Source organism: Crocodylus siamensis, chromosome 2, assembly GCF_052110815.1.
Source record: "Crocodylus siamensis isolate JL-2025a chromosome 2, ASM5211081v1, whole genome shotgun sequence".
In the NCBI taxonomy this organism is placed as follows: domain Eukaryota; kingdom Metazoa; phylum Chordata; order Crocodylia; family Crocodylidae; genus Crocodylus; species Crocodylus siamensis.
In genome coordinates this window covers 73,555,107-73,843,464 of record NC_143396.1, presented here as the reverse complement: position 1 = coordinate 73,843,464, position 288,358 = coordinate 73,555,107, and the positions used below count along the sequence as shown (strand labels likewise).

General features: G+C 41.8%; 1 protein-coding gene and 3 long non-coding RNA genes across 6 annotated transcripts; 2 read left to right on the top strand and 2 right to left on the bottom strand.

Annotated features, from left to right (window-relative positions):
• Positions 1-75,535: 75,535 nt before the first annotated feature.
• VEGFC (vascular endothelial growth factor C) lies at positions 75,536-197,713 on the bottom strand. The gene is made up of 7 exons (XM_090036150.1): positions 197,187-197,713; positions 115,101-115,314; positions 112,580-112,770; positions 94,651-94,802; positions 80,889-80,998; positions 80,248-80,578; positions 75,536-76,044 (listed from the first exon to the last, which is right to left on the bottom strand). The coding sequence occupies exons 1-7, from the start codon at positions 197,313-197,315 to the stop codon at positions 75,927-75,929; spliced, it is 1,245 nt and encodes a 414-aa protein (XP_089892276.1). The 5' UTR covers positions 197,316-197,713; the 3' UTR covers positions 75,536-75,926.
• On the top strand, positions 177,767-196,263 carry LOC149870399 (uncharacterized). The gene is made up of 3 exons (XR_016440444.1): positions 177,767-177,867; positions 194,218-194,316; positions 195,614-196,263. It is a non-coding gene; the product is annotated as an uncharacterized LOC149870399 (long non-coding RNA).
• A 1,058-nt stretch (positions 197,714-198,771) lies between the features above and the next one.
• On the bottom strand, positions 198,772-216,618 carry LOC149870397 (uncharacterized). Of its 3 annotated transcripts, none has more exons than XR_016440441.1 (5): positions 216,515-216,618; positions 210,491-210,675; positions 210,071-210,165; positions 202,012-202,138; positions 198,772-199,732 (listed from the first exon to the last, which is right to left on the bottom strand). It is a non-coding gene; the product is annotated as an uncharacterized LOC149870397 (long non-coding RNA). The 3 variants fall into 3 exon arrangements; XR_016440442.1 differs by having other exon boundaries at positions 216,424-216,608; XR_016440443.1 differs by lacking the exon at positions 216,515-216,618 and adding an exon at positions 216,378-216,436.
• Positions 216,619-228,785: 12,167 nt separating this feature from the next.
• Positions 228,786-254,761, top strand: LOC149870396 (uncharacterized). Its single transcript, XR_016440602.1, has 3 exons — positions 228,786-228,900; positions 238,076-238,141; positions 254,653-254,761. It is a non-coding gene; the product is annotated as an uncharacterized LOC149870396 (long non-coding RNA).
• The last annotated feature ends 33,597 nt before the right edge of the window (positions 254,762-288,358 follow it).

Genomic DNA, 288,358 nt, shown 5'->3' with positions numbered 1-288,358 from the left:
ACTGTTTGAACTGCCTTGGTGTCAGTTGAGTGAGGATGCACCTTAACATACACACAGTGTCACTCACCCGTGTCATGAGTTTTGCCTGTCAGCAGCTAGAGGTGCAGAGCCCCAGAACCCAGACTCCCCCTGGACCTATCTCCTTGAAAGATGGCAGGCTTCATGGCCTCAGCAGGGGCTAACAAGCCTGCAGTTTTGACACTGCTGTGGCTTAACACATACATGTGACATGAGTTTCTTGCTTTCAAGACTTTGAGGTGCAGTTTCCCTGAAACCCCTGCACCCATCTCCTTGAAACTTGGCAGGCTTCATGCCCCCAGAAGGGACTACCATTCCTGCAAGTATCTTTCAGCTCAGGCCAGAAACAACAAATTCATATGCTGTTTCGAGCTTGCCCATTATAGCTTATGGGTGAAACGGCAAAACAGCAAAACTGTTTCAACAAAATGAAATGGAACAGCAGTTTTGAATTGAAACAAAATTCAAAATGAAATGCTGTTCCATTGAAACAGAATGGTGCCGTTTCGCACAGCCCTTGTATTTTGGCGTCTGATTTTGTTTTATCATCATAGAAAATCAGAGCTCCCCCTGTTCCCTTCACTCACCAGGATGCGGGTCCAGCTATGGCCATTCCCACAGCTGCTTTCTGTTGCTAAGCAGCACTGATATGCCTGTGCCCTGACCCTGCTCATGCCAGTGCCCATCACTCCCAACCCAGAGTCCCCCAGCCCTGCTCACAGTCCCTGCCCCCCTCTTGCTCCCTCCCAGCAGCATCTCCCCCCGCCCCCCTGCACGAGGCTATAGATCCAGCTGCAGCTGTCCTGCCTGCTGCTTTGTGGCTCTGAGCAGTGCAGGCCTCTGATGTTCTGCTCCCTGCACCTGTGCCCAGGCCCCCATTGTTCCCATGCCCTTCCTGGGAAACCCTTGACTGAGGCTCAGGGACTAGGCTGGGCCTGCCTCTGGCTGAGCAAGATCCTTCCCTTCCAGGCCAGCCTTCCCCTGCATAGGCTACTTTAGTGGGTGAAGGGGGCTCCTGGCCCAGCTCCGGAGGCTGATTCTGGCTGGATGACCCCTCTACCATCTCTTTCTCTCTTGCATACACCACCCATTCCTGCTGCCACCCCCGCCTCATCATCCCCCCCCCCCCCCACACACACAACAAACAACCTGCTGCCACCTCTATATCTCCCCATGGCCCATTTCAAAACCTCCAAGTGGTTTCTGAGACTAGAAGCTCCTCTATGACCAGCAAGGCTGTCAAGGCCCTTCGCCAGGCAGGACACAATGCAGGCTAACCATGCTGCTCCTCTCCCCTCCCCATGCCCTGCCACACAGTGTGCCCCCAGCCAACACCTCCAGTGCTAGCTCCAGCAGAGCTGCCAGCAGCTGCCTCAGGCTGGAGGGATGTAGTGTGGCAGTGTGGTGATCAGGAGGGCAGCAGCCACTGGTGTAGCAATGGGCAATGCTCACCCCCCAGTGCCTTGGCCCTAGCCCAGGGTACCATCCCAGCTGGACAGTGCCTCCAGCCCCCAGCTCTGCCTCAAGGGCACCTGGCACCCACACACCCCTGCCCTGCCCCCTGCCTGCCCTGCCAGTTCTTTCCACAGGCTTGAGCTCCACTGGCAACATGACCCTCACCTGACCCACAGGGCCCCGCCCTCCAGTCCTTCTGGAGAGGGGTCCCAGCTGTCTTCTACCCCCAAGGCTCAGCCCCCCAAAGCCCTACTTACCCCAAAGGCTGCAGTAAGGAAAGTGAGTCTGAGCCAGCCCCAGCTAACTCAGATTCCCAGGCCCAGCCCCCGCCCCCACCCCCGCCCCCTCAGGACTGGGCTTAGGGTTTCTGGCCCTTCTGGCCCTCTGCCAGCCTGCAAAGGGCTGTTTGCAAAAGGAGAAACCTGCGTTTTCCCACTTCAAAGAGAAAATCTGAGGTTTTCTCTTTTAAAGGGGGAAATCCATGTTTTTCCACAGGAAACAGAAAACCCAGATCCAGGATTTTTCACACACCTGTAGAATTAGGAGAAGTTGTTCAGGAATTATGCAAGAGGTAAAGATTTTTGTGGGTGATATCTTTTATTGTAGCAATTGCATGTTTGGGATAGAAACCTGAGGAAAGGTACTGCAACACCCAAAAGTTCATTTAAATTTATCCCAATCATGCACTTGATGCAATAAAAATCTAACAAACAGATCCTTTTCTTGAGCAGCTAATACACATGCTTTGTGAGATTTTTCCATTTTTACCGCAGTATAACTACAAACATATAGAAATATAATTGAGCCCTCTCGTCCCCAGTATAATCTTTCATCCAAATGGATCCTGTAAGTAAATAAAACTGTAATTTATAAGGACTAAGTCATTTATAAAACCAAACTGTCCCTACGTTATAAGCCTTTACTTTTAGTTCTGGGTCTTGATCCTTTTCACGGCCATGCATTTTATTTTCAGACCATAGTGTTTGAGAGTGCACATAGAAATAGAAATGGTTTAATCCAAAAATTAAAATCAGAGGAGTAATGACAACATGTCTCTTGGTAAAGGGGAAAAGGTGAAACCTCATCAAAGCTAAATAAAGAAGTTTAATGAATAAAAGCCTTTATTGAGAAAATACCAGTTTTAATCCTATTTATACCCCAGAGGTCAAGTAAAAATCCTCTGATCAATCTAGTTTCTAATCAAAACAAAATTTCCTGTAGGTGGAAGGGTGGGGGAGAGAACAGATGAGTGAAAAAATATTGCTTCACTTAGACATAAGGACATTTGAAAGGGGCAGAACTTGGTTTGTAGCAGGTTCCTCAGTGAAGCAGAGCTGTGTTCTGCCTGAGGGTATAAATAGATGTCACCAGATAAAGTAGATCAGCTGTCCTGAGAGGTGTCAGAGAACTGCTGATCTGCTTCTTTGGGTGGAATACGTGTCACCCATTGTCCCACCTGTTGATTCGGTGGGACAAGAGATGATATGTTTCCTGCTCACTGAGATGCGCCCTGGGAATTTCCAGGCATGTTTCTGTAAGCGGAGAAAGCTAGCTCTGGTGTGGTCCCAGCTCATTGGTGTTACCAGCCGTAGGACCACCTCAGAGTGTCAGTGCATACCCAGGGAATCCCAAATGGGGGGACAAGAATGGGCCTCTGGGAATTTCAGGGGTGCATAAGATTGGGTCCCTGGAGCCCCAGGGATGCCTGCCCAGGGCAGCTAGAGAGAGCACATAGCTTGACCTGCCCATGCTTTCCCACCTTAAAGCCAAAAAATGTCATTTCACATTGGCCAAAAAATGGCATCATACTGCCTGCCAGTTCTGGCCACAAATTTTGAGGATTTGCAGTGCAACAAAAGGTATGGGTGTCTGTTTGCTTGGACTTTGTGCCTCTATAAACATTTTTATGGCAGCACGAAGGTGGCATCTGTTTCCACCCTTATTCTTTGCCACCAATCTCATAAATGATGGCACCAAATTAGGAGACAAGCCTGTGGTCAACTTTTGCAACGTGTTTTCTGGTTTATGCAATCCAACTGCTTTGACAGATAATTGCAAGTCTCTGGGAGCTAAAAATGTAACCCTGCTAAATATCAAAGAAAGCCTTTTTAAAGGAAGATTCTGCCTTTGTTTTGTGCGTGTTTTTGCTCTGTTTACAACAAACCGACTTGACATTTCTGTCTGTTTACAAAGCAGTGCAGAGTGTTTATGCAGCAGTGATCTGGTTCCAGCTATCTTGTGTGTGCTGTTTCAAATGCATTTGCTGGTCTTCCCTAAAATTGGAAGAGTTTGATTTTACTTGTAGAGGATTGATTTCAGACTTGTCCTACTTTAGTAGAAAGTGTGTTTGCACCAACCTTCACTGTGCTGCTGTTAGACTTTCGGAGGTCATCCAAAGTGGAAGATTCTCTGGACCTTTTGGATACAATTTTCCAGCATTTGATCACTACTGTAACACGATGGAGAGTCAATACAATGAACAAAAGGTAAAGAGCAGCTCAGCTGCTTTCTCCACCTGTGTATGTGTTCAGAAGAAGGATTGTAAGTGCTTGCGCACAAAGAGAAGACAGCCTTGCTAACAGACTCAGAAACCTCCACTGAACACTAAATGAGGGCAGTTTACTGTTTTGCCTTCTTTTTTCCTTGGGTATAAACTTTGTTCTTTAAAAAAAAGTCTTATTTGAACTTGACTGTTCTTGTTTTTGTTTCTGCTGAATCAGTCCATCACATTGCTATTCTATTGCTCTTTATCAAAGACAAATGTGTTGATTTCCCCATCACCTTTTCTGACCCTTCCTTACAGTGAAATCATCATTACCAATGACAAATTTATGATAGTACTGTCCTTCCCATATAAACAGACTGTGAATACATAAACAGAAGGATTAGAACTTGTACCGCAGAGTCCAGTAGGGGAAATTGGTCTGTATGAAGGAGAGACCTTTTATTCCAAAACAAATATTTGAATGGTTGCACGTAGAATGGAGAAAATTACTAGTTGCATGAATTGTCTGTAGTATGAATGTTCTTTTCCTCAACTTTTGCACTGGTGTGAAAATTGTTCTTTAAAGAAAAAGAAAATCATTCTTATACAAACCCAGTTAAGGGAAAATTAGTGTGTGCTTATTTTGTCTGTATACTCTTCCTTCTCCTTTATTTAATTTCCTGTCCAGGAAAGCAAACTGCGTAAAACTGGAAGAACAAGCTTCTGTGTTACTCTTCCACAGACCAAAATCACTTTCCTCTTATGAATAAGAGTTGATGGGCTACATAATCAAAAAACCCCAACCCCCTCAAAAAACCTCCTTCCCCCCCGCTCCCCAAAAAAAAACTTGTAGAAGGTGTCTCTGAGTTCAAAATGAGGTGAAAGGATGGCTTCCTTTGAACACACAGGAAAGACCCTTTGTAGATACTACTATGTGATAAATGACTTTAATAGCGTACATGTTATTTGATCTGAAAATTACAATTCAAATGTTGTTTGTTTCATGCAGGAGACCTTTTAATGATATTGAAGTCGTAGTACTGCTGAGCCTTGGCATTGTAACAATGGTTTTCTGTAAAATCCTATATTTTTTAAATCCTTTAATTTTTGCTATACAGCCCAATGTGCAGGGGTCTGAGAATATGCAATCTATTGCATATTTTAAAAGCTATTTACCACTGACTATATTTTGACCAGATAGATCCAGCTAATTCTGTCATTTTTTTAAAGATATAAAAATGAATCTGAGCAGAAGTTGAAAATTGGACAAATAATTTTAATCTATATAATTAGAATAAACACTCGGATCTCTTGCATGTTAAAAATTACCTGAATATTCTGCAAGTAGTAGCAAAAAAAATCTACATTTTATATGATAGTGGTACTATAGTAATTTGTGCTATTGTAGAACACTTTGTTTCTACAAAGTGTTGTGATAAGATTTTTATTACATTTTCTTTTTTTGTAAAAATCTTATTAAGAGATTAAAATTATTTTGATTCACATTTGGGGGTTTTCCTCCCAGTTATGAGAAATTGTATTTTCTGCAATAAAATATAAGAAAATATTTCATTTGAAAATATTTTAGCAGTTCAGTAATCAAGATTGTTTGTAGATTTTTTTTTTTAAGCCAAAGGGTCTAGGGTCACCTAGGCCAATTACTTCACAACCTGTCATAGAATTTTAACTTGCTATGTCTCCATCAAACCCATAACTGCTGGGCGAGCTAAAGCATATCTTTCTGAAAGATGTCCAATTTTGATCAAGTAATGGCAAATGTTCTATATTCCTAAGTCAATTGTTCCAGTGGTTACTACTCTTACTGCTTAAAATATGTACCCTGATTTCTGATCTCTCCATTATATCTTGATTTGCCTTTGTCTACCAAATTAAAGAGCTCTCTATCAAAAATGTCTTCCCACACACAGTGGTGCTGCTATCAAGTTACCACTTAAACTTCTCTTCTGAGCTGTGGCTAAACCTATAAAGGTTTCTGAGCTGCTTTCAGTCATGACATTACCAACTTGAACCACATTATTTTAAAGAACTACAGGCTATGTTAGGTCAGAATCATGGGTAACATAAACAGGCACAAGTCCATTGACTTTAGTGTTAAAACTGGTTCTCTGAAATTCATAAAATGAAAAGTCAAGAATTTAAAATATGTCTAATGGTTTTTGGATGCCTCAGTTTTGGATGGGAAGCTGAAATACCTTTCAAGGGCGTATGGTATGTCAGAAAGTACTGAACACCTACCCACTAGAAAGCTGACACTTGCAACTTCTCAGATTGGGCCTCAAGGTCCCAAAATCTCTTTCTAAAATTGTGGTCTCTGACCATATGCCTAAGACGTAGAGGCAAGACTGGATTGTTGCACAACACAGAATATTGCTGATAGCATTTATTCATTCTGCTACTGTTGTCTTTGCTGCTTCAAAATCTGTTGTTTCTGCAATTTCGCAAATTGCTGAGCCCAAATATCAAGCATTCTTACATAGTAAGTAATGGAAATATGTCTCTCAACATGCATGGAAGGAGTAAGTCCGCGGTGAGTGGCAGCACAATGTTATACCAAACTACATAGTTGCAATATTTGTCTTCAAATCCAGGATGTGGATACTTTTGGATTTACTGCTTGTTAATTACATTGGGACATAGGTATTCCTCCTCCCTGTCAAATATGCAGAGAGAAGAATGTTATATCAGAAGCAAGCTCAGCAGGTCACTGGTAAGATGAACTGTCTCCCCCTCAACTTTGAGGCTATCAGGATTGTGGAGTGGACAGAAGTGGGAACTATAAATAAATAAATGAAAAGTTGCTGGTGATTCACAGGAAATCTTGCCCCAAACCTTATATAGAGTTGCACTGGGGAGAGAAAAAACTTTGTCTCGGGCTTTCTACAAATCGGCAGTAAGGTCTGGTCATTACAGGACTACCAGTTATAGTCTGAGTTTATTTACTTGAGTGATGTAGATCTGTCCCTGTGGCTCTACTGGGTTATTTAAGGGGTGGTTGATTTAATGGTGCTCTTCACAGCAGTAAGTAATTCCCATTGGTTTTTATAGCGGATTTTAATCCATGGAAGACTCTGTCCCTGACTTCCTGTTTTACCTTGGCTAGTAATTTAGAGTGAGATACTAACAGGGAATTAGACAGGGAGACACTGAGCTTTCCCACACCTAAAAGTTAGGCATCTGACTCCAGAGTAGAATTCACAAACCTAAATTTGACACCTAGGTTTCCTATAATTTAGATGATGGGGAAAGCTAAGTATGCTAAAAGCAGAATTCACAACACAGCAACCTGAGCAGGGGGGCTGCCTAAAGTGGCCAAGAAGAAATGCTGGAGAGAGGCAAATGCCTGATATCCTACCTCTCCTCAGACGTAAGTGCCTACCTACACCCATGATTCACAGACAAAACCCCTTTCTGCACTTTTGGCACCTAAGTCTTCTCTCTGCATACAGGTGTCTGGATCCTTTCTTTCTTTTAAAATACAGCTGGAGGATGTCACTTTTCACATATTAGCCTAATGGTTAGAGTGCTTGACTAGGAAATACAAGACTGGGTTCAATGTTTTTCTCAGCTCTACAGGGTTCAAACCCATAACTCCCACTTTCCAGTAGGCAGAGCTAGAGCCCCTCACTATGCTTCCTCTTGAAGCCTGGCCATTGTATAGGGGGTGGTACCTATTGCAAAGCTTGCTGATTAGGGCACTCTGCAGAGAAGTGAGACCTTTGGGTTTTCCTTAGGCTGAGAAGGACCTCAGGCCTCCCACTTCCTGACAGGTGTCCTAACTGATGCAGTATTTTATAAAAGGTGGTTGCTGCTGCCTCCTCCAACCGTGTTTTTTGAATAAAAGAATCTGGGAATGCTGAAGTCAGTGCTGTCAGTGGGTGTCCTGAGAGCAGACATACTAAATAGGACTGCTCCAGGGACTTAAGCACAGAGATATGAATCCCGTACAGCACTACCCCAAAGGTCAGCACCAAGGTTGGATCCAAACGTGCAGGCACCTGCGGTTTGTGCTGCTGCAAACCTCTTTGCGATGCTACAAACCACATGTGTTGTACATTAAACCATGTGCCCCACTGCTAATTTACAGCACTGGAGCAAAATTGACCACCAGGATTTCCCAGTAGCAAAAAAACCCCCTGAAACAAGAGGTGACGCAAAGTACACCAAAGTGCTGTGTGTCAGGACACACCTGGAGATGGGGGAGAAGGCAGCCCTGGGCTACCTACTCCCCCATCTCTGCATGCTGTGGAGCTTTCACACTCTGTGCCCCAGCCAGCCCCCCTCAGCACATGGAGCTGTGAGACAATGTGTCCCACTGCAAACCGCAGGAGCAGGGGCATGCATTGCAGCACGAAGTAGCAGCACAATTTTTGCCACTACTACATATGCAGCTGCAAACAAATGCTCTTGCTCATGTGTATGTGGCCCAAGAGACTGTCTCTAGGCATGTGCTGCAGCTAAACTTCAGATACAGAAGTGGTTAGGTGAGATTTCTGTAAAACATTCCCTTGGATTTAGGGCAGAGGTGCTCAAGCCTCAACCTGTGAGCCAGATCTGGCCCCTGGTGCTGTGTCATCTGGGCATTCTACAGGTATGTAGGGAGTCCTGCAGGCCATGGCCCTGGGTGCTAGATAGGGCATGCAAAGCACTGCAGGGACCAATTCTGCTCTGTGGGGCCAGGTGGGGCCCAATCTCAGTGCACAAAGCCAAGTGGGGGAGGCCTGAGGCCTGATCTGGTCTGCAGACCAACCCATCATCATCTATCTCACCCACAGGGCCAAAAGTGTAAGCATTAGGGCACTGACAAAGTAACAAATTATATCAAGTTAAGAGACTGGGGGGGGAAGGATGAGGAGGGGTGACCTTACTACATGGCAACTCTTCTATGGTAACAGTTCTGTGAATCCTAGGTATGAAATGTGAATAAGCTGCCTATGATAACATTCACTAACTGCAGGATAGTAGAAAACATGCAAAATAGTTACTATAAAACCCTCCCATCTAACTGGATAGATTTTCTTTCTTTCTCCATACCGTTGGTCATTTAAGTTCCTTTGTGAATCTCCTCTTTACCTTGTGTGCCTGCGTATTAAATGGATACTACTTACTTCCCTTTGTAAAGTGTTTTGAGATCCTTGGATGAAAGATGGTAGTACTGTTAGCATTTATGTGAGCCAAATAGAAAACTTTCCATAGTTACTATGTAAATAGAGAAGTGAGAAAATATCTGTGACCTTTGATCAGTACTGCTAATATTGAACTGCTTATTTTCAGTGCATTGTCACAGCCTGACAAAGGGCACGCTCTAGATTCTTACATGCCCAGCTGACAGAAATCCATTTGGATCTTCCAAAGATTGGACTTTTATGGATGGAAAATTTCCGTTCTCTATGCTTTATGAAATGGGAGTGATAAGATCTAAAAATCTTTCAAACTGTCTCAGATGTGTAAAGGATGCAACTCTGATGTAGCTGGAGAACTGCCATTTTTTTCCATGTTCACAAGCACAGACATTGTATGTGTTGTCTAACTAAAACACAGGCAAAATAAAAGACCTGTTCTCTTACTCAGTATGGTTCAAGGACATATTGTCCTTTTTAAATATAATCCTCTGGCATAGTTGTCAGTGTCACTGAGAGTTTGTATTACTGATGTGTGAATCAAAAGGGTGAAGAATCTCAGCCAACATGTGCAGCTGATTTTTCTAAACATTTGTCTCATTTTTCATTTACGAAACTTTTAACTTTTCCTTTTCTGTCTTCCCCACTTTCCAAGTCTAACCAATAGTCACAGACCATCTTCATGCATATACAGTTCTGCACATACAATTTTTTAGTTGCTGGAAGTGGCTAGAAAGGGCTAGAAAGGGCTAGAAGTGGAAAAAAGGTTGTTCATTGCAACTTGCCAGCACAAAATCAGGTACAAACAGAAAAGATGATTTTACAGTTCATGGAATTTGAAAAGAAAATCACTGGATACTGAAGCCAAGGCTCTGCCTGCCTAGAAATATCATGATGCCAGAATTTACAGAGTTTACAAGAAAACAGCTTGTAAAGAATATGTTAAAGAGAAAAGTGATGTAATGGAGAACGACAGACTAAACTAACCATAAAATCAGTGCCTGGAGGTGGTAGCAGAGCTTAATTTACTGCAGGCTTTTCAAGGAATCCACATTGCTTTTACATAGACCTGAGAAAAGTAGCTGTGCCTGAAGGAAACTGCATGCTCAGTGTGATTAAAAACCTATGGGCAGCCATGTATAGTGGTGCTTGTGTGAAAAAAGATATGCTGTGAAAGAAGCATAATTCCATCAACTTCTGATGGGCATAGAAATCGGTATAAAAACACCCTGGCTTTCAAATATGTGTGTCAAGATAAGAGCTACAGGTTCCTATTGCTTTAAGGGAGAAGCTGCAACAGGGTTGTCCACAGGTGGGGGAAGACTGTGGATTCCAAGGTAGCTGCAGGGGAGCAGGGACTCGGGGACCCAAAGGCTGCAAGTACCTATTTTGGGGCTAGCTGTCTAGCAATAGGAGAATATTGAAGAGTCCTGGTTAGGCAGCTAGAACACTACTATAACTTGGCCAGAGAAAGAGCTGTAAGCTGCCCTGAAGACTGAGAGGACACATCTGCAGCCAGGCAGGAGAACATCTGACCAGAATGTGAGGGACCCAGGGGAAATAATCTTGGGTCCCTGAGGCAGAGGGGCAGTGCCATCCTGAACTCTGCATGGAGAAGAGTTAGTGAGCCAGGGACCCAGAGACCTCGAGGGGTTAGTTGAGCACATGGGGACCTGTGGGCCACCACCCAATCAATAACAAAAGAAGATCAAGGCAAGTAAAACAAATAAGGGAGGGTATATAGAGGACTGGGAGTGCAGGCAGGATTAGGGTGACCCTAGGGGCACCACAGCTGCTTCAGAACCTAAACTGCAACACATACCCTTGGCTTAAAACATCATACCCCAGTTCTAGAGGAAATTGCATACAGAATAACATTCAGGCAGTATAGCTGTTGTAGAAGGAGTCTGGTGACTTGCAGGCACAAAGCAGTAGTTTTTGACATGCTAAATTCAGCAGCAGCATAGAACTGTATATTTGTTATAAAACTAGGAACTGGATGAGACAAGATACAAGTGAGCTTAGACTTGATCGTCTTGGCTTCTCCATTCAGCTGGGGGATCCATGGGAATGCAGGATTGTGCATGTGGAAACTGATTTCTAGATAGAGGTCTTTGATTGTAAAAAAGAAAGGAGAAAGCTTCTTAAAACTTGTGGAATCACAGAATCACAGAAAATGAGGGTTGGAAGGGACCTCAGGAGGTCCAACCCTCTGTTCAAAGCAGGACCATCGCTAACTAGATCATTCCAGCCAAAGCTTTGTCTAGCCAGGTCTTAACAACTTCCAAGGATGGAGATTTCACCACCTCTCTGAGTAACCTGTTCCAGTGCTTTACTCTCCTACTAGTGAGAATTTTTTTCTTCCTATCTAAACTACCCTTGCTGCAACTTGTGACGATTGCTTCTTGTTCTGCCAAGAAAACAATACAGTTGTGTTACGCCTTTCTTTGTTTAGGAAAGTGGTTCTCAACCTTTTTAGACTCAAGGCACCCCTCAGAAAATGGCAGCTTTTAGCTTTCCCCCTCTCTTTTTGACTATGGAAATTCTTCTGTTGCAAAAAACTTAAAAATACCACAACAGGTCAGAAAGTTTTTGACCCTGTGGATTCCTGTATGTCTGGATTTATCTTGTGTGTACCCTGGATCCAGCCTTCATGTGCAAGTATCTCCACACCTAACAGTGCTAATGGTGTGTGGCACCTTTAAAAGGAAATTATGGGCCCCTGATTGACAATCACTATTTTAGGCTAAAGGCGGATAATACATGGTTGATATTACAGGGTATGTGTCAGTTATAGAGCCTGATACCTGCACAGCAACTGCTGATGTTATTAATATCCATAATAATAAAAATATTATTAATCATAATATGCATTAACATGCAGTTAGAATGATGATAATGATTAAAAGAATGTTAATATCATCCTATCTGGGAATATCATTATTATTCAGTTTATCTCTCTTGTAAGTGACTGAAGATGCAGCATTTGTGTGGATGTTGTCTTTTGTAAACCACAAATATGCATGCAACACCAGAAAACACAAAACATAAATGAAATATAAGTTCACCACAATTTTGTGTGCCGGGTGTGTGGGTGTAATGCACAGGTAATGCACAAAAAATAAATGCATGCATATAAAAAATAAAATGTACAAAATACTTGCAGAAAAAACAAATAGTCATTGGTTGGACTAAGGAGGCATTTGTCTTGTGATTATCTATTGTAGGCATGTTTGTAGGCCAATTAGATTACATAGTTGTGTACATAAAAGCCAAACCCCAAAATGTACTTCAGCAGCAAGGGTGAAAAGGCAGTCAAAAGCTTTCTGGGCCAGACTGTGGCTCTGTCTAGCGTGGCAGCTCAAGAGACTGTTAAGTAAGAACAAATGCCCACATGCTTGTGCATGATCTGCGGTGAATAGTAAGCTGCACCTGGTGTAAAGCTACAATAAAGTTGCTTACCCAGGGAACGAAAGAGGAGCAGGGAAAAAAAATGTAAGTTCTCCTAGGGACCCTGTTGATGGTTGGAGCTTTTCACTGTTCCTTATAGACTTTGTGACATGTTCAGGTGTGTGATGTAGAAGCTGACATTCCATTTTTGAAAGTGATTTGGCATGTTAGAGTATAAATCCATTATCTCACTGAAGGTCTCATTCAGACTTCTAAAAATGGGATTTTACATCACTTAGTAAAATTTTCAAATGTGCCTATAAGTCTAGCCTTTATTAGAGTAGGGAGCAGTTGTCATAGTATTCACAAAAGGACAATAACAAGGAATGTCTTTATGGGAGCTGTTAAAGACAAGCCTTTTAAAACATTGTATAACCCCACTGATTAGGATTTTATTTGTGCTCCAAGATGACAGCATTTTAGTACCCAATCTGCCATGGTGCTGCTATTCAGTAATGATATGCTGTAATTTTTAGATGAAGAGCACACCACAAAAATAGCAGAATTTTGGAGGAAGGTATGCAGAATTGCCTGTTCTTAGAGAGAGAGAGAGAGAAAATAAAGAGGAGCCTTTAATGCTTATTTGGAGTTCCCACCTGAAGATCATGCACTTCTCTTCAATTTGAGGCAAAAATGTAGGTATGTAAATTTAGGTATGCCATTTTTGGGGTCAGGAAAGAATTATACCTGATGATCAAATTTGTATAGACTGAGGGGGAGAGGGTTGCCTTCCTACATAGTGGGTTGGGGGAAGGGTATGGGAACTCTTCCTTGGATCTCTAAAGTATTTTTTAACAATAATTGCAGCAGCAAGACATTGGCCACCATGGTTCCCCTGCTTTACCTATGGCAAATTAGGATGTTATGCCTTGTGGCTGTGCCAGGTTGACTGTAGTTTTGCTAATAGGTTAGACAATTGATTTGTATAGGCTTGGATAGGGATGATCCTGTCTCAGGCAGGTAATTGGACTAGATATCTCCTGGAGGTTTCTTGCAGCCCTACTTCTCTATGATTCTACATTTTAAAAAATGTTGGTGAACAGCAAAAAGTATAAAACACTCCAGCTTTGATCAAAATTGGACAGCGACTCACCATCAGCCTATGTGAGGACAGTAAGTCAAGATTACGATCTCATTTTCTTCATTTTGTTCACGTTTATTTTGTTGAATATCTCTGGATGTGAATTGAAATAAAACAACAATGACAAAACCCAAGTCTTGTTGAAATACACCTCTCCTCTCTAGGTAGTCTTTGCAATAATATAACCTTGGCCTGCTTCTAGGGTATTTCAGTTTACTGGTACAGGGTATGCTTGATATAATGCATGTTATACTCAGCTTTTGGGAAAGCAAGAACAGCGAAATGAAACATAAAATGACAGTGTCACTTTACTATCCTCAGTGAACAGCTGGCTCAGTGGGGCACCAGGGCTTATAGCAACAATTGGAAACAAACAAGCCTGTGGTTTTTCCCTTGTATGAGTTCTCTGCTTTGATTCTGACACCCTGGGGTTCTCTTGCTGCCATGTAGAAAACCAGCTGCCACAAAAATGTGGTAAGAAAATATTTCCTATTATTATTTGGGAAAATAGTATAAAGTTTCGCCTTATTTTTAAGTAAATTTGACACGGGCTGTGTCTAATCTGCAGTTTCTTTTATATTGTTTGATGTTACCTTCCTGCTCGAGCTGGCCAAGCCACAGCATGTAGAAAATCTTGAGATTTTTGGAGACAGTCCTTATGGTCTAAACCATTTCAATAAGATCCTGAATATCACTCAGATGAGATTAGTCAGGTGTGGACATGATCCTGGTGTGGGTGGATGAACACTAAACAAAATTTTCAGTGAAGTAAAAATGTAGCCAAAAAGCACAAGTGGGTGTGGGGGGGAAGGGGGGAGAAGGAACAGAGCATAGACATGACTGTGTATGCATACAAATAGGACAAAGGAGACAACATGGAAAGAGAGCAGTGCTGCTCCAGAGCAGCTCAGTTATGATGAGAATGGACTTCATATTTAATGGCAACTGTGGTAATAGTAGAGAACAGTGCAAAAAAGGAAAAACCTCTGCTGAGGTACAGCATAATGAAGATCACCTTTCCTCTCTAATTCCTCCTACACACAAGGCTTTTGGGTAAAAAGATGCCCAGTGCATTGTGTTCAGTCCTGGTTATAATGATGGTCTCGCCTCACTGATGGGTGAAGAAGACCCTGTTATGTTTGATTCCCTGAACGTTTACAGTTCATTGAGTTGAGTTTGACCACAAATAGGATGGTCCATTCTGTTGGAACTTCTTGGGCCAGCAACCAAGATTGTTGTATGAGTTCACATGCAAATTTCAGTGTTTTTAAATAGCTCAGTGAAAAAAACACAAGAAGCAAAGGCAGCAGCAAAAACCCCATTGAGAGCATCCAAACTCTCTAGTGGCCAGCTTGCCATCCTAATTGCTGGATTGTTATTCGTCCAGAGTTTCTTACTAGAGATTGGTGAATTCAGTGTTTGGCAGGTCAGCGTTTGGTTTGATACTGATTTGGCTGCATAACTTGAACTATTCACATTTTTGAGTGCCTGTTTGTATACTTTGCTTGCAAGGAGATTCCCTCATCCTTTTTTTCTCAGCTCTTCCTCTACAACATGTAAAAGTGGTCTTCTTCAATATTATTCTGCTTTTCCCTACCCTTAGCTCATTAAGTTTGCATCTACATGAGCGTGGACATTTGGTTCCCCATGGACAAGTAGTGGTAACTAACCTTGCACCGACACTACTTGTCTCGGGAATGCCCATCCCGTACATGCTTTAGCCAATGGCAAATTACCTAGGATGGGGTGGGGGAGGCTGGGGCCAGCCCTGTGCTGACCCCAGCATCCTTACCTGGGGTCCTGGGGGCCTCCTGGGGCTTTTTTTCTCCATGGGTTATTTTGACCTCTGAATATCCCCAGGAAAAGAAAAAGTGGAGCAGTGCACACACAGGCAGCACTCCATTGCAGCATGGAGAACATCGGAATGTGCAGTATGTGGCGCCACAGATGTGCTTGCAGCACCCCATACTGGAAGGGTGCACTCATCTGGATGTGGCCTAAGAGCCCTTTCTCAATGGGTGTTTTGCCTTATTCATGTGCTACACCATTTACAGTCAAATCTGCTATTAGGCTTCTAAATTTAATCTCCGGGGATTTCCCAGCGTTGATTATTCAGCATGCACAGGGCAACTAGTAAGATCCAGTTTGGAATAAGTTTGTGGCCATCTAGGAAGGATGGGTTCTTGGGCGATACAACAATGTAAGGCAGAGTTCCTGCTAAAAAAGGTGGTCTGACCATTAGAGATTGCCATAACTTTCTTGAAGCTTGTAAGGATCTTGGAGTTACAGTGGACAATAAGATGAATATGAGTCAACAGTGTATCCTTGTTGCGAAGCAGGCTAACAGCATCCTGGGCTGCATTAGTAGCAGTGTTACCAGCAGATTGAGGAAAGTGATTCTTCTCCTCTATTCTGCATTGGTGAGGTTACATTTTGAGTGTGTCCAGTTTTTGCCCCTTCCCACCCATTATAGAAAGGATGTGGACAAGCTGGAGAGAGTTCAGCAGAGAGCAACAAAAATGGTTAGGGGTCTGCGGCACATGATTTATGAGGACAGGCTGAGGGAACTGGGCTTATGTAGTCTGCAGAAAAGAAGACTGAGGGGGATTTGATAGCAGCCTTTAACTACCTGAAGGGTGGTTCCAAAGAGGATGGAGCTAGACTGTTCTCAGTAATGGCGGCAGATGACAGAACAAGGAGCAACCGTCTCAAGTTGCAGGAAGGGAAGTTTAAGTTGGATATTAAGAAAATCTTTCTCGCTGAGAGGGTAGTGAAGCACTGGAATGGGTTACTTAGAGTGGTGGACTCCCCATCCATCCAGTTTTTTAAGGCCTGGATAAACAAAAACTTGGCTAGGAAGATCAAGCTGGAGATGGTTCTGCTTTGAGCAGGGGGTTGGACTAGATGACCTCTTGAGGTCCCTTCCTACCCTAATTTTTTGTGATTCTAAGATGCTTATTTAGAGGAATGGGTGACATTTAGTAGAGGTATTTGCTTTTCATTAAAACTTATTAGCTCATCCATTTAGCTTCTGGCCATTCCAACACTTACAATATTCAACACTTAAATACATCTTCTAGACGCTATTTAAATAGGAAAAAAAAATGATAACAAAATAAGCTCAGTGCATGGAACTGGGACATTTAACTGTTTTATTTTGCTTTGTCTGAGAGAAACAAACAAAAAATAAAGCCCTGACAGTTATAGTGGTTAGACTTTGAAATGTTGGAACAAAGCCTAAATAATGGAGAGTTCATCTCCTTGTGCTGATTCTTTGTTCTAAGGTAGTTAAACTGTAGGAAAATGAATTTAGCAGCTGTCAAAATTAGTGTAACCCTGGAGACCTATAAAAAGATAAAGCAGAACACTGACACTTGAAAATAACATCCTTGGTATACAGGGAAACACCTAGTGTGTGTTTTGCCTGATGCATTAGATACGTGTACGGCAGCACTTGAGTATGGTAATTAAGTTAAAGTGGTACAGTCTCCAAAATTCACATTTTTAAAAGGATTGTTAACCTTTTACTAGCTAGAGAGAAGAGCCAGTGGAGAGAGGAAGATCGTGTCTCATTCAGTATCCCTTTGAAATAAGTTTGAACACACAAAAAAGCACCTTTTACAAACTGCATGCACCTTCATTATGCTTATACTTACAATGTAATTGTGTGTATTTATGTCTGGTGGTGGTGGAGGTTACTCATAGCAGGTTCATACTTTTTAATAAGTATTTACTGAATATTTGGTTAACAAAAACATTAATATATGTATTCACTGTATTCTGTAAATGGCAGTAATATATCTCATTGAATATGCATACAAAATATTCAAGAATATTTCAACAAGTAAAAAGACGCTGAAAATAAAAAATAGGAGTAACAGAACTATATATAGATCTGACTTTAAATACTGTTTGTAAGTACAAATTTAAATACTTTGGACTGAAAAGCTCAGGTAGACTTGGTAACTCTTTGAGTTACCAAAACTCAAAACTTGGTAACTCTTTGAGTTACAAAAACAATCCGGAATTTAGATCCCAAACACGAGGAAAAATTTACTTGGGAAAGATTTCCGCCCCAATTGCATGAATAACTGGCTCAAAAAGGTTATTGCAAGTAAGCAGGAGATCTATATAGAATGAAAAAAAAGGATTAATCAGCAAAGAAAGCTACATTTTGGAGGTCAGAGAGGGATAAACTGAACTGTCAGAAATCAAGCTGAGTTAGCCCTTGCAAAGGATATTAAAACAAATAGAAAAAAGATTCTCGCCACATAAACAGAGAACAAGAACAAGATGGCATTGAGTATGCTCCAAAAGGTAAATGAATACTTTGCTACAGTTTTGGAGTGAAGTTATGGAAATGGAAATTACCACCTCTGTAAAGGAGGCAAAACACAAAGAATGTAATATGCTCGAACTGGGTTTGTGGGTGTGAGGAAATGGATAATCTTCCTTGGTTCAGAAAGTACTTGCACATGAATTTGCAAGTCTGGCAGCAAGTGTTTTTTAGTAAATCCATCAATCAGCAACTTACTAAAACCAGGGACTGTATGACTGGGTAAGGGTAATTGTATCACCTGTTTTTAAGAAGAGGGAAAAATTATTGGGGCAACTACAAACATATTAGTCTGACCTCAGTTTTACAGCACATTTTGAAGGCATGGAAATGGGATATAATGCAACATGGTTCTATCAACTGATTTTTTTCTACTAATTTAAACTAGATCAGGTGCAAAGAAAGGCTGCTAGGATAATCAAAACCAGAGATCCTGTTTTACGTGAGGAGATGACAAAGGCTTGACTTCTTTAGTCTAACAAAATGAAGGCTGAGAAGGGGATATGTTTGCTTTATGTAAATCTCTCAGAGGATAATTACCAGACAGGGAGCAAGACTACTGAAGCCAAAGGAAAATGTTAGTCCTAGAAGAAATGGGTGTAACATGTAAAATTTGGACAAGAATCTAGAAGAAACTAATCATGAAGGTGTGGAACAACCTTCCAACACAAATGATAGGAACAAAAAAACTTGACTGGGTTCAATTCTGAGCTTGATTAGCTTAATGAAAGGGGTTATTATACTTGTGTATAATAACAGACATTGAACTTCATGATACAGGAAGTTCTTTCTGGTTATAATTACGTGAATAATGAGGGAGGGAGGGAGTGAGAATTCTCCTCTCTCAGTTACTTTCCATTGATATCCCTGTACTGACTGTATTGAGTTCACCAGTTATTTACAATGATGTATTATTGTGAGCAGGCAAAAGATCAAGTTCAAGTTCACTTGTCTCTGTCTCACTTTTTCTCTTTTAGAAGATATTATCTAACAACTCTTTTGGTTGTGCTGTATGACGAAGGATCTGGAAGACAACTAGTTCTGGTGGGCTGAAAACTCTTCCAGTTAGTCAGTGTATACCCAGCATATCTGGCTTTTTTCATGAGATTCTTAATTTGGGTTTAGCCAGAGGATGTGATGGTTTCAGGGGGCATGTACTAAGGCACTAGCCAGCACAGACATACTGTGCCGAGGAATGAGGAAGCCATAACCAGAGCCTGAGAGGATGGTTTTCTGCTGCATACAACAGTCATTCTAGGTGGAAGAGAATCTAGGCTAGACTATTTAGGTATGGCAAGCAATGAAAAGAAAGTAACACTAGTTTGACTTCATATCCAGTTGGGTGCGGAAAATGCAACCAATCAAAGGAATGTAGAAAAGCAACTTACAGAAACATCAGCTGCTTTATTTCTAAAAAGCTAAACTAATTTCAAGGGAAAAAAAGCAGTCTTTTCTTGAGATCCAAGGCCTGCCTTTAAAACTGTATAAGGCTGTAATACTTCACTATTTTCTAACCGACTCTTTTAGCAACCTCAAAGTAGGTATAATCTCTGATGGCAAATTCAAAGCAAAATATGATGATAATGCATGTTTCTTTAAAACTCACATCGGAAGGACTGAAAATAAACCACATGCTGTTTATTACAGAGTTTCAAATTGTTGCGTGTAGAGTCCATAACCAGCTTAGGCATTGATTCTCTTTCCTAATGTTTCTCAGTGTTTTAAGCCCCTTGGTAAAATAAGCTATCTAAGCTCTCATTTTTTGTTTCTGAATCACGTGTCTGTATGACAACACTGCTGTGCTGGTACTGTTCTTTAACGTTTTAAATTTGTGGTGGACATACCAATGCAGCCTGGCTTCAATGGGCTCAGAAAATCTTCTTTTCAATTGGTGGAGTCCATCCACAAATCGGGTAAGGGCTGGGTGGAGCCAGCCTCGCCCGTCACACAGAGTGGGGCAATGAGCCTCCCAGACCTGATTGAAGCCTGAGTTCTGCAGGTCTAGCAAGCCTTCGGAGGCAGAGCCTCCAGAGTGAATAAAAGGAGCTGTGTGTCCACCATGCAGCAGACGTGGTGAGGGACTCAAAAGTGGAGCCAAGATAAACTGGAGAAAGCTGCCCCAGTGGGTGATAGCCCCAGGCTCCTGAAAAAGCCACTGGAGGAGCCACTGCAACAGTCCAGCCCTGGGAGCAGGGAGAGCCTGCTGGGGCCCCCACACGGTGCACATCCCGGTGCACAGGGCTGACCCTGGGAGCTGCAGGAGGCAGCTCAGGTCCCGGGATACTTGGTGCACATAACAGTGCATGGGGCCACCAGACCCTGGGAGCCACACATGGTGGCTCAGGTCTGCTATCCTTCGCATGTGACCAAGAACTCAGTGCACACAGCAGTGCACGGTGTCCCAAACCCTGGGAATAGCACCAGGCTGCTCAGGTTTGCACCCCCCACAAGTGTGAGGCCAGGTACCCAGAAGACATCAGCAGGGTTTGACAGAGGGTCAGCAGTCCAGGTTTCAGGCCTGTACAAGGCTGCCCAGCCCCAACAGAAGGCTAAGTTTGGGTGTTGGGACCCACACGAGGTGGCCCAAGCCCCAGTGGAGGATAGAAGGCAGGGCCCTAGGTGGCCCCAACAAGGCACCCATGGCTCTGGGAGCCTTCCCAGCCCACTCCCTGGATCAGTGAGTACCCAGAAAAAAGGTCCCTACAGGGGAGGCACCCCTGAAAGGGGGTCCCAAGGGGTTAGGGACCAGGTGGGGCCCATCTGTGGCCAAGGGGGTATTGAAACCCTCCTCCCCCTAGGAGGGTGCCAAGATTTGGCACCCCAGGGGAATGCCCAATAGTCTCAGCCACGTGAATACCTGGAGAGGGGGAAAGACTTGTGCCTCCCATTTTGTAAATACCCTGCAGCTGGACAAGAGCAGGCTGGGGTCGGCCCAAGTCCTCAGCAGCCGCCGGCCCCAACCTGCTCTTGTCCAGCTGCAGGCAGCTGCCCACCCCTGCTGCAGCCCTAGGAGTGGTAGATGCTGCCTGCTTGCAGCTGCTGGGTTGCGCCATACCCCAAACCCTCTGGTGCTCCGCTTCCCCCAGGACACCATGCCCCAAGCCCCCTGGCATGGCAGAGCACAGCAGCTGCAATCAGGTGGTGTCTGCTGCTCCCAGGGTTGCAGCAGGGGCAGGTAGCAGCCTGCAGCTGGTTGAGAGCAGTCTGGGGCCAGTGGCTGCTGCAGGCTCAGGGGCTACAGGCTCTTCCAGGTGCTCTGCCTGTCTCTACCCCAGCCCCGGCTGTGCCAGCCCTGGGAGCTGCCGGCACCAGCTGCCAGCACCAGGCCATGGTGCAGCCCAGAAACTACAGGGAGCTGGCATTGGCTGTTCCCAGGACAGCTGCAGCAGGAGCTAGGGTGAGTAGGAACAGGCAGAGCCCCAGGGGACTCGGGGCATGGTGCAGCCCAGTGGCTGCTGGCAGCTGGTGCCAGCAGCTCCTGGGGCTGCTGCAGCCAGGGCTGGAGTGAGTTCTGTGCCCCACACTGCCCAGGGTTCCACTTGTCTGCAGTCACCCCAGGTGGCCCTGGGAGCAGTCAACAGGGGAATCTATCTATTTCTTACATTATAGAGTAGGTTCACTTTATGTGAATTTGATTCATGTGGCATTTTCGAGGCCTATGCTGATTGCATATATGCTAATTTACCTTGCATATAACAAATTTTGGGTACAAAAGGGTCATCATATAAGAACGAATTCACATAAATCGAACCCACTTAAATCGAGGGACACCTAGATATACATATACTATATCTATGTAACTATTTACAAAACGGGAGGCGCAAGTCTTTCCCCTCCTCCAGGTACCCACGTGGCTGAGACAATTGGGTGTTCTCCTAGGTTGCCAAACCCTGGCACCCTCCTAGGGGGAGGAGGGTCCCAGTATCCCCACAGCCCCAGATGGCAGCAGATGGCTATAGATATAGATATTAGGGCTGTGCGAAATTTCGCCACCGGTTTTGTTTCGACACTGTTTTGACCTGTTTTGAGATCAAAACATCAAAATTGAAATGAAATAGACATGGTTAAAACAGCCTTGAAACAAAATGAGGCAAGTTGGAATGTTTTGCCTTTTTGATGCTGTTTTGACGTTTCGCCCATAGGATATAACAGCCTATAACTTTATTCTTTCTGGGCACATTTGGATGAAACTTACAGAAATTGCATCCCCTTCTGAGGGCATGATGCATGCCAAGTTTCAAGGTGATAGGTACAGGGAGTTTGGAGGAACTGCACTCCAAAATCTTAAGAGAAAAGCTCATGTCACGTGTATGTGTTAAGCCACAGTGGGGTAAAACTACAGAAATACTAGCCCCTGGTGAGGCAACAAAACCTGCCAAGTTTCAAGGAGATAGGTTCAGAGGATTGGGAGAAACTGCACCCCAAACTCCTGAAAGCAAAACTCATGTCACGTGTGTGTGTTAAGCCACAGTGGGGTCAAAACTGCAGTCATGCTAGCTCCTGTGGAGGCCACAAAGCCTGCTAAGTTTCAAGGAGATAGGTGTACGGGGTTTGGGGGAAACTGCACCTCAAGCTTTGGACAAGCAAAACTCATGACATGGGTGGCACTGTGTGTGTTAAGGCGCAGCAGGGTGAAAGCTGCAGGCCTGCTAGCCCCTGCTGAGGCCAAGAACCCTGCCAGCTGTCAAGGAGATAGGTGCAGGGGTTCTGGGTTCTGGGGCCCTGCACCTCTTGCTGCTGACAGGCAAAACTTGTGTCATGGGTGCTAGTGCAACTGTGTCTGTCAATTGATGCATCTCCAGCAAAACCATTGCAAAGAAGTGATTCTACTGCTCTACTCAGCTCTTCTCAGCATTGATGAGACCACAGCTGGAGTACTGTGTCCAGTTCCAGGCTCCACACCTTAACAAGGACATGGTAAAGCTTGAGAGAGCCCAGAGAAGGGCTAAACATATGATCAGAGATTTGCACGGCAAGCCATACAAGGAAAGGCTGAGGGACTTGGGACTCTTCAGCCCTACAAAGAGAAGGCTGAGAGGGGACTTGGTAGTAGCTTACTGCTACATCAGAAGCATACATCTAGGGCTCAGTGAACACCTGTTCACCAGGGCACCCTTGGGGAAAACTAGGAATAATGGTCACAGTCTGAACATCCTAGTTGTGAAGTAGTTTTTCCTAATGTTGAGCCTGAAACAAGCCTGAAATGGTCTTCCAGGATTTTGTGACAGACGCAGTTGCACAAGCACAAGCACCCATGACGCAAGTTTTGCGTGTCTGTGGCCAGAGGTGCAGGGCCCAAGGACCCAGAACTCCTGCACCTATCTCCTTGACAGCTGGCAGGCTTCGTGGCCTCAGCAGGGGCTACCATCCCTACAGTTTTCACCCTGCTGCACCTTAACACATGCAGTGTCACCCATGTCATGAGTTTTGCTTGTCTGCGGCTTGAGGTGCGGTTTCCCCAAACCTCTGCACCTATCTCCTTGAAATTTGGCAGGCTTTGTGGCCTAACTGCAAGCCTGCAGTTCTGAACCTGGTGTGACTTAACACATACACATGACATGAGCTTTTCTCTCAAGATTTTGGGGTGCAGTTTCTCCAAACTCCCTGCACCTATCATTATGAAAGTTGGCACACATTGTGCCCTCAGAAAGGGATACCATTTGTGCAAGTTTCATCCAAATCTGGCCAGAAATGACAAAGTTATAGCCTGTTTTGTCCTTCCCCATTATATCCTATGGGCAAAACATCAAAGCAGGGTCAAAACGGGAAAACATTTTAATGGAATGAAATGGAACAGCCATTTTGACTTGAAACAAAAGTTGAAACAAAACACTGTTCTGTCAAAATGTTGAAACTCTGGTCGAAACAGAACGCTTCCTTTTTGCACAGCCCTAATAGATATAGATGTATTCTTTTATTGTTATCCTTCAGTGTGGCCTGGGTTATGTCAGCAAGTTGAGGTTTATTTGTATCTAATTGTTGTTATTGTTCTTGCCAGAACTCATCTGTTGATACCTGTGTTTATCTGTCTAGCTATATTTACCTGTTGTTGTTGCACATTTTTACCAATATTTTTGATTTATCTGTAAATATCTGTATCAGTTGTATTTTAATAGCTATTTTTTAAGATTCCCTGTAAACATTAATATATTTGTATATAGTTAAGCTATTCCTGGTCCTGGCCTAAATCTATAGCGAATAGAGGGAACTGGCCAGTATTTTACAAATCCCTCTCATAGCACTTCTGCCTAGCTACCCATTTGGAGGGGGAGGCACATATTTGGGTAAGCCCGGGGTTACAAATTGTATCCCACCACATTATCCTCTTTTCCTTTCAACTTGTAAATTTTTAGTAGAGGGCACATCTCTTGTATTTTTTTAGAGCACCTGGTACAGGGAGACCCTTAGTTGTTTGTGGCCTTTAGATGATATTTCACTGACATATGTGTGTACATACATACACACACACACACACACACACACACACACACACACACACGTAGAGTGAATTTGGGTGACATGTAATTATATCAGTGCCTCATTGTTCCATATTTAAAATAGGGAAGGAAAACACCTCATCAGAGGATTGTGAAGCATCACTCATCCTTATGAACCATTATCAAAATGATGGACAAAAGATGTTACAGTGTTATATATGTTGTATTATATATATGTTAACATTATATACATAAAAATGTCTGTCTGTCTATATCTTAACATATTTGTTAATGCTCTTTGGGCTGCCCAGGGACTGGAATGAATGCTCCAAATAGGAAACAAACAGAATTCCAAATCTTTTTTGTGCATTGTATTCAATGTCAAGAAGTGAGGGAGCTCTAACTAATCTGTAATTTTCTTATTTCCTCTATTTCATTTCATTATTCAGGGCTCTATCCTGAGCAAGTCCCTGTCTAGTATGACCGGAACAGTCTGAGTCGCTGAGAGCTCTACTACTAGGGGTTTTACAACATGGCTTGTTAGGTCTTTGATTTAGTCCATTTTTTTCCTTCTTGGATGATAAACGCACATGTTGGAAGATTTCTGCTTTGCTTCTCATTGCAAGTTTTATGGGGCTTGCTGTGGTTAGGTAGGGAAATTCTGTAAGTGGGCTCGTGTGCCAGAGTATGCATTTCTTGTGGAACAGTTCACCACAGCTCCGGCCATTTCTTTTAAAATGTTTATATTTATTTTTAGCAGCATAACTTAAGAGCAGGCAGTTCTCCAGAGCTAATGAGAGGTAGGATGGTGCTGTGGTAAAGGATCTGAACTGAGACTGAAAAGATCTGTTCTCAATTCCTGGCTCTACCACATAGTCTCTATGACCTTAAGCAAGTCTCTCTGGGACCACATATTACTGAGCAGTAACTTGGAAAACAGGTCCTAATGAAGTCAATAGGCCTCTGAGGTGCAGTATTATTCCTGTTTTACCGATAGGGGCAGAACTACGGAGAAAATGAAGGCTGCATTATTCATTCCTTACACTGTTTATTCATACAAGTTGTTGCATTGACTACAATGACAGTGCTATACTTTATGCTTAAGGAAATTTGGAGAAGGATTCTACTGTCCTGAGGCAGAATTTCTCTTGAATCTCCAGGAATACTATGGATGGACACAAACCAATGCCAATCAAGCCCTTCATATGGAAATACTTAGTTTTTGCTAGCAAGCAGCACAAATCACATCCGATATTCCCCCCATGAGACATTAGCTACTCTAGAATGAATGCATATGGAGCAGGGAGAGGGGGTAGATTTCCACCGTGAGAACCCTGATTTCCACCTTGAGAACCCTGTTAAATAGCAGTTTCTAAAATCTCTTATTAACTTAGATGCCTACAGGCATCTCCCTGTCATTCTTCTCAATGTCAGATCAGAAAACAAGAGCCTGCAATATTCACTGACTTCTGATCTTTCTTTCTTTCAATTTCCTCAGGGCAATTGGCATTATAAACATTTTAAAAAATCCCCACCACACAGGTCTGCTCTGAAAGGCTCTCTTTCAACTTATAAAAGTAGATTCCTCTAGGTCAGTTGGTAGCAAAGCAATGCTATTTTTTTAAGTATTTTTTTCAATGCCTGCAATGACTGTAGGTTATTAAAATTATTTAATATACAGTTGGAGAAAATCTAGTTTTTGCAGCACCAAACAAATTATAAAAACAATTTATGGTAAGCTATTTAAAATGTCTTACCATGAGTTTCAAGTGGCCAGAGCACACATTTGCATAAATGCAGAATTGTTTATAACTCTCATCATTTTTTAAATGCATCTAAGTATTGATGAAAAATGCTAACTTGAAATCCTAATATACAATAATATGTACAATCCAGCAGTTTAATTGTACTTGAATGCGTCGACCACAGGATTGCTAACTATCCATAAATGTACAGACAGCCCATAAAAACCCCAAAAGTCTAAAAATGCCTTTCCATGAAGTGCCTAAAAATTGAGTTGTCCGTGTAAAACTAAGCAACAGTGAACTGTATTGAAGCTCTGTCATCAGAGAGAGGCTGGCTGCAAAGCACTGATGGAGAGACAGTACAGAGCAGGATCACTGCTCACCTGGCAGGTAGGCAGGGTTGTGAAGCCCTGGGTAGGACAGAGAGGAGGTGGCATGGCCAGGGCAGACCGTGTCAGACCAGGGGGAGCCAGCAGGTAAAATTGGAGTTTGGGCTGGGAAGGTAGCATGGTGTGGGGTGTGATCAGGTAATCAAAGGGTAGGCAATTATTTCAGCTGGATGGCCATTTAATGAGTTTTGGTGAGTTTTCCTCAATATCTTGGGGACTGGAAGTCCCCCCACAACCCCTGACCTTTGCCACCAGAATTCCCTCCACTTGCCTTCAGAAGTATTCCTTTTGGGAGGGGAGGGTTGACATCTTGGAAGCAGGAAAAAAAGAAATCATATACTAAATGTCAAACATCTATTATAACATTTTATTACAAAAAATACTTTTCTCATGATTTGTGTTTACATAGTGTATATAAGAGGTGATTGCATAATCATTCAAAAATAAAGTCTTACTCATATATTGTGTATGGGAAGTGTATTGGGTGTGGTTGGGGGTGTGCAAGGTTGTGAGGGGTTGTGGTTGTGTGTGGGGTGGGACGTAGGGTATGTCATTTACTCCTATTGAGAACAGTTTAGTTCCTTCCTTTTTGGACGCACCCTTGAGGTAGCTGAAGGTTGCTCTTAAATTCCCTCTGTCTTCTCTTCTGCAAACTAAATATGCCCAGTTCCCTCAGCCTCTCCTCAGAAATCATGTGTCCCAGCCCTCTAACCATGTTTGTTGCCCTCTGCTGGACTCTCCAATTTGTCTACATCCTTTCTGTAAAGGAGGGGTAGGGACGGGGGGAAAACTGGACACAGTACTCCAGGTGTGGCCTCACCAGTGCAGAATAGAGGGGAATAATCACTTCTCTTGATCTGCTGGCAAATCAGAGATCTCTGATCTCCCGCAAATGCAGCCCAGCATGCTGCTAGCCTTCTTCACAACAAGGGCGCATTGTTGGCTCATGCACCAGCCTGTACCAGTGCATGGGATTGTTCCATCCTAAGTGCAGGACTTTGTATTTGTTCTTACTGAACCTCATGAGATTTCTTTTGCTTTAATCCTCCGATTTGTTGAGGTTCCCCTGAAGTCTAGCCCTACCCTTCAGCACATCTACTATTCCCCTTCTACTATTTCACTTCTTTCTCTTCCAAGTGCTTAGAAATGGATTCCTGGAGGATCTGCTCTGTGATTTATCCAGGGACTGAGGTGAGGCTACCCATTCTGCAGCTCCTCCAATCCTCCTCCTTCCCTTTTTTAAAGATAGGTACTATATTTGCCCTTTTCTAATCATCCAAGACCTTTCCTGATCACCATGGACTAGTACCTCCATCCAGCTCCATGGATTTTTCTAAATAGTCTCTACCCTGTTCTTTTGCCACTGTTAGCTATTCATCTTCTGCCCAAACTGTGCTGCCAGATGCAGTAGTCTGAGATCTGACCTTGTCTATGAAGACTGAGGTGAAAAAGGCATGGAGTTCTTCAGTCTTTTCTGCATCTTTGGTCACTGCACCCACATTTCCCCTGATCCATCTCTTGTTGCTGACATACTTGTAGAAACCCTTCTTGTTACCTTTGCTGGGTTTTTGGTTGTAGCCATGTTGGTCTAAGGACATAGGCAGCAAGGTACTTTGAGTAGGTGTGATTTATTAGACCAACTGAGTAGTTGGAAAAAAGTTCTTAGCAAGTTTTCGTGTGCAATCACCCTTCTTCAGCCATACGAAGTGTCTGCTGTTTTGAGACTCCAAGGAATGAGGGAAGCTAAAAGAGTGTGGCAAGATGTCAGTGAGAATATAAAAAGGTAGAAATTAGAAAAACAAAAGGTAAAGCAGGGAAGTGGGGGGGAAGCAGTGGGGGAAAAATGCCAAAGGTGAGTAAGGGAGACACCACAGCAGTAGTGATTCAAAATAGAAAAGAGGCTGTCTGTGAAAAAGGGCAGAAAAATAGGGGAGGGGAGTAGCAAAGAAGTGGGGGAAAAGCAAATTGTAAGAGGTCAGGTCTGCCAGGTACCTGGTGAATCAGATGTCAGGCAGGTTGTAATACGTCATAAATCCAATGTCTATACTGAGTCCATGATTTTTTGTATCCAATAGATTTATGAAGTGAAGTTTATAGGCTTGTCTACAAAAGGTGGTTTTTAAGTTTGAGGATTAGAACTGAGAGACTGGAGAGGGAGTGATTGCCTTGTGAGAAGTGTGGCCCCGCAGGTAGTTGGGTGTTCTTGTCTTTGATAGATTTTCTGTGTGCGTTCATTCTGCTGTGCAGTTGTTTGGTTTCTCCTACTGTTGAGGCCAAAATTAGGGTCTGGGTCTACATATAAGGACAAAGACACAATGGTACCACAACACAAATGGAAAGTGTGTCACCAAGTGAACTGTGAGTGGCCTTGCCTCGTGAAAGATGATGTAACACCCCTGAAAGAGGTGTCGTGTGAAGATTTTGGGGCTGAGTGCAGAGCCACCTAGGTAATGTCTGCACATGGCCTATAAAGTGTGGGGGGGGTGGAGCTCGGGGTGTGTCGGAGCTGTGTGTGGTCTTGTGTGGGACTGAGGACGCGTGTCTGTCTGTGGGTGGATGTGTGTCTGAGGGCACGTGTGTGTAGTGTGGTCAAGGGAGTGAGATTGGTTGAGGGCTGTACTGGAGGTTGACTGGGGTGTGAGAGCATAGGGAGAAACTGACTGAAGGAGAAGAGAGGTGCCCCATGGAGGCTGTGCTATGTATACTCCAGAGGCTTGAAGGTCTCTTTGCAGTTGCTCTCCTCCGGATCTGCTTCTACACCAAAGTAAATAGAGTCGGCTCCCCAGACTTTTCCTGCCTAGGTGTATGTGTCTTTGACACAGAGCAGCTCTTTTACTTTATTAATAAGTATCACCTCAAGCCCTCCCTCCTGTCTTCTGTCCTTTTATTAGTTAAGCACCCTCGTAAGAAAGGCAGTGAGGTGGGAGGTAAGCCACTGGTTACCTCTACTGGGAGACGGACGGCTGGTGACCGATAAGACGGCGGCAGAGATGCATAAAATTACTCTTGTCCCTCTGCAATATATTCCACTCCTTCCTTCCTGTTATAGTTACTTGATTAATGTTTGTTGATTAGTTGTGGTTAATATTACTTGTTAAATGTTGTTAGTTGCTCTTCTTATTAATAAACCATGTTATTCCTTTCACTGCTAATTGAGTGTGTGTGTCACTTAACTCAACTTCATCTAATTGCCTGGTAAATTGGGTAGTGATAGATATACCCTGGTTTACCAGGTAATTGTCTCAGGGCCAAGAAACACCTGCATTTATGTGAGTGGACAGTATACGGTACAGCCCATTGAGTGATCTCATTTAATGAGGCACTTAATTAAGTCCCCATGTAACACTACATATTTTCCATCAGGGCATTTGTTGTACTGGATGAGATATATAATGTGTCTTGAGGTGCAGGTGTAAGATCCAGGAATGGTGATGATTTTGTTATTACCCTTCATATCACTTCTCTAGTCACTTTATGAATTCAGTCAGTCTTCCATAAATGCAGAATTTTGATTCAATGAATTATTTGAAGATATAGAAGAGTAATAGATATCAGATATGGTAGTAGTAAAATAGAGTTCCCTTTGTTCCACCAGCTTGGAGAAGAGAGAATAAGCAACAACTAACAATGTGAAGAATTTCCCTTTCTAAGTGGTGGGGAAATAATCTAGGAAAAAATGTAGACAGAAAGAAGGTGAACGTAGGGCCAACAGTTTGTTAGAGAAGTGAAATTGATCTCCAGCAGTAGTGAAGATGATTCTATTGTGGCTTATTCTGGAAGAAAGGCGTGCGATTTGGCATAAGATGTTTAATTTTCATGGAGTATTATGGAGGTGAATTTAGAGCAACTTTAATCGGAATAAAAGTTTGTGGTGGTTCTGCAGTCCAATAACTTTGTTTATGGAAAGTTCTGGGGTTACTGGAATGCAGGCTGTTTGGTCTAGCTCCTGAAACAGAAGGAACAGTGGATGATTGTGTGCTGAAATTAAAAATATAAACATAGCTACAATTGTTGGGTCATAATATATATACAAGAACCATTTTTTCCTCTCCAACTACATTTTGTGTTATTGTTTATATTTATTTCCATTGAATAATTTTAATTTGTTTACTTCCTCTTGAAATTCTCTCAAGTCAGATACAGCATCAAATTGGGAAAGGAGTTAGAGGAAAAGCACAACAAATGTTTGATAGTATTGCTGCTTTTTAAGACTGTTATCGTGACTTCTTGGAGTAACGGGCTTTAATATTGTATACTTGAGAGGGTTTCAAGTATCTGGATGTGATGTACCCTTGATAACTTGAGCATTTTAATTTATTGTATGCAGACTTACTGTAGTTGTTTGCATACCACCCACAATTTTTTCCCAAAAATTAGCCCTCCAAAATTGGAGTGTATGTCTTAAGTGGGAAAGCTGATTTCTGCACTGGAATAGAAGCATGGACATGTAGTAATGGCTGCCAAAGGCAATGCTTCATTCCCTGCCCTTCAGCCACTATTTAGCAGGGGTGGAGTCCAGTTTTAACCCTTTCACATCTGCTGCCAAATTAGCAGTCATTTTTGGCTGAGCAGAAAGCTCACTTTCTTTTTCTCTCTCTCTCTCTTGTATCCAGCCAGGTTTACAGAAAGGTAACAGTTGCTTAAGTAACATTCTCTAATTGGTTGGGCATGAACCCTAATGTTCATGAATACCTTGGGTACTATATATGATATGTTTAGTAGATACTTACCAGTCCTTCCCACTTCTGGTATTTTGCACATCTTCTGTTCTTGTCTGCCTGAGGGAGCCTTACATTCTCCACCAGACTTTCCATTGCAGTCTTTACAATGAAGTTACCCCAGGGAAAAGTTTTGGATCTCTCAAATCTTTGGGAGCCCTCATAATTAAGTCAACCTTCTTCCAAATTCCTAAATAGTTTTCATCCAGGTATATAATAATCATTTCGGGGCCTGCCTTTTTGCTACAAAGAGTTGTAAGATGTACTCCCATGCCTACCAATTCAGATATGCCTCACGATCCATGTGACCCTCTAGGGGAACTGGCTGCTCACCTAAGGGCTCAATGCTTACATATTCAAACATTGGCTTCTATGACCCAGTCCTTTTCTACTCACAGAATACCTTGTTCATTGTATAGAAATGAATTATCCATTATTTATGAGAAGTTGGGCTTGGATGGGAGCTAGCTGGCTGCAATTTCATCCAGAATAAACAGAGAGAATATTGATGGAAAAGGAGAAGCAGGTGGAAGAGCTGGAGGTAACATATGTTGGCATCCCTCACTGAGGAACTGCAAGTAGTAAAACAGGTCTACAACTTACAGTGCTGTTGAATATCAGACTACTCCTGGATTTATGGAATACCTGTAATCAAAGTGTCTTTTTCCAATTGTTTTTGATGAGAAATGTGTGATCTTTACCTTCTAAATTGCATCATTCCACAATTTCCCCTTCTTTGTTTCTTCACATTTAGACAGCTATAACATACTCTTCTTAGGTGTATAGCCTGGGGCTATTCCAGAGCTGAAGCTAATGGAGAATGCTGTAGCTTGTTTAGGAAGTGTGTCTGCATACTATGCACATATTTAACTTTCACTTTCATATGCCCAGAGAAGTAACCCACCAAACTTGAAAACAGTAAATAATATAGTACACAATCACCATATCTACTGTGCTGCTGTCAGTTATTATTTGTATATGCATATTACATATGGTACAGATTTTAATAGTGAGGGTAATTAGTCATTGGAACAACTCATTTAGCAATGGGGTGGATTTTCTATCACTTGATCAAGACTCAGTAGCCTCTAAGATAGCCTATAAATCAAATTGAGGCTATGGGCTCAGTGCAAAAATTACTGGTTGAGATTCTTTGTCCTATGATATTTTTAAGGTCACACAGTATAATCATAAAGGTTCCTTCTCACCTGACATCATATTGTTTTGTGATCTATTGTTATTTGTTTGCATCAACAGTGAAACTCCACAACTATGCTTTAAGAAGTTTTTAAAGTAGAAGTTTGATTTGGGTGACTTTTCCAGAATGGGGTAATTTTTAAGTATATTAACTTTTTTTCATTTGACTCTTTATTCTACCACAGAAGAAAAGTTATCTAAAGCCTTGCAAAACAAGGTTATTAAGATGTTAAACAATGACAGTTTTGTCAAACTTTTTTAAATAGTGCTTTCAGGTCTGAGGAAATGAAATTTCATTCATGTTTAGTATCATATGCATATCCCATATAGTTCAAAGTCTTGCTTGAATGCTTCAACACTGGGAATCGGGATTTCCCAACACAATGTGGTCACGAAAAATGAATTAGCACTGACGCAGAGCTTCTGACCTCTTTGGCGCCAAGGGGCTACTTTTAGCCAGTTTCCTGCAAGTAGCTAGGTCAAGGAAAGTTTCTCACTGATGCCTAATTTAATTTATATTACCACATTGCTTTTTTTCCCTTTACTTTATGGGAGTGACTAAAAAAAATAGTTTTAACACTTACTTGAATACCATTCACTGGACCAAAGTAAGATTAGTCCCACTGCCTTTGTGTTTGGTCTGTTTGCTATAAAGTCAAAAGTTTTGTTATTTCAGCAGCCTTCAAACATGTAATAAATAAATTTCCACTGGGTTGGCACTTCCTTCTTGCTTCCTGTTGCAAGGGTTGATTGTTCTTTGCAACTCTCTCGGGATTTTATGAGCTTTCTCAGAATGACTGAATTGACCACAGATTCAACATCATAATTTTCAGACTCTATTCACACAGAAAATCCAATAGAGGCAATTTTTAGAACAATAGTAACTGCTGCATATTGTCTGAGATCAAATGCATTCTCAGGTATAACAGGCAAAGTGAACAATGATGGAACTCACTTGAAATATTGTCAGGCATGGGATTTTTTTTTTTGAGTCAGTTGTAGGAAAAGCCATTCATCTTAAAGGTTATTTAAGAAAATATGGACAAAATAAGAACAGTCCCTCCTATATTTTAATCCTGTAGGTTTTTAAATATGGTTACTCAAGGAAGGACTTAAATGAAAGGCAATGTGGAAACACTGAACATGCTGTTGAGATTTTCCTAAGCACACCTGATACTACATATTGATCTATTTGATCTATTGAGCAGGAATATCATAAAATATTTGGAAATATCAACTAGTGAAATCATAATGAAACTAGTGAAATCATAATCATAATTTAATGCATAAAGGATGAAATGTTAACAATTAATCAATTAAAGCCAAAATCAAGGAATGTAAAAATTCAGGGTATATGAACAATACTATTAACTGGGTCACATTACACATTTTGCACTGTATAGTGAACATAGCTAAATACTATTTTTCATTAAACCAAAAAAGTGGAATAAAAATTATATCTACAGGGCAGCTACCCTAGTGCACCATGGGATGGACTTGTGCAGCTTCACAATTGGCATGATCCTCATCTGGCTGGATGCTGCAGAACCAGGTCCCCTGTTTCACTGTTAAACGTTGTAAATTTCTTAAACACAAATGCATGTTTTATTGGCTCTGCATCTATATATACTCACAACAGGGTTTTAAGGAACGTTTCTACAGTTCATGCTCAGGATACAGTTTAATGGTCATACTGCTACCTTTGTAAAATGACTGCCGATTTGTTTTCAAAGCAGGTAGAAGTCCTTGGTGAGGGCTTTGCTTGTGCCAAATTTCAAGTCTCATTTCAGCTCTTTTTGTATAAGCGTTGGTTTAGGAATTTTTCCCCCATAACAGGAATACAGGATTTTTTCTTAGATTTTTTTCCTGAAAAAACAAACAAAATACATTCACAGATACAAAATATAGACATGTTCAGAACCACTTTGAACCTTTGCATCTCTACTCAATCTCAGTCAATTTTTTAAAACATCAAGATGTTTGATGTAGAACTTGACATCCATCCTAATCTCACTCAGAGAACAGAATTAAAGATGGAGGTCCTGGCATAGCTGCTGTGTCCCACGGCCATCTGGTAGATATTTCCCATTGTGTGCTCTTGTTTTAGTTCAGTGCCTTTCACAGCTTTTCTTCTAGGAACATGTTAGTATTTATCATGCAACAGTGAATAAAATATGAATTATTTTTTATAGTCAGTCCAAGCAGGAGGACTACCACATGCACTGGGCTCAAGGTGGGGAGGAATCCTACTCTAAAAATGATAAAAGAAAAAATTCCAATCATGGCTCCTCAACAACTACTTCCAAGAAAGGTAGGAAGAAACAAGTTTGAATTCAGTGCCTACCTCCATGAGGAGACAGTGGACAACGCAGAGCTGCCACCAAACTTCTTTAAACAGGAAGATACAGGAAGAGATGGTTTTAGACAGCGAGAAAAGGACACCCTGTAGACAAGGAGCAGTCTCCTACTTGGCTTCATTGGAGGAATTTTGGGTCTGTGGCTGCTTAAGACTGAAAATAAAGTCAGATTTCTGAGGCAGCGTTTCCTGCAAAGTCTGGACTTCCAACGTAACGTGCTTTTAAACAAGACAAAACCTCCCCAGGAGTTCTCCCACCTGGTCAGAAGGAAAGAACTACATGTTGCACGCACAATTTGTTACTTAATGTATTAATAAAAAGGGCACTCAATACTGAAATGAATGAAATGTAATAACCTGTGTGACATCCGGGCCCAACTGGTCCACAACCAATCTATGTGCCCTGTAGTTGCTAGTTTATGGCTCTTAGTTCTAAGGGGTTGCTTCTCTGGGGGTCACGCTTTTATTCTGCCTGGTTAGCTGTTGCAAAGATAGCACTTTTTCCTCATGACTAGCACATACAGGTGGTTTCTTTAGAATAAAAAGCAACCTAACAAAAAAAAATCAAGGCCATTATCATTCTATTTGTGAGGGAAAGCTGCAGAAAGATCAGTGCATAGCTTTGGGTACATAATGTCTAGTAAAATAAATTGCAAGAACTCTAGGTTGAAATATATGGCTGAATTAAGCCAACACAAGTAGAAGACATGCCAGAAAACTTTCTTGGTTAAAATGAAGAACTTTGGGGTGGGGGAAGGGTGAGAGTACTGTCTGCTTGACCGTAATGGATTTTAGAAACATACCAAGTGCTGAAAGAGTCACAGAAAATATCTGTACTGTTAAACTGTTGACTGTTTTTCTGTCTTTGATGGAGGACAAAAAGTTTTTTCCCCAAAAAATACAATTGCCCTAAATATTTGATTGTTTTATCTACAAGCAGCTCTCTTTTTTGTAACCTCTTGCCACTTAGAGACTTCCAATAACATTGAAATGTATGTTTGGTTTTATACTATAGATTCCTTCATAAAATGTTAAAACTTAGCTGCCTAAAATTAGGTAAGTGAATGCATGTTTATCCCATACTTATAAATAGGGATTAATGTACCTAATTTAGATTCTTAGATTTAAAATGTTGGCTTTTCTGTGTTGTTAGTTTGGCTTGAAAGGAGGAAAGACATTTACTGTGGCTATCCAGACATTTCCATGAGGTAAGGTCTGGATAAAATAGTCAATAAAATACAAACACAAACTTTACAAGACTTTGAACTGTAACATAAAATTGTACAGAGAAAAGTGAATGTTATGCTCGGTAGCATCATCCAGACAAAATCCTGAGCCCACTGCAGATGGTAGACAATTTGCTGTTGACTTCAATGAACTAGTGTCTGGCCATTAGTAATTGAGGACCCTGGCAAGTACTTCTGAAATGCATTGCATTGGGAATACCTGAATAAACTCTTCTTCGACAGATATATATAGCCATCAGCTCCATTTTCTGCCTGGCCCCTCTGTGCTGGGAGTGAGGGAACAGGGGTTGGAAAACTACTGACTTGGTATCTGGGTCACCCCACACCACTGGAGCATGGTCAGCTTTGTACCCTTCCCTATTCACTGCTTTATGGCATGGAGGTCATTTTTAAGAAGACTTAGCCTAGAGCATCATTCGCTCTGACAAAAGGTCCACAAAATACTGCATACAGCCAGCACACATCGCAGCAGCTATGAATCTGTCCTAACTTATGCTGCTGACTGGTGAGATGAAGGCAGCACAAAATGTGGAGTCCTAGCCAAGATAAAGATGGCAATTAAAAGCAAATGAAGCTGATAAAAAGGTGCATTATGCACTGAACTGAGACTGTGGCAAACATTTTACTTTTTCTGTAATTGGATTGTCTTGCCAATAGTATATCCTGCTAATAACTAAATGTTGCCAAAAATCTCTCACAGATGAAGGAGATTTAGGCTGCAACAATGAAGCCTGGCATGCTCCAGTGTAAATTAATGCTTTAGGGAATGTTTCAGGCCTGGCCCTTGCCTATGTCCAGCATCTACCACCACCCCCCTTTTCAGGTCTGCATGAAACTTCAGCTCTTGAGGACTCCCCAACTTGTGATGTTCCTTGTCCTGGAGTTGCTTCTAACTGAGCTCAGCGACGTTTGTATAGTCCTTGCTATTCAGGCACCTTCCCTCAAGGCAGATCTTTCACGTTGTGAACCAGACTACTGAGGCAAATGTAGAGTTTGATTTTTACATTTGGTATAGCATGGAGCTAAAATACCCCCTGCTAGCTTCAAATTCAATATTGCTTGATACAAGGGCCAGTACCTAAAGCAAGAAAGCAGGCAGGAAAGTTGTGGCACCTGTAGCCAGCAGGTGCACAGAAAGTATGTCTGGGCAAAACTATGAAAATTTTGCTGATAGGTAGATGGTTTTGAGGGGCAAAGTTTCCCCAATCCTTTCTACTCTTTGCCTTTGCATGAGGTATTTGAATCCTGCATCATTGGCTTATTGGACAATGGAGGCTTAAGAAGTGAGGGTGACAAACTTCTCCAGGAAACAGTCTCATTTTACTTCCAGCTTCTGGGTTTGATGTTTGCTTCCATGTTTTCAAGGATGGCTAGCTAAGAAGTGCTGAGTGCTTCTGGTCAGCTGGGACTCTTTGGCTAGGAGGCAAAATGTAGTTTTCTCTGCTAGTCAAGAGAAAACAACTCAGTTGCATCTTGTTGTTCTGTTAGAGACAAGCCCAATAAGATCCAGGCCCTTTTCCAAGAAGCGTGGTATCTGTGCACACTTGCCATACCTCCCTGGCAGTTGTCATCTTTTCTGTTCCAGGCTTCACTGCTTGTTTGGTTAGGCATGGTTCAACTGAATGGGGTTTTCTTTTTTTGTTTCCACACTCTGGATGTGTGTTGATCCCTGTTTGTATTGAAATATTAGAAGCTGCTTCTCTAAAGCCTCCCAGAACGGCAAGGGGTCTGTAATAATATTTGAATCCTCTTTCCCTCTCTGATTTTAAGGCTGTTTTTTAATTATTAGAAATGTGTCCAAATATCAAACCTCTATTAGGAAGCTGGATTTGAATTAAAACTTTATCAGAGTTCTGAAGAGGATGACCATTTCAGCTCAGGACCATGTCTAAGTTTCATTAATTCTTCATTAATTCCTAGGATTATCTGTTTACTCTTGTAATGTGTAGAAAAAATACTTGTACTTAAGTACAGGTACATGAGTTTTGGAGGTGAGAAAACTGTCTTTAAGGTGGATTAGAACAATGAGCTCACCTCATTGTTACCTCTCAGCTCTGTGTTCTTGAGGAACCGTGGCACAGGATGCCACTTGTCTGACTCCCAAAGGGCTCACCCCCTCCCCACCTCTGCCTGAACAAGAACTGCCTAGAGGAAGAACTTAAAAAAGACAATGAAGATGCAGCCCTCCAGACAAGGGTGATAAGAGTGAAGCAACTCCTGGTCTCATTTGCATCAGAGATGGAACTGAATGACAACTTATTTAAATGGAAGATGGGGCAGGAATGTACCCTCATTAGCACTGAGGTTGGAGAACAGAGATTTCAAAGCAAGGACTGCATGGAATTCTGGGACCAGAGAAGCAGTGGGGTACTGCATGATGGGGGATTCATAGACACTAGGGCTGGAAGGGACCTCAGAAGATCATCAAGTCCAGCCCCTTGCCCCAGGGGCAGGAAGTCAGCAGAGATCATAGGATCCCAGGAAGATAAACAACCAAATGTCTTTTGAAGGTGTTCAAAGTAGGTGCTTGAACCACCCCCAGTGGCAGACTATTCCAAACCTTGGGGGCTCGGACAGTAAAGAAGTTTTTCCTTATGTCCAGCCTGAAATGGTCATGGAGGAGTTTGTGACCATTCAACTTTGTCATCCCTTGGGGTGCTCTGGTGAACAGACATTCCCCCAGATCCTGGTGAGCACTCCTGATAAACTTATAGGTGGCCACCAGATCACCCCTGAGCCTGCGCTTTTCCAGGGTGAAGAGTCCCATGGCTCTCAGCGTCTCATCATAAGATCTGTTTTCCTGACCTCTGATCATGCATGTGGCTCTCCTCTGCACTCTCTCAAGCTTCTCCACATCCTTTTTGAATTGTGGAGCCCAAAACTGGATGCAGTACTCCAGCTGCGGCCTCACCAAGGCCTAGTACAACAGGGGAATGATGTCCTGGGATTTGCTTGAGAAGCATCTATGGATGCAAGCCAGCATTTTGCTCACTTTACTAGCTGCAGCATCATATTGAAGGCTCATGTTCATCTTGTGGTCAATCATGACCCCCAAGTCCCTTTCACCCATAGTGCTAGCCAGCATCACACTGCCAAGTCTATAAGCATGCTACAGTTTTTCCTCCTAAGCTGGAGAACCTTGCACTTCTCGGTGTCCACTTCTGACACCAATGCCCACATCATTAATGAAGATGTTAAAAAGTATAGGCCCAAGGACAGAGCCTTGAGGGACCCCACTGGTCACAGCACACCACAAAGATTGACTTCCATCAACCACCACCCTCTGGGTCCTACCACGGAGCCAATTCCCCAGCCAGCAGATTGTGGTGAGGCTGAGGCTCAGTTAGCCAGTTTTGCTAAGAGGTGACCATGGGTTATTCAAAGGAAGCACTCTCAGGGCTGGAGCAGGGATGGGCTCCCTTAAGTGCCTTGGTCTGCTGACTTTGCAAGGGTTGCTCAGTGGGCCAGCAGTGGTGGCAGTCCCCACATCCCGGCAGGCTTAGTTTAAAGCCCGGTGGAGCAGGTCAGCCAGTCTAGCTGAGAAGAACCTCCTCCCCAGTGGAGAGAGGTGGAGGCTGTCCCTTCCCAGCAGCTCACTGCCTCCCTTGCTAAAGAGTGGACTGTGGTCATGGAAGCCAAAGCCTTCTTGATGACACCAGCATCGCAGTAAAATTTGGATCCCTGCTCCAAATGCTAATCAACCCATGTCTAAACACACCCAGCTTAGCAGTTATCAGACCAATTCTAGTAATGACTCCTTTATTGCTCTCATGGTGCTCCGGACAGGTCCCTGGGGACTGGAAAAAGGCCAATGCGGTGCCCATTTTTAAGAAGGGGAGAAAGGAGGAGCCAAGTAACTTTAGGCCAGTCAGTCTGACCTCCATCCCTGGTAAAATACTAGAAAAAATCATCAAAGAGTGTATTTGTGAAAGCCCAGCAGGGGAAATGATGCTGAATGGAAACCAGCATGAGTTTGTCGCAGGTAGATCCTGCTGATGAACCTTACAGCCTTTTGTTACAAGGTCACACACTGCCTTGACACAGGAGCAGAGGCCAATGTCATCTACCTGGATTTTAGGAAGGCCTTTGACAGTTACGCATCCTATTCTCATAGGGAAGCTAACAGGCTGTGGAGTGGACACCTACACAGTCAGGTGTGTGGCTAACTGGCTTAAGGACCTCACCCAAAGAGTGGTAGTTGATGGGTCATTTTCAACCTGGAAGGAGGTGGGCAGTGGGGTACCACAGGGTTTGGTCCTTGGGCCGGTATTATTTAATATCTTCATCAGTGATTTGGACAAGGATGTGTTAAGCACCCTCTCCAAGTTCGAGATGATACCAAATTATGGGGCAGGGAGCAGTTACAGGCTGACCTGGACAGGTTAGATCAATGGGCAGAATGTAATAGGATGCAATTCAACAAAGATAAATGTAAGGTACTCCACCTAGGGAGGAGGAATCCCCAGTAAACCTACAGGTTGGGGGATGTCCTCCTCAGCAGCTCAGAGACTGAGAGATCTTGGAGTCATAGTTGACTCCAAGATGAACATGAGCCGGTAGTGCAACAAGGCCATCAACAAATCCAATTTCACCTTGTTGTGTATTAGCAGATGCATGACCAACAGATTGAGGGAGGTGATGCTCCCCCTCTATGCAGCACTAGTCAGGCTGCAGTTGAAGTACTGCATCCAGTTCCTCTTCCCCTTGACCTCCCCATTTGCTCTGCAGCAATGCTTCTTTTACCTAAGCCAACGATACCTGTAATGCCCAATACTACAGTGGGGTCTGCTCATCAAGAGGGTTACTACTAGGACCATTGTGACAAGAGATTGGGACATGCTGGGTTTTAAGGTGCATGAGGGTATCAGCTGAAAGTGCTGGTCAGACCCAGCCTGCTCAGACATACTTAGTTAGCGTGTGTGTATGTGTGTCTAACTGCATTTATTATTGTCCTGCTGAAATAAGGGATGAATTGAGTTCACATAAGGGTGTCAGCCTGTCAATGCTGAATAACCCAGCCTGACTCAGCTGGGCTCTGTTAATCCATGTGCTTGAGACTGACTGCATTTTACTGTTGTCCTGATGAACTGAGTTCACGTTATATGAGGGTGTCAGCCTGTCAATGCTGAATGATCCGGCCTGGCTCAGGCATGTCCTGTTAATCTGTGTGTGTTTGTGCATATGTGTGTTTGACTGATTTGGTGGTTGGAGGAACCCAACCGCATTGAAGATGAGTCCTGCAAGATAGCTCCACTGGGGGTGAGGACTTGTAGAAGGGAGAGATACAGCTCCATATAGAAAAACAAGTAACAGATGCAGCACATTGATAGAATTACAGAGACCCCAGAAATGTACCCCTGATAAATGAGCACACCCTGAAGTAATGGGCAAATCTGGTAACATCATGACATCTTACATTGGTGTCTTGAAACAAAGATAGTTGAGGGTAGGAAGAAACATCTAAATATGTATAAATCTGGAAGGAATGTCTGAACTTGCTAGACCATACTTCATGCTTTATGTTTTTTTAAACAATAAATATGTCAAAGCCAGTTCCATTGAAAAGAAATCTAAATATTTCTTTTATGGCTGCAGCTTTAAAAATGTACAAATGTATCACCAAAAAGGCGCATATATTTTTTTCTGTGACATAAGGAAGATTTTATTTTAAACTAGGACATATTTTTTAAATCTTGACTTCTTTCCAAGAATCCTTAGGCTTCCTTTTACTTTTGTAAGTGACAGAAACCAGCTTTACCTTTCCAGATTTCTGTCTTGTAGTGATTGTTGAAATAGTCTCTAAGGCTGTTCTTAAAGTCCTAATAATTAGAAGCCTGGGAACATTTTGTGCAGTAGTTTGACACTCGGTCTTTGTGGATAGGGAAACATTAGAGTTGTAACGTCATATCTAAACCCTGCACAGATTTCTCCATGGGGTTAGCTTTAAGCATTTAAGTAGTCCACTGAGTTCTAAGCAACTAGTTACATGATTAGATTTAAATATACTTGTATTTGCAGGCCACTTTGAGGTTTCTGGCTCCCACAGTAAAAGCCATAGCCCTGAAATTGCTATCTAAGCTTGATGCATTTGATGCACACTTCAGTACCCCTGAGTTGGATTCTCATCAGCCAGCACCTGATGTAGAGGAATTCTCAGGATAGCCGGTAGGAAGGGTGAAGAGAAGAGTATGTCTAAAATCATGTTGTTGTCAGGAACTGGTGTTAAATTGGAGTTTGCAGCCTGGGATCATCTGATGCCGTCAGGTTCTTATATTGACTCAGTTGGAGTAAGAGAAGCAACCCAGCTTTTATATAATCACCTAGCAGTTTGAACACTAAGTCAGGAAGTGAGAGACCTGGGTTCCAGGACCTCCACAGCTTGAGGGAGTTCAAATCTACATCTCCCACTTCCCAAGACAGTACCCTAACCATGTGGTTATAGGCTATTCTGTGTGGGACCACTATCTACCCCTCCTGCTGGAGCCATGCCAGTGAGCGGCATGCAATGCAAGATTCTTGGGGCCAGAGAGAGGGGGCCTGACTGTAGTTCAGTGCTGAATGCAGTCATATGAGACAGTAATCCTAGGTTTCTGTTCCTGCTTCCGTACATGGGATTTTGTAATAAATAATCATTAGATGAGATCTGATGGGATGTGAGTTGGAATTGCATCAAGCTGAAGGGGGACATAGAACCCAGGCTTCTCCTGTGTTGGCTGAGTGCTCTACCACTATGGAAAATAGGTCATAATAAGACATTATCTTTTAACCATATTCTTGAATGAGAGTGGTCAGGGCCAGTACGTTCTATGATGAACTCCACGTCATCAGTTCATGTTAAAGAACTTCAGCAGAGGAACATCTTGAACCAGCAGAAGTGTGAGATAGATGCTGAGCTGTTCAACCCTGCCAAGATGAAATATGTCTGCACATGTGTAGAAGCAGAACACTAAGTACTTACAGAATTTTATTTCTGAAAACTTGAGGACCCAGCAACTTAGGGGAGGCTTCTGAGGATTGCACTCTTGGTTCTTGGCACTTAATTTCCACCTAAGATTTTTATGGATTTGGGCTTTAATTGCCATCTATCTCTACAAGCTAAATACTTTTTTTCAAACTGAAAACTTGTAAAGCAGGCAGTCTTTTTAAAGTAATGTATCTTAGATTGCAGAAAGAAAGGGAACATCTGGTTTCCTTCAACTTTCTGTAACTGCATTTTTTTTTCTTCTTACACCAAGAATTGTCTTTGAAGCTAAAGAATTGGTTTGGACACTGCAGCAGAGCAGCAAAGATTAATAAATTAGGACATATCATATAATTAGATCTACTGGATATCTAATTTTAATGTCCTACTCATTTTGACCTGTTTTAGCGAATCAGAAATCCTTGTCTTCGGCTGTCTTGGAATATATTTGGTTTAGTTAGCATCACCCAATCAGATCATTGTGATGGATTTTAAGACATCAAAACTTGCCAGAGATTACCACAAAGCAGTGTCTGAGATTCCACAAATATTTCCTCTTCCAAGTATAGGACAATATTGTAGTACCTTATATAAGACATCATGCTAATTATTAACAAATGTCCTTGTGGTGATGAACAGTGAATGTTTTGAGTCGGGACAAAAGGAGACAACCATAAGCATCTATACCTAGTGCTCAAAAAGCTAATGTTAAGAAATCCTTTTGGGTACTTCTTTAAACTATTCAATAAGTATGGCATAACTGTTCAAATATGTATTTGATTTATAGACAGGAAGTTATTAAATAACTAAACAGATAAATAATTAGTGCATAAATAGTGAAGGTTAATAACTAGAAGTATATTTCCATCACACAGCTTCTAAGCCATATTAAATATGCATTTCGGTCATTCAATTGGTATTTATCACATCATGCAAAATACATTTTCTATGTAGGGTAATATGATTCCTCTTAATGGGTATAACACAGAACGTCTTCAAGCTGTATGATTTCTACTTATGCCTGTTTTATTTTGTACTGGAATTACATCTTGGTTTGAAAATCTACTTTAAGATAGTAACTTGTTTTGTATAGATGTTCAATACAACATGATTCATCTGGCACAGTCTTCCACTCTGTTATGTTCAGGCAGGTGGACTACTGTGCAATTGTTAGACGAATGAACTGAATCTAACATGTAATTTTCCTCTATTCATACCAAAGGAAAAAAATTAGGGCTTTGATCCAAAGTAGTCATACTTCCTGTTTTGGACAAGTAGCTGTGTAGTTTTACAGTGTTATGTGGAAAGACGCAGCTGGAGTTGCAGAACTACATATACTGTATAAGCAAATACTGTACAAGCCTGTACTTGGGGAAGTAAATGAGCTGAGAAGAATTTTATGAACTGCCATTTGCTGAAAAGAATTGAAACTACTTATCAGTCTGGTAGCCTTTGTAATCAGGATTGTGTTATAAAAAATGGCTGAACTCTCCCCCAGGGCATAACTTCAGATTTTTTTAAACTTTGGCTATAATTAAAACATGACTGGTATTCTGCACCTCCAGTGAAATGAAACTGTTCAGCAGAAACTGCTTTTTCTAACCCTCCTCCATTATTTAGAAACATACTCCCAAATGTGTTTTTAGCCCTTGACATATTTAAACTAAGTAAAGAAGTAAACTGTGTATAGAAGCATATCACCTCCTGATAACTGCTTTAAAAATCATCTATCAATCTAGCTAGCTAAATATATAGATAGATATGTATATATCTGTAATATATATAGATTTATATCTGCATATATATGTATATACATGAGTGTGTATATATGTGTGTGTGTGTATATTATATAGAATGAATATTATATACTATGAATATTTGGTTGAAATTTCATGCTGAACTGACTTTCTGAGATGATGCAAAATTTCACTTAAAAGGTAACCTGTGTGGTATTGCAGTAAATCCTCCTTTGCTAGGTAGCTATGCCACTTACTACTATAGGGAAAAGGAAGGGAGACCATGAGCAAATGACAGGTTGTGATGTTAGAGTACTGATGTCGGAGTAGGCAGGCAATAACTGTATAGAATTACTGAGATACTCAGCTCTACTGCAACAAGAGAAGCCTGATATTGCTAAAGATTAATCCAAATAAGATTGATATTATGACCATAAGAAAAATGAAGCATTTGGATACAGTGGTAAGTTTGATACCTGTCCCTATTATACAGTATTGCCAATTTTAACAATTTTCACAAATCACAACTCAGTTGCCTATAGACCATGCAATTAAAATTGATTATTTTTCTTTCCTTGCTGGTTTTTATGTTTAGGAGCATTTGTTTATTTACAATAGTGTTTTAAAACCCCGAGAGCTGAGAACTTCCTTTTTAAAACTGAAAGGTGAGCATCTTAGTCACAAGATTCCAGCAGCTGAGGTTTTTAAGAGAGCCATCAAATATCATGCAGATTGCAAAGAAATAATAAGCTGACAGCAATGCTATTATTGTGAGGTTAAAGCCTTGCCATGAGGGTGGTTTTCAAAAAGAGGAGGCTCCTGGACCCCAGCTCTACCTGCACTCCCTGGCAACTCTGCTTTCTAAAACCTTCTCCAAGAAGCAGCAGCATTCTAGAAATGCTGTGAAACTGCATGCAGTCAGCTGTGTTTACCACCACCTCACATTGGGGTTACTGCTACATACTTGATCAGTGGCCGTATTTGCTTGCCACTCAGAAAGTTTGCTAGTATAGCTGCCTACTTCCTTTGCAGTCTCAGTGACAGAACACACCGCCTCTCCAGAAGCTTTGCTGTCTCTCTCTTTGTTTGGGGGCACCATTTATTAAAACAAAAAAAAGATCTATGTAGTTCTCTCTGTCTTGGTTTGCATTGCAAGGCACAGAGATATATGTATAAGGGAAGGAAGGGGGGCAGTTTGGGCAGTTGCCCCTATTTGGGCCACCTGAACACCCTCCACAGGGCATGTTCCCTCTGAGGCAGGGCTTTGCCTTCAAGGGAGGAGGATGCCCCACTGAGGAGGGGTTATTTTAAGATTTTTGTACCATCTCTGCAAAAACATACTTAAGACACAATACTTTTCTTGGGAAACTTTTAAACACAGAAACATGTCATTTCTAAGGCCCAAATCTACAAAAGACTTAGGCAGACTGCTGGATGCCTAGATCCAACATAGCAATATTCAAAACCCCAGCCAAACTTTGTTGGCAAAGTCTTGAAGAGGGGGCTGCTTTAACAGAGCTTAGTTCCAAAATTGATCCATTTCCAACCTGGCTTGCACTGCTGCAGTCACAGCTCCCTCTACCACTGAAGACCTCCAGGCCACAGGTTGCCAACCCCTGCACAGGCACCTAAAATCTACAGGTTCCCCAGTTTCCAACAGTGAAGTTTTCTAGATTCCTAAAGTTTGCCTTTGAACTGTCAAAATCTTTGTAGGACTGAGAAGGTCAATGCCTCTCCAATGCCAAAACCAGTTGAGCTTGTTCAAACTAGACTGTGCTCCACTTGTTCCTTTATGGGACCATTGTGGTAGTTTTGCTTCCTGCCTATGTAACACATACCTAGCAGAATGTCTCTGGCCATATTTTAGAGGAACACACAATTGTAGGGCTTTAGGGCTTAATGGTAGAGATCTCACCTAGGAAGTGGGAGACTTGGTTTGTTTGTTTGTCTTAGTACTGAGGATACTGTCTTGGGACATGGGTTTGGATCTGCTCAGGCTGAGGAGGGCATTAAAGCCAAGTCTCTTTCTTTCATGGGTGAGTATGCTAACCATAGGCAACGGGTAGGGAGGGGGTACAGGTCCCCCCTGAGATTGGCTGCCGCCAGCTTCTGTGGGCATTCACTACTCACCACCTACTCTCCCTTGCTGCTGCCACCGCCACCAGCGTCTGCAGGCAGTCCCCACTTGCTGCCATGGTCCCGCCCCTCCCGCCCCCCAGTCTCGGGAGGCACCAGTCATTCATGATGCTAACCATTGAACTAATAGGTAAAAGGGATTGAGGACTGCAAGGGTTGGTACTTCTTCTTTCACTTATCCTATAGCAGACAAGAATGATGTCTGAAAGGAATGATATAAGGCACTTAACTCCAAGAAAAAGGTTCTGAGTTGATGTTGGTATCACCCTGTAATCCAGAGAGGCAAGACTTAAAACATATTCCTTTCTTCAGCAATTCTTATTGGCTACCTTTTGAAGCTCTCTGTTAAGTGTCTTGGCTCTTGTGAAGCCCTTGCTGAGGCCCCTATCTCATGGCTATAGATTTCACTGTGGGAGCCAGGCATCTAGAAGTTTAGGCATTGCGACACTGAAGACTCTTAGTGAAATCTAGCTATAAATTCTTTTTCCCAGTGGTCATGTGTGTTTTCATATTCTATTTGGAGGAGGTCCAGAATGATGATGATAGAGAATAATCTGTTACCCTCTTGCTCTTATGAAAATATTACTTCTGTCCTCCATAGAAAGAGTAATGCATGGGAAAGGAAGAGAACTGGATTAACTGGGATTCTACAAGTACGAGAGAGCAAACTTTTATACTGACTTTCTGAAGGAAGCTTGATTGTGTAGTGTGAGGGTTTATGACCCAATCTTGTTTTTTGAACATTCTCAACTCCCCCAAAAGCCTGCAGTGAAAGTGAGCGCATGCAACATATCTCAAGAGGTTTTCAGTATTTTGCAGATACAAGCCCTTTAAGTGGTTCTCTTGCAGGCTCATCAGAGTCATTACTGCTAGTATAAAAAAGCTTATACAATAGCAAGGAGCCATGTCTTGCTATTGTTTTTGCTTTTCAGTATATCTGTCATTGAAAACCCTTTTATTTATATTTCTTTGTCAAACTTTATGACTAGTATTAGACTCACTTTAATTAAGCAATATGAAAACCCTGCAGCATTCTTTGAATACATTTTAGTTAAGAGTCTCCAGGGCATATGCTTAATCTTGTTTTTTGTGATTTACATTGACATGGGGGGAAGTTTAGATCTTTAACATAATTTTGCAATGCTTGACAGATTCCGAAAGTAAATTTCAAGTGATCAGACTTAAGAGAATAATATAAACAAAAACAGTCTGAAGGAAAATATAGCAATGTGTAGGTTTACTTGGCATGGTGCGGCAGGGAAGAGAAGATTCATAAAAGCGACTTTCCCTTCTTGTAAAATGGTTGCCTGATCAGCAGAGAGAATCTGGACAGATAGGTGTTTCTTCTCTTTACAGAAAATTGAACATTTTATGCCACTGGTATAATAAAAAGGAATGTACATAAAATGGGCACTGACCTCTTGCAGCAACAGATGAAATTTCAGGCCTTGACAAATAGAACAAATAAAGGCCATAACACAAAGTAGGTCTGGGAGGATTCCAGGAAGCTATATTTGCTCCTTAGAAAATTATGGCAAGTCCAGTGAAGTCCTTTTTCTGTTCAGCTTGGAATCAATTTTGAGTGGATAAATTACACATCAGTGTTGAAGTGAATTCTGGAGATTGCAAGGAACACCCATTGCAATGAGAGTTGCATGGAAGACTTTGAATCCAAAGGTGGCACCAGATGGACCTCCTCTTCCATCCTGATGGAGATACCTGTTAAATTATTTTAGGAATCTCTCTAATCTGACTGAGTTTAATCATTTGTATCATCTTACAGAACAACCTACTGGCCAAATGCTTTCTGAAGGCACATAAACATTTGACAACTCCTATGCCTATGTGTTTGAGTACTTTTACAAATTCTGGATTGTCTCTTGTTTTCAAAGTCCAACAAGAGAAGAAAAGGGAAAAAAAATAGAAGAGTCCCTCAAGATACAGGATATATACTGAGAATGTGCCCATGCCCTTGTTTAAGAAGTGACTGGTATATAGTGATGAATTTTATAAAATGTTGGAGAAAAATCAAACTGCAACCTTATAACAGAGGGAGGGGACTGCTGGCATTGAGAACCTGTAGCATAATACTCTGGTTTATTTTGAAGATGCGATGAGATTTCAATTATTTCTATCAGACCGTATATGGTGTGAAAAATCACAAGTGCTTAGTTTTGAGATTATAAGTTATTTATTTATGTGGCTTCCATTTATAAGATCATCTTTGTTCAGGCTAATCATAAAGTTTAGGAATGGGTACATGCAATTCAACAACAAAAGATCTCTTTTGGAGGCTATTGTGCTGGGATCCATTTTCTGTCTTCAGCATTTTGTCTTCAGCATTTTGTCATCGTAATCTAACTGGTGACCTGGAATTTGCAATAGCTACCTGTTCCTAGATTGCATTAGCTGGTGATTAGTAGGAAACTGGTGCCTTAAAATCCTACTACTGTCCAGAGTCCATGCTCCTCAGCTTGCCTCCTAGTTTGGGATGGTTTGGCTAGGGGTTTGATCAATGTGGGCTACAGTGTGGAAAGCAAGATAATATGTTCCATAATATAAATAGCAGATGCTATGTTTACCACAAAAGTAAGTGTTTGCCAAAAGTTACCACACAACAATATTTGAGATGCTGCAGTTTTCCTTAATAAAATAATATTGGAGATAATGCAGTATAAATGCACTAGTGATGACTTTTAAAAAGATTTATCTTGAATCGTGTGTGCCAATTTAATTATGAAAGCTGAAGCTCATCCAGTGGAACTAGTACTGCTATAGAAGAAAGACTTGACCTGGATGTAGTGTGCTGTTGACAGGTGGATAGCAGCTTGAGAGGAGCAACTAATGTGCCAACCTCAGACTGCGTGAATTTAAGGGAAGCATATGCTATTAATATTGGCATAGGAATGTTTTTTGTGCGTATGGACTTTAATAAAGCTGAAATATTTTTATTCAAATCCATTGTATCATCTATATGCTATGTTTTGAGGCTGTGTATATTCAAATTATTAAAAACACTACTGACTGACAAAGCATTCCAGTTTAGCACAATGTGTATTTTAGTATAAAGTACCAGTACTTTACCTGCATAAAAGGTTTGCTTTTTTAATTTAAAAAAAATGATATTGGGGAGTTTTTATTAACTTTTCTAATAGACCCATGATTTTTGTTTTCGATTTTCTATGGATGAGGTGAACGTTTTCCCACAGATCACCCTACCTCTTAGCAGCAAAATGTTTTCATTAGTGCACCCATCGTGTGTGTTTTCACATAAGTTAAAAGAATATAAGGCAGCAGTGGACCACTGTGATCATTTGGTTCAGGGGTTGGCAACATTTCTGGGTAGAATGCCAATAAAAAAACCCGCAACCTTGACTTGTAAGACGCTGGCATGCTAGGGGCGAACGGTGGGGGAGCTACAAGGGGCCTGATCCTTGTTTTGGCAGCCCAACTTCAGCCCCTTCCCCGCTGTCCGCCCCAAGGCATGCATGCCAAGCAAAAATGACTTTGCGTGCCATGCTCTGGCACCTGTGTTGGGGGATTGCCTACCCCTGATCTGCTCTAAGCCCCTTTATAACACAGGGCTTCCCTGAATTAATTTCTAATTGAAGCAGATCCTTTTCGAAAAATATGCAGTCTTCACTGACAAATTTCTCATGATGGGGGACTTTTCATAAACCTTTGTTAAGTCATTCCAATGTTTAATTGTTTTCATATAATAATTACATCACCATGTTTTCCTGTGTTTTTATGTTGACATGGCAAAAGCCAAAAAGTAAGTAAACTTTGGAGAGGAGTCCCAAGTAATGTGCTATAAAATTGACACTTTTAAAAAAATAAATGAGCTGCTAAAGTCTAAACGGCAAGCTCATATTACTGTTTGTGTTGTGTTAAGGAAATTATATTTCCAACTTAACTTTTAACATATAAACAATATTGGAGCAAAGCATGTGGCTTAATAAATACTGACTTCTGGGGAAAATCAGGCTTCTGATCGTATGCTCTAAAAAGAACTTTTACAGCTCTGGAGTAAGAAGCTGATGCTGACATGTTGCAGTTAAATACTTGTTTTGTGTGTGATACTTTTTTTTATTGGCAGTTAGTTGTTCACTAACTTTTTTGGCATTTATGTGATGCCTGTTAAGCAAACTGATACTAGCTCTTCTAGCATGTCTTCCAGCCTTTGAAAAGTTTTTCTACTATCTTACAAATCAGTGGAAGTGACTGGGCTTCTCTCCCTCCCTTTCCCTCACTTCACCCAATTCATCCTTGTCATGCATCATAATCTCTTTTGGCCTCTCCATTGCCTGAAGTTGAGCTGGACCTAGAACAAGCATAGTTTGTGTCTGATTTAGTTGGACTTTGCTATAGCAAATATTTTTCTACCAGGCCATCTAGAGCAGACGGGAAGGACTTAAATGAGCCCTATGCCTATGAAGCTAACACTGTGAAGTCTCCCTATCTGGATAATATTTTACATGATAGCTTGTTATGATTACTTTGCTATACAGCAAGTTATTTAACTGTTCCCAGAGGACAATCTTATGGCGGGGAAGAATGCTGAAATCAAATCGTGGTGCTGTTCAGGTCAACTGTAAAATTCTTATCGATTTAAATGGAATAAGAATGTATAGCTCAGCAAACCTATAAGCTGAAAGCTTAATTTTTAAAAAAAAACTTTTCATAAAAGTTATGCAAATAGTCTTTTTCATATCTATTTCCCAATACCAAGTCTAAAGTCAAAGCTGAACCTAAAACTCATGTGATGCTTTAGGACAGGGGTTGGCAAAGTTTTTTGGACACATGCCAAAAACATCCACAACCTGGACTTGGGAGATGTCGGTGTGGTTGGCAAGGGAGCCACGAAGGCCCTGATCATTGTTGGCAGTGCAGCCCCAGCACCTTCCCAGCCATCCTCCCCGAAGCACATGTGCAGCTGCTGCCAGCAACAAGTTGGGCTGGGGCTGGTTGCAGCATTGTGGCTGCCTGCTGTGAGCAGCATGGGCTCTGGGAAGGCCCCAGGCTGCCCGTATCAAAGACTATGCAAAAGTCAGACACTTAGTTGTTCACAGGAGCTCAATCCTGCCTTCTGCTTGATCTTCAGTTTGGAAATTGTGGCATGAGGCTTCCCCCAAGCCCTCCCCCAATATCATGGGTCTCCCTTGGTTATATTAGCATGCAATAACACTTGTGAGGCTGAAAGTGGCTGCACTGGGGTCCAAAGCCCTGGCTTGGCTTGTTGCCAGCAGCGGCTGCATGCACAGCTCAGGGACCACAGTAGGGAAGGGGCTGGAGTGTGCTTCCCCCAGCCCCTTCCCTGCTGTGTGTCCTGAAGCAAGTGTGCAGTTGTTGCTAGCCATGAAGCCAGGGTAGGCCTCCAGACACTAGTGCATTTGTTTGTAGCCTGCCCGCCAACTGCTGTGAGCAGCAGCAGCTGCATGCATACCTCAGGGCACACGTCTGGGAAGGATTGCACTGCCACAGCCCCCTTCCCCACTGTGTGCCCGGAGGCATGAGTGTAGCTGATGCTGGCCATGGAGCCAGGCCAGGGCTCCAGACCCTGGTGCACTGGTTGCGGCTCCTGGCTACCTGCCACACCTGGCCTGGGCTCTGGAAAACTGCAGCCTACCACAGAGCCTGGGCTGCTTGCAGCCTCTCTGCCGCCTACTACAAGGAGCTCGGGCTCCGTGGCTGGTGGCAGGTGCTGAGCAAAATGGCCTCATATGCCATATTGTGGCACATGTGCACCCCTGCTTTAGGACTTGTTTGAGGGTCAGTATATTTGCAGTCATGGGAGGGTTTGGGGAAAGCCTCATGTCAAGATTCCCAACCTGAAGATCAAGTAGAAGGCAGGCTTGAGCTCCTGTAGACAACTACTTCTCTGACTTTTGCATAGTCTTGGATTAGAAAGTTGACACACATTATTTGTATTATAATAATGGATCAAAATATAGACCATTTTCTATTTTTCCTCCATCAACTAAATAAATTCTCAACTTACTATGAACAAAGTGGTTTATTTGAAATTCCAAAAAAACCATAATCACTAGAAGTTTCTCTGCAATTGGACAATGATAATCTCAAGCTATGAATAGTTTTTTGGGTTTTTTTTAAATTCATTTTCTCTTTTAGGTATGTTCAGAACATCTTCCTGCTGAGAAGAACGTCTTTTAGGACAGCAGTGGGCAGAGTCCGACCTGTGGGCCAGATTGGGCCCAGGGTGGACTCCATTTCCCAGCAGCCCCTTCCTTCATCATTGGAGCTGGTTTCCATGGCAACCCCAGAAGTGGCAGGCCAGGGCCAGGGTTTCCATGGAAACGAGCCCTAGCTCGTTCAGAGCCCGAGCAGAGCTGCAAACCCCATGCCCCATCTAAGGGCGGCTGGTCACCATGGAAACCCTGACCCTGTGCTGTCATGGCTCACTGCTCCTGGGGTCTCCATGGAAAGTGGTCACAGTGACACAGGCAGGGGGCCAGGGGCTACTGGGAAATAGAGTCTAGCCACTGGCCAGATCTGCCAATTTGCCTATTCCTGTTTTAGAAGTAACAGTGCATTGACATACTATGGTGAGGGCCATGGTACAAGTGCATGGATAGAGAGAAAGCCTTAATGTTAAAGTCAAGAGGCCTGATTCTCCTTTTATGTTATTGTTATGCCAACATCACCGCACTGCTTTCATTGGGGTTACCAATTGGAGAGGTGAATTGGGGCCTGTAGACTTACTTCAGTTTACTTAACCATGTTTATTCTCCTTGATTTCACTGTTTTGCACAAGTCTAGGAATAGAAATTGGCAATTCTTTCAAAACTTTATTTCTCAATGTAAATATGTAAAAACAAAAAAAAAAATGTACTCCTTTGTATTAAAAAACTCACTGTTTCTGGACTGTTGGCACTGGTCATATGTGTGGGCAGCTTTGACTAGACATGGTACAATATTACTGCCAAATAGAAACTCTGTCAGACTTAGATCCCAAGCTCAGACTATAGAACCACTGTAGTTATTACCAGAAAGGCTCTTCACATCTATTTATAACTATAACACAGTGTTTTGCCACTTAGAATTCTGACTTTCTTGGAAAATTTGAAGAAAAAGTTAGGATTTTATTAAGAACATAGAGAGAAATCAATGCAGTATTACCTCTTCTTCAGGATATTACAACTCATTTAATTTTTTATGCTCAAAATGTTTTGCAATTATAAATTCTTTCCAAGTTGTTTTAGTTGCTACACCTGAACTAAGAATTGAAGTAAAAGCTTCCTCATGGGAATGCCACTAATATACAACAACTTTTAATGATGATTAGCTATGCCAGCAGTTACCATGATAAACCAACAGAGTGCAGCAAAAGAACAAGGTCAACATGATGTAAAACTGATTTTTCCACTTAATGAATATGGTCAAGTACTGTCTTATCTGTGTGTCCAAGGATGGGTGATGAGGCCTATCCAGGATCAACAGACCCTACTGCATCTTGGACATGTGTTTTTGTGCAGGGTGGATGGCACTGGTTTCTTGATCCAGTTTGTAACACACTGTTTATGCTGCTCCTGCTTTTCCATCTCCTGTTGTTAGTGTGTGTGTGTATGTATATGTACATGTATATGTAAGTATGTATCCCCCCCCCACACAAATATTCTAGTATAGCCAAAGCAAAAAGTACAGTGGGACTGATTATTCAGATGGACTAGGCGGATAGGTTTTATTCCTAGATTTGCTACCGTTCCAGAAAGGCTGAGCATTCAGAATTGCTGGTAATAGGATGTTATAATTGTTTAATTTTATTCTGCAAATGAACTGCCTACTTTTAGTACTAGTAAAACCATAATGAGATGTGAATAGGCTGTGTAACATCACTATTGCTAACTATAGCCAATGTAAATAGATTGCAAATTTTAATTTTAATTTGAAAAAATAGGTAAATAAGAAGCTGTTGAATAAAATTTCATCCAACATTTAGATCAGTGGTATTCAAACTTCCTGAAGTCACTGCACCATTTAAAAGAATGTCTTCTGCCACTGATTGCAAACCCTATCCTAAAGACTGACATAGAGCCAGGGACCTGCAAAGCCTCCTGTGCTATTTTGCCATTACCCAGAATCTTTTGCAGAACACTTGATGACCTATTGTGGAACTGCAGGGTTTTGTGGAACATAGTTTGAAAAAAACACTGATTTAAATTAAACAAAAAAGGTAGTAAACCTTAGACTAGTGTGTTCCCATGTACTTGTAAATTGACATGGAAACAGTTTTTAAGCAAATGAACAGCACCTGGCAAGGTCTGAACTGAAACTTCAAAAACCTGAAAGTAAATCTGACTTCAAACCAAAGTGAATTTCACTCCATTAACTTTTCACTGTCCAAATGGAAAGAAATACATAAACTAACACAGTACCCACAGAGCTCACTGGAAAAACTTCAGTTAACCTCAGTGGGCATTGGAGCAGGCATAACTAGTAAAAAAGTAAATTGGATTTTAAACTTTTCTTTCAGAAACACATTTCTTTATCTTAACACCTTTCACTTGTCTCTCTACTTCTGGTTTCACTCACAGTGATATGAGAAAAGTCTTGTCTTGTCATTTTTCTGACCTAGCTTAAACAGGGCATGGGATAATTGTATGTAGATGGCATGGGAGGGCCACTGGTGTCAAGTCCTGTTAGCTTGCAGCTAGGCTATTTTTGGCGGCTAATAAGGGATCTGATGACTCCATCACATAAGGAATGATCTTCTAATGGAAGAGAGCAAAGATCAACAGCAATAGTTGCTTAACAAGTGAGCAGGCTTTGTTACCCTGCAAAAGTATTACTGTAGTTGTGTAATGACAGGTTGTGCCAGAGGGCCTGTCTCAGTTGAGCTCCTCCTCATCAACGTATGTCTAGTGGCTAGTCAATTTTTTTAAAGAACGTATTTGTTACATTAGCTTATTTTAGCAGAGTGAATTCTACCTGTTGCATGACTGATAAAAATGTGACAATGACAGTACGCTGATATAACAGTTCTGGGAACGGGATCAACTTTCTGCCAGACTGTTTTGACAACTAATCTTCATCAGTACCACTACAGGAGCCAAGGCTGAAAATGTCATTCAAGCACTTCTTTGCTCCTAGTGTAGAAAATATAATAGACAATATGAAGGGCAACACTGAGTCCATCCAGACCAAGCTTTACATCAGAGATCAAAGGATCATAAGAAAGTAGGGCTGGTAGAGACCTCATAAGGTCATCTAGTCCAGCACCCTATTCAAGGCAGGATCACCTTTGATTAAACCATCCCAGCCAAGTGTCTGCCCAGCCTGCTTTTGAAAGTTTCCAAGCATACAGATTCTACAACTTCTCTAGGTAATTTGTTCCAATGCCTGACCACCTTCATAGCCAAAAAGTTCCTTCTAATCTCCAGCCTAAATTTCCCCTGCTGTAGTTTGAGTCCATTGCTTCTAGTCCTGTCTCCTACAGTCAGAGAGAAAAGTCCATTTTTTAAGCTAATTTACTTCCTTTTTCCAGTTCCATATAGGTTTGGTGATTTGTAATAATTGCTTAAAATGAATGTCATCAAGTCTTTGCGAAAAATGTATATGTATACCTTTATCATTAAATTAAGATAAACATCCATGCTTCTAGAGGTTACTCTTATCTTTCAAGTGTTCTGGAATTAATTCATGAATTGATTTATTATAAATAGCTTGCTTTAGCCTATCATTAGACCAGGGACTGGAAACTACCTTTTCTCAGGTGTGTGTGGATCCTAACCGCTCATTTGTAGCATGATGCTCTAAGCTCTCAGCTTTTTAGTAAATATAGGGATGCGGGCACCACCACTTTCTCTTCTGTGATTTTAGCAGGAACGGATCTAGTATAAGTGACTTAGTAATGCCTGCAGGACTGTGGCTCCCAATGGAGCATACAAGTAGATAGACACCGTTTGCCTCCAAGAAGCCGTAGGACCTGAAGAGATTTAGGCACCTGGTTTCTCTGCACTGTCAAGACTTAGGTGATCCTGGGTATGTCTGGCTGAAGACTTTTAGGTGCCTACAGGATTTTATTTGCTAAAACTTAGGCACCATGGAATGTAGGTACCTATAAAGTTAAGCTGCAACTGAGAAGGGGTTTTGAGGATCTCAAACCATGGACAGATAAGCATCCGAAGCACTCAAATTTGGAGCATTTCAAATTCAGAGTGCTTCAGTGCCACACAGATATGTGGCTTCCACTCACGCTTCACCCACCAGAGTGCTTCAAAATCATCAGGCTAGTACTCAGATATGTTGCTGTCCCACAAAGAGGCACAGTAGGAGGCTGCTCACGCCTTGATTTTAAAGCATTTTTTGTATTCTGCAAAAAAAAGCAATTGTTAAATTATTTTGTTTCATGATTAGTTAATTCAGGGTTTTTCAGTCTAAGTATCCCTGCCAGCTGGACACTGAATGGGTGGGAGGAGAGGGGGTGGCGCGCTGCCGGATATGGAGCAGGGAAGGTGGGGACGGAGTACCGCCACTCCCAGGAGCAGGGTGGGGTGGGGAAGCTGGATTGCTGGCAGTGGCGCACCTCTGTGGGGCGGGGAGCTCACCAGGCTGGTGTGTGGTGGTGGTGGCCACCACATGCAAGCTTCCCTGCCTTGCAAAGGGGCACAGCTGCCCTCGCCATGCCCCTGCTCATGGGAGGTGGTGGTACTTCATCTCCACCTGCCCGCCCATGCATACCCCTAGGACCGGTCCAGGTACCTCCAGGGGTATGCATATCCCTGGTTGACAACCCCGGAGTTAAAAGTTTAAGTGAGGAATTTTTACTGCTCACTCCTCTGACATCCCCCAGTGCTCCATATCATTGGGGGAGGGGAGGCAAAGGAAGAGGAGCTCATTTGGACAACCAGTCAGTGCTCTCCTGTGTACCTGGCTGTCTTCGGGAACTTCTAGAATCTGAAAGGCAAGGCATGCTTCTCGCCAGTCCCCTGGAGTGAAGAGACATTCTCTGCACTAGGGAACTCCCTTCTCATCAGTACAGAGGGAGAGAAGGATCTTGGAGCCATTATTGAGACCAATATGAATATGGGCAGACAGTGTGGGGATGCAGTCAGGAAGGCCAACCACACCTTGTCATGCATCTACACTTGCATCTCAAGCAGGTCCAAAGAGGTGATCCTCCCCCTCTATGTGACACTGGTCAGGCCACAATTGGAGTACTGCATCCAGTTCTGGACGCTGCACTTCAGGAGGGATGTGGACAACATGGAGAGGGACCAGAGGAGGGCCACCCACATGATCGGGGGCAGCAGGACAGGCCCTACGAGGAGAGGCTAAGGGACCTGAACCTGTTCAGCCTCCACAAGAGAAGGCTATGGGGGGATGTAGTGGCTGTTTACAAACTAGTCCGGGGGGGACCAGCAGGCATTGGGGGAGTCCCTGTTCCCCCGAGCACTGCCAGGAGTGACTAGAAATAACGGTCACTAGCTGACAGAGGGTAGATTCAGACTAGATATCAGGAGGTGCTACTTCATGGTCAGGGTGGCTAGAATCTGGAATCAATTTCCAAGAGAAGTGGTGCTGGCTCCTACCCTGGGGTCTTTAAGAGGAGGCTACATGAACACCTTGCCGGGATTGTTTGACCCCAGGACTCTTTCCTGCCATGGCAGGGGGTCGGACTGGATGATCTGCTCAGGTCCCTTCCGACCCTACTAACTATGAAACTATGAAAGTAGTTCCGCATTTTTTGAGAATCATTTTTGGAGCACTTCTTTAGCCAAACACATCTGTATACTTGCTGTTTGAAGCACTTCAAACAGAAGACTTGACCAGGGTCTAAATCTTGGCATTTACACTAGCAATTAGATGGCACATAAGTACTGAAATCCTTTGTGGATTTAGACCTTAATATTTCTTGTTTAGTTTCCTGACTCTTACATAAGAAATGCTGACTTTTTAAGCACAACATCATCAGGGACAGCTCTCTCAAAGCTGTTGCAAGGTTTAATTAGTTGTTTGTGTCTCAACTATGTCTTACACCTCTGTCTATGGAATTTCCACTGGAATGGTACCCCCAATAAGAAGCACAGGATTTGATCTCAAGAATTCAATTTTAAACGTTTTTTGCTTTCTGGAAAAAAAAAGCTGTTAAATTATTTTAATTTTGTTGCATGATTAGTTAATAGTTTGTGTGTGAAATGTTTACTTTTTATCTTGCCTTAGTTTTTAAAGTGTTTTCATTAGTTTATATACATTTTTCACAGGCCTCAGGTATAAAGAACAACTTGTTCATGGGGCAGGTTTTTGTAAACTCTCTTAACTCTTTTTTACCTCTAGCTGTTTCCCACAAAATATGCTTTGAAGTCTACCAACAGGGCCCTCTATTGTTCATCTTTCTAAAAAGCTACCTAGAATTGCAGAAGGCATCAATAAATTTCATTTTCTATAAAAGTTGTTTTAAATTAAATTCAGCGGCAATGAGGATGTATTCCATGCCAGCTCTTATTGAGAAATGGTATTTTTCTAGCAGCAGTAGCTTAGTATTTGTTAAGTGACAATCGGATTTTACACAAGAGATACAGGACATATGATTTATGTATAAACAACCTGCAGGGAGTGGAATTATTTTATGATTTTTGCCAGACTTTGCTGTCAAGATTGTAATGTTCACTCATGTTCTAGCAATGCTGTGAAATGATTGATACATTTTGGTTCAGTCATACACGAATCATGGTAGTGGAATGTACATGAAGCACCAAAGTAATTGCACATGCTCTAATGAAAGTATAGAAGTCTCATAGTGAGTGAAAATGCTTGTTAAGTAATGTATTTTATGTGCTAAGCTACCAGTCTGATAAATAAGCTTAAGAAAACAGAGGCAAGATAACATCTTGAAGGGGTCTTCCTATTGAGGAAAACTGAGACCATTTCATTTAACATATATGGTTTAGCAACATTTGTATCTGACTAACATGTTAGTTAGCAACATCAAAGTAGATAAGGAACAGATAAGGCAGGTCAATAAATTTAACTATTTGGGAAGCTGGATAACATCAGATGGTAAATGTGATCATGAAATAAAATGGAAAATAAGAATGGCAAAAGAGACATCTCTGAAAATGAAAGAGGTATTGACAAATGGTAAAATTTCTATGGGGACAAGGCTAAGGGATTTGGATTACTATTATACCAGTATTCATGTATGCATCATAATGCTGCACAATATTGCCAAGTATGGAAAAGAAAATTGAAGCAACTGAGATGTGGTTCTTAAGGTGCATCTTGACGGGTATGTTGGACAAGTTGCACCTCAAATGAAGATATTTTGTCAAGAGCAGGCTGCAGGAGGGAGCTGCTGATTAACATTAGAAAGAGATATTTGGAGTTTCTCAGATATGTTATGAGGAAAAAGGAAATTGAAAGTCTGATTGTAACCGGAAAGATTGAAGAAAGGGAAGATTGTGGAAGAGGTTGACTTACGTGAAGAGTCCATCTAAATGGATGAACGTATCGACACTGGAAATTCTGCATGCCTCAAAGAGAAGAGATCTGTGGAAGACCACGGTCGCCAACTTTCTGTTTGGATTTGGTACCTAGAGAGAGGGTTCAAATTCACATGTGCAATATATGTACAACTCTGCTGACTTGACACATATACCAAACAGTGGCTCTTCTGTACAGTCATTTTTTCGTGTACCTGATTGTGGAGGGAAATTTTCCTTTATTTGTATAACTTACAGATAGATGCAGGTCACATGAATATTATATTTTTAAAAAGGCTACATTAAAGTGGAAAAGCCAAGCATTGCCAAATCAGTCTTTTTCTGGGTAATACTTACCAGCAAACATTGTTTTTGGTTGGGTCTTATGCCATTCTCAACAAATCTGTCAATTTTCTTCTATGTGAAAATATTCTCTCCCATCTCAAGCTCCGCCTCTGTTTACTGTTTGTTTCATTAGCATGGAATTGCCTATGCATTTCATTTATTTACATGTCTTCTTGTGGTGAGTGCATGCATAAGACCCTGACCCCAGCTTCTTTTGGTCAATTGCAGTTTCTTGCTGATTTCTTTACCATCACCAAGGTCTTGCGTCTGCTTATCTCCTAATGATAGCTGGTGGGCTGAATCTTGTTCCTTTTACACAATGAGTCATAGGTCCTACACACTACCACATTATTAGGAAAATGCTTGCCTAAGCATCTTGCGATGTTACTTTTAATATATTATTCTGCATTGTGGTTACCAACTTTGCTAGGACACAGGTTATAGCCTTGTATTCAGCTGCAAATCCAATGCTCCCCAAGATCCAAATACAGTCACCCTAATGCAACTTAATTGTATCCTCCCTTCATTCACCCTGTACTATATAGCCACTAGGGCTGTGCGAAATTTCATCAACTGTTTCGATTTGACACTGTTTTAACTCATTTTGAGCTCAAAACAGCAAAATTGAAATGAAGGGCTTTGAAACAGCCTCAAAACAAAACGAGGTTAGTCAAAACATTTTGAAAGTTTCAAACCATTTCAAGTTTTGAAGCAACCAGCAGGTGGGAGATGGGAAAACCACGGCTGTGCTCCCAGTGACTCTGCAGCCCCACGTGGCTCAGCCAGGAGTGCAGGCCTGGCTCTCTCTGCCTCCTCCAGGTGTGTTGCAGGAAGCCTATCACAGCGCAGGGGAAGGGAACTTAGCCTGATTGCTCAGTTTCCCTCCCCAGCCCTGATGGTAGCGCTGGGGAGGGGAACTGAGCGATTGTGCTCAGTTCCCTTCTCCAGCTCCCCGGTCTGAGGTGGTAGCACCCAGTTTCCCTCTCTCATCAGGCAGACCTATCGGGGGCCTGCAGCCCTGGGACGACTGGCACAGCCCCCGCAGTCTTCCCAGGATTGCGGGGCCCCATCTGTTTGCTGGATGAGAGAGGCTGTTTCGAGCTTCCCCATTATAGCAAATGGGCAAAATGTTGAAACAGCGTCCCTGTTTTGGCAAAGCGAAATGAAACAGCGGTTTCAAATTGAAATGAAATTTGAAATGAAATGCTGTTCCACTGAAACCTTGAAACTCAAGTCGAAATGGAATAGTGCCATTTTGCATAGCCCTAGTAGCCACCCTTGTCTGTGTTTTCTGCATCTCCTTCAACCCCTTCAACTTTATTAGTAAATGTTAAAAGGAAGTTACAAACCAATTACTGTTTCAATGACGGAGCACCCCCAGTGAAAACCAGGATAGATTCTTTCACTTAGAGAGTGCAGCCTAGGGAACACAATGCGAGTGACATCTTTTCCAGGGATGTTCGAAAGAGAGATAGATACCTCCATAGTCATGACAGTTGCTTCTGTCCTCCTTGTTTTGGTATTATTTTGTACACACTACGCATCTTTGAAATCTTGTGGTACCATTTCTTCTTTCCAGCAGAGCAGTATAACTTCATGGAGCTTTCAAAGTACTTCATGGTTGGCACAACTGTTGGTTTCAGCAGGCAAATGGTCATTGTTGGATGCCTTGTTCCCAAGAATTGATTTAATGGCTTTCTGCAAATCTTCTAATGTAGGCTCATTGTCTAAATCCATCATAACTTTGAACTGTGGTAATCCTTTGAGCTCTTCGGCTAATATAGACATTTAAAAAGCCCGAGCCTGAATTGACTCAATCTGTGCAGGTTAGTCTAACTCGCATAGATTAGACCAAGAAGCAAGTGAATAGACATTTACTTTTGATTCCCAAAACGCAACCACATGCCAGGCCACTGAATATGATTGGGAAGGGGTTTAAACCCCCACCCTGTCCTGCAAGGTCCCCAGCTGCACATCCCTGCAGCGGGAGGGAGGAAGCAGTCCCTGCCAGGCTTTTCCCTGCTCACTGCTTAAGTGGTGGAGAGCATGGACAGACCCCAGTCCCTGACTAGCATGCAGAGGAAAAGGGGGGGGATTTAATCCTCCCTCCCTCCCCTCTCCCAATGGCATGGGACCCCAGCCGGGGGCTGCCTAGCAGGAGCGCAGAAGCCCCTGTCAGGCTTCCCTACCCCCGCCCTCCTCGCTGCTTGGATGGCAGGAAGTTTAAATGATCAGAAACTGGTTTACATCCAACTTCTGTCCCTAGCCTTCACATTTGATTTCAGTTCCATTGAAGTATAGTATTCCATAATGTTCAGGCCAAGAGATGTGTAGAGAAAAACGAATACCACTGTACATAGTCTTAATCTATCCTATGATTCTGGTCTGCTAAGCCCCAGGGTCAGCTTGGATTGCAACCGGTCTAACTTAAAGAAGCTCAAAGGAAATATACCTGCTTAGCCAAGGGCAGCACAGGCAGAGGCCTTTGATATGGTCAACAGCACCATTGTTCTGAAGAAACTGAGTTGTTCTCCCAAACTGCTGAACATCATTTGCTCACTACATCAACGTATGAAGGCAACTGTAGTGCATGAAAACAAAGAATCAAATGCCTTTGACATCAACAACAGGGTAAAACAGAGGTGTGTCTTAGCCCCTATGCTCTTTAACATTTACTTTTCAGTTCTGCTTCTTCATGCATTTAAGGACAGCAATGATGGCATTTATTTTCAAACTAGACTAAATGGAGGCTTGCTAAACATTGCAATGTTTAGAGTGACAACCAAGGTGTAAGAGTTACTCCTGAGAGATCTCCTATTTGTGGATGATTTGGGCCTGGTTGCCGCAGTGAATCTTCCTTGCAAAATCTCATAGGCAGATTTTCTGTGTCATGCAAGAGCTTTGGGTTGACAATAAGGATGTGAACAGTTAAACGTTTAAACATTTAACTGTTTTACATATTGGTAACTGGCAATACCTTACCAGTTATCATTTGCTCCCTGCCCCATGCTAATCCAGTGGGGAAGAGGGGGAAGGGAAGTGGCATGGTTCCCCTGAAGGTGGCAGAGCAGGCAAGAGGGAGGGAGGAAGGAAGGAGGAAGTACCTGGTACAATGGGGAAGTGGTAGGGGAACCACGAAGGACTTGATTCTTTTTGTGGCAGCGCAGCTCAGGTCTCCTCCCCACTGTCCGCCCCAAGGCACACATGCACCCACTGCTGGCAACAAGCTGGGCTGGCGCTCCCTCGACTCTGGTGCAGCCACTTGCAGCTCCAGCCCCCAGGCAGCTGTGCACTGGTGGCAGCTGTGGGTGAGGGCTTTCCCAGCCCATTTCAGCCACCAGTGCAGCTGCCCAGTGGTCGGGGCCAGCTGCAGGCAGCAGCACTGAGCCCCACCACAGCCCCATAAGGCTGTGGGTGGCAGCAGCAAGCGAGGAGCTTTTCCAGCCTGTGCTGCCTCCCAGAGAACAAATGAGTATGAGTGGAGGCCAGTCCCTAATAAGTATATGTTACTGGTTAACCGTTTAACTAATGTTATTGGTTAACCATTTAACCGGTTAACCCCTACTGTTAGGGGAGTTTAAACGGGTACTTAAAAGGTATTTACCTCCCTAGATGACAATTAGTCTCAAGAAGACTGTGATAATGTACCAACAGGCAGAAAAAGCAGTGTGTTGTTGACAGCTTTTGCTACTTGGGTTCTACGATTATCAGGAATCTTGACCTTCAGACTGAGGGGACTAACAGAACTGGAAAAGCAGCTAAGAAATTTGGGCTGTTATAGAAATGTGCATGGACTAGCAGCAAACTGTCAACTAAGATGTGAATCTACAAGACTTGTGTGGCTGCCATCACTGCTTTATGTTTCAGAAATGTGGACTACATATGCTAGGCACATCAGGAGACTGAACAGCTTCCACACGGGACACCTGTACAAGATCCTGAAAATAAAGTGGGAGGACAAAATGCCAAACACAGAGGTGCTGGAGTGTGCAGGACTGACACATTTAGAAACAACTATCAAGAAGAGGAGGTTGCAATGGCTCAGCCATGTCAAGAGAATGGGAGGAGACCAGATCCCCAAGAATATTTTGTACAGTGAGATTTGAGATGTCTCTAGAAAGTGGGGTTGCCCTTTATGGTGGTACCATGACGTGCAAAAATAATATGAAGCCATTCAATATCTATGTAGAAAACTGGGAGGAATATGCAGAATGTCATCCAACCTGGAAAGAACATCTGGCACAGGGTGCAGCAAACATGAAGTGACTTTGATCCAGAGGATGGAAGGCAAAGCGAGAAAGAAGGAAGCAGCATGCTGTAAACTTGGACTTGTATTCAGACAACAGATGGATCTGTGAAACTTGCAGCAAGTTGTCTCACTTTCAAATTGGGCTTGTCAGCCACAAGTGTATTCATCAGGCATCTGATTAGACCTCTTACATGTACACTGTGATCCAGAGGATGGACAGTTGCCTATTATTAATAAGCTAAATCTGAATATACAAGATTTCTGATTTAAATCTAGTTTTGACTCATTTGTCAAACATAGTTTGAAGAGCTCTTATTGGAGAGAAACAATCATCATTGAGAACAAAGGAATGGGGAAAGTGGGATTAGATTTGCTAATTTAACTGGATCTTCTTATATCAACAAAACTAGACGTTAATAGTACATAATAGAACATAAATACATAGTAGTATTGTTCTTAAAAAGTAGTTTTTCTCTGTGGTGAACTTCACTGCATATAATTCCCAGAGAACAAGAGAGAAATATCTAGAAATGGAAAAGAAAACAAGAAGGAAACTTTATTTGCAAAAAGAGTATCTGTGTGTCATTATGTATATATGATAGATAGTAGAGGTGAAAAAAGGAAGGTCATTCCTTAGCTAGTTGCTAGGGAATTAATCCTGCAGTTGTTAGAGAATGAATGACCATTAACCCTCCATTTTTCATGGTCATAAAGATATTCTAATACTGTATCCCCTGAAAGTATGTGCAATATTAATGAAATGCCTACAATGGAATGGAATGTCAAGGATAAATTACATGACCTATTTCTATTTATCTTCAATATGGCTTTGTCTGTAATTGCAATGCTATCTAGCATCTACTGAAAAGTGAATGAATACATGGAAACGCAATCACAAAATCTTATCACAATATTTTTTCCAACACAAAGAAACTACCTAATATCCAATGCATTTTCCTTATTTATAAGGAAGCATATTTGTAAGAAAATATGTTTAGGAAGTTTTAGTTATTAGTTTGGATGTGAAATCAATTCTGTAATACCTTGTTTGTGGCTCTTTTCTTTTCCTTTCTTTTCTTTGTTCATTCTAATAGGTACCTGAAATCCACTTAATGGTCATATTCATTTAGTATTTTCACTAGGAAATTGCACTGAAATTTGTGGTAGTGGGGGACTCCCCCCCCGCAACCAACCAACCAACCTACCTAAACTATGTTTTAACTTTATGAAAGTAAGTAGCTTGCAGTAAGTTTCATGTTGCAAAAATATTTCAGGATTTGCCCCTTGTGAGATTATCTAAATTGTACTCTTAATATTTAATTTAACAGGATTAAATGTCAGAAAATTTTGTGCACATATGAATTTTCAATTAGCAAAGCAATCTAGTATGATTTTCTGTGTATGTCCACACTTCTTTTGATTTTCTGACTATGGAATGCCTGGAACATCAACTGCTAATTTTTGGTGTTTTAGGAATGGCAACAATTTCTTTTTTGCCATGCCTTTACTGGATACTTTAGAATTATCATGAATTATATATGTCAGCAACCTTAATTCACTACGGTGTTGGACTGAGGTCAAAACGGCTTACACCGGACACAATTAAGCTCCCACCAAGTCTGCTTGATGAAAATGCATGGACGGTTGTTCTCAGGAATCATTCCTCAGCGCTGAAAACTTCCTCCCTTCTGAGACCCACCAAAGCCCAAGGTGTGATTTTGTGTAGTAATATTTGTGTATGCAGGTTTTTCTTAACACGACTTGAATAAAAACTGCATATGACTGAACAGATGGGATTCATGCACAAAGAATGTGAGATTTTTAGTCAGTAATTTTACAGATTATTTTGGGATGTTTGTCTGTTCATTATACACATTCTAAATTATTAATATCACTTGAGAACAGATTGCTCTTAATGTTGGGGTGGTATAGAGGCTACACATGTTCTAGTAAGAAAGATAAAGTGTGATTTCTGACAATGTTATACAGAAAAATAATGTCAAGGTGTAACAAGAGCTAGGATATGAGGAGAAATGGAGAGTGGGAAATCAAAGTCTAAGAATAACATAAGATATAGGAAGTATAGGAGAGTTAACTATGGCATGAGAAGGAGGGGGAAGAAATGATTTATCATGAGAGAGATTGATTTAATATAGTGGCACTAAATATCCAATAAGAGACGCAATTAAAATTGAGAAACTGGGCAGAAGGGGGAGAAATCAGTTAGGCATGACCATAGATAGCTGATATCAATGTGGAGGCTGGAACAGAGAGTTGCTGAAATAGAGAGGAAAGGTGAGTATACGTCAGAAATGGATACAAAGCCTTTACCCAGAATGAGTATATGTATGTGCAAGCTGTGGTTTTCATGAGAGTACTTTTCCTGAAATAAGGGACTAACACAGTAATGTATGATTTGCAAAAAATTTCACAGTGGGTTGCCAAACAAATGGCATTGCTTATGTAAGCAACAGCACCATGTTTTATGATGTAAAACTTTTTTTCTGGAATGCCCAATGCTGCAGTCATCCAGTACATTCACTGGTGCCATCTGAGTTCCCTTACTTCATGATTTCAAGTTGTGGATAAAATTTAACACGTCATTATTATGAGAAGTTACTGGAATATCATGATTGATGCCACAGTCAAACTGGTGACCTCTTTATGTTCAGAGTTATCCATATCCCATTTTATAACACTTGGAAGTAGAGTAAAAAATATAGACAAAACAAATCACCTGTTTTTGCTTTATGGAAAATCTATAAAGCTCTTTTAAATGAATGAGAATCTAAAATTAGAAAGCATAATAGAATCATAGAAAAATAAGGCTAGAAGGGACCTTAGGTACTGAGGAATCAAAGATCCAGCCCATAGTGGACCCATACACAGCATGTGATGTGTGGTAACCTGGCCCAATGCACTTAGCCTGGGGCATACACTGCACACAGCACCCATACCCCCAGTGCACCCCAGCACTGCACACCGTGTCCCCTGCCACTCTGGGATATGCGCCTCATGTGGCATCTGCCCCGGCCAGCTCAGGACACACGCAACGCGCGGTACCTGTTCTAACTGGTCTGGAACCCACAATGCACACAGTGCTCCCCAGGCACTCCAAGGCAGGCTGTATGTGCAGTATGGGTCCTAGACTAGCTGGAATCGGCACCACGCATGGTACACCTCCTAGACTGGCCCTGCACAGGGGCCATGTGTGGTACAGCTCCAGACCAGCCAGAGCAAGTGCTGTGTGCACTGGATCCAGCGTGAGGGGTGAGGGATGGTTCCATGGGCCTGACAGGGCCAACCATGTGTCATTAATCCAGCTTGTGGACTAGGTTTGCACCTCTCATCCAGCCTGCAGGGCCAACTGAGTTTGATACTCCTTTTCTAATTCAATCCACCGTCTAAATCATCCCACTGAAGTGTTTGGCTAACCTGCTCCTAACAACTTATGGTTTTACCACCTCTTCAGGCAATTTGTTCCAGTGCTTAACCACTTTCATAGTGAGAAAGTTCTTCCTGATATCCAGTCCAGATTTCTCTTGCTGCAGTTTGAGACCATTACTTCTTATCTTGTCCCCTCTGGACACAGAGTTCACCATCCTCTCTATAACAGCTCTTTTTATAATTATAATGTTATCAAAACCCGCCTGGAGCTTCTCTTCTCCTGACTAAATACTTTCAGTTCCATCAATCTTTCCTTATATATCATATTTTCAAGACATCTAATTATTTTGTTGGTCTCCACTGGACTCTCCACTTACTAAATCTTGTCTGAAGTGTGTTGCCCAAAACTGGGCACACAACTCACTATGGGCACGTCCACACATGGTGGCACATGCACTTGCAGCAGCTAAAGTAGGAGCAGTTCAGATTTGTGCTGGAGATTTTTGCCTCAGTACAAAGGCCTGAACGTGCATGTTGGTGTGGGGCAACTTGTGCCAGTTGGGGCAAACTGACCCCACTCAGCTCCTCCTGGATCTGCAGCCAGGGGGAGCTGAAGGCTGGGGCCAGCACTAATATAAAAAGCTGCCCTGGCAAGCAGCTCAGGGATACCTGTTCTCAGGAGCTTCTGAGGCCCGACCAGTTGTCAGATGGGGACAGCAGCCCCCTTGTGCCAGCTGAACTGCTGCAGCAGCTCTGACCTAGAGTGGGCCCTGCGCCTTCTACCCACTACAGCAGTCTGGCAGTGAGGGCTGCTGCCTGGTTGTGACCTGCTACTACCTGTGACACCATTCACCTCCTTGGACCTGTAGCCCCATGTCTGCATGTCTTCCAGACCTAGACAGGGACTGCACAGCCACCTGAGCTGTGGCATAAGCACTGCAGAACCTCTGGCACCACTGTCTGCACCTCTGAGCCAGCCGCTATTGGGCTGTGACTGCACAGGTGGCATTCATGCAGCACTGCTGCCATGTGTGCCCTCACCCTGTCATTGGGCAGCTATTGCTTGGAAGATGTGCTTATTGTGGTAGCCTGCTTTGAACTGTCAAAGAATGTCCTCCTGGACTTTCAGCCACTTTGTTTACCCTCCAGGCAGAGAAGCCTGCCCAGAGCTGGATCCTGCCACTTTCCTCAGGTGTTCCCTGTTTAAAAACTGCAAAGTTGCTAATAAAAAAAAAATCCAAAATTCACTCTTTAAAATATCTATCTATCTATCTATCTATAGATGGGTGGGGGGGAGGGATCAGTAGGGCAATGTTTTATTGTTATATTTACAGTTTTAAAGCAATTTGAAAGCCTACCACTACACCTCTATCACCATAATAAAATAAATTCCAAATATATGTATGCTTTTGGGGGGGGGTGGTTAATCAAAGAAAAATCAAAGCTCCCCCTAATCCCTTTGCTAACCAGAATATGGAGACAGTTCCCCCTGCAGCCACAGCTCCCGCTAGCAGGTCCCATCCTGTCTGGTAACTGGATGTGCAGGGTGAGATGTGGAGTGGATGTGGGGTTTGCAGGACAGGGGTGGGAAGAGGTGTGGCAGATAGGTGTTTGGTTCTTGGTTGTGTGTGGGAGGGTTATGTGGGGATGTAGTATAGGGGGAATATGGGGTTTGTGGGAACATGTATGAAGTGGGTGGGTGTGGGATGTGTGGGTGGGTGTGGGGAGTATAGGATTTGTGGGTGTGGAAAGGTGTGGGACGTGTACTTTGTTGGGAGGCTTGATGGGGGGCCTGCTACATGCCTGCTCCCCCAACCCTCTGTGGCACTGGCAGCAGCAGTCAGCCAGGCTGTTGGGTCCATGGCCTTGATGCAGGAATAGCTCTGTGGGGTGCAGAGCTGCTTCACCCAGAGGCTATGTACATGCTGAATAGACCTGGCCTAGCTTGCACACCCCCCCCCCCCCCCCCGTTAGCACACAACTTTGGACAGGAGCCACAGGAGATGGCAGAAGCCATTTCGGCTATAACCCCCAGATCCTTTCCTGCAGAACTGTAGCCTAGCCAGTCATTCTCCAGTCTACGTTTGTGCATGTGATTGTTCCTTCCTAAATGATTGCATTGTCTATATATTCCTTCCTAAATGTCTGTGTAGTTGTCTATATTGACTTTCATCAAATTTATTTTGGACCACTTTTTCCAATTTATCAAGATCACTTAAAATCTTATTCCTATTCTACGAAGTGTTGGCTATCTTATCCAGCTTGCTGTCATGTGCAAATTTACTGTGTGCACTGAATTTCATCTTCTGAATCATGCATGAATATATTAAACAGTACCTGACAGGTTAGACCTGTGAGGAGCCATACTTTGATGATACCCCTTTGCACTTAGAGAGCCATTCATCATAACTAGACTTTGATCATGATAACCAGTTAGGCACCCACTTTGCAGTTGTTTTATTTCGACTGTATTTCCTTAACTTCATTTTTTTTCTAATTTGTTTCTAATCCACTCGTTCCACTGAGAGTCTTCAGTTGTCAATCTGGAGCCTTTCATACATGCTAAATTGATCTATTTTAACCTTTTGTGCCCATACAAAATATGACAGAATAGATTTCTGTACCTGGTCAACTTGATCTTGGCAGATTCAGCAAGATAGCAAAAGAATGGTTTGAATTGTTCCTCACCACTTTAATCAAAGGCTAGGGAAAAAGCAAAAAAAGATAACTATTAAAGAAATTATTTTTACTATTTCACTGTTTTCAGTAGGGTTAAGGAAAAAATCTTTAATACTACAAACTCAGAGCTACTTCAGATATGACATATATTCTTAAAAGTAGCTACAGAGTACTGCATTGTTAAGCTACAATTTAATGTCATAAAAATGAACTAATTGATAACTTTACAAGTGAAGTTAGTTGTAAAGGCCTTGCAAAGAAAGATAGATAACCATCACTTGTTTATACTTCTATGACTAAAACACGACTTAAGAATGACTATGAAAATGAAAGGAAGGAATGGCAGTCAACAGTATTTGAATCTTACCAGTGGCGTGGTAAATCAGAAAGACCACTTGGGATAGGGACATAAATTACACATAAACCAAGTTAAGTAATAAGAAACTGGTTCAAATCTGTAATACAACAGAAATTCAGTGCACATAAACCACTTTCACAATGGCTGAAACCAGTTTAAGATAAACCTGGATGGTAATAGTATCAGACTTAACTGATTTAGGTTAAATTGGTTTATTGAACTTCTGTCCCAGATCCCCTCCAGATTCAAGTTAACTCAGTGCCCCAGAATCCCAGGATGCTTTGCATCTCCCCCGCAACCCTCTCCCCGCCCCCAGGATGGGAGGGCTAACCTTGGCCCAAGCCGTCTGCTCCAGCCAAGCAGGGAGGATTGCTCTGACATGGGCCACTCCACATACTTTTCTGTCCTGCAACGCGCCGGAGATTTGCTGCTTCAGGGCCAACTCCAGTGATCAAGTCTGCTCCACCTGTGAGCTGAGGCAAACTGCACTGAGCTGTATGTAATTGTATAAGTGGAGAAATGTGCGTCAGCATGCAAAAGATGGCGGTGGTGCACTTTTGAACTAAAGCGCCTCTGCTGTGTTTTAGTTCAAAAGCATGCTGCTGCCATTTTCTCAGTGCTGACATACATTTTGCTGCTTATACAACTGCATACATTGCAGCACCAGGCGTTTTTCAAAGCACCCAGCACTGCGGCGCTTGCATATGTAAAAATGCCCTGAATGTCTGCTTACTTGCTTATTGGCTCCATCTATGCAGTTTAGACTAACCTGTGAAGATTGAATAGAAAAAACCTCAGGCTTTTTGACTGTCTGTACTCAGGCTTGGAGCATCTAAATTCCTTGAAATAACTGTTGCAACCAGTGGCCATTCAAAGAGTGAGAATTTGAGTGAAGGACTGAAAGTTTTCATGCTGCTGCTTCAAATGAAGCCGGGGAATTGAAAAGATACTATCTTGCTCAATATGAATTAACAGGCATAATTATTAATCACAGAGGAACTATAATTAGTTTCCTAGCAATAATTAGTTAATTAGTTTCCTAGCTATAATTAGTTAATGGAGAAAAGTTTACTTACAACTTATGGTGTCTATAATATGATGATAGCTGTCCTAAAAATGCATTGCTAAAAAGCTTGAATGTTATTTATTATCTGTAGATTCCTGATATAATACAGACATGTCATTTTTTCCTAGATACTGTAGAGGAACACATTTTTCACTTTGTTTCAGCACTTTCAGTTAATTATTTGGAGACTACTAGGAGGATACCTTACATAGGATCTCTTAAGGCTGGAACTCAGCCTGAATGGTGCTGCTTGGCAAATATACCATCAGCCTAAAAACCCAAGTACCTTGAAGTGACACACTTAACTTTGCACATTTAATAACACCATAATAAGCATTAAAATTAAGATAATCTGTAGTATGACTGTGGTATCAAAAGTGGTATCAAAGCCAACTATAGTTAAGCATCCTCTACACAACAGGATGGAAATGTCAACATTTATGTAGTTTATGTAGCTCAGCTGAAGAGCAGATAAACAACTGTTACAAATGTAGCCCACCTCTTGAAAACACTGGGATAAACATGGTCATATTTTACAACATGGAACAGTGATCAGCAGGCTAATGTTAATGAAACTCTTTACTTTGAGCTTCTAATTTTAGCAAAGTATATGTAAGAAGATGTAAGGATTGAAAACCAGCAACATTTGTGGTAAAATTTCCAAATGATGAAATCAGATGCTTGCACATAGTATTGTTGAGATATTTTAAAAAATATAAAGGTATTTGAGAAAATGGTTCCTTACTTACTAACACATAGTTATGGTGACTTTGCATGTAGATATTAAAGGTTTTCAAATGCATTTAGGATTTTTTAAAGAATCATAGAGTTTTTCTTTAAAAATAAAAAAAACCACAAATTCATGTTTTAGTCAAGAAAGTGTTTCACATTATTTAAGAGCAACTGTCAAGTTAAGCTTTACAAAAATACTCCCCGGAAATGCATTCTTCTTGATTATTGTTATATTATAGTTTCTATTTCATAGTCTTTATTCTAATTCTCTAACATCCTCTCCATCTCTTCAAAACTGTACGCTACAAAATAATTCTTTCTAGGATCCTTGAATACAGTCTGTTTAATGGGACCTCAAAATATTTGTCTAATTCAGATGATCTCATTGAACCTGTTTTAGTAAATCTTTTAGACAGGACTAGACTTGTACACAGATCTTTACTTGTTCATATGTAAAGCAAGATAGTTTAGCTGTGACTTTAGGTGCCCTTACTCAGGCGCTTAGTAGTATAGAATGTGAATTTTATATTTACTAAAATTGTGTGTAGGAGTTTTTATAGATGGTATAGACTTATTTATTGGACTTTTTTCCAGTGCTATCTTTATCCATCACCTAAATTTTGATCACGATTACATTACCTTTGTTACATGTTGGCATGGTCTTGGCTCTATTTTAGGTGTAGGCATTTAGGGTAAGGAGGGAAGGAAGAGCATACTTGACCTAGAGAGAGACTGGAGAAGCTTATTTTATCAGCATCATTTTAATTTTTCCTTGATGGCTGATGCAAGTAAGATTATGTATCATAATTAGTTCTCAGTATTTTCAGCTTCTCGAGTAGCCATCTGACTACATAGTTACTTCATAAAGGAGCACTTCAATTTCTCCGAAAATATCTGAAACTGCTACAAGTATTTGGCATTTTCAGATGGGATTGAGATTGCTGAATACAGCTTTAGTGATTTGCATCACCATGAATCCAGTTGATGGGGAGCTGTGTATTGTCATGTTGGCTCAAGGTTGTACTTGGTGTTGATCTGTCATCAAGGGTTCCACACCCACATTTGAAAAATGTTATTCATTTTCATCTTTGTTTTACTTCATCTCCTTAGTATTTTTGTACTTGAGTCCTATCCAATTTGGATAATTACAGCTGGCCTCCTAGGGAGAACTTCGGGAACACTGGAATTCCTCACAAAATTCACTGCTTGTAATTTTCTCCAAGAAAAATCATTCCATCACTCCCCTTGCCTACATGGTATGCTAGCCTAAAATCACACTTTGGATTGAATGAGTACAATAAGCTTTTTTCAACCTTTATGAACTCTGATATTTCATCATATGACGTTCTAAAAAAAAAGTATACTATTTTAAAACATGCATGGATGACTTTCTGAGGAACTTAAATAATTTACATGACAAATGAAGTTTGTGAGAACTGTTGTAAACATTTAAAATTATTTTAAGTATTACTGAACATTTACCTACTACTACAAAAATATATATATTTTGTTATCTTAGGTATATTTGTGCAAGTCCTGCACTCAACATACTTTCTGTGACTTCTGACATGATTTCTATTGGATTGTCCTATACATGTCATTTAAATCACTTGAGTTAGACGCTTACCTTTTCTTCTAGGGCTTATGGATATATGATTTGACATTGACCATGTAAAAAAATGCCCCAAGAATTGTGTAAAGGTTATATAAAGCCAGACTGCATGTTGGAAGTCTTCTCATTGTTGCAAGTGGAATAAAAAACTACATTATTTTATCCCAAAAGTTTCTGGCACAGGATCTTCAAATCAAGTTAATCGGTTTTACGACACAAGAGTAAAGCATCAACAGATCATCCTGAACTATTTCATTCTGAATTTTGGAGCATAATCTTCAAATCTAAACGAAAAGCATAATTGGAATTTACATTTCCATATACCATTAAAAAATAAAATCATTCAACTAGATCATTATTTTACTTTACTCTTTCAGGAACAGTTGCCACATAAAAATGATTTGCATGCCTGTTGCCCTGTCTAAGTCACTTATTTGCTCTTGATGTCTTTGACACAGTGAGTTTAGTTCTTGTGCAGTGTACAGGACTCCTAATAGGTTTTTATTAACTAAGCTATTTCTACTTAATACCTAGCTGCCATCTAAACAGTAACATATTGGACAATAAAATAATGTAAAATAACTCTTTTAGAGTTCAGACTAGCTGTTAACTAGATACCATAGTTTACAGCTGTCTAATTCTTTCACAGAATAACTTTTTTTAATGGATTGGAAATTCAGCTCTAAATTCCTAGGAACTATTTTTAGAGCCACCATTCATGAACTCTAGTTGGTTTGTTCCAGCTGGGTAACTAGGTAATTGATTGAACATACAGCGATGTATAATACAACTTAAAATTTTATTTTAAACATACTTTGCATGATATAAAAATATTGATCACAGTGAGCCTTAACAATTGTTACTGCTATAAACAGGAATGCTGCACAATGCTTTTAGTGGAAATAAATTATATAGTCATTATCTCTTTAAAAAAAAAATCACAAGAAGAAAACCCTAGGCTGTTTGGTCATTGGCAGAAAACAAGTCCTCAGAGAGTTCTTTACGCAACATGAGCCCCAGTTATTTCCTACATTTGCTTTCCATATTTCTTGGGAAAAGCACAATGTGCCTGTCTCTGAAGGCCCACAGGGTGTCTGGTACACAGTTAGTTCCAAATGTGAGCACAGTTTTAATGGAAAAAAGTGCACCAAAGCAGCAAATAGTGCTTCCTTCACTTATTAGTAAGCGGTCTTTTCCAATATGTGGGTACGCAGCGGCAAACTTCTTCACTATAAGAAAATCCAGGGTCACAGCGTTTCGTTCGAACTGTACATGGTGGTCTGTAGCAACTGGGGAAAGGAAAAAGATGTCAGCTTGTAATCAGACAAAAATGTAGATTCTTGTCTACTTACACTGCTCCTATACTGCAACCACGTATACCCTGGAAAGATATATTTTATTAGAGATGGGGTTTAATGTGCCACATTCTCCCCAGTTTCTGGGAATGCACTTATAACCAAACTTCTGCCTGCACTCATATTTTTTAAAAAGTTAATAAACGGAGTGCTAAGCCCTGCTGAAGTGAATCTGTGTCGCATTCAAATATCTCTAAATAGCGTTTCTGAAATACTTAACCAGCTGTACTTACATACTAATCCAAAAAATATTTGGACTTTTTCCTGATAAATACTGTACTTTTTTTGTAGTAAGCAAAACAGGTTAGTATGCCGAGAAGATGCCTGCTCGCCAGCCTTCTCCAGCAAGATGACATTACTGTCTAGAGTACTTAATTTTTTTATTTATATTCATCAATAATAAAGATGCATGTTTTATACTGTAGTCCTGAACCTGCCCTAAGAACTGTATGAGCATACCTACACACACTCTGAGTTCAGAGGGAGTCCCTAGTACACATCGTATTGCACATGCTATTCTCAGAGCAAGCTGTAAGTGTACAGAGGATTTTTAAGCGGAAGAAAAGGCAAGAGTAATTGCAGTATTAATTTAAGGAATTTTAGTGCAAGCAAACTACTAAACTACAGGTTCCATCTCTACACAATATGCTCCTTCTCGTGGATTATTTGCTTGGAAAAAAGGGGGGGACGAAACAGAAAATGATAAAGATGTAAGTCATAAAACAATAAATATCTGTAGCTCTCCCTTTCCCCCTCTTTTTTGAACCAAACTGACCTAAAATAACCTTACAATAACAATGCCAAATAGCTTCTCGTGTGTAATGGAGACAAAGTACTAGTCTGTGGCTTTTTCAGACACTGGCAGCAAGTCAAGAGAGAAAAATACATGTTTCAAGTTTCAACACAATATATTTTAACTTTGTAATTAAATAATGTCTTTCTCTATTTTATGAGACATAGAGGTATAATGATCTTCTATTACTGTAATTCTTGCTTGCGTATTTCAGCTTAAGATACTAATGTATTGTACTGAGGCATATTCAATTCCTCTTCCCTAGAAAATGCTCTGTTCTTAGGACTGTGGTTACTGCAGCTGGATTAACAGGTTGCATGATTATTTTGGATATTGAGTTGGCACTGCAGCAATGTGTTCAAAAATGAGGATTTGGATTACAATCAATTAATTCAAGCCAATTAATTCAACCAGTGAAAACAGATATGAGGAAATCGGTAAAGAATGAGGAAGACAAGAGCTATGGTATCTGCTAACTAGCTGCATCTTGTTTAAAACGTTCAATGTAGTTTGTCACAGCCATTTAATTAGCCTGTTTTATGTAATCAAGAGTCATGTTACAACATCTCATTTAGAATTACTGTTAAATAGAGATTTCTGGGATAAATTAAATGACTTTTGAGATCTCTCAAAGCCCAGGACAATTCTTTTGTCCCCTTCGACATATTTTATAAATAAAGACATAGCTGCATGTGGAGTAAGGGATGGAGAGGATGTTAGGATGGTGGAAAGGCTAAAGATGATATTTACCCATAATAATACTGACAATTGATACAAATGAAAACATACTCTTGTATGCCTCAGCATCAGTGCTTGTCCCAGCAAAAGAGGTTAAGCAGAAGAACTGGATTAGGAAAACAACCTACAGATGTGATGATGGTGAAGGACAGGATTCGGAATCTGTTATTCCACTTGAGGCACTGACTTTGAACTCAAAGCCCACGTAAACCTCATCTTTCTGTACGCTCCAGTTTAGCAAAGTAGCCTAGATGCCGCTACCTGCATGCTTTCATCTGTTCCACAGAACTGCCTTCATCAAAATAGTTTGAGGCCAATTATACTGGAGCCTGGTGTTGGCACATTGAAGAGGAGGAGCTAAGGGAAAGCATATGCTTCATTACCAACGCAAGAGCACTTCCCCCTGCCCCCTGTGGCTCAGTATGTCTCCTACCCTTCAGCTGCAAGCCTTTACAATAGGGCAGCCAAGTTTAGGAGAGATGTCCCTGGAGGTCTCTGTAGCTGCCATTCTTCTTCCCTAGCACCAAAACTGTGCTATTAGGAACTTTGCTACCTATGCTAAGGTATATACTATTCTTTACCAAGGAAAACAGGTCCATATGCTTTACTTGTCTCTCCGTAGCAGCTCCTGCTTTCCAGGTTTCCCTCCTCCCTCTTTTTAATTCTGTTCCCCCCTCCCACTCTTTTGTTTCTTCCTCCTTTTTTCTTCCCTTAGGGATCCAGCACTGTTGCTTAGCATTGGAACAGACACCAAGGAGCCACCTTCTCCTGTGCTCTGCTCCCTGTTGGTATCCAGGTAATATGGAGAAGGAAGCCATCTAACTGGACTACGGATGTGATATAAGCTAGATCAGGAGATGTAGAAAGGGGTAGATTGGGTCAGTCTGATGTGACAGACTGGTTAGGCTTGGAAACTGCAGCTAGGAACCTCTGAGCAAGGTAGTGGTGGAGTGACAGATCTGAGGAAGTGTGAAATGCAGGGAAGAGATAGGCAGGAGAAAAGGTATTAGTTAGGGAAAGGGAATGGAACAAAGAGTCAGGGAGGAAGTGATGGGGGAATTAGAGATTGGATGATGAGGCTGGAAGACAGGCTGGGAGTCAGAGGTGAGGCAGGAAAAAAAACTGTTAAGGGCGAAACAGGTATCTGCTCACTAAAGCACATTTCCCTCATCCCCTCTATGTTTGGACTATAACCTAATATTCCTGGTGCCTCATCCTTTGTTTGCTGTCAGCACTGAAATCCAGTAGCAAGCTGCTTGTATCTTTAGTAAGCATCATCACGCTGTATTGAAAGTTAGACCATGTTCCAAGCAGTCACAGGGTAATGCTTACTATGATCTCAGCCTGCTCTGGACAGCATCGGAGTTGGCTGTTCCCAAACCCAGACACTGACCCCAGCATGGGGCACCACAGCTTGTACATTCCTGCACCCAGAGACTGTGCCCTCCTTGCCATGAGCCCAGAACTGCCCCAGCCTGGAAGCATTTGTCCCTGGCAGGCAGTGACCTGGGCCACTGCTGGTGGCAGATGGAGAGAGAGGCATGAGGACCTGGCCCCAGGAGAGGGTGCCAATCCTGCTGCTGCATCTGCACCTGCCACTGGATCTACAGGGTGAACTGCATCTCTGCCGCTGGCAGTCTTGAACTGCCTCCAGTGCTGTGCTGGGACCAACAATCAACTGAGTGTCAGTGCCAGGCCCAACACCAAAATCTTGAACTTGTCTTCAGTCCAACAACAGCTGAACATATGTTACTCAATGTGTTATGGGGATGCTCCTCCTCTGAAGTCATAACTTTGCTATGATACAATCACATTTAGTGTGCGTTTTGGTGCTTCAGCTGCCTACAATTGCCCTTGCTACTTATTTCTGTCTCCTCTGCAGCAAGGTAAGTGCAGATGTGACAGAGCAGCAGGATCCACAGTGGAAGGGAGCACTGTGGAGGGGATGGGCAGCATGGTGTAGGTCTGTGCCACCAATCCCCCATACCAGATGGACCTTCATAGGCTGGATTCAGCCCCTGGCCTGTAAATTGCCAACCCCTTCCCTGGGGGGTTTTTTGTTTATCGAGACATTAAGTCCTGATTTCACTCTGCTAATTGTGTTATTCCCTGGTTTCTCTGCTAGTCCACTTTACCTTCAAATGTCTTTCTGCTTTTTCCAATCCCATACTCCAGCATGAGAAAAACTTCCACCAAAATTCACAAATATGCCACCCATTCTTTGTTAAAAATATCTTTAAAAATTAAATGAAATCTTCTAGGTGACCAACTGGCCAGATTACTCAAGAAGGCACTACACTAATCCCAAAATGTAAAAACAAGAAACAAATGAGTATGTTTTAAGTTCAGTTATTGTGACCTGACTAATGTGAGACATGGCTCTCAGGGCTTTGAAAATAGTCATTGACCCTTTTGGTTCCACTTATAGACAAGAAGAGTGGAGCAAAGGGAAGTTTCTGATTTACAAAAGCTTACAAGGAATAAGACTACGAAGTGATCCAAAATTATTTGAGTTTGCTTGATTTATTGCAGAATTCATCCCTCATCTGGTGCAAGATAACGATCAGATGAGGCTAAAATTTACAGGTTTTAATCATCTGACTCACCTGCATGTTTGGTGATGAAATCTTTTTCCTTTCAAGAAGCATCTGTTTGGAGTTTCTATACATTCACAGACACATTTTGCAGGATTTAGTGGCTGATGTTTAGGGCAGGTTCTTTTACATACACACTGGCACTTGTCTTCATCAAATTCTTTGTAGGGCCCACATGAACTAGGCAGAAGTTTATTTTTACACATACATTGGCATGATGTTCTATCCAATACTTTGTGAGATCCACAGCTTGAAGGCCGAATACCCCCTTTACAGACACACTGACATGTTTCTTCATCTAGCTCCTTGTTTGGTCCACAGATATGGAAGCCTTCAGAAGTGTCTAGAAATGGAGCAAATAAAAAAAATAAAAAAACCCTTGAATCCACATACTGCAACACATGTGAACACACCTGTTTATATCTTCTTGTGTAAGCTAAGTAGCGAGGACTTATATTCACAGTTGTAAACTTGGATAAAATCCCAGTTATGTTAGAGGGATTTAGAGAACAAAAAGGTTATAAAAATAAAGAGCCAATTAAAACAATAAAATGATTTAAACTGGTAAGTATGCGTGGTTTCAGTGGGCTGTTTTTTTTAAGTAAAGGCAGGTGTTACATGTTGATTTAATCCTTTGAAAGACACTTGCTTACCAGCATCTCCAAGGTGGGAAGAGAAACCGAAGTCATGTTGCGCCAGACATCTGCAAACATGATTATTCCAGATATGATTTTTTGGACAAGTCTTGTTTGCCACATGACACCTATGAATGAAATACACTGTTGAATTTTTGCCACAAAAACACAAAACAAAGTAGTTTTATTTGTGGGTCTCAGACATTCTCCATTAGAAATGGAACTTTTGAAATTTTGATTTCATTCACATTCTCACCACTATATTTCACACTGAGCAGGGTTTTTTCCTTTTTCAAATGCACACTGGGTTTTAAGATCCAATTTAATTTAAGTGTTCATACAATACTTCACAGTGACACTTCATAATGAAAATGCCATGCCTTGCTTCATTAGAGAACTGTTGGCAGGGAAGCTAAGACCCCAGACTAAACGGTTTGAATTTTTAAAAGCATTAAAGTATTAACCATTAGAACAAATACGGAAGACGGAAAAGGTATAAGCAATGAGCACCAGCACTATTAAAAGTTTTCAGCAAATTTAGCTCTGTGGTTTTTTTTGTTTTTTTTTTTACTGGTATGTGTTCAGAATTCACTTGGGGCTAGATTTACAAAACAGCCTTTGAAACCACAAACCTAAACATGGCCATGCCTCTCTCTCAGGGTATGACTCCATTGCTCATTAGGGTTTACCTTAGAACCACCGATACCTCCTGAACATATAAACTGATAACTACTTACCTTGAACTCTGTCAGCTGTCCCACCCAATTTTGGAAGCTTTACTGAACTTCTGGGTCTGATGCGGAGCCGAACCTCCTAGCCTTCCCCCACCTGACATGTATGTGAACTCTCCCAGGCACTGAAGTTTTTTAGCAACAATCTTGCAAGTTCCTGTTCCCTAGTTAGGGTCTTTCTGCATCCCCATTTCCTCTCTCTGCTGCCCAAAATTAAGTCCAAATATAGAGAGACAGACTGGTAGCTGACAGATTTAGGGTACAGACTATTGACATAACTACCACAAAGTAATTTACCTTGGATTTTGTTCTGTAGTAAAAATTATTTCATAGTAAGGAGTTGACACATATCCAGCTCCTGCAAGGGTAGCTATCCATCACAGGCACTATTATAGTGCCTGGTCATTGGACGCAAGGGGAGCCAGGTGGCATTAAGCAAACTGCTACCCTGGGATAAACTTGGCTATGGAATGGACACAGAATGTATTCCATGCAACGTTTCTAGTGTGAACTCGCCTGCACGTTCGGTGATGAAATCTTTTTCCACATAACCTTGCCATACTGTAATAAATTTCAAAGTATAATTTCATCTTAGATGCGAGTGATTTGCCACATGGCAGGGCTGTGCATCATGCGTTTTCTTGTCTTCCACTAAATAGCAAGTCAATTTATTATTCTCTATATATAAAGGGCTTAGTCAATCTGTCTGTGTCTGTTTGTCTGTCTGTAATGTTCCTGGAGCACTCTGATTGGTTGCCTCAGCAGCCAATCACAATGCTTACAGAAACAACAATCAAACAGAGTGCTCCACAAAGACAGATGGCCGGGGGGAAGGAGGGTGTGCCATGTTGCAGGGCCAGATGCAGAGGGGAGTGAGGGGAGGAGGTAGTGGCATGTGGCAGCTATCCACTGCCCTGTGCTAGGGGGTGGTGCACAGCCACATGCAGAGTGGTGGCAGTGTGGGTCAGTGGCTAGCGGTGCAAGCTCTCTCCTGCCCCTGCTCCTGGGAGGTGGTGGTGGCATTGGGTGGTGGTGTGCAGCGCTCTGTCCCTGTTGCCCCCCCAGCCCATCATTGTTGATGGGCAATTTGTTACTATGTTAAATAAATGTGTACCTTTCGGACTAGGAAGCACAATGTGTATGGCTCTGGCATAGGCCACAGTCTAAAAATTACAGTGGAAGGGATGGCTTCTGTGAACAATTGAGAGTGACCTAGGATAAGGCATTCCCTTGGATGCTTGGCTCCCAAGTAAATCCAAAAGATACAAGTTCCTTATACAGTTGCTTGGGAGAACTGGTAGTGTTAGAGTGATATTGTAGCTGTGATTATGCAAGAAGCAAGGATCTTTGGGTGATAACTTTTACTGGACTGACTGCATAGTTGGGATAGAGTTAGACAAGCTTTTGAATGCAATACTTTCTTCTTCAGGAAGATCTGGGAGAAATGGGCACTACAGAAAGGGATCCAAAAAAGCATGTCCAGTGGGGGGCACACTAAGGAAACAGTGGGCACATCTACATGAGATGCTTACTGCACAGTAGCCTGATAACACTGTGCAACAGTGTGCTGCAAAGACCATGTTAATATGTTACCATGCCATGTTATTAGGTTATTGCACAGTAAGCACCACAAAAAAACTGTGCGCCAGTTTTTCATTAAGCAAGTACTAACTAACTTAAATGCACTGAGTATTAATAAATGTATAGACAAGCCCAGTGAGAATAATGTTGGTCTTAAGTCCCATCCGTCTCTTGGAGTTAGGCATCTCCTTCATTCGGGTGCCAGTGTCCTTTTATATAATACTCACCCAGGTTGCAGGAATCACAATGCTATCCTTTAACTGAAGGGATCCACACCTACTTCCCCCACCACCGAGGCCTTTTACATGAATTTACATGAAACAGTCATTGGATACAATACATAAACAGTGCTTGAAGTATGGACAATGATCCAGGACTCCCTGCTTCAAGGCAACAGTTGTAACCCCTGGAGTATAGTTATGCGGACTCTTATGCTTTAGCCTAATTAATATTTAATTCTTTTCTACAAAGTAGCATGGCTTCAAATGATGGTTGGAGAGTGGACCCTAAATAGTCCAGAGTCTGGTAGCTAAGGCACACTTAATGAAATGCTCAAAATTCATTTGACTCCTGAGGAGGCTATGCATCTATTGGACTTAGGCTGAAGAAAAATGTGGAATAATGCCACCACTTCAAAGACTGGAAAATGACATGCTGGTAAAGATACATTTGTATATACAATACATATACACATACATATATACACATATATGTATTGTATACACAATATACATGTAACAATACATGTTGGTAAAGACTAACCTTGAAATCCCAAGAGATTAAATTATTTTCACCTGGACATTCTTCCAAAATGCCAAGTATGAGCTATTCAGATGATTTATAGGATCACCTGACACTTAAGGGAACAATACATGGTACACCCTAAATTTATTACTGGTGAGTTTAAACCCTGTTTTTCTGGGCCAAATAGTTTATATGGTTCTTTTTTCTACCTAGCTCTTTATACCCTTGAGTATATATAAACTGCAGTCATACTTCCTCCTAGCTTTAATTTGCTCAGCTAAACAAGGCAAACTCCTTTGGGGCTTCTCTTATTTGGACAGGCCTTCCATTTCCATGATTATCCCAGAAGCCTTTCTTTGCACCCGTTCCATTTTGAATTAATTTTCTTTGAACACAGGTGGCCAGACTGGCATGCAGTATTTCAGATGACAGTTTACCAGGACTTCTACTATAATGTTAATTCTTCCTCATCTCTCTTCATCTGCTGTATCCAAGGAATACATGCGACTTTTTCCATGGCTGCATCACACTGGTGGCTCAATTTTCCTGTGATCGGGTAGAACGCCCAATTCTTCCTCAGTCATTTCCAAGTCATACTAGAATATCTTGTTAAATATGACTCTGCAGTTTGTAGTCTACCCCACTTCCATCATTTCAGCCCTCAATGTCATCAGTTCTTCCTATACATTATTCTGACCCTCTACTGCCAGTCACTATTATCTTATCTGCAAATTATTTGACTTATTTCTACTTATTGTGCCATGGTCACTAAGGGCAATAGGAATTCAGCGCCCCAGGACTGAACCTTGAGGAACTCCACAAGCAACCTCCAAACTAATACTTCCCCTATCAACACAATTCATTTTTATCTCCCTTTACATCTCCTCTTAACAACTTAAGAATTCATTTATTATAATCCCCATATTCTATACCTTCATTTTATGCTTCACTATTTTTGTTACATATGATTACTATATTTTCCCTGTGTCTACCTAGAAAAATAGTTCTCTCACCAAAGAAAGATATCCCATTTTCACAATCTATTCTAAGCCTTTACATACTAATAACAGGCCTGTATATTGCCTGTTAGTACCAGGATCATTTATTTTTCCTTTGTTAAATTTATGTACAATATTTGTTAGTCCTCAGTCTAACAGTATATCTCAGTATTGTGGGCTCCTGGGAATTTGTCTCAAATACACTCTGCTTTATTATGCCAAACCCAAATTGTGATAAGGGTACTATTAAATATAAACTTAATAGCTCAGATTTTTTGCAACATAACATATATTTTTAAAATTTAGCATATAGCTGAAGAAATCTGACCACAGTTCATGCATAAAAAGCAGAGATCCTCAGGGTTCCAAAGAGAAACATACTTTTAAATATCAAGGACAGGATTCTCGCTTACAATTAAGGTCTAATCCACTGCCTGATTTTTGTTTCCCCCATCATTCACTTCTCAAATTTCAGACACCATTTTACACCAATTAGGGATTTGCTTGGACTTCATCAATGATGACCCATATGCAGCTATAGAAATCCTCCAACATATTCCGGCTGATAAGGAGTAAGATAAAGATAGAGGAAAAACCTAGCAGTTAGGGGTCTTCATGGCTGTCTGAGCTCTACCAGCATGCCTGCTTCAAAAATACACCACTGAACATGAAAATCAGAATCAACCAGTTTAGCTGATCATCCCTTGTCCATGGCACGGTGAACAACACTACATCTTACTTGTCATTTAGACCTAAAAAATCTAAGCAGTATTTTCTATTTAGCCCTCTCTCCCAATACATTTATGTATCCAAGAAATTTGCTTTTTCTACCACATAATACTGCTAAAATTCAACATTTTCTGGCTCTTGAGACTGCCAGGGCTCAGGTTTTCAAACAGTGCCATCTCCTCCTCTACTCTTGATGCCAGCATCTCCAGGTTTGTAAGCCACCCTTGAAGCAAATATATGTTCTTGTCTTTGATTTCCCACTACCCTAGGGCAAGTCTTGGCAGCCATTTTCTGGTGCAGGCTGCTATTTATGACACTGTCCCCTGCAGTGGACTGCAAGTCCCCCTTCTCCCTCTCTCCTCCAGCTGTCTACAGTTACCCTTCCTGCTCATTCCTGTCCCCTCTGCAGCAAAGGGTAAAGGCAGATGTGACAGAGCACCAGAAGCCAGAATGGAAGGGAACACTGTGGAAGGGATAGGAAGTACAGCGTAGCTCTGGGCTACCAATCCCCCATGCCAGGTCAGGTCTTCATGGGCTGGATCCAGCTCCACGGCTGTAAATTGCTGGCCCCTTCCCTAAGGGTCTATTCATTTATCAAGATGTTAAGCCCTGCTACTTATGTGATTCACTGGTTTCTCTGCTGGTCCGCTTTTTTTTCCACTTTTCTTTCAAATACCTCCATACTTTTTCCAATTCCAGACTCCAGCATGAGAAGAGCTTCCATCAAAATTCATATGTGCCGCTGGCATCCTCTATCAAAAATCTTCTTTAAAAATGAAATAAAAATCTCCTAAGTAGTGAACTGGGCAGATTACACATGTGAGGGCACTACAGTAATCCCAAAAGGCAAAGGTGAAAACAAAAAATAAATGAGCTCTTATTTAGCACAAAATTAAGATCCTGAAAACAATATTAATGAAGGCATTAAGGGATACAGAGAGTAGAAATTCCTTAATTGCCTAAATACCAATGCTAGGAAACTAAAAATTGAACTATTCTAATTCCTTTTGTTCATTTATGAGTATAATCTGACCTAGTTGATATGCCTGAAGACCGGAGGGGAAAGAGTCACGTGATTGGAATTTTATAAAAAGGAAACTATTTACCAGTCACTGCAGTACTTTGACATGAACTGTCTGCATAGAAATTCTCACTAGTGTCTTTGCTTAGCCCCTCGGCCTTTGACCAGAGACATTTTGCCTTAGCAATGCCCATAAAGTGTGCGTGAGTTCCATCCATCTTACCTCCCCAGCATGCTGAGGGGACAAAAGGATGTACACACACCTGGCTGCTCAGTTTCCGTTCAACCACAGATTCTCTTAAGAGTCCCAGACTGAGGAATATGGCAAGAAAGGCAGGGCTTGAAAATACAGGTGGGCAGTACATCTAAAAAAAACCCTTCAGTTACTGCTAATTAACTTCTGGTTCTCCTTTGAGAAACTGTTCACATACACATTCTCACTTGTGCATGTACTCAAAGTAGTTCATACCTGGAGGTGAGCTAACAGATCTGTCAAATGTGGCATTTGCTTTAGAAGGCTCCACCAACAGCATAGCACTTGCTGAAGGTACTCTTTACATTGTTACTGCGCAGTCATTTAGTACTTGCTAAAGTACTAAAACATAGATCCTGCTGATGTATTTTGGTAATGTTATGCTAAAGCATAACAGAGAATTTTTAAGGGCCCTGCAGGCTAGATAAATGGCCTGGTGGCATTTTGCCCACCCCATCCTAGACTGTCTGTGCACTCCTGTATTGGCCTCCCAGTCAATGTCAGCATGATTGAAGTCGCCAGTGAGAACCAGTGCCTGCGAGGGGGAAAGTTGCATTAGCTGTTTGAAAAAAGCCCATCCACCACATCCTCCTGGTCTGGTAGCCTATAGCAGATCCTCACCATGACATCATGTATTTGTGTGCATATAAAAATACAATAGAATAAATGCATCTCAATACTTTTGGCTAGGTACAGACATTAAAAAAAAACAGGAGGCAGAATCTCTTTTATGTTATGTGGTTTTCTGTAAGTGGCGTAGTTTAGATCAGTAGTGAATCAAACACATATTTGTCCTATTTGCGGGGTGGAGGGGCAAATCTTAGACCATGTTCCATCATTTTTTAAATCAGTCAGTCTGTGCACCAAACTTCTGTTCTGTTATGGTTATAGACCAGTTTTGTGTACTGAACTTCTATACCATTACAGGTATAGTCTGGCTTCCAATCACTTAAAAGTGTAATATTTGTACCTGGCATTAGAGTGCTTTATTTTAAATATAAATTCTTACCCATGTCTGAGGAACTAAGGGGTGGGGTGAAGGGGGTGTTTCTATACATTTCCCTAAAACTTATTTGAGTCATAGAAATTTATTTATTTTTATATATCTTGTGCATGAAGTAATCCAACACCCAGTTAACATCAAATAAGGGAAGCATGAGTTTATGGAAAGAAAACTGGTAATGTAATCTGCTGTTGGAGGTGGAATTAAGAGAACACCTTAAACAGGAACTTTAAGTGAGTCCTTGGGAACACCTTATCCAGATATCAACCGAACGATGTATGTTGGAGGGAGGAATTTCGGATTCTAGTTCCTGATGCAAGGACCGTTTATGTATTTTACATGAAACAGACACTGGATAAAACAGTCCCTGGAGCAATGACCAGAACCCAGATTTCCCACCTTCCAGGGTAAGTGTACTAAACACGTAAGCAAACAGTGATTCCTCCTTCCCTACTACTTCCTCCTTTTTCAGGTGCAGCTGTGTGGAATGAGCTCTATACAATTCTTTGTAAGAAACCATCTAGGTACTAACCTTAAGGAGAAGATTTATTGCTCTAGATCCCAAGCAAATGGAGGTACAAGGTAGGGGCAGGATTAAAGACTCTCTGTTGACAGTGCTGGCTAATGTTACGCAGCTGCGTGAAAATCTGCACTGTGTAAGGAGGCTTGAAAGCTTACTCAGGGTTTATACTTCAATCTAGGATATCACATGCCTAAAATGTAGCCTGGATTGATCATAGAACTGAAACTTAGTGGTTGCTTAGGTGCAAATGATTATGGTTTGATTACACTTCTTTGGTGCAGACAGAAGTGACATTTGTTGCACGATCAGACCCCTTAAAATGCTCTACAGCTGTATTGTGATACACTTGCATGGCTACAGAGCACTTTTAAAGTGGCTGATCGCATGATAAATTAGCCCTCATGTTATGAGGGATCAGATGAAGGGGCACTTAGGGCACTTCTGTTCCCTAGGATCAGTTTGTTAGTGCAATCAGATCTGGACTGATGCCAGTGAGTCTCATCCCACCCCTGGTGCTGTCTGCAAGAAGGAAGGGGGGGAAAAAGGAGGGGGAGGGAGTTGCAGACTGGCATTTACCCAGCCTGAACTGGATGGCAGGCAGGTGGATTGGGCCCCTCCCCATCTTCTGCTCTCCCCCACCAGCTGGGGCAAACCCCATCCCACAGCTCCCTTCCATACCCTTCCTGCAGACAGCACTGAAGCAGGGGGGAGGGGAAGGGGAGCAGAGTGGGGCTGGGGAGAGAGGCTCCAGGCAGACTCCTCCTCTGGATCAGTTCCAAAGCAGAGCTCGATTTCCTACCCTTCCCTGCCAAACCAACAGATGTTCGTTTGTTTGTTTGTAGTGGGGGGGTGGGTTGTTTTAACTTATAGTGCTTGATGGGAAGCACCTTCAGTTAGAGGAGGGACCTGCATGTCTTTCAGCACCCCTTGTGTGCCAGCAGAAGAAAACCCAACTAGAAGTATATATTTGGCATTTTAAAAGCCAATAACAACAAAGACAACCACCAAATATATAAACTATAATGAACTTTGAGGAAAAATCAGTTAAAAGGAAGAATTCAAGCAGAAAAATGTGATTGATAATTGGCAGCTGTTTAAGAATGTTTTACTGGATGCCATAAAAACCACAATTGAGAAATAAGGCTTCAGTGATTAAAGAAATAGTAGCTTCCCTTTGGAGGGAGAGCCAAAGAAGCTCCTAAAACAGTAAAATGCAAATGGAAAAGAAGAGTACGTTGCTAATTAGAAATATACATTAAAAGCTTGGAATTGATACAAGAAACAAAAGGGGTAGAAAAACAATGGTCTACAGAATAGTAAAGTAATAAAAAGTTAATAAAATCATTAAGAATGAAAAATAAAATGGAAAATATAAAGCCTCTATATCAAAAGCCAGTAACTGACAGCCTATGGGCTGCATCCAGCCCATGGCACCTTTGGATCAGGTATTCAGAATTCTGCCTTTGGCAGCATTCATCACCAGGGGGCCCATTCATTCATCTGCCCATGCAACACTGCAGTTGGGTGACATGAGCTCCATAGGAGGGGGGCTGTTGCTGTTCCATGCAGCAGCTGAGTGACAAGGAGAAGTGGCAGCTGCAGCCAGGTCCTAATATCTGCTTGCCCCCTGCCAGAAAGTGTTGCTGACTCCTGCGCTATACAAATTAATGGTGTACCCACATCTTAAATAATGTATGCTGTTCTGCTCTCCACAGCTCACAAAAGATGTAATAGACTTCAAAAAGGTACAGAGAAGGGTTAGCAAAATGATCAGGGGTATGGAGCAGTCTATCATACCAAAAGAATAAAGGGGCTAGCATTCTTCAATTTGCAGAGGAGAAGGCTGAGGGGGAGATATGACAGAGGTTTATAAAATCATGAAGGGTGTGCCCAAAGTAAATAGGGATCTGCTTTTTACCAAGTCCCAGGATATTAGAATTTGGAGTGCTCACTGAAATTACCAGAAGAGGAGTTTAAAACTAATAAGAGAAAGTACTTTCTTATTCATCACATTGTTAACTTGTGAAACTCCTTGCCACAGGAGGCTGTAAAGGCAGAGAAAATACCCAGGTTCAAAAACAGACTGGACTAATTTACAGATCCATTAATGGCTGTTAAACAGAACAGTCAAGAATGTATCCTCTGGCTCATCTGAGAGGGTGCAGAGGGGACTGCTTCCACCATGGCATGCACCCTTGGGGGAGGCCCCCTGATCTTTGTGGGGCAGGGGCAGGCTGCCGCTGTGTGCTCGAGGCTGGAGGCTGTGCTGGCCTCTTCCCAGCAGGGCGGCTGGGCCCAGGCTATGCTTGAGGTGGGGTGGGCAGCAGTGGCATTGGGAGGAGGGGCTATGGGGGGGCTACAGCCACCATGTAGGCTCCCCTCCCAGAGCCACTGCCACCTGCTTTGCCCCATCCACCTCGAGCGCAGCCTAAGCCCTAACCCCCCCACCAGGAAGAGGCTGGCACAGTCCTCAACCCTGAGCACAGAGCAGCAGTCCACCCTCACTCCCCATACAAGTCCAGGGGGCATGTCCCCATTCCTCCCTCGGGGATGCATGCAGGGGCGGGAGCTGCCCCCCTTCCCTGTCCTCCCTGCATCCCCCAGACAAGCCATGGCTCCATTCCACACCCCGAAATACAGCTCTTGCCCCTGTCCCAGACCCACTCCCTCCCTCACTGAGGGAGCCTCAATCTGCCCCGCTGACACCCCTTGCCCCCCACAGACTTACCAGCCAGACACTGCTCTCCAAGCTACAGGGCTACACTCCTGGCCACACATGTACACATTTATTGGTGACATTATCAGTCACAACAGCCAAAAAAAGGTGATTGCAGATAACGTCAATTTTCCTTTTATTGGTGCTGATACAGCGTGGACCGATGCATAGGTGCACCTCTGCTCTAGATATACCCTGTTCACATGCCCTTTATTTAAAAATTCTGCCACTAGCAAACAGAGACTTGTTATGTAAATGGAGAACAGTGGACCTAGGCCCACTAAGAGAACAATACTATAAGCCTGTCAGTTAGGGAGGCCACTGGATAACAGAGTACCAGGGACAACAAATGAGAAACAGGGATGGCAGCGTGGATCAAATAATGAGTGTCCCAAGAAGGGAAGCTGAGCAGAGAATACTGCTCAGCACTTCATTGCTCCTCAAACGAGTCCAGTGAAAGTCTGCCTGGAGATATGTATGGAGGAGTGACAGGAAAATGACCCTACAGTAACCTGAGTTTCCTCTAGCGAGAGCTTCCTTCCTAGTCTGAAAGATGGTGAGTTTGGTCAGAGTCAAGAGGAGGCTGACCAGGAGGTTCTGGGATTTAGTGGGGCCATGGCTGGGGAATGAGTAAAAGAAAAAATGAGAGGTGGAGTGAAGCCAGAACCTCAGGAGGAGGTTCCTGGGGAGACAGCGGTGGGGCCGCACAAGGCAGGTATAGGCATTAAAATAATGAATTATTTATAAATATTGTAAATTTATACATTATAAATAAAGCTCCATGGGCCCCAAGGCCTTATATAGAAAACTGAAGATGTATGTATTAGTTGTTCAAGTACAGAATAGGCCAATGTCTCTTTACACCTGTATTTTTGTTTCTCAGTTTCAGTCCTTTCCTTTTCAGACAATGTTGAGAGAGAGAGAGAGAGAGAGAGAGAGAAACGCTCCCCCACAGAAAACCTATAGAAATATGATAAACCACTAGTTGTGATGTCACTGCTGATGCCTGTGTAAATATGCAAAGTAACAGGGTGAACTAACAGCTAACAGATCAGTTACTAATACATTACAGGCAATGCCCTGAACTCCTGTAGCCTGATTCACCACTTCATTACTCCCAGTAAGTTACTGGATTTACAGCTTTACACAACTGATGCAAGGAATAGAAGAATCTGTGTTTTACACCTTACATTTGTATATATTAAAGGATTTTAAAGCATTTAAACATCCAAATAAGTGTTTTCAAAAGCTCCTTGTACGTATTGAAAATATAGACTCTTAAAGAATTAGTTCCTTTAGATTCTAGAAATGAAAATATGAACAGATTCACAGTTTCAGGACAGAAGGGACCACTGCATTATTTTGTCATATTATATTCATATTGTAGGATACTACATTTTGAATTGTTATCAACTGTTTTGAGCAGAATCATTTGGATTTTTAACTAAAGTGTAATGCTTGTTTGGCTGTAGTATTTCATCCAGGAAAGGATGCAGCCTTAATCAGAAGATGTCAAGAGACTTAGAATTCATAATTTTTTACAGGTAAGTTGTACCATTTGCTAATGACCTTCACTTGTAAAAATTTAATTTCTAAATAAACTTTTCTGGGTTCAACTTCTGGATACTGCTTCTGGTGATGCTTTTCACTGCTAAAAGTAAAGAGTACTTTAGTCCCCTCTATTTTCTATTCTTCCATGATGCTGCTTTTACACTTTAATCAAGTCACCTCTCAATCTTCTCTATGATAAGATAAATGAGGACTGTCCAACAGGTGGCCTGTGGGCTACATGTGACCTGCAAAGACTTATATTGTGGCCCCCAGGCTCCTACTTGGCCACTGCTCCCTGCATTGCTGTGGCTGCAGTAGCAACAGCCAGGGAACCCAGGCTTCCCGCTCTCCAGTTTCCCCTTCTTGCCCATACCACGTCCAGGGCTGGGTGGTTTAGTGCACTACAGCTGGAGCCCAGGGTGCCTGAGTGGCGTGGTGCTGCAGGGGAACTTGTGGCCGAGGACCTAAGGGTGAGTCAGGGTACCTGGGTGTGTGGTGCAGTGAAGACAGGCTGGGTACACAATGCAATGGAAGGGGGAAAAGTGTGTGTGTGTTTGGGGGGGGGGGGCGGGAAATGGGACACTGGTGTGGCTCCTAGCCATTTGGAGAGTGGTGAGCTGGATATAAAGGTGCTCTTTACATCTCTGGATAACATTTTTTCCAGCTACTGATTCATTTTAATTGTTCTTTTTTGCACCCTCTCCCCTCTTTCAACTGCTTTTTAAAAACGTGTCTTGAGAACTGGATATAATAGTTCAGTATCGCTTTCATCAGTAAAATCTTCAGTACTGGTTTCACTAATTACCTCGATCACATTAGCTGTTTTTTTCTTCAGTTTATATTTGTTTTCAGTTCTAAAATGTGAAAATGGAGCCATCCCCCACGATCCTTTTATATTTCATTCTTTTCCTCATAGGGTATACCATATATATAGAACACATACTTATTCAATATATCTACAGCCATATATAGATATAGATATAGAACTGATCAAAGCAGGTAATCTAATGGTTCCTTCTGGCCTGAAATGCTTTGAATCTATTACTATTTTTATTTCTAGAATATCTTCTCACCTACTGAACTGAGCAGATTGGTTTCATAGTTTCCAGGTAGAAGACATGTTTTTAGCTAAATTCTAATGGCTATGCTCAATCTATCCTCAGGCAAACTCTGTTACAGTTTGCCTGAAAAGGAAGCAAGTAAAATGCATAAGAAATATAATCAGGACTCATACTAGAGATGATATCTTTTATTAGATAAACAAGATTTTTGCAAAAAAACTTTCTTTAATTGAAAGCCTTTGGGCACAAACATCCTTCATTAGGCATCGGAGAAAGTATTGTAAAAGTTCTCCTGGGTAGAAATGAAATTTCATGCCCGATGAAGGGTGTTTATGCGTGAAAGCTTGTAATTAAAAAAAACTTTTTTCAGAAATCTTGTTAGTCTAATAAAAGATATCATCTCTACTATGAGTTTTGAATGCTTTTTCCTCTAGACCAATACAGCTACAATCTGGATACTTAAGAAATATAATTGAGAGTATCCTCATTTACACCCCAAACTGTGTGGTACTTCACAATTTAGTCATATGTGATGGTTTTATTTAAACCTTAAATTTCAGCATAGCACTAAGTTGTGGTCTTCCTCCTTTGGAAATGAAAGGCAAAAGCCCCTGTAACTTTTTTATAACCATACTTCCCATTTACCCACTAATTCTTCCCTAACAATACTAGCTACGCTTCTTCCATGTAAAAAAAGATTTAGAGAAACCCAGCATATTGTTTTGATTGTTTTATTGCCTTGAGTTGTTTTTACATATCAGTAGTAGTAGTAATTCACTGTGCTGCATTGTAAACATTACCAAAACAAATGTTAAGCTATTTTTACAGACTATGGTAATGCAAAATGAAGACACAAGTCTTATACTTACTGTGGTTGTGTTGCTGGCAAGGAGCGTCTAATGATTGAGTGAACTTGTCTGTAAACATCCAGCTTAGACATACATCGGCAGGATGTATGATTGGCAAAACTGACTGTTACAGGCTTAGGACCATGAGACAGCGGCACTGTAATCTCAAACAACTACAAAAAGGGAAGAGAGAAAGAGAGAGAGAGAAGAACTACTTATAAATCAATACGTGTATATTTAAACGTGAGGGTACAAATGAAATTAAACCAGATTCTTGTTGTCTACTGTTATCCAGTACGATACTAATTACTCTTAATAAACTGACATTATGTACTTGATGAGTATTAGTTATTAGGTCATTTGGCTTGCCATGAAACATAATGTTTTTCCCTGTTTCACACTGTTCAAGGGAAAATGACTTCCAGATTTACTGACTATTTTTAATCCAAATATTAATATTTGGTAGGTATTATAGTAATCAAAAGATCATATTTCAAGAACTGTTTAATAAGTAGGACTATTACAACATGGCACATTGGTTGTGCAATTAGAGAGTTGTGTGCAAAAAAAGATAAATTCAATTTAGGTTAAAAAATTTCTGTGTAAAGTGAGCAAATTTATTGCAGCATAATATTATTTTTGTCCTAAGCCCTATTTTATATTCATTGTTTGGTAACCCTTTAACAAAAGCACATATGCTTTATTAAACATTTATTTTGTTTATAATATTAGATTGTAATTATAATATGATTGAGGGCCCAGTTAACCAAAACATTTCCCCCCCCCACTAAGACAAGCACTCTACTGAAAACTTTTTTTTAAAACGATACTAGATGGATAGAGCCAAGTTGAGATGACTAAATGTTAACTGGCAGGGCAAGGGGTGGGGGAATTAAATCGTTCCAATTTTTAATCCATGGCATTCCCCCCGCATTTACAATGAAAGAATGAGAAGTCATCTTGACGATTAGATTCTGGTATAAGATCCAGGTCACAGCAGTTTCCTGAAAAGACAGTACAAGCATTCAAAGGTCAGATTATGAAGGGTTTTAGGTGCCTAAATATAGGCACTTAATAGGGATTTTTAAAAGCAGCCATGCGCCTAACTTCCCCACAGGTGTTTAAGTGAGTCTTACAGAAATAGGAGCTTAGCTACATTCTTAGGCACCTAAATACCTTTAAAAATCTGCCGCTCCCTCCCTCCACCTGTTTTAACATCTATGCTATCAACTGGTGAGGTTGTTAACATAATGAATTAAACTATCAGCTACAGTACACTTGAAAACCCCAAGTTCTTTACATTTGATCATATTGTACTTTAGCTTAAAAGTGATACAAAACATAGTAAAAATCCTCATTTCTTTTAATGTTTCAAAACCCCATGCATAAGACATATTTACACTGCAGTCTAGGGGTAGGAATACAGCTTCTGTAGCCATATGTGGACTGAGTCAGGTAGCAAAAGGAGTGTATCTACAGCAATGAGGGCTTAAGCTCCCAAGTATTTACCTACGATCACAGCTATTCTTGTGCAGTCCCCAGGGAAGTCTATATGACTACTGATATCCAATCCTGCCAGTCTGAGTACATTATACAAGTGCAAACATCCTGAAGAGGATGGACAAGTTAGCAAATTGTTCCCAAGATTCTGTTCCCACATAACTACATGGGTGTGATTCCACTACTTTTATATTTTCATACCGTTGTAACTTCACTGGGTTGTTGTCCATGGTGAAGACTGTATGGACAGTGGAGTAGCAAATCACTGCAACTGGACTAATACTGTGGTGAATGAACCTATGCACCAATCATCTTTACTGGCATCACTTTAGAAAAAAGTCTAAGGTGCATATAAAAACACACTGTTTTCTTAACATTAATTGAAAATTTACTTTTCTTATCAATTCATTATTCTGAATTCTACCATTTAATAAATAAATGTCATTACCTATAGGAAATCTTTTAATTATTAAAATTCTGGGAAGTTTAAAGAATCTAATTTACTTGTTACTTATGTTCTTTTACTTTCTGCATTTCTCACATAAAAGCCAAATGCAGTAAAGTCAGCTTAAACTTTTGAGCACCTATACTACACGTGCAGGAGGCTGCTCTGACATACTATAATTACAGCGTGTTGAGGCAGACTTGACAGTCTGCTGGAGTGTGGCAATTACTGTGCTTCAGCAGACTCCAGCATCTCCTGCATCAGTGTTCCCGTGTTCAACGAGCTTTAGTCAATGAGCTTTAGTTCCTTAAGTGCCCCTGCCGCCATTTTTCAGCAGGGGGACACTGATCCACAAGACGCTTCAGGTACTTTAATTAGACTGGCTTTTGGAACCCCTTAATTAAAGCACACACCCCCTCCCCCCTCCTGGAGCATAAGCGCCCTTAATGTTCAATTTTTCTTCCATATTAAGTCCTGCAACTTTTGTATTTCAGACACTTAAAAGTGATGTTTGTGAACTTTTTCTTTAAAAATTTGTAAAATATTACTATAGATTAAAATGTATTTTAACCATATTTAGATGCCAATATCTTTTAAAAAATAATTGATCTTTTACTGACAGGTCTCATCAGACATCAAGGATTGAATGGGCACAGAAGTTGAATTACCATCTCATTTAACAGACAAGTCCTTTTCTGTTAACAGAGTATTTTATTCTCCAGCCCAGGGGAAATAAATAAATATTGTTTTGTCAAGAGAACTTCTGAAGAAAGCAAACAGAAATCAGACAGGAACTTTTCTGACCTTCCAAGTCCTAATGAAATAGTCATCTATCTAGGAAGCTGCCACAGAAGGAATGACACTAGCCAGTCTGCCAATTCAATGAGAACTCCTAGCCAGATAGTATTAACTTTTAAACTTTTGTCCTGGTTGCAAAAAAGAAGTATGAAAGTTTGGGTTTGCACATGGATTACAAGATAGGTCATGTTAAAGGACAATACCACTTCTGATTTAAAGATCTAAACTGTCTGCCTCTCTCAAACAGTTATCACCAGACAGTCCTCCTGGGTCTTTACTAAGCTGAATACAGACCCCTAGAAAGAGATTTCTTATCACTGTATTTCACTTATAATCTTCTTTGGCTTACCATCTAGTACTGACCCCTTTCTTATCCTGACCTATTATAGCAGTACTGTCAAATTCATGACTAAATGCATTCTTACCAGTATATCACATCCAAAAAAAGCATGAGAAAACAGCAATCAAATACAGGAAGCAGAGGTGTAGTTTTTCTTTTTCCTGTTTGATTTTCATTGCAATTTTCCTGAATTTAGATTAACAGGCATAAAGAATGAGATTTTCAAAAGTGGTTTTTTATCTGTATACACACAGTGCCATCTAAGAGAGCGCTTTGTATTTTGGAAAAACAGACCCTTATGAATATTGTCTGTGTGTTAGTTCTGTCACTTGTACACAGAAGTCATGCACATAAAACAGGTCAAGTTAAGACCCATTTAAAAATTTGCCTAGACTAAGGTCTACAGATTTGAAAAGAGTTTCTTGTTTCAAGAACTAGTGCTCTTATAGCAAAGTTAAATGTGCATATGTAAACTTTAGAAGTAAAGCAGAGGTCACTGTCTTCATTTTATATCAGGGTCCAAGTTATGTTTTTCTGTTTACCCTGTTCTCATATAACAGCATGAATCCCCCTCAAGCCCTACATGAAAAACTACATAGGTAGAACCGGCGAAACTGAATATCTGAGAACTATGAGCACAATTTTCTACTCCAGCCAAGCTGTGATTCATGCAGAACCTGTTTGGGGTCAGGGCAAAAAGTGACTTCAAGCTACTTTTGTACCTCCTGTATTCTTGAGCCAGCTGGCTGATCCATTCAAAACATGATGTAAGTTAGAGCAGGCTTTGGGCAGCCACAGCGGGTTGCATAGGACTATTCTTTCAGTTCTAGGTCACATGAGGAATGCTCCTGTGCTTCAAATATTTCCCAAAGGCTGCTTCCATCCTATTTATGCTGCTGTAACTTCTTAAATGGGTTGGGAAAAAAATCTTAGCAACAATCTCCACACTGGATTAAACAATGGTTAGCTGGAAAGATGCTTAAATGCACGTGAGCCTCGTCTACACTTGCTAATAAAACATGGTTGGCATCAGGTCAGTTACACCTGATCTAACAGCTGTTATCATGCATGATATACCATATAGGAAGCCTCAGCTGCACCAGTATAAAACTAAATTAACTGAGTTGATTTCAGTCAATTATCACTTTAACTTACTCTTTTGCTATCTGAGTGTAATTTATATTTCCCCATAAGCAGTTCCTAGTCATAGGCAAAGTTAATGTATCAAAACATACAGATATATGCATAGGACATATGAGATTATATTTTTATTCCTTGCTTTATTTAAGTATTGTAGGATTCAGTGGAAATCGGTGTTTTGAAAATAGACACAAAGCAGATTCATTCTCCTAACTGGAAGTGAAGAACTGTAGTTCAACTTTTTTTCCTTGAACTTTCTATTCATGTCAGTGTGAGCAATTCAAACAGCAAAGTTCTGGTGCAGATAGCAAAAATTGATATTTCTACTTCTCTTTCCAAAATAGGCATGAAAACATGTGTGTCATTTAAATATTTTCCATGTTATGGTAGTGTTAGAATGATGCTGTAGCCATAATGGTCCAGGAATTATGCAAGAGACAAGAGGGTGATATATTTTATTGGACAAAGTTCATAGTTGGGATAGAGTTATACAAGCTTTTGAAGGCAAGATATTATTTACCCGTTCTGAACAGTGAAAGCCAGCACAGTACATTCACGGCATTGACTATGTTGTGCTAGCTTTTTACTACTCAGACCTGATGAAGAATGTCTTGCATTTCACTCTGTCCCAACTATGCAGTTGGTCCAATAAAATATAACCCTAAGAAGTGCTTGCATCTATTAAAAGATTTGTCATTTAGGCATTCCTGAAACTTAACCTACTACAGGAAATGCATATATGTAAACCTCAAAATAATTCTTTTAGATTAATCTCTGAAATTTTAAAACAAAGTAATAAATCAAAGTCTAAATTCTACTCTCAGCCAAGCCAGACTAGCACCAATGAATTAATGAAGTTGCACAAGTGTAAGTGAAAGCAGGACTTAGTCCAAATTGTTATCTCTCTTCGTCAATTTAATTAGACAAGTCCGACTATTAGAAATGTGTCCTCTCCTTCATTTGTGTCTTCATTTCCCGTTTATCCTTATCTTCCATCTGATCCAGCAACGAACCCAACATCTGTGGCCACTAAGGGGCATATTTGGCAGCTGTAAGAGCCAGATGTCAATCTCAAGAAGGGTTTTTAAGAACAGAAATGCAACATAACATCTGTGTTTAAGGCTAGTTCTTTGGACGACTTCTTTTCTGGCATCACTGCTGGTTATCTAGTGGCTGTGAAACTACCTCTGGGACTGCCCAGAGGCCAGACAGCTGATAGTCTGTCTGAGCTATCTCATCTGGCTGATGGTTATTTTTATTGCATTTACATGGGGCCAAATTCTCTCTCATCAAATTCTCACATCAAGCCCAAGTTTAGTAATAACAGAATGCTGCACACAATAACCCCTGTGCCCCAGAGCCTGCCTTGCCTCCAAGGCCTGCTCTGAAGAGCATAATACCAATAGATCCAGAGGGGCATTGACAAAGTATAAGCTTTGCTCCCTATCAGAATATTAGTTCAAATGCTGGCAGAGTCCTGTGGTTTCTAAGAACTGAAAGATTTTACTACTCAGAATAATTACGGTTGACAAACAAAACAAAAAATTAAGGCTTGAAGTCAAGCGTTAAGCACTAAGAAGTCAGTAAATGCCACAATTAGGCTTACCTGCGTTCCAGCCTTGTTAGAGAGTGTGCAGAATAAAGTCAAATTAAAGATACACAGGCAAGTTTAATGGTGGCACTTCCTGGCTTTACAGTGCTTGATTTGAACTTGGACTCCGTGGTTGGACCCAGAGGTTGGTGGCTGACGGAAGTCAATCGTTGTGGTGCACTGTGACCAGTGGGGTCCCTCGAGGCTCTGTCCTTGGGCCTATATTATTTAATATCTTCATTAATGATGTGGACACTGGCATCAGAAGCAGACTGTCCAAGTTCACCAACAACACCCAACTTTGGGGTAAAGTATCCACACCTGAGGACACGAGGGCAATCCAGGATGAATTTGACAGGCTCAGGAAATAGGCAGATGAGAACCTGATGGTGTTTAACGCTGAAAAATGCAAGGTTCTCCACCTGCAGCACACTTATAGGCTTGGCAGTGCTATGCTGGTTAGCACTATGGACAAAAGGGACTTGGGGGTCATGATTGACCACAAGATGAACATGAGCCTTCAGTGTAATGCTGCGGCTAGTAAAGTGAGCAAAACGCTGGCTTGCATTCATAGATGCTTCTCAAGCAAATCCTGGAACGTCATTCTCCCATTCAGCCTTGGTGAAGCTGCAGCTGGAGTACTGCGTCCAGTTTTGGGCTTCACAATTCAAAAAGGACATGGAGAAGCTTGAGAAAGTCCAGAGGAGAGCCACAAACATAATCAGAGGTCAGGAAAACAGACCATACGATGAGAGGCTGAGAGCTATGGAACTCTTCAGCTTGGAAAAACGCAGGCTCAGGGGTGATCTGGTGGCCACCTATAAGTTTATCAGGGGTGCTCACCAGGATCTGGGGGAATGTCTGTTCACCAGGGATGACAAGGTCGAATGGTCACAAACTCCTCCATGACCATTTCAGACTGGACATAAGGAAGAACTTCTTTACTGTCTGAGCCACCAAGGTTTGGAATCTATTGCTGCCATTGATGGTTCAAGCACCCACTTTGAATGCCTTCAAGATACATTTGGATATTTATCTTGCTGGGACCCCACGATGCCTGCTGACTTCCTGCCCCTGGGGCAGGGAGCTGGACTCGGTGATCTTCTGAGGTCCCTTCCAGCCCCAATGTCTAGGAAATCTATGAAATAAAAAACTTAATAATGTGCCACTGGAGCCCACATGAAGCTGATGGCAAGACAGGGTGCTCCAGTGCAACATGGTGAGGGACTGCCTGCTTGCCTGTACAGTGCAGTGCAGGGGGTGGAGGAAGTGTCCATCCACATGCATACACATGGGGTTTGCAGCCTGGGAAGCCTGTGGTCCCTGCTAAGGGTGGTCCCGTGGTGTGCAGCCCCCCACTGGTATGGGCCACGGGGCATGTGGCTCCTGGGACAGCCCTCTAGTACACTGAAAAGCCATACACACTGTCCCAGGGCACTGCATCAACACCCATGTGATTCATCAGAGAATCAAAAGCATTAGACCTCTACATTTTTATGTAGCAGTGTAGAAATCAGTAGTTACAGACCATCATTGTCTTCTTAGACCAGGGCTTTGCCAGTCTGTTTCACAGACATTTACTGACCACATAGGAGTGGTAAGACTCTATTCAATTCTAAGCTGCAGAGTGGAACATGCTGTAACGCAGGACTGTCCAACTTTGAAACAGCCAGGGGCACATATTGCATAGGCCCTGTAGGACTTCCCTTGCACTATGTAGGCTGAGGTGGCACATGGGTCCCTCTGTCTCCCACCTCACTGGCTGCATGGGAGCCACAATGTCATGCGTTGGTTGTGCAGGCACTCTGGGCTCTTCTTCACTGTGTAACTGTGTAAGAGGTGGCTACCAGAGCCCAGAGATTTCATGTTACCTGCTCACACGTTTGTGGCATGCAGACTGACCATTCAACAGCCCTGAATTAGATAATGTCCTTTTTCCCAATGCTTGAGCCAGCAGGAAGTACTTTGACAGTACAGGAAAGACAGATTCTCAGTGCCAGGTCTCAAGACCCAGACTTGGAATGCTCCAATGAACCCCTAAGTTGCGACTGCAGGGACAGTTTTACTTAGCCCAAAGCTGGTACATGGCGAATGCAGATATAAGCACCAGGAAATGTAGGTCCTACAAATTTTATCTGTGGGCACACTTATTTTTCACAAGCTTATAAATTTAGCCAGATGTTCAGAAGCGACACAAAAGATACATTGCTTACACCAAGGCCAAATTTCAAGTTCCTGCTTTGTAATATTCCAGCACCTTTTCAAGTAAAAGGCTGGCAGAGTTTTTTAAAGCATAGGCAGAAACAATATAGTTTCTCTCACCCAATTCTCAAAAAACAGCAGAATCATTTTGGCTGAAATTAAGCTATAAAAAAAAAAATACACTCAAGCCAAAAAACAACCAATAAAAAACCCTCATCTTCCCCAAACATACATGCATACAGCTTCTGGAGGCAGTTACTGGGCAGGGATTACTCCAGTCAAAACAGTTAAAGCTTAAAAAGCTTGGTAAAATACCACTGAGTAACTTTTAATGGTGCCATGTACAAAACCCAGTTACATTTTTATGAAATGAGTAGTGGCTATCATAAATGAAAAGTTTCCCATTGCTGCAATCCAATGAAGTACAAGAGCCCAGAAGAACAGTCACAAAGTCTGCAACTGAAGAAAAATATCCAAACCATTCCTAAAATAAAATGAAATAAAATAAAACAAAACTTTTTCAAATTCTGCCCTAATTCAAGTGAAATCAGTGAAGAGTTCAAAGTTAGGTCCATCACATTCACCTAAAAGTATATATTTTTCTGTGCATCTCCTAAAGAAGCCCTGCGCAGCTGAACCATTATTTGTGACTATATGCTGTCTCCTCTACCGATTTTTAAGAAAGAACTTTGTTCCCTTCCAACTCAGATGATGGTACAGACGAGTAACTTTTTCCCAACTACATTTCAAAGCATTCTGATAAAATGGTTAAAAACAGCAGTGAGATAGAGTACTTTGAAGCATTTGCTATCAGATTGCTGAATTTACTGTTATGCTAAGTGCCTATGGTTTTACTTTGAAAAGAATGTTTTGCTTCCTTACACGTGATAATCTACACTTAATTGAACTTTGTTGTCCAAATATTTCTAGGAAGTTTTGTATAGAATAGCTTTACCTAAGCAACCACACACATACCTCTCTGTAATTTATAAAATTTTAATTATTTCTAGGTGGAAGCACACAGACTGGTTGGAATGCCCTTATCAAATCTGGCTTTTTCAATATATTTTCGTGCTTGAAACCAATATAAAAAATATAAGTGTAAACCACACACTTTTATCAGAACATTCAATTTTTCATCATTTAAAAATAAAATCCCTGCGTGAACTTCTGAGACCTTAATTTTTAAATGGGAAACCAAGTGTTATACAAAATGAATTCCAGTTGACCATATTCAAATTTCCGTGAATTCAGCTGAATTAGCTATTGGTTACAGATTTCATTAGTGTTATGAGAAGTTTTCAGAAGCACCAGTAAAACGGTAATTATTTGTAACTATATATGAGCATAAAACTAAGATTTTCATGAGTGTAGTTTATATAAAGCATTGACTGATATAGTTGGAGAGAAGAAACTCAGCAGCTGCCAGGTAAAGGTTTGAAAACCTACTCATGGGCAAATGTTTATAACCTAAAGTTGTCAGACCAGATCTGTTTGACCTAGTATACTGCGAGGTAAAGAACAGAGCACTATACTTACTATCATGCACACCACAACACACATATAGCTGATTGATACTGCAAACCTTTATTACAGGGGAATTTTACTGTTCAATCTATTCAAGCCTAGACCACTGTCCTTGAAACACAGAAGAGGCCTAGAATGATAGAGACCCAATACAGACATACAATAAATAATGCATGCTGTACAACATACTAAGAAAATATAAAGAAGACAGTTTTGGAATTGGGTGCGTTTCTTTTGGTGTGGCTTTCTCATTTGCCATTTCCCAAGTGTATTTGGGTCATGATAACTGGAGCTCTGCACAAAGCTAGAGTGTAACATCACCATCTACATGAACATGGCTTAATTTTTAATACTGCCCTTTATTATCTTTGGAGTAAACACATATATCAGAGATTACATTTTATAGGCGTCTCATTATATTAGGATATATTTGAAATCACTGACTGAAATCACTTCCTGTAAATGATAGATCTTCTCCAGAGACTGATCTTGAGCAAAGATCAAGCAGTATAGTAGTTAAATATCTGATACATCTCCTTATATCCTACAACAGCTGTAGGATAGAATGTGTTGTACTACAATAGCTAAATCTGTCAAATTATATTTTACTACCAAAGCAGGTTACCAAGATAACCTGCTCTAACTTAAAAAAAAAAAGAACAAACTTTTAGAATCCAATCAGAACAACAGAGGCTATATATAGTTTGAGTGGCAGTTGTGTTTTCCTGAGACCTAATGTATAATCGGTGCATTCTGTATCATAATCCAAACACAACCCACACAACCAACACCAAAGGTCACCACTTGGCCTGCCCTCTACCACCTCTAAGCCATCTGTCATATTTGGCTGTTTCACATCTGTGTGTTAATACTGAAAGAGGAACATTTTCCCTTTCTGCCCATTTTTCAATGAGTCTAGACCTTTGAAAATGCCCAACTTTTACTAAGATGATGGTCCATTTTGTTTAAGAGAATAAAAGAGATGTTTAGCCCTGAAATTTTGCTAGATGATTCCACACAAACCCCCAGAAATTATTTATCCAGAATGCTAGAGCCCTTCTCATAATCCCCCGGGTATCTGGTAAAAGTAAATTTGATCAGTTTTCTCTTTTGAAATTACTCTTTCATTAAAATCAGTCAAGACAGAGTTGTCAACTATGGAGACCACTGAATTCAGGAGAGACAGGCTGTGATATTTGCCCAAGTTGCCAAAAACAAGTCACTTCACCTTCTCCTGCTTTATTTCTTCATCAGTATAACCAGTTAGGTCTCAAAGGTGCCTCGCTACCCTACCTTGTGCTGTCAGTGTAATGTAGATGAGAATACTGGTACCTTTGTAAAGCACTCTGAGATCCACAGATGAAAGGTGCTACATAAAGAGCCAAGTTGCTATGTCATCAAGATAGACATGTCCAAGACCACCAAATGTCATTTAGTTATATATTTTTAAGAATTCTTCACTAAAGAGAGTAGGTGGAGAGTTTACAGGTCTGAAATTAAAAAAGAACTTTAGATGAGATCAAAGGTAGAATATGATAACATCATAATGGTGCTCAGCCCCTGATCCACTGCCCGAATCTGGCCCACATGGTTGTGTTGTTCAGCCCACAGGGCTTCCCATGGGTCTGAAAATGTGGTGGGGGAACAATGGCAGCGCTAATTAACACAACTTCCAGAACCACTTTCAGAGCTGCCACTGCTCACCTCCTACCAAATTTCCAGACCTGTGGCAAGTCCTGCGGGTCAACTGACATTATGGCTGTGCAAAATTTCACCAGGTGTTTGTTTCTAAGTTGTTTTGACACATTTTGTGCTTAAAACAGGAATTGAAATTAAACAAAAGGCTCTCAAACAGCTTCAAAACAAAATGAGGGCACTCAAAGCACTTTGAAAGTTTTGAGTTTCAAAGCCGGGCTTGCTTGCAGCTAAACGGAAACTAAGGAGAGGGAGGGGGAAGATGGGGGAGGACTGCTCGGATATTGACGTCTAGTTCCCAGTTCGATTCCCCAGCTTTCTGATCACTTCCCCCAACTCTCTGATCATTTCTCCAGTTCTTCCTGGGGGGTTCAGACCCCCAATCTGTGCACAGGGTTTCAGCAGCCTACAGCAGCAGCCTGCTGAAACCCCCCATGAAGATCCAGGGACAGCCTGCTGAAATAGTCCCACGCACCGATCAGCCTGCTGAAACCCTGTGTGCAGATCTGGTGGTCTGCAACCCCCAGGAAGAGCTGGGGGAAGCAATCAGAAACCTGGGGAATTGAACAGGGGGTTGGGGGAATTGTTCAGGTCCCTGAAAATTCCCCCCAGTTACTAATTCAATTTCCCAGCTCCCTGCTCGCTTCCCAAAGTTCTTCCCACGGGGCGCAGGCCCCCGGATGTTGTGGGATGACAGCAGGTTGCCACTGCCAGCTGGTGAGGGTGGCGCCTCTGGGCTATTTCCTCAGCTGGCAGCAGCAGCCTGCTGAAACCTTGCCTGCATATCTGGGGGCCCACGCTCCCCTGGAGGGTTGTAGGGCTGTGCCAGACTCCTTCTGAGGGGTGTGGGCCCCCAGATCTGTCTGCAGGATGACAGCATGCAGCCGCTGCCAGCCAGAGCCAGTGCCAGCACCTGAGTCTGCCTGGCACAGCCTGCACTAAGCAGTGGGAAGAACCCAGTGCTTGTGCTGGACCCAGCCAGGAGTGGCAGCCTCCTGTCATCCTGCATGCAGATCTGGGGGCCTGTTCCCCCCAGGAGGAATCTGGCACAGCCTCACAGCCCTCCTGGGGGGCATGGGCTCCCCAGAACTGTTCGTGGGTTGACAGCAGGCTGCCGCTACCAGTTGGGGCCAGTGGCAGCACCAGTCTTCCAGTACTTTGCACGGGTTGAGCCAAGCACCGGTCCTAGCTGGCAGTGGCAGCCTGCCATCATCCTGTGTGCAGATCTAGGGGACACATGGGATTACAGCATGTTGCCACTGCTGGCAAGTGATATGTTTTGCTTTGAGCAGTTTGAGGTTCAGTTTCCCAGAAATCCCTTCACCTATCTCCTTAAAACTTGGCAGGCTTCACACCTTCAGAAGGGGCTACCATCCCTGCAATTTTCAACTGAATCAGGCAAGAAATGACAAAGCTATAGGCATTTTTATGACTCCCCATTATAGCCTATGGGCGAAACATCAAAACAGTGTCAAAACAGCGAAACAGTTTTGACAAAACAAAATGGAACAGTGCTTTGAAACAGCAAGACGAAACACTGTCCCTTTGAAATTGCAAAACAGAAGTCAAAATGAAGTAGTGCACAGCCCTAAATATCATGATCCCACACGTCACATAACTACGCAGCTGGATGCAGTATGCATCTAACACACAGGGTTGTTCCATGTCTGGCTCTGGCATATGGGGCCAGGACGGTGTTCCAAATCACATTTGTAGACTGATCCACATGCATCAACCTCGTGCTGGATCCAGCCTGTGGACCAACCCTGCCCAGGGGATCCAGCCCACATACTGGCTCTGCACCATGCATCCGGCCCAGGCGGTAGGAAGGCTGACCACCACTATTCTATAATTATGAACATAACCGCAATGAAAATAATTTTCAAAGCATGCATCTCAAAATCGCCAAAAACAAGGGAGTAGATTCTGCACTGCACCTGTTGTGTGATGAATCTTAGCAGGAAGAAGGAGGAAGCAGGTAATTCAGACAAGGAACACACACTGTATTTGTCCTTGGACAAGTTGTGCCTGCATTTCGGTGAGAACAGAAATATCCCAGGATTGATATGCTCACACACTGCACTCTGTCCTTCTAATCAGGGTTTAGTGAGTGGTTCGATGCACTGCCGCTTTTCTGCCATTGATTTAATGATGCAATCCCAGGATAATGGTTCAGACATTTTGAGATCCCTCAGGATAAACTGTTACCATTTTTTATCCTGTGAACTTTTTAAAGATTTAACCCAGGACAACGGACATGGACGTCTGGACAATTGCACTTTGTCCAAGCGTCTCAGAACCACTTCTGCACCAGCCAGTTTTGATGGTCCCAATCCATAATCTAGAAGAGCTATACTATCTCTCATCTTCCCATCTTTGGTATTCCTTCATTTATGCTCAGAACATTTCTGAGGCCTGGGCTATATTGTAAGAGAACAGATGACACATTTCGCTGGTAAGATGCCAGCTGGCATCTTTTCATATTAAATATTGGAATACATTGAGAACTAACAAAATAACTCTCTGGATGTCATGACCCTCCCCCTCACATTTTGACTTTGTATTGATACGTTCGCTAATATTAACAATACTTTCTAAATCATTACTTTTGCTTGACTATGTCTACACTTTTGTGATGCCCATAAGAATGCCAGAGGAAAGGATGGTTTAGCCCACCTACTCTGCATGTACCAAATTCAGAAACAATGAGATAAGAGCTGCTTCAGGGGCACTCCCCACCACTGGTCTTGTGCTCTCTGCTTTTGGTGTGCTCAGGAGCTGTAGTACAGAAAGCACCCCCAAAAAGGGCTTTACCACCTCATTTCTAGGTTAGGAATGTGTAGAATAGGAGTGAATGGGTGATGCTTCTCAGTGGTGTTTTCAAGGGTGACAGTGAAGTGGTAAATACATATTTTAATGGAGAAAAATGCATGGGAAAAAATAGGTCCACAGTTCATAAATGACTCAAACATTCCTCTGATGCATATACTCTTCAGACTGCACACATGAACATAATGCATATCTCAAATATGGCAAACAACTTTAAACTGTTAACTTGTTTCCTGTGAGAAAAGATCCAGTTTTATACTGTTTTGAGATATGTTTTCCCATGACAGATTACTGCTCTAATCATGAAGCAAAAAGATTTAGAGCCCAATACTCCCCTTTACTTCAATGATCAGACAGGAGCCAAAAATTGTCACTCTCACTGGCAGAGGCACAGAATGGAGAGAGGTGCTTCTAAAGCAGCTTCTTACTGAAGCCTCTTACTCTTTCCTTGTAGGCAACAGCTGCAGCTGATAGAACAGGGACAGACCTTATTCTTTAGCTGACTAACCTTCCCTTTCCTGCACACCTAAATGCTGAAACCCTGGCTACTACTGAAGTCTAGTCTCCATAGATAGATCTATTATTTGGGCTGTTAAATAGGAGAATCAGCAGCTAGTAGACAGCAAAACTGTCCTGAAAAGTATAACTTGATTAGTGGAACATCAAGACCCTTAAAAAGTGAAAGAGAACAACAAGCCATTAAGTCAACTGACTCCCCTAGCTGACTCAATAGTAATGTCACTGCTGCTGCACTGTGGAGCAATGTATTTCTATTGCAAGCTGAAAATCAGCTTTTCCATTTAAGACATGAACCCCAATTTTGGGGGGCTGATTTTGGGGAACAGGTGTGTGGTACGTAAGTAAATACGGTAATAAGGAACAAGTTAACTACTCTACTGGATAACGTACCAATAACAAACGTAAGATATTAAAGAAATTCACATCATAGAAATTCCTAAAGGGAAATGATCTATGGTACTAAATGATCTAGTCCAAGATTTCTCAAACATTTTCACAGCTGAACCACACGTTAATAAAGAAATTGTCTCATCGAATATCTCCCCTCCTGTTTGTAAATGTGTTACCTTGTGGCAGCTATAGTAATTGCATTTGTGGAAAAACAACAGCAGCAATGTGTTTATGGGATTTTAGCTATCTTTCAGTGAAACTGAGTGCCTGTAAAGCAGGAAGGCAAATCAGCACCAGGGAATCAACATAGTTTTGTACAAACCAGTCTACCAGCATATTATTTCATCTGCCTTCCGGCCAACCAGTACAAATATAAAATAATATTGTCTAGACAAAATAACCTCTATGCTTCATTCTTTCCCATAAAGATTTTAAATGTTCCCACTGAAAGTTGAGATAAGTTGTCCTTAGATTTTAAATGTCTAGAGACTGGTAGCACAGTATGTCCTCAAATAGGGACCCTTAGCTCTTGAATTAATTATTGACCAGTTTATTCTGAGGAGTCTACATGTGTAAGGCACCAGCTGTGATGACTTTTAGGATTATTAGATGAAGATGCATGGCAAATAAAACCTTTTTCTTATTTCACTGAGAATATATAAGGAATGGAAGAATGAAAAATAAATGTTAAGGGGCATCTGAAATTCTTTAAGGTGACCCTTTAATCCCTTTATCTGATGTAATCACCACTCATTTCTTCGCAGTTAATTAAATGTAGTGGCACTGTCATAGAATTTAAGATTTCAGATGATCAGAAATGAAAAATAAGGTGATGGTAAGCTCTCTTCTTTCAAAGGGACATTTCTAACTTAGGGGTCCTGATATCACATGCACAGTTTTGAAAGAGTTTTGCTGATGATTCTATTTACTAAGGAGTAGGATAGGTGACTGAGCATAGATTTCTTTGGCCTTATGGAAAAGATAGCATAAACCAAACAACAGTCTGTTTTTTGTCTAGGAGCAAGGGTTTGTTAACTGATAAACCCTTTAATGTCCATTAAATTGCCTCTTAAGTTCTGATCATATTTTAAACTCTTCCTAAAACTATTTCCCTAATACTTTCCAAAATGAGGTCACTGTTATTATTGTTGGTTGTATTCTAATCTATGGATATAAATGGAGTGACACTTGTAGCATGACTTTTAGGCCCCTGACACATATTACCCTTAAGACATGATTAACTAGTTAATCGTGTCTCAAATAGCAACCTGGCCAAATGTTCATTCAATTAATGGTGTGCTAAAACCAGGAATAAATGACGAAGTTATTACACAAAATATATGTAAAAACTTTGTTGCTAGCTTCTATCATGCCTTTAACTGAATTTGTGACCAGTGCTTGCAGCCCCTGGAGTACACTCCTGGAGCACAGTGAGCTCCCCCAGCTGGGTTCCCCTTTCAACTGACAGAGCTCCCAGCCACAGAGCACAGGGTGCCCTCCTAAGACTGGGGACACTGATCACCGATGGGGATCCCTGCCATGAGAGTGCAGGGTGCGCTCCCCACAGCTGAGAACTCTGAACAATAAAGGGGCTCCCAGCCACAGGGGTATCTTGTGTTCCTGCAGGTGGGAGTCAGAGCAGTGAGTGGAGCTTTGTCATAGGGGAGCACCATGCGTTCCCTGCAGCTGAAAGCCCACACAGCACCTCCAGCTGACGGGGCTCCCAGCCACAGAAATGCAGATTGCCAGTGCAGGGGGAGCCCAAGATCATGATCCTGGGCTCTCCCTGCACCAGCAATATGAAGTGATGGGGTCTGATGCTTGGTCCCATAATCACATTCCTGCCATGCATGTGTGGCAAGGCAGGAGACAATTGTTGAGACCATACATCCAATCCCATTGCACCTTTTTTTTTTTAGTGTCTGTCAGTGGCCAAAAGGCCAGATTCTCAGTTAGAGTAAGCATCTGAAAATCTGCACAATACGTCACAGGTGCATTTTTGTATAAAATCTGTAATACGGGTAAACAGGGCTTCACAAAAATCCACCTTTGCAACTTCGGCCAATAAAACACGAAGTGCACAATTCTCAAGTTATAGTAATCTGAAGACTTTGCATCTCTCAACCACCTGGAAGCAGAATAGCTGTTAGAGGGAAGAATGGTGGTTTTGAAATAATAGTTATTGTAGATTTGCCTTTGTAAACTGTTTGAACTGCATCATTCATTGTATGGTCATCTACAGCTAAGCTTACATTCTGAATTGGAAATTCTTGGTAGAATACACTATTTCAGACAAATATATTTGAAAAAAAAGTATTTCAGGATAGAGGTGAGATGTATAAAATGTATCCTTTTCTCACTGACTCTCCATTCCCTTCTTCTAACACTTTCCTTATGCAAAATGCACTATCATGGAAAAGAATCCTAATTCCCGAAGGCTATCATTACATAGTCACCACTGCAATACTGAATTTCAGTATTGTCTTTTGGAGACTTGCCATATTTCACCAAAAAGGAAACCAAATGATAAAGGAAAATTATGTTACAGTAACATTAGAATATTCCCATTCAGAGCATCAGTAAGAAAACAGAAAACAACCCATTTATAATGCCAAATTAAACAATCTAAGCATTTAGGTTTTTTTTAAGATATGGACTGCAGCTAATGGCTATTCTAGAGCCTATTCAATAACGCTGCCCAAGGTTGGGATAGGCCATTGTTACAGTTGCACATAAAAATGATTTATCTTTTCTTTTTAACATGTAAAATTACTTGGGAAATAAAATGCCAAGCTATGTTAAAGAAATACTATTAACATTAGAATATTAAGAAAAGTCAGGTTTAGAACTTGCAACCTCAGTTCTGACCTTTTTTGTGCATATGTTATAATACAGCCTTTATTAACCTGACTGCATACTATTCAGATGCTGGAAATGGAAAGAAATTCAGATTGTAACTCAAATTAGAACCTACTGTTTTGCTGATATAACTTGTGCTGATATTCATGCACTGCAGTCCTTCACTATTGCAGCAACCTCCACATCTGTAGATGGATACACATGGTGGTTTAAAGAAGGTGTTTGTTGTTGCTCCAAACTCTTTCCCGACATCCACACAAACCTCACGTGGCATGCATTGAGTTTTTCTCCATTCATTATCAATACCTGCCAAGTTATAGGGAAGTTCATATTTTAGGTTAAGGAAAAACAATAATGATAGCCTTCAATTCCTATAAATGAATGGGAACTCACTTGTGGTTAGAATCAGAATGCTAGGGGGTTAATATTAAGATGCGTTCTTTAATGAAGCACCAACTTTATTGGGTAGCATTCTATTTCCCTTTGTGCATCTAATTAGCATAGAGTTCCTACTTCCCCTGCAGTGTGGATACTTAAGTGAAGATGTGTAGGCTGAGTGTGTGCAGTAGGCTAACACTGTGCTGCACATGTATACAAAATCATTTCGCATCTAAAACTTGAAAATGTAGATGGCCAAAAACCCATGGCTAGTTGGTAGTAAACTCAAAAGGAAGAGGGATTTCCCATATTTTAGCCCCAACAACTTAGCATTTGCCCAGGAAACTGGATGGTCAAAAGGGGGCTTGAACCTGCATCTCTCTGTCTTTCAACTATGGCACACAGTAGGTATGATCCAGGTCCTTGGGTAGCCCAGGTATGTGGGGACAGGGGGAAGAAGATAGGCCATGAGGTGTGTGGCTGCTGCCCTCAGAGGGAAGGTACCTAGTTTCTAATTTGAAACCTTCTGCCCAACAAGGCACACATTGTCCCCACAGCTAATGACTATTAAATGCAAAGGAGGATAGCTCAACTTAAAAAGGGGCACTACAGAGGGGTCTGGGTAGTGCCTGTTATATGGTGCTTGGAACACTATACTAGAAGTCAGAAGGATGCAAGATCAAGATGCAGTTTGTGTTGGTGTTTATTATGGCACATAGATGGCATGTGTAGATGCTCAAACTGCTGTAGTCCAGGGTGCATATGCAGACACTGTGGCTAGGGCCACAAGAGTCTGAACCAGGCAGAGCAGCCCTGGGCTGCCAAGGGGTCCAATGGATAAGCTCCAGGAGGCAGTGTCAGGTGGCATCAGAGGTGGATGGGGAACAAAAGTGCCCCAGAGTGCAGAACTCTGTGGCTAGGCAGCAGGCAGGGGACTAGCCCTCTGCTGCCTGGGCTGACTGGATGTAACGTTTGCCTGGGCTAGCATTTACATGTGCGTTTAGGTGCAGTTATTTTCATTGCCATAAGACAGCACTGCCATAAGACAGTCTTATGATGGAAAAAATAGTTTGCTGTGGTCTAATAGCATGACAAGTATAGACTGTGATGCTTTACAAATTAGCTTACTGCATATTTCATAGATTTCATAGATTTCTAGGATTGGTAGGGACCTATAAGATCATCAAGTCTGATCCTCTGCTCTGGGCAGGAAAGAGTGCTGGGGTCAAGTGACCCCAGCCACGTGCTTGTCTAATCTCCTTTCAAACACCTCCAAGTTAGGGGAAAGCACCACCTCCCTTGGAAACCTATTCCATATTTTGGCAACCCTCACCGTAAATAATTTTTTCCCGAGTTCCAATCTAAATCTGCTCTCCTTCAGTTTATGGCCACTGTTTCTAGTAACCCCGAGGGGTGCCCTGGTAAACAGAGTATCCCCTATTCCCTGCTGACTCCTCCAGATGAGTTTGTAGACAGCCACAAGATCACCTCTCAGCCTTCTTTTGCGGAGGCTGAAGAGATGCAAGTCCCTCAATCTGTCTTCATAGGATTTTACCTGCAGGCCTTCAGCCATATGAGTAGCCTTCCTCTGAAACCTTTCCAGGTTATCCACATCCCTCTTGAAGTGCAGCGCCCAAAAATGGATGCAGTACTCCAGCTGCAGCCTCACCAGTGCCACATAGAGGGGAAGTATAACCTACCTAGACCTGCTTGTGCATAGTAAAATGCACATGTAGATGCACCCACACTGTCAAACTACAATTATTTTAAGCACGCTACATTCAACAGAAACAACTGACATGCATTATTTGGCTACCCAGGACAATCTGAGATGTGCTGTGAACCATCTGATGCACCAATGGCATACATCAACAGCTGAATGCACGTGAATGTCTCCTGCTTAAATCAGAGAAAACTCACAAATTTTTTTCCCCGTAGCAATTTTCTTGAACCCACACAGTACTACCTCCTTACTTCTGTCAAGTCCCTAAAGATCATGGAAACTTTCTAGCTGAGGATGGTACATTTAACTTTAATGTACCATCAGAGAATAGTCTACTTTTCCTATGGCTATTAAGCATTGGTTTATTTCACTATAGAAATAAAAAGTCTAAAATTCCTAAATTATGTTTGAATGCAAACCAAATACCTTAGGAGTTCTTTTCTGTGCTTACCTTTAAAAATGTTTTTGACACAACTGAGAAATTTTAGGAATCTGATCTATGGTGTTTTGTAGGCATCGTATTTCCTGCACTTACTTTTCAAGATCTCCGCATTATAATGTGCTGCAGCAAATTTTATTGAATCATCTGTTCTTGTGTCGAAGTTAGAGTGTTCCCTGTTGTGTTGCCAGCCCCCTTTCCTCAACTGACATTTGAACATTTTCCAGTATTCTGGGTAAAGCACTGTCATGAGTTCATCCACACTGGATACAGATCGCAACTGTTCTTCCAGGTCTTTGTTTGCATAAGCCTGTTAAAGAAACATGAACATTTAATTACTTTCTGCATTACAAAAATGAGGCTTGTAAATTAGCTTGAAGAACAGCTAAAAGTTCATAAAACAAAGTTTTGCCCTAAAAACCTTCTTGGAAAAAACAAAACACAAAAAGAAACAACTCTACAGTGATGTAGTTCACAATGTCTGAGGGTGTGTCTTGAGGGTGGGGGAGAGCAGGCTTTCATTAAAGCAGTCCTGAGAACTGCTGTAACTAAAAAGCTGGCAGCGTCTTGTGCATCAGCATCCCTGCACTTCAAAATGGCGGCGGGAGCACTAACTAAAGCTTGTGGAGCAAGCTTTAGTTAAAGCACCTCTGCCATCATTTCCAGGCACAGGGATGCTGGTTCGATTCATTGAGTCTGCTCCAACATGCTGTAATTACAGCATGTCAGGGCAGCCTCCTAGCACATCTGCAGACACCCTAACACTGCAATCGCTACAGGTTTCCATCACTTTATGCAGTTCTGTATGTGCGAATTAGCTCTTATGCAATGACCTTTTTTATAACAAAAATTCATTATATGCGAGGTAAGTTTACTGTTATGCGATCGGTGTGGTGGAAGCCCAGAGTTAGCAGCTTTGTGCAGTGTATTGTGGGAGTGATGTGCACCAAAATACAGTTTCCTTTGTGGATCTATGCTCCTTGCTCGTTGTCTGTGCCATGTGTTTCTGTAGTTGCCGTCCCCATTATGGTTTCTAAGCATCCTGCTAACTTCTCTCCTACCCCTTTTCCTAGTCCATCAATGAAGTGCAAGAGAACTTCACTAACACTGGAGACAAAACTGGAGATTTTGAACTGTGCAGAAGCTGGTGAGAGGCCCTCTGCACTTGGTTGTACTTGTGTGCACTGTCTGCTATTGGTGAGTACTAAAATTGTCTTGTAAAAGTTGCAGAAATGGGTTTGGGGGTCAGTACAGTCGAGGTCTTGGAATGTATCCTTATTTGTTACATTGTAAAGTGGGTTTCCTTTACACAAATTCAAGTTATGCACCACTTTCCAGGAATGCATATACCGCATAAAGCGAGGCAAACCTGTAGCTCAATAATGACCACATCAATAATTCTTATATAAGCAATAGTTCAAGATAAGTGTTGTTCACATGAGAAAGGGATTGAAGGATAGTCTGTAGGTAGTGCAATTTGCTGGCTGGGGCTGTAGCAAAACTCCCAGTTTTTCTTTTTTTAAATTTTAAAATACATTCTCTCCCCTTCCTCAACCATTTCTGACTTTTTCTCTCCTCTATTCCCTATAGATAAATATAAATGAGCTAAGACATAGGATAAGCTTCAACATTTTATTTTGGTAGCAAGTTGTACCTATTTAGTTTTTTCTCCTTCTTTATATTGTATAATTATTATGTCTATATTGATTTTTACTGTTGTATATTACTGTTTTACTGATACTATATGATTTAGGCCTACATACATTAGTTAGCATAAGTCATGTCAAGTTTCTATTTTGTTTGTCAAGACTCCATCCTGTCCCCAGGCCCAGCTGTGTAACCCATGACTCGCACCTACCCCTCCTGTGTAACTTGGTTCCTGAATGAATGGGGATGAATGAGGGTGCTTGAGAGACAATGGCAGTAGTTCTAAAAATAGCTCCTTCTGCATGACCAAACCATCAACACCAGTACCTGGACCAATGACCCAGCCCTTGGAACCACCCTCAGCATTCAAAAAACAAAAGATGAGGCAACCCACCATTGGGCTAGGCTGCACATGCTCAGTATGAACATCTGGAACCCTCTGGAACAGGGCTGACCTTGCCTGGACAGGCCGTCCCCATAGGAGATCATAGGTAGCCTGTCCCATAAAAGGCATAGTGAAGACTGACTCCTTGGGATGCCCTCTTCATCTGGACCAGCACCATGCCACACCACCTATCCACCCAGGTGCCCTGTCAGCAACCCCGCTCTGGACAAAGACCCCTTTCCAGCCTGGATAGGTAGCTATCACCCCCACCCTCTCTTCAACCAAGGACTTGGACTGTTTCTCTTCTCTGCCTGGACTCTAACCCTTCCACTGAGTCTCTTTCTCCTGCTGCCAGTGTGTGTGTGTGTGTGTGTGTGTGTGTGTGTGTGTGTGTGTGTGTGTGTGTGTGTGTGTGTGTGTGTGTGTGTGTGTGTGTGTGTGTGTGTGTGTGTGTGTGTACACCAATAACTTCACGGGGTGTTGTCTGTTTAATAAACCTGTTATTCTGAATCCCCAGGTTGGGCTTTTGTCTGCTTTCTCACTGTTTCCTCCTTGCCGTCACTTATCTGCCCCCCCAAACTGATCTGCTTCAGTTCCTTTCCTGGCTGTCTTCTCCTTGCCACCAGGTTTTTTTCCCTTGCACCAGTGACCTTGAATAACCCTGGGGCCACTTGACCTTAAGTACCCCAAGTCTCAGGTCCTCGGCCAGCTTTTCTCTAGTATACCAGTTCTAATCCCAGTTCCAGCAACTTTCACTCCTTACACTTTCTCTCACCTTAACCTTCCCTCAGGTATCCCAAGTACCCCAAACACACACATACATACCGTACCATCCAAGTTAGGAACTCACCTTTGTGATGTGTAGGTGGGTGGTACGTATGTGAACTGGAGCATACACACACACACACACACACACACACACTAATATATATATATATAGTGTGTGTGTGTGTGTGTGTGTGTGTGTGTGTGTGTGTGACATACAAATTAGTGATCTGTATATGTGTACGGAGTGTGTGGGTATTGACAACTGATTGTTGTCTAATTTTTGGTGTGTATGTGCTTGAATTGGTGATAGGTATGCATGTGCCTATCTGGTTTGGATGTGTATGTGACTGAGCTGGTAGAGTGTGTGTGTATTGACCCAACTGATCTGTGTGTTTGTATATGTGCAATCGTGTCACACCCCCCTAACAGTGCAATATTGAGATCCTGAGAGTTGGCCTGACCTCACAGGGCAACCTGGATATTCCATTTGCATTCTGGACACTCAAGCAATTTGTAAATAAAATTTACATTGGTTCAAACAAAAATTTAAGAGATATTTTGAAGATATTCGGTTGGTCTAATACCATTAAACATTAAAAAGGATGGGATCAGATAAAATTTACAACATTTTCTTAAAATTTCATGAAAACAAAACAAAAATGTTGAAAATGAGTGAGAAGAAAATCACAGAAAAATCTGGAAATTATTTTCTGTAATTCTGTACATCCTTAGTCACCAATCTTGCAAGCACACTCACTATAGACCTTAGACATGGATTGTTAAAAGGTAGATGATTTAACCAAAGTCAGTTATTTAAATTACTTTAACAATTTGGGCCTTAAAGCTTATTAGTTATGAGTAGGTCAGTTGAAACCACTTGGGCCCCACATATTAACAAGCAATATGCTTGGTAAATATGCTGTTGTAGGAACAGCCCTAGATATTGTAATTCTGTTTGATGAACACCAATTTCTCTCACTCCAAACACAAATGTAATAAGCCACAAAGTTACTCCCTAAAAAACGTGAAACAACTTTGTGGCTTGTTCTTACTGCACCATTAATTGAACATATGGCTGCTACATTTAATGAGCAGTGGGTGCTGGTCAGAGTTCTCTGCTTGGTGTCTTCCCTTGATAACCTAGTTATTAAACTGTAACCTTTACTCCTTCCTGTTCTGTCATTTGTTGTCTCAAGAAACTGTTGGTGTTCATCCCTAGTCATTAAGGGGAGCTAGTGGGGCTAGATATGCTGTTACAGCACAATAAATAGTCCTTTTTGACTGCTGAAAACAGCTGAACTTTTAATGAACAGTCCACAATGACAGATTGCTCTCCCGTGTTGTAACAGTTAATGTAGAACCCGTAATCATCATATATTTATATTTAGGTTATTTTTCCCCAGTGTGCATTCTGAATTTCATTTGCAGTGCAGTGATCAAAGCTTTGGTTGGAGATACAATTTTCTTCCACATGTTGATATCCCCCCTCAAGAAGCTACCCACAATATGGGAATGAAGCACAGAAACATAAAGGATGCCTTAAGGCTCCTGCATACCAGAATAGCCAGTATGGCCCCCAAACATTTCCTTTATCAGCCTCACTTCCACATCCATGAAACTGCAATATACTTGCAGTTGAAAGATTCACTTCTGCAACTGAATTTCTCCTGAGATTGCAGCCCCTCTTATACGTATTGCAAGAGCCCATTTGGGGCTGTAATCCCTAGTTTGGGAATCACTGGCATAAACCTAGTTATTCCCAGAGGGTATATCCAGATGAGTGTGACCGTCTGGTATGTGGCATTATAGATCTATCTGTGGTGCCACAAGCTCCATACGCAGGTGTTCCCCACACTGTTACTCCACAGTGCATGGTTCCCCCTCCTCCCCCACCCCAGAAGATCCTGGGGTCAAAAAAACCCTAGACAAACAAAAAAAATAGGGGTGGTGCTCATGGCGGCAGTATGCACTGCCCAAAACCGGAGCCTGGTCAGCTGGAACCACACTGTCTGCTGGCCAGGCCTTCTGCTGCAGGACCGCCATGGTTGCAGCTCCTGGAGGGCTCCAGAACCCCAGGTAAAGCTGCTGAGGTCAGGACAGGACAGCTGGTCCCAGCCTCCCCTCCTGGGTAAACCGTCTTGTGCCACTGCTACTTGTCCCTGGGGAAATGCACATTCCTGCTCATCTGCACATACCCATAGTGTTTATTTATAACAAATGCTTCTGTACCTATAAATATACAAACATAGTCACCAAGTTCAGACAAGTATGTCCCTGCCAAGCAATTTAAGTCCTGGGATAACAGGCTTATAATATGTAGCCCTGAGCATGTCTACATGTGCTATTAGCACACAATAGACTCCGGTGCTTATCATGGGAGTTTATTGCTCCTGGGCACACCATTTGAACATGTACCTGGGACTGCAGCACGTCAAACCAGGATGAAGCAGCCCCAGCTAACAGAATGTCTGGGGGGCCAGCCTGTCATCCTAGGGCTGCTCTGACCAGCTTGATGTGCTGTGAAGGGGCTGGCTAGGACACAAGGGTGTTCCAGTGCAGGGCTAGCCAGCAGGCAGCCCCCTATACTGAAGCACCCTTGTGCCCCAGCCAGCCCTGTCAGCGTCTACACATGTGCTGTTGCACATGAAAAATCTCTGCAGCAGAGCAGTACTTGTATTTACAAGTACTATTCTGCTGCAGAGTTTATGAGTTTCCCTGTGGCCTAATAAAGCTGCATGTGTAGATGTTAGGATGTTTCCTGAGGAGGTAATAAGGCAACTCTGCAGTAAACATCTTATGTAGACATGCCCTGTGAATCCAACATCTGAGGGGTAGGAGTTTACTCTATTACCCCTGTCCTCCTCCTGTATCTAGAGCAGAGGTGGGCCAAATACGGCCCGTGGGCTGGATCTGGCCTGCTAGGCCATTCTGTACAGACCACGGGGCCCCTAAAAATTTAGAAAATTAATATTTAACTGTCCCTAGCTGCCTCTCAAAGATGACAGGAGACAGTGGCAGTATGACTTGGGAGAAGCCACAGCAACAGGACCCTGCAACAGCAAGGCCCTGCAACAGCAAGGTTCACCTGGTCCTGCCCTCCAGCTATCCCCTGCATAGCAAAGGATGCTGGCCTGGGACCATGGGGCCATTCATGCATCCCTGTGCCAGAGCAGGAAATTCAGGTAAGAAGGGGGAGGCAGGGGAGGTCTGCAGGCAAACTGCCCCAGTTCTTGGGGCGGCGCCAGATCCTGTTGAGTTCATCAGTCCAGGGCCATACACAACTGGGAGCCACGCAGTGCAGAGCAGCTACTGAGTAGGCAGGAAAGTGGGGAAACCGGCAGGGGGAAGGCCCTTGTGCTCCCACCCAGCCATTGCTGCGCTCCTGCACGCCCACTCACTCCCAGTCCCCCCTGCCCCAGCCCCACAGTACAGGAGGGGACCAGAGCATGCAGGCCCAACCCTGCACACCCTGCATTCACCTATTTGGGCTGAGCAGCAGCAGCATGGGACAAACTGCTGCTCAGTGTGTGGGGAAAATGGCCCCTCCCCCTCCCGCTGCCAGCGCTTCCTGGTGCAGCCACTTGGAGCCCACACGGGGCTGTCCTGTGTCTCCACTGTGTCACTGCTGCCTCTGGGCTGCCCTGCAGACAGAGAAGACAGGGTACCCCCACATAGGCTCTGAGCAGCTACACCAGGAAGCACCTGCAGTGGGAGGGGGAGAGGCCGCTTCTCCCCATGCTGAGCAGCAGTTTGTCCCAGGCTGCTCTTGCTAAGCCTTGGCCCCAACACCAGCTCTGGGTTGGGGCTCGGCAGCAGCAGCAGTGGCGGCAGCAGCTTGGCAGAAACTACTTCTCAGCACAGGGGGAAAGTGGCCCCTCCCCCTCGCCGCTGCCAGGCAGTTTTTGGTGCGGCTGCCTGAAGCCTGCACTGTACTAGGCTGCAACGCAGCTCCTTCACTGCCACCTCTGGGCTGCCCAGTGTGGCAGCAGTGACAGTGTGGAGCAGCTGCAAGGCAGCTCACAGGTGGCAGTGAAGGAGCTGCCACGCAGCGTAGCGCAGCACAGGCTCCAGGCAGCTGCAGCAAAACTGCCCGGCAGTGGTGAGGGGCCTCTTTTACTGGCACCAAGCAGAAGTTTCTGCCCAGCAGCTGCTTAGCCCTGATGGGCAAACCTGGAGTCAGCATGGAGCATGCAGAGTTGCAGCTACATGCATTGTTCCCCACTGCAGGTAGCTGGATGGTGCAGAGTGGGTGTGGGGCACGCTGGGGCTGTGCACTGTTGGTGGTGGTGGGGAGGTGCCACAGGGCACTTGGGTTCTGGGCTGTTGCAGGACAGGGGCTGACCAACTCAGAGGGGCACGTGAGGGGAGGGGAGGGTTCCCATGCACAACCCACACACTCTCAAACCCTACAGCCACACCCTCTCCCACACACAATCACACACCCCACGAATACCGTACACACACATCCCCACAAACCAAACATACCCACCTACAGCTCCCCACAAGCCCCAAACTCACCACCCATACCCCTGACATTCCTGCACACCCCACATACTATACAAGAGTAATACTGCATTTTGAGCTATTATGTAATCACGTCTACATATACAGCACAAATCCACAGAAATCAGGACAAAAATCTATTTTTAATTGAATTAAAATATATTATTATGGGTATTTGATTTTTAGGATATAATTTGGTTTTTTTTTCCTCTGTTCTAAAGTGGCAAACCCGCTTCCCCAAAGGAGTACTTCTGGGAGCAATGGGAAGGACTTCTGGTAGCAAAGGTCAGAGGTTAGTACTGGGAATGCTGGTCCCAAGATGGCGACCAGGGAGCAGGGAATCTGTCAAGGGGTGGGGCTACCCATGCACTCCTCAACAGCTTTCCAAAACTTGGTAAGTGGCCCTCCGCCCAAAATAATTGCCTGCCCCTGGTCTAGAGAGAGACTAGGTTTCCTAGTGGAATGGGAAAGCTATGTGCCTCTACATGTTGAACAGGATATTCCGAAGAAAGATGTATATGTATATTTTTTGGTAAGCAGAACATGTGCTAGAAAAAACATGGCCCTGGCCTCTGAGTCTAGTAAAGAAAGTTATCCTAGTATACTGTTATTAGACTATTTTATTTCAAATCCCTCTAACTCTGGGTTTACACTTGCCTTGGTTACAATTGGGTAATTACAATAATCACAAAATGACAATTTTTATTCTTAAGAATCGTTATTTTATTTAAATAAGCAGCATGCTTGCCTTAAAAGAGGGTGCGTTTCAAGCCAATTTTGTAAGTACAATATAGGGAACCTACTCAGTCACTAGAGTGCTTCTGTTCTTTTCAGCCTTCTTTCAGGAACGGAAGAATGGAAACAAGGGTGAACAATATGCTATACTTAGTACTGGGACCAGTGTTGTAAGTATTTTAAAGAGCAAGAGAAAGATGTGGTCATGTAAACGTTTCTTGTTAGCAGGTTTACTAACAATAGATGCGGTTGTGTAGATGTTTATAGTTTACTGTTAAAATGCAACTTTAATTAGGTTGTTATACCAGAAATCAAGCCTCTACAACAACTACTACTACTGCCAACTACAATTGGCACTACCGTTGATTTGTACAAAACTAAATCTTAATTTCTGCTTAATTAAAAGGAGCATTCCAAGTATATTTTTAAAACAGTGCAGGCAGAACTCTATTTCACCTACTGGATGATCAAAGTGGAACTTGCAACTAGATCCTGAGTTATCCAACTAAAGGGTAGAAATGATTCTGTTATCTCCCCTGGACAGGGAAGTGCCTCAGTTATAGCTAACAGTCCTCCAGAACTGCCCTCTAAAAAAGGAAGGAGGAGGGGAACAGAAATGTTATTACACTGTAGTTGGGTAACTCAGACTTGGTCACAAACTGCAATTTGGTTGTCTACTAGCTGAATTTGAATTCTGCTGTATTTTCAGAGAGTCTTGAGCTGCAATATATATAGCCAGCTACGTGGTAGGATCAATTGTTCAGCATCTAAAAAATAACCACTCTGTTTAAGACCAATATATTTGACATTTTTAAAAAACTGCATATTCTGATCAAGTGATTATGATTTTTATTTAAATTCTCCCTTGGCATAATTGCTTTACATTAGATTTTATATCTGCTTTTAGTGTAGTATGTATAAGAAAGAAGCAAAGAAAAACAAGGCTGGAATGTCCTCGGATCATCTAGTTCATTCCCCAGCTCACAGCCAGATCATTCTTGTTTAGAACATCCTAAGTAAGTGGTCATCAAACATGCACTTAAAAACTTCCAATGAAAGAAATACCATAATCTCTCTAAGTAATCTGGTCCAAGTACTTTGCCACCCTCTTAATTAAGAAGTCCTTCCTAATATCCAATCCAAATGTCCTTTTTCACCATTTAAGACCATTACTTCTTGTCCTGTTCCTGATGGACAAAAGGTTAGTTTATTGCCATCCTTTTTATAACAACCCTATTTGTATCTGAAGACTTAACAAATCCCCCTGCTGTTTTCTGATCTCCAGACTAAACATTCCAAGCCCTGCCAACCTTTCCCTGTATGTCATGTTTTCTAGACCTCTATTCATATTTTTTACTCTCAATCTTAGAATTGTGTAGTAGGCCGGTGAAACAGTCTTTGAGGTCCTCCTTCCAAAACTGCAATCCACTCCTATCCAATGACTGCACAATGGCTGGCTGAGGACAGTGGGGAAAGTCCATTAAAAATCTTTCTTAGTTTTTAACTAAGAAAATAGTTTATGAAAATCAACATCATAATATCTGTTCAGAAAATCATGGCATAAAAAGTACAAAGAGAGATGGCATAAATTAATGAATGGAACTCTTATTTTTCAACAGTGTTACTTGATGTCAGTATAACATTTGGAAATGATTAAAGTTTGGATATGCAATCACTCACGCCCTGCTAGTTATTCCCAAAGCAGTCTTAGATAAAATCTTAAATTCCCAATGCAATCATAATACTAAAGATAACAATTGTTTAGTAATGAGCTGTTTAGCTAATAGCAACTCTACAATATTTAAGACCAAGGATGTCTTCTGATAAATGTGGCTTCAAGGGGAGTCACTACAATACACTAGAGGATAGAATCTGCTTTTTTTTTTTAAGTCACATTCTGGGCTCCATACTCCACTTGACAGGGAAGAACAGAACCTGTACCTGAAGAAAGGAAGAATTCTTTGGCTACATACACCATGCTCTGCTTTAGCTGTTCTTTACATAAAACAGTCATCTGGGTCCCAAGACATATTTAATGGACTTCCACAATGTCCTCAGGCCAGCTGTTGGCAGAACTGAGCTATCACATTGTCTAGGCATGGATCTTGTTTAGGAGCAAAAGCTTCACAGATTCTTTCACTGGAGAACCTCAGCACTACAAGCCTAGGGATAGAAGTTACACGTAAACCGGTTTAAGTGATCAGAAACTGCTTTAAACCTGTAACAAAAGTTCAGGGCACATAACCCAGTTTCAAAATGGCTGAAACTGGTATTAGGTAGGTCTGATACTACATCCAATCAGGTTTAAGTGATTTAGGTCAAACAGGTTTATGAAACTTCTGTCCCACACCTCTTCCTGATTCCAGTTAAATCACAGTCCCTAGCTTCCAAGCATGCCTTACAGCCCTGGGCTGGGCTGTTCTGTTTGTTCCAGAGAGTAAGGTTTGCCCCACCCCTCTGCTCCCTAGCTGAAGCAGTGACAGCTGGCTCACTGCTGCCCCGCTCCCCACAGGCAAGTCCCAGGAAGTGGGGTTAAACTCACCTTTCCCCAAGGACAGAGCTGCCCTCCCCTGCTGGCTTACTTAGTGCTGCAACTGTGGACTACAAAACCCAGAAGCACCTGGAAGCAGGAAGAGAAAGTGAAGAGCAACCCTGCAGAGTCCTGCTGCTATGATCATGGACTGCAAATCCTAGAGACCTCAGGGGCAGCAGAAAGAAGCAGCAAACACAGCCCATGCTGGCTATGTTCCAGAGAGCCATGCTCTAACGCCTCCCAGCATCTGGCTTCAGCCACTGTAGGTATGTGGCTGCATTTCCTAAATCAAAAGTGAATGTCTGTTCATTTGCTTATTGGTTCAAACGTTGTAGCTTAGACTAACTTGCAAAAACGGAATCAATTCAGCCTCAAAAACTGAATCAATTCAGGACTTTGACTGTCTGTACTTAGCCCAACTGATGCTGTGGCGCAGAGCCAAGTAACAATGCAAAAGAATAATGAGAATCAAATTCCACAGGATGAATCTTGTTTCCTTTCCTCTACAGGCAGTCCTTGACTTAAAACGTTTTAAGTTACAACCAATAATGCACTTACGACATTTATAAATTGACACCCTGTTTTGACTTTCTGACATCAGTTTCAACTTTACAATGTTTGATCCAATGCCATGCCATGCCAGCAAACAAGTTCGCTGCATCGCCCAAAGATCTGTCCAAACTTTGTTGGATGCTCTTTTTTAAGAAAGCGGACATGGGTCCCAAAAAACCTACAGCCAAGACTCCTGAGAAGACTCCAGCCAAGAACCCTTCAAAAAGTCTAATCAAGAGCCCTTAGATTATTATTTACAATATAAATACATTAATGTAGCTATATTACTCATCTATAATGGACTGAGTACCAAATTCTGGGTTATTTTTGGTGAAAATCGGGTATATGGCCTTGGTTCAGAAAACAATCCCCTATTTATAACATTGTTCCTATGGGAAAATCAGTTCCGAGTTAACGACATTTCAACTTAAGACATGGTTTTCAGGAACCAATTGTGTCATAAGTCCGAGGACTGTCTGTATATGGTTTATTCCTAAGCAGATAAAAAATACTGTCTTCAGAATGTTAAGGGACAAATCCAGTCCTTCCAAATAAAATAAATGGGCTTAGTGGACAAAGTATTCCTCAGGATTATTTTCAGGTATATATTTGCAATCTTGTGAAACAGGTAAGTATTACAGCTTTACTTTCTTATTCTACAGTTGTGAAACAATTGAACTTAAGAATTATTTTATAAATCGTTTTTGTGATACAGCATTTCAAGTCTATAGTATGTTTGGTATTTTGTAAAATTTTACTTTGCAAGGAAATCATCATTAGGAACCTCTGAACAGCGATTTATATAATAAAATAATCGATTTTCATGCATTACATTTCTTTTCTTTCATGTGCCAGTAATGTCCTTCTCTATTAATCCCAAAGGTCAGAATACTTAATATTTGGCAGAGATTGTAGCATATAATTGATAGTGTAACTTGCCGTAACATCATTTAATGTATCTGCTGTGATTATAGTTGTCATCACATTTCATTTCAAGGATTTTGTTGACAATACTTTATTGGAAAATCCTGGCTATAAAATCCTCCACTTTAACATCTCTCAGCTATCAGCATTCTAGTATATTAAAAATCAACTAATTAAATTGGCATATCAAAACAATCATAAATAATGTGCCAATATGTAAACATTTTACCATATATAATCTACTGCTGTAGGATAGATATATTTCACCACTAGACTGTTAATAATTGTGGCAATGGAAAAATATATATTCTCACTGAAGAGATATTTGAACTGCATATTAGAGAGAAAAATTAATTTTGCTATATCCAAGTTATAGCCAAATGAAATACTGTAGCTCTGGCTCCGATATCATATATATTGGTTTGTCACGAATATATTTTAATTGGATTTCCAAAATTATAAATATTTTATTAGTATTAAATATTTCTTCAGCAACAATTTTGCAAAGTTCTTTACAGAAATTTAAATATAATAAAACATGATTCTGCTCTCTTGTTTGCTTAAATAAGTAATAACACCAAGTCAACTGGATGGAATAAACAATAATAAAACTGAGATGGTGACAGCTTACAATGCAGGGTGAAATACAGTAAATGAAACAGAATGTAAAAGGGTAAATGATAAAAATAAATAAGATGATATATATTGCAGCATGATGCATATAAATTTAAAGTTTTAATATTTTTAAAACTGAAAATAAGGTAGACCAAAAGAAAATGAATAGAAATGAACAGACACTGAAGAGAAGAGGTTAAAGGTGAAAAGCTAAGCAAAACAGGAGAGTTTGGGCATATATTTAAAGGAGACACAAGACTCGATATACAGAGAAGGATTTCATGTCAGATACAAGGTGAACAGAACTAAAACAGGCCCATAAAAGAGTTATTTTTATATAATAAACACAGATTCTATTATCATAAAGAATAATAAATTAATTAAAGAAAATGGATCATTTACAAGAATCTAACCCTATGCTTACATTAAATAACTTCTCTGTATAGTTTCTGGATATAAGTTTTTATCTGAAGACTTAGGAAGAATCTGAGCTAGTTAGGAAGTGAAATTTCTAGTTCACAGGAAATTCCAGAATTTTAGTTTCTTTTAGCCAGACTAGGTTCTTTGGGTAAATATGATATTTTTTATTATAACAATTCAAATAGTTGGAAAAATTATTTTTTGCAAGCTTTTGGGTATAAATAGCCTTTGTCAGGCTGAGGAAACCTCTGCGGTTGGTGTGTGCTCTTTCTGGATGAAATGACTAGTAAAGAAGCCAGAGGCTGGTCTGCATGCAAGAAAGCCAGTCAGTGAAGATGTAAACTGAGTCGTCAGTGGAGATGTCAATTTTTGCAGCCTCCCCTCCCTTACCCCACCTGGGACAACTGGCCGTGCATCAGTGTGAATGGGCATGCAAAGCAACAAAAAACAACGGCACAAATTTGTGCTGTTGCTATTTTTGCGGCAGCAACTGCAAGCCCCTGTGTGTGGAGATGTGCCCTCCAGGCAGGGCTTGCCTTTGAGAACAAAAAATGATCATTTACTATGAAGGGGTAATAAAGAAGTTTTAATAAAACAGAAGAGTATTATTGTTGTATTTGGCATTCTTCAAAATGCTCATCATCAGTTTATCATCTTCAGACAAATACTCTCATTCACATCAAGGTAAATCTGGTCTAAGCTTACTGAAGTCACACTGAGTTAGCTTTTATTCATGAGTTAAATGACAGCTTAATCTGGACTCCTACGCCCAATGCTGCAGTCCAAGAGTTTAACCAAAACTAAATTTAGCTAAGCTTATTCAGCTGATATTTAAAATGGACCTCTGAAAAAGGTATATGCGTGCCTACCTTCTGTTTATTAATAGCCAACAGAAATCTTTTATCTAAACAGTAGTTACTAATAACTTACTTCATCAACCATGTTGTAGTAGGGTTAGAGTGTTGTTGTAGCTGTGATGGTTCAGGGAATGTGTGAGGGGCAAGACTTCTTTTGTGATATCTTTTATTGGCCCAACTCTATACTAGAATGTTTTCTCATTCTCTTCATCATCCACACTATTTAAACCAAGAACTTGTCTCAAATTATACAATAGGAGGAAACGAGATATTACTAAAGAACGCCTTAATAATGGATGTCAGGATTAAATTGCTGTCAGAAAACTATTGTAAACATATGCTATATGCATGTATACAGTAAGTGAAACTGGAAAAAGAGAAACAATTTAGCTTTTTTCAGTGTCAGGCTCACAATAGCCATCTTTGCCTTCTCTGTCCAAACCAACAGTTCTATCTAAGACCTTTGAAAGCATCAGGAGCTGGACAAACAACTATTCACCAAAACGCCCTGGGGAAAACCAGGAGCAACAGTCATAAACTCCTAATGTTTCAGACTGGATATAAGGAAAAACTTCTTCATGGTTTGTGTGACCAGGCTCTGGAATAGACACCTGGGGGGGGGAGGTGCAGGCACCCACCCTGGAGAGCTTCAAAAGGAGACGGGATGTACACCTTGCTGGGATTATTTGACCCCAGCAGTCTTTCCTGTCTAGACCAGGGGGCTGGACCCAATGGTCTCACAAGGTCCCTTCCTACCCTAAACTTCTGTGAATCTGGGAAAGTCACTCATACCAAAACCAATGGATTTACACAAAAGGTTTTGTTTTGTTTGTAAGTAAATTTTGTGGTAGTACTGTTGTTCCCCCCTTTGAAATACTGATAAAGTTAAACAAAATCCCTGGGATTAGGACATTTTTTGCTGGTAATATTTTCTGCTTAAATGATTTGTTATTAGATCCACAAAGGAACACAGGCCATCTAGAAGGTTGGGAACAGATACTGTCCTGGGAACAGATGTACCTGTGTTTTCCCAGTGTCTGTGATTCAATGATGCAATCCAGGGACAATAGTTCAGATACTTCATAGTGGCTCACAATAAACTGTTGGCACCTGTTATCCCACAAACTTTTTTAGGGTTGGGCCCCCGACAATGTGACATCTGCTCGTAGCCTAAGATAAACTTACCACACCTGCAGAATGCATTAAAGTATGGTGTGCTGCTCTGGGCACCAGGGGTGCCCCCTGCACTGGAGCTAGTATAGCCATGTCTGTGGGGCTAAATAGCACACGAACAGACAAACTGGCATTAACTCTCAGCAGTACTAATTAGCCATCCCAAAAGGTGAGGGAGACACAGCTACACCACTTCCAGTTTAGGAGGAAGTCTGCCTGGCACAGAACAGTGCACTTGAGGCCACTGCTGCTAGGCATGGTAAATTTGCTATTTTCATACACTCTCTTGGGACTCAAATATAGATAGTCAACAGCTAACAAAAATTAGGGAAAAAATGAAGCACAACTGAAGAAGCTGATTGCTAGAGTAAAAACTGGAACCTGACTGAGCAGTCTGTGTATATAACCTTAGAAATTAGGAGTGAGTTAATACTTAACATTTCCTTTTACTGTGTTAAATACACACCATTTTTCAATACTGGGCGAGATTAGAAATATTTTTTTAGTTTCTTTAGGACAGTTAGAAATATCTCATTAGGTTCAGCATGCAACTGTAAACTATCATACATTTATATACACTACTGTTTTTCAGTCTTAAAGGAATTTCCTTCATTTTATGATTATTAGCAACTGTCAAATCAAAAAAGCAAATATGGAGATCATTTTATTATGTTGATTATTACAATGGTGAAAACGGGATTACTGGTTATCATCACTTAGCTAAATAAAATAGAAGGAACTAAACTTCTTCATATTCTATCAGCGTTCTTTGGAATGAATTGTAGGCTAAGGGATCATTTGATTCCAGGTGGAATGCCTGCTCACTTTTGGATATTGTCTGAACAGAGACCACATACAATGTGAAGAGATACCAGGCTGCAATTAGTAACACTATAGATAAGAATTCTGGTCATGCAAGAGAAGATGGATTACAACTGGACACTCACTACAGTTTGTGGGTCACTCTCAAGATCTGAAACACTGGTTATAATCTGAATTCAGTCATGGTAATAAGAAAAAAAATTCTGTGAGCTAGAGCAGCAGTTATATTAAAAAGTTGTGCGTTCTGTAAATTTATTCTTGACATGTCTCTAATATTACTCTAAAAACCCTTGTGATTTAATTTGGAATACTGTATAGAAATATTCTACTTTAATAAAATAAAAACTCTACTTACTGTATAACTCTTTCTACACTTCTGAAACTGAAGAAAATTTGCTGAAGATGGGGGAAAACCTAAGCAGTGTATATCATGAAAAATATCCAATTCTGGATTTAGACAGCCTTTTATTTTATACTTTCTTCATTTGTTGTTCTGCTTTTAACAACTTGTAACAATGTTTTAATGATGTAAGTTATATAAACATATCTCACTTCTTATCATTGTTGATAATGTTCCTTACATTGCTAAGCAACCTTCCCTTCTGTCAAGTAATTTAGAGTTGCTGGTTAAAACTCTGAGCAAATAGAAGCAATCCAAAGTCTAAATATTTAGCAACAGGTCACAGAAATTACTTGAACTAATAATTTGAAGCAGCTCTTGGAGTAGTAAAAAAACAGCTCTTGGAGTAGTAAAAACCCCAACACAACCACAACCACTCATTTTTATAGTCTATGAAATGGGAACAACTGTTTCAAGGCAAATATTGAACTTTAATCCTAAACAAATGTCTGACTGTAATAGGACATGAATTCTACACTATTAAACAACCCTTCCACAGTTTACATATCTGAACAGTAATATTAATTAGAAGACCACCTACCTTGTCACACTGCCTATTCTAACAAATATTTAAATTGTAAACATAGTACACCATTAGGGGGAAAAAAAAAAAAAATCACAAAAAGCCAGAGAATAGATTAAGGGGCTACGTACAATCCAGTCACTTAATTAGTACAGCAATTGCCTCAAACCATCTAGGCACTGTTTTACACAAAAACAGCTGAGAATAGAGATGCAGATTTAAAAAGCTTGAGGATTTTTTATTCAAAATTTCCTAAGTATTCCAGCAGAAACTGATTCTTTTTCTTTGATACAAAGGCCTAAAATTGAGTCTACTTACCAAAAATCTTTTTAAAAAATCTGTTTTGTTAAGCAACACACCAGATTGTGTAGCAAAACATAAATATAACATTGCAACTAAGCCATTACATCTGAATCTCAAAATTCCATGAAGAAACAGAACACTAGAAACCCCCTTTATTTGTGGTGTCAAAGGTTGGGATGTTACTCAAATATTTATACAAAGTCCTAGTTCAAAGAAGTTTAAAATAAAAAGATAATTTGAACTATCTTGAAAACCTGGCCTGTAGCAGTCACAGAGAGCAGAGTACTGGTCGTCCTTACTCATTTCGAAGCAGTGTCCAATTTTCCTCGATTTGAAAACCCTCCTTAATAGATTTGACCCAAAATAAATTGTTAAGAATCTTTGAATCTCCTTTGTCTTTGTAACTTCATTATCTGTTGAAAAGAAATTAAACCAAAAACAAAGATAACGATTTATACAGTGACCCTACAATATTTTTTGATATTGAAAACAAGTCAGTCATCAAAGTACATTGATCTAATCTTAATTCAAAACCTAGGCTAAAAATAAAGACGAGATAATGACTAGAAAAATGTGAAGAATACAAAGCCAGGAACAATACAAAAATAAAACAGAGGGGAAAAACAATCAAGAAAAGTATAAGGTTTTCCCTATGAAATAATGCATTATGAACAGAAGTTTTATTTCCAAGTCTCAGCCCACGGACCAGATGTGGCCTGCAGCACTGGGTCATTTGAACCATGGGGCTCACCTTGGGTCCAGATATTTGGTGGTGTGGGAGCAGTGGTAGATGGGGCACCCAATCCCAATGCACAGGTCTGGGTGAAAGTGATACTGGGCCCAAGGCCCCAATTCCAGTGTGGGGGCCCAGGAGGGGGCGATGCTGGGCTCTTGGGATCCAATTATGGCATGCGCAGGGCCAAGAGGCCAACACAGAAACCACAGGACCCAAGCCTGGCTCATGTGGGGTAGGAGGGAGCAGTGCAGGAACCACAGGACCCTGTCCCAGAGCACAGGGGGTGGCAGGGAGTAAAAATCTTGGTACACAGGGCAGGAAGGCAGTGTTCCCTCCACCCCCCCCCGGCCAAGTCCAACCCACAGACCAACCCCATGCCACTCATTTGGTTCATAGAGTGAAAAGGTTAAGTAATGATGCTGTAAGATGTATATTAGAAATGAAAGGAGGAAAAGCCTATTAAAGTGTAAATAACTGCATTAAATTCTATTCTCTGAGTCTGGTCACACACAGGGACCTAAATTCATAAATTTGGAATGTATTTTTTCCCAGGTCAGATTTACAAGTAGTATATTGGGTTGTTGGAGTGACCAGCTTGATTCTCTTCTAGGATCATCCAAGCATATTTCATCTAACTTATTTACTACCACTGTAGTGACAAGATACTGGCAGTGCCCTTATCTCCCTTCCTCCTTACTTGTGTCATCTTGTAGGGTTTCTATAGGGTGCTTCATAGCTGTGGTATGTGACAGCATATGAAGCAGACATTAGTGCAGACACTTCTGGACGAACAATTGCCTACAAATATAGGGGACTATATGTGATGATCTGGGAGGCTCCTTCCGGCCCAAAAATTCCTATGTACCAATACTTTCCAGCATAAAATGTTTCGTATGCTGTTTAGAGGGAGATGCTAAACCCCTGACATTTTGTTCAGATTCTAGATGGGAAAAAAAAATTCAAAATGCTAAAATGGGAGCAACCATTTCTTGAACTTAACACAATTATTTATTTCTGGGAATATATCTAGTACATTGCTTATCAAGACCTACAATTATACTGTCACTTTCTATGATAAGTTCCTATCTGGGCAGAAGATTTGAACAGAAATAATACTGCTCTCATTCCAGCAGCAATCTCATTCTTTTCTAATATGGTAACATTTAAAGCATAATCTACTTTATTATTCCTAAATATATGACCAATACTGCAGAGAACTGACATAAAAATACAAAGCCATGATCCTTAATCACAGCTTGTTACATGCATGACATACCTCTTTTATGAAAATTGGTTAAGAAAATACAATTTTGAAATTATTCATACCAGTTGTTATTACACTTTTTCATTCAGTTACCTGGATGCTGTTTCTCAGGATGGGAACAATCCCACAGTTCCACATGATAGCTTGTTATAATAACATCCATCCTTTTTATTCTCTGTTCTAATCTATGCAGTGTCTATTAAAATGTTGCTAAGCACCATTTAAGTGGTTCTCAGCCTTTTGAGACTCAAGGTACCCCTGCATAAACTCAAGACCTCAGAAAATACCAGCTCTCAGCTTTCACTTTTTTGATAGCAGAAAAGTAATAAAGTAGCTTTTTGGATGCAAAGAAATCAGAAAGACCTTAACTATGGATTTCTATATTTATCTTTGAATCATGTTTGCAAACCTAACAGTTCTAACATTGCGGCACCCCACAGCAGCCTTGAAATGATCTCAAGGCACCGCAGGGTACTGGGACACCCTGGCTGACAATCACTGATTTAAATAAATGTGCACACAGGTTGTTTACGTGTAATTAATTATAAGTATAATCAAAAGCACAGTTAAGGCCAGGCTGAAAGCCTTGGCTTAATTACTTTACTGTATGTTCCTTGCTCACTCAAATCTTTCGCTAACTTCAAAGGAATCTTTATTTGGTAAGCCTTACAGGATTTTAAATGTTGCTCTTATACATGATAGTACATAGGATCTCCAGCACAGTCCTAAATATGGTGTTAAACAGTCTAGCATTTTATCTCAAAAACAGCCTTACACTAACTAAAATTCTCTCTGTATCTATCACATACGCATGCTGGATTTTCTTGCTTCTTCAGCTACACTGTACAACTGTTTAGAATAATATTTGACTAGTAACTATTTTTTCTCCATTTCTGGCTCTTACTGTTAACAAACTCATCTTGCTTGCAATTATTTTTATCAGTTAGAATAGTTTTGGTTACCATGCAATCTGTGGTCCATCCCTTTGTATTTCACCTTCTACTCAGAGCAGTCTGGCAACTTCTAGATGCTTTAGCTTATCATACTAGCAGGGATACTCCACAATACCTTTGATCATTTATATCCCACAACCCTTTGGTCTGGTCCACCATGTTTCATAATTTACTTTCTGTTTATTCTACTACTTTCTACACAATGGCTTCTGTGAACCTTCCTAAATTTATTCCTACACATGAATGCTGATCAGATGTCCTTTTTATAAGCACAATTCAGTGCCTGCTATTACTCAATATGCAAACGCTATAGCTGAAATTAAATATGTGCTATTGTTCATCATTAGACTGATGACTATAGCTTTCTAGGAAAGGTATTTTTGGCTCGTTTCCTTTGTTCCACATATTAATTATCTGTTATGGGGAACTTTTTGTCTCTAAAATGGAATGCTTTCCCAGCTTATTTTGTAACTCAAATACTTTTTCTAAGTTCTAAGTAAAGCCTCATTAATGGATAAATTTTGATTTCTAAAATGTCATGCAAGTGAAATCTTCCATATGGCTTACAGTATATGCATATAGCAACATTTATCTAAATCCATCTTCTGATTATGTCACAATAGGCCTGGACCTTGTAAACCTCTTAACACTAAGAAAATATGTATTTTTAAAATACATCTTTTGTGCTATCTGGGAACTCTAGATTTTCTTATGGTCTTTTCTACATAGGGCACAGGGCATCAAAGTTATGATGGGTAAACCTGTGTATTGTTACAGGTCTGAAGTGAAAGTATGATAACCTTAGATGTGGATGCTCTCAATCAGGAACAAGTATGTTTGGATTGATGTAGCTTAATCCGATGAGTTACAAAGCCATTTTGTTCCTAACTGACAGTATCTACATGGGGAAAATTTACTTTCACTTGTTTGTACTGTCTTTGTAGGTCAGGCTGATTCACTATAACTTTCCATTGAGATTTCAGATAGATATGGCTTGTATGATCTTCCCTATATAGATAACAAGCCGAAATATAGACTAATAGATTGCTTGCTCACCAATATCCTAAATTTTTCCTGTTGGGTGAAATAGAAGGGCATTATCTATCGAACTAGTTCATAACACAAACATAACTTTTTCTTAGTGAAGGTAGTTCAAACAAAATGCCAGAATTATAACCAGATGGCCTGGCAAAGAGCCAAACATTAACTAGCCCTGATATAGGAAAATTATTTTTATACAACTTTCACACTCTCCCAGTTCCTTTGCATCTCTCATCCTTTCCCAGCTCTTCAATGTCTCCACTCAAGGAATATTATGAATATCTTTTAAATTATGGTAATAAACCACTTTGATATGAATTTAAATGAAAGTAATAGAAAGCTATACAAATATGCAGGCTCAATAACCTATTTCCACAAAAGAAAAATGGACGGTGTTAAAAACACTTTTATTTATTATTGCTAAATTATCCATATTAGTGAGCAATGTATAATTTATTCACACAATTTAGCACGTGAATAAAAATCTAAATCAAGCTGTTTTTCAACCGTAAAATGCCTTATATCCAGGGTGCCAAATGTATGACTGAAGGCTAGATCTGGCCTGTGGGGCTGCTCTATCTGGTCCAGTGGGCTACCAGAAGGGGCAGTGGGGCTGGCCTTTCACAGAATCCATCCTACAAGGAGCCCTGTAGTTCAGATCTGGCCTGGGGCACAAGGTGAGTTTGATACCCCTGCCTTACATAATAATTAAAAAACTTAGATCATCATTTTATGACTTACTACTAAAGCCTTACTTGTGTAATGTGATCCACTAGCTCACATCTCATTGTCCATATTACTTAAGCCAACGTTAACTCTCCAGATGAAGGTATCTTGCTAAAGAATCCATCTGTTGACTTACGGTCTTCATTATAACGGCAGTTAATACTGAAGGAGTTTGTTAAACAACTATGGCAAAAGATCAACATCTACCACTGCTTTTTCAAATCTTTTGAGGTCATGAAAACTATAACATTTTCTTAAGATGTTCTTTTCAAATGTGTTTTCACATTTTTACATATTCTTGATCAGTATTCAAGAAATATCACACTCATCTGACGATAATACAACAGTAAGTAAAGGCATACCTATAGCTGCTTCTGTCTCTTCACAGTATGCACATCTCAGCAAGCTATAGTGTCTACATTACCTATGCAGTCTTCTGCTAATTTGTTTGTTTTGGCAGCCTAGTGTGAAAATCTGACTGAACACTTTCCATGTCAGCACTTCAGGGAAACAGGGCAGTTTTCAAACAGTTATCAAAAGACAACAGTAATAGTCTACGAGAGAATGGAAACGATCACTTATTCTCAATGCCTCAATGACATCATGATAAAGTCCACTACTGAAAAAGGGCTTGTACTGATTATATATTATACGATAATCTAAACAAATATATGGACTTGGACAATAGCTCAAAGTGGATTTTTCATTATAAATACTGTGAACTAGGGAAACTACCAGTGATAATCCTTGACACATTGGTCCAATCCACCTTACTGTGTCATCAAAACTAAGAAATTTGTATAATGGATTTACTGCAATATTTTATATGACCCTGCCTTAGTATATATAACTAGCAAACTGCCTGTCAAGAATGATGGGGCGGGGAAGGGGAGTAGGGATGGGAAGCTTGCATGTGGCTGCTGCTCCACATTCAGCCGTGCACCACCCCACTCCCGCATCCAGCTGCATGCCACCCCCTCACATCTGGCCCCGCAATACCCCCTGCTCTGTATCTGGCTCTGCTCTACCCCTCCTCTCCCTCGCTCTGCATCTCCCTCCCCACCTGTATTAAATACTATAATTCAATTCCTACAAATTTAGAACTGGCATAACATTTCAATGCATTTTAACTATATGGGAAGTTTGAAGAGTTTGTTCAATCCATTAATAAGAACAAAAGACTGAACCATATTAAAATAAAGCTTAACTCAAACTAATTAACTGAATTTAAAATTCACCGAAAATTAATGCCATATAAAAATGTGTTATAATTTTGGGAATAACAACAACAACAGAAGTTGAAACTCTACTTTAAATGCAAAATGAAACTCAGCAAGTCACAGCTGCTGCCATATTTTAAATAAAAATAGACTACAGAAACAATATCCTTATGGTCCAACTGTGAAACCTGTTAGTTTTCTAAGCACTTATACATGTTAGTAAATCTACCAACACGAACAGTGATTATTTATTTGGATCCTGACTCCACCTACTAATTTTCTCCCAAGGAATTAGCCCATTCTTAACTCCACTGGACAGAGAGGACTTTGTTTAATGAGGAAACATATATTATTTACTAAAATCTATATCCATTGTCAGTACTCTTTTAGCGAAGTGGGACAGTTGCTTGCTACCAAGTCGCCACTATGGGCTACTGATCCCCTACCCCTACTGTTCTGATCCCCTCCTAGATCTGAGCCCCTCCCCCCACTTGCTTACTGAGTGCCACTGAAAACAATGGCAAATGTCAGTAGGAAAACAGTAAATTCATAAGCAATGACACAGATCAGAAGGCTAACCCTCTGCTTAATTTGGTTAATTTCCTATCCAAACTATCCCATGTAAAACCTCGTCTAAACTATTACACACTACTATACAACCACAAGGCAAGGGTAAAACAGAAGGATAATAGCAGTCACTGTCTTGAGGCTTCAAGGGTTGTTGAAATATATCTGAAAGATCAAGATGGAGGTTCACATCCCCCATTACAAAAGAGACAAAACTACCCATGGTCTATACTAATCTGACCATGGCGTAATATTTCTTCCTGACCACAATAAGTCTAATATTGAGCAGAGGGGCAAGACCCTCTAGCCAGAAGCTCTATTTTCTAGTCCCAGCAAGAACACTGGCACACCCCAGTCACAATCCCCACCCTTCGCCACAGCCAACACCTAATGCTTCGGAGGACCCAAGGTGAACCCCACTGTGCTTGAACACATGTAGCAACAGGAAAGGAAAAGAAATTCCTTCCTGACACTATGCAGCAATCAGCAAATCTTGAAGCACAAGAAATATCCAAAGTATGTCATAGGCATAGTTACTCTAAAATCATTAAGCACTGGTAAGGCCTCACCTGGAGAACTGTGTCCAGTTTTGAGCCCCACACTTTAAGAAGGATGTGAACAGATTGGAAAGTGTCCAGTGGAACATGATAAAAATGATTAGAGGCCTGGGAAGTAAGACTTACAAGGAAAGGCTGAAAAGAAACAGGTTTATTTAGTCTGGAGAAGAGAAGACTGAGGGAGGACTGGCAAATAGCGTTCATATACCTGTGGAGTAATTACAGAGATGGAGATGGAGACGGAGATGGAAATGGTTCACCATGGAGATAGGCTTCTCTCTGTGGTTGTACAGCACAATGTTAGGAACAATGGCATCAAGCTTCAAACTTAGGTTGGAGGTTAGGAGGGGAGTCAAGACTTGTAACAAGCTGTCTACAGAAACTGTGGAACCTCCATCCTTGGAAGTCTCCAAGAGCAGGTTAGACAAACATCTGACTGGGATGGTTTAGTTAGGGATGATATGTTGAGCAGGGGGCTGGACTAGAGGACCTTGTAGATCCCTTCCAGCCCTACTTTCCTATTACCCCTTCTTGAACTTCCAAGTTCTTCAACACCTCCGGTGATGGGAGGTTCCACAACTTCCCTAAAACAGTTTATATTTCACTACCTCACTACTCTAACAAGTGAAGATGCATTTCCCGATACCCAATCCAAACCTACTCTGGTTCAACTTCAAGTTATTGGTCCGCTTACTGCTCTCTGCAACAAGAGGGAAATGGTGCTCTCCCTCTTCTTTATGGCAGCCCTTTAAGATGTATGAAGGCGGCTATCATGTCACTTGTTAAGCACCTTTTCCGCAAGCTAAACATCCCTATTTCCTTCAAATTCCTCATATAGTCACCTACCAAACTCTTGATTTTTGTTGTTTGCCTCTAACTTCTCCATGTTCCTTTTAAACTGAGGAGCCCAAAATTGCACACAATACTCTAAGTGAGATCTAACCAATGCTAAGTAAAGAGGCACTATTACCTTTCCTTTCTTGCACCTGAAATAGCACAAAATCCCATTTGCCTGTTGTGCAGCTGTATCACACTGCTGACTCATACTGAGTCTGTGATTGACCTGGACTCTTAGATCCTTCTCCATAGTGTTGACATCCAGTCAGGTGTTACCTACTTTGTATTTGTGTTTTGATTATTTGGTGCACCAGCTTGCATTTGTCAGGACTGAACTTCATCCTGTTAGCTCTTGCATTTGCCAGGACTGAACTTCATCCTGTTAGCTCCGCCCTAGTCTTCCAATCTGTCAAGGTCCTTCTGAATTGTGCTCCTGTACTCCAGTGTGTTTGCAGTCCTTCCAAATTCCATGTCATCTGCAAATTTACTCAGATGACTCTCCATTCCAGCATCCAAATAATGAATTCATTGAACAAAACTGGGCCCAAAGGGCCCTCTATAGGACTGCATTCAAAACCTCTGGCCCTTCTGACTGATCCATTTTACACTTTGCTTGTGGCTATTGAGCCACTTGCCCACCTATCTATTAGTAGTTTTGTCTAACCCATATTTCTCCAACTTATTTATGAGGAGGTTGTGTGACAATGTCAAAAGCCTTGCTGATGTCCAGATACAGTATATATCCACTGCATTTTTTTTAATCTACCCAAGTAGTTACTTTGTCAAAGGAGATCAGGTTCATTTGGCACAATCTGTCTACACTAAATGCATTCTGGCAGCTGTGTTCAGACTTTTCTCCTCCAAATGCTTGCAAACAGATTTCCTTATGACTAGCGTCACTGCTTTAATGTGGCCCCTTTAAATCCACCCTCACTCCAAATCAGACCTTTGTGGGGTGCAGGTTGCTGACCTCATCTGCATGACAGCAGAAAGCTGACTTGTCAATGTGGGAGTATTTTGTTGTTGCATGTGTCCAAGATTTTCCAAGAAAAATAAGAGGAGAATTAAAAACAGATGAAATAACTAAACACTGAAATGATAATAAAAATATATATTAATTTCTTTTAAATTAGTCACAAGTTAATTACAAAATATTCTTGTTAAATCTTGTGAACACATTGTCATCCTTCACATATTGCCTTTTTTTTTTTTTTTACTTGAAGAAAGCTAAAAGCATTTTCTTGTCCCACACCAATGCTCGAGCGCTCCCCAGCATTTCTGCCTAGGGCACCAAAATTGTTATTTATGCCTCTGGAATCATAAGCCTGGTTCTTAGTGTAAACCACCCTTGTTCTATGCTTCTAATGAAGATATGATACATTAACATGTCATCTGTCCTCAAATGATCTCATCTAGATTGAAACTAAACATTTTTTTTTCTGACTAGAACCTATTAATTACAAGTCTTAATAGTATTTTTTCTGAATTTAAACATTTTCTCACCTGAGAAGAGCCTGGTTCTCCAGGCATGGCCAAAAAGGGTGCCTCAGATCTTTTCAAGGGTGCTATAAGGTGCCAGGCAATGTTAGCACTATTAAGAGTACAAACATGATTTACATGATAAATCTAGAGATGTGAAATAGGAATCTGTAGTAGGGGTGTACCGATTAAGATGTTTTGGGCTGATACTGATGGCCAAATGTTGACTAGCCATATCAGCCGATATTGATCCGACAGCCGATATGCAGCCTGGTAACTTGGGGAGCTGAATCTGGCTAATAAGCCCCTGTGTGTGTGGGGAGGAGGGGGTTGGGGGGGGCAGACAGAGGCCCCCACAGTGAGGGAGGGAGTGCAGCTGGGGCAAGCGCTGCACAACCAGGTCACGGTGGCACAGGGAATGGAGCTGCAGGTGGCTTGTCTGGAGGGATGCCTAAGGTGGGGAGGTTCCCACTGGAATGTGGATGGTTGGGAGGCTGCATGCACCCAAGGGGAGCCTCGGGGGCCATGTGCCCCCTGGATCTGTGTGCCAAGTGAGGGCAAGCTGCCTGCTGCATGCTCAGGGCCAGGGATGCACCAGCCTCTTCTCAGTGGGGGAGATGGGCCAGGGCTGTGCTCAGGCATGGCAGGGAGAGCAGTGACAGCACTGGGAAGGAAGGCTACAAGGGGGAAGGGGGGCTACAGCCCCCGCCAAATCCACCATAGCCCTCTAGTAGCCTCCCTCACAGTGCCACCACCACCTGCCCCACCTACCCCACTCACAGCCCCAGCCCAGCCCCCTCAAGAAAGAAGCTGAAGTAGCCCTGGCCCTGAGCATGTAGCAAGTAGCCTGCCTTCACCCCATGCACAGATCTGGGGGGCACGTGCCCCCATGCCTCCCCTGGGGGTTCACACAGTGGTGGGAGCTGCCCCTACTCCCAGGCCCCCCCATGCTTTCTGGACAAGCCACCCACAGCTCTGCTCTCTGGTCCACCCCAGCTGGATAATGCCTGCCCCTGCTCCAGCCCCATGCCCTCCCTCACTGTGGGGGCCTCAATCTGCAACCTCCCACACACCCCTTCTCCCCCACAGACATATCAGCTGGATGCCACTCTCTAAGCGTCCCAGCTGAATTCCTAGCTACATGCATGCTGCAGATGCATGTATGCACGCTACATTTGTTGGCAACATTATTGGCCACATCAGCCAAAAAAAGCCGATTGCCGATAATGTCTATTTTCCTTTTTATCAGTGTTGATATGATATGGACTAATGTATCAGTGCACCTCTAATCTGTACCGTAGTGCTCTATAAAGAACTCTGAGCTCCAATTATAGATATTTACAGGACTGGAGAAGAATCTGCATGACTAATTAAAGGGAAAAAAAAGTTATCTGACAAATACTGAACCTACTGAACCAGCATTTCATTGCATTACAACAGCAGGTTATTGAAGATATCCAGAAGCTTGAGTTGACAAAACTAGTTGTCTTTAAAATACACACATTTGGCATTGCATAAACCATACTATGTTATAGTCATATATCTTCTGTTAGATGTACTTGCGAGTCACAAAGATGAGTCATCCTGTTTATCTCAAACTAGCCAAGTTTTTAAGTATAGCGTGTACCACAAGTATAGTACAAGGTGAAACTACAGACACTGGGAAAAACAAATGCAATTAAAATACTTCTTAACTATAACTTCTAATACTTGCTAGAATTCTTATGCTCCAGATTTTCAAACTTTGTGGTTTAGACACCTAAAGAACAATCTGGTCATATTGTTTTAACACTACAGATTCCTATTTCAAATCTCTGTGTTTACCATGTGAATCATGTTTTCACTCCAAATAGTGCTAATGTTACTTGGCACCTTATGGCACCCTTGAAAATACCTCCAGGCACCCCAGGGTGCTATGGCAGCTTGGTTAAAAATCACTGTTCTGGAGTCATGTGGTTACCTGAGACTCTGAGCTTTAGAGATGTTTTAAACACCCCCTGATGGTGGCAAATCTTGAAAATGTGAACCCTGAGGGCTCAAAATCAGAAACCACAATACAAAAGAACCCAGCCTTCATTATTTGTCATACTTTTTTAGGCCTGACTCCCAATTTCTAATTGCTGGGTATGGGCAATTTTGCTGTAAGCACCCAACACTGAAATGTTCTGTGAACAAAGATTTCTTGAACACTTTAATAGTGGAATGAAGTTTTCAAATTGTGCAAATCTCTAAAAGGGGAAGAATAAAATCCATGCAGAGGGCCCATGACAGGGATATATGAATATATTTCTTCCCATTTCATTTTGTGTATGTATGCATGTGTGTGTAATGTTACGTTATATGGTTTTTGAAGCAATCAGTTGTGTTTAAAAGACAGAGCGCACATCTATACGAGAAGCTGACAGCACTGTAGCCTTATACTATTTTGCACTAGCACTGCGTGGCAAAAAACATGATGCAACACTACTGCGCAGTAGTATTAGGCTGCTGTGCAGCAGAATCACAACAAAGGCATTCGCTGGCACTACTGCACAGTAACTCAGGTTACTATGCATTTATTTAGTACTTGTTACTGCACATGTTTTTAGTACTTGTATATACAACTGCACAATCATGTCTCATGTAGGTGCGTCCAGAGAGGTCTAAAAAGGGGTCTGAGAAAGTAATTTGTGTGGCACATTTCCCTGCTAGGGACAAGGTAGAGATGCTTGAAAGGCATCTGAACTCCGTCAGAGAAAACAAACAAACAATCTGAAAAATAATAATGGTTTAACTCAGTACATAAAACAGAGATTTTAAGGAAGTTCACAATGCATGGACAAAGGCCATCCTGCTCTGCCTTTTTGATTCACCTGAATACAGATACACATACGCAAGCACACTCTCCCTCTCCCCTAGTTCTGCTGGCATGCTATCCCACCCCAATTTCTTCACAGTTCTTCTTTTAATTATCTCCTTTCCATCCTATCCAAAGTTTTTCTTGCTTTCTCTAAGTCTGGTCCTAAGTATCAAACTCTCTCTCAGAATTCTGCTTTCTTCACTTCCCCATGGATACCAGAGACCCAAATTTTCTTCTTCAACTTTATCCTTCCTTGGTCACATTGCATAGATACCAAACAGCAGCAAAATAATATAAAAACATCCCTGCCCCACAGCTTTATGTCTGCAGTAGTGCAAGCGGAAAACAAGGTCTTTTATCAGCTGAAATACCAAGGCTAGAGCTAACTGCAGGACTACAATCTCATCTCAGAGCAACTTTCAAGGTTTGGAAACTAGTTTTCATTCCACATAGAATGAAAACAAAAATATTCTGCGTGTTTTTGTTAACGGGGAATTTTGTGCCCCTCTCTCTCAACATTTGTTTCCAAAGAAAGCTTTTATGGAAACTAATGAATCTTCACAACACATTTCAGCATGAACAAAACAAAATATTTAAATGAAATTTCATTTTATATCATGTAATTTCAGGAAAAAAATATCTAAGCAAGCTCTAACTAGGGTTCATAGTTTTTGTTTTACTGGTACCCTTCCCAAAATAATGTAGGGTTTGAGATGATCAGAAAGATGGTTTCATTCAGGGAATATTACCATAATGAGTCCAGTCACTGGTAGCCCTTCTCCACCTTTCACCCAAGCTCCTTTCTGACTCTCCATTCCCTCTCTCTTTCATTTTTTTTCCTCTCACTTTCAACCATTCTGTATCTCACAAGAGTAGAGGAGTAGGACATTAACAATCAACACCTTCATGCCTGCTCTCTCACACAGCAGCAGTTTTCCATCAGGAATAGCTTTAAAATAAGATCATATGATCACACTACTACTGCTGCTGCTCTTAGGAAAGCTATATTATGCCAGACCACTTGGGGCAAAGTGGGTAATAAATTAAGTGTAAGATTCTGCTTTATAGTCTGCAAAATGTTAATGCTTGTGGTTTTGGTAAATACACTGTAAACGTTTTGATTGTCAGAAACATTTCACCAGTTAACAGTTCCAATTACTAACTGTTGCCACACTTCACAATCAAATTAGTTTGTTTAATTTAAACTGAGGATGCAGAAAATCATTAAGGAGGGACAGCAAAGACCTGTCTACCCACACAAGCTTTACAACTCTATATGTTAAGGAATTCCCAGGCAGTGTTTCAAACAGGCAGGCCACAGTGGAGTTAACAGTGCAGTGTGTGGGGATTTTATTTTTGGACAAGCCTGGATGGATTTTGCCTCTCTATTCTCACAGAAACAGAGGAAGGGTTACACTTAGCCTATGGGAACTGGACTGTTCTCCTACTGAAACCAATTCACCTGAGTTGAATTCATGGTTGACCAATGTCAGACCCAAAGGGCCTAAGTAGGCTTGTCTTCATGAGCCCAGGAATAAAACTTTAATGGAGGGAAACTAAGTTGCTCACCAGAGCATCAGAAGGACCAGCCATCTTGTCTCTCTCTATGAAAACCTAAGACCAAAATGGAGCACTTTCTTGGGTGTTAAACTGTCAAATGTCTTTGTTTCAATAAATTCTAGTATATGTGGGGCTATCAGCTGCAAAGCACACAGAATACTCTGTACCAGACCCAGGGGTTAGCCAGGACTTCATCTTGCTCAGGACTTGAATACCTCAGCATGACAGCTGTTAGCCCCACATAGAGGGGTAGTACCATATATCCTGAGCCCCAGTTCTACTGTCTTAATCGAGGTCCATGGAGGGAATCTGAGAAGGGTGACAGGGTTTCCAATGATATAGATATCGCTGTGGGCTGTCAGACTATAATGCGCCAATCCAAATAAAACACGTTAGTCTTTTCCACCTTCACAACCAAGACACTAGTAAGCAACTCAACCTAACCTGGAATGGAAAAGCTCTTGCCCACTGTCCAAATCCTACCTATTACAAAGTGACCCTAGACTGCATGATTCTGTATAAATCACATGTAGAAAAGACAAAGTGTAAAGTAAGTTCCAAGAACAACATATTCAAGAAGCCTGCTAACTTCAAATGGCGTGGGGGTCAATCCAACAATGTTACAAGTTATTGTGCTTACACTTTTTGATTTGGCAGCTGAACACATATGTCCAGTTTGGGAAAGATTGGGACGTGCTAAGAAGCTGGCTGCTGTGCTGAACAAAAGTTGCAGGTGCATTACTGGATGTCTTAAACCAGTGAATGTCAATAAGCTCCAGTTACTCACTGGAAACATCCCACCAGACATCAGGAGAGCAGTAGCAACCAAAGTAGAATACACTTAGCAGACCGAAGACAAGAGGCATTCACTACATGGCCACACTGCAGCTACCAGGAGACTAAAATCACGGAAAAGCTCTCTCTCTACAACACAGCCACTGGATGAAACACTGATGGTGATACAAATAAAAATATGGAAGTCATAACTAGAGATAACCCAAAAGGGAGCAAGAATGAATATTATAACTGCAGAACATTTCCATATAAGCATGGGGGTTGATCAGCCAACATGGAGAAGCTTGAACCACTTTCAAACAAGACTATTTGCATCCAACGGGGGGATACTCTAACAATGAAAACACCATGTGCAAATAAGGAAACTCAGGCTATAGAACACCAACTGGCCTGCCCATGTACAGAGAAACTGTACCAATGAGGATCTTGCTAAGGCTACAGATTGAGCAATTGTATATGCCCTTTTGTGGGGTTCAAATTTGAGTAGTGATAGGTCACAAACAGAAGAGATGTTGAATTGGGTTCAACATTGAGACATTGGACTGGGTCCCAGATTGTGGGCTATCAGCTGATGCTAGATTGTTTACAGCATTATTTATCATCCCAAAATCTGTGCCTATTTCCCTTCTATTTTTGGCTACTCTCTTCCCATTCAGAGAATCAGATAGAGGTCAAAGGGACGTTAGAATTTTGTAAAGCTAGTAACAACAGGGCAGTACTGATAACCAAAAGCCCAGGAACCAGAGGGACCACAGGGCCAGGACTTGAGCAGGCAGGACAAGGGACAGTGTAAATTTGCGTATTATACTTAGAAGTTAGCATTATTAGCTACTAAATTACAAGACTGAACTTAAAAATTTGGGTTGAGGGGGAAGTCAATGCATATCCAATTGTGAGTAACATGTCTAACAGAAGGAGTTGTTGTGGTAAATTATGTGGTTTCTCATAGACCAGCTGTAACTTATGTAATGTATGGTACAATTCAAAACCCCAATCTTGGAAACACATGCTTAATTTTAAGTCCAAGACATCTATTCTACCAAAACCAATTTACATGGCCAAAAAGTTAAGCATATCTGTGTTTGTAAAATTTGAATCCAGATGTTCTGTATATTTAAAATATATACTGCCAAACTTTAGATTAGATCATAGACACATAGGCTGCGTCCACATAAGCGCAGATGTTTGTTTGCTACTTGTCCCCAGGGAATGCCCATCCTAGACGCGCTTTGGCATGTGACAGGTTACCCTGGCTGGGTAGGGGAGGCTGGGGCCAGCAACTGTGCTGGTTCCAGCAGCCTTATCTGGGTTTGTGTGGGCCTCAGGGAGCTGCAGCCACGGTGCTCCTACAGCTGGGAGACTGACCGGCAGCCGGAGTGTGGCACTGTCACCACATGTGCTGACCTCCTTTTTCAGTGTGGGTTTCTTTGACCCTGGGATTTCCCAGGGTCAAAAAACACTCCCGTGCTGCAAGGCAGCAGCGAGGGTAAGACCTGCATGTGCGGTGTGTAGCACCACTGATGGGTCTATGGCACCACATTCAGCATGTCTGTCCTCATCTGGCCATGGCTATAAACTCTTAAGATGAGACTGCTACAATTATCTAGTTTGATCTCCTATATGAACAGGGTACAGAAATCTTCCTAGAAACCAGAGCAGATCACAACCTTCAGAAAAGCAACTAATTTTGTCTTCCCAGCTTCAAGCAATGGTGAATCCTCCATGTCTCCCAGTAAATTCTTGCATTGTTCCTCATGATGCCTTTTCTTATTAAAAAAATAAAAATTCAGCCAGAAGCAAATAACATTACATTATCCACTACAGCAAGATGAGTACAAAATCAAAATAACATTTCTACTAGTGAGAGCTATTGATCTGTAACCTCCCAAAAGAAGAAAAATCCACTGCTAGAGATAACCATGGAGCAGTAAGAGCACTGTAAACAAGAGCAAGGACCAATTCTGCAATGGTAACTTTTATAAACATAGCTCTATTGATTTGAATGACATTCTTATCATTTCTAGCAGCTGAAAATTAGGCTGCAAATTCTACCCTTTCACTGAACAATTCTGTTGAAGCTGGTGGATTACATGAGTCTCAGCTTTGACCTGGAGGCTGCTGTTGCCCAAGCTGTATTTTACAGCACAGTAATGTCTAAGTACCAAATACCTAAGGAGGTGCTGTAAAGCAATTAATGAATTGTTGTATAAATAACAGTTGTGTGCATCAGGGATAATACAGCCAATTTACAAAAGCACATTTCTGAAAAGTAATACATTTGGAAATGCAAAAGAAATTAAATCTCAACATGCTCTCAAATATTCTGAAGTGGTGCGGTTTCTGCCTTGTCACCACTAACATAAAAAAAGGAGAAAACAAAAATCAAAGAGACTTGGAACGTAGAGACAACTTAAAAAAATAAATAAAAAATAAACAAAAATCGGTAGCAGAAAAGATGTCCGAGTTAAATCCAAAAATATTTTAACTGATAGTTTTTTATAAACTTCAAAACACAATACGTGCAGGAGAAATAAAACGTGTTTTAAAATGTGTTTCACAAATATTTCATTGCAAACAGAAACTGTTTCCAATCTACAGTTGATCCTGCGATTTGTAGTTTAATAAGGCTCCCCATGTCTGTAAAGATAAGTATATCGGGTTTTGCAGAATGGGGGCCCAGTTTTATTGAAGTAAGCTGCTTCGGGTGGGGAAACAATGTCAATAATCAAATTCTGATATGCTAACTAAGCTGTCCTGTCATCTGTTCTGAAAAGCAATGTGTATAAGCATGGTTTTGTAGAATGCATACAAAAGGACAAGAGGTAAACTAAGATGTAATAGTATACAAGCAACACTTGTATAAGTACGCCAGAAACAGCATATTTTTCTAACTAATCATAAAGCCACTTAAAGAATTCCAGTCACCAAAAAAAAATTTTAAAAAAATCAAAAAAGTTACCATGCACCAGTTGTTCATCTGGAGGTACTAAAAAGTCAGATACCAGATGTTGATAAACTCTCACTTAATGAATTTATTAACCAGATGCAGATACGTGCATGTTAGATTACATGACCATGCATAATGAAAAAGTGGTTTAATTCCGTTTTACTTTCTTCCATTTTACATATACCACAATTTCTCACACTGTGAGAAATACATAATGAGGTTTTAGATCCTGTTACATCATGCATGCTGTTGAACAGCATAGTCATTTAGGTACTGAAATGAAAAGATAATACAGAAATGAGATATGTATAAAGGTTAAACAAGACAGATAAAGTCTGATTATGAGACAGAAATGTTTGTAACACACTGCTCACTGGATTTATATTCTGCTACACCAAACCTCTTCCTCTGTGCTAGACATGTAAATCCCTTATTGATAGCTGGAGACAAGTGGGGAACCTTGAAAACTGAGAGAGCAGAAAGAAAGCATTCTTTCTTTGATCCACTCAAGTCAGTGAAACACTGATAACAATATAGGAATAGAAGTATAGAAATGCTTTCTATATCTGGAGTATACCTTAGTACCCACTGTAGCATGCAGCCAGGAACAAAGACCCTTGCTTAAAAAAGTTAAATATGCATTTCTAAAACAGTCACATAAATAAGGAGCTGCTGATATGAATTCACATGAAAGCTGATGATACTAAGAAAACACATAATAATTTTTGGCATTACTAGTTCAGTGATTTCAAAAGCTGTGCTGTGGCCACTAATGTGCTGCAAAAGTGATGGAAGTGTGCCACAAGATCCCATTCAGGGTGCATTGACACCTAGACCCTTTGTCAGGAGTAAATGTTCTCTTGCCCATCCAGCACTCTGCACCTGCACCAGCTAAACCAGCGGACCTGCAGCTGCTCCTCTGGGCTGCCACTGATGCCGTCTTCCCCACCCTCCCCTGGCCCCAAACAGCCTGTGCTGGTCTTCTTGATGATACCAGCAGTGTGCTCTGCTGCGAGTGGGTGGGTGGGCAGGTGGATGCACACTTTTCAGCCTAGCTTATCCCCTCCACTCCTCCCACCCTCTTGGGGCTGGCAAGAGGGGCCATGGAGGTGGTCATCGGTGTGAGAGGCCCTGAAGGAGCAGTACGGGCTGCTTTTCCCCCTGAGTTATAGACCAGGAGTCAGGAGGGGACAGACAGTGGAAAGAGGAGGCACCCCTAATATATATCTAGTACACATATGTACACAAAACACACCTTTTTTGGGTGCTAGAGTCAAGTGTGCAATCAATTATATTCCAGGAAAAAAGGGTTTGCCAGATATCAAAAGTTTGGGGAACACTTATTGTGATGCTGTACCAATGTAGACTTAATTTTTATAACATCATCATAAATGTCATTAAAAAAAAAAACAGACCCCCACACCTTGTCCTTCAGAAGACATATTCAGTGATCCTGCCTCCTCTCACCAAACTTGAGAGATAATTTTGTTGTTGCCATTAGGGCATCTGACACATATTATGTTCTAGATACAAAAAGAATCAATGGGCACCAAAGAACTGTTGCAACTCTATCCTGGATCCTGAAATAAAATAACACTTTTGCTAAACCAAATTCTCAGGGGATATAAAGTGGATACTGCTTTAAAATTGGCTTTTTAGCTTCTGAACAGTTCAACTGTTTTAAAAAGCAGAAATATATCAATTCCTGTCTGTTAAAATTAAACTGCATTTCCTTTCACAATTTTGGAGTTATCTTTACAGGATAAATAGGCACTCTACTATAGAAATATGGGTTTTAGTAGTATATCAGAAAATAGTGTCACCCACTGTGAGACCAGAAGATCTAATGACATACAACAGATTTGGCTCTACCTTTTTGTAGCTTGTGATAGTGTAGAATATAGTGATCCATCTTAAAACAAAGCATAATTTACTCCAAACCTTGAGAAACAAAAGCATGACATATGAGAATAAGCTTTCAAGTCCTCAAACACCTACCATTGAGAAACCCCTTGCCTGTAGGCAAAGTAATTTGTTCTGTCACTTCACACTCATGGAGTTACTGCTTTGATCCAGAGTGAAGGTCAAGTCAACATCCTCAAGGATCCTATTTCCTTCTATTTCATTTGTAGCGAACTCTCACCTCTACATGCATTTGTGCAAGTATGTCATCTCTCAAGTCACTGTTTTACCTTTCTGTTTCGTTTGACCAACACCCTTCTATTCTTATAACATAATTCAGAACAATAATATAACAATATACAAAAATTACAATATAAAATATGTAATATTAAAATTACTCTAAAACTGCACAAAACTGTCAAAGTATGCAGTTAATGCTAAATTTTATTTTAAAATTCAGGCTAGATTCAATTCTGCTTTGAAATGTGTAGACAATACCATCTAAATGGCTGGTGGAAGAGAACTCACCATCTTTAATGCATCTCTGATCCGTCCAATGTGTATATTTGGTAATTAAATTTTTACGCAGGTTAGGTGCAATACTTAAATAAAACAGGCTGATAAAATAAAAGACTTAAATACAACTAGTTGATATGAGATTTGATTTTAATAAAATGATGTTTCATTAAATCTGTATTAGATGATTTTGCAGCACAATTTTTAATACTTTTTTAATTGTTAAAAAAAATTCTGAAATATTCCCCAAATCAAAAAACTATTTCTTTCACTTAAGTAATACTCTAACAGATTGCATTTTTACACAGAATCATAGAAACTTAGGGTTGGAACAGATCTCAGCAGGTCACCGAGTCCAACCCCCTGCTCAAAGCAGGGCCATTCTCAACTATATCATCCCAGCCAAGGCTTTGTCTAGCCAGGTCTTGAAAGCCTCTAAGAAAGGAGATCCCACAACCTCTCTAAGTAACCTGCTTCAGTGCTTTACTACCTTCCTTGCAAGAAAGGTCCTCCTAACATCTAACTTAAACTTCCCTTGGCGCAACTTGAAATCATTGCTCTTTGTTCTGTCATCTGCCACCAATGAGAATAGTCTAGCTCCATCCTCTTTGTAAGTCAGGTGCTCCAGGCCTCCAAAAATTCCTTGGTTCTACAACTGCTACAGTTTTATATGGTGAGCAAAGATCCAAACCCCTGAATTCTGTAGAGCTGTAGAGCCAGTGAAGAGTTGGCACGGCTCTTGGTGGTGACACTTAACACCTCTCAGAGCAGCATCCTGCTCTAGCTTCCACAGGAGCACACTCTGCTTCCTACTTCTATTCCTGCAGCTGGGGCTTACATACTATACACAACAGCTGTGTGGCATGGGTTGGCCACCTCTTCACTTCACTAGAACCACATAAAACAGTACATTTAAGTTTGTAAGTAAGTATATGCATATGTAAGCAGAAACATATGCAAAAATCTATGCAAGAGGAATGAGAGAGTTTGGAGAGGTGAAGTGTCAACCCTCTTTCATGTCTTACTGCTTTTCCATTCATGGGTTCAAATCACAGCTACAGTAACCTAAGTTGGTCGCAAGGGTGCACTGGGACTGCACCAATATGAACAGATGGCTTGTCCATTAAAACTTCTAAGCCAGTTTTGCATGAGGATAGAAAGACTATTTCTCTGGAACCTATGCAGCTGCTCAACTTGTTGACCCATTAGACAACTTCTATGTGATTGTTATTCACAGCCTGGAGAAGATATATTCTAAGTTAGTTGTTTTTTTCCTTCCACAGGTACACCCTGAGTGCATCTACACATGCCATTTTAAGGCACTTTATCCCTATTTAAAGGGCATTAGGAGCACATGTCTACAAGTGCGCACCCTTAATGCACCTTAAAATAGTGATTTCAGGCTATTTGAGCCTAAATTTAATACCTGCTTTTGCAAAGCCTGCAAAAGCAGGCATCAAATTTAGGTGTGAATAGTTAAAGCGCATTAGTACACATGTAGATGGATTAAGCTGCATTAACATTGTGTATGAACTGATTTGGGACTAACTTTAGTCCCACGTCAGTCTGTGCACATACCATTAATGAGCTTTAACACATGCACATGTAGACACAAACCTAAAATCGCCTAAATGTGAATTAAGCTAATGCGCATTAAATTTATGCGCGCCTAAATTCATGTGCAGACACACCCCCTGAGACTGACATTTCTGTCTAAAGACAAGCTAAGCAATAGAGATTTCAATAATAAACAATAATAATATGTTTCTCATTTAAAAACAATGATATTTTGCTAACAAAATATCTGCTGGACTAAAAATCATTTGCTATACAGAATGTGAAAAAGACTGGCTTGGATTTCTTTGCTTAGATATATGATTTTATGACGATGCGATGCATTTACACTGAAGCAATTAAAAAATCTAGCATTTGACCCTTTTGGAAAACTCAAATACCACTAAGTATGGGGTATAAAGTAAATGGTTCTCAGAAGCAGCACTGCAGAGCCAAAGCTTTGAGTCTCTCCTTTTCAGTGCATGTAGAACATAAATATATTAACTCAATCCACTTAGCAATATTATTTGGGAAAGTCTAAATCTGTAAATATTCTCTTCAAAAAAAAAGTTTACGGACAAGTCAAAGAGTTATGGCCTTTTACATGATGACCTTTCCTTTTCCCCCTCCTATATTCTGTTACCCAGGTCTTACACAGTAGGTACACCTACAAGAAGAAATTGGAAGTGAGAATGCCTTTTCCGTAAAGCATTAACTTCTCCACAAGTATGACCAGTTTCCACAAACAACCGAAACAGTTTAATTAAAAGCTTTTAGACCAGTTTAACTCAAACGTGAACTGGTCTGAAGGCTTGTAATTAAACTGTTTTGACTGTTTGTGGAAAGCCTTACACCTATTTAACAGTGATTCATTAGTTTAACTTGTAGTATGTATTTACAGACACAAGCTAAACCAGTATTTGCCAGGTATAAATGATTTAACAGCATCTGCACACAAAGCTACGTGGCTTAATCTAAATCAGTATAGAAACCATGGCTTTACTAAATATGACCAGGGCAGCTTGACTGTAACACAGACTTTCTACAGTGTCTGACCCAAGTCCTCCCTTCTGTTTTGTTGTTCAGAGAGAAGGTAAACAGTGGGTGTCTCTACACATGCAGTTACAACAGCTTAAATTTACTGAGCAGTAAAGAGTGTGCAGTAAGTGGGAATAGTCTAGTGTCTACACACGCAGGTGTTAAAGCACATTAACACTGTTTGTGAACTGACTTGGGACTAAAGTTAGTCCCAAGTCAGTCCATACACAGTATTACTGCACAGTTAAGCATCTACATGTGCATTACTGCACAGTAACTAATCAGACATAAATTTGATACCTACATGGTATCAAATTTATGCTCAAGTTGGCATATGTCACCATATTTACTGCACAGTATGGGCACGCACCCATACTACAATGTAATTTCAGTTGCTGTACAGTAAATGCACCCAGTAATATTCCATGTAGTAGCAAGTTGCTCCATGTGAAATGACAGCTATCAACATGTTCCATTCTATGTGCCATGTCAGTTTTGTTAGTTGTCTCCATCTTCAACTCTGAAACTGACCACACTGCATTCACACACTCACGTTAAACTGCATTTTTCCTGTGGTGCCTCCAGTGCCCACCGTCTTTGCAACAGCAAAAGAGGGCAAGAAGAATGGAAGCAATTTTGCAACAGTATCTCAGGCGAGATCCTGTATTCCGCGTTAGCTATGTGTTCATTGTATATAGGTATTATTAAAGGGTATAATGATCTCCTGTTGTTACTACTATTTTGAAATCCTTGCTGAAAGGAAAACATGCATTCTGGAACAGGAATAACCTGCAACCGCATATTCATAGATGCTAGGGTCGGGAGGGACCTCAATAGACCATCGAGTCTGACCACCTGCCTAGGCACGAAAGAGTGTTGGGGTCAAATGTCTATCCAGCCAGATGTCTATCCAACCTCTTCATCTGAAATATGGGGTTTGTAAAAGTAACTTTGTTTTCCCAGTAAGACAGTGCTGTTTCCAAGGCCCAAGCTCATGAATCATGTACGTCAACCCAAAACGGCTTGTCAAGTTTTGTTTTAAATATTATTTCCAAAAAGACAAACCCTACCCCCGGCACAAAAAAAACAATCCCAAACAAAAACTAAACCAACCAATCAACCAAACCCTCAGCAACAATAACAAGAACATCTTGATTTGTCATGCTGGGACTCCCAGAATTATTAAACTTTAAAACACATTCATCAAAAATGTCTAGAAAAAAAAAAAAAAAAAAAAAGGACGTGAAAGAGCAGAAGCTGTCAATTTAGCACACTGCTAAAGTAAAAACAACATATTATTTTTCCTGAAAAATAAAGGAGATGAAAGAGAATATAAGGGTGAAAGTACTGTGAAGCTTCAAAAGATCATTTATAAATCAATATATACTATTTCACAATGAGACAGAAAGGATGGGCAAACACTTAACTGGGACACTAGAGATCTGTGCAGAGTCTCCTGCATGTTTAGACTGAAAACGTATTATGCTAGATAGTGGCACCCTCAATCATATCGCATAGTAACATGCACATGACCACAAGCAGCACAGAGTGCAGGCTACTTAGCACTGGTATGTGATTGTGTCCATTAGCTCATGTAACAGCTATTTAGCCCACCCTGACTCTGTTGCCACATGAATTTTTCATCTGGACCAGGTCTCCATGTTATTTATCTGAGGTACAGAAAGAGGAAGTAACCTAGGTTTTCTCAGTTGAAAGTGGGAATAATATTTTCTCCTACAATTTTTTTCTTGTTCATCAGGCATGAGATCTTTGAGGCTAAGGCTAGGTAGAACGTGTGACATAAGAAGACATTGATCTCAGTGGTGACCTCTGCAAAACACATAATAGCCACAAGTCAACTTAGCCTATGAAAAAATATAAAGTAATAGAATTAAATCAATTATAAAAGAGCAATGCTCTTATCCTGCTATAGTAGCAATACTCCTGAGGAATCTGTGAATTTAGTCAAATCCCCAGTTTCCATTTCCTGCCTTAATTCAAATCTTCTTATTCCTATGTAGATGACACCTCAACCTATATCCATTGCACTGTCTGCTGGCTTGGCTTCACGCCAACAATATCATTCATCAGAGATCATCTAATCACACCTAGCAGAAGCCTGAGCATTGAAGCTGACCCTGATAATTTCTCAGTCCCTGTTATTATTTCCACATCTCAGCCCAAGTAAAACTGTATATTAATCTTCCAAACATTCTTCTATTCATACTCTTAAATCTTTGCATTTCAATTGGACCAAGTGAAGCTGGATGTTTCTTTTCTCTGTAAAATTTCCCCTTTATAATCTTCCAGAAACTACAGTGGTCTGTGCATATCAGAACTCATGTGAAATCTGTTCCCTACTAGTCAATGTTCTTTGTGGACTCCATCTCCAACCTCTTCTTTACTCACTCTATATTATTTCCAGACTTTCCCCAATTCAGACTTCATTCTTTCTCCCCTACATATGTTCATAGACAGGGATAGACAACATTTGCCATGACACTTTCACGAATATTTTTGCTTTTAGTCACCTGAACCTTCAGCTCCTACAAGTGGTAGGGTGTCTGAGTGATGACCAACACATCATTTTCTAAAGTTCAGTGTGTTGTTTTCTTCCAACCTTCTAATGCCTCAGTGGACCTGTATTTTCCATAAACCTTAGGCCCTGAATGAAATATTGTGACTTAAGTTACTTTATTGTATTTGCTCTTTATTTAATTATTTACTACAGAGTTCTTTTCAGTTATCTGAAGTCTGTGAATATAGCCAATCTATACATATTGGAGGATGTGGAGGAATTTAAGCTTAAAATAAATAATCCTTCTCAAACACCTTAGCATATTTCATTTTAGGTCCCCATGCATCCAAAAGCGGTGTAAGTGGGCAATTATAGAGCAACGTATGGATTAGGAAAAGACTTGAGAAGGTATTAGCAACAGATAAAGGAAAAATGCTATATCAGCACACATACATAAAATTTAGATTATACACACACATATAAAGAATAATATACAAGATAAAAATTAATGTATAGAAACTGAAAAAACCCATACAGCTTATTGTGCAACATTCTCATACTTTTGGGCCTAAGTCTCAGAGGAAAAGGGCTCATCATCATTAAAATCAGTCAAGCATCCTTAGAAATCCCTTAAAAAGTTTTTTAAAAAGTCTTTTTATTAATGTAAAAAAATGACCAAGTACATATATTTACAATTATTATTTGTTCAAGAAACTTAACTATAGAGTGTTACAGGCACCTACCAACAACTTTTTTTCACACTTTTTTTCTTCAAAAGAACAAAATAATTAAAAAGGTATTTTGAATGTCTATTTAAAAATATAGAGAGATTACAGAAAAGGAGGCTGAGTAGCTAAGCCTGTGTCCCATTAAAGGCCACAAGGCCCTTGTGTTTGGCATTATTCTTTTTGGGCACACACTTCAGCACATAAACAATACCAAAAGTCCCACTGCCATCGGTAAGGAATGGTTCTATTTAAAAAGGGCTGCTAAAAACACAAAACCTGGGAACTGATCCAACTCCCACTGAGATCACCAAAGAATTTGCCTCTAACTTCAGTGGAAGTTGGGGATATAAAAAAGGAGTTTTAAATTAATAATGTGTATTGCCACAAACTGCCCACAGCTTCTCTGAGCAACAATCCACAGGCTAAGGTTTGGGGCATGAAATGAGCGAGTGCCGTCTTTGTGGTACGCAATTACTTCTAAAATCCTCAGATCCCAGGTTTTTGGACGTGAAGTGATCACATGAGTGGGTAAGGGCTGAGAGGGAAGCTGAAGCACTGATCAACCTCCTGCTATATTGTACCTGCAGCAATCTATTATACTGCCCATGCCCAAATTCAAAAGAGTCCCCTTGAGAGTTTTGGTAAAATTTGGCAGAAACCCTTATTTTAACTGATTGTTTTAAAAGGCCAAAAAGCTCTAAAAGGCCTAAATGCTCATACTGCCAATGAGCATTTACATCCAACCCCAATGTCTGTGACTGAGAAGGAAAGATAGTTTTACTCAGTATAAATTAATATCCTACCCGCCCCCCCGCCTTACAGATAATGGGAAAAAACTGTCAACTCCTATAAAGGACAACCATCATTATGCATTTCTAAGAAAAAAACACCAAAACAATTAACTTTAATTTCAAAATAACAGTCCAACTACTTTTTCCAAGTAAGTCTTTTAATTGGGTGAACAGAAGAAGCTTAGACTCAGCAAAATATCTTCCTCTCTCAAAATGAGTCAATCATAACTTTAAAATTAAATTACAGACACACTGTTAGAATGTCATATTTTAAAATAATATCATTAAGAGCTTTCACAATAAAACATACTCAAAATATCTTACTGTTATGTTAAGGATTTTATTTGTAGGATAATTCTTGAAAATGAAGTAATCTATTTCAGCTCCATAACAATTTAAATTTAAGTATCATCTTTAACAAGCATTCCCTTTTATGAAACTTAGAAATACCTGGCTTTAGAAAATACATTTTCCCCAGTAATGAGGCCAGAAAGTCTTTTACATATCTGGAGGAGACCAAAGTGGTAGAGCATTTAAATAGTAGTTTAATAAAAAGTAAAATATTTTCTTTTGTTAGAATGAAGAGAAAACTGTGATCAACTGCTCTGCAAATTGTAGCCTCTCTCAAGATTAATTTTAAGCTCTTGCTGGAAAAGGATGAACCTAAGTAAAACTCTTATCCATGTGCTTAACTGCTTTGGTGAACCAAAGATATGACAATGTCTACCTTTTAAAATGAATAAAAAAGCCTAGTTGTATATAAAACTGTTTTAGTTTCACTGATTTCAACAGAAACCTCACAATATACAAAAGTAAATGTGTGTAAGCCTTCTGAATCAGGGTATAAAAGTCTGCACAAAAAAAAATCTATAAGAATATTTGAATCCTATTAGTATGATTCCTATATATAACAAATCAGTTTGTTAAGAAGATTATGGTCCACTGAATAGGGCTCTAGATAGGACTAGGGAAAGTGGATTCTATTTCTGTCTCTGACACTGAATTGCTGGGTGAGTCTGATAAAGCCATACTGCCTTTCAGCACCTGTTTCATTTTTCCACCTCTGTCTATTTAGAATAAAAGCATGTTGAAGCAGGGACCAACTCTTAATATTTATTTGCATGGTACCTAGCACTGTTATGGTTTTAGGCTCTTGTAACACAAATATAAATCATGTTTTAATGTGAATATTTAACATGTATACCATTTCAAGCACATGACAAAGAGACCTTATACAGCGAGCACTTAACACAACAAAAATAATTAGAAAAGAGATCTGGGCAATAAATTGGACAGTTACTGAAGTTTCAGATACAAAGCAGGAGAAATAAAACACACATGTGCTTAAAAAATAAGAAACTTTAAGAGTCTGCCAGAATCCAATGTTTCCACGTTCGAACTATTTTCCTCTTAAGATGCATCTTCCGCCTCCTCACTGACATGTCTTTTTCTTTCCTTTCACTGCATTCAAATAAAGGCATAACTCAGTAAATTTTGACTGGGAAGAAAGGAAATCTCCCTTATCAAGAAAACACATTTGAGTCAATCAAAATATTTGATTTATACCACTACTTTGCTGGCATTTGCTTGGCATGTGATAACATTTACACTCTTAGCCACTATCACTTCAATCTGCCTTTCAAATTTTGAAGTAGTCTGTCTTGATGCACCAATTCTACATCAGACTTCACAAGTTTGTTTACAGACTATTCCAACTTTCCCAACTTTTTACAGACTATTCTAACTTTTCTCTAAGTCTAACCTGCATAAAATGAACTGCTCCAAACAGGAGATTTTACCACACCTTTAACTCACCTATGAAATATGAACTTTCATTTCTACCTAGGAGAACATTTACAATCTTTTCTCCTATGCCTGAAGAAGGATACTTGCGCCTGGAAATTTGTTTTGCAAAAATTTAGTTGATCTAATAAAAGAGATCACATCTACCACAAGTTCTGATTCCAAGTCAAAGCAGCACATTCATCTGTTGAAATATGCTTGGCTTCTAGGGATATTCTTGGCAGAAATTCTTTTAAAATGCTTACATAACGATTTCTTTGCCTTTGTCTTCCTAAGTAGGGACCAGAACAGCCACCTCCCCGGGGGAGGCACACCTGGGCCATTGGTTAGCGAGGATTTAGTTAGGGAGCTTCTGGAGGGGTTGGACATATTCAAGTCAGCCAGTCCGGATGATCTCCACCCTAGAGTTCTAAAGGAACTGGCCGAGGTCATTGCAAGTCCCCCGGCACGGCTTTACGAGCACTTGTGGTGCTCTGGTAAGGTACTGGAGGACTGGAAGAGGGCCAACATGGTTCCCATCTTCAAAAAAGGCAGGAAGGAGGACCCGGGAAACTATAGGCCGGTTAGTCTTACCTCAATCCTAGGCAAGCTGTTCAAGAAAATTATGCTGGCACACATCCAGGAGAGGCCAGCAGGGGACTGCATGCTTAGGGGCAACCAACACGGGTTCATCAGTGGCAGGTCCTGTCAGACCAACCTGGTGGCCTTTTACGATCAGATCACCAGATCATTAGATGCAGGGGTAGCAGTGGATATAGTCTTCCTGGACTCCTGGAAGACTTTTGACACTGCCTCTCACCCCATTCTCATTAAGAAACTGGAGGGCTGTGGTGTAGACACCCACACAGTCAAATGGGTCGCCAACTGGCTGGAGGGCCGCACCCAGAGGGTGGTAGTAGATGGGTCCTTCTCAACCTGGAAGGACATGAGCAGTGGGGTTCCACAGGGCTCAGTCCTTGGGCCTGCACTGTTCAACATCTTTATCAGTGAGGGGGTAAAAAGCACCCTGTTCAAATTTGCTGATGACACTAAGATGTGGGGGGACGTGGGCACACTGGAAGGATGCAACAGGCTACAATCAGACCTGGACAGGTTACAAAGGTGGGCGGACGAGAATAGGATGGGTTTCAACACAGACAAGTGCAAGGTCATGCACCTCGGGAGGAACAACCGGCACCATACCTACAGGTTAGGGAACTCCTCTCTTGTCAGCACGGAGACGGAAAAGGATCTTGGGGTCATCACTGACTCCAAGATGAACATGGGCCGGCAGTGTGGGGATGCAGTCAGGAAGGCCAACCGCACCTTGCCATGCATCCACAGATGCATCTCGAGCAGGTCCAAAGAGGTGATCCTCCCCCTCTATGCAGCACTGGTCAGGCCACAACTGGAGTACTGCGTCCAGTTCTGCGCACCACACTTCAAGAGGGATGTCGACAGCATGGAGAGGGTCCAGAGGAGGGCCACTCATATGATCAAGGGACAACAGGGCAGCCCTTATGAGGACAGGCTATGGGACCTGAACCTGTTCAGCCTCCAAAAGAGAACGCTGGGGGGGGGGGGGGAATCTTGTGGCCTGTTATAAACTAGTCAGGGGGGATCAGCAGGCATTGGGGCACTGTTCCCCCAAGCACCCCTAGGAGTGACCAGGAATAACGGTCACAAGCTGGCAGAGGGTAGGTTTAGGTTAGATATCAGGAGGCGCTACTTCACAGTCAGGGCGGCTAGGGTCTGGAAACAACTTCCAAGAGAAGTGGTGCAGGCTCCTACCCTGGCGGTGTTTAAGAGGAGGTTAGATGAACATCTTGGTGGGGTCGTTTGACCCTAGTATTCTTTCCTGCCATGGCAGGGGGTCAGACTAGATGATCTGCTCAGGTCCCTTCCGACCCTAGAAACTATGAAACTATATTTGATTCCACTGATACAACCTGCAGAAACATGCAGGTAACAGATATCTTCATACAGTTTCCATCCTTTCAGGTTGTCCCCAGCCCTCCTAACCACTTTCACTGCTCTCCTTTGGACTCTCTCCAGTTTGTCCACATCCTTTGTGTAGTGGGGGGGGGACAAAACTGAACACAGTACTCCAGATATGGCTTTAGCAGTAAATAGAGGGAAAGAATCACTTCCCTTGAAAAATTGTACCCAAGATGGAAAGAAAAAATAAGGAGACAATCAAGCCAAGAGGCTCAAATTTACATATTAACATAATCAAATATGCTATTTGGAACATCTCTTAAAGCTCCAGCTTTCAAATTCCTTTTTAAATGAGAATTTAAGTTTTCAGTTAAAAAGTGCATTTCTGGTCCTTATGGCAAGAGGAAAGAAGTTGAAATAATTTTTAGGGTTCATAAAAGAGAAAGCAAATAAATTCAAAATATATTGCTTTTAAATCTACTTTTTTAAAAACACGTGGTTGGCATTTCTAAAAGGTAGAAAGAATCGGAAAGGTTCCATAACTTAGGGAAGGAGAAAGAAAAAAAAAAGCCAAATGAATTAATGTTAACCTATACCATTAGAGAGAATAAGATACATTTTCACAGATAAGTATATTAACAGAAAAATTATACTGAAATGATGATTGAGGGAATCCTTCTGTCAGTAACATATGAATTTTGGTTAATTTTATTAAATGGCTGTATAGTTGTACTTTTAAATGCCTAAACATTTAGTTTGAATGATGAGGTTACCAATACATTTTGCCCACACCACTTGGAAAAAACATTAAAAAGTAAGTATCACCACAAACCTTAAAAACAGCAGAACAAAGTGAAAGTAATGACACTGAGGAACAAAGGGACATACTTTCATAGAAAAATGACCTTCTGGAAAATAGGACTAGCTGGGGAAGGAGGCAACAGCCCGTAGAAGTGATATTGCATGAGTAAGAAGAGGGGATCCTGGATAAACACACTTCAACTGTCACATGACATTGATAAGCTGAATCAAAGCTCCAATAAGGCCAGTAAGAACATTGGAGGGAGACAGTGTCAAAAGCCTTGTTAAAGTCAAGGTATACCACATTCACAGAGCCTGTCACCTTGTCATAGCAGGAAATAAGGTTTGTCAGGAAGAGTTGCTCCTGATGAATCCATGCTGGCTTTTCCTGATCACCTTATTCTCCTCTAGGTGCTTCACAATATATACCTTGAGGTCATGGTCCATGACCTTTCCAGGTATCGAGCTCAGGCTGACTGATCTGTAATTCTCCAGATCCTCCTTCTTCCCTTTCTTAAAAATGGGCACCATATTTGCCCTTTTCCAATTATCCAGGACCTCACCCAACCTCTAAACGTTCTAAAGATAGCCAGTGCCTCTGAAATTACTGCAGCCAATTCCTTCAGTACCCTACGGTGCATCCTATCAGGTCCTGCTGACTTGAAAACATCTAGCTCTAACTAATGGCTAACCTGTCCTTCTACTACTCTATGCTGATCCACTCCTTTGCTGCCAATTGCACCCATCATCTGGTAGTTGCTCCCATTTGTGAAGACTGAAGTTAAAAAAAAAAACAAAAAAACTTTAGCGTTCTCTGCATCATCCATAACTAGACTGCTTTCTGCATTACAAAACCGATAGTTTCTCTGGTCTCCTTGTTGAACTTGACATACTTGTAGAATCCTTTTTTATATCCTTTTATGTCCCTTGCTAGTGCATTTCAAATCAAGCCTTGGTCTCAGTAGATGTGTGTGATACTCTTATACTCTTCCCTAGTACTATGCCCAATTTTCCACTTTTTATAAGACTACTTTTGAGTTTCAACTCATTGAAAAGACTTGCTGTCTAGCCAGGCTCATCTCCTGTTGAACTTCCCATTCTTCTGTCACATTGGGACAGATTGCTTCTATGCCTTAATAGGTACAGCCAGCTCCCCTAGGCTCCTTTTCCTGCACAAAGACTTGCCTTCCAGGGAATCCTGCCCACCAGTTTCCTTAGTCTGCTGAAGACTGCTTTTCTGATATCCAGTGTCTTTATTATGTCCTTCCATCCTCCCTCTAGGATTTTGAATTCTTGTCATTTCATGTCAATGTCACCCAAGTTACCTTCCACTTTAATATTCTCAACCAATTCCTCCCTATTTGTGAACAGCAGTCGAGAAGAGTTTCCACCCTAGTTTGCCTCTACCATCTGTATCAGAAAGTAATCTCCAGTGCACTCCAAGATTTGTTTGGACAGCCTGTGCACTCCTATGTTTACCTCCCAGCAGATGCCCTTATAACTGAAGCCCTATGAAGTCTGAAGTACTATAAAAAATAATACTTGCTTACCTACTTTCCCAGAGATGTAGGGAGAGTTCCTGAATAGTTTTTAAAGTCGTCTTCTATATACAGTGTATGCCAAGTATTCAGAAATCTTATGAACAATATTTTATAAGAAACATAAGTGAAGTTTGAACATGAAAGAATAAATAATGCTTACAGAGAAATTGTAAAACACTCTTCCCCCCCGCCATTTCCTTTGTACAGAAACATAGGTAATGATATGATTTAAACACTCTTGCGGGTATGCTTCCTATAGAATCAGTAAGCCACTCAGACTTGGAGAAACACTACACTAAATTCAGCTGGATTTCTTTCAGCAAGAAAGCACTGCTCTGTTTTGCTTCAGATTTAAATCTTAATAGCAGGAATATTTGAAGCAAGGAAGATGCCGATTAGTCATTTAAACAGCTACTATGAACTACCAGTAATCTTCCAATTAACCTGTTTATTCTTCTTGATAATTACGTTTGCTAAATATAAAAGCCCTTGGTTTTTAATTAATGTAATTAATTTAATGTAATTAAATGAAACATTATGAAAGAATATAATGAGAGTATGTAGACAATGAAGGAAATGCACCAGATGTTAAAATTCCACGGGAACTGAAGGCAAGACTGGACTGGTATAAAAAGTTAAGTTAACACACTGTAATGTGTTTAGTTTGCTTTCTTTAAAAATTCATATCTGTGGGTAAAACCAAACACAGAACTTATAGAAAGTGAACAATTTACACTAAACAGTTATGCTTTTGTTATGTTATGGCAGCTTTTGCAAATTATTCAGACGGAAGCAGTGGGCTTGAGGGCCAAAAAGTAATCAGTCTTTAATTTCTAATTTAAGGGAAAAGCTTGACGGAACCTATTACAATATTCTGGGTTTATTTAAAACTGTCTACTATCCTATCATTGATAAATTAGAGATTAAACCACAGACCTGTTTCAGAATAACTACAAACACACAGAACCCCAAGAAAAAACAAGATTGTGTCTCTACCAGCTCTGAAATAGAAATTAAACTAAGACACACTTCTCCTATGCTAGGAAGAGTGTCCGGCAATTGACTTCCTAGACAGGATCAGAAGGCAGAATGTGTCTTATAATAAAACCTGTTTAAGAAAAATCACAAGTAATAGATTGAGGACAGGACTGGAATCATCAGACCTGATTTATACTGTCAGTTGAGTACACACTGTGTTACCAAGGGCAAATTACATTTAACTTTTTGATTTAATGCAGACATATATGTACAGTTAAAATTTGGGAATTTATACATAAACAAAAATAGAAACATAAAAGTTAGGATGTTGGATGCATCTAACTCAGTTGTTGTCAGGATTTAAATAAGAAGATAGCAGGATCCTGGACCAAACCAAGGAGAGCAATTTATTCAAAAGGCCCTTTCCAATTACAAAGAATTCAGATGCTAGGGGAAAGAAAAAAGATGAAAGAACATCAAGGCTGGGGCAAAGGGAACAGGAAGCTGATCCAATAACATTACAAGTGTTCTGTCCCATTGAAATATATTATGAATAATATATTCATGGTAACACAGTGTGTACTCAACCGACAGTATAAGTCAGGTCTGATGAGTCCAGTCCTGTGCTCAATCTATTACTTGTGATTTTTCTTAAACAGTCATATGAATAAAATTAGGCATATGCTTCAGCCTTTGTAGGACTGGGTTACAAGAGATGAAGATAAGCATAAATGCATGTGAAATAATGAAAGGGAAGAGATGGAATTGACACCCAGGTTCTTAGCAGTGGCGACAAAAGGACAGTATATTATTATCACTCTTACACTAGTGCAAGGTGATGTATAAAGATAAGAAGCCATTATACTTTGCTAAATTCATTAAACAGTAACAGCTGTGGCTAGGTGAATATAGTCTTTCACATATCTACAGCAGATAAACTATGCATAGTTCACTCTGTGTGGTCTTTTGTAGATGCCCTTAAAACTGCAGGATCAATTTTCTCAGACGAAACACTAAACACTCTGTAACAGGAGAGATTTGCCCTGGAATCTTTGCCCCCCTCTCCCAATAATGTGCAGTTGCTGCCTACTATCACACAACATTTCAGCACTTAAGTCTGATACATGGATTCTGAAGTGTTTAGGGGTCTTTTTAGAAAAAGTAAAAGTATAAATTGCAATACAGTCCAGAATTTAGGTTTATAGTTTTAAAGAATTTTATATTCTTGTGTTATTTTAACAGCCAGACAGTCCAGGAAAGCAAACAATAAAATTTAGACAAGAACAAGAATTTATTACTCTGTACAGACTTCTACACATGTCCTCTAAGTTAAAGAGTTGACTAGAAAGATTTGAGACCTTGACATTAAAAAAAAAAAAAAAAAAAAAAATCATGAAAATGTTTTCACTTATATTTCTGTTTTCTAACATGTTCCAACTACTATACTAAATACTTTGTATCTTTGTAGTCTATTTTCTCATTGCTTACTGAATGGGGGAGCCAACCTAGTGACAGAGGATGCAGAAGAGGCTGAAGTACTCAATGCCTTTTCTACCTCAGTCTTCATAGGCAAGGTCAGCTCCCACATTACTACACCTGGCAGCACAGTTTGAGGAGGAGGTGAGCAGCCAACAGTGGTGAAAAAACAGGTTAGGGACTATTTAGAAAAAGCTGGACATGTACAAGTCCATGGGGCCAGATGGGATGCAACTGAGGGTGCTGAGGGAGTTGGCTGATGCAATTGCAGGGCAACTAGCCATTATCTTTGAAAACCCATGGTGATTGGGAGAGGTTCTGGGCTATTCAAAAAACGCAAAGATAGTGCCCATACTTAAAAAAGGGAAAAAGGAAGATACAGGGAACCATAGATCAGCCTCACCTCAGTCCCTGGAAAAATCATGGAGCAGATCCTCAAGGAACACATTTCTAGATACTTGAAGGAGAAGAAGGTGATTAGGAACAGTCAGGATGGATTCACCAGGGGAAAGTCATGCCTGACCAACCTGATTGCCTTCTATGATGAGATGACTAGCTCTGTGGATGCGGGGGGAAGGGGCGGGTGGGACGGGGGTGGGGGACGGACCAATGGATGTGGTATGCCTTCATTTGAACAAGGCTTTTGATATAGACTCTCACAACATTCTCTAAAGCAAGCTAAGGAAGTAAAGGCTGGATGAATGAACTGTAAGGTGGATAAAAAAACTGGCTGGAGCATCAGGCTCAGAGGGTAGTAATCAATGGCTTGATGTCTAGTTGGCAAATGGTAACAAGTGGAGGGCTCCAGAGGTCGATCCTGGGGTCAATTTTGTTCAATATCTTTTATCATCAATGACCTGGAAGATGGTATACAGTGCATCCTCAGCAAGTCTGCAGATGGCACCAAGCTAGGAGAAGTAGTAGATATCCTGGAGGCAGGGCTAGATTCACTGACCTAGACAAATTGGAGGATTGGGCCAAAAGGAATCTCATGAAGTTCAGTAAGGACAAGTGCAAAGTGCTGCACTTAGGACAGAACAATCCCATGCACCAGTACAAGTCGGGGGCTGACTGGCTGGACAGCAGCTCTGCAGAAAAAGACCTGGGGGTAACAGTGGACAAGAAGCTGAACAGTGTGCCCTTGTTGCCAAGAAGGCTAATGGTATACTGGGCTGCATTGGTAGGAGTGTTGCCAGGAGGTCAAGGGAAGTGATTATTCCCCTCTATTCAGCACTGGTGAGGCCACATCTGTAGTACTTTATTCAGTTTTGGGTCCCCCCCCCCCCCACTACAGAAAGGCTGTGGACAAATTGGAGAGAATCCAGTGGAGGGCAATGGAAATGGTGAGGGGGCTGGGGCACATGACTTATGAGGAAAGACAGAGAGAACTGGGTCTATTTAATGTGGAGAACAGAAACTGAGAAGGGATTCAATAGCAGCCTTCATCTACCTCAAATGGGGTTCAAAAGAGGACGGAGCTAGACTGTTCTCTGTGGTGAACAAGACAAAACAAGGAGCAATGGTCTGAAGTTTCAGCAAGGGAAGTTTAGATTAGGTATTAGAAAGAATTTTCTCACTAGCAGGGTAGTAAAACACTGGAACAGGTTACCCGGAAAGATTGTGGACTCTCCATTATTGGAGGTTTTTAAAGCCCAGCTAGACAAAGCCTTGACTAGGATGATCTAGCTGGGGATGGTCCTGTTTTGAGCAAAGGGTTGAACTAGACAACATCCCGAGGTCCCTTCCAATCCTAATTTTCTATGATTATAGAATTCTATGATCTATCTATAGTCCACATTTATTTTTCCTACAAGTTTGATCTATTGACAACCCCTATCAATCAAATGATTGCGTGCTTCTTTTTATTTGACAGAATGCTTTAAACCCAACAAAGATCTCAAATTACATTTCATAACAAAATAGTAAATATAGAAGTCAGCTGACATTAATCAAGTGCATATTTTGGAAAAGTTGGGCACAGTGAAGATATAAAAGGAAATAAGAACCCAAACCCCAAAGAAAATACTGCATTCTGTGGTTAAGCCTAAACTAAATAATAATAATAATAAGTTTCAAAAACAACACATTAAAATACAATTAAATGTACGAGTAAAGGAAAGTCCATATTACAACTCTGACGCCAATCTGAATTCTTTCTGTGATTACTGAATAAAAAACAAGTTGTTAAAAATAAAGTTTATGATATATGTTAAAATATCTATGAATATGAACAGATCACTATCATTCTGTCAGCTTACTGGTAACCATGAAAAATGCAATGTTTAGGAAAGCTGTGAAAATAGATATACAGTGGTTTCCTGTCCTTTCACTTCATTGCCTTTTCTCTTTCTTATCCTCTCTCAGGCTCTTACCTTATTCTTAAATCATCATCAAGTGATGGTACTTAAACATTAGGCAGAATTATAATATTTAGCATCTATTGCTTTGTCTGAGGACAAAAACTCCTTATGTTTAAACAACATCTTTTCAGAATTTTCAAATTTACCAATGGGGATATGAATGACGGCAAGTGGCACTGGAGAAAATTGTTTGGGTAACAAACACACTATTCCATTAAAAAAAAAAAAAAAGTTGTCAGAAGACTCTTAAATGCTGCCAAGTCAAAAAATCCCATTTTAGGAAATGCCAGAATAAAAGGTTGCCAATACAACCATCATTCTGCCCTGTTGTACAAACAAGCAAGCAATACATCCATAGGATCAAAGGCCTCACATAAACTAATCAAGGTAATAGGACAAGAAACCGTAGTCCCTGTTTAAAACTTACTTAACATAGTCTGTGGGTGATTTCTTGTCTTGCACTTTTCCATTCAAGTTGTTTTCTTAAAAGAACAGCCACCTGGAGGTCAGCGATGGAACGCCCAGGAAGATTATTGCCACAGAACTTTGCGTCTTTCTGGAGCTCCTGTCACAAGTGTTCATTCATCCTTACTCATAGGGATAGGCCCATCTCTCCAATGTAGACTGTATTGGGGCACCATAAGCAGGTGATGTAGTATATGACATTGGTAGAGGTGCAGGAAAATGAACCTTGAATGTTATACTCCATGTTATTCAGTCCAGTGATGACATGGTCTGTATTCACGAAGGGTCACAGATCCCCTCCCCGATCTGTTGCAAGGTCTGGTATCTCTGTAAGAATGGAGTTAGGCATGCTGCTTGAGAGATGTTGTTTGAGATTAGGGGGGAAGTGGAAAGAAGTTGCCAGCAAACCACAATAAGTTTGCTCCTATGGCTTCCTTAAGATATTGAGTCCTTTTCCAGGAGACACTGGAGGTCATTGATGTTGTGTACAAGATGTTCAAGCTGGGGGCTATAAGTGACAACCAGAGGAACTATTTCGTTCTTGCCCAAAGATTGGTATTGTAGTAAGTCAGAGTAAAGTCTGAGCTTTCTTTTGTTGATTTGGATGGCTACCTTTGGCTTGTATTGTAACTGTAGGAATCCTTGCTCCAAATCCTTGAAGGTGTGCATCCCAGTCAGTGGGATCACAGCAGATACAGCTGTAATGTAGATCATAGCTCTAGATGATAGATCTAGTGGTGCACTTAAGATGAAAGCTAATGGCATCAGGGTAGCTGTGACAGTTGATTTCCAACACAAAGTGTTGCCATCTTTGCCCAGCAAATTAATTTCCTAGACATTACAGTGGTATATTCCAGAATTAGTTTGATGGAGGAGTTAAAATTGTTAAAGCCGTAATGAGACTTTTCTAGATTCCTTTCCATAGCCGGATCCAGACGTGCAGGCACATGCGATTCGTGGCATTACAAACCTCTTTGGAGTGCCACAAACTAAATGCCCAGCACATTAAAATGCACCCTGTGCTGCAAACTTGCAATGCAGGGGCAAAATATGCTACCAGTATATACTGGTAGCAAAAAAAAAAAAAAAAACCTGCGTAGAAAAAAGTGGCGTGGTACACATGAGAGAAACATGCACTGGCAGACATGGAGGCTGGGTCCTTCTAGGAGATGCTATGGTTGCTAGCCAAACCATCTCTGCTGCTTTAGCTGTCCCCCTGCTCCTCCAGCATGAGTTGCAAAGGAAGGGGGAAATACCCCTAAGTGGGGCAATCTGCCCTACACCAAACCACATGTGCAGGGGGTGTACTGCAGCAAAAAGCAGCAGCTCAAATTTGGTGCACAGAGTCATGCCATCAATGGTAGATAATATGGTGTTTGCTGGAAGCTTGTGAACGAAGCCCAGTTTCTTTAAGGAATCTGTGGTTTCTTTCAAACAGCTGGCAGCTCCAGCAATGCATGGGAATAAGATAAAATCAACAGAGCCAGAAACTTCCTTTGTGATGGTGCCAATGCCAGAGACAACAGGGTGCCCTGGGTTGCCAGGTTTTTGGCTCCTGTGTAATATTAGCTACCATGATGTCACATCTAGCTCTGTGATGATCTGCATGTCATTTCTTCTTTTTTTTCAGTTTACCTTTCAAGAAAAATGGAGAAATGACACATGCACAGCAAGTCAAAAACACACTGGTAAGATACACTGGAATCTTTAATTCTCATATTTCCTAACTTCATATGATTGATTCTGAACCTTAGTATCATGGGAGTTTTGTGGGTAATATATTCTGAATGATATTTTTTGAATACAGGAAGTAAGAGTATTCCTAGAAAAATACTACTGTATAGTCAGTTTGTTTAACAAATTCATGGAATATTTGTAAACATTTGAACTGATAATGAACAAAATGTTTGCATAATTTACAGCATGAGAAACTTTCTGATTAGGTAAAGGAATAACATTAATTTCTCATCTGTGATATTCTTTCTGCTTCTATTCAACTCGATTCACAGGAAAGTTCAGATTCTAGACTGCTCCATATAATGCAACAGGTGGAGATGAGTCAAGATAAAAACACATTCATGGACACAGCAGCAGCAGACAGCCTTTGGCAAAAGATTAGGCTAGCACTAAATCTATCAGGAATTTTAAAGGTATCAGAATTTGAAACAGAGCATCTATACTTTGTCACAGACTGAAGACAAGAATGACATTTTAATTTAAATCAAAAAAAGGACAAAAACAAGGAATCCTCCCACAAAGATCCAAAATAGAATAAGGAAATGAAGGTTCTGGGGGAATTACTTTTTTTTAAAGTTTACCCAAAATAAGTTCCACATAGCATGAAAATTCAATCACTTTTTGTCATCAATTAAATATGAAAATTGTACTTGCACACAGAAAAAGCATCAAAATGTTAACCATAACTTACTAGGCTGAGCAGGGCATGGCACCAATAGTATGCTTTCATTCTTCCCCCATATCACCTACAGTTCTGTATATGAGGACTTTGAGACTGCATGGATTACTGGGTAGGAAGAATTGACTACTAATTTATATTTCCTGTGTCTTGCTCTCTAGCAGACACCACAGAGGGTGTATAAGAGTTAATGCTGTTTCAAGATTATCTCACCAAGAAACCACCTAATAATTGCTACTGGAGTGAAAGATGTTCAACAAGTCTGCTCTCTGGGCTGGGCGGGGTTCTCTACTCCACAGCAGGGCTGGCCCTTCCCCTTTGCTCCCTAGCCAGAGCTCCAGCAGAAACTTACAAGCACAGAGCATCTGCTTGGCTTCTCTCTGCTGAGCAGGGATTATTCCCCCCTCCTTTCTGCCATACCCAGACACCTCAGCATTAGCTAGCAGACCACATGCTGGCTATGGTCCATGCTGTGGGAGATGACAGACAGACAGGCTTTTTGGAGTTAATCAACAGGTAGCTAGCTTACTGTCCTTCCTTGGAAGAACTGTTTAAGAAGAGCTCCATTAGTTAATGGAGAGAGGTTTTGTTTTCTTAACAGGCTGATAAACACTGAGTTAGGAGTGATAAACATGCCCTGCTGGGCTGTTTGAGGGGGGTGGGGGGAATAATCAGAGCATCTTGCCAGGGCCTGGCCACACTCTCTTTCAGCTCAGCTCGGTGGAAGGGAAGGGAGGGCTGCTATAGCACCTCCTGGCTTCTACCCGGAGCCACTGCAGGGATGCGCCTGCATTTCTGGGATGTTGCTCTGGTTACAAAACTGATTTAGCCTAGTCAGTTTAGACTAACCTGCAAAGATTGAATCAATTCAAGCACAGGCTTTTTGAATGTCTGTCCCTAGCCATGGAGAATAATTAGCATTACAGAAGTCTGGTGTGATGATATGTATGGTTGGAATACTGACATTGCAGGTTATATAGCCCATTTAGGAAGGATAAAATAGCTAAAAAAGATGTGTGTATGGGGATGGAATTCTGCATTAAAGACATTATTGCTTGTTTTAGAGCTACTGATGCCCCAGAATCACCATATCTTGAATACATATGGATCAATGTGCTAATTAACAAAGCCCTAGTGTGATGGAGCACAATTGGGGGTGCTCACCACCTAGTATGGGCTGCAGCAGGCTGCAGAAAAGTCTTCATGGAGGGCAGCCAGGAGATACCCCTGAGCAGTCATTTTAAGGGGGAAGGTGTGTAGCAGAGTACCACTGGGGTGCTCACCACTTAAGGGCTATTGCAGGCTCTGAGTGAGCCTGCTTTGTGAGAAGCAGAGAAAGCTTCCCCTAGGAACCATTTTAAGGGGGAAGGTGGGTGTCAGTGCATCTTTAGTGTCTGCCACTTTAAAGAAGACAGCAGAGAGCAAACAGGCACAGGCCAGCCACAATGAGGCAGCTATTTTAATATCCTGGCTTTCAAGGCTGGAGCAGCAGTTTGCTGCTAGCAGGTAAGGGAGCAACAACTGGCCGCACTGCTGCTCAGGGAACATTTTGGAAGTAAGGGCAGGAGCTATGGGGATGGCAGGAACCTCCTGGTCCTGGGTATGACTGGAAACTACACCCTGCCAGGAAAGGGTGGCCTGGTAGGATTCTGTGTGGCAAGGGACTCCCCAAGAAATGCCAGGCCAGTTATCTCCCTGGTGATAGGTGGGGAGGTGTACCTTAAAACCCGACCCCTCACCAGTCTGGTGGGTTACAACACTGGAGGGGAGCAGGAGTAGTCAGACTCAGGGAGGAGCACCTGAGCCTGTAGGGGTGTAAGACCTTGGAGAGTAGTGGGACCAGGCAGGCCCATGGAGCTGTAAGACCCCAGAGCCCCAGAGAAGGGACAAGTAGTACGCTGAGCCCCAGAGAAGGGGAATGAGTGTATTGAGGCCCTGTGAATAAAGGGAGGCTCAGGTAAGCCTTCAGGCACCTGGGACCACAAGTGGGCTTGAGGCCAAGATAGGTGGCAGAGAGGGAGCCACAAGTGAAAGGGGCAAGTCACTAGCCCCAAATTGAGAACAACCGAGCTGTGTTACCTGATGAGGGGCCAGTGGCAGAGTTAGCACAGTGTTCGGTTAATTGCCTGGCTACTGCAGAGATGAGGGTCACAGGAGAGGCCCAAAAGGCTGTGCCAGGGCTGGCCAAAGAATACAAAGACAAATCTGATGGCCTATATGGTCGCTTGATGGAGCAGGGCAAAATGAATGTGGTCCAGTAAGAAGCATGAGTGAAAGAGCCCTGGTGAGAGCATGCAGAGTGGTAGAGGCCCCAGTGAGAGGGGGGCAGTATGTGTGAGGCCCTGAACAGGGCAGCATGAGAGAGGCTTAACACTGTGCTGAGTTGGGCCAGTCCTCAGGCTGGAGCATAGCACAACTCACGGATACGTCTGCGAGAAATGGGATATGATGAAGGGGAGGTCGGAGTTGCGAGTTTACCACTGGTGAACAGCAGGTTGCTCAAAGGGCAGCCTCCCACCTAGTACAATTTTAATTATTTAGCAACAAGGTGTGGCAGGAAAGTAAGGCAGGCAGCATGGCCAAAGACAGGTGTGCAGGCGGACACTGTGACCGGGCTTGGGAGTTTGCCCCGTCACACCTAGAAAGGGTAGTTGTTAAACTTTCGAGGCATCAGAGAATAGAATGACTTAATCCTTAACAACCTGTACATAATATGCAGAAAAAAAGGAAAAATGCATTGTTATGGTGGGCTTCACTGTGGGAAATATACTGGCCTACTACTGGTTGCCTTATGCTGAACGTCTGTCCCTAGTCTAGAAACCTGTGTTTTAGTACAGAAAGGAGGTGAAACAGTATTACTTACACAGATGTGCTTTCTGTTTCTACATATAAACGTTTTTCCTCTCCCTTTACTCTGAACAATTGTGGCACCTTGAACAATCCCAAATACAATCCCCATGGCAATTTCAATTGTATTTCTTTGGAGACTGAAAAGATTCAATTTACTCAGTAAGTAAATTTCCTAGACCCATACCCAAACATAAGCGATAGAATAAAATGTATGGAATTACCTGTCAAAATGGAAAGCATTCCAAATAAACCATCTCATTAAAAGCTTGTTCCACAGAAAAAATTACCAAAACAATGATAATACTATAGCGGTGTATACTCTCACATGGATAACTTATTCCAGAATAAGCATACCTCAGCTGAGCCTATATTGTTTGGAAGACTGGAAGACTAAAATAAGAAAATACATGATTATTCTGGAAAAAGTATGTTCACAGAGGAAGATATACTACCATAACTATAGCAGTATAATTATACCAGAATTACTATGTTGGTAAGTTTTCATCCCCTGGAGACACGTCACAAAATAGTTTTGATTTTTAAAAGGATGCTAGTAAGTGTCTATGAACAATATTGTTAGCATCCCAGTGATTTAAAACATTTTTTCCACACCCACAGGTGGAAGCCTAAGCTGTAGCACCACTCAGCAGCTGGCCAATGCTCCAGCTCAGCCTGAGTCTTCCTATGAGATTCCCAATGAGAGCTACAAGCCCTTGAAGAGAAGGCTATAAAATCCTACCACTTTCTCTAAAGCGGGGGTGTCTGCTCGACTGATCCTGAGGGCTGGATGAACGGCATGGGTCTAGCTTTGTGAGCAAGACTGGGCCATAGAACTTACTCTCATGCAGTGCTCACTCCAGCCAGTCCAGGACCTGGCAGAAAGAGGCTTGACATCCCGGGCATTTGGCAAGAGCCACAGTCCTGGAGCCCCAGCCACATTGTGGGAAGCCCAACACAATAATTTATTCCCACGGCCATAGGTGTGACACCCCTGCTCTAAAGCTTTCTTCTAGCAACAGTGTTAACAGGTGTTGCTGTCCCGTACCCTCTAGCCTTGTTCCTATCTTGGACTGCCTGGCCTTGATCAGCAGATGCCCTGACCACAAACTTGTTTCAACCCTTGGCTTGACACCATGGCAACGAGATGGATACCTGACTTTGACCTCTGCTACCGAACTTCTGGTAAAACCTTAACTTTGATCTGCACATGCCAGGCCCTACTTTTTTCTGATTTCTTCTTCTCTGGGTCCTGCTTTCCAAGTTTGTGATTTCATGCTTGTTCCTGGCTTGTTCCTGTTAACCCCTCTCTGCCCCGAGTGCCTTGCTGGCTCCTGGTCTAGTTTGGCAATAAATGTACACTGAAAATAGATTTCTAGCTAGCTTTTGTATATTAACGATTACAAAAAAAAAAAATGAATATTTTCAATGTTCTTCCTAAAATTTCTCCATAGCACTCAACTGCCAGGTTTAGAAGATTGGGCTAAGCTAAGTAGTCAAATGTACACACTGATAAGACATGAAGTCCATACACTAAATTCCTCTACACTGTACTGTACTGTAATTTATAAATGGGAAGGGGAAACCTCCATTCAGACTAAACCAGTCAGTAACTGAACATACTTTACTGGGCATCAATCAGCAATACAGTCCGTTTTATAGTTCCACTGTTAAGCTTTTAACTTAAAATAAGTAGATACAAATAAGATTCACAAAGGAGACTGCAAAGCACAGTTGCAGTCAGAGTACCTATGTCCTTTTCTTCCAGTGATCTTCTCTAGGTTGTCAGAGGTATGGTCATTTGCATGGAACACAACACCTGTCAGCGAGAAATGCCTAAAGTCACCCCAACCATCTGCTGGTAGTGTTGAATGCTAGATAGATGATATAGTGGTATGAGGGCAAATCCTTTAGAACAACTCCTGGGAAAACCGCTGAACTTGCCTGAATGCTACAGCATGAGGGATCGTATTTAAACATCTGAAAAAACTGCTCACCAGGGCACCAGTGCTGAAGTACTTGAGCGCAGCGATAGATACCAGTCCTACTGGGTTTGGGGCTGTACTGTTGCAGAAAGGAGCTCCTGTTGTTTATGCATCTAAAACTGAAAATTTTGGTTCCCACAAAGTTCCTACTGTCACGCGAGGCAGGATTTTGTGGATCACTTTTTTGACCCAAGTTGCAGTTTAGGCACTTAAATCCTTTTTTGGATCTGGTCCAGGGTGCCCTAAGAAATGCTAGACAGGAGAAAGATCTGCACTCAGACATTAAAGCAGTGGCCAGGGGTGATTCTGAACCTCTTATTCCTCTCTCCCTCCCCCAATCCCTAGGCTCACTCAGGGGAAGCTACGAGCAGGCTCTTAACATTTTAAAATGAATTAAGATCTGGTTACTCAGTAACGAGACATAAGCAAACATGAAACTGTTCTACCATGTAAGTTAACCTTCCCAAAGTTACCCTTCTTTCAGGGAAAGACAATTCTCTTCAAGGTTTATGGAAACAGTTGTTGGAAATTGATTATAATACTAAGGTAAAAGCTTTATATTTATTTATTTTAACGACTCTTATCTAGATGATTTTCTTTCTATAAAATGAATTTTCTTTTTGCTTCTAAATTTTCTATGTGCATAATTTAAAAATTCAGGATACAATTAAAATGCATGTAAGAAGAACACTGCAAATTTAAACATTTAAATTTTCACTTAATTCCTTATACAAAACACCGATAAAATCTCATTGAGGGTGTCTTTGACATTGATAACTCAAAATAAGAGGTAAAATGAAAAGTGATATTCAAATTACAGTAGTGGCTGCATCAAGATTGAATCTACTATGCAAAATTTGCTATTCTAATGAAGCTTTGCTTCAATTTGAAAATTCAGTAAGAGGACAGAATTGTCAATCAAGCTGCAAAGAATTATTTGGTAAGTGTATTGTTTATCTTCCACAGACAGTTACTGTACTATGGATTTAAGCATAAGTAGTAGACCTGCAAATGTATACAAACCTATTATCACCTCCACTGGCTTTGTTGATACAGTATATAAAAGAAAAAGATGTATTCTTCATATGAAAAAATAGAATTAAAAAAGCACACGAAGTATTCTAAAAAGTATTATCCAAATCCTAGCAAGCATGAAATTACAATGAGATATAGAATAATAGAAAGAATCATAGAAAATGCAGGTTGGAAGGGACCTCAGGAGGTCATCTAGTCCAAACCCCTGCTCAAGAGCAGGTTAATAAAAACTGCAAACCAGAATGCAAATACTTTCTTGGATTTCAGTGAAACTTACTTTGGTATCATCACAGTTCCTATGAGACACAAGCCACACCACAGAAATTTGGTTGAAGCAGTAGTCTTTAATCAAGCGAGGCCAATGTCTATAATAGAGTGATGTAAATCAGGGCTGTGGTGAATTTTCAGAACTGTGTTGAAGAATTTACACAGCCTCTCCTACTTACTATTGCTGATGAATATGAGAGCATATTTTGAACGAGCATGCACAAGCATGATAATTTCAAGACTGCCTAGTTAATTCGGATTGTCCACAACAACATACCTTGAAGGGATCTGTATTTCAGAAAGTGTGCCTGGAAGGTGTCTCAAGAATGATATCCACAAAATGAAGCAATCAAAAAAATTACTGATCATTTTTTAATGTTTAAGCACACATTTACTTAAATGTAGACGTCGTTAAAAAAAATCTGATAAAGTATGCTTTTTTTTTTTTTACCCAAATTTGTTTTAAACAGTGCTCAGATACATTCGTTAAAGTGAAATTTCTGTAGATAGTATTCTTCACCATCCATTTCTGTGTCGGCCATTTTTGTACAAGTATTAGAACTTCTAAATAATTATTTGCTGCTATTTGAAAAGCAACAATAAAAAATATTTTGATTTACATTCTAGATACTGGCAAGTTAACAATTTTTTTTCCTACGTTGCTCTAATGGTTTTCAGATTGGTATGTTCTAGGTTACAACTTATACCACTGAGAAAAATTCTTAAGATGGCAAACAAAAATAAAGCCTAATGACAGCGTTTATTCTTCAATTACTACATATGAAAATAGTGACAAATATATTTGTTAGATTTCTTACTATTACAACATCTAAAATGCAATAATTATTTGGGGAGGAAATCTGCAAGATCAATCCTGACTATATCAGGAGTATCTGCAGAAATTTAAGCAAAAACTCTGCAGGAAATGTTATTCTTAGTTCTGTAGAGAAATATCTGGGATTTGGAGATTTTCAGTTGTCTTTTCACTATTACTGCTTTCACCAAACACTCTCTATATTAATATAATCAACTGAACAAGATTTCAGTAATAAAACTATGTATTCTATTATAAATGAATCCAGAATCCTTCTGGATCCTTCTGTAATGGCCAAACACACTCAAGTAAGGAAAAACATATAGTGTGGAACCCTTACCTGCCTCTCTAGAGATGGGGAGGGGAGGGCAAACTGCCAGCGGGCCAAGTGGTCCTTGAGCTGCACTGGGGGGGAAGGGGGAAGACAGGGAATGGGGAGGAGTGGCCGCTGCTTCCCTCCATGGCAGCACCCCCAGGCAGCACCTGCCTACAAGCACCCAGCCCTAGAGGTCCTAGAGAGTACTGCAGCTGTGGAAGGAAGCACTGCACCCCCATGCAGCTCAGGCAGGCTCCTGGGAGAAAAATGAAGCCTGCTGGTTTGTTTTTTCCTTCAGTGGAGCCTGTCTGCACAGGCTGCACAGCCCCTGAGATGCACGGGGCCCGGTGCTTCCCTCCTCAGCAAACTAAACCACCTTGGAGATGTTTTATTTTGCTGCATCCCAAAGTCACTTAATGCATATTACGCCTCCCACATGCAAACAGCTGCACCATTAAAGCAGTGCAAAAGGGCATCAAACTGCTTTAAAAGTCAATTTTGTGGCATGTACAAATGGCCTACGACTCCACAAATGCAAGGACCTATATTAATAAATTATATTGGAGAATCAGGACCTAAACTTCATTGTATTTAACTTTTTTCTTCCCCCAAACTCCTAATTTGTTATAAAATTATTTGGTGATAAAAAATTGCTAAATTCTAATTTATCTTGATTTTCCCCTCAATTAAAGAAATATTTGTCAAAGCCTCTCTACTAACTTACATCAGACTGTCACATTAAAATTAAGGCCCTACATTAGAAAAGATTAAAACACGAGTTAGGGATGTGTGATTAGCAAAAACGACAAAGTAGGTTACTGATCTTATAGTCGCTGCCATGCTCCCACAAATGATACAGATTCTATTCTTGATATACACTCCCTGAACGCAAACTCAGATTCTTTTGAGCAGCAGTGTCTGTTTGGGACTTCTTCCACATTGTACAAAGGGCAAATGGGTTGAATATTCCCAACCAGTACTCAGTTTCTTCACCAGTCAAAATTTTTAGCAGCAGCAATTCAAGTAATCGAGAAGGATAACAAGTCATGGAATCTGTATGAGCCATTACCATTATTTTTGCTATTTTATACACAGATGCCAGTCTTGGGCCAGGTGCAGACATTACACTTGTACCAGTATAAGTGATTGGAAACCATAGTTTCATAGTAGCTAGAGTCGGAAGGGACCTAGGTAGATCATCTAGTCCGACCCCCTGCCTTAGCAGGAAAGAGCACCGGGGTCAGATGACCCCGGCAAGGTGCTCATCTAACTTCCTTTTAAAAATCCCCAGGCTAGGAGCCTGCACCACTTCCCCTGGAAGCTGGTTCCAGGCCCTAGCCGCCCCGACTGTGAAGTAGCGCCTCCTAATATCTAATCTAAACTTACCCTCCGCCAGTTTGTGACCGTTATTCCTGGTCACTCCTGGCAGCGCACGGGGGAACAGGGACTCCCCCAATACCTGCTGATCCCCCCTATACCCATAACAGTCTATACCCATAACAGAAGTTTGACTTGAATAGACTGGTTTAAAAAAGGCAGAACCTGGTCAAAGATTTGCTGTCCCCTCCGAAGGGAGAATGTGTGTTTTCTTTGCTACTGATCTAAACTATGCTACTTACAGAAAATCGCATAACTTGCATTGATTCCGCCCCGGGCTTTTCAATGTCTGTACCTAACCTTGAAGACTGACAAGCAATTATGCAGCTGCTTGAAGGTGTATAAATGGGGTCCTACTTTAAAAGGAATTGTAATATAGGTCCTACCAAAACTTGGAGCTGGGAAACTTGTACAAGGGAGTATAGTGTAATCTAGTTAATACGCTGGCTTATTAGTCAGTGTGCTAAATCTCTTCTGATAGAGTCTTAATCTATTCACAAAATACTTTGGTTAATTCATCATCTGTTAGAGCATAATTAGCCATTTCAAAGTACACTCACATACTAAATCACAACAGTATTTGCTCCTGAATATTAGTCAGCTTAAGTTACTGACCTATGCCCTCCATAGCACCTGTCAAGCCAGTTAATGCCTGCAAAGCATTCAATACTTTTCCACTTTTCTTAGCTCAACAAGACATAGATGAACGTCCCTTTTTGAAGAACTATCCTCTGTTTTGGCAATGAGTACAGATAAAAGTACAAAGCAAAAATCTTCAACCAAGTATTTTATTCCATCATAATCATGTAATTCATATAGAGCAATCATTTTGAATTTCTCTGGTTGGAAACTGTACATTAAACATTTATCTATATAATTATAACATTCTCATATGCGACCAGAGTGCACACAATCTGTGTTCGCAATTCTTGAAATATTTTGCTTTCACTACAAATATCTAAACTCATTCTTTACTGTCTTCATATGCTGTTCAAAGTCATCTGATCAAAAGTTGAAAGTTTTTAATTAATGATACTTAGCCACTCATAGATAGTCATCATTACCAATCTCCTTGGAGTGATAAGCTAGCTCATATCTTACTGTAATTAGCAATAAAACATAGCTCCAGCTCCACATTGCTGCTCTACGTCTCTATTACAGAATTTGACCAAAGGCTCCTTAAGCCCTAGCGTACCACTGAAATATGGAAAATTATTCTGGCAAGTTTGAGCAGTTCCCGATTCCTGGACATAGTTGAATCAGTCTATAAGGGAAGCCTGAACAGTACTCAGAAATCTAAGTTGCTCTCCTGGATGATGTCCAGTAGGCTATCTTGTGTTTCAGCCATTATTTTTGACAAGTGGTGGAATACTTACAGTTCATAGATGGAAGCTGTGGGTAAGAGTTAAATAGTTTCATTAAGAAGGGTGAGGAGTTGGTTAGAGGCTCATATTGTTTCAAAACGGTGAGCACTATTACTGTATTCCTCTCTGACCTCCCTAATTTTAGCCTGGGAAAAGACAAGTCCAACATTAATTTATCTCTTGTGAAAGGGATCTTGCTGCAGATGATGGCACTTTCTTGGAATACAGATTGACTCCCCAAATAGATGAGTATTGCCACAGTAGTTAGAGATAATGAAAAGGAGGACATCTCAGTGGGTATGGAATGATGTGGTTCCTGTGGATCCCAATTATTTTCTGGTGTATTGCAAAAGATCCTTCCCTTGATTCTCTGAAGGTCTACTTGGTTTGTATGGACCTATCCGAGATGATATATACTTTGCCTCTCTTGCCTTCTTAGTGTTTTTATAGAATGCAGGGTAGATTATCACCTTATAAATTAACCAAAGTGTGTGTGTGTGTGTGTGTGTGTGCGTGTGTGTGTGTGCGCACACACACACACGCACTAAGTTTGGTTAGTCTATAAGATAGCAATCGTGTGTGTGTGTACTAACTTTGGTTAGTCTATAAGATAGCAATCAACTCTACCTTCTACTTGACTTCACTAACATGGCTAACTATAAAAAGAGAGACATAGAATGACATCAAGCAGCGTTCCAGAACACATCCTTCTCCCAAGTGTAGAAGGTACCTGGAGTGGCTCTCCTTCATAGGCCCTGCACCTTTGGGACATATACATCTGGAACAGTGGTGACTCAGGGTCAGCCATTTTAAAACTTTCATACAGGGGGGTTAACTGTGCAGGCAATGGGAGGGAAACCTATTAATTTGAAATCTACATTTGTTTAGTTAGGTTTTTTTTTAAGCCAGTAGACACAGAACAAATATCTAGACTGCATCAGCTAAACTGCCTAACTAGAAAAACAGTGGTAATTAACATTAAGGGCAAAAGACAGGGACACTAGAGGGTTCCACCAGTGATAGCAAAGGAGCGAGCCTCAGTTATGGCAGGTAAGCAAAACTTCAGGGTGCATGCAGGCCCCAGAAGACATTCCTGCCCAAAAGAATTTTGTCTCATGCACATGGGGAGCATCTGTTTGGATAATCACTAAGTAGTCAGGATGAAACAAAAACAAATCAGTCAGATGCTTCAAAAAAAATAAACCTATAAAAAACATCCTGCACTAGGTCATGGAGGTTAATGAATTTGGGCTTTGATCATGATTCTTCCAAAATTAAATCTACCAGCTTTAATCATCAGGAAGTACCCCCACCAACCTCCCTGGTATTTTATTTCTCTTAAGTGAACTCCACTACTACTAGATCTCATGCTAAACAATGCCGCCCTTCTATAATATTTTTTTCCTGGTGCTCACACCCTTCAAGCATTTGTAGATGTTCATATCCTAGTTAGCCAAACTCTAAATGTTTTGTTCTTTCAATCTTTCATTACAAATTAGCCTGTCCACATCCCCTTAATCCTTCTGGTGATTCAGTTCCCAATTACTTCCAATTTTATGCAAGTATTTTAAAAGAAAAACATAAATCTGACAGAGAAAAACAAACATTTTACAAATGTCATGTTTTAAATAACCTCAAAACCCTGAAGACGCAGGCTAGGAAAATCATTTTTTTGTTTTTCACTAATAAATCAATAAACAAATCAATACACCCATTTAGAATAATAAAATCAGGAGAACAAAAAAAGAAAGCAGCACACAAAAAATTAATGCATTGCAAAACAGCCAGTGGTCATAGGGTGTAGATACATAACATGTTTGCACCACCATAATCTGTCCTTAAATCAATGTAAACCTGCAGAGGACACATGACAGGCATCCTACACTAGTATATGTCCCTGGTCTATATTACACTTGAGAAAGTGAAAAGTAATGAGTCACCAGTGTATGCATGCCACATGTACCCAGCTCTACTCAATTTCGTCCTGGAATACCCATTTGTTCAGTGCAAGCAATCTAAAACAGTGGTGCCCAACCTTCCAGCTCTGCAACCCTGTGTCAAGTCATATGTCACCTTGACCCAGGAGCCTGCATGAAAAGGTTTCCAAAATAACCGATTCCAGGCTCTATCACATGGTGCTCATCCATGCAGACATTATACCACCAGGGGTGACACAGAACAGATTAAAAATGGCTCTGGCTACAAGGGTGAAGGGGACAGGACTAGCTGGTATTCTCATTCTCATCCTGGAGATCAACATGTGGCTACGTAGATGGTGGTGCTTCTTCAACCCCTTCCTTTCAAGAAGGACTGTTAGGAAGAGATGAGGTCAACCTAATGAAGATAGGGAAGAGTGTCTTCATATACAGGCTTGCTAACCTAGTAAGGAGGGCCTTAAAATAGGTTAATCCCTGATGGGTGGAGACAGAAGTCCATGATGGGCATCTGCTACAGGCCACCAAACCAGAAAATGGAGGTGGAAGAGGCCTCCTTTAAACAAATGACACAACATTCCAAATCACAAGTTCTGGTTCTCATGAGCGACTTCAATTACCAGGACTCTTTAATCAATATTTTGCATCAGTGTTCCTGCATATAAATGGTCATCGCCTGCTTGGCCTTCAATATGGTCTCCCATGATATTCTTATAACAAAACTGGGGGGGGATGTGGGCTGGCAGTGTCTATTTTCAGGTGGGTTGGGAACTAGCTAAGGGTTGAACCGAGAGAGTGTCAGTGGACGGGTCTGTATCATCTTGGTGGGAAGTGGCCAGTGGTGTCCCGCAGCATTTGGTTCTTGGCCCTGTGCTGTTCAACATCTTTATCAATGATTTACATGAGGATGTAGAAAGCATGCTGGCCAAATTTGTGGATAATACTAAGTTATGGGGAAAAGCGGTCACACCAGGGGATAGGATGCAGACCCACACAGACCTGGATAAGCTGAAAAAGTGGGTGGAGTGGAACAGGATGCTGTTCAGCAAGGATAATTACAGAGTGCTTCATCTGGGGACAAGTAACCAGTGATGTGAATATAGGTTAGGAGATGTCCTAGCCAGCACGATGGCTGAAAGGGACCTCAGGGTTATGGTTGATCACAGGATGAACATGAGCTGCCAGTGCGACAGTGTAATCAACAGAGCTAATAGCATACTGTGATGCATTAGCCGATGGATCGTGAGCAGGGACTAAGGAAGTGATACTCCCCTCTACTCAGTGCTGGTGGGACCCCAACTGGAGTACTGTGTTCTGGTTTGGGTACCACACTTCAAAATAAGGTGTGGAGAATCTTAAAAGGGTCCAGAGAAGGGCCACAAGAATGGTTAAAGGCTTGGAGGACAAACCTTATAAGGAAAACATAAGGGATCTGGGACTGTTCCATAAACAGTCAGAGTTTAGTTTCAAGTTGGATACAAGGAAGGACTTTTTTATGGTAAAGGTGACCAGAATCTGGAATAGACTTCCCAAGGAGGTGGTGCAATCCCCAACCTTGGAAGTTTTCAAAAGGAGACTGGACAGACAACTTGCTCGGATCATTGATCTCAGCAGTATTCCTGCCCAGAGCAGGGGGGTTGGATTCAATGATCTGCCGAGGTCACTTCCAGCCCTTAATTTATATGGTTCTATGACATCTGCTGGGAGGGGAAACAAAGCAGTGTACAAACAGTCTAGGAAATTCCTATAGTGTGCTGGGGATAACGTTCTGATACAGAGAGGCCAGCTAGGGCTGCAGCTTTTGTCAACTTGTTGCTCACAAACAGAGTGTAATGACTGAGAATATGAGACTATGAAAGTGGAAGGTAACTCAGGTGACAGCAAGTGCATCTATGCAAGATGCTGACATAATATGCATCTATACAAGACGCCGCTGCATCTACACAGCAGTTGAATAATGCCATACAGTAGTGTGTCACAGCACAAACAGTACTAATAAGCTACTGCACAGTATTATTAGGTTACTGTGCAGTAATGTTACTTAAAAGACATTTGCCAGTACTGCTCAGTAACTTCAGTTACTGTGCATTTATTTAGTACTTTCTTATATATACACAAGTACTAAATAAATGCACAGTAACTACCATGCAGTAGCATCTCATGTAGATGAGCCCTTCAACACCAAAGGGGAAGAAGGAAACACAGCAGCAGAATAAAGACACTGGATTTTGGAAAAGCATACTTCAACAAAGTAAGGGGACAGGTGGGCAGGATCCCCTGGGAGGCAAGTCTGCTGGGAAAAGGAGTTCAGGAGAGGTGGTTGTACTTTAAACAACCTTTTAAGCGCATAGGAGCAAGCTGTCCTGATACACCAGAAGAATAGGAAGTGCAATGGGAGACCAATCTGGCTAGACAGCAACCTCGTCAGTGAATTGAAACTCAAAAAAGAAGCCTATAAAAATGGAAATGTGAGCACAGTGCAAGGGAAGAGTGTAACCCGTATTCCACAGGTACGCTGGAAGAAAAGTAGGCAAGCCAAGGCTCAGTTTGAGGTGCAAGGGACATTGAAGCCAATAGAAAGGGATTCTACAAGTATGTAAAAATTAAAAAGCGTATCAAAGAAACCATAGCTTTTGGAATGCGGAAGGCAATCCAGTTATGGATGATGCAGAGAAGACTGATGCTTTTAATACCTTTTTTACTTCAGTCTTCACAAATGGGGGCAACTACCAAATGACAGGTGCAGTTGGCAACAAAGATAAAAAAGAATGAACAGCCTAGAGTAGTAGAAGGACAGGTTAGCAAGTACCTAGAAAAGCTGGATGTTTTCAGGCAGGGGCAACACATAGGGGTGCACATGCAACCCCTGAAAGCACCGGTGCACCCCCTGTCAGGCCATGCTCCTTGTGTAGCCAACAGGCTGGGGGGCAGGCAGGAGCACCAGTGCCCCCCCCGTGAGCACTGGCGGGGAGTGAGGCCACCAGCAAATGTGGCTGCGCCACTTCCAGAAATGACTGCAGAGCTCTGGAAGCAGCACGGCCATGGTGAGTGAGATCAGCAACCCTGCAGAGCTCCAGAAGCAGGACAGGCCACCAGGAGCGTCCCTCTCTCCCTCCCCGGGATCAGACTCCGGGGGACCCCCCCAGTTGCTGACTGGTGTCAAGGGGGGCACATGCCCCCCCCGACTGGAGAGGCACCAGACACATATGCTTTCAACTCAGTAGGGCCAGATGAGATGCCCCCTAGGGTACTGAAGGAATTGGCTACAGTAATTTCAGAGGCACGGGTTATCTCTTTAAAACTTGTGGAAGTTTGGTGAAGTCCAGGATTGGAAAAGGGCAAAGTCCAGGAAAGTCCAGGACTGGGAAAGGGCAAATATGGTGCCCATATTTAAGAAAGGAAAGGAGGTCCTGGAGAATTACAGACCAGTCAGGCTGAGCTCAATACCTGGAAAGATCATGGAGCATAAGCTCAGAGTATCTATTCTAAAGTACCTAAAGAAGAACATGGTGATCAGGAACAGCCAGCATGGCTTCATCAGGAGCAAGGCATGCCTAACAAACCTGATTTCCTTCTATGACACAGTAACAGGCTTTGTGGACAGAAGGGAAAAGAGGAAACAGTGAATATGATATACCCTGATTTTAACAAGATTTTTGACACAGTCTCATGAACATGCTCAGGAGAAGCAGACTAGACGAAAGTAAGGTAGATGCATAACTGTTTGGAGTTGTATGCACTCTGAAGAGCTGGGCTAGGATCCAGAATGACCTAGACAGTCTGGAAAAAAAGGGTCCACAATCAACTGGATTAAATTAAAAAAGGAATGCTAAATCCTACACTTGGGATGCAGTAACTGCACACACAAATACAAACTGGGAATGACTAGCTAGGCTGCTGTACTGAAGAGAAGGATCTAGAGGTTACAGTAGACCAAAGCTGCACATAAGGCAACAGTGTGCTCTTGTTGCAAAAAGGCCAGCCATGTACTAGGTTGTATTAACAGATGTGTCACTTGCAAATTAAGGGAAGTGATTTTGCCACTTTATTCAGCACAGTGAAGCATTACCTGGAGTACTGTCTCTAGCACAGAGTGACAAAAGTGAGCCTGGGAAACAAGACTTATGAGGAAAGATAGAAAGAGCTAAATGTGTTTAGTCTGGACAAGATAAGGGGGGCTATGATCACTGTCTTCAAATACCTGAAGGGTGATTACAGAGAGGATAGAGATGAGCTTTTCTTTGTGGATTGCAGGGAACACGAGGAACAATGGCTTCCAGAGGAAATTTACATTGAAGAATAAAAGAACTTTCTGACTATGAAGGTCAGCCACTGGAACAGAGAAATTGTGGAATCTGCATTCTTGGAAATGTTCAAGAACAGGATGGACAGACACTTAGCTAGTATGGTTTAACTGAGGATGATTCTACATTGAACAGGGGCTGGGCTAGATGACCTTGTAAGGTCCCTTTCAGCCATACTTTCCTATGATCATCATTACAAGGACAGGGTGCCATTATCTAGCCCACAGGCCTTTCCATGGGTTTGGAAATCTGGCAGCAGGGGAGTAGCAATTAATGCTCCCTCACCCACAAATTTCTAGATCTCTGGGAGCTCCATGGGCTGGATGACATGTCTCTGTGAGCCAATCTGGCCTGCAGGCTAGAGGTTGAGCACCACTGGCCTAGTAGCATCTCTCTACTGACTAGTGTCAAGGCACTGTAATAGCACAGTGGCCTGCAGAGGGTTGGTCACCTCTCTTTATTACCAACACCAGTTTAATTTACACTGGTTAACATGTCCTGCAGCTCCAACCTAGCAGTCCAATGGGCTAATGTAGTTAGACATGCACCAACTTCCATAGGCAAAGGCACACAAGGAAGTGGTGCAACTAGGCTTAACATGCGGCCATTTTGACTCTGTAGCCCAAGAACCAGCAACCCCTGTTGCCTCTGAACCTAAGGCAGTGTGTTCATCAAAGAAGTTTGGCCTCAGATGTCATTAAGGCCCAAAGCTTGATGAGATTTCTAACATGTATTAGACATTGATATAGATAAGAAAAAACAACTACTTTTATTTCATAGGACTGAAAAAACAGAAAAGCTATAAACCCCTTCAAGGCATCAGTGAACAAGTACACCATGGGGTTAGGAAGCAACTTCCCTACAAGAAGCTTATTCCATAAACTGTCCACTATGGCATTTCTTGAGGCACCCTCTGAAATATCTGATATTGCTGGACATCTTTGGTTCCAGGATTTCATTAGCTGGAGCACATCTTTTAAAAAGTCATTGATAATATTTTCAACAAAAAGGCGCAGCTTTTTAGCACTGCACATGTATATCACACTGTAATTGAGTGTGATTGAAATCAATGGCTTTCCTAAGATGTGACCTGAGAGGAATTCCAACTGATATTAGAACATTTTAAGTCTGTGTTTCTGAAAGCAGGTTTCAACAGATCTCCCTAAATAGTGTATTTACCTTAAATAAAGGCTTTATCCTGCCCAAAGTAAAGCAGGTATTTATTATCAACTGTCCTATGAAAACAGATAATTAATGGATGTACAAATATGCTTGCTTAAGATAAACAAGAACATACATTTGTACATACTTAAAGAGTTGAACAAAGCCATGTACTCTTAGAGCTTGATTCTGAAATACTTATGGAAAGAAAATGTTGGACTAAGGTCAAAGTTTTGCTTGCATAAGCAGTATTGCATCAGGCTTTCATGATGAGCGCTATTGCGATGAATCCCTTGGTGATCAAGTTGCCTCCCACAAAAAAACACGAGATAAATTACAAAACAGTATAAATAGAAGCAAGATATATCAAGTGGGTCACAGTCATGGGGAAAATGAAACAAATTCTAGTTGTACACTGGTATGATCTCTTGCATGCAGTGTCAAAACACTTCAAAGCAGCATAGCAAGAATTACTTATTTCTACCAAGTCTAGTACCCTCCCCTCCACCCCTTGCCCACCTCACCCCATAAATTAAATACCCTGGAGAAAACTTGAAGAGTTGAGATCAATGCTTTACAAACTGTTTTCTCGTGACCACGCATCGCAAGTTAGTCAAAAAACTCATCTGCATTAAACCAGCAGTTCCTTAGAGGAAGATCAGTTATTAAAAATCTGTATCAGTTGACAGTAAAATGAGGACAATACCTAAGAGAAAGGGGGCTTAAGTACACATGTTCAGAGCAAAAAAACAACTTTTGACACAAAGAATATTCTGTACTTCATTAATCTATCACTAAGTAAAGAGATCATACTGCCACTTTTCAGTAAGTAGTTTAGAACTGGCAACAACTGGCAAATGGAATATATTTATTACTATGCTAACAAGAAGCTAAGAATTCTTAAAAATCAGTTATGAAAGAGCTATAAAGAACTGATTCATGGTATTGCATTATATACCTGACACTGTATGTAAATCGTAATCAATTCAAGGACGTTCATCCTAGAACCTTAGGAATCTTGTACTGTTTAATCTTATATGGTCAAATCCTGACCTTGTTCAAATACAGGAGGAAGACTCCTTACGGTATGTCTACCCTTCAATCGGGAGGCATGAGAAAAACCCAGCCAGGTATGCAAAGGTAGCTTTACTCTAGCTAGCATGGCAAAAAGAGCAGTAAACATTTTGATGGCAAAATGGACTTCAGCATGGACTAGCCACTTAAGCTAGATCACAGGGGAGCTTACCTAGCCCACACTTTAGTCCAGACCACAGAAGCTTCACCACTAGGTACGTATGCTAGCTAGGTTAAAGCTAAACAGACCCACTCTCTCCTAACCTGATCAATCCAGTTCTAAGTATATAGTCAATCCAAAGTGCAAGGAAGGAAGATGGCCAGAGCTAGGTCCTACGGACTTGCTGACGCTGATGGGAAGCTGAAGCGTATCAAGTGGTGGGTGACCTGGGCACCAAGCCCATGTGCCCACTTAGAAGGTACAGGAACAGCAGCTACCACCACTGCCAGCCCAACTACCATAGCCACCACAGCTGGCCTCCCCTACCACTGTCACAGCCCAGGGTGCAGACCCCTGCTGTTATGCCTCTGACAAAATAACCAGAAGCAGAGGTGGGCTTCCTTTCTCCAGCGCTACTCAATAACAATTTCAAAGAGACTAATGAAACCACATAAAGCTGCCACAGTAAAATTAAGTTTAAACTTGGAGGAGGAGGAAGAGGGAAGAGCATATCCATGGCAGTGGTTTGGGGACAAGACTTGTAACTAGACAGAGAAAATCAGCCATCCTTCAAAATTCAGTTGCCCTGAAGAAAAAGGATGTATCTGCATTTTGGAGTCTCAACCAGTATTATTGTTGCTGCTTCTTCCTAGATATTTCTATGGGTATTTCTATGCAGCGAATGCAGGGGGAACTGCAGCATGGGTAGCATTTAAATCTCAATTTAAACTGAATAGCACAGGTAACAACAGCAGTGAAACTGTGGTAACATGAGATTTAGCACATTATAGCAACGATGGGGCATACTCTCCAGGGTCCTTAATTGCTAGTATGGGATAAAGCCCAAGCTATTAGTGCTACCCAGGTTACCTAGATTAAGCCACCACGTGTGTTCCAGTACTTGGTACAATCACACTGTCCTCTTGCCATGTGAAGGTAAAGAATTTTCATCTGTGCCAGGGTCAGAAAGAATGGGACAGTGGAACGACCTACAAGATGGAAGGCTTGCTTACAATTAAAGGCAGCCCAATACTCAGGAGCAGAAGGGTGCACTTCCTAGCTCTGTTTAAAATGCAAATGGTTAATATGTGTACAGTACTTGTCCTAATCTGTTACCTGCTAAATTCCAACTGACACCACATTTGAAAGAAAACTCAAAATCAGAGTTACTGCATTTTTTTTGTCATCATTGGCTGGCTGCCAGAAATATATGATGAAACCGTAAGGCTGGAAAAGAAAGGAATCATATTTAAATCTTTTCTTATACACAGAACATACCCACATACCAATTTGACTTCAAAGATTCTAATGTTACATAAAACAACACAAGAACATTTGGTGTGCATGCTCATAGGACACTTAATCATAGTGCCCTTGCTTTGACACTGTAATCTTTCCAGTTATTTTGCAATTAGCATGAGGTAAGGTATAATTTTAATCCTGTACAGCACATACAAATGTCAGCATGTTTCAATGGGTGTATTTCTAAGGAAATATCTGGTTCTTTATACTTGGTATTTTTGTGTAAATCATAGAGATTTGCTGTCTGCTACAGATTCATTTATGTTGTAAATAAGTATAATCATTTAACAAATTTAACATCACACAAAAAAGATCATCCTAACAGATGCTGATATAGTCTTTCCCCTTAGGAACTAAAGTATCAAATCATTTGATGTTAGCCAGTAATTGTTTGCCTTTTCATAAACAGTATGAATGACTTCTGCTTATATCACACCTGTGAGTAAAGAAATGCTTCTAATTCCTTGAAAAGAAAAATTCTAGCACTATCTACTGTGATCCATGAGTGCTTAATTAGTAGCAGACAGATCTGTATTTACCAAAAGTTCTCTCTTCACTGAGAAACATGATTTACTGGAATCTTTCAGGGACCTATGTGAATACTACAGGTGGACAGAATGAAAAATGACAAAATAACAAAAGCAAATATAATATAGACAAAAGTCTGAAATATTTTAAAGGGTCCTACACAAATGAAGCGTAACATTTATACAATTTATCTGTATACAAATAATACACATCGACTGCTAGCTTCTCAATTATACCACTGCAACTATGCTGGCTTCTTCAAAATTACGTTAAGTATTAAGGACAACAAAAATATGGCCCAGTGAGATTTGTAATTAACTAAATAGTCTCCAAGTTTCTGAACAAATGACATAGTTACAATGGTATAATTTACACTGGTTTCATACATCAGTGTAAATTATACCACGACTGGGAGAGGACAGACATACAGCTATCTGGAGTAGTTTCAGGTAATAGGTGCAATTACACTGATGAACCACTAGGTGGCAGGGGAGACATTATTAACCTGTTGCTCTTGAGCAAACGGGTACACCAGGATAACCTGCAAACAGACTACACCTACAGCAGTTACGCTAGTATACTTTCACTCCTGTTTTTCCTCAGGGTAGTTCAATATAAAGACTGAGTAAAGCCCTGGACATTCATGCCGGTGTAACGTATATTGTTTTGTACAGCTACATAAATAATACTGCAATCTGGAGCAGGCCATCAATCAGCTACCCAAAGGTAGCTTCTCATGTTAAGTATTACAACACCTTACCTTGTTGAGGGAACATGCAATAGCCTGTCTGTCTTCAGCAAACACTTGGATAAGTGCAAAAACACGATGCCTACATCAGTGTTAATTTTTCTTAAGGTATTTTTCTACCAGATTAAAGTTATGCAGGGGCTGTGTCATCTGTCAGTTCACTGTTTAAATTGACTGTTCCAGTAGACACGTCTACACATGCAATTAATGCAACTTAATATACTCCGGCACAATGTGAGCTGGAATAAACTAGTCCCAATGTCACTGTCTACATGCACATTTAAGCACAGTAATTTACTGTGCTGCTGGACACTGCTCACAGTTGACAGGACTATCCAGTACAATAGGAAATTAGTCTGCTGCACCCTAATTGTTACTCATGTAGAGACAGTGATGCTTTACTGAGTAGCAAATTAGTCTGCTATGCAATAAAGCATCTTGTGTAGATGCACCTAGTTTGTGTTAGATAATATTTTGCACTTACGGTCTTTCCTTTTTCTTTTTCTTCTTAGCTTGCTAGTTTGAAACCTGTGAGCCAGGGCATATGTTCGACTCCCTGTTCTCTAAATTGTGAGCCGTAAAGACACAAGACACGCTAAGACAACAAACTGGTATTCAATTAAAATTTGCTCCCTTAGCCACAGCCTGTGATTTTTCACTTGCAATATTTGAATGAACCCTGCCCCTATAAGGAGGCAGTAAAAAGGCTCTCTGTAGCCATAGGAGCTGCTCTGGTATGACTGGGGCCGTTCTTGGCAGCTGCTGTCCACTCTTGCTGCAGCAGCTCAGCAGCTCCCCTGCTGTCTGCCAACTGGATCATAGGGGAGGGAGGGGGAAAGAGTTCTGCCTGCTTCCCTACCAAAACGCAAGATCCCCAGGGACAGCAGAGCAGAAGTCCAAATGGTTGTGCTTTATCCTTGGGGACTGCAACAACAAAGAACAGCTCCTTTTCCCAACATAGCCCCTACAGGGATCAAAAAGAGAAGCTGAGATCCAGCCACCGATTACAATGTCTTTCCCGTCCTAGCACAAGTTAGAACAGCCTGTTGGCTGCTCTAAACTTATACCAACTTACTGTGGGCCTCAAGAGACCATCAAAGGTCAGCTAAGATTTCCTAGAAGCATAGCTTGCTTCAGTTGCTCCTCCTATCCCCAGGGCTACACGGAGGGAAGTGTGGGTGCTGGTTATGCCACCATAACACTTCACAGAGCGCACCTCCTCTCCCCACCAAGGGAAATTTGAAGCAGAGGACAGATAAGAGTTTGTTCCCTTTGCATCACTTAGAGACTCTGTTTCAAGAGTACTGACTGTGGCCCCTTGACCTTTTGAAATAATGAACTTGGCAGCTGAAAAGGTTAGATGCTATTGCTTCAGCTTATCAGTACCCATGTTTCACCATTTACAGTACCTAATGTATGACAAATAACTACTACTGATCTATAACTGAGACTGAATTAACAGCATCTTGCACTGAAGTATCAACATAAAGAAAAGCAAAGATGGTGTTTCTGACTTTCTGTGTAGGTTCTTCCCATAGCTAGCTTTCTAAACTCCACCTACACTTTTACAAGTTTAGCTTCTGAAGGTACAACTTCTAAACGGATCAGTCAGAACAATGTTACCGCAGTACAAGTTTCTGGAAAAATGACATTTAGCTATATACGTGTATACTTTCTCTCTCACACCTCAGTTTCTTATGTAATACCGTGGCACAGGTGATGGAAAGTTAAAACAGAGAACACATAAACTTAAGTACATACACACACACACACACACAAAGAGCAGACACGCTCATTTTTCATCAGCTGAGAAAGGTCAAGCGAATGACTTTTATAGACAGGCTAATCACATTTTTCTTGAAATAATCACTGGCAGTTTATCTAATCTTTTTTTTTTAATTCCTTCAGATATTCACCTCAGTGTTCTTGCATAGCTGAGACAAATGCGGACAAAAAAGGGACCCAATCCTGCACATCTACTCAAGTAGCCCCGCTGAACCCAACAGGATTACCCAGGATGTAAGACTTCTATAGCAACCAAGGCTTGCCAGAATCAGCTTCTTGCACTGTGCCCCTTACTACTAATCGCACATAAAACTTGCCGGCTAACATGATTTGCTTGACACCTGCTATTCCACTTGCTCCCCCATCTCTCAACCTTTCTCCTTTCAGTTCCTTCACTGCTCTACATTTTCTAGCAAGTACTTGTACTTCTACACAGTGTAGTAAAGTGACAGATTTCTGAGGTCACTTTAAAACTCTTAAGAGAAGGGAATGAATTGTCTACAGCTCATAAAGGTAAAAGTCTGCAGCAGCATTCAACTTTCAGGAGTATTTGTACCCTTCAGGCATTGACTCCACATTTTTAGACAACAAGAATACAAATAACTCGAGTTAGGGTTGCTTCTGTATTTTCAATATAAATTACTTTTGAGGATCCAGTCATTCAGGTGTCATCACGTTCACGTTGAGCTAATAAACTGGTTTACACATTATAGGCAGCAATGCTTTTCTTCCCTTGTAGCAGCTTCTAAAGACTTTTACTTAATGATACAATAAACTGGGTTAACAGCTTGATTCTTGTCTCTGTATTTTAACTTACCTGGATTTGGGGGGGAAACCCCCCAAAAAAACTACTTGGCAAGACTGCTGTCTGCAATATAACTTGATTCCATTTTAGGGTTTATGAAAGTAAAAAGAAAGAAGTGTCGTAAAAGAGCTTGTACTTTGAAAAACGGGTGCAGCACGCACAGAGATTTCTTCGGTATATAATGTTAGTATGTATTGGCAAAATATAGACTAGCTACACAACACAGGAAACTAATATACGTGTTAGCAACAGAAAAGCTTTGGCTAATAGGCACAGTCCCTGATGTAAATGCTATAACTTGGTTTATAAGCCCAATTACAGCTGAATTCATACTACAGTGTATTTTCAAGACACCCAGACCCCAAAGGAACCCTGAAAACTTCAGTCAAGGCTTTTCAGAACAAGACAGGAGGCATTTTCCCCTCTCGTTTCCCATGCGTGGCCACTTTTCAAATGTCAGAGAGGCTCCCCATTTACCAGCCTGCAGGACTAGCCCATAGGCACTGAAGCCTCTCAACTGCCCGCAGCCCATCCTGGCACTGCGGCAACACTTGCTTTGAGGCGCTAAGGACCTGGGCACAGAAATAGGCATGAGCGGGAAGCCTCTCTGCTTGGGACCCCAGGCTGGGTCTGGCAGAGCCCGGGCGCGGGTTACACCTTCTGGGAGCCCTGCGGTAAATCGGGAGGCGTCTCGTGAGGCCTCCAAAACAGATGGAAACAAGCCGCTTTTATTTGCGTTCCCCTCCGTCCAGGCAGAAGCCTCCCCCGCTGCCCAGCATCCGCTAAGCCACATGCCCGCGGACTGTCCCGGGTCGGACGCGAGTCGGCACCGCCGGGCAGCAGCGAGGCAGAGTCAGGTGCCCCGGGCCCGGCGCCCTGCGGGCCGCTTACCTGCGCCTCTCCCAGCTCGGGCTCCTCCTCGTAGTAGCCCTGCCCCGACTCGTAGGCTGCGGCGGCGGGCGGCTGCCGGGGTCCCAGCAGCAGAGCGCAAACCAGAGAGCAGAGTCCCGGCAAGTGCATGGTGCGCGGGTGGCGGGGCGGGGGCGCGGCGCGGGCTCCCGCTTCTTATGGCCTGGCCGCCGCCCCCCCGGGGCAGGCACGCCTAGGGGTGCAGCGGCCGCGGCTCCGCGCTGCCCGGCGGGGCGCGGGGCGAGGCGGCGGGGCTGCTCGGGGCCGCCGCGTGCGCTCGGGCGGCGCAAGCCCATAGAGCGGCCCGGCGCGCGGGCGCGGGCTCGGGCTGGGCTGGGCTGGGCTGGGCTGGGGCGCGGGCTCAGGCTGGCGGCGCGGCCGCGGCTGGAGCCGAGCGGCGGCGGGCGCTGGGGGCGGGCATGGCCACGGCGCCCCCTGCCTGTGCCTCGGCGGGAGCGGGGGGAGGAGTGCGGAGCGGGGCCGCCGCCGCCGCCGCCTCACGCAAGCCGCTCGCCTCTGCCCGGGGCAGGGACCGGCCCCCTCACTCACGCGCACGCACACGCACTCACTTAGGCACACACTCACATTCGTGCACAGGCGCACGCAAATATAGTGCATTTCTACTAGGCACACATGCAGAGACACACAGACGCGCACACTCACAGACATGCACACACATACGTGCACAGACGCATGCATAGCGCACCCACTGACACACGCAAATGTGGTGCGTTAGTACTGAGCATACATGTACACACACACTCAGACACATATACACGTTGACACACGCTAACGTGCACAAACAGGCATGCAGGCACTCTCAGACATACGCACACCCACATGCACAGACACTTCGTAGACACCTACCCGCGCACACAGACGTGCACAGACACCCCCCCCCACATGCACACTGACAGATGCTCACATGCATGCATAGACACGCGCACACACAGACATGCACAGACGCACCCACTAAGACACACATACACGCTGACACACACTAACGTGCACAAACAGGCACATGGGCACACTCAGACACAGATGCAGAGACACACTCAGACTCAGACACACACATTTATTACCAGGCACACATGCATGCACACACTCAGACACACTGACACGCACTAACATGCACAGACAGGCACACATGCACAGACTGGTACACACGTGTGCACGCATACACACACTTCACAGACACCCCCTCCAGGGCATGCGTGCACACACACACACAAAGACACTCATAAACATACAGACACCTCCCCCAGACATACTCATAGGGCCACCCCCACAGACGCACACACTCATCGACACACATGCAGACCCACAGAAACACCGCCCTCCCCTCCTCTCCCCTCCCCCACCCCACACACACCTCCCGCACCCCTGGGTCCAGTCCCCTAAGCCTAGGGTTGCCCACTCTATTTGAATCTATTGCAGGAGGTTTCATCACCTGACATCATGACATTAATGAGTCATTACATCCAGAAGGCACATAACTATTATATTTTAAAAACACACTGGACTACTGTATACATCAAATTCAATGTTTAATATTTATTTTAATGAATGCCCTATCATTTGTCTCCTGGGTGACTCTCAGCAGTCTCCCGGAGATTTATATCTAATTTCTGGAATTGCCAGGGCAATCCTAAAGGGTTCACAACCCTCTCTAAGCCCTGCTGAGGCCTGGGAGCGCCTAAAGCCCCTTCTCATCACTTCTGCCAGCCACCCTAAGCCCTAAGGCAGATGCCCATCCTTCAGCCCTGAAGTAACTCGGGCACCAAGGAACCTGGCAGGCCTGAGGTTAAACTTCTTGTGGGTTCCAAATCAGTTACTTGATGAGAGACGCTGGGCATGAGATCTGCTAGGAAACACTTGCCTGAGCAGGAGGAGTAAGGGCCAGGCTGCTCTAACTCCTGGAGGAAGCAAGACTTTTGGCAGCCTGGGGGGGATAATTAATAAAAAGAGACAGACAGACAGTACTATTGTGCTGTGTTCCTTCCAAGCAGAACTGGAGCCATCCTCAAGTTAAAGCTGCCTTTTATTGGAAGCTGCTGTAATAGAAATGGGGTAGTGATACCTTGTTTTTCTGAAGCTAGGGTTAAAAAAGAACTCCTTTCTAAGCCACATGTTGCTAATGAAAGTAATGCAGTACATTTGCTCTAATCCTGGTCGTGTGAAAGAATGGGGTTGCATTCCCCACATGCTGCCTTTTCGCTGGATGTCAACAGTGTTACTGGAGTGTTAGTGACACAAGGAATTTTTGTTCCAGTATTTCTAAAATATATGCTAAAGTGTGCAGATATTTTATATTTCCTTTACTTCTGAAAAGGGTATTTGGTCTCAAAATAAACTGGAATGACTTGAGCAGATTCTGCCATCTTTACTCATGCTAGTATAGTGTGACTACCCAAGAAGCAACAGTCAATAATCAGCCAGAGTGAGGGTGGCATACTCCTCTCCTGAGGGTCTCCAAATACGTTGCTTTGGAAATTATTCCCCATAAAAAGTGATTACTTCATATGCAGCTGAAAGAAAAAAGTAAAGAGCGTTAAAGACTAAAGAGCCGCATATAAAGATTAAAAAGAACAATAGGAAAGGAACACAAAATATGCGATGCATACTGTGCACCAATAAAACATTTTGCTAAAGTTATCTATAAAGCTACTAAGAAATCTTTATTATTTTCAAGAAAATCTATATTGCACTTCAGTGAGGGCCAAGTGGGAGTTAAATGGTTTAGCTGACAGTAAATAATTAAAGAATATATGTTTATAATGCTTTACTGAGCCTTCAGTCTTCCAGGGACATCTTACCAGACCTTTTACACTTGTGCAGATGCAACTGCACAGTTAATGCCACACATGTATTCCAAAAATACAACGCTATACAGAACAGTGTTATCATTTTGAGTTTAAACATGGTAATGTTATGCAAGACAACATCATCCTATAGAAAAAAATTTTAATATACCTGTAACTGTAGAAAGGAGAATTGCTTTTACTGACTTGACTTTACAAAGAGAAAGAGAAAAAAGCAATTTCAATGCTAAATTACCACAGTATAATGTAACTTTAAGTTAAGGATAAGTGCACATTTATCCTTTGTTAACCTAAATGTAAATATCCACCAAAAGGAGTATCTTAAACTTTTAGCTTGAAGAAACTGGAAAATGCTGAACTTGGTTATAAATGCCACAATTCTAAACATAGTAGGTTATCAAGGAACAGACCAGGCCTTCAGTAGTTATCATAAACGGGCTCGGTTGAAATATATTTCGATCCAGCTATTCCATTCTCTGACTTGCAGGTAAGGGCTCCCTCTTAATTCTCCAAAAGTAAACCAGGCCACGACATCCAATTGCCAGATTCTTTGTATTTTCCCTGGTTCCCTTTGCAATTTTTTTTCCATTTGTATTTCTCACTTTATAATCAAATCCCTGATCCTGCAAAGACTTAGATACCATGCATGCGAGTAGTCCCATTGAGCTCAATGAGACTACTCAAGGTTGTAAAGCCTGTGGCCAGGTACAGACATTACACTTTTACTGGTATGTGTAACTGGAAACCAGCCTCTACCTGTAACAGGACAGAAGTTCAGCACACACAGGCTGGTTTAAAAATGGCAAAACCCAGTCTAGATTTGAACCCCCTCTTGCACTCCCACCACGGAAAGGAGATCTAAACTACATTACTTACAGAAAACCATGCAACTTAGATTAATTCCGCTTTGGGCTTTTTGAATGTATCTAGCCTGTAAGATCACAGCCAAAATTTGGCCTCCAATTAGAGTCTACCACTTCCTAAATCTTGTAATTCTTTTCATCTCCAAGCCCACAATACTTTATATCCCCAAGAAGAAAAACTCTACTGGTGGTATGAATTAACTCTTGAACATTTCTTTTTCATGTCTTTCTGAATTAAGGCCTTATATCTTTCAGACACAAATGGCACCAAAATAGCTAAGCAATTAAATTAGCTAAGTAAATAACTAAGTAATTAAAAAAACCCACAAACCTTTGCAGGCAAACTGCTTTATAACTTTACATAATCACTGTCTTATTATGAAAAGATAAGTCAAAAAAGCTCTTAAAGTTAAATTTTTAAAAAGTTACATTTTTAGTAATCCTAAACAAGTCTTTGCATGGACGTCTAATGCTGTGAGATGGGTGCAGTATAACTGGTTATGCAGAACTTTCATAGTAAGTCTTATTAGCATCTAATTTATGTACTTTGTGTCAGCAAATAAATTATTTTATATAACTCATGAGTTTTTTTACCAAAGCTGAGCCACCAACCTTGAAAAACTAGTAAAAAAGAGAAATCTGCTGTGTAAAACTATAACATGTGGAAATACCATTTCTTTTTTTCTGATAGGTACTGAGATTATTTACCCTTCATTTGGCTCTCAAATCAAGCAGAAGAATGTTATACAATTCATTTATGTGCATGTTAATAAGAGTGAATGTCATTTTTGTGCAAATGCCCAATTTTCCCTATAGGACATTTACTCTAAGGTTTTAACTAGTGCTTAATAGCTTGTTGGCCTTGTGAATTGCACAAGTAACATGATTTTGATGAAGGTATCCATATACATTTTTAGTCCATTCAGCACTTTGCTGTATCCTTCAAGAAAATGACAATTAACAAAGAAATTTCATCTGAAACTGGACAACTTTAAGGAATTTTCACAATGTAATTTAACAAAAACATTTAAAAAATCCAAACCACAACCTTTTAGCAAAGTTGGTGTTATAATGTATGCAGTACATCTGCCATGCACATTCCTCTGCTGTGTCTAGGCATACCTGATACGTCCATGTTTCTTTCAAATGAGTGGAGATAGAAAACAGTTGTTGAAACATAGGCACATTTCAGAAGCAGGATGTGTCAATGATAGGAAATGTCATATGGGAACTCCAAAGGAAACATGAGCTGAAAGGGTGAGATTTGAGAAAGTGTAACAACAGTATCAGCAAAGTCAATAGCACTCTATTCTAACTAGGTTTGTTTGCTTGCTTTTGCATACCATACAGACTAGGTTGCAGCTAGTCATTCATTTGGTTTAGATTCAAAATTAAACCAACCCCTTTGTATTCTCTCCTTAAATAAACTCACATATTTTAGCAAATAAGAGGCATGTCTAAGACATCAAAAAGACAAATAGTACTGGTTTTACATTTGTTCTAACACACAAGATCATTAGTTCTTGCTGGCAGATTTCATTGTTATACATAATGTAAGTCTTAAAGACAGGCAGAACAACAAATCAAAAGAGCCTTGAGGTGCTTTACTGAAGTTATTCCAAAAAGTAAATGTGCTGTTGTAAGCCTCCTTTTTTCCACACCCCCCACACCCCCTCTCAGCCCTCCATGCCCTGCCACCACTCACTCGCTCTTAGTGTCATGAAGAGGACTTAAAAAAAATTCTGAATGTTGGCCAAGAGTTACAAAAATCATTAGTAATTCTGAGTGGTTTCATTTTCAAAAGCCTATTTTAGATGCCTTAACCAGAGTCTTATTTCAAGAAAATGTTTGGCACCCAACCTCTAAAAGAAAATCTCTTTAAAGGGCATCTCATGCTGAGCATCAAAGAAACCAAGATACGCAAAATCACTCTTCACCTCTGAGTATCTTGTCCTTCATATTTTGTGGCTTCAGACTTCACACCCTGGTCTCCTGTGTTTCTTGGTGTAACAGCAAAGGTTTAGGTACAGTGCTGATGTTCAATTAGTGCTTTGCTTCCTCCCTAGCCCTATCTTGCTTATTGTATCTTTAGAAAGGAAGTGTTTAAAAGTACTGTACCATTTTACTGCTTGTGTGTTTTACATCCTCTCTTTTCCTCTTTACACTCTGCGATTTACAAGGATAGCTATTTTGGCTGGCCTAATTTTTACTGTTGTCTTCATAAAGTACAAGGTAGGATCTTAAAACAGGTCACATGAAATTTACTCAAATTCTGATAAAAAATCAAAGGGTACTTCTCCTTTCATTTTAATGGGCTTTGGATCAGACCTTACACAGCAATCATGCTCTAATGGAAAGTTTAGCATTTGTTTGTCCTACTTGCTTATGTCTGCCCAGAATGCTTGTGTATCCATTACTTCTCTCTCAAATACTGCTACAAATAATAGGCTTTTAAAGTTAATCAGAAATGCTTCCTTTTATATCATATTTAGAATATTACTATTTAATGACTTCAAGTCCTTCATGGGATATCTGTATTCAGGGCTTGGAAGAGGAAGCCCTAAGTACTTTTTTTAAAAAGTGTCTTTCACTCCTTTGTTTTTTCTCTTTGATGATGTCAAAATCCAGGTAGTAGATACCTAGCAGTGGATATTCCTGCTGGATGGTGTGGGTCAGAAGCCTGACAGCAGCATAAGGCATGTATAATGTTTTTTTGGCATGGCCATAGCCAGTCACTACAACACCAAAATGGACAGTACTGTCAGCATGCATCAGAGAGGTGCTTGTTCACAAAATTCCCTGGAAAATGTCCTCTGCAGGGCTACTACATATCTTTAAAGTTGCTCCTGATTTGCATGGGGAAAACATTGTCAGCCCTAAAACCCATCTCTCCCTAGGGCTAAGCGTTTGGCCAGGTTGTTGCCTGTAGGAAGGGTGAGCAAAGTCCTTAGTCTTAACTGTCTGCCTTCTAGTGTTGTAAGAAGTCTTGAACAAGCATTAGTGTGCAAGCACTGCTGATTTAATTTCCTGTAAACTAATCTCTGCATGTTGTGAAGCTATGGTCAGCTATGATTCATAGTCATAACATCTGAACATAAGCAATAAATATAACTGTTCATGAGTTTGTACTGCTCCTCAGCTAAAAATTGTATACAAGTTAAATTGTGTATAATCAAAGCTATGTTGTTATATAAATAATTCCAGATTCAAAAAAAAAATTAGGAGTCAGTAGCAAAGGATCACCCTGCACAAACTCTCATCTCGTTACAGATCTATTAGTGCTGTTCTTCAAACTGACAGTCTAATCATCAGACAGAGATATATGTGTGTAACTATGTGTTCAGAATATTTTTCCTGCTTTTGCTTAGAAAATGCATCAGAAATGAAAGAGACCAAACAAGCCCAAAATAATTGACAATAAACTTCACACACAATCACTGAACAACTGGCCAAATGCAATCCTAATCTAACAAAGTATGACCATTCTCTTTGCTTTTCTTTTGTCCTGCTTTTCCTTGCTTTGGAAAGCGAGTAAGGAAGTGTGTAGTTTAATGCATGATTTTTCCTTTTTTACCTCAGACCCTGTTTTTCCTTAGTTTAAGTTTTCTGATGACTAAATTTATCATGTTTTAGGTAATCAGAATACAATTATTTATTCCTCTGACTTTGCAAATTTGATCTAGACTGATTAGAGGTAACATCATTGTCCAATAATTGCTTTCAGTTTTCAGATAATTGCTTTCAGTTTTCCAAGCAGTTTTATGATTTCACACCTCTTTTTAATCCTGAATGCCATAAATGGAACAGTTTAAGAGACATAACTCAAACAGTGGTCTTTACAAGTGAATGATTAGTTAAATATTTACAAAACTATGACCAGTGAAATGAATAACTGCTATGATAATAATCCCTAGTATTTATAGTGTTTTTTCAATCTATGAAGTCATTTATAAACATCATCTAATTAAACCTCATTTCACCCCTTATGTCTTATGAGCAAATTACTACTAGCAAGTAGTTGAGCTACAATGTTTAATTACAGCAGCAAACCTCAACAAAGTTCAGAGATGTCCAGAATGTAGTTCAGCCCATGACAGCAATTCAGAGCCAAAGTTTGGAAATATTCAGGTCTTGTGACCAGGTCTTGTGGCCTGAAGACACCAAAGTTTGGGGATATTCAGGTCTTGTGGGTTCGTTTGAGTCTTTCCCTAATCATTATCTCTTTAGAAGCACAGTACTTTAGAACCAAGAAAACTATCACTTGTTCTCAGCTTGGTCTCAAGGCCACAGTCTGAGGCAGCACCTTCTCTGGTTTAATCCCATGCTCAGACCCAGGACTGTCCCTGGTGGGGGGTGCGAATTGGGGCAACAGCCCCAGGCCCCATGCTTTGGGGGGCCCCACAGGGCTGGGTGGAGAGGCTGCGCCTGCAGATTACCCTGCCCAGTGGGTTGGACAGCTCTTTGCCTGTTCTGGCTGAAAGTTCTGGCCACCACCAGTCCCGCTGCATCTGGTGTTCTGGCGCTTTCACTCCCTGGCATAAGTGTGCCGCGGGCTGGGAAGAGAGGCCCCATGCAGGTTGCTTTGCCCTGGGCCCCACACCCTGCTGGGATGATATGTGCTCAGACCACACCTTTATCTCATAAAAATAAGTATTTTTACATTTTAATATGGACCTCACTGGCAAGCTAATGAACAAATACAAAAACCCGTCTGGAAAAATGATTCACTTCATTTGGATTATATAAAATAAGCAAGTCCATTGCTGATAACCACACCTTAAATAAGATTCCACCTTTAAAGATGGAATGATCTGGGGCACTCCACTTGATACTGGCTGCCAACTAGACATTGAGCCATTGAGTACTACTCTGAGCCAGATGCTCCAGGCAGTTTTCTATCCACCTTACAGTCCATTCATCCAGTCTGTACTTCCTTAGCTTGCCTGTGAGAACATTGTGCAAGACTGTATCAAAAGTCTTGCTAAAATCAAGATATACCACATCTACTGGTCTCCCCACATCTACATGAATGATTAAATTAGCCATATTCCTCTTTATCAAACATAAGCAATCTCATCAAAGTTAGGTTGGCATGTTCTATGATAAACGTAAGTTGATTTTACCTTATTTTCAGTTTACCTCCTTTTCTTTAATTATTCCTTTTTTCAAAATTTATTCTAAAGCCCTGCATACTACTGAGTGTTTTTATTGCCCAATGAGGGTTTTTTCCCTGTCTTAAGTAGAAGTATTAGTTATTCTCCTTGCTACTAGAGCTTCTATTTCTTGTGCCATTTCCAGTATTCTGACTTTTCAGCACATTAGCAGTTGGTCACGGGGTGCAGATAAAACATTTACATGACCTAAATTTTAATGTATGACCGTTGTATGACAGTTCTAAGTTGATTCTTTCTTTTCCTTGTGGGAGGTCCCAAAGAGTGGTGATGGGTAAGTGCATGTCACCTCCTTGGGTCCTTTCTTGTGTCTCCCCTAGTATTCCATCCTGTTTGCCTCTCCTGTTCAATGTATAAATGAGGCTGCTGGATAAGACCATGCAGAGATTTGAAGCAAGTGATGCTAGTATTCTAATGTCATCTAGCTCTACCTTTTCTTTTGTTCTGACCCAGGCCCTGCATTCTTAGTCCTTTCCCAGTATTTGGCTGTGGCTGTGGACTGGATGCAGGTGAACCAACTGAAACTGAAGAGACAAGACAGGGGTAATGTGGTTAGTCAAACCACGTGATTTATTGGGGACTGGGACAGTTATCATTGATGCACTCCAGCCTCCTGTTCTCACTCAGGTTTGCAGCTTTGGGGTGCTCCTGGATCTTCTGTTCACCTGGATATTCAGGTGATGGCCATAGCTAGGAATGCCTTTCACCAAATGTACTTGGTAGAAAACCTGTGACTTTCTTTCAGACTTATCTGGCCATTGTCATCAGTTCCTTTGTAACCTCAAGACTAGACTACTGAAACATGCTTTTTATGTATGGCTACTCTTGAAGACTGTCCAAAAGCTGCTCCTAGTGCAGAATGCAGTGCCCACCTTCTGACAGGGGCCGTTCAGCAGGAGCACATAACTCCAGTGCTCCAGGATCTGCACTGGCTCCCAATAGCTTTCTGGGCAAAATTCAAGGTGCTAGTTTTGACCTATTAGGCTCTAAACTGTCTAGGCACCCTAAGGAATTGCCTTTTCCTTTGTGCCCCATTTCAATCCTTGAGGTCAACTGACAGCAACTTCCTACGATTACTATCAGTACACCAAGTCAGCATGCTGGAAAATACAAGGAAGGTTGCTCTCTGCAGTTGCTCCTCAGATGTGGAACTTCCTCCCTCTTGAAGCAAGCTAGAGCCTGAGCCTGGACATCTTATCAAGATTTGGTAATACCCTCCTATTTGGGCAAGCACTCACCAAACAAAAGTAGGAACATCTGATTTATGGAGTGTCTGATCTAACTTGATGTTCTTGTTCCCTTTTAAACTGTTCTGGTCCTCTTGTTCCTTTCCTGTTTTTAATTTATTCTGTTTTTTTATTGTAAGCTACCCCGACCTTTTGCTGGGAAGAGTGCCATATAAACTGAATAAATGAATAAATTGATATATTAATACATAAGAAATATTTTGTTATTTATTTTAATTTTCTTTTCAAGGAAATTCAGTTTGACTTTGGCAAGTTTCACTTTATCTCTATACTTTTTGGCCTCCAATTTATAGTTTTCTTGCTAATCAATCTGTTTCTCCATTCGTTGTAGGCTCTTTCTTTCCCCTTAACATCCTTTTGAGGCATTTTTTATTCAGGTAATTTTGGAGCCTTTCTATATGGTCAGTACTTTTTGCTTGGTACATAAGATCCTGTCTGGAGTCCAGAGGTGGCTGAAGAGGCCAATCCAACATCTGTTTGTTCACCTGCAGACTTGTTCCAGGAAGGAGTGGGATCTGGTAATGTCAGATCACAGCTCTTTCCCTTTGTCTCTCTCATCTATCTACCTCTATAGTAAACTGAGTATTTTCAAAATGTTAAAATAACATTTCTTCAAATTGACTTTCAAGGTGTAATCTCTTCTTCGGCCCACCTCTACAGCAGTGACCATCAGTGTCTTGGGAATATAGGACCTATAGGACCTGGTTGTCAGGCATATTTATGACATGTCCTATCCAACAGAGTTGGTGCTGTATAAACATGGCTTCAATACCACATTTTGTTTTCCAGTCTCTGCCTGGAAAGTTAAATGACATCCTAATGACAATTTTCAATATTTGTCTCTTTCTCTCTCTCTAAAGAGATGTCTATCCAAATCTGATGTTAGGAATCTATGCCAGTTTCTCAATAGAACTTCTTTTATAAAGTGATTTTGACCCAAGCTGATTATTTTATCCTTTCTGTCATTTGCTTTTGTACAATTTACAGCATCTTTCTCGTATTGCTTCACCACCTCTACACCTTTATCTCTATCTTTCCTAAACAGTACACACTCTTGATTAAGTGAATTGCCATCATTTTTATTTCAGTATGTTTCTCTCCTACACTTGGTTTCATGACTTGCACCAGTAGTTTCTGGTCCTCAGTTTTGTACTAGTGTACAAAGATCTCATTTATCTCAAACATCACCTGACTTCCATGCCAGGTTACATAGTCCATTCTCTAAATGCACTGTCTACATGGGGCTGGGTGGTGTTGGTGCTAAGGTGCATAGTTGGGAGCCCAGAGGCCACAGCAGAACTCCTGGTGCAGCCCTATCTGATTCCAACAAATCTGTGAGTTCTGCTAAATACCTTGTCACAGGGATGGAAGGAAGGATCAGTATACATATTACACCCTCTGATGTTCCTTTCTCTTCTGTTCTTATTTTCCTGACTTTCCTCTTCCTGTGTATTTATACTATATGTAGACGTTGCACTGTCTCTTGCAAGTCTCTCCCCATTTTTTAAATTTATATGTATCCTTACAAAGCCAGCCTCAGTCCTAAAAGAGCAGCTTTTCAGATTCTCAGGAGGAGTCCACCTGTTAAGTAGATCACCTTCTGAGTTGAAGATCTTGGTAATGCACCATATATTCCTTACCTCTAGACAAAGCTATTGAAGCGCAGAACATGAGGAATGTCATCTAGCAAAGATGCCTGTGAACACAGCACATTAATATTGTGTCAGTCACTGAGAAGGTGATCTACTTAACAGGTGGACTCCCCCTGAGAATCTGAAGATCTGCTCTTTTAGGACTAAGGTGGGATAGCACAGCTACAACCTACCACAGATAATGATCTGCAAGAGATAGTTTTTAGGCTGCTATCCCGCACTACAACTATCTTGTAGTGCAGGATAGCAGCCTAAATTCCACTCACACTGCCCATGCCTCTATCTCTTAAGATAGTTAAGATGTTTGGTGTAATCTAAAACAGATGTCTGACCAGAGCAAATCTTTAGTATAAGTACTCTTGACAGAGGTACTTCAACTAAACTGGCCTGGCATGAAATTCCTGAGCACAAGGGACAGATCATTTTCTGTGGTAAGCTGTAGCTGTGGACCCTGTTACCAGAGGAATTGAACACCAATGGAATATGAATTCCACGGAATATGAGCCTGAATATATTCAATTCCAAACCCACTTAAAGAACCAGCTTTAGGGATGTGTAACAAGGTGTTTCTTCCGCTTGGGGGTTTAAATTTGACACTTTTGCCTTACAAAGATACCAGACTAAAGCCCATCTATTAAATCAGAGAATTTATAGACAGAGCAAGGCAGGGTTCTATAGAATCACAGTCAGTTACCTAAACGAGGATCCAACTAACCAACAAACCCTTCGGTCAGACGGCCAGTCCATCTCTGGGTGACTAGGGATTCTGGGTGCTTTTTCTGCAGCCATTGATTCTCTTCAGAAGTTCAGATGAGTCTGAATTCCTCCCAAGTTGGCATTCTCAATTTATAAACTTTATACATGTCTACAAACCCACACTCTGTTTCACCACAAAAGCCAGTACTCTTACGGAACAAAATAGGAAAGTCTAAAAAATAATTATTTTGCAGGCTTAGTGACATGATATTGCTTAAAAATAGCACTGGCTATGGCTCCTGCAATTGTCTGGAGCTCCATTCCACAGCTCGGCCCTACTCTAAGTTAGATCATATCTACAGAGTAGCTGTTCAAGTCATCTACTGTGCATGTGAGAAAAGCACCTATATCTTACCTCTTTTCAGAGTCCTTCCAAGTCTAATACCAGCCCTGCTCCCTCCTTAATAAGCCTTCCCTCAGAAATGGCAACTTCTCAGGACCAATTCAGAGCTGAGAAGATAATAAAGAAATACAACAAAAGACTGATATATTGTTACTTAAGCCATATCCACTATTCCTAATTTGTTGTAAAATACCTAGATAGCACACTAATAGGTGTTTTATTAAAAGTTTGGATATATAACTATAGTATGGAGAGTATTAAAGTGAGTTTTACAAAAAGTAGCGATGTTGAATTTTACTTAAGTTCTATATTTTTTTAATTGTAAGTGGGAATGAAAAACACCTTTTAACTCATCCATTTGTAGCTAGGGCCAATTATGCCTTCCCTTCCTCACCCAGGCATTTAGTGCTCAAGCACAGCTGTATTCCTTACCCTTGTGCAAGTGGAGTGATAGCTCCTGAACAGCATGAGATACAGACAACTAAACAGGATAGGAGTAAGGTCTCAGCTTCACTTTGTCCTTCCAGTCACCTTGGATGATGCTAGCCAAGAGCAATCCTTGCCCTATAGCTGTTACCAGGTACAATCTAGCGTAGTAGTCATAGAAGAGTCCATGTCTGCCAGAAAGTAAAGACAAGTAGTTAGGCATGTCAGTTTGAAGTCAGTCAGAAGGCAGAGTAGATATGTACCTTGATAGACCAAATAAATAATATATATATATAAAGAGAGAGAAAGCACAAGCTTTTGTGATCCCATGTTTACTTCATCAGATGCTATGAAAAAGACACACAGAAGGCAGAGTATAAGAGAGAGAAAGAAATTAGAATACAAAAGATAAGGGAGGAAGAAGAGAGAGAGAGAAAGAGATGACAGGACAGTGCGAGGAGAGAAAAGCAAATGAGCAGTAAACCCACAGGAAGAAAGGTGAACACAAAATTTAATCCAGGTAATGAGTTAAAATCCATCGTCCCTGTTGAAAGCATACTTAACACAGTCCAGTTTGTAAATGATGCCTTGTTCCATGGTTTTGCATTCAAACTGGTTTTTAATTTTTTTTAATCTATTCTGCTTTCTGGCTGATTTCAGACTAATATGGTTAACTACCTCTCTCTACCTTCTGCTAGAAAGTAGATACAGGGTAGGTACAAACATTCAAAAAGCCCGATGCAGAATCATTCTCTATGTTACAGAGTTTTCTGTAAGCAGCATTGTTTCTATTGGAAGTGAACAGAACACACATTCACCCTTTAGTGGGGGGAAGGTACAAATCTTAAGAGTTCCATCATTTTTAAACCAGTCCGTTTGCACTGAACTTCTGTTCTGTTCTGGGTATAGACCGATTTCCAATCACTTATACTGGTAAAAGTGTAATGTCTGTTGTACCTGGCCACAGTGTCTGCCAAATATAAAGCCCTATTACAACAGCACTGATAGTTTGTGAAAACATGTATAGTTTTTAGTTTTCTCTGCCACCTATACAGAGCACATTAAGGAAGGAAGAATTTCTGACTTATATGCAACTGTCCCAACTTCTTTCATGTTAAGTGTGCATGCATATACAATTTACATATGTTTATTTGCTCAGTGAAACAAGTTTCTAGGACAAATACTGTTTATGAAGTGGGTTCCCAACTGTGTCTAAATACAGTGGTGGAGGTGAAGCTGTCCTTGAGCAGGCTGAGGTTCATTGATCCTGAACTGCTTGGCCCCAGCACAAGCTAGAGCTACAAAATCACTCATGTCTTTCTGCCAACCAAGGATAACATGTGGCAGAGCTCTGTTCCTTCTCTTGCATGGAGCTGGCTATTCTGATTCCCTTCCCCCCACCCTCATCCTTCGACTATAGCTACTTTCATTCCCCCTCCCCCCTACCAGTCTCTCACCTACTGACCACCTCAATTTACATTTTCACTGACTGCCCTTCTTGCATAAGTACTGGCTGCTTTGCCACTCCATCCAGGAAGAGCACGGACCATCTGCAGACACTTCCTCAGGCTGTCAAAGGGTTTTTGTGCCTGAGAGCTTGCCAAGAAGAATTTTTCCAATTATTTTCAAGTTGGTCTAATAAAAGATATTGGATTTACCCAAAGAACCTTGTTTGCCTATGTCCTTAAACCAACACAGCTACAACATATACCCCTGAGCTCACCTCTAGTAGCTTCCTGGTATGTCCATTACAGCAAAGGTAGATATTTATTGTACAGGTCCTTGAAACCCTGATTTTGCCACCTGATATATACATATTTTAAAAACTATATAAAGACACCTAATAAATCGGATACAGACAATTCCAAAAAGACCATTATGTACCTGTGACGCAATGTGATCATATGCCGTGTTTTCTTACAACCTTTTACAACCTAATGTTATATTCAAAGCAGCCTAAAGGAGGTAGGGACCTAAATCTCTTTACATCTGAATAAGAGCTGAACTACTTAGCCTCCTTCAAAACTTTTTCATTTTGTGATGGATTCTCTAAAGTATATACCTGTGTTTAGAACTTTTTCTTCAAAAGGGAAATGGAGCCTTTTTTACTATCTAGGACTGTGCTGGATCTTGGAAAGTTACTGGCATTTTAAGAAGGGAGGGGGTGTGGAAAGGGCCTTTGACAAACAAGACTTACATGAAAGGCAGGAGGTTACAGCTCTTTTTGGGTGTCTTTCACTTGATGCATTGCTGGTAAAACTGTGTAGCAGATGTCTCATTAAAAGCCCTGCTGAGTGCCAGTAGGGATAAAACAACTTCATGACTTCTGTCCATTCTTGGTCAAGGTCAAACAGAGAGATGTGACTCAAACTCAGCAAGTTTTTTAAAACACACTTTGCGCACACAATACGGAGGTGCATACTTGCGGAGAAAGTGTCAGCTTTTCATCTGTTAGTCAGCCTCATGTTTGCACAGTACTGGGAGTAATTATGATAACACTGCTCATTCTTTCAGGTTGGCTTGAACACTTGACCTCACAGGCAAACTCCTTTTCTTCTCCTAAAGTGCACAGCCAAAACATTGTCATTTTAGCTTTATGGTGTATAAACTATAACAAAACAAATAACTAGTACTTGAGCATTTCTGAACATATTTAACCTTTTGCCCTTCACTGACAGAGTAGAGCAGATTATGTTAAAATGTTCTATTGCTATGGGTTTTGTCATTCATGGGTTCAAAATCCAGGAAGCCTCTGGTCACTGAATTTTTCCCCAAGTCATCACCTGAATCAGTTTTTATTTTACTATCAGAAAGAACCATTGGTTGAGGCTCCAAAAAGCCAGTGAACCTAAAATCCATAGATGCCATCAGTTGCAGGACTGTCCAGAGTCTCTGCGCAGTGGCCTTGAAACTTCTCTTACCCTATGCTAGCATGCAATAGCTTGCAGGAGACCAGAAACGTCAAGTCAGGAAGGAGGTTCACTGTTACACTGTAGGCTGATTTGTGAGAAGAAATCCAACCAGACGCATAGAAAGACAGAAGACAGGGCAGGGTGGCACCTTAAGACTAACTCATTCAGAAAAGCATAAGGTGCCTTCTAGTATTTTTGGCTAGTAAACTGTTAGCTATTAACTATGCAGACCAACACTAACTAACATGGCTAGCTATCCCTCTCTACCCAAAGAAAACAAACCAAGTACAGTGTCTGCATCCTGAATTTTTCCTATTAAGCCATGCTGTTGTGAAACATGAAGGTCAGGGGGAGAAAGCTGAGGAGCCCTGGGAATGCTCTGGCACTTGGAATCATCTCCCTTTAGTCCATTTATGTACCTAAGAGGTGAAATAGAATCTAGCCCTCAATGTTCTTTTACACATTTCTAATTTCTATGATTCGCTGAGCTTTAGTTAAAGAGTGACTGTAAAAAGAAATAATGAAATCACCTACAGACTACATGATCTGGTCCTTACAGCAATACATGTCATTCCTAGCATCAGTAAAAATACTGTCTAACTGGCAGGGTTTTAACTAATTATTGTTCTTTTTTGAAACCCTGTTGAATGGAATCCCTGCTCATCCCATCCATAGAAAGCAGGGTAGATTTGTATGTTAAAGACTAACCAAAGTATGTGGTATGTGTACACACAGACACACACATGCATATAGCACAAGCTTTTGAGAGCTAAAACATACTTCAAACATCAAATTCTCTGAAAGGATTACAGAAAGCAGAGTACAAGGAGAGAAAAAATTAGAATACAAAAGACAAAGGCTGGAGGGGCGAGAGGGTAAAGGGGAAGTGCTGGGAGAAGCAAACAAGCTAATAGGAACAATGGAGTCACAAAAGCTAATCCAGATACTGGGACAAGAATCCATAGTCCGTGTTTAAACTACTTAATACAATCTAGCCTACTTAGAGGGATCCTATGAAAGTTACTGTCCCCTAAGTTGTATCATGCTCACTTGCCATCTTCTCTAAATGCCTCAAACTTCCATGTTAATAGGGTAGTTGAAGATAGAATCAATCCCAGCCAATTAGCACTCCATGGCAACTCAAGAATGATGGGAGCCCTGCTGCCAGAAATAAAAGTGAGAGCACCACAAAAATCTGATGCGGTGACTACTGGATTCATCAATCTCTTGTGGTTTCAAGTCTTGCCCTCTGGCTGCTTTGCATTCAACCAAATCCCTTCCTCTGCAGGTATCTTCACCAAGGTTTCCAGTTTCTCCATGCTGTCACCATGTGTTTATACTTCAAATATTCAAGAGACCAAAAGGCCAAAACCTCAAATAGGTAATTTGTATCAAAGCCAGTACAATAAACAACAGAAGGGAGCTGTCTTGCTATTGGCAATAGTTTTTGCTTTGCTTCTCCATGAAAGCAGTTGCACCCATTCTGACTGGGTAAGAAGATAAGAATGAAATCATGGACTGATTGAGGAAGTTTTGCCAATGATTTTAGCATAGCCAGGATTGGCCTTGGAAATGCCTTCCTATCGGGCATGTCTACATGAGATGCTATGTCTCTGTAGCAACGAGCTACAGTGACGTAGCATTGGTGGGCACTAATTGTGACGCTGCTGCTTGCAGTAGCAACGAGATAACTGCACAGTAGCTTGTTGCTACTCGACAGTAGGATTGAAAACAACCTGTGTGCCACCGGGACTGCACAGTACTGGAAGGTACTGCTCGGTCATTTAGTACTTGATAAAGCAAAGCGAGAACTAAATGACTGCACAATACCAACTGCACAGTCAGGGGAATGTGTAGACGTGCCCCTTATGTATCTAGATTCAGAGAAACTCAGAATAAACTGGATAGAAAATCTGGTCTATGAACAGGGCAGTTGAAAATGTTCAAGACCAAATTTAGATCACAATTCCTAACACTGACTGCTGTCAGTGAGTAACACTGCAGTGGCAAAAGTATTCAACAGGTATTGTATTGTCTACAAATGTTCTCAGCTACTCTCATGCAGGACCTTGATTTCTCAAATAGCCAGTGCTGCGTTCTTACACTTTCATTTGTTCTTCATGGGATTTCCAATCTCTAGTATGAATATCATTAAGTTGCACTGAATTCTAGTAAAAAGACGCAAATTTATTACAGAGCAAGTAGCACATGAAAGCTTCACAATTGTAAATAGAAATAGGAGCATAAACAGCATTGCTAGATAGTCTGAAATGCAACTAAAATGATTATTTCTTGTTAACAGTAACATTGTCTTTAAGGAATAATTAGTAATGGGGAATTAATCTTGGCAATTCTTAATGAGTTGGCACAAATGAGGTCCTGAAGTGTAGCTTGTCATTATAAACTTTTGAAAGTGTAAAACAATATAAAAAAATATTTTTAAAGGCACATGTTTGACATTACATTCATCTTGTGATTAATGTGTTAATCACATGACAAACGGTAACATGCCACATATCATTCGATAAGAAGCCACAAAAATGGTGATCCAGCCTGAAAGACGTTACCTGCAAAACATAGAATATCTTTTCAACTTGTCTGAATTGACCTTTAATTTGAACAGGTAGCCTGTTACACACAGACTGAGTGTTTGGTCAGGTCCTCCAGCATCCCAGACCGCACTGCTCTCTTTTCCCCACCCCTTTCTGCAAGGATGCTTTCTATGATGCATGCCAATCTCTGCTGAACAAGATGCCACAGCAGAAGACATCATGATTCACAGATCCTCCTTCCTTTCCCCAACCAGCTTTCAAGGCTGCTTCCTTAAGGAGCCATTTAGCACCTCTTCCCAGTGAAACCAGAGCTTAAACAACAGCTCAACATGACATACTTTACTTACACACAGTAGGAATCTGAGAGAGGGAGAGAGAATTTGTTCTGAAAACTGGATAGGAAAAAATGAGCAGAGGGAAACTACATACACAAAAACACCCCGTAGACAGTGTTGTGGGAGAGTTTGGACCCCACCTCTGCCCTCCATCCTTCACACTGGTCTCCCCTGCTGTGCACAAGGACCTGGGGGAGAAGCTTCTTCATCCTGGGGGAGCTCAGAACTCACTTCTCAGTTCTCATTACGGCCCCTTCCAGCAGCTCTCCATGTCCAGCTCCCTGTGATGGCAGAGTAAATTCCCGGAGTGCTTCTTTCTTCTCTGTTTAGCTTGCCTTGCAAACGTGAAGGAGGTCACATGGCAAAACAGTTTCCCAAGTAACTCTACCTCCCAGAAATGCTGTCTGCCTAGGGCAATGTAAAATTCTTTACTATTATAGGTACTGTATTCTACTTCCAGCACCAATATTTTCCTAGCTGTTAACAACCAATACAGTCGTCAAGAGGAAGTTACTTAAGTCTCATCAATGTATTCACCAAGTTATGAAATTTTACAGTTCTCCAAAATGAAAGGTGTTTTACATAAGTAACACAGAGAAAAATAGGCCACTATCTTAAAAATCTCTCAATTTAATTTTAAACAGCAGGGTATTGGTAAAAAGAAAAAAAAAGATCATGTTAGGATGAGGGTTATATCCCAATGTAAAAAACAAAACAAAACAAAACAAAACAAAGGAAAGGAAAACCAAACCAGGATGCTCAGCTTTCATTGTATTAGGATGAAATGCTTTAAAAACCCAATATATTCATTATATAATTATATTGGTTTCTAATCTTAAGAAGTATAAAGTATTAGCCAATTGGCTGACTTTTTTTTTTCCCCCATGAAGTGCATATCAAGATTTAGCAATTTCTGCTAGGAAATTCAGTAGTTTGTGCTACAGATATAGACCTAAAAGTGTAATTATACTCTAAAAAGTCTGTATAAAAATGTTACCCTGGGGCCCTATGTTTATTGTTTCTCAGTGACTTCAGATCAAAGGTTCTCAATTTACAAGAATAATATATGCCTTTTCTAACTGCCAGACCTGTAAACTCAGTCTGGAATCTAAAAGTCAAACTCTACTCCTAGTTCAAGAATGATTTCTGAACAAGATTTTGAAAATGGAACTTTGCTAACAAGTCTCTTGGTAATTCTTGAGTCATACAGAAGCCCTCTTCATTCTTCCACAGACCTTTTAGTTCTTCAAGGTTAAATATGAAGGAAACATAGTAAAAAATATTATTTTTTGCATTTGTTAAAGTGATCAAATACCTCTGGCTATACTGGCTGGAACAATTCTTTTGTGGAAGAAGATACTACTTTTATGTAGCTCCTTTGCTAGCCAGGAGAAAAGACATTTGCCTGCTTATTCAGTTAATTTTATGGTATCACAGCATGCTACAAGCCCTGCCTATAGGTCTATGCAATGTTCACAGTATTAGTGAAAATCCTTTTAACACGGTAATCTAGTTTATTGGCGTCTGTGGAATCATAAGTGTCTTGGAAGATTTTTTGTGGGATTTCTGCAGAACCACATAGATATTTTATGGAGCATATGAATTTCTGGAATTTTTACACATTTGCCCATGAGACTTCTTTCTCATGAGGTTGTGAATATTTACAAACGTATTTATGACATGTTGTATTACATTACATTTAGATTAAAACGTGTCAGAGAAAGAAAAGTTGGCTTCATTTCCAAATAGATATGAGCAATATCTCACTAAAGCTAATACAAAATCTTTTGGATAACATAACATCTGTAAAATGCATCTGACATCAAATATTTAATACAAGAACACTTTTCCCACCCAAGAGATTTAAAAAAAAGTAGCCTTTAAAAAAAGACCTTGAGAGTTGCTAATTTCTGCTCACTGAAGTCATTGCAGTGATGCTTGACCATCTGAGAAACAAAAATGATTTTACCCATGACCATTTATAAAGTTTATAAAACTTTGTTTCATGGGAAGATATTTATTTGAGATAAATGTTTGTCTCATTGCAAAAAGTGTTTTTTACATTCAAAAACAAAGTTAATGAGCATCTCTAGTCCCAATTCTGAAACCACTGATACATGGTACATTTGATAAATACGGAGAATCCTTTCGGGACTCAGTGAGTACATCTATACGAGACATTTACTGCAGAGCTTGCTAATTAGTTCCACAGTAAAACATCACCATCTACACATGTAATGCTACCAGGCTGCAGTAGACTCGTTAATACTGCTGCAGTATAATCCAGCTAAACGGAAGTAGTACCTGGAGGCAGCATTGTTTTGTGCACCGCAGCACATGTGTAGATAGTGACAGGGCTGGCTAGGGCACGAAGCTGCTTATGCATGGGGGCTGCCTGCTGGCTAGCCCCTCACTGGAGCACCCTTGTGCTCCAGCCAGCCCCTCTGCAGCATATTTACAAATAAATGTAATGCTTGTACATGCCCAATGAATACCAGAAGCTCATAAGTCACTGAAACATAACTTTTACAGTTTTCTACTCATATAATTATAGCAGAAATTATTCTAGTCCACAATTTGAAAAGATGCTGTAGCATAACATTGTGCATTATTGCCAGAGTCAATCTTGGCTGTATATTTTCTTTGTTTATCCTATAACAACAATATTGTAGAAAGTCATACCAATTTAGCAAAGTATTGTGCATAAGCCAGTCTTTACCATAGTCATTATCATCCAGTATAGGGAACAAGAGAAACTCATGTGGTGCTTTGGAAACCTCATCATGCAAAATCATGAGGCACACAGATGTTATGTATGATTCATGTGGAAAGCAAAGTAGCATATCTTATTTAAGACAGCTAACAAAATAAATAGATTTGGACCTAGTGACTGATCATGTTTTATTTATTAACGTTGTTTTCAGTACTTTGAGACCCTTACTTATTACATCCCCAAATACTTTGATTTCTTTTAACAACTGGTCCAGATTTCAAGTCAACATTTTGCAAATGGAAATGACCACATTATTAGATAAACAGGAAAGTACACTAAATTATCACAAAATGTCAATTCAAACACTGTGCTAATAAAGGAAATATCACAAATCTGTTCAAGGAATTTTTATTGACATAACAGTCCTAGTTATTGTCATATGTTATGGAAAAATTCAAATATTCATGAATGTGCACAATCAAGTTACTATTTCCAAACTGCTTCCCCTATTTTGAGTTGCACTTAAGTTAGGCTAGGATAAAGCATGATACAGCTCTAGAAAACAACTCCTTCATGAATAGAAGTTAAAAACACTAACTGGTTTCTTGTTAAAAGGATATCAGACATCTTTGGAAAATGCCTAAATAAATAAGTGGAATGCTTTGTCTAGGTACTAGAAAGATCATGAGTGCCCTTCGCTTCTGAAAAAATCAAGCTAGACTTCCAGCTGCTACCTGCTGCTAGAACTTCTAGCAGCAGAAACAGGTGAGTATAAAGATGCCCTAACCTTTAGTACCAAATGTTGTTCAGGTTCTATTTGCTCATAGATACACATGTATTGCAAATGTGGAGTGTGGATCTCAGTGCAGGTGGTAGAGCTGAAAAACTGGTTAGAGTATCCATCCATTATGGGTTTTGGGGGGTTTTTTTGAGAGGAAAAAACAGAGGGAAAACAAAACATTCAGAACTATTCTTCCAGTGAACAGCTGTGAAAAGAGAGGCAATCAAGATGCTAGACCAAATTAACAGCAGAGTAGAAATTAAGAACTGATATGGATAATTCTAGTATGTATAAAGTGTTGTCTTTAAAGTATCCATTCAAAATGCTAGTTTTTTGTGGAAAATATGTATGTTTTTGATCACAAAATAATAATAAATAATTCCCTTAGAGATCCATTTTTCCCTGAAAATATGTATACGGTCATAGAGTGAACATAAGCTCTACAGTATTTTCATCTATCACACTTGATTTTATTGAGATTTCAGCACTATACAAGTGACTAGAAGGTAGCACATACTGATCTATTTTATTTGCTGGACAGGTACAATAAATGCAAATTTGTTAAGAGAATAAAAGTAAGTAAAAACTATGTGCATCTCTACCTTTTTCTTTCTATATTTTATTGCTTTTATATGATTTTATTACTTTTATGTGATGTGATTCTGTAAGGGGCCCAAACAACTGAAATGAAGTCTGTACTTAGACAACATTGTGCCAATATCTTACATGTTCTTTCTGCATCATTGATGGGTTGTTGTTGTTTTAATTATCAAATGTCACATGCTATTAATCATAGGGACTTGAGTCCATCCAATAACTACAAGGAGTTTATAGGTTTGGCTGGAAAGCCATTATGAAGTTTATAGCTATTAGTGAAGCCTTGGCTGCTCTATAGATGTATGTAATAGAAGTTCTCACATGGGAATCAACTCAACGGAACCATGCAACAATGAGAGGGCAGCAAGGGCCTATGGCCTCTGCTCTCTGGTTCAGTATTGCAAAGAAAAACTGGAATTCATTGGGACCTGTCAGCTTTGAAACATCTCAGTTCAACTTTATTTCAGCAAAGATCAAGTGGAGAAGGCTAATCTTGTTTTCTAGACACTTAAATCCCATTTTCCCAGGCAGCTTTACCCCCTGGTTTGTCTAAATGTGTCTTTAATAGAATATCTTATTCTAAAGTGCTTTTTTTTTTAGTTTGATAGGCACAAAAGCACTGAATACATCAGTGTCATCATTATTGTTTCCAAAACGTAGATAAATAAAAGACCACAAGACTTCTATTGAAAGGCCAGTGTGTCATTAACACTCCTACAGTACACTTATACTTTATGAAAACATTTAATCATGTTTATTTTAGAAGTTTTTGTTTTTAATTCTTAAAACAGTTAAATTATTACATATTTAGTAAATATCCTGAAATGGGAAAAACAACCCATCCTTTTATCCCCAAATATGTTCAGATCTGTTGGGAGTCTACAGTTGTAGCCAACTAATTTTGGCTCATGTTTAAACATAAGATTGGCAGAGCTGCAGTTTCATTAATGTCTGGTATATGAATGGTATCCTGCTGCTCAATCAGTCATAGGTATGCTACCAGAATACTTGAAGATGAAATGAGCAAAAGCTATATATACACACACTCAGTTTAGCTGCCAAAAAAACCTTCCTAAAAAGCACTGGAAAAGTTAAGACTTTCCTGTATATAATTGTAACTAGACAAAAATGGTTTTATGTTACTTTTGAGATCTGTTCTCAGTGCATTTGTATTATGCAACAAAAATATGATGTTACTGCTGTCATTTCAAAGAGTGAAGCTGAAGTGTCTATGTTGTGTATTAGTAATATAATTCAGTTTTACTGTGTGCTTCATCAAGAGATATTTTTGTTAAGTTTCAGTCAGTTACCTATGAAAGCCCACTAAAACCAAAGGGGCTGAACAGATTCCATTTGCGCTGAAAGTTAAAAGCAGCTATTTTCTTATCAAAATGGACATGCTTGCAAAATTTAACCAAAATATTTTTTTTTAATACTATTGGTGAAATCCTAGCTCTATGGACATCAGTGGTAGAACTGAGATTTCACTTTATTGCTGCCTATGCAAGAAGTTAAAGGATCAACAGTTCTTTTGCACTTTGGATACAGGTTTTTAAAATTATTTCTTTTTTGTATGTAAGTCTTGATTTTCAATGTTTGTGGCTGTGCAAAGTGGTGAAAAAACTGAGGTGCAAGTCTTGGTACTGCCAAAAAAAGATCCTTGAGTCTCCATGAAGTTCAGTGCTGTACAGAAAGTAATGACGCTGCTCTTTTTCCAACTTAGCACACTTCTAGTTCTTTCATTCTAGGGAAACTGAAGCTTAATTTTAGAGTACACATGAAAAGGCACATGGGAGATTTGTTCTTTGTTGCAACAAACTCTTTCTGTTAAATATGGAATTTGTATTTTTTATTTGAAGCCAAGAATTCAGTGAGGTGTTACTAATACTTTAATAAACATTCCTTCTTCACCTGTAATAAAGCTCAGGTGCATACACTCATAGACAACAGAATTGTAGGGTTGGCTATATTCCAAGTAACATTTTCCCCACTACTAAAATAATCATGTCTTTTAACCACAACCAAAGAATAAGTCAGGGCTTCTAAAGGAGAAAAATAATGACACTGCAAAAGTATTTTTCATGATTGTCATTGAGGCAGAGATGATTCAGCAGTATGAGAGAGGAATTAAATTCTGTAAGAAGCAGGGAAATTAACCCAACCTACCCTTAAGATCAGTGAAAATATTTTACAAAGTCTTTCTGGAATACTAGGGTAAAAACTATGTTAAACTATTGTTATGCACCTAATCCTCAGTGTTGTGACACAATCTCTCATTTTATTGAAAACCAGCTGGCATCTATTTGAAGTGTTAGCTTTCATAAATCTCATCCCATACTCCAGGCTCATGCATAAATATCTCCAATTTCTATCAGTAGAAATGTAGTCTTGTACAAAACTACTTCTCCTATTAATTTCGACTGGATTAGTCATTACCAGGGATCTGGGTTTTCTGTTTCCCATGGAAAAACAGAAGAAAACATGGATTTTTCCCCTTTACCAGAAGAAAATGCAGATTTTTCATTTTAATGGAGAAACCCATGGATTTGCACTCTCTGCAGGTTGGCAGAGTTCTAGCCAGCAAGGGGCTGGGGGGGAGTGGGAGGAGGGCACTTAGGCAGGGAGCACATGTACATATATATACACACACATGACCACCAGGCAGCTGGAGAGCAGCTCCCACAGGTAAGTCTGGTGGGAGCGAGAGGGGATTGAGGCTCCCATAGGGAGGGAGGGAGGGAGTTGGGTAGGGCTGGGGCTGGGTGGGTGCATGGTGCTTCAGGCCCGAGGCCAAGATGCACAGCCATAGGGCCCTGGCATGGAGCAGGATGGGGCTGTGGGCAGCTCATCTGGGGGGGCAGGGTGGGGCCAGTTCCCTGCTGCTGCACCCTCTCCCAGAGGGAAGGTGGGACCTGTGGCCCTCCCCAGATCTCTGTGTGGGGCAGGGTCAAGGGTGGGTGTGGGCTGCCTGCTGTGGGATCCCCACCCTGGTGCCCTCCCCTATGGCCTCTGTAGCTCAGCAGGTGTGACCCAATGCTGCAGGTCAGAGCAGGGCCATGCAGGGATCAACTTGCTGCTGCAAGTTCTGCGCTGCCCTGGCGAGGCATTCCCAATCTGTCCGGCAGCGGCAAGAGACACAACTCTGTGCTGATGCTCCCGTGCAGGCAGGGGATGCCTCGCCAGGGCAACGCAGAGCTTATGGTGAAAAGGAGGCCCCTGTGTGGGCCCACTCTTCCCTGCCGTGCTGGGTCACACCCACTGGACTGCGTAGGCTCCAGGGGAGGGCAACAGGATGGGGAGCTGACGCTGCAGCTGGAAGCCTGCACCCACTCTGCGCACAGATCTGGGGAACATCATTCCCCCTGCCCGCCTCCCCCTCCACGACAGTGTGCAAAGTAGTGGGGAGCCAGCTCCATCCCCAACACAAGCGCGTAGCAGGCAGCAGTGGGGGGAAGCTGGGCTCCATGCTCCACTCGACCGCAGCAGCTACCACCTTCTGCAGGCAGCAGCTGCCACTCAAGAAGTGCTGCAAGGGGCAGGAGGCAGCGGACCCCGGTCCCTGGCCCCATAGTCCTGGCAGCTAGTGGACCCCTCTGGCAGCTCAGGGGGTGGGGGTGGTGAGTGAGGGGCACCAGCAGAGCCAGGCAGATATGGAAAGTGGGGAGTGAGGGGCACTGGCAGGGCTGGAGGGCTGTAGCTTGGGAGTGAGGGGCCTGGATCTGCATTCTATGAGCAAAGGGGCAGGGGGAGCTCTGATTTTCCATTATAAAAACAAAACAAACACAATCTTATTACCAATATTTACAGGTATTCTTCCAAATGGCTTTAAAATTGTAAATATAGCAAGAAAACATTGTGTTCAACTGATACCTATATATATAGTGGCCTTTCATTTTAATCACACATTTTGGAGTTTTAATCAGAGAATTTGCTGCTGCTTTTTTTTTTTTTTTTTTAAATCAGGGAAAACCAGAATCCCTGGTCATTATTCTGGACTTCTGAAAATCAAGGTCTAACATTTTTGGACAGAGGACCGCTTCAGTTTACAAAGTTAACACACACCAAAAGAGATATTGTGTTTTTCAAAGGACCATACAAAGGAACGTCAATGAAGAGCAATTTTTTGATAGAAGATCACTAAGGAGTCTGAGTTCAAGTTAAAAACAGTGAAGATGAAAAATCATTCTGGAATAATAAAACTAGAAGTATTGCAATACAAGCTCACACCCTCTATAAAATATTGAAACCATTTTTTAAAATACATAAAAAATTAATACATGTATGCCCGGGCAGCCGTGTACATGGGATGGATGTGAAATGTTCACATGCACTCAGATCCATGAATAAACAGTCAATCATCCCTATCCCCTACTCCCAACCATCCCAGTCTGATAGCTGCCAAAATTCAGCATTGTCTGTGGACCTACCAAATAGGAAAGAGAAATTTGTTTGTCAATACAAGCTAGTATGAACTGGAAGTAATTGAGAAAGAATAAAACATGGGCCCTGTCACAATGCCATCTACAGTCTCATCTTAGGATAGTGCTTCTATCCCAGAGAGGCAGGCATTTTCCTCTCTCTTGGGCAGCCATTGACATTTGACCTCCACAGTGGACCAGGCACCTTGCCACAATCTTTTAGTTCCCTTTCTACCTACTGCCAAAAGGTCCTAAAGAAATACATCTCTCATCGCCAGTGTTAAAACAAAGATACCAATAGCAGATTGTATATGTCATCTATGAATAATAACAATCAACTCCAAGATATAAGGGCCATCTTCCAAGAAACCCATTCAGAAAATTTAATTCTGAGCAAAACTTTAACAGACAAAAAGGTCATCAGCAGAACTACTAAAACTTGGAATGCCTTTTCTGTGGGAAATTTAATTTAAAAAAAAGGTTCATGCTAAATGAAATTTCTGAAAATAAATGGTTTCAGAAACATCCAAATGAACCTGTCTAAACACCTTGCTTGTTAAGTTCCAGCCACAGCTTTTTAACTTTATTAGCTTGATTTTCATATGATGTACAAAACAATAATCAAAACGTTTTTTCACCATATCAATATGAAATGTTTTATTAATTGTTGTTAATGCCATTAACAAAATTGGCATGTTCCTTTTAAAATATGCCCATATTTAAACTGCATTTTCCAAAGGGAACTTAGAGAATATGAATATTTTTTTATTAGCATTCGTCAGCAGCAGTCCCAGAGTCTTATGTCTTCTGAGGGAGCAGGCTTCTGGTGGCTTCCCAAAATGTATGTTTTCGCTAAGTGTGGTGGTCTCCACCATCTTATGTGAATGTTTTATTGTATAGCAGTTGTCTTGACCAGACCACAGCATCCTGCTTCACAAACAGGCTGATGCAAAGCCAAATGAGGTCAGTGGACAGATTCCAACTGAATTCTATGGGCTTTGGATCAAGCCCAAATGGTTTATACAAATAAAAGGTGCTACAGCTATGAAAGATTAACAGGTCTCTGCCTGTTAAATGTGTACTCATGATGGTGTATGAAAGGGAAGGGGAAACTGGGTCAAAAGGAAACTCAGAGGAGGAACGTATATTCTCTCTCCTGGCTGGAAGGGAAAATGGAAGTTCCCAGGAATTCTTGTGCAGCATTTTTCAACTATTCTGCTTTTGATTTGTGAATGCTTGACAATAAACAAACAGATCCCAAGGAGCGGGCATTAGACAATTCAGGCTTTATTTCCCTGACCAATAAAGCAATGTGGGCACTTTTAATCCACAGTTGAGTAACGGTAAACGATTTAAAATTAGCTAACAAAAACTATCTTCCAGCAGAACAGAGAATGTTACAGTTCTTCAGATTTGCATTTTTAGAAGCATTTTGTAAGAGAAAAATCCTCTCAGAGTCTACTTTGGCTGTCCAGTTATTCATCTCTGATTTTTACTTGTTGTAGACCAGTTGGAAAAAGAACATGGGACGGTTTCAGAAACACATTGATATAAGACTGTGGGCAGTCCATAGGAAATTATAGTCCTATTTTAAGTAATATATACAAAACATATATGCATTTATAAACTGTTCATCAACCACTCTTGAAAAAACAAAATATGACATGCAGTCATGGCATGCTAACAACACAGTTCAGTTTTGATTCTGCTATAAATAATAGTTTCTGCTTCATGTGCTAGGAGACTCATATGGCTATGTAATTTTCTAATGAAGATGTGCCTAATTTGTTCCGACATAGAAAGAGACATATTTATAGGCAACCAAAATTTAACAAGGCACACACAAAGCACTGTCATTCTTTTAATTGTGTGCAATTTAAATGTCATTTAAGATTGGAAGAATTGTCCTTTAATAGCCATAATGCAATACAGAAAATTTGAGTCCTCAGTTCTTTGACAAACTACAAATGAGTGAACCCCTGCATTATCCAGGAGTCCTGTTGACTTGTGTGTGTAGGGCAGTGCCCAAATAGAGTTTGCAGGATCAAAACTTTATTGTAGGCAGTAAAGTTAATGACGCCTATAGTTAAGTTTACAAGGCACTTACCAGATAATTCTGTTTGCCGAACTTTAGTCATTCAAACTTAATTTCTCCATACCAAGCATCTGCTCTAAAGAGTTTTTCTTTAAGGTTTAATAAAAATGGTTAAAATGTTTAAAAGGTTTAGCTGCTTCTAAGAGTGAGTTTGAGGGGAAAATACACTGTTCTGCTCATGTTAAAAAATTCTTACACCAGAATTTTCCAGTCGGAACTCTTACCAACTTCATAATTAAAGCAGGGGCTTGAAAATAGCAGGGGCAGTCTCACGAGTGTCTGTCATTTGTTATTGACATGAATGTTTGCCCAAATTTTGGTAGTTAGGAGCCTCTGAAAACTGCAAGTCACAAAACACGCAATTTACATGTTGACCAGCTAACATACATCCTACAGAGTGGTGAAGCATGCTTGAGTTGGCTACAGTGGGCAAGCAGCACTCTCTTGGTAATTGCTTCTCATGGCTGCTGGTGCTGCTGCAACACTAGACCCAGAAACCACAAGCAGGGATATAGACTCTCTCATGCTTAGAATTGCTTCCTTTGGTGGTGTTCAGATCTCTAGAGAGAAGAACATTTGAATTAGGTTGCTTTGAATGGTGAGAAAAGAATGACCATGGAAATGGAAGTCTGCTGGAGAAAGTTATGGCAAGACCAGAGGATGGGGACATTAGAGAGATGATGGAGGAAAAGAAACAAGGAAGGAAAGTGTAGATCATAGGAAGGAGGGGTGAGAGCCAGGACCAAGGGAATAGTGTAGTGGGAAGTAGGAGTAGTGGATGTGGAAACATGGGCACAACCACATGGAAAAGAAGAGAAAATGTCAAGGAGGATGGGGAAGGTCAGAAATCGGCAAAAGGCAGCAGTAGGGATGGATGAAGTTGAGGCTTCTGCAGTCATTAGAGATACTCCTCCTCAGAACCTGGAATAGATCCTAGGGTACCTGAATCTTTACAATCCTTTGCTGCCTTGCAAATAGGTATGACACCAACGGGTAAAAGTGTGGCTCCTTCCATCTCTCACTAGTGCCTTGTGTATACAGAGGATAATAACTAGCTCCCAAGGTAAAAGACTATGCTCCCATGTTAGGGAGGACTATGTCTGAGCATCTAAAGATCCAGTTAGGGCTGATGATGTGTGTAGTATATTCTTCAATACAATTTCACGCTATTAATATCTTTCACTCTGTTTTCAAATTACCTTACTATATTAGGTTGAAAAAATCAAACACTTGGAAGTTCAGAAATACCAGAAATAAGGCCACCTGCAAAACTTCAGTTCAGCCCTACTGTGTGTCTGTATTATTATATCACTTTTTATTTACAAGATCACAACTTTTTCCACAGGACCCTACCTCATTTACTGCAAATGGTAAATTGTGCTGTCAGTAACCTACAGCCCACAGACCCACTGGATCCAACATGTAGAGCCAGGAGACTTTGGTGGCATTTAGTGGCAAGGGGCTTCCACAGTATTCAGAAATGGGGGGTTCTGGCAGCATGGTGATTGGCCTGTGCTGTGATGGCAGCTGGGAGAGAGCATGGAGGTGACAGGGAGACAGCATGCTTGATTTGACTCTGGGGCCACAAGTGCAGCTCTTTACAAAGCACAGTCACAGAGGAAGATGTGGTAGTAGTAGACACGTCCATCTTTTGCCTGATAGACTAGTGGTGGGAATACTTCCCCTAGAAGTGGGAGACTTGGGTTGTAGGCCCTCATTCAATGGGAATTCAAAATCTACATCTTTCACTACCCTATGAGAGCACAGAGAGGTGCTGTGATTTATAATGCTGTTGTGACTTAAGTAGCTCCCACCCTGCTAGAGGCACATTCTGTCTGGGCATCTCTGTGCACTCTGGATACAGAAATAATAGTACATCCTTCTTCTTCAGCAATCCCTCGCAGTCAAGGATGATTGCCCTCCATGATTGTCTTATCTGTACATGAAGATGGCTGATGAGGCCTATTTGGGATCAACGGGCTGTACTGCAGCTCAGACGTGTTTCCATGCGAGGTGGGTGGCAGTGGATTCTTGATTTGGTCCATGACACACTGTTTCTTCTGCTCCCACTTTTCCATTTCCTGTTGTTGTCAGGAGGTTTTAAAATACTGAGATCCTTGCAGCAGGCTCTTCTTCCATATAGGGCAGTCCCAGGTGATATTCTCCCACAAATTTCTGTATTCAGAGATACATAGTTCTATCACAGATCCCTTTGAGGTTATAATGGGAGTTAAGCAAGGCTTAAGTCATCATTCCAACACATTTTTCAATATTCCTTGACATTGACATTGAAATTGACATTCCATAGACATTAGGGCTAGAAGGGACCTTGTAAGATCATTGGGTCCAGCCCCCTGCCCAAGAGGCAGGAAATCAGCTAAGGTCAAAGGATCCAGCAAGATAAGTACCCAAACATTTCTTAAAAGTGTCTGGAGTAGTGTCCGGGAGCTACCTGGACTAGGGGGCTGCAGGAGGCTCCTTCAGCCCAGGCGCAGGGGGCAGAGCAATCACTCCCCCGATCCAGGCTCCCGGATCAAGCAGGAAGTTTAAAAGAGGGTCCACGAGTCGCACAGGAGAGAGAGGCGGCGGGACTGGAAGTGGAGGGGCAGATTGGGGCCTCCCAGAGCACGAACGCCGAACTGGAGCTGCGCAGGTGGTCCCCAGCCACCGCGGAGGAAGCGGCAAGGCAGATCCACGCTGCCCAGCACCGAGCTGGGAGCCCGGCACTGCCAGCATGGCCTTTAGCGCTCGCAGAGGAAGCGGAGGGACGGAGGCACGCCACCCAGTGTGAAGCCGGGAAGCTGGGGCTGTCAGCAGCAGTTCCAGCCGCCGGTAAGGGAAAGGAGGGGAAGATCCACCCCGCCCGGTGTGGGGCCACTGAGCCGGAGCGGCCGGGGATTCCAGAAGCCGGCGAGGGCGTGGAGAGGTGTAGCCACCACGCACCGAGCAGAGCCGCCGAGCTCGAGCAGACAACGTGGTCTCCGACCGGAGGCAAGAGGGAGATGGAGCAAATCCACGTTGCCCAACGAGGACCCGCTGGGCCATCGTGACCGACGGGGATTGCTGTCACAGATGGAGACGCACGAGAGCGACTACACGCCATCCAATACGGCGCCCGCACGCTCGGGCGCAGCGAGCAAGGACGGCTGACACGGATGCGGGGAACCGGTTGTGAGTCAGGCATCCGGGAATCACAATACTCAGTGGGCAGAGGGCGCAGATTAAGCCGGGGACTGGCCAAGGCGGATAGACCCCAAGCGGTGGCCGGGCCATACGACGCAGGGGAGGACAACTATGGGAACCTCCCTAGACTAAGGATGAAAGCAGCAGGGGATTCCCCCACAGCACCCTGGTAAAAGGGAGACTGATACTTTGTGAAAGGGGGAGCGATGAGGACGCTCAACCCAGAGGACTGGGAGAGGGTGTAGGGGAGGAGGAGCCCTCAGGAGTCCCCGCTGACCCACCAGTCTCGTTATTGGACACTTTGGCACACGCCACACAGGAAGATCCAATTGAACAGGAAGTTACATCAAAAGTCGTGGCAGGAAAGCGTGATGGGCGCAAAGACCAAGGGAGAGGAGAAAGAGACGGGTGACCCAAAGCGAGGACACGGGAACCGAGTCACCTAACGAGGGACTGGACTCGTTCACAGTGGTGCATTGACCGGGAACTGTGGTTTCTTTTTCAGATCTTTTTCCGGCAGCAGCCTTCCTGACACCAGCGGGCGAGAGCAATGGAGCACCAGACCAGTTTAACTGGGATGGAAACTATGCAGCAGGTCATGAGCCTGCTGGTACAAGTATTACAGCAGCAGCAGCAGCAGGCTATGCGTCAGACTTCGCTGCAAGAACATATGTTGCAGCAACAGTTATGGGCACTCAAGGGGCTCGGCGAATGTCGTATGCCCAAGATGATGAAAGAAGATGACCCTGAGGCCTTCCTGGAAATATTCGAAAGAGGCGCATTAGCAGCAGGTATCGAGAAGACCAAGTGGGCGGGTCAACTAGGGACATTGTTGATAGGTCCGGCACAAGCGGCCTTTCGGGAAATGTCACGGACTGATGCACTAGACTATGACAAAGTAAAAACCGAGATATTACAACGATTGGAAATCACGCTGGAAAGACATCGCCAAGCTTTTCATGCAAGGAAGATGGGGGAGAGAAAATCCCCTCGCGTACTCTGGCAATGCTTAGCGGACCTGTTGAATAAATGGCTGAGGCCAGAACAGTTATCCAAAGAGCAAGTTTGTGATCAAATCCTGCGTGAGCAGTTTATTAATGATCTGGAAGAGGACACCCAAAGATGGGTAAAATGCCATTGTCCCATGTTGTCCAGAGAGGCCCTGCAGCTAGCGGAGCAGTTTGATGCAGCCCAAGGGGGCCGAAAGCAAGGGTGGAATCTGAAAGGGACAGAGGTCCCCGGGAATAAGAATATGGACCTGAGGGTGGGGCATAAGAAGACCCCGCTTAATTTGGTCTGCTTCACCTGTGGACAGAAAGGACATATGGCCAGGAACTGCCCACGGGGGAGCCAGTTTAGTTCGGCCGTTGGCCCAGGCGTGACAGATGGACACCAAGGACAAGGACTCCCACGGGAGGTCGAATCCATGGACTGTGGGGTTGGAAGTCAGAGACAAGTCCGGGTGCAGCCATTACCCCAAGTTCAGGCATGGGTGGAGGGGGTCCCGGTTCAGGCCGTAGTGGATACGGGCTGCGCCCAGTCATTAATCAGACCCTCCCTTGTCCCCTGGGGGAATGCCCCTCAGTGTCCAGGGGTAAACATGATTTGTTTACATAGGCAGAAGAGTTATGTAGAATGGAGATTAATGACAGTAGAAGTACAAGGCATTCGACGGAGCTTACCCATGGGTCTCAAAGAAGACATCCTGTACCTGATGATATTAGGCAGGGACTGGCTGGAAATATTTGACCTGCTGGGCACTCAGCAGGGAACCGGCGGGACCAGAGAGGCACTGGCGGGTACCGGAGACGAAGGGCCAGAGCCCTAGAAGATGTAGAAGAAGGGCTGGCTCTAGAAGATGTGGCATCCGCCAGCCAGTTTCGAGCTGCGCAAGAGGCAGATCCAGAGCTGCTACCCTTTCTACAGGTAGACGCAGCGGGGTCCCGGGGTCAGGTAAGACACACCGAGCGTGGGGAGACGGCCCCGAGGGTAGAACTCCGGAATGGTCTGTTATACAGGATCCGAGGGAGAGGGCCAGACGGGAAGAAGATGGCCCAGTTAATCATTCCCCGGGTCTATAGGGAACAACTGCTATGGTTAGCACATAAGAACCCGTTGGCGGGTCACCTAAGTAAAAATAAGACCGAGGCGCGGCTAACCCGGCGGTGTTTTTGGCCACATTTGTATGAGGATGTGGAGAGGTATTGCCAGGCCTGCAAGGAGTGCCAGAAGGTGAGCGCCCATAAACCGCCCAAGGCTCCTCTGATATCTATGCCCTTGATCAGGGAGCCATTTGCGAGGATAGCTATGGATGTGGTGGGACCGCTGCCCCGCGGAGCGGAGGGCCACCAGTATATTCTGGTGCTGATAGACTATGCGACTCAGTTCCCAGACGCTGTGCCCTTGAGGGTGGTGACAGCCTCCAAGGTTGCGGAAGTTTTGCTGCACTGGATATCTAGGTTTGGCATCCCCCAGGAGATTGTGACAGATCAGGGGTCCAATTTCATGTCGGCTGTATTGGGGGATCTGTGTAAGGTACTAAAGATACGCCATTTAAGAACGGTGGTATACCACCCGCAGACCAACGGCCTTGTTGAAAGGTTCAATGGCACACTAAAGAGCATGTTAAGAAAATGTACCCAAAGGGAGCCACGGAAATGGAGCTTAATGATTCCCCCACTATTGTTTGCAGTAAGGGATGCCCCGCAGGCCTCAATGGGATATTCGCCCTTTGAATTAATTTTTGGGCATCGGCCTTGGAGTTTATTAGACCTGACGCGGGAAGGTTGGGAGGCGGACCCTGACCCTGGCCAGAAGGCTCATGAGTTGGTACGGGATCTCAGGGAGTGGCTACAGGCAGTGAGGCAGATAGCCCAGGACAAATTGGAACAGGCGCAAGTTAAGCAAAAGGAAAGATATGATGAACCCGCACAGGCTAGGGAGTTTAGGGCCGGGCAGAAGGTACTTGTGCTACTACCTGATACCGCAAGCAAATTCTTAACAAAATGGCAGGGTCCATTTCTGATTACGAGGCGGGTGGGACATGTGGATTATGAGGTGAGACGACCCGGAGCTAGACGCCAGAGACAGATTTACCATGTCAACCTATTGAAAGAGTGGCATGAAAGAGAAGGACTTATCATGTCCCCAGGCGCTGAAGGAGAGGAGGAGGATACTGACCTTAAGGACCTCCCAAAGTGCCAGGAAAACAGAAAGGAGGTACAATTAGGAGAACAGCTAGGGAAGACCCAACGTCAGCACCTGGAGGGCCTAGTGGAGGAATTCCGGGATGTTTTCTCAGGACAGCCAGGGAAGGCTCGGGGGGTAGAACATAAGATCGTCACTAGGGAAGGTCAGATAGTACGCGAGAGATGGCGGCGTATCCCTTACTATAAATCCCAACCTATTAAGGAGGAATTGGAAGAAATGTTGAAGCAGGGCATTATAACACCCTCGCGCAGCCCTTGGCGCAGCCCTCTAGTGCCGGTGGAGAAACCAGACAGCACGTTGAGACTCTGTGTGGATTTTAGAAAACTCAATGCCTTTACGCAGTTTGACACTTTTCCAATGCCGCAAGTAAATGATTTAATGGAGCATATCGGCCAGGCACAGTTCATTTCAACCCTAGATCTATCCAAGGGTTACTGGCAAATTCCACTACGCCAACAAGATCAACAAAAAACCGCTTTCGGTACCCCTTGGGGCCTATTTGAATTTAAGAGGATGCCCTTTGGCCTCAATGGGGCGGCGGCAACATTTCAGAGACTAATGGACGGGATGTTGGCACCGCATCAGGGTGCGTATATAGATGACATTGTGATTTACATGGAGACATGGGAGCGACATCTGCAGGCTCTCCGGGCCATGTTGAGGGAACTAAGGCGAGTAGGCCTAACGGCCAATCCAGGCAAATGCGCCCTGGCCCGGCAGGAGACCAAGTATTTAGGGTTTCTGGTCGGACAAGGTCGAGTCCGACCCCTGGCAGACAAGGTCGCGGTTATTAAGGACTATAGACCCCCGGTTACCAAGAGAAACATGAGGGCATTCCTGGGCTTAACAGGCTATTATAGACGGTTTATCCCCAGGTTCGCAGAGCTGTCCAGACCACTGGTGGAGGCCATGAAGGGTCAATGAAGAGGGATGGTCGAATGGAATAAGGAATGACGGAGGGCATTTGAAGAACTAAAGAAAGCCCTCTCCCAAGAGGTGGTACTACATACACCCAACTTTAATGCCCCGTTTACCCTGCAGACAGATGCATCCGCATTCGCCCTGGGGGCAGTGTTATCACAAGAAGTGGAGGGAGTGGAGCGACCCGTGGCATACGCCAGCCGGAAGTTGAATCAGCAGGAAACCAGGTATTCCACCATTGAAAGAGAATGTCTGGCGATCCGGTGGGAGGGTCGGCTATTTCAAATACTACTTATTGGGGAAGGAGTTCAAATTAGTTACAGACCATGCCCCCCTGAAGTGGCTTCACACAGCCAAGACGGACAATGCCCGAATAACGTGGTGGGCGCTAGCCCTCCAACCTTTTTGCTTCCAGCTGGCCTATAAACCGTGGAAGCTAAATGTAGTTGCAGACTTCCTGTCCAGATGTGGGGAAGAAGGCCACAGGGAGCCGGGGTTGGAAGACCCGGTGGTGAAACCCCTAAGTAATGTCTCGAGGGGTGGGAAGTGTCCGGGAGCTACCCGGACTAGGGGGCTGCAGGAGGCTCCTTCAGCCCAGGCGCAGGGGGCAGAGCAATCACTCCCCTGATCCAGGCTCCCGGATCAAGTGGGAAGTTTAAAAGAGGGTCCACGAGTCGCACAGGAGAGAGAGGCGGCGGGACCAGAAGCAGAGGGGCAGATTGGGGCCTCCCAGAGCACGAACGCCGAACCAGAGCTGTGCGGGTGGTCCCCAGCTGCCGCGGAGGAAGTGGCAAGGCAGATCCACGCTGCCCAGCACTGAGCCGGGAACCCGGCGCTGCCAGCGTGGCCTTTAGCACTCGCAGAAGAAGCGGAGGGACGGAGGCACGCCGCCCAGTGTGAAGCCGGGAAGCCGGGGCTGTCAGCAGCAGTTCCAGCCGCCAGTAAGGGAGAGGAGGGGCAGATCCGCCCCGCCCGGCGTGGGGCCACTGAGCCGGAGCGGCCGGGGATTCCAGAAGCCGGCGAGGGCGTGGAGAGGCATAGCCACCACGCACCGAGCAGAGCCGCCGAGCTCGAGCAGACAACGTGGTCTCCGACCGGAGGCAAGAGGGAGACGGAGCAGATCCACGTTGCCCAACGAGGACCCGCTGGGCCAACGTGGCTGACGGGGATTGCCGTCGCAGATGGAGACGCACAAGAGCGACTACACGCCATCCAATACGGCGCCCACACGCTCGGGCGCAGCGAGCAAGGACGGCTGACGCAGATGCGGGGAACCGGTTGTGAGTCAGGCGTCCGGGAATCACAATACTCAGTGGGCAGAGGGCGCAGATTAAGCCGGGGACTGGCCAAGGCGGATAGACCCCAAGTGGTGGCCGGGCCATACGACGCAGGGGAGGAAAACTATGGGAACCTCCCTAGACTGAGGATGAAAGCAGCAGGGGATTCCCCCACAGCACCCTGGTAAAAGGGAGACTGATACTTTGTGGAAGGGGGAGTGATGAGGACGCTCAATCCGGAGGACCAGGCGAGGGTGTAGGGGAGGAGGAGCCCTCAGGAGTCCCCGCTGACCTATCAGTCTCGTTATTGGACACTTTGGCACACGCCGCACAGGAAGATCCAACTGAACAGGAAGTTACATCAAAGTCGTGGCAGGCAAGCGTGATGGGCGCAAAGGCCAAGGGAGAGGAGAAAGAGATGGGTGACCCAAAGTGAGGACATAGGAACTGAGTCACCTAACAAGGGACTGGACTCGTTCACAAGTAGGTGCTTGTACCACCTCTAGGGGAAGTCTGTTCCAGGCCTTGGGGGCTCGAATATTGATGCTGCATTTTTAAGCTGGCCTTGAGGACATCCCTGACATGCTTTCTCTGCCCTCCTTTGGAGTGTACACCTTGGCTGAGCTGGGAGAATAAAACTTGCTTTGGGCATCTGGAGTTGGACATCAGGATGACATGGCTGGCCCAACCAAGTTGATGTCGGACAATCACTGCCTCAATACTCATGGTGCTTGCTTGCAGGAGGGCACTAATGTTGGTGCATCTGTTTTCCAACTGGATTTTGAGCATCTTCCACAGGCAGCATTGATGGTATTTCTCCAATATATCAACTTGATATGTCTCCTGTACAGTGCCATGTCTCGGCTCCATACAGCAAGGTAAGGATCGTCACTGCTTGATAAACCATAAGCTTGGTTTTGTATCTGATCTGAGGTTTTTATCTTTGAACACCCATTTCTTCAAGCATCTAAAGGCTGCACTTACACATTTGAGGCAATGTTGAATTTCTTCATTGATGTCAGCCTTCTGCAAGCAATGGCTTCTGTATGGGAAGTACAGGAAATACTTAAGATCCTCCAGAAGCTCACTGTGGATCTGGATTGCTGGAGCTGGTGAGTGTTTATTAGGAGCTTGTTGGCAGAGGACCTTAGTCTTCTGGATGTTAAGTGTCAGTTCCATTTTCTTGTATGCCTCGGTAAAGATGTTGGCAATTGCCTGAAGGTCTGCTTCTGATTAAGCATTCATTACAGAATTGTCAGTATATTGGAGCTCAGTGATTGAGGTTGGGGTAGTCTTGGTTTTGGCTCAGAGTCGGTTGAGGTTAAACAGCTTACCATCCATTTGGTAATTTAGCTCCAATCCGGTTGGAAGCTTGTGGGTGGTCAGATGTAGTACTGCAGCAAGGAATATTGAAAAGTGTGTTGGAATGATGACTTAAGCCTTGCTTAACTCCCATTTTAACCTCAAAGGGATCCGTGATAAAACTATGCATCTCTGAATACAGAAATAGTAGTAGTAGTTTTCAGCTTAAACTCTACACATGGGGAACAATAGACTGAGCTATACCTGGCCTAATACTGACTGTGAACAAACTCTTATGACTCAGAAAAGAGACCTGGGACTTATTCTAGATACTGTTCTATAAAAAAGCATTGGCTCAACATGCAGCAGCCACCAAACAAGTTAACAAATTGTGGGGTATCCTTACAAAATGGAAAGCATCATTATGCCACTATATAAATCCATGGTGTTCACACATTGTGAAGACTGCATGGGGTTCCAGTTTCAGTTTCTTAAAATAATGGAATTAGCAGTGGTCCAAGGAAGAGCAAAACTGATCAGAGGCATGGAGCAAGTGCTATACTAAAAGAAACCAAAAAAGGCTAGGACTCTTCCTTTAAATTTTGTGCCTTTGTGTGTACCAGCTTTTTATAATAAGGAGATGAATTTAATTAATTCATCAGGTAGAAGAATACATTCGTACTCCTGAATTGTGACTCACTATAGCCCAGATTTTCAAAAGGTATTTAAAGCACTTAATTCCCAAAGTTTCAATGGGAATTAGATGACTCAACACCTCTGAGAATTAAGTTACTACAAAAAAAGCATTGTAGAAAAACCTATGAAGAAATTAATAATAATGCATTCTCTAAAGGAACTGGATGGCACACAGTAAATACTGACTGTGATCAGACATTGAATGATTAATATTAAATGAACCACTGAATGTTCTATTCAGTGACCACCATCTATCTTGCAATGAATAAGGCTTAGGTCCTGTAGGGTGAGGGGAAAGGAGTGAACAATGTAGTGCATAATTTAAGAATATAATCATAGTCAACCTTAATTCTAGCTATTTCAAACTTTTGTAAGATTGACTTGACAACCTTCATAATATTCTTTTGAGACAGCCTTTTAACATAGTTGTGTGTGCAGATCACATAGTGAAGTCACTGGAAAAAGTGTTGGTAGAACCTAAAAGTATAAATTCTCTGAAGTATCTTATCAGGGTAATTCAAATTCCCAAACCAAAGTGCTTATGGTCTAATCCTATGCTGCTATTTTCTTTTTCTTTTTTTTTTTTTTTTGGAAAAAAGAACCAACCCCCAAACCTAACAGTATATGATGTGGACTTGGAAAATTTGGAAAACTCTTCTAAACAGGTGGGAGCTAGACTTTCCATTAAGAAATAAATGTCTGCAAGTAATAAAAAGAATGTTTGATTTTTTCCTTAATACATGCATTAATTAGAGGGTACTCAGTATTTCAGTACAAGGGCAATATAGTTTCAGTGCTATAGCAGCACAATAATTAAGGTTGTATCAACACTCATGTAAGTGCTAGATCCAGTCCAGGTAGAACCAAGACAAAGTCTGTCTTTGATGGGAATTGGCTTGGAGCTACACTCATTGGTATTCCACTTTTAACAATAAATTTGCTAAAAATGAAGAGGAAAAAAATTCTACAACACATGTTTTTCATTTTATATATATTATATATAAATAATAGCAATTTTAAAAATTAGATGTTTATGCTACTAAAGCATAAAATATGTCCCCACTTCTGCAAATATTTCTAATAATTTATGGACTTCATATGAATAGTCGCACTCAGTGAGTTAGGACTATTAAAGTGTGAAAAGTCTTGATCACATCGTTTGCATAACTAGGTTTTATATACACACGTATTCTTAAAAGCAGTGTATTTTGCAGAGCTTTCAGTTTTCATGTGGAACAGAAAAACTGTCATAAAAATAAATCAGAGAACTCATTAGTGGTAGGAAACTACAAATTGTGCATGACAAGACAACTTTTTAATGTTGTTGACATGAACTGGTGAAGCCCCATGTTTTATAGTCCTCTTACATTAAAAATGGGTTTGTGCATCTTCCTTAATATATATGATGATGAACAGCCATAACATAGTAACAATTTAGGTTATAGATTACTATTATATCAGTGATGGCTTTTCAAAGATCACTGTAATCGTTGTAAAATAAAAAACTTTAAAACAACTTTACAATATTTACAAACAAATTTGTAAGAAAAAAGTAAATTCAAGTGATCAGTCAAGCAGGACAATTGAGATTAAGCATAAGGAGCATAGAAATGCTAATATATTGTACCACAAGTTTTGACTTCATCAACATAACCCAAGGATACCTCTCCCTCACAAAATCCAGTTACTCAGGCCTTGTTGGGTAGAGCAACAGCAAGCAAACATGACACCAGCTATACAGTACTTCTCTACTCTGTCTGCAGAGCTTTGGGAGGTGTGGTCTCTCTTCCCCCTCACTCTGGCTTGTTTTCAGTGGCTGCAACTAATTCAACCCTGATGCAGGTGCCCCCTTTACAACAGAAGTAAACCTCTCTGCATATCTAGTCTCCATATCCCTAGCCATTCCCACCCCAATGCATAGTCCTAGCATGATGCTTAAATGTAGAACTTTAAATGTCAGCTTCCACATGAGGTGTGGGGCTAGAGAACAGCTGAATGTATAGTATATGCATAAGTACAGGATATAAGGCACAGAAAAGGTTCTCACATCTAAGAGGCTGTTTTTATTTGGGGGCAAAGTTAATACCTGTTCTTTTATTATGTGTTTTCCCTCTCCATGTCTGGTGTGAAATTAGATCTCATTAGCTGGACATGCTCACTTAACCAATCACCGATTGCTTCAGCATGTCTTGTAGCACAACCATACAGATATAAACAGCCAGATACTTATATGGGTACAACACTAATCTCAGATGCTGAAATTTTGTGAGGTTGAAGAATCTATATTTTCCAGTCCCACACTCTGCAATCTGTATTTCCAAGGAAAAACTGTTAGTGACCAAGTCAATAAAATGGGCTACAGAACATGAAAGACTGTATTTTACGGTGTATAGGTAGACATATTGTATAAGTCGATCCCATATTTCTGTTCAAAAAGTTACGATTTTTGTATGTTCAGTGTGTAAGTCAATACTGCCTCCATGTGCGAGGCACTGAAAGCCTGGGCAGGCTCATGGGCTCCCAAGAAGTTGAATTGGTCCCTTGGGAGATCAGACAGCACATGGCCCACTGGCAGCCTACCCGGCCAGGCCTGGGGTGTGCTGTCGCCACTGCAGAGGGAAGAACCAGGCCCACCCACAGCTCAGGGGCTGCCCAGCCTGGTGGCAGCTCATTCCCCAGCTGTGGGGCAGGTGGAGAGGCTCCGCCGAAAGCAGAATCTGGCCCCTCACCGCTTCTGCCTTCAGCAGGTGCCTGCAACTACCAGGATGCCTGGTGCTGCCTAGGAAGGGGCTGGCATGGCCCCCCCGGGCAACTCAGGGTGTCAGGCAGAAGTAGGGGGGGGTGCTAGGGGTATTGGACATGGTTGACTTCCCCTCCATTCCTGACACCTCACGCTGCCCCAGGGCATGCCAGCCCCCCAGGTGGCACCAGGCATCCTGCCAGCCTCACGTGCCTGCTGAAAACAGAAGTGGTAAGGGGTCCAGTCCTGCTTTCACCTGAGCCTCCCTGCCTGCCCTGCAGCTGGGGAGTGAGCTGCTGCCAGGCCAAGCAGCCTGGTCCTTTCCTCTGCAGTGGCAGCACTGCCTGGGGCTGGTCAGGCAAGCTGCCAGCAGGCCATGTGCTGCCCAAGCTCCCAGCTTGCCAGGAGCCTGCCAGCATACTGCCTCTCCCATGAGCCTGCCCGGGCTTCCAACACTTTACACACTGAGGCGGGAAATAACGTATAAGTCAAGGTTGAATTTTAAGAGTTAAAAATTTGTCTTCAACACAACTTATACACTGTGAAATATGGCAATTGCTTCCCCCCCCATTGGCAGATGGGGTTATACTAATCAGCAGGCTGAATGGAATTTCAAGAACTGCTTTTCTTTTTATTACTTCTGAGGTTCTGTGGGATAGTAAGCAATCAGTTTACTTCTTACTATTCCATCTCTCCTCACATTCTGCATTCTTGGAGACAATCCTATACCTGGGAATGTGGAGGAAGGTATGTTTATAGCACCCAAAAATTCAATACTGGGATTTCAGATGTTTCATTATCATTAAGAACGTTGTACTGGAGAATCCTTTGAGAGAGCACTGATTATCAGTATCCCTATAAAATATGCCACACTTTTATTTTGGAAATAAATCAGTAAAAAGAACATTAGAGAGTCAAGTTATTTCTGACTCTTTTTTCCTTGTAAATTTTTAAGATTAATAAAACCCTGCAACTATAAAGAACAAACTCAATAATATTCATAGAATTAAAGGGTTTTAAAAGGGACCTAATCCAATAACCTGATGCAGGAGATTAGTTAGAACTGTTCAAAAAATAAAAAGAAGTAATATGAACTGATCCTGAAAGGCAAAAAAAGTAGCCACTACACTTTCTAAAAAAGAAGAAGGTATTTTTTGCAGATATGTATCCCCAAGTGTCTATTCTTTAAGGTTTTGGCTTTGCTTTTGTAAGATTGCGTATTATATTTCTAATTAGATGTCATACTCCTGCTATTAATTCTGAATGAACAATCCAGTGGACTAATTAACTTCAGAATTGCTCGTAACACAACTGTCCAAATGATGTGTCATAGTTTAAATGGTGCCTTCTAGGGCTAAGTGCAGATGGTCAAGTAGCTCGAGGCTGATTCAATTCAATCTTTGCAGGTTAGTCTAAACTGCATAGATTGAACTGATAAGCAAATAAACAGACATTTACTTTTAATCCAGATGTGCAACCACATGCCTGCAGTGGCCCAGGCCAGAAGCTGGGGGAAGCTAGATCATGCCTCCCTGCTCAGATGAAGCCAATGACTTGGACCAAGGCAAGTGCATCCCCCTGCAAGGGGATGTTTGTAGGGGAAGTTAAAGCATTATGGGATGCTGGGGGATTGAGTTAACTTGAATCTGAAGGGGGAGTGGGACAAGTCCAATAAACTGATTTAACTTAAATCAGTTTAGTCTGATACTACATCCATCCAGGTTTATCTTAGATTAATTTCAACCATTGTGAAAGTGGTTTATGTGCACTAAACTTCTGTTGCATTACAGAGTTGAACCCATTATGTGGGTCAACAGAGTTGATCACTTATGTGGACTTGTATGTAATTTCTGTCCCTAGTTTAGGAGTTAACATGCAGCCCCTGGCTGCCACTGCTCTTATAACTGTGGCTGAAACAGAAGCTGATTTCTTGGGGTTCCTGCTCCCTCCTTCAGCTTTTGCTGCATGTCCCCACTAGGGGACAGGATGAGGTCAAGCAGCCTACCCCCTGGAGCATCTGTGTAGTATAGTACAACAAGCTGAAATTGAAACAGGTCTTGTGCTCAGTGCAGTGAGGGGGCGCCTTCACACCCACATGGTGCTGGAAAGATGCGGGGAGTGCCCGCACATGTGGAATACAGTCTGGGGAGCCTGTAGCCCCCACAGAGCACTCCCTTTCTGGTGAAGTCCATGAGGCATATATCCCCCAGCTGCTTAGAAGTGGGACAGAACTGGCTTATTAGGGGCAGGTCATGTCAGACCAACCTGATTGCCTTTTATGATCAGGTCACAAAGGCAATGGATGCAGGTGTCGCTGTAGATGTAGTCTTTCTAGACTTCAGCAAGGCCTTTGACACCATCTCCCACCCCATCCTCATTAAAAAACTAGGCGACTGTGGCATTGATGCCTACACAGTCAGGTGGATTGCAGATTGGCTCAAGAGTCATACTCAGAGGGTGGTGGTGGATGGGTCATATTCAACCTGGGGGGAAGTGGGCAGTGCAGTCCCCCAGGGCTCAGTCCTTGGGCCTGCGCTGTTCAATTTCTTCATCAGCGATTTGGATGACAAGGTGAAAAGCAACCAGGGTAAATTCGCTGATGATACCAAAATTTGGGGTGAGGTGAGCACACTAGTAGGGAGGGAAAGATTGCAGCAAGATCTGGATAAGTTACAGGAGTGGGCTAACATAAACAGGATGCTTTTCAATACTGACAAGTGCAGGGTGCTGCACTTAGGCAGTAGAAACCAGCAGCACACTTATAGGATGGGAAACTCCCTTCTTGAGAGCAGAGGCAGAAAGGGATCTTGGAGTCATTATTGACTCCAAGATGAAACATGGGCCGACAATGCGAGGTCACGGTTGGCAGGGCTAACCGGACCTTGTCGTGCATCCACAGATGCATCTCAAGTAGAGCCAAGGAGGTGATCCTCCCCCTCTATGCAATGCTGGTCAGGCCACAGCTGGAGTACTGTGTCCAGTTCTGTGCACCCCACTTCAGGAGGGATGTGGACAACATTGAGAGGGTCCAGAGGAGAGCCACCCGCATGATCCGGGGACAAGGCAGAACCTACAATGAAAGACTGCGGGACCTGGACCTGTTCAGCCTTCACAAGAGAAGTCTGAGGGGGGACCTGGTGACCATCTATAAACTCACTGGGGGGACCAGAAGGGTTTGGGGGAGACACTGTTTCCCTTAGTGCCCCCTAGCATAACAAGGAAAAATGGACACAAATTACTGGAGAGTAGGTTTAGATTAGACATCTCTAAGAACTACTTCACAGTTAGGGCAGCTAGGAGCTGGAACCAGCTTCCAAGGGAAGTGGTGCTGGCTTCTACCCTGGGGGTCTTTAGGAAGAGGCTTGATGCCTACATGGCTGGACTCATTTGAGTCCAGTATTTTCTCCCACCCAGGCGGGGGGTCAGACTTGACGATCTACAAGGTCCCTTCCAACCCTACTTCTCTGATTCTATGATAAGATTGCACTAATAAATCACATAGTTTAAAAAAAGGATGATGATGATGATGATGTTTCCTTTTGACACCTATTAAAACACTCTCATTGGGACAGTGTTAGTTTATAGTTTATCTTACTGGTTGTACAATGTAGAGATGACCTAATTTTTAAATACCAGATATACATGGATAATTCCAAAAGACCTACTGGTAACTATGTAACTTGACTTGTGTAAGGTTCCAGAATTAGACTAGATATCTGGAAATCAAATTAATTATCATAGAATGACTTAATTTCAACAACGTGTTATTTGACCAGTGCTTAGCATCATCATCATACAGAAGATATACAGGACAAAAAAGAATCAGGAGGAGAAAAATCAGGGTAATCATGTTTATGCATTAATCATGCCATAGGTTGTTTTTTTTTTCCTAAAAGAGCACTTCTTCCTCCTTCACTCCACAGAAGTATAAAAAATTTGAGATGTATTCCAGTGATTAGCGCAGCATAAACTCATAGATGCTTCAACTGATTTTTGAAACTTAGGCTTCAAATAAAAAGATTTTTAAGTGAATTTATAAAGAACGATTGCCAGGTCCCAATCATGGATGGCTCCAAACCCTTTGGTGCATCACAAGACTATCAACATTTCAGATGCACTCTAAGACCTCTCAGCTTAAGGCTGTAACTGTCATCCCAATGATTTATTCCACTGACAGTCTTTTCCAAGTCATACAGACCTTCCATGATAAATACTACCTGGTGACAGAGGCTCACAGTGTACTGAAATAATTGGCCATTTGATTTCACTCTACAGATGAAAAAAAATGAACAGTGCCAAATATCTTTAGGGTGCTACTGACAGAGAAGCAATTATGGTTTTTGAGCCTAAATGGCTGTTGGTTTTCTGTGTTTCCCATATTTTCTGATTAGACTGAAACCATTCTGCTTAATGATATGTAGTGCCACCAGCTTCAGGAACTGAGGAAAGGAAGAGGATATGGCTGCTATCACATAAGAGGAAATGTTACCAGGCGGAAAACTGTAACTGACATCTAAATAACTTATTCAACTGATGGCTCTGTATGGAAGATTATGTTCATAAGTGAAAGCCTGTATGCACAAGATAAAACATACAGTTAGGTTTGTTATGGAGATGTCAGTTGCAGCTGCCAGCTCTAGCAAGATTTATTTTTCTGTTTTGAGGTATCTCTTATGCAGAGAGCACTCAAAGCACATCTTTAAGTGTTGCTGCTAGAAGCATCAGAGAGGTTCGATAAGAAATAGGAAGTCTGCATTAACAGACTCAGATGCCAGTTATAGGCTTCAGTTTTACAGCAACTGTGGTGTTACTTCTATTTAAGATATTTGTATCACTATCTTGAGATATCATAGGAAACACTGTTACCATTATGGAACTGGAGAATTTAATCTTTATTCCAGCATAAAAAAAAAACATAACAAGGATAAATAGTTTAAAGCTAAAAAATCAAATTAGAATTTTTTTTCCCTTTAAATATATAAGCTATGGTAGCCATTGGAACAAACAGTCAAGAGATTGGATGGATTCTCCCTTACTTGGTATTTAAAATAAAGACACATGTTTGACAGATAAGCTTTAGTTAATCACAAGCCATGGGATTTTTGTGGGCATAACTTGGTGGAATTCTGTCACTTGTAACATCAGAAGGGACAATTTGATTATTTCTGAATAGCACATCTATTTATCTGTGAATCCAGTTCTTAAAATGTTCCAGAAGTGGAATGTTTTACAAATCTAGAATGTGTATCTTTTGCAAGATTTTTTTCTTCATGAAGATTGAAATAAAGAATGCTGTTAAATCCCCCCCTCCTCCTGTGTTATTCTCAAAAGACCAAGGAGTTAAACTTGCAAAATGATAACACTTGTTTATTCAGAGAGCAGACTTAGCCTACAGATCTGCTGTCTCTTCCTGCAACCCCAGAGCAAATGTAACAACTTCTACCTAAGGTCTAGCAAGGAACAAAAAGGGGAGGGTACATGTAATTTAAAATGTGTTTTAAGTATCTGCTGTATGATAGATGTCTCAAAAATCAAAAAGGAAACATGAGAAGGAAGCTGCAACTGACATCTCAATAACTAGTTCTGTCAAAGGTGCATCTGATGCATACAGAGGATTTATAATCAACATAATATTCAAATACATTGAATATACTGAAATGTAGCACTGAGGCAAGCTTCCTAGGTGACAGTTCAAACCTATTAAAGGAAAACTGTTAGCAGCAATATAGTTCTTCACTTTTCTATACCTTTTCTTTGCACTTTCTACTACTAAGAACTTTCTGTTACATTACAGTGATACATGTTCACATACTGCAGCTACTGAGGAAGGTGTGTGGATACCCTTAAGAGTGCTATGTACAAGTTGTTACATTTGCCTGGGGATTGCAGGAGAACAGCTGATCAGTAGGCTAAGAAGACTCTCTAAATAAACAAGCTTTATCATTTTATAAATTTAACTTCTTGGTCTTTTGAGAATAACACTTGGTACCAGGAGTGACGTGTGAAGAAAGACAAAAAATGGATCATCTTGGAATTCCAAAGGCATTAAAGCTCTCCAGCAATGCATCAGAAAACTGGAAGAAATTAAGCAAAGCTTCACCATATATATGATGGCCAGTGGAGCTACACAGAAGGAAGATCCACTCAGGGTAGCTATTCTTTTAAATATAGCAGGCCCAGATGCTCTCTCTCTTTATAATAGTCTACAGCTGTCAGAAGCAGAACAGAAAAGCTAAGTGATCAAGTACCATCTGCAAGGCATGGGCGTGGCTCCAGGGGCAGACAGAAACCATGAATAGCTCATAAGGCAGTTGGTATGGGCACTAATAAAGCTAGAAGGGCCACAATTGAGTGTCCCAGGAGCAAAGTAAACTCAGACTGGGCTTATTTAGGGACCCTGGGAACAGCCTCCCTTTTACCCTAAAAGTAATTACATCAAGGTCTAGCAAGAACAAAAAAGGGAGGGTATCCCGAGAAGCCAGAGTTGAGGACAGGTGTCAATGGGCCCATTGAGACCATTGCTTCTTGTCCTGTTGTGCCCACCCCTGGAGGCCAGGACCTGCCACAGTGAGTAATATTGAAGACAGATGGCTCTTCTCTAATCAGGTCTGAATTCTATTCAAATAACTGAAAATGTACAGTTATTTAACTATGAAAAAGTCTTTGAAGGAAAAGGAGACACACTGGACAAGAGTGGGGAAAATACACTGTAAGAAAAAACCTTTACACAGGAGGGAAGCAATAGCAATCCTAACCCTGACAATGGCACTATCTAACAGCTGTCAACATCATGCCTGATCCACCACCAGCCTTCAGCCCACAGCATAGTGTGCGGTTCAAATATATTGAATATACTGAAATTTAGCACCATAGCAAGCTTCCTAGGTGACTGTGTTCAAACCTATTAAAGGAAAACTGTTAGCAGCAATATAGTTCTTCACTTCTCTATACCTTTTCTTTGCACTTTCTACTACTAAGAACTTTCTGTTACATTACAGTGGTTACACTGCAACACTTGGTCTTCTCAGGCCTCAAACATTTGTTGGGGCTTCAGCCCCTTTTCTCCAGCTGTGCCTCCTCAGCACGGGTCATAGAATCATAGAAAGTTAGGGCTGGAGGTGACCTCAGGAGGTCATCTAGTCCAACTGCCTGCTCAAAGGAGGACCATCCCCAACAGCCAGGGCTTTGTCAAGCTGGGCCTTAAAAACTTCCAAGAATGGAGATTCTACCACCTCTCTAGGTAATCTGTTCCAGTGCTTCACCACCTTTCTAGTGAGAAAGTTTTTCCTAATATCCAGCCTAAACCCCGCTTGCTGCAACTTGAGATGATTGCTTCTTGTTCTGACATCTGTCACCACTGAAAAGTCTAGTACCAGCTCAGTCTTCTCTTCTGTGGACTAAATAAGCCCAGTTCCCTCAGCCTATCCTCAGAAGTCATGTTTCCCAGCCCCCTAACCATTTCTGTTGCCCTCTGCAGAACTCTGTCCAACTTTTCCACATTCCTCCTCTAGGGGCCCCAAAGTGGACATAATACCCCAGATGTAGCCTCACCAATGCAGAACAGAGCAGAATAATTACTTCCCTTGATCTGCTGGTAATGTTCCTACTAATGCAGCCTAGTATGCTGTTAGCCTTCTTGGCAACACAGGCACACTGCTGACTCTTATCTATCTTGTTGTCCAGTGTAACCCCCAGGTCCTTTTCTGCAGAGCTGCTACTTAGCCAGTCAGACCCCAGGCTATAGTGGTGCATGGGATTCTCCCATCCTAAGTGTAGGACTTTTCGCCTGTCCGTGTTCAACCTCATGAAAGTTCTTTTTGCCCAATCCTCCAATTTGTCTAGGTCACTCTGAATCCTAGCCCTACCCTCCAGTGTATCTACTACTTCCCCCAGCTTGGTGTCATCCATGAATTTGCTGAGGGTGCAATCCATCCCATCTTCCAGATTGTTTAATGAAGATATTGAAAAAAACTGGCCTCAGCACCAACCCCTGGGGCACTCCACTTAACACAGGTGGCCAACAAGACATCAAGCCATTTATTACTATCATCTGAGCCTGATACTTCTGCCAGTTTTCTACCCACCTTACAGTCTATTCACCTAGCCCATACTTCCTTAGCTTGCTTGTGAGAATGTTGTGGGAGACCATATAAAAAACCTTGCTGAAATCAAGGTATACCATATCCACTGGTCTCCCCACATCCACAGAGCCAGTCATCTCATCATAGAAGACAATCAGCTTGGTCAGGCATGACTTGCGCTTGTTGTATCCATGCTGACTGTTCATAATCACCTTCTCCTCCACGTGCTTAGAAAGTCCATTGCTTAGAAGGTGCACTGCTTTGGGCTATGGGCCCCTGGCCCTGGTCTCACCCTTCTTAGGCTCTGGGACAGCCCTCAGGGTCCTGACTCCAGGCTGGGCTATCCTCATTGTCTCTGCCCTCAGCCCTCTAGTGTCTGATCCTGAGCTAGGCTGCTCACTGCCTCAGTCTTCTGCTCCCTGACCCAGGCTAGGTTACCTGATGCCAAATGCCCTACAAGGCACCTTATGTGGCCTCCACATTGCCCCTCTAGTCACAATGCAGTTCTCTGGTTGAAACTAAAACATAAATGCAAGTCACTGCTTAATATTCGCAAAGTTCCCCTCTGGATCACTATGCCACTGCAAAGCCCTGCCAACCACTTCCCCCACTCTCTGGCTTTCAGCCTTGGGAGTAACAGCCATACCCTAAGGCTCCTCGCCCCTCCAGCCCGATCTGGGCAGACCTCCTCACCCTGTAGAGTTGAGTGTTACAGCCCCTGCCTCGGGAACCCAGGCTTATATCCCCTGGGCTCCCCCACTTTCAGTCAGGTGTGCTCTACTGACTGGCCACAGATGCGTCTCCTCAACTTAATGGGTGGCTTACTGCACCTAGGCTGCAGTTGCTCCCTTGCTGCTTTCCTTCCTGCAGCTAACCCTTGTTCAACTGCCTGAGGTCCTTTCTGCTGTTGTCTCTCTCTCAAAGTAAAAGGTACCCCTAGCTCCTTGTTATACCTGCTTGCCGCCATCTCGCTGTCCAGGTGTTAATAATATACATGTTGGTGATCCATTGAGTTGGGAGCTATATATTATTTTTTACGGGCATAGCCCAAAAGAACAGTACTACTAGGGGTGGGACAGCAGGGCACCAGCCCTTGGTGCCAGTTTAGAATAGGTGCCATAATGCTGGCCCCCAAACAGCCCACACCTCAGTAGCAAGTGGAGAATGTCAGGGATTAGGTAAGATTTCCTCCCTCTCCTGCTCTCTGCCTAGGGTACAAGAAGTCCTAGTTATACCTGGTTACACCTGAATGATGATTGCCCATACTGTTCATGTTTCTTTAAAATAGTTCAAGAAAATGAGTTCTTAAAACAAAACAAAACAAAAAACCTTAGATGGAGCATTTGGTTCAGGGAGCCACGTGCTGAACCTTGAAGCTTGAAACTACTTTGCTATTCAATCCACATATCTGCTCTCTAATATTCTTATTCTAAGGCTCCACAAATAAGAGAGTTTTCCACATGCATATCCTAAGAGTTACCTCCTTTGTACTGTTATGAAACACAGACTAAATAAGACTCTATATTGATTACTAATCTGCCAAAATTGTTTTTATAACATTATTATCAATCATTTTGACTACAATATTTCCTTTATATCCAAAATCCCTACCCTCTAAACTTTAATTTTGCACAAAATGATATCCTTACCCAAACATGGAAACAAAACACAACACATCAACCACTTGCTCAGAAATCTTCATTGCTTCACAGTCCATTTCAGATGCATGCAAATATAAAATAGTTAGGATAGCAGGTTGGCAACAACCTTGACTTCTCATTTTTCTGATCTTGAAATATTTTCTATTCCATTCTCTACATTCCTTAAATAGCAAGCTTGATTTCTTGTTCAGTTTCTTTGTGAGCGTTTGTACAGTGGACAACACCCAAACTCTTTTTCCTTTAAAAAACTTGTTTGAAGTCCCTAGGCAACAATCTATCCACATCAAGAAATGGTCTTATATTCATACTTAACTTTTGGTAAATATTTATGACCCATTCATGTCTAGGGGACAGATATATATGCCCAGTAAATGCACACTCATTCCCTATAGTATACTTATAAATTATAGTATGTGTACTTACACTTCTTCTCTATATTCAGCCCATTGGTACTGAAATTCCTAATATTTTTCAAAATAGATAGCACTTTTAAAATATTACCACATTGTATTCAAAATGAAATGTCATCTTAAGCCTGTTCTAGTCTATAAGGGCCCATCCTTTTAGTGGAAATTGATTCATATTCTTCATAGCTGAATCTAATCTCTAAAGAGCTAGAAGTCATGTACAAAGGAGATAAGCATTGTTAAGTAGAACACTTCAAAGTAGTATATGACAATCAATAAGCATACCATTGTGGAGATACCATGCCTTTCAAAGAATTACAGTTAACCCAGCATTATTATTTGCTAAAGTCTTTTAAACTAACCTTTCAAGTATTTTGCTTGCTATTACTGTGGCATTTTGTTGCTATATCCTTCTGGTTATAGGGGACTTCACTGATATCAATAGCAACAGTACATAATACATTTCAAAAGGAAATTCAGCATTACAATCAGATACCAAACAATTTTCCATTTCAGAATATTATACAGTTTTTAAAATTAAAGATATGAAACTGTTATCAACAATTAGATATTGTAACAGCAGTGTGAATTTACAGCCTGTATATACAACAAGAATATAAACTACACTCTCTATTTGTGAGTTGTCATTTTTCCCTTATCTAGTTTAGCTTATAAAATATAGTTTCCTCTTATTTTCTGAAAGTCTGAATCTGTACACTGTGAGTAGTTTAACTGAACAGTCAGTACATTTAAACGTGTGTGTGTATATACCTTTTTACAAGGCAGAAGCCTTCCATAACTGAAAATTTATGAATATACTTATTTTAAGAGATTATTTAGGATAACTGGAATGTACAGTAAGGATTTAACGTTATTTGTTACATCTAGTTGTATATTACTAAATTAATAGTTGTATAAGTTACTAAATTAATATAGGGGGTTGACAAAAGAGTTTTATCACTGGTTTTGTGATTTGAGCTGAATAGAAAAACTGAATGCTAGGTTTTGTGATTTGAGCTGAAGAGAAAAACTGAATGCTAGGAAACAAAGGTTTTAGTAACCAAAAATCTCTACTTTTCCCTCTCAGTATGCAACAAGTGTACGGAGGGGATGAGCAAGGGGAAGACAGCCTTTGTTACAAATAAAGGTCACTCATAAAATAATTTGATTAAACTTTTAAAAGAAAATAAAAAGTTATTTGAGATTTTTAATAATCATAGAGCACATAAAGAGAGGGTGTTTCTGGGAGCCACTATAGGTAAAACAAATTACCCCAGTTTCTTAACACCAAATTCTTGCCCTAACTTCATGGAGCCATCAGGTAAGAAAATGCTCACGAAGACCACGTGTGACAGATATAGTGCTAGTACAATGCCCATATCAAGGAGCATTTCCTCCAAGAACCTAAGGGAAAGTTCAACAATTGCTAGCTAATCAACAGTAAGGAAGATCAAATGGGTTAAGAAGCTGTCACTGGTAGGTGCTCCAAGGTTTCAGCCCCTTTCTAGTTGGTGACTTCCTCCCTAGCAACGTCAGGGTGAAACCGCACTTTGGGGCCACCTAGATGTTTCTGAGCACTGCCCCTACTCGCCTGCCATGACTTTGATGTTAATAGATGGGGAGGCAGTTCCCTGTCGGTGGTCCCAGAAGGGTCGTGACCCTGGTCTTTGTTTGTGGGGCTCCAAGCTTCCCCTTTACCCCACCCTTACCACATACATGGCCTGGGATGTCTCAGCTCCTTATAGTCCTCCTTGGGATGATATCTTTTTACCTGATAGGATCATCACAGTGGGGTCAGGTCTGTTCTGCCGTCAAGTCTTTCCTGAATCAATTCCTGGTTTTCGAACCAACCTTCAGACAACTAAACATGCCCCAAGCTGGGGTTAACAATAACTTAGGAAAAAGGCTTAACTCAAAGAGATGTTCAGCGCCCACCGATGGAGGGCCTGGGACTCTGGCCCCCAGAACCCTTCTGCCTCCCTGGGATGAGAGAAGGAGTTTCACCCATTCTCTGGGTACTCTTCCCAAGTACTGGCAGGAGTTAATCACTCCTAATCCCACCACCTGGTGGGACTTGCCTCTCCCCTGCCAGGCTCTGGGCCAGTCGCTGCCTGCTCTTCCTTCTTCACCAGGCTGCCCACATGGTTCTGCCATCGCTTGCCACCCTTCCCTGTCACGGTACCTGGGCTCTCCAGAGCAGCTGGGTCTTCACCTGTGATGGTGAGGACACTCTTCTCCTCCCCAATGTGACCTTCTGGCAGGCTTCAGCTCCCTGAGCCCAGACCTGGAGTTTTCTCTGCTGGGTCTCCACAGCAGCTGTTGGGGCTTCTCACCCTGTGCCCCACTCCACTGCTTGTAACAGGCTCCATCATCTGCATCTCCCTGCTGGCAACTGGTCTTCCCCTGCTGGCATTCTCCTTCTCCTCATCTGGGCAGCTGGGTCTCTCCCCAGCTGCCTTTTGATTGTCCTGCACTGCTTCTTGGCCCCACCCCCAGGGCTCACCGATCCACAGGCCCAGGCAGCTGCGGAACTGCCAAGCCTGCAGTGGCTTTTCCCCACAGCTGCCGTTCATCCCGGACCCTGCCATGAGTATTGGTGTTTGTCAGGTGGGGTCTCAGAACATGTTGGGAGTGGGGGCTTCTGTCTCCCCTCTTACAGAAGCCCAAAGGGAAAATCTTTCCCTGTTAAAGGAGCAGATACTCACCCAAAGATACCCTCTCTCTAAGACCCTTGTGAAGGAACTGAGAAGAGGACCTCCCCCTTTATCCCCCAGCAGTTGACTATTAACTAGCTCAGTGAAGTAACATATGGGCTTTTCTACTGGGATCTTTCTCTGCCCATCACTTCTGGAACTTCATATTATAATCCTATTCCTAAACAACTGCAAAGAACCAACTCATAAAATGCCTGCAGATATTCACTTGATCATCCTCAGAGTTGCTTAGCTTAGCACAAAACCAGTACACATAAAAGTGACCAACAATCTCAAATTTTCCAGGATAGTCCTGAATTTTGTGGTTGTGGCCTAGTGCTCCACAAATAGGGTATTGGGCCTGAGTTTTAAAAATCTGTCTTGGACTAAGACCAGATAGCATCCTTCTGCATGTGGTGAAAGGATGCAACACAATGCTGCCTGGAGCCACAATGATGTGGTTCTGTTCCTTCCAGTTTGGGCAACATCCTCTGGCTACCTGTGAACAACAAATACCATAACTATATGTACACGGTGTAGCACCCAGGCTAATTAGCTCTTCCTGCTAACCTAAACACAAATTTACTTAGTAGGCCTGATAATTAGAAGGGCTAACTCCTAAGCAGGTAATGGTATAGCTGCATTCACATGACATACGCTAGAGACAGAAATTACACGTAAACCAGTATAAGTGATCAGAAACCAATTTAAATCTGTAATACAACAGAAGCTCAGTGCAAATAAACCACTTTCAAAGTGTCCAAAACTGGTTTAAGATAAACCTAGATGGATATAGTATCAGACTTAACTGATTTAGATTAAATTAGTTTATTAAATTTCTGTCCCAGATTCAAGTTAACTTGCTTATTGGTTCAATCTGTCCAGTTTAGACAAACCCGTGAAAATTGAATCAATTCAGCCTCAGGCTTTTTGATTGTCTATACTTAGCCAAAGTGCCTCTGAGCAGAGCCAATTAGCGTAACTGTAGTACTGTGCTATAGTGTCAACACTAACCAGAACTGGAAGAGGTATATACTACCTCTGGTTCTGGAGGCCTCTGAAACCTCCAGATGGTCTCTCCTGAAAAATGGTCACCTTTAAGTATATCCCTCTGTAAAAAGGCTCCTGACCAGAATACTTAAACAAGTCATGGGAGGAAGAGTGTCAAGCAAAGGATTCTATCTAAACAATGAGGACCAAGTCCTGCAAGATGCTAAATGGCTGTTGTAATACAATGAGAAACCTTTAATTTAAAGTCAGGGGGAAGTTAAAATGGTGCTCTGAATTTCACAGGCATAGGTGTAGCACTATGCAAGAGACAACATGCAGATTCTTGTTTGCATTCAAAGATTCTGGAATGTTTTTGGACTATTCTACTGTGTTGCTTGTCCCAGCAGCTGTAATGATGTGATGAACTCCAGATCATTTGGCAAAATCCTTTCTTGTTTATATGTTGTGACCAGACTAACTCTCTCTAACGCAATTATTTCTACTTAAGAAAGCAGGAAAAAAACCTGAAAGGGGGGGGGGGAGGCGGGAGGAGGAACAAACCAAGGAGTTGTATAAGCTAATCACTATGATTTCTCTTCCTTAGGAACACTGAATTTTCAAAATGAATTCTGCTTTGTGAACTCATCATGCATTTGACTGTACTTTACTTACTAACCTAAACCAACAAATAATTAAAGGACATTATTGACTTCTCACAGTCTAATTGCTAAGGTGTGTGTAGCATTTATTATCTATATACTGAACCTGAGGAAACCCAGCAATCTTTGCAAAAGATTGTTTTTCAAAACAAATATTACTGAGTTGAAGATTTACATGAAACTTCAGGGCACACTGCAGGCACTTTAATTGTTATTCAAAAGGATTTGAGGTGGGCAAACTTTAGGTACATAAAAAGGCTGAACACTTCTTGTTTCTGGGTCATGGGCCATCAAAGCCTTTGACCTACAAGCTATAGATCCCCTACCCAGGCAAATTACTTACACTGGACTACTTCATAAACAACAGAAGCTTTAAGTGTCCCACCAGGCATTACAAATAGGGTGGAGTTACACTTGTCCTGGGTTTGATTTGAATGGAAATGAGCCTCCCTGGGAAGTCTATTTAAACTTTTTAAATAATGCTGGAATAGTGACTTTAGAGCCAATGTACTTTATCTGTGAGGGGAATGAAGATTTTAGTGGTGCGATTTGTTTAAAACTTAGTAAAATGAAACTCTTCTTTTAGTTCCTGGCACTAACCTGGTACAAGTTACCACTGATATTTTATTCATTGAGCTTCTACTATCCATAATGCATCATTGATAACTGCTTTCATAGTATGTCAGTCCTTCTACCAGTTGGTATTAATTAATTTTATTTTAGCTGAATTCAGCGATTTTTGGAATTTTTCATACTAACTGTATTGTCACAGTTAGAAGGTTTGTAAAGTCGCATGCTGAAGCAGGAAAACCACAGAATGAATAAAAAAAAAAGGTAGCTAAAATTTCAACTTTGCTTGTTGCTTCCACTTGAAGCATTTTCCAAGCATTATTTATAGTAGAAGTTAAGGATTTTCATTAGAAGAAAGGAAAAGTTCCTTTAATTTCTCTATTTTATTTTAGGTGTTACACTGTAGCACTTAAAATGTTAATGACATTTATGTTTCCACAGATGTTATATTGAGAGGCTTAGGGTATGCCCTACATTTTTCCCTTCATCACTGTTGATACTTCCAGTAAATTATATCATCTCTTTTATTTATTTTCATTTCCTTCAACCATCTTCCTTTAATTATAATTATGAATCATTTTTACAGCACTATACCAATACACAGGAGTTTAGAGAATACAGATGAATTATGGTCCCTGTCTTGAGTTTATACTCTAGTCTAAATAAGGAACAACCAGAGGTCACAGAATAAATTTTCAGGACTCATTGAAACGTCACTGAACTTAAAAGAGGAGTAAGAAAAGGCAAATATTTTCTTAAATTATCATCAATAAACAGATGGCATTCTTATGGGTTATTTGAGAGCTGCAACGTATAGATCTTAATGCAATCCAAAACACGTGCATAAATACTTTTGACAAAATTAACCTTATTCCTCTAAGAAGAACCAAAAATATAACGTTATTATCAGGTGAAGGATTTCTTGCCTTCTATTTGGAGGACTGCCTTTTATTCTTCATCAAATGTTAATTTCATCAAATGTTTCTCAAAGTCAGAAGCTCAAATAACCACTCTCATAGGGCATTTGTACACAAGTTCCAGGGTGCGGATGTTTTAATTAGAGCAGCTCTAATTAAAATGCCTGCAGCATCTCATGTATTCAGTGTCCCATGTTTCAAAATGGCAGTGGGAATGCTTTAACTACAGCTTTAGTAGTCAAACAAGCTTTAATTAAATCGCTCCTACTGCCATTCTGAATGCATGAGATGCTACAGCATGCTGCAGCATTCCGATCTGAATGCTCCAGCATACTAGATTAATCAGAACATGCTGGAGCTTGTGTGCGGACATGTGCCCTCAATGCTCACAAAGATGAACAGTTTTTGATGTGGGGCAAAATCATGTAATAAAATATGAAGACTTTTGTAAATTACTAACATGTATTCCTGGAAACTCAAGCTGATCATAACCACAGTGGATACTTATACCATAGTGTAGGGGCAGGCAATTATTTTGGGTGGAGGGCTGCTTACTGAGTTTTGGCAAGCCATTGAGGGCTGCATAACAGGCAACCGGGGCAGATAAATATTAATTTTCTAAATTTTTTAGGGTCCTCACAGGCCAGATAGAATGGCCTGGCGGGCCACAGCTGGCCCCTGGGCCACATTTTGCCCACTCCTGCCATAATGGGAAGTGTAATCTCAGAAATATATGAGTATCGACAAAATGAATAGTACTACTACTACTAACATAGACAATATTTATATTTTAGACCACCTTCCATTTAAAAGAAAAAAATAAAATCCTCAGGTCAAATCGCTTGTGCATATGCTTAACTTCAAACATCTGAATAGTTATTAGCTAATAGTTAATATGTTAATAGTTGTTGTCTCAGGTCATTAAAATTAGGCATTCATTTAAGTACTCTGCTGGATCAGGGCCTAATCCTTGTAAAAGGACTTAACAGAATTAAACTTTGAAGCAGTCTTGTGAACAGGGTTAACACTGAGGAAAAAAAGAGAAAACATTGAAACTTCTCCAAGCTTCATCCCAGAATAAGATTCAGTTATATGAGTCCACAGAATGACTTGTTACTCACAATAAATTGTCAAGTCGCTCAAAGTGTGTAGACTGGCTCCTTGTCATAGCTCAGCTAAGTTCCTTGAGAGTGGCTCCCTCTTTGGGCAAAAGAAAAGGAATGCCATCTCACACGAAATACTTCTTTGTGGCACCGAAATAAGATGTCACTCTTAATATTTTGTGACCATCTTGATCCTGCTTTTCCTGTCTAACATGAAGAGTTAAACTATTAACAATAGTAATTTGATGATCATCACTGGGGATTTGCATTAAATACTTTCACAAATGCAGCACCCCGAAGACTCCTGTAGACATATGCATTGGTTACAATCTGTTTGTTTGTTTGTTTTAACTATAGCACCTAGAGACTTCCTCCTTAAAAATTAATAGTTGAGGTTGTGGAGAACAAGAGGGAATCTTTATCACTACAGAATGGCTGAATGCAAGCCATGCTCATGAAGTAGGGATAGAGAAGTATTACTTCTTCTACTTTATACATCAAAAACTGAGACAGACTCAAATTAAGGTGTAGGGTCAGATATACAAAAAGATTTCAGCTCCTAAAGCCCCCTAAAGTGGGGCTTTGGTAAAATTTAGAAGGCAATTTTCAAAATGTTTGCCTAACCCCTTAGGCATCTAAGTTTCCACCAGTAAAGTGCCTGCAGCACCTTCAGTTCTGCTTTTGCATTGCCTCAGAATATCTGCTATTTCATACCTAGGATTAGGTGAGATCATTAAACAAGATGTCTAAATCCCATCAATGCAACTGGCTGTTCTCAATTCAACTGGCTGTACAAACCTGCACTAAGTACAGTAGCATAGGTAACTGGTAGGGGGGGAATGTGCCCCGCCCTGACGGGGCCGTCCCCACTGCTGATGTCTGCGGATGCTTGTCAACTCCACTGCCAATGCTGCAGCTTTTGCGGGTGCCCCCCCCGACTCAGAAGGTACCAGTCGCCCGTTGTAGCATGGTGACTTCTATTCAAAGAAATGTTGTAGGCAGGCCTTTTAAAATACAGCTCAGTGCCTAAAGAAGGGTTGCCAAACTTCAGTGTAGCTGGGGTCCACATGTAGCACTGGCATGCAACCCACAGGCCACACACCATACAGGCTATATGCTTCAGGGCCAACCCTGGGATCCTCCCCACCATTCAGTGACAGCACATTCTACCTGAGATTTTCCCCTGCCACATAGGCAATGCTGGCAGTAGTGCATGGCCTCCTAGGATCCTTCCTCCCACCCCAAGCAGCACAGGCTCCTTAGCCACAGTTGGACAACTGGGGCTTAAAGCATCTGCCCAGGATGTGAAAAAAAATCAAGGACCTTTCTCATCCTGAGGGAGTTGGAACACACATTTCTCTCTCCCTAGGAGAGCCCTAACAATTTGACTTTATGTTTATATCTGTGGTGGGACCACTCTCCACTTTTCTTGTGGAAACTATGCTGCTCTCTGAAAAAGTAATGAGAACTCACTGAGCCAGAAAAGATAAAGGCAGTGGGATTCTTTAATCCCAGAGTTGAGGGAAGTCACCTGAGACAAGGGAGAGCTAGGTTCTGATCTGTTTCAGGGAATGCTAAACAGAAACTGCAACAGGGATCAGGAGTCCAGGTCTCCCTTCTATCAGGTGAGTATCCTTATCACTGACCTTCAAAATTCATGCTCCTCCACTGTGTTTTCATGAATGTTGCAGTCTTTACTGAAAAGAAGCACACCTTTAATAATGGGGATGGAAAATGCACTCCCATCTCAGAAAACCTAATAGCCAGGTGATTAACACAAGTGTAAGATAGATTTGAATCTTCTTAGGTGGAGAACACAGGTCTCCCACATCCTGGGTAACTACTTTGGCTTTTTACTGTTTTAGCAAACACCATTTATGTTCAGGAAAAAAGACTTCTGCTCAGTTTTTAAAGAAATATTACTTAGTCTATAGCCAGGAGAGGATTTGGCATTGTCAATCACGACATGTTATCCATGTTTCTTCATAGCTCAGAATTGGGTATTTAAGGCCTTTTCTCCAGTACCTCAGAGCTGAGCTAAGGACCACTGTTGAGATGAATGCCTTACTTGCTGTGTCTAACTCAGTATGGTTGAAGGGCCAGAAATGAGGTGTTTTAGCTATGTAAGCGGGTCACTTAACCTGCCACCTAAGTAGGTGAGTCAGTTTTGGGTTTCAGGTTCTCAGATCAATTTATTCTACAGAGGAACCTTGCCTCTACAATATGTAAAGCAAACAAGTAAATCAACCAAAAGCCTCCGTCTTCCTCCAGACATCAGGAAAGAGGCAATTTTAGATTTGTGACTACATCTTCATTAACTTGTCATCTGTCTCAGCTGGCTCCCAACTTCCTAGCCAAGCAAACTATTAGCTGCAGACCACCTGCAGCTGGGTTCCCAGTGCCCAAGATGTTAAGAACCGTCTTGCAAGATGGTTTAGTATGGCCTGAAGCACATACCCTCTCAAGGCTAGAATTTAAAACCCAGCTCTCTTTTCAGTGTTTCCCTACTGCCTATTGTAATTTGCACTCTCTCAGTATCTGAGCTATTGTGAATCAAATTTGGGTAGATCTAAGTCTGTGTAGGGATTTAGATGCTATGGAGTTTTGGATTCTACCCTAGGAACCTGAGCTACAGTTAAGTCATTATAGCTGCATCCACACAAGCAGGGACGTGCATTTGCAGTGGCACAAATTTGTGCTGCTACTTTGTGCTGCAGCACATGCCCCTGCTCACGCACTTTGCAGGGGGACACACTGTCCTGCTGCTTCGGAAGGTGGGGGCTTGCTTGCATACAGGGTACCTTAGTGCAGGGCTAACTGGCAGACACCCCCCACACTAAGGCACCCTGGGTGCCTATACATACCACGGATTTTAATCCTCATTAAATTAAATAGGTTTATAAAATTTAAACTTGTTTACTTTGGAGCATTGCATTGTGTTTACGTGCACTAGGTTTTCAAACAAATTAAGCCTTGGAGCGTTGCATCTGTGCTTACATGCACTAGGTTTTCACATGAATTAAGCAGGGTCCCTGGCCGGTGCTGTAAGAGAGCAGGACAGTCCAGCACTGCACCCTCGGCCTGGGGCTCCCACCCACCCTCTTCAGGTTGAGCCAAAAAAAGCAGAAGCAACATGACAGTGAAAATAATTCAAAGGCGTGAACTACAAAATGTCACAGCACCATCTGGTGGACCAAGAGGCTCATTACATGTCTTTGAGTGCCTTTGTGTTTGCATGCAACGCATCCATGGACACAATGCTTTAATTTACAGCAAGCCAAACTAAACTACGTCTGAGGAGTTTTACTTTAATGCATAAGAAAGACTTTTAAAGCATCAGGAAATCCCACTCATGCAAACAGACATGCAATTCCAGTGCATGAAAGGGCAAAAATTGTGGCGTGTACATACGCCCTCTGTGCCCCAGCCAGCTGGGTAGCAGCCCAGGGCTCCTTGCTCCTCCATCTCCACATGTGGTGGAGCCCCAACACTAAAGCATCCTGTACCCCAGCCTGTGCTGCTCCCTGGCTGGCTGGGGTGTAGTGTGCCTTGAGATGGGGGAGCAGGCAGTCTGGGGCTGCCTGTTCCCCTTTCTCCACATTTGTCCTGGCACGCACCACTTTGGCATGCTTTGTGCCATTTTTTTTTTCTAGAATTTTTTTTGGAAAATCCCAGTAGCAATTTTTGCCCCAGTGCTGCTAATTAGCAGTGTGGCAAATGGTTTAAGGTGCAACACATGTGGTTTGTGGTGCCACAAACTCCACGTGCCTGCACATCTGGATTCAGCCTGTGAGTGTTACTATGCCAAGCCCTTTTATGGATCTAGATGCCGCTACATAATTGCTGTATTGAGCAGAACTGGCAACAGAAACCATATGCCCCCACTACGTTAGTTACCTATATGATGTTTAGCATTAATGCACATCATACATCAGTTTTATAATAGCACACCATAGGAAATGTACATGAGAAGTTATTAAGTTTTATTTTCTTTTTAGAGAATACATTTAACTTTTTGTGCCAGGCATAAAAGTTATGTAACATTTATTTTAAGTAAGTTTTCTTTTTATAATGGAATTCCAACACTACAGTGTAAATCCCATTTATATAATCTTTCCAAATCTGTTAATGATCACAGAAATCATAAGGCAATTTGTACAACCACTTAAATGGGTCCTTTGACATTCATGGCTTGAGCGCCTGGTACTTTTTGGTTCATATTGTCTATCTAAGCTCAATTATTAAAATGTTGACCTATAATTTTACTGCTTTATCCCTGATTGCAATCATAGCCAAAAAGCTGATACACTTGTAGCTTTGTATTCACTACATATTTCTAAGTAAAACAGGAAGGATTTGTCAAAAAAGTTTAACGGCATTTATAATGCCCTTTGAAAATAGTATAGCATGTAGCTGCAGGGTTTTAGCTAACAAGACTCCCTCTGATTTCAAATAAAACCTTCTAATCTCCAGGATCTTGCAACCACTGCATTTAAGAGTTGAACAGTCGGCATGAATATTTCTGTTTGTTTGTATGTATGGAAATTACAATACCCTTTTGATCTGCATTGACTCTTTCAAGCTAACAACGACCACTCCTTCAAACTTCATGAATCATTAATTTAATAAGATGAATTTGGTACATAATCATTGAATATGCCAGGTGTAAAGAGATACAAGTTTTGTATAATATTTTAAAACTTAAACTTTCTTGATTTTTGACACCAACCTAACTTTCTTGCATTTTCAGAACAGAGGTTCTCACGCTATTAGGTTTCTTAGTTTTAAGTGATATTCAGGCTCAAGCCTGACCTTTCATTGTATATATACTACACTAGGGTAGATGACATCATGGTAAAAAAGAAAAGTAAACAGACATAACAAAATTAGATGTCTCGCTATTCAGTGTTTCTTTCAGTAAATAATATTCTGCCAAGTTCTGTCTAGTTTTAAGCACATGATTCTGTTTCATTGTTCATTTTACAGCCAAGATAAGTACTTAAGAAAGATCACTTAAGAATGGGGAAATGCCACCTAAATATAGTGCTGGTAAAGTAGCATAGAAACTCATTTTAATAATGGACAAGGAAATGTATTAGATTAAGGAGGGACCTGATAACAGACTGGGGGAGCAGGAATTTGGTAGGGGACAGGACTAGGAGCAATGGACTCAAGGATACAGCTGAGAAAATTTAGGTTGAAGGTTAGGAAGTACTACGAAGGTAGTCGAGCATTGGAACAGGCTACCGAGAGAAGTTGTGGAATCTTCATTCCTGGAAATTTTCAAGAGCAGGCTAAACAGACACTTGGCTGGGATGGTTTAGTCAAAGATAATCCTGCCTTGAATAGTGGCTGGACTCAACCTCATGTGGTCCCTTCCAGCTGTACTTTCCTCTGATATTATGAAGGAGAGCAGTGTTATCTGTAAAGCTATTCTTTCTTTTCTCTGCTGAGCTTCTCCCTAAAACCTTCTCCAATCCTTCCTGCTACAAAGGCGCACACACACACTCAAAGCCCTTCAGACATAGTTTTATAAATGTGTCTTAATCCAAGTGGACTTGCTTTTTCATCAGATAATGCTCCTCTTCTTCAAAAATAAATTTAGCAATTTTCTGAACTCTCACACGCTGCTTTTTCAGATGACATTCGGGAAGGTTAAATCAGGTTCAAAATGGCCACCTGATTTAAACTTAGCTTGTCCCGGTGCTGATCTTACACTTACAGACACGCACAGGTCTCAGTGACCGGCAATCAGTCTAAACCTGTAACTGTACAGAAGTTCCATGCACACAAGCTGGTCTGAAAATTGCAGAACCCAGTTTAAGATAACCCGGATCTATGTAGTATCACACTTACTTGGTTTATGTCAAACAGATGCATGAAACTTCTGAACACTTTCCCTGCGCAGGTCCAGGACTGAGAAAACCCAGCCACTGGCCCAAGCCCTGGGGCTGCCTTTTTCAGCCTCGTGCCCCCACTAGGCTATTTTTTGCACCCCCAGCCCCTTGTTCCCCCCTCATCCCTACCAGGCAACCCTCTCAACCCCCATCCCACAAGCTACTCCTGGTGAATCTGCTTTTATCAGTGCTAGCTGCTGTCAGAACTGAACAAGTAAGTCTAAGTAGGGGGAAAGGCAGGAGAGGTGGGGGGTGTAGGCTCACTAGGGGGACCCATGCCTGTGTTGCCCTGTGGGGTCAGGCCAACTCCCAGGATCTCAAAATTGCGCTGCTAGACAGGAGGGCACAGTGTACAATTGCACATACACAAACACAGAAATCAATTAGGTACATACACACACACTCAGAGTCAGTTACCACCCTAGACATAGGCACAACTGCCACCAGTTCAAACACACACTATACAGACTAAAAATTAGACCAGAATCACTTATCAATACCTGCACACCCAAGGATCACTAATTCGTATATCATGCACACAGTGACATACATATATATCAGTTCACATACATACCACTCACCTACACGTACACACAGGTGAGTTTCTAACTTGGGTGTTGTGATGTGTATGTATGCATGTGCTTGGTGTACTTGGGATACCTGGGGAAAGGTTAAGGTAAGAAAGTGGAAGTGTAGGGAGTGAAAGTTACCGGGACCGGAATTAGAACCCGTAGACTAGAGAGAGCTGGGCTGAAGAACTGAGGTTTGGGGGTTACGTTAGGTTAATTGACTTTAATTGATTAAAGGGCAATGCCCAAAGCCTGCAGAACAGGGGAGTGATGCTGGAGAGAAACTGGCATAGAGGCTGGGACCAAGGCTGGAGCTATGGGGGAACCAAAAGGTAAGTGGGGAGAGGGAAACTGGGACAGATGTTGCAGGGGACCTAGAGAGGGTGCAGAGGAAACTGGGGGATGGCTCCAGGAACCAGGAGTTTCATAGTAGGTAGGGTTGGAAGGGACCTGCACAGATCAAGTCCAACACCCTGCCATGGCAGGAAAGAGTACCGGGGTCAAACAACCCTGGCAAAGTGTTCATCTAGCCTCCTCTTAAAGACCCCCAGGGTAGAAGCCAGCACCACTTCTCCTGGAAGTTGATTCCAGATCCTAGCCTCCCTGACAGTGAAGTAGCGCCTCCTGATGTCTAGCCTGAATCTACCCTTAGCCAGCTTGTGACCGTTATTTCTAGTCACTCCTGGTAGCGCTTGGTGGAACAGGGACTCCCCCAGTGCCTGCTGGTCCCCTCTGACTAGTTTGTAAACAGCCACTAGATCCCCCCTCAGCCTTCTCTTGTGGAGGCTGAACAGGTTCAGGTCCCGTAGCCTGTCCTCATAGAGCCTCCCCTGCTGCCCCCTGATCATGCGAGTGGCCCTCCTCTGGACCCTCTCTATGTTGTCCACATCCCTCTTGAAGTGCAGCACCCAGAACTGGATGCAATACTCCAGCTGCGGCCTGACCAGTGTCACACAGAGGGGGAGGATCACCTCCTTGGACCTGCTCATGATGCATCTGTGGATGCATGACAAGGTGCGGTTGGCCTTCCTGACCGCATCCCCACACTGTTGGCCCATGTTCATTTTGGCATCAATAATGACTCCAAGATCCTTTTCTGCCTCTGCACTGACGAGAAGGGAGTTCCCCAGCCTGTAGGTATGCTGCTGGTTCTTCCCCCCCAGGTGCAGTACCTTGCACTTGTCAGTGTTGAAATCCGTCCTGTTCTCATCCGCCCTGTAACCTGTCTAGGTCTGATAGCAGCTTATTCCTCCCTTCTAGCATGCCCACTTCCCTCCACATCTTATTCTCATCTGAAAATTTGAACAGGGTGCTTTTTACCCCCTTATCCAAGTCACCATTAAACATTGCGGGCCTGAGGACTGAGCCCTGCAGAACCCCACTGCCCACATCCCTCCAGGTTGAATAAGACACGTCCACCACCACTCTCTGGGTGCAGCTCTCCAGCCAGTTAATGACCCATTTGACTGTGTAGGTGTCAACACCACAGTCCCCCATTTTTTAAATGAGCATGGGGTGAGAGACAGTGTCGAAGGCCTTCCTAAAGTCCAGAGAGGCTATGTCCACTGCTACACCTGCATCTAAGGATTTTGTGACCTGGTCATAGAAGGCCACCAGGTTGGTCTGACAGGACCTGCCTCAAATGAACCAATGTTGGTTGCCCCTAAGCATAATCTCCCCTGCTGGCCCCTCGCAGACAGTGCCAGAATTATTCTCTCAAAAAGCTTACCCAGGATCGAGGTAAGATTAACTGGTCTATAGTTTCCTGGGTCCTCCTTCCTCCCTTTTTTGAAAATAAGAATAACATTGGTTCTTTTCCAGTTCTCTGGCACCATGCAAGAGCACCATGAGTGCTCATAAAGCCATGCCAGGGGTTCCACAATGACCTGTGCTAATTCCATCAGCACTCTGGGGTGGAGATTGTCAGAACCTGCTGATTTAAATATGTCCAGTCCCTCTAGAAGTTCCCCGACTAGGTCCTCTCTGACCCTAGGCCTGGGTGTGCCTCCCCTGGGGCCTACGGGGGGTCCCGGTGGAGGGGGGGGGTGACCCGGTCCCTGCTCAGAAAAATGGAGGCAAATAAATTGTTCAATAGGTTAGCTTTGTTGTCTGGTGCGATGACCAGATTTCCTAGCGTGTCTTGCAGAGGCCTCATGCTACCTGGTACCTTCATTTACCACCTAGGTATTTCATAGACAATAGGGCTGGAAGGGACCTCAGAAGATCATCAAGTTCAGCCCCCTGCCCAAAGGGCAGGAAGTCAGCTGGGGTCATAGGATCCCAGCAAGATCAAGCTGATGTGCTCTGGGTCAAGACACAAGGGGGCCATGGGGAAAGGGATCTAATGGTGGGGGTCTACTACAGGCCCCCCAACCAAGAGGAGGAGCTGGACCAGGAATTTTCTGAGTGTTATGATAATGTGCAACAGATATGTAGAAAAATTATAATGGAACTAACTTCCAGCTAAATTATACAGTTTTATTGTTTTAATCATTGACTAAAGCTTACTCAATATTTAATTTCTTACTGATGGAATTTAAATAAGTACATATACTTCCTCATCTCATGTGAACTAAAAGGTAAGAATGTTCCTTATTGTGAGTATGAATATACTATAAGCACAATGGACCTGGATCTGGCCACTGCTATAGTATTTAGTAAATAATAATAATAATAATAATAATAATAATAATAATAATAAAGGCAAAATGAAATGGCTATCTAGAAGGCCACCATAGAGAGGGAGTTATTGAATATACAAAATATGTTGTAAGTTGAGTTCCAGATGAGTCTTTTCAATTGATCCTTAGTGTGCTACAGTTCATTTTGGAATGCCTCTTACATCGAGCAGCTGAGTTACTTTTTTATTACTTTGTCTTTTATCTTTTCTCTCTCCTTCTCCTCTCCTCCCACACAGGAAAGCATGAAAACACAAATGAGATAAAAGTAAAAGTGAAGACTTGTTGATACATGGACCCTTGGTTTTTAATTATTTTGACATGAAAGAACAAATGCATATGCTAAGCATTTGATTAATTACACATTGTGCTAACTACCAAGTTTTAAATATTTTTAATGCAAGAAAGATACCATGGGTACTTTCCTGAGGAAGCTTCTCTCAGCATATCTAATACATCAGATGCTTATTTAGCAAGCCTTTAATGTTTCAGCATTTCTTATCAAGTTTTCTATTGCGTTTCCCTTTTACTGGCAAAGCTCTAATGTATTCTCTCCAACGTAAAAATCTGATCCTGTGACTTCGTGTAAAGGCTAAAACATGTAAACTATTTGAGCTCCCATAGAAAATCAGCAAGACCTAATCGTGTTCAGCACTTAAATTTCAGACCACTCACCTTCTGCAGTATGTTGTGCCAAAAAGTAATCCAGACAGTAGCGTATTCTTAGAGAAGAGATTTCCAATGGTTCACGGGTTTTCTTCCTGCTTATTTCTCTCATCGATTATAAACTTAGCAGGGGCATAAAGGAGGAGGCTTAATTAGACAAAGCCAGTTGTAAACGGGTGGCTAACAGTAATTGTTTCCTAGTCCTAATGTGTTGGTGCCTTTCTGGCGGTACTGATATTTTTTTCCCTTTTGTTGTATTTTTAGAAATAGCACAATTTCTTTCACTGAGCTTCTCCCAGACATACTTTACTTATCAACAGAGGATTTCTGAAGCACAAAAGTACTCAGATAATTGCAGACATCAAAGTTAGTAAAGAACTGATTTAAAGAAGTTTCATAATGGAGCATGTTCATTCAATGCTAGCCTGCCAAGTCCACAGACCTGAGCAAATCAAAGCATCTAACTCCCACTTTTGCACGTGTGTGGTTGTTTATTTTAATTGCTCATTTTAAATGGGGAGAAAATATTAATTGCTGCATACCAGCTGACACTTTGCCCATGTAAGATTATCTTTCTGGAATACAACTTCCAGTAGTTCAAGTCAGCACACTTGTGGTGTGGTTTCTCAGGCATTCGTTTACCAGAGATTCGATAAGGATAAACACTGCAACAAGATGATGTAAAAGCAGGATTATCAACCCGAGGAGCTAAAGACTAAAACAAAGTTCTGTCTTAAAAGAGTATTGTTCATCTTGGTCAAGGAGAAGTAGATTTCTCACAGGAAGATAATTTCTTTTAGTCTCTTCCACCATTATTTCTTCCCCCCCTCAAGTTATTGTCAGCTTAGGTGTAGCTTCTTTGCTCTCCATCTCATTTCTGCCAGATATTTTTTTAAATACGAGTTGGGGTTCTCAAATTGCAGCAGCAACATTTGATGCAACCCATCAAAACTTCTGTAAAAGGAAACTGTGGCAAAACACTTCCTGACTATGAATGGTGAGGGAAGAACATATATAACTTTTTACAGGGGTTATTTCGTTAATGCTTGTGGCTGAAACCCATTGGCCAAGACAGGGCTGTCCAATTGACCATGGGCCACATGAGCCACATGTGGTCCTCGAACAGTTAAAGTGTTGCCCCCCCCAAGCTCCTACCCAACTGCCACTCCCCCTTTTGCTCCAGCCGCAGGAGCAGCTGGGGTCTCCAGGCTCTTGCTCCCTCTCCCTATGGTTTCCCCTGCCCCCCTGCCAGGGTTTGCGGCTGTGCAGCACCCTGGGTCCATGGTGCAGTAGGGAGGAAGGTGCCCAGGTGTGTGGTGCAGTGTGGGGACACAGGGTGTAGCAGGAGGGGTGCCAGGCATATAGTGCAGCGAGGGGAGCACTGGGGTACATGGTTCAGTATCGGGGGGTAGCATATAGGACAGCATATAGGGTGGGTATACAGTGTGTAGCCCCAGGGGCCTATGGCTGGTGCACCCCAGGGGCATACAGTCTCTAACTGCTCAGAAGTTGAGACTGCCATGGACTATGAAAACAAAAAGTAAACCTGAACAGAAAGTTCAAATTGCTTCCTGTGCCAATAGGTTACATCTCTCTTAGTCAGATCTCAAACTAACTTTCTGTAACACCTGTCTGTAGCAGTGCCTTGATCTTAAGCACCTTCTGAGTGCTCTGAAGGTCAAAAAGTAGAAAGACTTCTGCACTGGGACCAATTCAAAACCTGCTGAAATGACTGGGAGTCTGTCTATTGTGTTCAAATGAGTGTGAATCAGGCAATAATTGACCAGAAACTTTGGGACTAACTGCCCATTGTTGTAAGCGGGTGTAACTCTGCTAGCTTCTGCTAACTGGAAGGAAGCTGAGTTAGGCCCGTTTTCTGCCAAACTGTCATGCTATCACTAATTACACATTAGACAAAGATCTAGGAATATACTTATTAACACCATTCCCCTACACAGAAACATCAGTTTGCAACAGGAGGCACTGCTCATTATTTTTGCAGGTATATTTCTTGTTCCTGAATTGATGTTTAGCTTTTGAAGGAATGGAATGAAGCAACAGAAATAGTGTTACCACCCAAAATGCAGATACTTGCACACAGAAGCCACTTAATTTTAGAGAAATGTATAAAGTGTTCAGATGTAGCAACAAATCTGATTTTGTACATGAGCTGGTCATATATCCCAAAGGCTGAGCAGCCTCCACTGAAATAGAAGTTTTGCCATGGACTGTCATAAGATCGGACCCCAGATATGTGTACAAATAGATTGTGCCTATGTGATGATGTTCTTATTTAATGTATAGATTGACACATTCCCTTAAAAAATGCCCTAACTCCAGTTCCTTTCATTACAAGTTTTGTCATCAGATGATGTTATCAAAATTACTTAATTACGAGATGTGGTCACCTACCATAGGCGTTTCACAGCTGTTTCACAACACTTAAAAATGTAGACAGTCTGTTTTCTGGAATGACTGGCAATGCATTTCCTTTGATTGTCCAAAACTTGGATTAAAGTTTGATCAATATTTTTGGCAGTACTAGAAGTGAAAAAGGACTTAGTATATTTGAACCATTTTTGGCAATGGATTTTCCCCTCCACTAGTACATTCCCTTTTATCTTGATTCATATTAAAATTCCCAAGATATTAAACCACTGAAATAGTAGTGAGTAATGGAAACCCAACTTGCCTGTAACTACTAGTAACAAAACCAAATCCTAATCTATTTCAGGTGGAGATAGACTGACATTTACAATTATACCTGCAACTAAGTACAACTAGTGCTCTTGGGGATATACTACCCATCAGCATTAATAGCCACTACCCATGCACAGCCAGACATACTGATATAAGCCCCTATTAATATTATTTCCTGAAGTATAAAAGCAAAACACTTGACCAATTTAACTCATAAATATAGGTAAACTGGGGGGGGGGAGGGCTACCTACAATTATGGGAAAAATTATGACAATTGTATATAAAAATAATCACTTAGTTTTCCACCAAAGCTAAAGGTTTTGCTTGTACCTGGCAGGGCGAAATTGTACTCTCACTTCACTTTTGTGTGATAGTGCTGAAGCCCAATGGCTGCTGCATTGCCTAATTAATGCACTGTGTTTATTGCACAGATGGGGGTCATATAAGTGATTCAAAGCGTCATCTAAGAAAGAAGCAAGAAGTAGGTAATTGATGGTCGGTCATAGTACGATATAGGTGAGTGGGCGCAGGTGACAAGTGATATTAAAATCTGTAAGATTTCCTCTAGTTTGGTGTCACCTACATTTACTCCTATCAAGTCACGGCAGGTGAGATAGACACCATTATGAGGGAAGGTGGGACTTAACATCTTGTTTGTGCCCCAGACAAGAACACGCTCACACATGTGAGTTGTGTAGAACAATGTGTTTACTTTGGGTGGGTGGGTGGGTGGGTGTTTTGTGGGGGCAAGTTGACTCATGTTGTTCTGACCATGTGCTCAGCACATGGGAAGTTGGGACCTTGTATTTGGGCAAAATATGTAAAATTGTCTGGCCAGATTGGCCATGGGAAGGCAAACACTTTTCAGGCAGATTGGTTAAAAGAAAGGCTGGACTGTGGCACTCCCTGTTTGGACAAGGCCAGGGTGATATCATGCGGAGGGATACAAGGTGAGCTCAGCTGGTTCAGGGAAGAAGAGGAGAAGCTGGTAGGGGCTGCTGAAGAGTGAAGTCTCTTCCAAGGGAGGAGGAGGTTTCAGATAGCAAAAGGGGAAACCCAAGTAGATGAGAGGGAGAGTGTTCTGGGAACTCCTCCCTCCTCTTTTTCTTCCCTCTTTTCTGAGGTTTTAAGGGATTAATACCAGGGAAGAAGGTATTGGTTCCTTGGGTTGGCTGGCTAGGAATTAGGCCTTGTAGTTTTAAACAGAGTTGAAACCTGGGAGTTGCTAATCCTGCCAGCTTTGGGCTAGGGTTGTGGTTTGCAATTTTCAGCTCCCAGTGGAGTGGTGTGACCCAAACTATCTGCAGCCCAGGCCTAGACAGTAGGCCTGGCTTTTCCCCTTTGTTTCTTTTGATGGCCCTTTGCTCCAGGCAAGCAGTGTGGTTAAGCCAGCTGTAGTCAGTAATCACCTGGTTCCCTTTTAAGTTTTTCCTGCAGTTTTTATTTTAACAGGCCATATAATCCAGTCCAGAAGTTTTGGGGTGTGTGCATACTGGCTGGAGCCCCAATCACCCCCTCTCCTCCCAGACACACAGCCTCTCCGTGGAAGCAAAGATCAGCACTCTACCACTTCTTCAGGAGCAATGGAGCCCTTGCAATGTAGAAGGACCCACACTCTTGAGCAGCCTCCCACAGTGCAGTGAACCCAAGGAGCAGCTCACAGGACTCTCCAGTGTAGGCCTCCCTCTGCAACCCGTTGCTGAAGGGCAGGTATAGGGGTACAGCCCGTTGGGGAGCCCCAAGTCTCAGACTGCCTGGGTAAAGGTGATGTCTCCCCCATAGGGTACCAGCTGTAGACTTTGCTTTGTAGTTAATAGTGTTTTAAAGTTATATTTAGTCTTTTCTTTTGTGTTTTGTTTTTATTCTCCAATACATTTGGGTTTTTGCATTTACACTGCTTATAAAGAGGTGGTTTTGTTTATAGAGGACACCCCAATAAATTTAGTGTTCCCAGATTTCTGACTGGGGAATTGAGCTACTGGTATAATTTATGGGGTGCCTCAAAATGTGAACCTGGCCCTTCTTGCTGCTGACCAGTGCCTGGCAGAAGGGTGCACACAAAAGGTTTTACACCAGGTAGTCAGAGCAGGTGACTCTTTCTAACAGAAAAGGAGCTTTGATACTTGAAGAGGAAAAACAGTCAGCTATTTTAAGCACACCAAGGTATGAAAGCCTCCAGTACAGACCCACTAGATAACCACAATAAGGACAGTGGAAACTTTTAAGGTTTTAGCATATACTAAAGATGCCAACATCCATCTTTCTTTTCCCCTTCCTTTTTTATAGTCCTAGGCCTGAGAGTCCCTGTGCTCCTCCCATTACATATAATAACTTGTTTTGAAGGGAGGTTAAACTTATACACAGGGGCTGTTTGCAGATACCAAACTGTACAGACATCCACCCCCCACAAAATGGCACGTTAAACGTTGTGTGCTCCTGTGCCAAACCCAGTGCATGCCCAGAAGAGGTAATCGCCCAAGGACTCGGCTCACCCAACCTCCGTATAGATCGTGTGCTTCAGTAGGGGGCCGTTTGGCACTTTTATCTAACTGTTGATTGAATCAGCTATTGAATAAAAGCACCAAAAAGCCCTTCTGAAGAGACGCTGTGGAGCCAGGTCAAATGAATGTGCTGCTGCTTCCAGTAAAGCTCAGGTTTATTTATTTATTTTTATAATGTCTGTAAGTAGCCAGGGCTCCCAGACCCATCTTATTTTCTTAGAAACTAAAAACAGGAACCACAAGTCAAAAGAATACAACAAATTATTAACGTTTTGGCTCAGTATTCACTAGTATAGAAATAGGTAATGCGAGCCAGGTTTTTAAAGGCAACTATTATAAAACAACAAAGCAGCAGCACTTTAAAAGAAAACTTCCTAAATGCAAGAAAACAAAACATGAAAACAACAGCTGGGATTTTCACACGGAGCTGGATCAATCTTTGATGAATCCTTATTTCTCTCACTAAAACCTTATTCTAGAATACTTTTTTTTTTTTTTTTTAAACAGAACCTCTTACTGCAAGGTATTTGTATTTAGCTACCACTCTTGTCTACCAAAGAAGGCACGCAGCCTTCATCTCCTATCCCTCTGCATTCTAACTGTGGAATTTCCCAGTCTTAGGCCTTCGTTCATCGTTTAACCCAGGGGTGTCCAACCTTTTTGAATGTGGGGCTGGATCACAAACTTTATCATCCAGTGGGCCAGCTAGCCATATTCAAAGACCTCATAGAAAGCAGTATCACATCAGGAAGTGATGTCATGTGACCTTTGACACCAACGAAGTTGCAGGAAGTGACAATGAAATGGGCCTGGAAATGTGGTTTAAAATCCAAAATAAAAACAATATAAGAGTAACAATGAAATAATACCAAACATTTGACTAAAATAAACACTGTCACATAATGAAAGAAGTATAATGCAAGTCAACAGATCAAATGTGGAAAAGATATCAGCCAGAGTGGAAACTAATCAAAAGTGGAGGGATGTGTCTCAGCAGGAGACACCTGCGTGGCACTTTGCAGCCTCTGCTGCTCAATTCCTTGCAAGGGGCAGGCAGGAGTGGAGGGAGGAGGGAGCGGGGGCTCCTCAGTGCATCAGAGAGGCTGCGAGAGAAGATTGTGGCTCATCTGGGCACAGCCACAGCTGGGCACGGAGCGGGGTGGGGAGAGCTGCTGCCACACATGGGAATCCCAGTCTGGGCTCCTCCTTGTCCTCCCGGCCACAGCCTCCCTAGGATGTGTGGGAAAGGCGCCATCTGCTCTGCCACTGCCCACCTCACTGCCTCGGTGGCTGCGTGTGCCTGCGCCGCCTCCCATCCCCAGCAGCACCTGGGAAGTGGCCCCCTCGGGACTTGGGGCCTCAAGCGCGGGCGGCCGGGCCCAGAGAGCTGCAGCTCCCAGGGGGAGACTGGCCGGGGGGAGCAGGCACCACCTTGCTGTGGGGCAGGGCAGGGCAAGGCAGCGGGGATGGCTAGAAGCGGGCAGGTGGGGGGCAGGCATGGGTCGGCAGTGCCAGCGGCCACTGCGTGGCTTCCCACGTGGGGCCGCTCCGGCAGTGCAGGGCATGGGCACGGGCTCATGTTGGGGCGGGGAGGCAAAGCAGGAGCATGGGTGCTCCCAGACATGCATCCTCTCCGCCAGCAACCGGCACGTCCCGGGCCCACAAGCAGAACTGTTCCTCCGCCACCCAATGGCAAAGTTCTCACACAAAGTCTCCATCCTGCGCCTGCCCTGAGCCTGGGGCACCAGCTGCAGCCGCCTGGGCAGGCACCGGCTCCTGGGGCAGGTGGGCAGGGCCACTCAGCAGCGCCCCCCAGCCAGGGAGGGGCCTGGCTAGGCCACGGCGCACCACGCCGATGCAGTGCATGTGGGAAACTTGTCCCTTCCCCAGCCCTTCAGCAGCCATTAGGAAACTGCTGAGGGGCTGGGGAAGGGACAAGTGGTTTCCCATCACAGCACTGTGGGCCACAGAAAATGCCTTGGCGGGCTGCATGGCTGCCCGCAGGCCAGATGTTGGACAAGCCTGGTTTAACCTATGTTCCTCCACTACCTTTGGAAACATTAATTCTCGGAGTGCCTAAAATGAAGTAATTCATTTCTATGCAAATTATATTGCATCCCAGACTAATCATTCAACGTCAAAACTAAAATTAAAAAGATATATTTCATACTTGTATCCTTGGTAGCTATGTCAATGGCATGCACTGGTTAAACACTCTGCGTCACTGGCTGGAGAGAACATTGCAATCCGTACCAGTATTCAAACACAAGGCCTGTCATTTTTAAGGTACTTATTTTTTAAAGGTTTTTTAAGAGGTATTTGAGTATCTAATGTCCATCAATTTCTGAGAGTCAGGCACTTAAATAAAACTTTTAAAATCTGGCCAAGCGTCCTTAGTTTTCAAAGTATATTCCTCAAGTGATTTTTTCAGTGTAGCTATTTTATTACCAATATGTATATTATACATTATTGCTAATGTGTGCATTACCTATTACTATACTATTAGTGTAGCTAATTAAACATTATTTAATATCTTTATTCTGTTTATTAGTCAGCTAAGAGGCCTTTGCAGCGTGTTGGCAGCTAGTTAGGATGGCCTGTTGACTAGACTTAGATGACTATTACAAAACCAATTCACAAATATTTTCCACAAATAAATATTCTGAGCTCCCATCTCTGCAGGTATTCAGAGGTACTGCAAAAAACTGGAGAGTTTTTTCTTAATTCTCTCATCTGTTAGTTTTGGTAGAAATTTTGGCAATTAGTAAAGCAGCATTTTGAAAAACACTCCTGGGACACCAGGTTTTCTTCCATTGTTTCTCTGTGTTTCTTAGTTTCCAAATCACAGAAACTGTTTTGCAAGCCAGAAACCAAGAATGTTTTATGCTCATTTCAATCTCCAACTCCCCTGAAACTCAGCAAAATATTATTTCTCTGTGCAGAGGTGAACTGAAATACTCCTTAATTGCCAATTTTTTCTGAGTATTTTAAAAGCCGTTTCAAGCAATTTCACTTAGCTCCAAAAGAATCATGATTTGAATAATATAATAAAATTGCCTGTCATAGTGCATGACAGAACTCACATTTTTGAGTTATGGAGACTACATCTCAAAATGATTGTAATGAAACTCCTTCAGCCAGACAGATACACTGGGTCTTGCTCCAGCAAGACACATATGCCCATGTGTAACTGTACACATGATTAGTCATATTTATTTTTAATGGGAGTACTCTCAGCCTGCACACTATATATGTACCTACATTATGCATGCAACAGAGCCTCAGCTATTCCTGAATGTGTTCATGCAGCATAGCATGCTTTTACATGTTTATCTGCCATTTTCTGACTGTTATACAGATAGACATCACTTCACAATTCTCCTTTGACCACATGAACCTTCTTCCCAGGATATACGTGTGTGTGCGCGCGCGCGCACGCACGCACACACACACACACACACTCAAAAATTCAGAAGCATATACCAATAATTTGGCGTCAGAAACTAGATGCACAAATTTGTCTACACAGTAGACTTTGTTGGTATGGAACTGTGGTTTAGGGGTGCAAATTTCATATTGGCAAAATAGTCCATTTCCCAGTACAGTTTGTTTCATTCAAGAAACTAGTATAAACTATACTGGCGAAAACACTCTCTTGGTATAAACTCCATTTCTGCTATGACGGTTTAACAGTGTACTTATCTCTGCTAGAAAGGATTTGCAATGTCTGAATATCTTGGTGCAGATGTCTGAAAAAATCTGTCTGCACATTTCAGACTTTTCACATGTAAGAATACTTTGGTTTATCTCCCAATGAAAGTCTACAGTCCCTATGCCCACTGGCCAAATTCAAAAACAAAAGCAGAGCTGAGTGAATTTTAATTTGAAGACTTAGATCACGTCAGAACAAAGAGTACTTTCTCATAATCATGCATAACCTCTCTCATTCCAGATTTTCTTGTTCTCATGTGCTACTAGATATTTAACTTTTTTTTCCAAACAGATACATCTTTTATTGGAAAAATATTCCAAGCTTCTCCAAACAATTAATTGTTTTTGATCAAGAAAGGACTATTTCATCCAGTTATTCCAGGATTGATTTTAATAACTTGTGATTCATTATAATGTACATTTCAGAAGGTGTCCGACTTTGGATTTGAAGGGATCCACAGATGGAAAATCCACTAGTCTCTTTGCTTGTTCCAGTGGTTAATCACTCTCAGTGTTACAAATCAATGCTTTATTTCTATTTTGAATGTCCGGTTTTAACTTCTAGTAATTGGCTGCTCCCCATTAGAGTCCTTGAGTAACCAATATTTCTTTAAGTAAAGGCACTTATATACTGCAATCAGCTCACCTTTTCATCAACAAGCAAATGTTGGTATCTATCAAACACTTTCCTTTTTATCCCCCACCTTCTACTTACAAAAAAGTGCTTTAAGTTTTGGAGAAACCTCTCCCCCCCCACCAAAAAAAAAATCAAACAGACAACTATTTCCAGAGTGGGCACCTAGTAGCGAAAAAGCCTAGTAAAATTAATCCCATAAGCTTATACAACTTTCAAACAGCTTGTTGAACTCCTTCTGAAAGATATCTTAGATCTCTTGCCCAATTGTAGCAGAGAAATGGGGAAAATCCTATTTGCCAATGAAAACTGACACTTTATTTTTAATGAGTTTCCCTTAAAGAGGCTTATATTTCTATGTATATAGAGGTTGCAAGAGGACATGTGCCTTTAGTTTGAGAATTGTCTGCAGTTTTGACAGGCTAAGAGACTGGATAGCTTTTTTAAAAACAAACAAACCAACCCATGCAGTTGCCAGGTATCCCTCAGAAGAAAGAAGAAATAAATCAGAAAGATGCTTATCACCTTACAGCTTATTAATGACGATGGATGTTATGACCAAAAACTTGAAGGAAAAAACAAACTCGCAGTGTTGTTAGGGATACAAAAAGAACATACGTGCAAGTGCAAGAACAAACTGAACTCATATATGGGAGATTGACCATGCTCCTCTGCAAGACTGTTATAGGCAAGGCCATTATTGGGAAACTTTCTATAATACCAAGTCCAAAGGAAACTTAATAAAAATTAAAAATCATGATTAATAGCTATTAAACTTGTCAGTTTGGGAAACAGTAGTCCAGTTTTCAGTCATATAGACAAGAATGTGCTAGAGTTACGAACAACATGAAATGTCTAGCTGAAGCATGCCACTGACCACAAAAGTGTCATGTGGTATTCTAAGTTCAACTCCGTGATACATCAGTGGCATCTGTCAAGCAAACTGCAAAGATTTGAGCAGAACAAATTCTTATTCTCACCTTAGATGTGCAAAGCATAATTTTCATGAAATAGTGGCAAGTCCCATGATCCTAAATCATACTGAATTTTTGTTTTGCAATATCTATCTTTCATCCCCAGCAACTCTTTCATCAGTTTCTATCAGTGCACAAATTCTTATCTTCAGTTTTCTGTTGAACAAATTTTCATTAATTAACAACCCATATTTCATTTGTGTTTTCTATAATTTTATAGTGGAAGTAATGATCAATGGCTGTCTCCATACCTTTTATAGATTTTTTTTTTAATTGTTGCTTACCTGTTGGACTGGAGACAATGTGCTCCTAGAAATACCATGTTTAAGCCTGTACTTCTCTGCAAACTGCTTAAATCCATGCCCCCTTTTGATCCATTTCTCAGACATCACCATATCAGGTACACCATGTTTTGCAAACATATATGCAAGTGCATTTGCATTTGTTTCATCTAACAACACTATTTCAGGGATGCAAAAAAAAAAGTTTAATCAACTACATACTTTTCTCACATAATTATGGCTAACATAAACAAATCTATGTCTACTTTTCCTGTGCCAGCAAGATTGGGTCTAATGCTTCACTTGACTATATTATTGACATGAGACAAGCTTTAACAGCTTCTCAATGTCACTGTTCACTCAAGGACAGTATCTCTATTTCATTTTTTTAGTTCTTGAATAACATGTATATTACCTAAAATACCTTTCTGTAACATCTTAGGAAGTGTCATTCTGGTATCTTTAAATAAAATACCATCTACCTCTGAGAACCCCTCCTTAAATTAGTAAGGAGGCTTGGAATATGCTGTCATAGCTACACTGTGCTAATGGATGTAATTGCTTTTGGCAGAATCTCATCCTCACTAATAGCTCTGGCAGTTACAGTCTACATTTCACCTGAGACTAGCTAGTTTCTCCTTAAAATATACTGACATAGACATAATCTCTCTCTGGAATTGGCTTCCTTAATTTTTGTCAAATGTTCTAGTGTGCGTCTACAGCCACCAAATCTCTCCCAGCTTTATGCTCACTTTCCAAATCATCTCTTTGTGGATGAAAAAACAACCTCTATACTCAAAGGTTATTTTGCCAGGTCATTTTTTGTTCTGGTAGTAAATGGTTTATGGCTAGTTTCAGCTAATATTCATCTCCTAGGAGTAAAAACATAATGTATTTTACTTCTATGGTCTAAGGCAAAAGCCTACTTCTCTATAGGAGTGTACTGATATTTTGTTTTTATCAACACCTTTGCTGCTAAGTAACGAATGCAATACACTCTCTGGAGACATTTGTGGACAACTTAGTTTCACGCATCCTATTATAGTACTTGAAGACTGGAACTTCTTTAGTTAGCTCCTTTAGTTTCTGAAACTCTTTAACAATGTTTGTCCATTGGGCGTCTTTGTATGCTAGCATGCTCACAAGACTTGTTCAGGCAGCTAGATTACATGCAAACTGAAGGTAGCCAAAGCAGAATTTATCACCCCATGAAATTCTGGTACCTCTTCATGTAATCTTGGTACTTCAACATGGCATAAAGGTGTTTGTAGTCCCATTACTTTGATGGAACTTCCTTTCTATTTTAACTTCACTCCCGCTTATATTATTTCTGTGACCAAATATTTACATTTTTTGGCTTTATCCCAATCAGTCTAACATTTACAAAGTCAGCTTGGAGCCTCTGGTCAATCTCTTCTTCAGTTTTTCCCTAGGCCAAGTCACTTATTTACTACTTTCATAAACTTATCTACAGGGTACCCCTGGAGCCCCAAGTTTCTCTCTACTATCTTGCTGCTTGTCTCAAGGAACCAACCCAGGTTTGCTGTGGGATAACTCCTTAATCTCACAAGCCTCAACTGCATTACCCTTATATTGGACCTCATAGATGCAGCAAGGGAATTGTTGGTAGCTCTAGATGGTTTCCCTTTGGGTCGTGAAAGAATTTTAGATTCCCCTTTCTGTAGAATGGATTAGCTGGGAATATCACTCATCCTGAGATCATTCTTTGCCCTGGGCATTTAGTAAGGAGACAAAACAGCAAAAGGGATTATTATCTAGGAAAATATATATATATATATATGAAAAACTGACCATATGTTTGAAGACAGAACAAAAAGACAGATGAGAGGGTAAGAATCTTTACTTGACTACAGCATTGCCCCTCTGAGGGTACATCTACATGTGCACTTTACTGTGGATGTGACTCATTAGTTCTGCAGTAAAGTGTCACCATCTACCCCTGCACCCATATTGGGGCACAGTAAATTAATTAACTCCACTGCAGGATAGTACTTGTCCCAGACAGTATTTACAGCAGAGTAGTTTCATGAGCTGCACATGTAGACAGTGACTGGGGCTGGCTGGGGATGAGTGTGCTACAGTACAGGGGGTTCATGCCATCTAGTCCTACCCTGTAGCACCCTCATGCCCCAGCCAGCCCCTCCACAGCACACTGAACTGGTGCCTTGGGCTGGCAGACTGACCTCTGGACCCTCTGCCAGCTGGGCCTGCTCTGCCACAGCTCAATGTGTTGCAGTCCTGGGTGCACATGCAGATGCTCTGCCCAGGAGCAATAAACTCCAGCAGAAACTGTGTCGGCATTTCTACATGCTAATTGCACATGTAGATGCACTCAGAGTCCTACCAGAGTTTCCAGAGATTAGTCTCCATGCTGATTCTGCCAGCCCTGACTGCTGGGGACTTAGACTCTGTTCAAGCCTGGGAAAATCCAGAGACCAGGACCATCCCTAAAATGGATAGCAAACCAGCCTTCCCCACTCCTAATCAACATTCTCCCAATTGCTCCCGAATCCCTTGAAAATATCTTTACTGCTAGGGCAAGTAGAATTCATATAGCTAGTGACCCATTTCTCCAAGATGCCTTAGCTATTTTGGGTTTTTTTCCCCATTACAAGTACACAATACCTTGGGTGCCCATCCCAATAATAGCCCCTTCTGCCTGTGTTTGGGAGTGGCAATTGTTGTTGCCCTAGTAACACAATGGTGAGAGAGATTCAGCAGTTTCACTTACTTCCTTTTCCTTAAGTATGCATCCCTCAGGTTTGTTTGAATAGACCATGTCTAAAATAAAGATATATACAGACAGCATAAACAATATACAGACAGCGTAACAATCTATACAGAGATTAAAAAATGACATAAATGAATCTAGCATAACACTGACTTTTCAAGAAGACCACAAGACATGCCACATTAGTAAAACAAACACCAGAAAAATCCACATGGCATCCCACGAACACCCCAAGATACGGTGGATCAACATTACACTCTATGTAAAACGCTCTCTCTGTGTGTGGAACATGTTGGTGCTAAATACAACCCAAATGACAGCCTAAGGATATACTATTTCCAGACAGAGGCTTGAAATGCACACAAACATATGCTCTTTTATTCATAGCAGTTGCAAAACACTGCTGACAGATCAAATCTTTGACATCAGTGATCCCTCCCAAAACTTTTCCCCTTGTAGGCATACCATGTCTGTGCATTTGTGGAATTCCTTTGGGTTTATACTCTCGTTAGTTACTCTGTTCATTTAGTGATTCCCAGAGCAACACACCTGTACAACTCTTCTTTCATCTTCTACTTCAGAACAAGCCACCTCATGAATTGTGGCATGGGCAGGCTCTTTCAGTTCTATACTGTAGTTAGCGGAGACATCCTCAAACTCTTCCTCAGGTGTTTTAGTCCCCGTCACTGCAAACAAATGCACCTGTTGATCAGGCCTAGGATTTGATAAAGTTAATCCAATAATGGGTACCCTTTCTTTTGGTAGTAATACACATTTTTGTTTTCCCAATTTGATTTTTACACAGAAATTTACATCACATGATCAGCCTTTACACTAAATCTAATGCTCTGAATCCAAGGGAGAGTCACCCCAAGAAAAAAAATCTGTGATTAAAATAAAGCAGTTAAGGACAGTATATGGGTCATCTGTCCACTACTGTTTTGGGGTACTTATTTGCTATAGGGTTATGTTTCCCTGCCATCTAACAGGAAGTGTTTTAAGAACACCTACTCCTGGATAACTGTTTCTCTCTCTGCTGTGGATGGTGATGTAATTTTTCACTGGCGTTACAGCAAAACAAAAACAAACAAAATACCGGGATGCAAATTTTGGTGCAAGCACCTCCATAGCGTCATAGTTTGTAGGGTCGGAAGAGACCTGAGTAGATCATCTAGTCAGACCCCCTGCCATGGCAGGAAGGAGCGCTGGGGTCAAATGACCCCAGCAAAGTGTACATCTAGCCTCCTCTTAAAGACCTCCAGGGTAGAAGCCAGCACCACTTCTCTTGGAAGTTGGTTCCAGATCCTAGCTGCCCTGACTGTGAAGTAGCGCCTCCTGATGTCTAGCCGAAATCTACCCTCTGCCAGCTTGTGACTGTTATTCCTGGTCACTCCTGGCAGTGCTCGGGGGAACAGTGACTTCCCCAGTGCCTGCTGATCCCCCCCTCCCTGACTAGTTTGTAGCAGGCCACTAGATCCCCCCTCAGCATTTTCTTTTGGAGGCTGAACAGGTTCAGGTCCTATAGCCTCTCCTTGTAGGGCCTGCCCTGCTGCTCCCAATCATACGAGTGGCCCTCCTCTGGACCCTCTCCATGTTGTCCACATCCTTCTTGAAGTGCGGCACCCAGAACTGGATGTAGTACTCCAGCTGCGGCCTGACCAGTTCCGCATAGAGGGGGAGGATCACCTCCTAAGACCTGCTCGAGATGCATCTGTGGATGCATAACAAGGTACAGTTGGCCTTCCGGACTGCATCCCCACACTGCTGGCTCATGTTCATCTTGGAGTCAATGATGACTCCAAGATCTTTTTCCGCCTCTGTACTGACAAGAAGGGAGTTCCCCAACCTGTAGGTATGGTGCCGGTTGTTCCTCCCCAAGTGCATCACTTTGCACTTGTTGGTGTTGAATCCCATCCTATTCTCATCCGCCCACCCCTGTAACCTGTCTAGGTCTGATTGCAGCCTATTCCTCCCTTCTAGCGTGCCCACATCCCCCGACTTCTTAGTGTCATCAGTAAATTTGAACAGGGTGTTTTTTACCTCCTTGTCCAAGTCACTGATGAAGATGTTGAACAGCGAGGGCCCGAGGACCAAGCTCTTGGGGACCGCACTGCCCACATCCGTCCAGGCTGAAGATGACTCGTCCACCACCACTCTCTGGGTGTGGCCCTCCAGCCAGCTGGTGACCCAATTGACTGTGTGGGTGTCGACACCACAGCCCCCCAGTTTCTTAATGAGAACAGGGTGAGAGACAGTGTCAAAGGCCTTCCGAAAGTCCAGGAAGACTATGTCCACTGCTACCCCTGCATCTAAGGATTTGGTGATCTGATCACCGAAGGCCACCAGGTTGGTCTTACAGGACCTGCCACTAATGAACCCATGTTGGTTACCCCTAAGCATGATCTCCCCTGCTGGCTCCTTATGGATATGTGCCAGAATAATTTTCTCAAAAAGCTTACCCGGGATCGAGGTAAGACTAACTGGCCTATAGTTTCCTGGGTCCTCCTTCTTCCCCTTTTTGAAGATGGGAACCACATTGGCCCTCTTCCTCCCTTGGTGGTGACACTTGTTCCTTGTACATGCAGAGTGAAGGTCTACTTAAACCTTCTCTTGTTGACCTCAATATTTCTAGAGTTTCAATTTTTTAACCACACCATTCTTCCACTCAGAGAACTTTGTTTTATTCCTAGTCAAAAATCACTCAGGGCCAAGGAGTCTGATGGTGGTCTGCTACATTCATCTTCCAAGTGCCATATAAGAGGAGACTCAACACAATATGCACATCAATTCCATATGGGTCACACTAGAGCTTCGTAAAGGGACAGCCCCCATATAAGACACTTAACAAAATTAGGCAAGTGAGCAGCATGATGACAGTGGGAATTCAGTGTATTGAAAGCACTAAGGCTTGAAAAACCTGACCTATTTAGATCTCTGTGTACATATAAATTCTAATAAAATTAATCTTACATAAAAAAGGACCAGGCAGGAGGGTTACTGTGAAAGATTCAGTGTATCCTATCAATTCACAGCAGCCATTAAAACAACAGATAATGAAACTATTATATTAACACTCCATAAATCGATGGTGTGGCCAAGCCTGGAATAGAGTCTTCTGTCCGGTCACTTCTCACTGTGGTAAACTGAGTCTGTAAAGACTTTATATGCAGCATGAGGTGTGCAAATAATAATTGGGTGAAATGCAGCATGAATGGCCCAGTCAAGGAAAACTGACAACTAACATCCTCTTATCTCAAAAAAGGTATTTCAGAAATAGCAAACAGTTTTGGGGACAGAGTGGAATGAAGAGGTATGGCACCTTTGAGAGTGACTTCCCTCTTTGGCTTTAGTGATAACTGAAAACGCATTCAGGAAAGATCATTCTATTTTTGAGTAAACATTTTTATTACAAATTGCATTGGATTGATGTACGTGCAGCTTAAATTACAAATTCCTTAGGTGCGAAGGAGTCCCCTGTGGGCACAGAGATGGTATGACTGACTGCTGTGCCACTTTCACTGAAGATCTTGGCTCATGGGATAAAAAATTTGACTAAAGCATGCTGTAAACCAGCAATCCACAGCTGATAGCTGATTTCTCAGGGCTGCATAAGCTGTAGCTGGAATCAAATGGAGAATTACAAAGCTGTAATTTGTTCCTCAGCTCCCAGCACTTTTTCACTAAGTTCAGGAGTACCAGCAAAAACAGCAACAACAAAAGAGAATAATAATAGGTTATCTTTCTAGTTTTATGAAACACTAGTACAACTCAAGTATTTTGGGAAGGCTAGTGAGAAAAGACTTGTGACAGTGTGTTCTGAATATGTTAAAAGTTAAACTCATCCTAGCAGTTTGTGACAAGTGGCTTACTTGACAACAAGATGCCTTACATGATGGAGTTTCACTTCCGTTACTGCCAATTCTCAAACCAATAAAAGACCAGAAATACAGAGCAAGGTGGTGGTCAGAGAACATGTTTACACAAGATGGTTACTGAGGAGCTGACTAATTAGATCTGCAGTAAAGGCTCACCATCTACACATGCACCCCTATTAGGACACAGTAAACTAACACATGCCACTGTAGGTTACTACTTGTAAATACAAGTACTATCCTATGGTTCTGTTATTTGGTGCACCTCAACACACATGTAGGTGCTGATGGGGCTGGCTGGGGCATAAGGTAAGGGTGCTTCAGTGCAGGGCTAACCGGTAATAGCTAGCATGTTGAGCCAGGCTGGACAGCTCTGGGCGGGCAGGCTGACCCCCGCTCAGGCTCCCTGCCAGCTGAGTATGCTCTGATCCAGCTCAAAGTGCTACGGACCCAAACACACATGTAGGCTCAGTGCCCAGGAGCAATAAACTGTAGCATGAACTGTGCTAGAGTTTATTATGTCACACTAATAACACGAGTAGACGTGCCCACAGACAGACAGTCTCTAAGATCCAGATGAAAAGCTGCAAAAAGTTATGGCTAGGATTTTAAAGGAACTAATCAGCAAAATGGGCAAAGCCTTATATGTCTCTGACCTATGATATTAGGATACCATACAAACTAAAGCTTTTCATGCCAAGCACAATTACTTGCAGTAGTCAAGTCTGGAGGCAAGCAGTATATTGATCATTATGACAAGGTTGGATGACATTTCCAGCTGATGTCGACATGTTCATCCAGGAGCCATGGAACTCTAGAGTTCATTACAACCTTTAACTGTACAAACTAACTGTAGATGCAGAGAAGTAACTGGTCAGTTCTGCACCCTGGGTGCTGGCAGCTCATGATGCGGGAGCAGCAGTTGGAGGTTTGCTGCTGAAGGAGGAGATGCCACCATTTTTTCAGCCAATATATGTATTGAGTAGCCCTTTAAATGCTGATATTCAGCAGGAAAAAAAAGTGAGGTGACATTGGTAAACCTGCAGCAGCAAAACTCTGCGCAGCAGCAAAACTCTCCCATACTGTGCATCACTGCTGCTCTTATGCCTTCCCCGTTTGAGCCAGAGGCAGAGCTGGAGCTGAAGCCAGAGCCGGGAAACAGAGGGAAAAGGAGGGAATAGGAAATGGGAAGGTGAGGACCCTCTCCTATAGCAGTGCTTCATTCTGGTGCCCTCCCCTACCCCAGTGCCTTAGACAGCACCTGGGGTTCATGCCTTGCTTATCCACCCATCATTACACTACTGAATAGATGTCCCTATCTGAGGATGCAGTTATACTTGGGCAAGTTCCTCCAAACAGCCTTCTCTCCATTTACAAGCTTCTTCTTGATCTTCTCCCATCTTATTTCTACAACATCCAGACACTCTTTTTCTCCTATTACTTCTTTTGCTTAAGAGAACCAATTGATACCACTGTCTATGTGTGGATATTGTCTGCATAAGGCTAAAACTAAAATCCATTACCTCTTACATTTTCCCCTCCAAGGATACAAACGTTGAAGGAAAGAGGGGATGATAGGACTCTATAGGATTCCAGATGAGTGTTCAAGTCAGAGATCTGAATTACCAGGCAGAGAGGAGCAAATATGCAACGGAGATGGATACATTTTTCAAGTGACCTAGTAGTACCCTGTGGTTAACTATGTTGGAAACTGATGAACACCGGTACTAGGAACATCTGCCTGTTATTGAGAGGTTCTTCCCCTTTGTTCCCCGCTCTCCCACTTTTCCCCCATCCCATTACTAGCTTTGTGAAAAATGTATTGGTAACACTGGCAAGGAGTCGCTTTTCATTACTCCCTAGAAAATATTTTTATTAAAGAAGAGAACTTGCTCTGCTGAAGACAGTGAATAAATAATACTTAATTCCTTGTACTTGCCTAGTCTGCCTTGGGCACTTTTTAGACTTTCACAATATTTTATGGCCTTGTGCACACCATTAACTTCTTACATTTACTACAGTATTCCTTATGAAGTCAAATGATGAGCATTTTTAATGGTGCCAAGAATGAAAGTTTAAAGAAATATTAGTTCCAATCACCTCCTTCCCATTCTTTTTTCCATGGGAAGACAGATAAAAAATCCTCACGATAAGAACTCATGAGATTCACCTGGCAGCATCTTTTTCATCTTCTCAAGGGAGATATTTATCTTAATATGAGAGTGGTGTTGACTTGAAACCATGGAACGCTCCAATTCTCACAGATGCCAGGGTTGTAGTATACAGTCAGCATTTCCCTAGAGCTTGGCTCCAAAAGGCATAGAGTAGAACAAAGTGGGGGTTTTTGAGGACTACCACATTCATCAAGAAATGTAGTTTCATATTTAGCAAACTATTCTTGAATTAGCAACCAAGCTAATGAATATTTTCAGTTGATTTTTTTAAACGGTGGTGGCAATTTTCTTTTTTATGCCAAATAGCTCAGGGATTGGTGAACTCAGTCATGATGGAAGAGACTTTAGTTCAATTCCCTTCTCTGTCACCTCCTCATTCTAACCACCAGGATTAAGGGTATTCCTATAGCCATCTCTTCTGTTGATATTGTTCTGTGTTGTCTACACAAACGTTCACCAGAATCCACACATCCAGCCTCCCTGCCAACTGTCCTTATTACTAGGCTACTCCCCCTCACCTCCTGCCATTTGTGTGTTTAAATATTTTATATAAAATACAGTATTTACCCAAATTCAAGATGACTTAAATTTATGACATCTTTCCAATAATTAGAATATAACTTATTATAGTTTTCCTTGTTTAGAATCTAATTATTGGAGAGTGGTCTTAAATTTATCCCTCTCACTGCTATAGTAGAAAAAGCAGCAGCATAGAAACAGGAAGCCAGGCCCTCTGTGGGCCAGATTAAATCCCTTAGTTGACTGGATTCAGCCTGCAGGCTGTATTTTGCTCACCTCTGTCCTACAGCCTGGTCTTTAGAAAACTTACTTGAGAGGCAAGAAACATCACTTCCAATCCATATCCTGTGAAGGTCTTACAGCAAAATATTAGTTACTTTTTAAAGTCCTCCTTTACCACTTGCCCCACCGTCCCCATGCCTCTCCTGCCTAGCCCATGCAGTGGCTCTGGATCCTGCTCTGACCCCAACTCGGGCAGCAACAGCAGTGGAAGCTCTGGTCCCTTGCCCAGGTCAATCAGGTGACCTGGCCAGATAAAATTCCTGGGGGAAAAGGGGAGAGGAGCTGTCTCTTCCATCCAGTGGGCATTTTGAACCACTACAAGCAAGCACCCCAGGCAGCTGCCTGGTGATTTCTCTAAGTAGAAATCTGGAAACTTGCCAGGAGTTAGGAATTGTGTGTAGGCCACTCACGTCTTAAAAGGGTCCCCATATCTAATCTCTGTAAAGACTCATGTTGCTTCTGTTTGCTCAAAGTGTATTCCAACTTACTTGTTCTACCTCCTCCCCTTCAATAAGGGTGTCAGGTTACAGCCTTCATTGTTGTGCCACTGAGGGGGGAGACCTTTCACCCCCTGCTTGACCATTGAAGTTTATCTTTTTATTTTCCCTCAGTTCTACCTGATGCTATCTTGGGATGCTTCTGGCTGAAAGAAGCACCCAGAAATATTACTGTGGTCAAAGCACCCCCAAGGTTTGCAGGGTCTGTGTGCCCCAAGCTGCACAGAGCCCTGCCAGAGATTGGTGTTTGGGTAGTGGCAACATTACCCCAGGTTTGTGGGCATTCTCCAGGAAGCGGGACAGCCAGCTGTAGGCTCTCCAAGGGAGACTCCCAAAGTGAGGTTTTGGGTCTG

What these genes read in the sequence shown, in the direction of transcription:
- VEGFC (XM_090036150.1), bottom strand. Translation starts at nt 197,315, where the DNA reads ATGCACTTGCCGGGACTCTGCTCTCTGGTTTGCGCTCTGCTGCTGGGA. An exon ending in TTGCCAGCAACACAACCACA is followed by an intron (nt 80,999 to 94,650) that starts GTAAGTATAAGA and finishes TTTCATTCATAG; the next exon opens with GTGTCATGTGGCAAACAAGA. An exon ending in TTTCATCACCAAACATGCAG is followed by an intron (nt 76,045 to 80,247) that starts GTGAGTCAGATG and finishes TCCTTTCCCCAG; the next exon opens with TTGCTACAGACCACCATGTA.